The 288358-nt window shown below is 37.0% G+C and overlaps 9 protein-coding genes, 1 long non-coding RNA gene and 3 other non-coding genes across 28 annotated transcripts; 8 read left to right on the top strand and 5 right to left on the bottom strand.

The window, feature by feature from the left end:
• Window positions 1–44028: 44028 nt before the first annotated feature.
• il1rap (interleukin 1 receptor accessory protein) lies at window positions 44029–77980 on the bottom strand. Of its 2 annotated transcripts, none has more exons than XM_067364345.1 (13): window positions 77821–77980; window positions 75750–75792; window positions 75402–75504; window positions 66542–66630; window positions 62732–63014; window positions 60498–60684; window positions 58162–58327; window positions 57745–57816; window positions 57528–57660; window positions 54086–54234; window positions 50280–50423; window positions 50055–50198; window positions 44029–47934 (listed from the first exon to the last, which is right to left on the bottom strand). In XM_067364345.1, coding segments are annotated over exons 3-13 (1791 nt in total). In that variant the 5' UTR covers window positions 75404–75504; window positions 75750–75792; window positions 77821–77980; the 3' UTR covers window positions 44029–47512. The 2 variants fall into 2 exon arrangements, with proteins under 2 accessions (XP_067220446.1, XP_067220447.1); XM_067364346.1 differs by having other exon boundaries at window positions 75750–75789; window positions 77821–77967.
• Window positions 77981–84260: 6280 nt separating this feature from the next.
• Window positions 84261–149955, bottom strand: fgf12b (fibroblast growth factor 12b). Of its 5 annotated transcripts, XM_067365542.1 has the most exons (6): window positions 138125–138244; window positions 137428–137488; window positions 108974–109084; window positions 99148–99251; window positions 89666–89864; window positions 84261–87288 (listed from the first exon to the last, which is right to left on the bottom strand). In XM_067365542.1, the coding sequence occupies exons 3-6, from the start codon at window positions 109023–109025 to the stop codon at window positions 87158–87160; spliced, it is 486 nt and encodes a 161-aa protein (XP_067221643.1). In that variant the 5' UTR covers window positions 109026–109084; window positions 137428–137488; window positions 138125–138244; the 3' UTR covers window positions 84261–87157. The 5 variants fall into 5 exon arrangements, with proteins under 5 accessions (XP_067221643.1, XP_067221642.1, XP_067221640.1 ...); XM_067365541.1 differs by lacking the exons at window positions 137428–137488; window positions 138125–138244 and adding an exon at window positions 149724–149955; XM_067365539.1 differs by lacking the exon at window positions 137428–137488 and having other exon boundaries at window positions 138125–138360.
• Window positions 149956–156403: 6448 nt separating this feature from the next.
• On the bottom strand, window positions 156404–169805 carry LOC137004705 (nucleotidyltransferase MB21D2). Its single transcript, XM_067365286.1, has 2 exons — window positions 169447–169805; window positions 156404–160110 (listed from the first exon to the last, which is right to left on the bottom strand). The coding sequence occupies exons 1-2, from the start codon at window positions 169679–169681 to the stop codon at window positions 158846–158848; spliced, it is 1500 nt and encodes a 499-aa protein (XP_067221387.1). The 5' UTR covers window positions 169682–169805; the 3' UTR covers window positions 156404–158845.
• Window positions 169806–170561: 756 nt separating this feature from the next.
• Window positions 170562–178055, top strand: parlb (presenilin associated, rhomboid-like b). Its single transcript, XM_067364947.1, has 10 exons — window positions 170562–170698; window positions 171941–172142; window positions 172402–172542; window positions 172612–172660; window positions 172792–172887; window positions 174648–174797; window positions 174891–174961; window positions 175044–175145; window positions 175226–175323; window positions 176409–178055. The coding sequence occupies exons 1-10, from the start codon at window positions 170604–170606 to the stop codon at window positions 176521–176523; spliced, it is 1119 nt and encodes a 372-aa protein (XP_067221048.1). The 5' UTR covers window positions 170562–170603; the 3' UTR covers window positions 176524–178055.
• A 142-nt stretch (window positions 178056–178197) lies between these two features.
• Window positions 178198–186328, top strand: cldn15lb (claudin 15-like b). 2 transcript variants are annotated; one of them, XM_067364948.1, is made up of 6 exons: window positions 178198–178316; window positions 179581–179801; window positions 183774–183938; window positions 184026–184107; window positions 185468–185578; window positions 185659–186328. In XM_067364948.1, exons 2-6 carry the CDS (start codon window positions 179582–179584, stop codon window positions 185747–185749), a joined length of 669 nt encoding a protein of 222 aa, XP_067221049.1. In that variant the 5' UTR covers window positions 178198–178316; window position 179581; the 3' UTR covers window positions 185750–186328. The 2 variants fall into 2 exon arrangements, with proteins under 2 accessions (XP_067221049.1, XP_067221050.1); XM_067364949.1 differs by lacking the exons at window positions 178198–178316; window positions 179581–179801 and adding an exon at window positions 182077–182428 and having other exon boundaries at window positions 185659–186325.
• A 2567-nt stretch (window positions 186329–188895) lies between these two features.
• atg16l1 (ATG16 autophagy related 16-like 1 (S. cerevisiae)) lies at window positions 188896–214100 on the top strand. Of its 7 annotated transcripts, none has more exons than XM_067365043.1 (20): window positions 188896–189051; window positions 190355–190466; window positions 193927–194020; window positions 194693–194798; window positions 195320–195393; window positions 196387–196638; window positions 197166–197231; window positions 198494–198580; window positions 198657–198725; window positions 199648–199692; window positions 202000–202102; window positions 202562–202667; window positions 203165–203235; window positions 206864–206935; window positions 207573–207693; window positions 208887–208992; window positions 209093–209242; window positions 209377–209424; window positions 211031–211132; window positions 211774–214100. In XM_067365043.1, the coding sequence occupies exons 2-20, from the start codon at window positions 190361–190363 to the stop codon at window positions 211865–211867; spliced, it is 1872 nt and encodes a 623-aa protein (XP_067221144.1). In that variant the 5' UTR covers window positions 188896–189051; window positions 190355–190360; the 3' UTR covers window positions 211868–214100. The 7 variants fall into 7 exon arrangements, with proteins under 7 accessions (XP_067221144.1, XP_067221143.1, XP_067221142.1 ...); XM_067365042.1 differs by having other exon boundaries at window positions 198654–198725; window positions 202003–202102; XM_067365041.1 differs by having other exon boundaries at window positions 198654–198725.
• LOC137005706 (small Cajal body-specific RNA 6) lies at window positions 202144–202420 on the top strand. The gene has a single exon (XR_010892438.1). It is a non-coding gene; the product is annotated as a small Cajal body-specific RNA 6 (non-coding RNA).
• Window positions 202714–202993, top strand: LOC137005707 (small Cajal body-specific RNA 6). The gene has a single exon (XR_010892439.1). It is a non-coding gene; the product is annotated as a small Cajal body-specific RNA 6 (non-coding RNA).
• On the top strand, window positions 207215–207484 carry LOC137005709 (small Cajal body-specific RNA 6). The gene has a single exon (XR_010892441.1). It is a non-coding gene; the product is annotated as a small Cajal body-specific RNA 6 (non-coding RNA).
• A 2074-nt stretch (window positions 214101–216174) lies between the features above and the next one.
• sagb (S-antigen; retina and pineal gland (arrestin) b) lies at window positions 216175–229528 on the top strand. 2 transcript variants are annotated; one of them, XM_067364955.1, is made up of 15 exons: window positions 219668–219824; window positions 219969–220029; window positions 221442–221486; window positions 221597–221796; window positions 222467–222526; window positions 224294–224361; window positions 224683–224818; window positions 224916–225000; window positions 225088–225160; window positions 227699–227836; window positions 227917–227994; window positions 228080–228094; window positions 228172–228224; window positions 228402–228405; window positions 228936–229528. In XM_067364955.1, the coding sequence occupies exons 1-15, from the start codon at window positions 219711–219713 to the stop codon at window positions 229027–229029; spliced, it is 1224 nt and encodes a 407-aa protein (XP_067221056.1). In that variant the 5' UTR covers window positions 219668–219710; the 3' UTR covers window positions 229030–229528. The 2 variants fall into 2 exon arrangements, with proteins under 2 accessions (XP_067221055.1, XP_067221056.1); XM_067364954.1 differs by lacking the exon at window positions 228936–229528 and adding an exon at window positions 216175–216351 and having other exon boundaries at window positions 219770–219824; window positions 228172–228888.
• Window positions 229529–233763: 4235 nt separating this feature from the next.
• On the bottom strand, window positions 233764–235993 carry LOC137005380 (otolin-1-A). Its single transcript, XM_067366241.1, has 4 exons — window positions 235807–235993; window positions 235648–235728; window positions 234887–234967; window positions 233764–234809 (listed from the first exon to the last, which is right to left on the bottom strand). The coding sequence occupies exons 1-4, from the start codon at window positions 235922–235924 to the stop codon at window positions 233917–233919; spliced, it is 1173 nt and encodes a 390-aa protein (XP_067222342.1). The 5' UTR covers window positions 235925–235993; the 3' UTR covers window positions 233764–233916.
• Window positions 235994–242793: 6800 nt separating this feature from the next.
• On the top strand, window positions 242794–288020 carry LOC137005340 (diacylglycerol kinase delta-like). Of its 3 annotated transcripts, none has more exons than XM_067366185.1 (30): window positions 242794–242974; window positions 252414–252521; window positions 253692–253772; window positions 260707–260811; window positions 261113–261245; window positions 264085–264191; window positions 264322–264447; window positions 264549–264651; window positions 265050–265212; window positions 268628–268736; window positions 269037–269176; window positions 269260–269344; window positions 275567–275661; window positions 275738–275837; window positions 275947–276223; window positions 276588–276719; window positions 276790–276918; window positions 276998–277091; window positions 277174–277284; window positions 279617–279713; window positions 280033–280140; window positions 280217–280330; window positions 280443–280577; window positions 280662–280816; window positions 282409–282520; window positions 282639–282731; window positions 282871–282990; window positions 284533–284650; window positions 284726–284856; window positions 286275–288020. In XM_067366185.1, exons 1-30 carry the CDS (start codon window positions 242840–242842, stop codon window positions 286362–286364), a joined length of 3606 nt encoding a protein of 1201 aa, XP_067222286.1. In that variant the 5' UTR covers window positions 242794–242839; the 3' UTR covers window positions 286365–288020. The 3 variants fall into 3 exon arrangements, with proteins under 3 accessions (XP_067222286.1, XP_067222287.1, XP_067222288.1); XM_067366186.1 differs by lacking the exon at window positions 242794–242974 and adding an exon at window positions 250952–251063; XM_067366187.1 differs by lacking the exons at window positions 242794–242974; window positions 252414–252521; window positions 253692–253772 and adding an exon at window positions 255188–255330 and having other exon boundaries at window positions 286275–288019.
• On the bottom strand, window positions 265213–268633 carry LOC137005341 (uncharacterized). The gene is made up of 2 exons (XR_010892231.1): window positions 266702–268633; window positions 265213–266609 (listed from the first exon to the last, which is right to left on the bottom strand). It is a non-coding gene; the product is annotated as an uncharacterized lncRNA (long non-coding RNA).
• Window positions 288021–288358: the final 338 nt, after the last annotated feature.

Below are 288358 nucleotides of genomic sequence, written 5' to 3'. Positions count from 1 at the left end.
CAGATGCCGTGAGCTGCTGAATTGCCAGGGCGCGCTCTGGCGAGACTACTGCCGTCATACGGACCGAGTCGAAAACTGCTCCCAGAAACGAAATTCGTTGAGTGGGGCATAGCGAGCTCTTGGCTAAGTTGACCCTGAGACCCAGGCATTGTAGATGGCTGAGGAGCACGGATCTGTGGCGTTCCAGCTCGTCTCGCGAACGGGCTAAGATGAGCCAGTCGTCGAGATAATTCAGAACCCGGATTCCCATCTGTCTCAGAGGGGAAAGCGCCGCGTCCATGCACTTGGTGAAAGTGCGGGGAGCCAGAGACAGCCCGAAGGGCAGGACCGTATATTGGTATGCCACCCCTTCGTATGCGAATCTCAAGAATCGTCTGTGACGGGGGCTATCTGGATGTGAAAATACGCATCCTTCAGGTCCAGCGAGCAGAACCAGTCCTCGGGGCAAATGTGCGCGAGGATCTGCTTCAGCGTCAGCATTTTGAACTTCCGTCTCATGAGGGAGTGATTCAAAAGCCTGAGGTCTAGGATGGGTCTGAGACCGCCATCCTTTTTGGGGACCAGAAAGTAGCGGCTGTAAAAGCCTGTCTCGCTCTCTGACGGAGGAACCATTTCCACAGCTCCTTTTTCCAGCAACGACATGACTTCGGCCCGGAGGACATGAGCGTCGTCCGGATTGACCGATGTTTGAAGCACCCCGGCGAAGCGGGGGGCCGTCGTGCAAACTGGAGCGAGTAGCCCTGGTTTACGATCCCCATGACCCATTCTGACACATCGGGGATGGCCTGCCAGGCCTCGGCCCGAGTGGCTAGGGGTTGAATAATGTTGGGTGACAGACCGCCGTTGAGAGGGTCGTACACCGCGAGGGGTGGAAGAGGAAATTTGCTCTTTTTGTGATGAGGTAAAAATTTGTCCGCCGTGAAAACGGCGTTTGGAGTGGGCGCAACAGGTGTGGGCCCAGCTGTCACTTGGAGTATGTTTCCCACGCCCGGAAATAAACGAGGCGGAGGGGAAATTACTCGTGGGAGCTTTTGGGGTGGTCCGGTCGTAACGGGACGGTCCCCCATCCTCTTCCTGTCCGACGAATCAGGACGACTTCGGAGGCACCGGGTCCAGCACAATCCTGGGCCGGGGTCCCTGGCGCCTCGGGAAGGGAGGGCGCTTCGCAGGGCGCGAGCGCTGGCGATGCTCCTGGGGCGGCGCTGCCTGTGTTGCAGGTGGGGCTGGTTTGTTCTGCTGAGCCGGCGCAGTCCTGGGGCGGCTAGACGCAGAAGCGGAGCTGGAGCGCTTAGGCAAGAAATGCCTCATAGCCTGAGACGATTTCTGCGCGGCAGTAAAGCGCTCAGTGAAGCCATCCACTGCAGGCCCGAAGAGACCAGAAGGCGAGACCGGGGCGTCTAAGAAGGCCGTCTTGTCTAGGTCTTTGATCTCCGTTAGGTTGAGCCACAGGTGGCGCTCCAACACGACCAGGCTGGCCATGGAACGACCGATGGCCTGGGCCGTAGCCTTCGTAGCTCGCAGGGCAAGATCCGTGGCGCTGCGGAGATCTTTGAAGGCTGGCGCGTCGATTCCAGACTCATCCAGAGAGCGGAGGAGTTTGGCCTGGAATGCTTGAAATATGGCCATGGTGTGGAGCGCAGAGGCAGCTTGGCCCGCCGAGGTGTAAGCCCGTCCAGCCAGAGTAGAGGTGGTCCGACAGGGCTTGGAAGGAAGGGCCCTCTTCGTCTTCCAACCCACAGCCGCGGGAGGACAGAGGTGAGCAGCCACCGCTTCATCTAGGGGTGGCAAGCGCTCGTATCCCTTCTCCTCGGCGCTGTCGACGGCGGTGAGGGCGGAGCGGTGCGTAGTGTGGAGGCGGGCAGAGTAAGGAGCGCGCCACGACTTCGTCAGCTCTTCGTGGACCTCAGGAAAGAAGGGCGCTGAACGCTGGCGAGGTGCTTGGCGGCGGCCTGGCAGAAACCATTCGTCCAGGCGGCTGCGAGACGGCTCCTCTGGAGGGGCCCACTCGAGGTCCAGCTCTTCAACGGCTCTAGACAGGATGCGGAAGAGCTCGGCATCCATGCCCTGGCCATGCTCGATGGGTTCCAAGGGAGGCGGTGGAGCGGGGTCTTCCGGCTCGCCAGCCCATCCTTCCGCTTCGGAAGCCGCAAGAGACATGGAGTCGTCTTGTTCGTCGTCTGTTCCCCCGAATGAGACGAGGTCACTCGCTTCTGCGGAGGGACGCTGCTCAGGGCGAGAGAACAGAACGGGAGAGAGTTCCCTGGGAGGAGAGGGCGAGGCACGCGGGGGCTGGGCCGGCGTGAGCTCGCTCAACTCCTGGCGCTGAGTCGCTCTACCCCGCTGTCTTTTCCTCGCCGGCTCGCGGGAGGAAGGAGACGGGAGGGCGCGAGCGGCGAGATCGCCTTCAGTGAAGAAGGCGACCCGCGAGCGCAGGGAAGCGAGACTCATACACTCGCAGTGCGGGCATGAGTCTCCAGCGAGCGCGCCGTCTGCGTGGGGCTTGCCCAGGCAAGCGACACACTCGCTGTGTCCATCGTCGTCGTGCAGGGGGCCCTGCAAGTACCACATGAGTGGCGGGGCATCGTGAGACGCCGCTGCCGTGAAAACGGCAATTGGGTGGCTCTTTTAGAGCGGCGAGGGCCGCGGAAGCTCTTAGAGCGGTGAAAACCGCTGGAAATCGCTCTTTTAGAGCGGCGTTTAAGCCGCGGATGAAGCTCTCAGGCGGCGCGCCGGATGGCGGCAGGGGACGCACAGGAAGCGGCCGGAAGCGGGAAGCGGGAGGCGGCGGCTCGGCGACGGCGCTAGAAGCTGCAGTCCGCGAGGGCGCCGGCGCTTTCTTCCACCGGCGAGTCCAGGCGAGTCCGCTGCGGGAGCCTCTTCAGACGGCGGCGAGAGCAGAAGGCGGCGAGCTTCTTCGGCTTCAGGCGGAGATCAGCGAAGAGAAGTAGATGTCGTCGCTGAAGGAGAAAACACTGAAATCCTATGGCGAAACGCCTGCTTATATAGCCCTATACCCCGCCCATTTCGGCGGGAATATTCGCGCGCTTTGTCGCCATAGGCCGCGCAGCTATGCCGCGCCGCCATTGGTTCAACAACTTGTCTATGAGTGAACCAATGACGGTGCAGTTACACTGCGTTATTGAAAAAGGCTTCAGCAGCGGGGAAAAAGGGAGACCTTTCCCCATACGCAGTACGAGTGAAGTATCGAAAGGGAAAGTTTCATAGCTCTCTTTATTCTGTTGCATTTATTTGAGCTGTTTATATTTTATTAGTGACTTTTACTTGTTTTTTTTTTTTATGAGAATAAAACTCTGCATTGAAGAAAAGTAGATTTTTGTTTGTATATGTTGTCATTTATAGTTCTTAGAAAGAAAATCGGAATCTAATGTTCCGATTTCTAATGTTCTAATTTCGGAATCTAATGTTCCTAAAAGTTCTAGCTCCCATGGAAGTAAGTGTATACGTGGTAAGACAAGAGAGAGTGAGAGTGAGGATCTTAAAGTGTGTGAAGGGGTGTAAATATGAAGAAGATCAGTAAGATTTGGAGGAGTGAGACTGTGAAGTGCCTTGAATGTGAAAAGCAGGATTTTGAATTCGATATTTTACTGGTAGCCAGTGAAGTCGCTGGAGAGTTGGTGAAATGTGCATGGTAGAAGGGGTTCTAGTAAGAACACGAGCCACAGAGTTCTGAACCAACTGAAGTTTTAAGAGAAGGAAGACCAGTAAGAAGAGCAATTTTGTCAAATCAGATTTTGTCCCTACAAGTAGGACTCTGATAGAAATTCAGCAAATTCTTTGATAAAGTCAGTATGGTGTCCTGGTGGCCTGTATACAGTAGCCAGCACAAATGTCAAATGATTTGTCACGTACACTAGATAACGTTACATAAAGCACCATAACTTCAAAGGAATTCTATTTGAAAGACTTTTGAGTAATACTGAAGATATTACTATAAATTACAGCAAGACCTCCCACTTTGCCTTTCTGACGAGGATTGTATCGATAATCGTAACCTCAAGAGCTAGACTCATTTAAAGTAGTGTAATCGTCCGGTTTTAGCCAGGTTTCTGTCAAACACAGCACATCTAGATTATGTCTGTGATAATATAATTTACAATAAGTGCTTTTGAAGAAAGTGATATAATATTTAACAACCCAAGCTTTATCATTTGTTTATCATTATTATCTCTATTTTTTATTTGTTGAACATCAATTACATTTTTACGCTTAAACGGGTTTGGGACTTTTTTGTATTTACTAATTTGGGGTACAGACACAGTCTCTATGTTATAATATCTAGGTGTGAGAGTTTCTATGTGTTGGGAATTATCTGACTTCTGTGATAAGAGGCAGCTAGCAGACAGTAGCTGGGCCGTAGTTTGTCATGTTTCAGCTCTAAGACTATGTATCATATTACTAGAGAGAAGAGCGGCACCATCCCAGGAGGGATGAATACCATCGCTTTTCAACAGGTCAGGTCTGCCCCAAAAACCTTTCCAATGTACCCTATATTATTATGCGGACATCAGCCAGTCATTGAGTGATGATAATCTGCTAATTATCTCATCACTCCAACAAACAGGAAGAGGGCCAGAACTCTCCTTTGAATAAAGTTTTTCTGCCCCCACTGGCAAATATTTGTTCTTGTTTTAAGCATAGACTTACTTAATATTGATAATTTTTTTTTTTTCGAAAAAATATAATTTTGCTCCTTATGTAAATGCATCTTGATTTAACAATGTTCAGATATTTGTCCTATAAAACAAGACAAAATACTGAGTAATAAAAGTTTCTATTTTCTAATCTACTTTTATAATAGTGATGAAAGTGATCCTCACATCTGTCGCATTCGGTCTTGTCCTAACCGTCGCTGCACTGCGCTTTTCCGTCACATTCGAAATCTTTTCCGATGCAACATCCATTAGAACATGAGAAGTGATCTGGACCACACGGCACGCCGCACTGCTCATCTGTGTGTGTTTGCAAGAGTTCAGAAGAGAAGATTTCGCTTTATAAATTTACAGAAAACAAAAAGGAAAAAAGAAAGAAAAAAGAAAAAGAAATGGCATACTGGCACTGAAAAAAATAAATGAATACATCACCATTCATGGACTTACCAAGATTCTGGATCGGACCTAATCTTCCAGATGGAGGACCAGCAGAAACTGCAATAATAAGAAAATATTTTATGTAAAATAAAGGTATTTTGAAAAGTCACACTTAAAAATTAGTTTAAGTGTGATTGCATTTGACAAAAATGTGTCATTTACTATAAAAAAGGATGCACAGACACACTTTACAAACAAAACATTTCAAATAAAGAGGTGATCATGCACATTAATGAATGATTCAGGGATTTTTAGAATGATGAACCATTGATGACACACTGCTGCTTTATTAGTTTTCAAAAGTTTGTTTAAATGTACCAGGCGATGCATGCTTTTCATGCAGTTTAATAGGGCAAAGGTGCCTGAAAAATCTGACGCAAATCATTTGAACCATTTTCTGTCCTAATTTGCAAAAACTAGAGAAAAAACAAAACAAAACCCAGAGCCTCATGACAAGTAAACCCAAATGTCAACCATTTATATAATATACACATATAATAATACACACAGATACAGATAGAATAGGGTTTACGTTTTAACAAAGAGAAACTGTCAGTTTTACAGTATTTTCTAGGTAAAGTCACAATAAGTACATTTTAAAGTTAAGATAAAAATTATTTTGTATTACAAAGCTATAGTTATAGTACTACATGTTGGGTATACAGTAAGATTTAAATATATATATATATATATTTTTATTCATTAAGGATGCGTGGTTCCCAAACTTTTTAGCTTGGAGTACCCCCTGAAGGGACTACCATCCTTCTGCGTACCCCCTCTCTTCCACTTCGACTGCAGTCACACCTTTACCATTAAGGGACAATATTTGCCCCCTAAATTGATTTTCCAGTGCTTTTTTTTTTTTTTTTTTTTTTTTTAGCTTTATGAATAAATTTATAAAATAAATAATGTTTTAAATAAAAAAAATGTCCAATGGAGAAATATGCAATGATGGTAAAAACCTATGGGTAAAACTAAGTAAAGCTTTTAAATATTAAACTAAAACCGCCAGTAGGTGGCAGCAAGTCCCTGTTTTTATTAGTGAGTCATCGAGTCATTCATTCAGTAACGAAGCAAGTGGCTGTGAATGAATCATTGAATCATTGACTCTCACGATTCGTTCAAAGCCGCAGAATTGTTCGCGAAACACAGATGTGTGTTGTAGTTCTGCTGTGGTTTTCGTTAGAACTATTATTTCATTTTTTTTTTGAGTCTTTTTTGTTTGAGTCTTAAATCGAAATGAATCCATTATCTGTGTCTATATTCGTTCTTCATGCGAGTAAGTGCTAAATCCCCACTTTTACAAAGGTGCATTGTCGAGAACGACAGTAATTTAGCGCGTTTTAACACTAGAAGTCCCAGAGAGCAGCCATTTGGCTTTTCTACCTATAAAACCCGCAGGACAGCCGAATGGCTGGAAGGCTTTAGGCTAATATCCTTAATCAGCTGTGAACAGTTGCTTTTGTTATGTAAACAATGTGGGGCCATGCTGAGCCACTTCAAGGAAACTTGTGTTTCACTTTGCCATCTTAGGGAGAAATCAACACACATGTTTTTTTTTCCTTTGTTGCTGAGATCTATTGATAAAAATAGTACAAAATAAAATAAAGAAACCAACCATTTGTACAATAATATTAAAAAGTGAGTGAGTACATTCCAGCAATCACTCACAATCCTGGCACTGCCTGGCAATATATTATAAATACATTTTGTATATATTCATTATATATTAATCTTATATTTGAAATACATCATAAGTCCATTTTTAAAAGTGTTTGAAAGATGGGTTCAAGTGTACTACAAGTGGTAACTAAATACATTTTTCTATACAGAGATAGTATGTTAAAAGCACATTTTAGTTCAAATTCATGGTGTCTCAAAATAGCACAGTTGAGTACACTTAGATGTTCTTAAGATTATCTTAAGAAGTACTAAAGAAGAGCTTTTAGTATATTAAGTACAAAATAAGTGCATGGAAATAGAGCACTGGACATTATGGAAGTGTAAAAGTGTACTAAAATAAAGTGGATTTTATTGCACTTTTTTTTTCACCTGGGTAGACACTCCAACACTTTCCGTTTGCATTAAGATTATTTTTATTACCACACTGGCAGATATTGATCATTTTACTTAAGTAAAATGCACTTAATTTAGATCCCCCCAGGAAACAAGACTAAATATCATATATAATTTTCTCATATAGAAAATCCATCTTGATTTAAGATTTTTTTTTAAATTTACTTGAAATAGGATAAAAAAATACTTAGTATGAAAAGCATTTTTGCAGTGTGAATGAGTGAGTTAACTTTTTAAACATCACTTGCACTCCCTCATTTCAGGGTTAACATACTCAGAGTTTTCACTTAACCCACTGCAAAAAATGCTGTTCTTACTTAGATTTTTTGTCTCGTTTCTAGTCAAAATATCTTATAATAAGTTCTTAAATCAAGATGCATTTTCTTGACAAGTAAAAATTATTTTCTTGTTTTCAGGAAAAATAAGTCAAAATTAAGTAAGTCTTTCCTTAAAACAAGCAAAATAATCTGCCAATGTTGTAAGCAAAATAATCTTATTTCAAACCAAGAATAAGCTATATAATCTTGTTTTCAGTTTGGACTAAGATTATTTTGCTTGTTTTAAGGAAAGACTTACTTAATTTTGACTTATTTTTCCTGAAAACAAGAAAATAATTTTTACTTGTCAAGAAAATGCATCTTGATTTAAGAACTTAAGACTAAAAACAAGACAAAAATTCTAAGTAAGAACAGCATTTTTTGCAGTGCCTCCTTTCTGAAACCGGCCCATGGTCAATCAAGTTCTCTGCTTTTAGCAGCCCTCCCTCCGCCACACATACAAACAAGCCACCAGCAACCATTCACACACACACCCCCAACCCCCCTGCAGATTGCTCAGGTAATGACCATATTTACACATGAATTGATGCTAATGATAGCCAAAAGACTAGCCAGTTAGCATCCACTTGGCTAAAGGAGGGTTACAAATCTCTGGGACTTCTAGTGTTAAGGCAGCAGATTCTGCACGCAATCTATCATTTGCATGCTGCTTGTTTTACAGTCTATGGTGGATACAGTAAATTTTTTTACTGCAAATGATGAGGTAATTTGATTAAATGTACTGGATTTACAACATTTTGGAAGTTAGAAATACATGCTCGATTTTAATATTATTTTAAGGTAGAATTAAATGAACTACTCAGCATTTTGTTCGCGTACCCCCTGTTGTCACCTCGCGTACCCCTGTTTGGGAACCACTGCATTACATTAATCAAAAGTGACCGTATAATAATTTCAAATAAATGCTGTTCTTTTGAACTGTCAATTCATCAAAGAATTCACAGTTTCACACAAAATCACAGTTTCCACAAAAATATGAACTTTTTTTTAACATTGAGCATCAAATCATCATATTATAAATATTTCTGAAGGATCATGTGACTGAAGACTTGAGTAATGATGCTGAAAATTCGGCTTTGATCACAGGAATAAATTACATATTAATAATATATTCACATGGAATACAGTAATTTTGAATTATAATAATATTTGAATATGATAAGATAAATGCAACCATGGTGAGCAGAAGAGACTTACAGTATTTAAAAAAGAAATTAATAATCTTGCCGACCCAAAACTTTTGAACGGCAGTGTATATGCACAAACATAATCATTTGAATTGTACTTTAATTAATAACTCAATAATTTACTTATTCTTTTATCACCATTTTTGCTTCCACTCTGCACAGTGAAAATTTAATTGTATCTGTTGTAATAAGGGGCATCTGTTTGTAAACATGACCATTAAAAAAAATCAATACTTGACACTTTGTAGCATGCACTCTTGCATTCGTTGAGCGCCAGGTAGTTATTGCGGTTTGGTTTGCAGCCTCCAAACTTGAACATTTCACATTTCTCCGTGACGGCGTTGTAGTGCCAACGTGGAAAAGAGCCTCGACACGGACCCTCCTTCTTCGGCACCAGGCAGTGATCTGATGGGAGGAAAATCATTCAGTCATTTATTCAACGTTTACAAAAAAATGTTCTGCATGCTTTTGACTTGTGCTGTATGAACAGAATGACAGTAATAGACTAATTCACTTCTAAAGGCCTGCAATGTCAAATTAAGAAAATCCTGTTTTAAATTGATTTGCTTTTATGTTGCTTTTGTCGGAAAACACCAAGGTATAACTTAGTCCACATGACTTGCATGCAATATTCAAAGTCTTCTGGAATAACATGTTTTGTATCACTGGGTCTAGTGTGTCTGGTAACTAAAACATGCCTTGCAAACTTTTCAGAGCCTCTGCGGATGGTGTGAAAATGAACTTTTTAAACATTTTAATGAACTAACCCTTTAAATGTTAATGTGCAAAACACATGATATTAATATTAGAACACCTATGCAATTACAGTCAGGATCATGTACCATCAAAGAAACATCAATGCACTTATTTTCAGCAAAATCTTTAAAGTTTGTTTCACTTGAACAATTTACTTTCAAGACAGATGGGATAACCTTGGTTTTGGTAAAAGTGACAGTTATGGCACTTTTCATTTTAAACTGGTTTGTTATATGACTTTATGGAAGCTTGTTTCTACCACTGAATAAAAAGTTTAAAAAGGTAATTTTGACTATCATCTGACTTTTTTCTTGCAATTGTGATAAAAAAGACAGAACTGTAAGATACAAACTTGCAATTGTAATTAAAATATGTCAGAATTATATCTCACAATTTGGACTATATAACTCAACTGTAGGTTATATCTCACAAATCTGAATTTTTTTTTTTGCAAATACATGTTTATATCTCAAAATTTGGACTATATAACTCACAATTGTGGTGTTGTCTCTCACAATTCTGTCTTTGTCCGCAATTACAAGTTTACGATCTCACAATTCTGACTTATTTCTCGCAATTACGCATTTATATCTCACAATTTGGACTTTATAAAAAAAGTTTTTTTTTGTGTAATTTTGCAATTACACATTTATATAACTTATATAACTGATTATATAACTCACTATAACTATATAATTGCAATGTTATCTTTCACAATTCTTTTTCACAATTACAGGTTTATATCTTACATTTCTGACTTTATATCTCACAATTCAGACTTTTTTCTTGCAATTACAAGTTTATATCTTCCAGTTTGGACTTTATAACTCACAATTGAAAAATGTTAAGTTATAATCTCAGAATTGTGAGGAAAAAAAGTCTGAATTGTGACAATTGCCTTTTTTATTTCTTTATTCCCTGGCAGAAACAAGCTACCATATAGACCTCAACAAATCTGTTTTAATAGTGTTTTTTTCCAGAAATGAATTGTTCGGTGCATATAATGTACAGAGCTCTACAATATGATATGTTGTTATGTTGATATATTCAGCAGAAAAACTCCACCTGCAAATAGAACCTTTTAATTTGTTAAAAAGCAAATGTCACATTTTCATGTACTTACAAGGCAAGGCAATTTTATTTGTATAGCACATTTCATACACAATGGTAATTCAAAGTGCTTTACATAAAAAAGAATAATAAAAGTAGAACATAAGGAATAGAAATAACAGTAAAAACAGAGAATTCTGCTATGTGGATGGAAGAGCTAGGAAGTCTCAGGGAGTTTGTTGTTGTTGTTGTTGTTGTTGTTGTTGTTGTCGTCCATCAGAGTTGGATCTAAACGGATCCATTCATCAGAGCGGATCAGAATGGATCTTCCTCATCCAACAGGACTGCTACCTGTTAAGGCACTTCAAACTGATAAACATAGTTTCAATCTCCCCTTTTGCCAAGGCACCTCAAACTGCACCACACAGCCCTAATCCCCCTTCCGGAGATATCTTACCTATGGAACGCAGTTCAAATTTCCCCTTTGGAAATTTCCCCCTTTGGAAAGTGTCCTGACTGTAATCCAGAGATATCTTAACCATGCACTACAGCTTAAATTTCCCCATGGTTTGTCAAATTTACCAAATTTTAACAATCACTTTCTTCCTAATTCTCCCAGCTCTTTCAACCAGACAGCAATATTTAAAATGCATTAAAAGTCAGAATAACAAGATGATACATAAAAGATATAAAATACATTAAAAATGAAATAAAAACAGGAAAAGGAATTAAAAGAATAAAAAGATAATACGTATAAAATCAAACAGTTCGGACATAGCACAGTGCTCAATTAGCAAATGCATAGATAAAAAGATGTTTTGAGTCTGGATTTGAATGTGGCTACTGTTGGAGCACACCTGATCTCTTCTGGAAGCTGGTTCCAGCTGCGGCTGGCGTAACAGCTAAAAGCAGACTCTCCTTGCTTTGAGTGAACCCTTGGTATTTCTAAATGTCTTGATCCTGATGATCTGAGTGATCTGTTAGGTTTATATTCTATGAGCATATCTGCAATGTTTTGAGGTCCTAGGCCATTGAGTGATTTATAAACAAGTAACAGTACTTTAAAATCAATTCTAAATGCAACTGGAAGCCAGTGCAAGGACCTGAGGACTGGTGTGATGTGTTCATGTTTTCTGGTTCTGCTCAGAATCCTGGCAGCAGCGTTCTGTACGAGCTGCAGCTGTCTTATGGTCTTTTTGGGAAGACCAGTGAGGAGCCTGTTATAATAATCCACCCTGCTGGTGATGAAAGCATGAACAAGTTTCTCTAAGTCTTGACTGGAGACAAAGCATCTAATTCTTGCAATATTTTTGAGATGATAATACGTTGATTTAGTTATTGTCTTTACATGGCTACTGAAACTCAGGTCTGACTCCAAAATTCCAATTGACACCAAGATTCCTGACTTGATTTTTAGTTGTTTGACCCCTAGAGTGAAGGTACATGTTCACTTTGAAAACTTCATCTTTGTTTCCAAACACAATTACTTCAGTTTTGTCTTTGTTTAACTGAAGGAAGTTTAGACACATCCAATTTTTAATTTCATCAATGCACTGGCACAGGGAGTCAATGGGGCTGTAGTTGTTAGGTGATAGGGCTAGGTAAATCTTGGTGTCATCTGCATAGCTGTGATATGCAATTTGGTTCTTTCTCATTATTTGGCTCAGTGGCAGCATATACTTACGGAGTGACTGTTCTGGTGTCAGGACCAAAACTGAGACCTCGGTCGAGCCCCTCTGTCCTGCATCATCTGTGACAGTAAGTCTGAACTTATGTGTCCCAGGAGAAAGATTGGAGACGATCACTGAATCCTCAAAGTGCCCTTTCTGACAAAAATTAGTGGATGTACATGAATTAAATATCTAAATAAAAAAACAAATAAATAGGCAGAATTTACAAAACTAATCTGATGCATATTTTCAGAATATACTATTCCAATATAACACACCGTCATAACAGCCGACGGGTCTCCAGACACCTGCTCCCACTCATACTTCACAATCTTTTTATCATCTTTGCTCTCAGTGCCGTCCAGTGTCACAACTTCACCCGGTTGAACGACTCTGTCCTGCCCGGCCGATGCAACTGGAGGTTTGTCCTCCATGTCTGAAAAAAATCAAAACACTGCTGTGATGAAACACTGCAAAATGAAACAATAACCATGGGAACTGCACAAGATGCCAGGAATGATCAAGCCAGAGCGTAATACAACATGGATCTTGCATACTTAAGATCAGCTGATAGGGAGAGTTACTAGAGAACTAATAAAGTGCTGTTTATGATAAAAAAAAATATTTTCAAATTATTCCTACACCCCTGGTTATAACAACTGGCTAAAATATGAAACAATGACACACTTCTGAGGATTTTGGCAGGTCTGGACATGCATGATTGTTTCCCAAGACATATTCGACCAAAAACACTACACCTAAAAATACTGAATATAATCATTCTTTATTGTAAAACCCCTAGATATCTGCAAGAGATTTCTAGACACATCTAAGATATTTTTTTCTTACCTGACACCTGTTCCTCAATGTAATCTTTAAAAATACATGTAAAAAACAACTCATTTATTGCTGAACTGTAAAATAAACAACATCTCCACATGATTTCCTCTTACCTGAAACCTTTTGCTTGAGGTTATCTTTAAAAACAGACTTCAGAAAGTATTTCTTGAAGCCCTTCCTCCACAAAAAGTAACAGACGTTCTTCTGTTTGTACAGACAGTTGAAGATAAAGCAGGAGCTGATGCTTTTGGGATCTTGTCCGTGTTCCATCAGAGCCAGATTGCAGTTCGGATCATTACAGCACACCTGAACACAGTCTTCAGCCCAAGACACCCGAGGAGAACCCAGGAACGTGGCTCCTTTCCTCACAGATTCATCCGTCTTCAACACAACATCCTCTGTGCCAAGACTGAATTTTTCCATACAGGGTTTTTCTTCATCCTGAGCCTCTGATGGAGCTAAATGGAGAACGATGACCAGAATCACCGCGGTCCAGAAGAACCAGAGTCGAGTTGGGCTCATTCTCCAAAAGAATAAGACCTCCTGTCAAATCCCTTTACAAATGATTCAAAGCCAATCACAATCTGAAAACAAAGAGAACAGTTTAAATGTAAAAACTTCCAAATAATATTAATATTATAGCTGGTAAACTGACTAAAGAATCAATAAGGAATCATTCTCCAAAGAACAAAACCTCCAGGAAAATCCCTTTATAAATGATTCAAAACCAATCTAAAAAGAAAGAGAGAACTTTAAACACTAAAACTTATTATAGCTAGTAGAATAAATGTCTACATACATAAAGAATCAATGAGTCATCTCCAATGAACAAAACCCCCAATAAAATCCCTTTATTAACAAACCAAACCCAATCTGAAAAGGTTAAACTCTCAACATTAAAACTTCCAAATAATATTTATGTTATATATAGCCTAAATCCATAAAGAATCAATAAGGAGTCATTCTCCAAAAGAACAAAACCTCCAGTCAAATCCCTTTACAAATGATTCAAGATCAAACTGGAAAGGAGAAAACTTAAAACATTACAACTTCCAAGTAATATTTATATTATATATTTATATACAGTATATATAGCCAGTTGAAATCCTTAAAGAATCAAAAAGGAGTCATTCTCCAAAGAACAAAACCTCCATAAATTCCCTTTATTAACGATTCAAAACCAATATGAAAAGAGAAAATTCTCAAATTATATTTATATACAGCTAGTAAAATGACTATGTAACGCAGTTCGTAAATGGGAAGAAGGAGGCGGGAACCGGCGAACATTCAACAAAACTTTAATATAAAATAAACAAAGAACAAAACGAAAGTAATGCCGGCAGACCCTCACGGACGTCTGCCGGCCCCACAAACATAATAAAACATAAAATAAAGTCCAGGCCTGGTCCTCTCTCGTCCTCCACGGTAGTTGCTCCTCCTTTTATGCTCCCGGAGCCCCTCCGTGAGGGACTCAACGCCTGTGCGCCTCCCAGGTGAAGCTCATTAACACTCGCGCCACCGGCCTCACGCCGTTCCCTCACGGCTCTCGCCCGCCCTGGTCGCCACAGACTATATACATAAATAATCAATGAGTCATTCTCCAAAGAACAAAACCTCCAATAAAATCCTTTATAAATGTTTCAAGACCAAACTGAACAGAATGAGAAAACTTTAAACATTAAAACTTTCAAGTAATATTTTTATTGTATAATAGCTGCGGTTTTCAAGCTTTTAGTTTCCACACATTGTTTTCTCCCCACTCACTACATTGCTGTAATGTTAGATGTATATATTTAAGTATTTTTTAATTATTTATTCAAATCCCTTTTTTATTTATTTTAATCAACTACCTGTTGAATATGACAGAATCCATATAGAAGGAGTCATTCTCCTCTGGACAATAACAGCTCTCCAGTATAATATCTTTACATATGGGTGAATTCAGGTTGATTGGGACATTTTTTCCAAGTCATCTCAATGGCAAAAAGTGTCCCAATTACCCCGAATTCACCCTTTATATACAGTGCACCCCTCACATTTCTTGTATAGCAGTATAGATTTACTGTCCTCTGAAAATAATACAGCCATTATTGTCAAAATAGCTGGCAACAAAAGTGAGTACACCCTAAGTGATAACTGATGTACTTGGTTTAACCATGCAAAGCCACATGTCCTATTCATCATGTTCATGTTTGTGTCTGCTTGACAGGACCATACCAAATTGTGTATCTTATATTAGATCAGTTAAAATTTGGTGCTTTGAGTACAATCCTTTCATACTGACAGGGTTGGAGAGTAATGCAATACATGTAACGGCGTTACATAATCAGGATACAAAAATCCAGTAACTGTAATTTGTTACAGTTACGTCAAAAAATGTACTAATCAGATTACAGTTACATTTTGAAAAAAAGGGGGGACACTATCAGGATTACAATAGTTTCATTTAAAACAAAATAAATCATTATTTTTGCCATAATAACACCATGTCAAGTCTCTCCTTGAAAATTTCAAATTTAATTGCATTTTAATTGCATTTATTTATAGTGAAGTTTATTCCCCCCCAACCAATTTTTCTTTCTTTCTTTCTTTCTTTCTTTGTATATATATATATATATATATATATATAACACAAAAGTAATCAGATTACATTACTTTCATATATTGTGGTACTTGGATTACGTTACTGAATACTTTTTTTATGAAGCAATTTGTAACTGTAACGGAATACATTTTTAAAGTAACCCTCCCAAGCCTGCATACTGATCACTGGATGTTCAACATGGCACCTCATGGCAAAGAACTCTCAGAGGATTTGAGAATTAGAATTGTTGCTCTCCACAAAGATGGCCTCGGCTATAATAAGTTTGGTAACACCATGAAACTGAGTTACAGCACAGTGGCCAGGGTTATAGAGAGAGGTTTTCCAAGACGGGTTCCACTTTTGAACAGGCCAAAGAAGTTGAATCAAAGAAGTTAAGTCCTTGTGCTTTGTGTCAGGTGCAGAAGCTGGCTTCAAAAAACAGATGCATAAGTGCTGCCAGCATTGCTTTAGAGGTTGTAGAAGGTCAGCTTGTCAGTGCTCAGACCATATACCGCACACTGCAACAAGTCGGTTTGCATGGCCGTCATCCCAGAAGGAAGCCTCTTCTGAAGCTGGCTCACAAGAAAGCCCGCAAACAGTTTGCTGAAGACAACCTGTCCAAGATCATGAATTACTGGAACCATGTCCTGTGGTCTGATGAGACTAAGATAAACTTGTTTGGCTCAGATGTTGTCCAGCATGTGTGGCAACGCCCTGGTGAGAAGTATCAAGAAAATTGTGTCTTGCCTACAGTCAAGCATGGTGGTGGTGGGAGCATCATAGTATGGCGCTGCATGATTGCTGCTGGTACTGGGGAGCTGCGCTTCATTGATGGAAACAACATTGCCCTCCCTTCAGAAACTGGGCTTAATGACATGATAATGTCCCCAAACACACCGCCAAGATGACAACTGCCTTGTTGAGGAAGCTGAAGGTGATGGAGTGGCCAAGTATGTCTCCTGACCTGAACCCATTTGAGCACCTGTAGGGCATCCTCAATTGGAAGGTGGAGAAGCACCATGTGTCTAACATCCAGCAGCTCTGTGATGTCATTATGGAGGAATAGAAGAGGACCCCAGCAACAACCTGTGCAGCTCTGGTGAATTCCATGCCCATGAGGATTAAGGCAGTGCTAGATAACAATGGTGCTCACACAAAATATTGACTCTTTGGACACAGTTTTGACATGTTCACTTAGGGTGTACTCACTTTTGTTGCCAGAAATTTAGACAAAAAGGCTGTATGTTAAATTATTTTTAGAGGACAGTAAATATATACTGCTATAGAAACAGCACATTGACTACTCTAAAGTATATACAATTTTCATTTCTATAGTATTGTCCCTTGAGAACATTGCTGAAATCTGAGGAGTGTACTCTTGTATATAGAGTGAGATCTTGTACATGGTGAATTTATGTAAACTGGGCTGCTGTTTTGACATTAAGATGATTGTCAAACTGTGGCCCAAATTACCTAAATCCTCATCTACATCCTTTTTCTAAGCTGTTTTCCAAGACCACCTTATCCAATCGCATTTCAAGACGGCCATTGACAATCACATGAGAAGATGACATGAAGCTCCTTCATCAATGTGCTCTAGTCTCTATTAAACACGCGCACACCACTGATGCATTGCTACACAATCACTGAACAATTTAACTTTGAATTTTAAGTCTACTCTAGTATTGATAGCAAAATAATACCATTGATACAGTTATTAACGCAGTTGAGAGAGAGAGAGAATAAGCATGTGAATCAGCCTACCTGAGTTTGTGCCTCTCTCACGGCAGCAGTGTCTCTACCATAGGTCTCTACTAATAGTAAAACTATAGTTTATCTACCTCATGAGCCACACAGTTATTACCTCGCTGGTGAGAAATGTCATGTAGCTTTTAAGTTGCTAAACTATTTTACTGATAAAATCATCAGAGCAGCGCTGACAACACATTTCTGTGTGAGTGTCTGTCCTGTACGTGTGTGCATTTGAGTGGGGGAGAGACAGCGTGCTTGGTCGGTGTCGTTGTGGGTTTTGGTTCTTTTGTGGTTGTACGCTGTAGGACCTATTGAAATAACTGAAATCATTTGGCGAAGTGATATGGAACTGCAATGTGGTCAAGACCTGCCTGGAACTAATTCTGGTCTGTCTGTGAAATTCTACAAAACTGGAAGACTGTTTGTCCTCAAAGATCATGTGTTAGAAGCAGGAAAAATAGGCAAGCGCAAGGATTTGAGCGAGTTTGACAAGGACCAAATTGTGATGGCTAGACGACTGGGTCAGAGCTGCAGCTCTTGTGGGGTGTTCTCGGTCTGCAGTGGTCAGTATCTATCAAAAGTGGTCCAAGAAAGGAACAGTGTTGAACCGGAGACAGGGCCTATTTGACTGATATATGGGCGGCCCAATAATTAGAATCTCTGTTTTTTTCTGAATTTAGTTGTAGGACATTCCTGGTCATCCAATTTTTTTATATCAGCTATGCATTCCGTTTCATCAGAGCTTGAAGAAATATAGAGCTGAGTATCATCAGCATAGCAGTGAAAAGTAACGCCATGCTTCCTAATGATATCTCCCTAAGGGGACAGGACTGAACAGCAAGGGTCCTAATACTGAGCCTTGCGGTACTCCACACTGAACTTGTGATCAATATGACATCTCTTCGTTTACTACTACAAACTGATAATGGTCAGATAAGTATGATTCCACTAATTCCACTAATGCCAACATAATTTTCTAGTCTATTTAAAAGAATATTGTGATCAATAGTGTCAAATGCAGCACTGAGATCCAGTAACACTAATAGAGAGATACAACCACGATCTGATGATAAGAGCAAATCATTAGTAACTCTAATGAGAGCAGTCTCAGTACTATGGTACTAAAACCCTGACTGGAAATCCTCACAGATACCATTTCTTTCCAAGAAGGAACACAGCTGTGATGATACTGCCTTTTCTAGTATTTTTGACTAGTGATGGGCATTCCGGCTCTTTTTTGTGAGCCGGCTCGTTTGACTCAGCTCACTGAAAAGAGCCGGCTCTTTAAATAATAAATGTTTTAACTATGTCTTGGACTATGATAGGTGTGAAAACAATTTGTGAAATTGTGAGACATTGCGAGTATGATTTCATTTAATAATTTAATTAGAACTGTTTTCACACCTATCATAGTCAAAATCATAGTTTATTATTTAAAGAGCCGGCTCCCGACGTTCACGTAAAAGAGCCGGCTCTTAGAGCCGGCTCGTTCGCGAACGACACATCACTATTTTTGACAGAAAAGTGAGATTTGAGATCGGCCTGTAATTGACCAATTCTCTAGGATCAAGTTGTGGGTTTTTTAATAAGAGATTTAATAATAGCCAGCTTAAAGATGAATTAACAATATTAAAGGGGCTCTATGTAATAATGACACCCAGTGTTCAAAATAGGTACTGCAGTCCAAATTCAAAATATTGTTTGGCCCGTCCCCTCATTCAAAGTCACGGGTTGCCAGCTTTTACAGCATATGGTTGCCAGCAACAATAGGGAGCGCAATTGACAATGAAAGCTGAGGAGACTTAAACACTGTAAGCTGATGAGTTAATTTATGCACCGATTGCAATTTTCTTGGTCGATTCCGATTTCCGATTGTTTTGTTAGTGTGATCAGCTGATACCCATTTTTTGCTGATTCCGATTTTCTTTCTAAGCACTATAAATGACAACATATACAAACAAAAATCTACTTTTCTTCAATGCAGAGTTTTATTTTCATAAAAAAACAAGTAAAAGTCAGTAATAAAATATAAACAGCTCAAATAAATGCAATAGAATAAAGAGAGCTATGAAACTAAGTTTTTCGGGTTAACTGGGTTGTTATTCAGGTAAGAAATACTACAGAAATTAAAGTAATCAAATGTAAAATAACACATTGTGTTATTTTGCATTGGTTACCTTAATTTCTGTAGTCTTTATTGCAAATAATTCTTAGTATTAAAGTTATATAACGTATTCAGTCAAGAGCAGAAAGTGATTTTCTTTGTCTTTTGTTCTTTGATTAACATGACAGACAGCAGCAGGAATATGTGATAAATGGACTGCTGTCCCTTTAAAGGCAGGGTAGGTAACAAATTTTGTTCCAAATTTGTTTAAACTTTCTATATATATCCATGCATAATTAAAATGTAAGAACTCACAGTACCGGCCTATGCAGTTAGTGAAGGCAAACCAGGCAAAAAAAGGAAACAGTAACAGTACACGAAAAGGCAATGAACAAAAAGTCTTTGGATAAACAAAGAAATAAAACGCGAGTTAATATCGGCGTGGCTTTCCAGCGATGGCGAGAACTGAGAGCAGGATTGTGCACAGTTTGCACGCATGCATCAATCGGCATTTATCATATATGCATCATATAACAGTGGCAGGTCCCGAGGCAGGCGCATATAACCACGGAAGGTCCCGAGGCAGGCGCATATAACCACGGAATGTCCCGAGGCAGGCGCGCATAACCGCGGCAGGTCCAGTGGCAGCTCCCCCTGCCACGCAAAGATTTTACTCCCTCTCAACTGAGGGAACTCAAGAGGCTGAAAAGTGACTCCTTGATGGCTTTATTTCTGCTGGACAGGTAAATCTTTCTTTTTGTATTTTGATCATACATATTTTTTTGTTTATTTTTTCATGAAGCATGTGTCATTAGCACACGTAGCTGCGTAATATAGCTAACATAACATTACTCAGCGAGCCGTAGTAGAGACGATAAATAATCTATAGGCCTTGCTCAAGATGATAGCTATAGTGTTGAATTGTGCATAATTTTGCTTTAGATAATTAACTAAATACATGTTTAACAGATAGTAAGCCTAACGTTACTCCGCATCTAGGAACTTTTCTTAGAACTATATTTACCCTCTGTCTAACTCTTTTACCATGTTCACCTGTAAGTTTACCTGCACGTTTTTTTTCGCCTTTGTTTTGTTTTTATATTCTCTACCTATGTTTACTGATGTCTTTATCTTGTATCTGTGTGTGTCGTACACACTTTGTTGTATGTGTGTGTTATTATTTTGTGTCTGCAATGCAGTTGTGAGTTGATATTTGAGTGTATGTTACTCTGTTTATCTGTAGAACAACGTATATGTTATGAATCTTACACGAAATTCATCTTCATCACAGTGTAAATGATGGTAATGGAAAAACGTGTATCATGCAACCAGTTTTTAGCTTTGCCTTATAGATAACTAGCTCGTTAGCGAATCAAAAAATATATATTTTAAACTTTACCAATATCAATATGCTAGCTTGATAGTGAGTACTAAAATGCATCTTGTTTGTTTATCTTCATAATTATAAAGTTATTTTTATCACATGTGATTCGGACATGATGTTACTACATGCACTGTGCTCCTTCGTCTCTGCTCGTCTCAGGTAAATAATGCGTCTTCCAGCTCAGTGGTCGGAGTCGCGCGTTCATGCGTTTTGGGGGCGTGGCTTTGGAAGGAGCCCAGAAAGGAGGGGGTGGAATGAATGGAAATAATGAGCTGTCTTTAAAACAGTTGTGAGAGGTCTACAGACACTCGATTTTTATACTTTCTTTTTCAGAGTACTAACATTTTAATTATGTATTGATATATAAATAACATTTAAACAAATTTTGAAAAAAAAGTTTTTTTATACATTTTTTACCTACCCTGCCTTTAAGAGTCTATGAACTATGAATGTTCAATGGACCCAATACTGTTACACACGACATGAGTTCACTTTCTTAGCTATTTAACGACTAAAAACTGACTGTGTTTATCTGTATACTCGCCAAGATTGCCTGTGCCGCTGGTTTTGACACTTTTGTATGTATTTGACAGTTTAAGCGCAGGAAGGCGCTTATTTTGGTACTTGTGTGACTCTGTTTGAGTTCTGTCTCTGAAGACTGAGCATGGCCCGTTCGCTTCACTTATATAGATCTGTGGTGCGCGCGCTTTTGGTGTGAGCGCGAAACCTGCGGGAATGACTAAAATTATGCGCAATACAAGCACTATTTAACCGGAGCAAAAGAGACGAGAGAGAGAGAGAGGAGGCGCCCACGCGGGTGTGTGTCACTTCACCGTGACAGAGAAGAGAGCGAGAACGCGCAGCTGACGTTATTGCCTGATTCTCTGACCCAGTTTGTTTGCTGGTTTCCATGGCTGCAGAACGCGGTGTTTTCCGCCAACTGGCAACCTGTGATGTCGAAATACTATTGGAAAAACTGCAGCACATGGTTTCGCACAGACCAAAACAAAAACAGACATTCCGACATGGAACGTACATTTCAAAGTAGAATATCTGGATGCAGCATTGTTTTTCTGAGAAACAAGTAGGTGAACTTAGCATGTTTCTTAAATATCTGCAAACATATTGGGGTATTTTTATGCTTTATTAAAGTAAAAATCTTACATAGAGCCCCTTTAAGAAGAGGATCTATGACCTCTGGAAGCATCTCTTTCAATAGCTTAGTTGGTATAGGGTTGTTATAGACGATTTAACAAGTTTAGACAATTCTTCTTTTCCTAAAGCAGTGAATAAATGGAATTTGTCAGACGCGATACTGTTGTAGATGGTTGCATGGTTATAATTTTCTCTCTAATATTGTCAATCTCGCAAGTAAAGAAGTTCATAGAGATCTGAAAAATAAGCAGATCTAGCAGTTTTTATGGCCTTTCTGTGCGCAAAAATGCTTTCTTTCCACGAAATGCGAAAAACTTCTAGTTTTGTTTTCTTCCAGCTGCGCTCCATTTTGTGCTCATTGTACCACAGCATTGGACTGTTTTCCTTAACATTCTTTAAGCGTGAATGAGCAACTGTGTCTAATGTGCTGGAAAAGACAGAGTCAGTAGTTTCTGTTGCAACATCTAGTTCTTGTAAGCTATCTGGTATGTGGTGAAACTGATCAGGAAGATTATTGATAAAGCAATCTTTAGTGGTAGAAGTGATAGTTCTAGCATAGCTGTAACAGGAAGTCAGTTTTGCTGCCTTGGCTAAATGAAATACACAAAACTAGATAATGATCTGAGATGTCTTCACTCTGCTGCAGAATTTCAACAGCATCATTACTGATTACATGTGAAAATATGAGTGGGTCCTGATGTGTGTTGTCTAACTCCGATAGAGTTTAGAATGTCTGTAAATGCCAATCCAGTAACCTTGAGGGCTAAACTCATTTAAAGTAATGCAATTGTCTGGTTTTAACCAGGTTTCTGTCAAACACAGCACATCTAGATTATTGTCTGTGATAATATAATTTACAATAAGTGCTTTTGAAGAAAGAACAACGTATATGTTATGAATCTTACACGAAATTCATCTTCATCACAGTGTAAATGATGGTAATGGAAAAACGTGTATCATGCAACCAGTTTTTAGCTTTGCCTTATAGATAACTAGCTCGTTAGCGAATCAAAAAATATATATTTTAAACTTTACCAATATCAATATGCTAGCTTGATAGTGAGTACTAAAATGCATCTTGTTTGTTTATCTTCATAATTATAAAGTTATTTTTATCACATGTGATTCGGACATGATGTTACTACATGCACTGTGCTCCTTCGTCTCTGCTCGTCTCAGGTAAATAATGCGTCTTCCAGCTCAGTGGTCGGAGTCGCGCGTTCATGCGTTTTGGGGGCGTGGCTTTGGAAGGAGCCCAGAAAGGAGGGGGTGGAATGAATGGAAATAATGAGCTGTCTTTAAAACAGTTGTGAGAGGTCTACAGACACTCGATTTTTATACTTTCTTTTTCAGAGTACTAACATTTTAATTATGTATTGATATATAAATAACATTTAAACAAATTTTGAAAAAAAAGTTTTTTTATACATTTTTTACCTACCCTGCCTTTAAGAGTCTATGAACTATGAATGTTCAATGGACCCAATACTGTTACACACGACATGAGTTCACTTTCTTAGCTATTTAACGACTAAAAACTGACTGTGTTTATCTGTATACTCGCCAAGATTGCCTGTGCCGCTGGTTTTGACACTTTTGTATGTATTTGACAGTTTAAGCGCAGGAAGGCGCTTATTTTGGTACTTGTGTGACTCTGTTTGAGTTCTGTCTCTGAAGACTGAGCATGGCCCGTTAGCTTCACTTATATAGATCTGTGGTGCGCGCGCTTTTGGTGTGAGCGCGAAACCTGCGGGAATGACTAAAATTATGCGCAATACAAGCACTATTTAACCGGAGCAAAAGAGACGAGAGAGAGAGAGAGGAGAGGCGCCCACGCGGGTGTGTGTCACTTCACCGTGACAGAGAAGAGAGCGAGAACGCGCAGCTGACGTTATTGCCTGATTCTCTGACCCAGTTTGTTTGCTGGTTTCCATGGCTGCAGAACGCGGTGTTTTCCGCCAACTGGCAACCTGTGATGTCGAAATACTATTGGAAAAACTGCAGCACATGGTTTCGCACAGACCAAAACAAAAACAGACATTCCGACATGGAACGTACATTTCAAAGTAGAATATCTGGATGCAGCATTGTTTTTCTGAGAAACAAGTAGGTGAACTTAGCATGTTTCTTAAATATCTGCAAACATATTGGGGTATTTTTATGCTTTATTAAAGTAAAAATCTTACATAGAGCCCCTTTAAGAAGAGGATCTATGACCTCTGGAAGCATCTCTTTCAATAGCTTAGTTGGTATAGGGTTGTTATAGACGATTTAACAAGTTTAGACAATTCTTCTTTTCCTAAAGCAGTGAATAAATGGAATTTGTCAGACGTGATACTGTTGTAGATGGTTGCATGGTTATAATTTTCTCTCTAATATTGTCAATCTCGCAAGTAAAGAAGTTCATAGAGATCTGAAAAATAAGCAGATCTAGCAGTTTTTATGGCCTTTCTGTGCGCAAAAATGCTTTCTTTCCACGAAATGCGAAAAACTTCTAGTTTTGTTTTCTTCCAGCTGCGCTCCATTTTGTGCTCATTGTACCACAGCATTGGACTGTTTTCCTTAACATTCTTTAAGCGTGAATGAGCAACTGTGTCTAATGTGCTGGAAAAGACAGAGTCAGTAGTTTCTGTTGCAACATCTAGTTCTTGTAAGCTAAGGTGAAACTGATCAGGAAGATTATTGATAAAGCAATCTTTAGTGGTAGAAGTGATAGTTCTAGCATAGCTGTAACAGGAAGTCAGTTTTGCTGCCTTGGCTAAATGAAATACACAAAACTAGATAATGATCTGAGATGTCTTCACTCTGCTGCAGAATTTCAACAGCATCATTACTGATTACATGTGAAAATATGAGTGGGTCCTGATGTGTGTTGTCTAACTCCGATAGAGTTTAGAATGTCTGTAAATGCCAATCCAGTAACCTTGAGGGCTAAACTCATTTAAAGTAATGCAATTGTCTGGTTTTAACCAGGTTTCTGTCAAACACAGCACATCTAGATTATTGTCTGTGATAATATAATTTACAATAAGTGCTTTTGAAGAAAGGGATCTAATATTCAGCAACCCAAGCTTTATCATTTGTTCATCTGTATTATGTTTTTTTTTTTTTTTTATTTACTAATTTGGTTAACAGACACTGTCTCCATGTGATGATATCTAGGTGAAAAAGTCTCTATGTGTTGTGATTTATCTTACTTAGAGACAACTAGCAGACAGTCGGTTTAGCCAGTCTGTCTGCATCCTGACCTGGGCACCAGTTTGTTGTGGCAGACTGGCAAAGTCGGACATCATTAGTGCCTACGTGCATAATAATCTAAGAGTATTTACGATTAGCATTAGCCAGCACTTTTAAATTTGCTTTGATGTCAAGTGCTCATGGCTCCTGGAAAACATGTGACTATGGTGGCTGGTGTCTCTATTTTCATGTTCCCTTTCAAAGGCTACACTCAAAGCTGCGCTGAGCGCTGTGGGAATGTCTTTAGTCATGACCAGCTGTAAATATGTGTAAAACAACGTCACTGAAATTGACCTATATTTATAGCCTGTGTGAAATCATTGGAATGCGTCGTAAGCTAGGCTGTAATTAGATGAACCACAGGTGCATACTGTGAAGTGTGTGTGAAGCAGCTCTCCTCAAACTATTTCCTTCCTTCATTCCGTTCCTGAGGTTCACTTTCGGGGCCTGTTAAATAATTTCTTATTTCTTGGGCTTCACATTTTGACTTTCTGTATGTCTCTGGATTTTTCCATTGTGCACATCATGTGCCTACCTAGACAAAACAAGAAGTAGTAGTTCTTGGACACACTGACACTCTCACACATAACCAGAAGTTGAAGACACACACACATTTATGCACATACATTTCTTATTTGATATTATATTTCTTGAAACGCCATACATGGTAAGGTTTGATTCTTAAGTCATATGATTGGATGCTCAAGCCATTCTGGAGATTGTTATTTGACCTATGTCTATAAATATGACTCTTCTTCCTGAATAAATCTGTGAATGCTTTGTACCACACTTTATCTGTGTCTGCTTGGTCATTCTCCCAAGATCTCGTGCTGCTGCTGACACACATCACAGGGGTTGAGGCGCCTGTTTCTTAACTGATGACTGAGACTACAAATATTCTACCTATTATTGAGATTTTGATCTAACACTTTGGGGGCTCGTCCGGGATATTCCCAAGAAACACTGAGGGGGACTGAGAGTTCATCCTTCATCACAGGTAAGTTGTTTTTAATAATTTCCTGTGGTGGTAGGACTGATTGAATTCATCCCATAATAGGTTATCCTTGGATGCAGCTCTAAAAGTTAGTCCAGAAAGATTTGTCTGTAAGGGTACTGTTTAAATGCACAGCTACCTGGCAAAGATTTTGGCTATCCCTCCGTGCGAGGAAGATCCGTGCAGATCCGCTCTGACGGATATCTGTTTAGATCCACTCTTACGGAAATGTTGATGGGAATATTCCGGTTGACAAATTAATAAAATTGGTGAAGGTGACAAATTAGGTGAAGGATGGGTCAAAAGATATCAAGACCAATACAAGATGAGACACCCCGAAATTGGATGTTTAGAAATAATTGTGGATATTGGACTGAACCCTATTTATCAAATTTAGAGGGGTGGACTCAAGGAAAAATACAATTGGATCCTTTCCCCAAAGAAGGCTCTTTTAAGCCAGGGGATATGAAAAGTGCAAAGCTCCCAGTAAATGGGCAGACTGCAAGAAGGCAAAAGGTGAGAAAAAAATCAAAGCCTGCTTTTATGTTTGTGAGACAGGGAAATCAAATTTCCATATGCCCTGCTAAGGCAAGTGACATCGAGAGCAAATGTAACAATCTGCCTTCTCCCTCTCATCCAGTGAAATTTGTGCAGATTCTGAAAAGTCATACCTGTTATGCACAACTGATGGGTCCAGATTTTGGATTAATACTCCTCAGAACTTCGGGGGATGATGTGACAGAGACAGAGATAATTGATGTGTGTCCTTCTCTTAAAACAGAAAATGATAAAAAGACTGGAAAAGGGACACGAAGGCGAGGGAAATGTCATTATTGTGGCAAACCTGTTCATTGGGCACAAGAGTGCAGGAAACCAAAATATGATGAGCAAAGACGCAGAGCAAATGGGAGAGACAGAAAAAAAAGGAGAACTCCAACTCCAACCAAGAGTAACAAATACCAAACAGAATGGACTCCCCAATAGGGATGCCTAAGGAGTGAAGGAACCCCAAGTACTTTTATGCTCACTCTAAAATATAAAAATAACAAAATTGATTTGCCAAATTTGGAATTGAATGTAGATGGTAAAAATATTGCCTGTGGTCACATTGGTCAACATTTTATGAAAATGATTTTGATGATGATGTTTCTCTTTTCTTCCCTTCTGTGCTGATGGTGTCCACTGAGCCATACCCTCATCCTGCTGATTACATGCTGAGTGAAGCTGAGAGTGAGGGAGAAGAGATAGCGTCACTGAAATTATTAAATCCAAAACCGTGGGCTGAGCACAAGCTTTCATCAATGATAAACTGTACACTGCATAGCTGAAAACAAAAACACCGGTCTATGTAAAACAATACCCTCTCTCCAGAGAAAGAAAAGGGCATGGAACCTGTGATTGAAAATTTGTTGAAACATGGCATTAATATTAACACACATTCGCCATATAACACACCTGTTAATCCTATTCTCAAAGCAGATGGACAAAGTTGGTGACTGACACAAGAGTTGAGGAAGATCAATGATCTGATCATACCGCTTTCACCAGTGGTACCGGATGTGGTAAATATAATAAATTCAGTACCACCTACACATAAATTCTGTATTGTCCTTGATATATGCTCTGATTTTTTTTTCAGCATATCGATATCTGTAGAGGTGCAGCCCTTATTTTCATTTATGTACAAACAACAAACAACAACAATTTACATGGACACGTCTTCCTCAGGACTACGTTGACTCGCCTGCTGTGTTCTCTGCGATCGTGCACAAAACCCTCAGCCACATCAAGCTCCCACCGACTACATGTTTACTACAGTATGCAGATGACCTGCTCAGCCATGACAGCAAAGGACTGTGAACAGGCCTTCATCATTGTCTGCAATTTGCAGAGGCGGGGTTTAAAGCTTCAAGAAAGAAAGTGCAGTGGGTGAGACCACAAATCTCTTATCTGGGACACATTATCTCAGAAGGACATTGACACCAAAGCCACAACAAGCAATCAAGTGGACTGTTGAAATGGATGTGTTGGGCCTTCCTGGCTACAAAAAGGACTTCCACCTTTACATGCACGAGAGCGGGAGCATTGCAGCGGAGATACTGGCCCAGGAACATGGTACAAGTTATCACCCTTTGGCGTATTTTTCCAAAACATTAGACAACATTACACAAGGTCTGCCTTCGAGCAGTGGCTGCTGCTGCCCTGATAGTATGAGATGCTGAAAAAAGTCCACATCCACTGACGTTACACACCTCACACCAGGTAAATACAATTTTACATAATCTTAATACGCAGCACATGACGGCACAGCATCTTTCAGGCAACGTTGTTATGCGACTTCAAATTCAATGATTAAGCCAACATCTGTGCCACACACTGCTGTCATTGCTTTGAGAGAGTTGCTTGGTACTGCTGACCAAACCACTGACAGCAATGACGAGGTACACAATTGTTTGAAAACAATTGAATCCGAAGCTGCTTGTAGGACCGATCTGTAAGATACGGATACCGGAAAGGAGGGATCTTCTGTTTCAGGTGCAGTGTACAATATTTAATCCCCTGACGGAGATGTGGAAACCTTTATGTTTGGTTCCTGAGGAGAACCAACTGAGGGACACAGGGCTTTCACCAGATGTTATTGAGATTATTTTAAATGCTAGGGCTCCCTCCACTGGATCAAGGTATGCCAACAATTGGGGTGTCTTTGAAAGATGGTGTATTGCACACAATGCAGCTCCGGTTAACTGCCAGATTGCTACAGCTCTGGATTTTCTGCAGGAAAAATGATCAACAGGCACATGCCCCGCCACTCTCAGGGTTTATGTGGCCGCTCTTTCGGCTTGCCACACTCTGATTGATGGGGTGCCTTTGGGCAAGCATGTCCTGCTCTCTCGCTTCGTTCAAGGAGCTAGGCGGCTTAAGCCTCCTTTTAGAACCAGGATCCCTTCATGGGACCTAGCAATAGTCCAATATGGCTTGGTTGAGACCCCCTTTGAACCATTTGAGTCAGTTTCTGACAAGCTGTTAACTCTGAAAAAAAAAATTTTTCTCATGGATATAACTTCTCTATAGAATTAGGGATCTGCAGGCTCTGTCCATTGTGCCATCCTGCTTAGACTTTGCCCCAGAAATGGTGAAAGCTATTTTGCATCCTCATCCTGACTATCTGCCGAAGGTACCTTTCTCAACCTTGCATCCAGTCACTCTCGAAGCCTTCTGCCCTCCGCCGTTCACAATACCGGATCAGGAGAGACTTCACAGACTGTGTCCAGTCCATGCTCTTCAGACCTATGTCCACCGCACTAGCAAGTGCCGTAAGTCAGAGCAACTGTTTGTTTGTCATGGCAGTCGTAACAGAGGTGCGGCCGCCACGAAACAGACTATGTCACATTGGGTGAGAGATGCTATTGCCCTTGCCTATGGGGCGCATGGTCACACTTCGCCAACAGGCATCAGGGCTAATTCCACCAGGGGGGTTGCCTCTTCTAGGGCATTCCCTTGCAACATGCTTGTGATGCGGCAGGTTGGTCCTCACCACACATATTCATAATGTTTTATTGTTTGAATGTTCATGTTACTCCAGGCTCTCATGTCCTTGAGTCAACATCGCAAGCTAGTGTCTGAGACTCTCTGCGCAGTCTTCACAGCCTGGGGGTCCAGACACATAGTGCGGTGGTGTGGGTATTCACGTTCTAACAGCTCTCAGCGCAGCTTGAGTGTAGCCTTTGAGAAGGAATGCCCCGGGTTACTTCACTGTAACCCTGTTCCCTGAAAAGGCAGGAACGAGAAGCTGTGCTTCATTGCTGCACTGGGATGTCCCAGGACTGCACTTCAGACAAAATATCTGCAGATGTACCACACATATTCATAAGGTTTCACTATGTTCAACTAATTATAGCCTCGCCTATGACGCATTCCAATGACGTCACGCAGGCTATAAATATAGGTCAATATCATTGACGTTGTTTTACACATATTCACAGCTGGTCACGACTAAAGACGTTCCCACAGTTCTCAGCGCAGCTTCTCATTCCCGCCTTTTTAGGGAACAGGGTTACCGTGAAGTAACCTGGGGTGTTCTATGTAATAGAATTGGCAATAACTAGGGCACTTTCAACAGGATTCTCAGTGCGTGCATCACGGGGAGAACCTGTTTGATGTTATAATCAGAATGGAACAGCTGTGTTTTGTCCCACGACTATGCCATCTCACAGTCACCCAGTTGCCCTGTGTCTAAAGCCCTTGCATTCTTACTATCCTTGATTAAAGTTTGGATGCGTGTCTCTAATTCTGAAATCTTCTCCGTCAGCCTGACTATTTCCCTGCATTTATGACATTTGAAGCCCTCGTTGCTGACAGAGAAAGCTATACTAAACATGCGACAGGCAGTGCAAGTGACAATAACAAGAGAACATGACATGACTCACCATGTTTGTTGACTGATTCCGGCTTACTACAGTTGTTTGATGGACTCGTAGGAAAAGGAGCGTGCAAGAGAAGAGTAGGCACACATGAAAAGTTAACAGACTTGCGAAATGCTAACACCGATATGACACTGACTGGACATGAGCACTGCAATGTAATGCGACAAAGACAATAGAAGCCATTATAATCAGTGATGACATCTACACTGGATGCAGTGTGATGCGAGTGACAAATCTCTGACAGTAAACTGATGCCTCATTCTATTTATGATGTACTGACATAAAGGACAAATGCTTAGCAACAAGCGCTTTGATGCTTCCAGTGTAGACAGCTTTTAGCTGTTGCGTCGCGAGCGACAACGGTCACATACGGTGTGGACATGGTGTAACGTTCCTAGACTGATATGTTCATGGCCTTTAAAAGCAACTGTGTGCATTTTAAAAAAGCAAAAATCAGGAATTAAATCCTTTTAATAAACACAAGTAGACTGTCAAAGAAAAACAGTCCAATGAAAGCAGGAAAAATGGCTGAAGCAAAATGATTTCTTGGTGCTCTCGGACAGATCTTAATATACCAATACATTTACATTTACATTTAGTCATTTAGCAGACGCTTTTATCCAAAGCGACTTACAAATGAGAGTAAACATGAAATCAACATGAGAACAACAGTATGTAAGTGCTGAGTGAAGTCAGTTATGTCAGTAAAGTGCTCATTCCACCAACCAGGAACAGTCCCGGAGAAGGTCCGTGAGAGTGATTTTGTGCCCCTATGTGATGGCACCACAAGGCGCCGTTCACTTGCAGAACGCAGGTTTCTGGAGGGTGCGTAAGTCTGAAGTAGTGAGTTAAGGTATAGCGGTGCAGAGCCAATACAAACACTTCATGCACATAAGCAGTATTTCCCTATTAGTTCAAAAGCATAGGTGAGCCATAAACGACTAACACACACATACAAAGAGCTGTATTAGTGAAGACATCTCATAGACTTCCATTGTTTTTCTATTATATTAATGATAACATAAAAAACCCATGAACCAACTCTCACAGAAATCATTAGATTTAAACACTAAAATCATCTGGACCATCTAAAATCTTATTAATCTAGTGATGACACTAGTCATTTTTACAAGTATAGCCACACACAAACACTGTACCTGTATCTGTGAGTGTATAAGCAGAGCAGTTTTGAACTCATCAGGAACATTTACAGAGAGCAGGCTGGTTTCTTCATGTCCTCCTCATTGGCCTTAGCTTGAGACTCTAGAAACAGGAACTACATGCCTACATACTGTAGATGTATATATTATACTTTCACCCACCCAGGGACGCTAGTTATGTGATTGGTAATCATGTCACCACTGATGTTGTGGTTTTCGGATCGCACGTTACTTAAGGTATGGTTATGAGTATATCAGATGGCCACCTTCCCCCTCTTTTAGTTCAGGGCACCAGTCAGGGTCTTTTACCTTGGCAGCATGAGAACACTCCCAACAGGAGGCTCTTCATACATTTAGAATGAATTTAAAGTGGTCAGGTGATTTATCTGAAAGAATGCTGAGATCTTTAAAGGGTCATGAAACCCCAAAACACTTTTTTTGAGATGTAAACAGATATGTATAGGCTAAACATCATTGAAAACACTAAAGGTACACATTAATCTTATTCATAAGTGAAAAATAGTTTGTCTTCCGGTTTGAAAAGCTGAGTCGGAGCAACGTCACAAAATCTGACGTAATCGTGTACTTTCAGCCCAAGTTTGAGCATGGTTGGATATGCTGACGTAGACCGTTTCAAGCAATTTTCAACATACAGCTATGGAAAAAATTAAGAGACCACTCCAAGTTCAGAAATCAATGTTAAGTGGTCTCTTAATTTTTTCCATAGCTGTATATATTCATGACAAAAAGCTCATTTAATCCAATCACTGTGCTGTAGTCAGAGATGGGCGTAAATACATGGAAATGTATTTAAAATACAAATACAAAATACTGTGTGGGAAAATGTATTTAAATACAAATACAGTATTTTGTATTTTGAAAATACTCAAAATACATGTGAAATTGAAGATTCAGTGCAGGTATCCCTATTAGGCTGAAATCTATCTGGGCCTATTCTGAATGCCAAAAAGCATTTAGATGTGTGCAACTACTTAGAAACTTACTTCATTTCTGCTCTCTCTGTCATTCTCTCTCTCTTTCTTAAGTGCTTGCTTCCTTGCTGGTAATTACAAATAAACTTATGTAGTGCAAAATAGCAGCCATTTATATACTTACTTCTGACAAGGTTACAATGTAGTCTATTACTTATGGTGAACACTGCTAAAAAAAACTGTAAAACTGTGGGAACCTTTTCTGCTATATAGCAAAGAATACTGATGGGTGATGTGACCAAAATCTTAATTTTACTTCACAGTAACAATATATGGCATGGTTTCACAATTATCAATATCAGTTTTGATACCACAGCAAAAACTGAATTTCAAACTTCTTTTGATGTTTTTTTTTTTATTTCTTTTGATGCTTTTTTTTACGCAAGTAGTGTAGTAACTTTTATATTTATTTTATGTAAAGTTTATTTGTTTCTATATACATAATTAGAAAATATAAAGTTTATCTAAAATAAAAACTTTTTTAATTAGAAATCATTTGGCACTTTTTTTTGGTGAACAATAAAACTAAAAGTGTAGTGTATCTTTCATCATTGTCATCAGAAATGCACACAATCACTACACTAAACTGATGGAGACAGACAATGATTAACCTAATTATTTCGTCTCTACATAAACAAACATTTGCATAGATGGGTAAACACAATCACAATTTGGAAATGTGTCCAGTTACATTTTCATAAAGCACCATGTTTGTAAAATTTAAAATGATTACATTTACAAAATAAGCCTGCATAGCAGAAATTATGAATAAAGTAATGGTCGTGTTTAATACAATCGTTAATTGAAATAAAATAATTAATGAATTAAAAAACATATATAACACAGTATTGTTCAATTTAGTGTTATACATATGTTAGCATATTAATATGTTTTGTTCTAATGTCACAAGTCACAATTTCAAGTTTACTGGTCATAAAAACTCCCTGTTTTACCCTGGTCGTTCACACCTCTGAGTTTCAAAAAGTCTGTGAAAATGGGCGTGTAAAGCTCTGGAAAAGTGGGAGTGTAGAGGGGGAGAAGAGGGGAGAGAACAACCAATGAAACAGAGACATACAACACACTCATTATACAGAATAATGAATATTAATATATGAGCACGGAGAAAATGTCAACAAACTCCCAAGCCCAAGGGAGAAATGCGAAAGAATATTTGATAGGGCTAATAATATGTTACTTTGATTACGTTTACGAGCACTGCAGTCTCAAAATCAGTCTTTTAGAATAATTGTGTCGTTGCGTTCAGATAGGCTACACCACTGTATCAGTGTCCAGTTTGCACATATAATTCATTTGAACAAGACTTGATGAAATATGTGTGCATAACTACACCGTGCTGGTTAATGTTTGGTGCAGGAGAATGTGTGAAATAAAAACTTTAAACACGGATACTTTATTCTGTATGAGCTATGAGCCACGTGGCTAGTGTTGTTAAACTCATCGCGGAGCTCCACGATCATATGCGCACTCCACGTCTATATCATAATAACAATTGTATTTTTCATGTGTTCGTATCCAGTTCTGACCACATCGCGGGCAAAATACAAACAACACTCATGTGCTGCTGTGCTGAGGGAAACAGCCTACGGCTCGCGTGTTTGAACGCAGCTAGAGCAGGCAGAGGTGAATGAGCCGCACTTTTGTGACATTTGAATTCTCTGCTGTAATGGGATCTCACGCGAACATATTTTCCATTTGTGCTGGAAGATTACAGCAAAACAATCCACATGCACCCAAACCTCTGCTCTGGTCACGTCGCAGGAAAACACATTGTGTTGTAGCACTGAGGAAACGAACACCAACGATATGTCTCTGAATGACAAGAGACCGAGGCGAGAAAAGTGACACTTCCTCATATCGTATGCATACTACAGCGCAGTGATTGGATTGAATGAGCTTTATGTCATGAATATATGTCGAGAATCGCTCGAAACGGTCTACGTCAGCATGTTCGAAAGTACACGATGACGTCAGATTTTGTGACGTTGCTCCGACTCAGCTTTTCAAACAGGAAGACAGAAATCGCTCTGAAAAATGCAAAAATAACTATTTTTCACTTATGAATAACATTGATGAGTACCTTTAGTGTTTTCAATGATGTGCAGCTTATACATATCTGTTTACATCTCAAAAAAAGTGTTTTGGGGTTTCATGACCCTTTAACTTGATTATTTGGATAGGGTTTAAGAAGTGTATTAAAAACCTTTTCATATGTGTCATCAAAATGACCCACAACCTAATCGGTTTACATGTGAAGAAATCCATTTATTCACAAACTTCTCACAAGACGAGTGTTTGACAGAGTATAAGAGGTGTTTGACAAATTATTCGGCAAACTACTTCCTCTCATCACTGCTTTTTGGTGGTCACCCTCTGTCGTTTCACAGAATTATACAACGGAGAGCACGTCAAGCATAAAAGCCTCGTAGGTTTACTGAGGAGCGTGCGCAGTAAGCAGGTTCATGGCGTACAGCCATGTGAATTGCGAAAGAATAAAAAAGGCTCCAACTGCACAAAGCTAAAGAGAAAGTCCTATCTATGTAAACAATTTAGAAAAAGTTCCATCGATTCACAATTTATATCATCGCTACGAATCTACAATATTGTCATATGATATCACCCATCCCTAACATGCAGTAACGTTAATGCTTCAAACACAACTAGTTGATGCATGAAAACAACACCCTGATAAAGAGGATGACTGTCTCAAAGTATTTTGAGTATTTTGAAAATACAAAAATACTCATCTTAAATGTATTTAAATACAAATTACATTTGATTCTTTCCAAAGGCTTTAAAATACAAAATACAAAATATTTTGTATTTCAAATACGTATTTTAAATACATGTATCTGAAATACTGCCCATCCCGGGTTGTAGTGTGCATAAGATTAGAAGAAGAAGTCTCACTTCTCTCACCTCGGTCTCTTGTCATTCAGAGACATATCGTTGGTGTTCGTTTCCTCAGTGCTACAACCAGGGATGGGCAGTATTTCAGATACATGTATTTAAAATACGTATTTGAAATACAAAATACTATTTTGTATTTTAAAGCCTTTGGAAAAAATCAAATGTAATTTGTTTTTAAATACATTTAAGATGAGTATTTTTGTATTTTCAAAATACTCAAAATACTTTGAGACAGTCATCCTCTTTATCGGGGTGTTGTTTTCATGCATCAACAAGTTCAGACCAGACACGCAATCCAAACCACCAAAAAGCAGCGATGAGAGGAAGTAGTTTGCCGAATAATTTGTCAAACACCTCTTATACTATGTCAAACACTCGTCTCATGAGAAGTTTGTGAAAAACACATGTGAAAAAAGTTTTTAGTACACTTCTTAAACCCTAACCAAATAATCAAGTTAAACCCAGTAAACTTGAAATTGTGACTTGAGACATTAGAACAAAACATATTAATATGATAACATATGTATAACACTAAATTGAACAATACTGTGTTATAGATGTTTTTTAATTCATTGATTATTTTATTTCAATTAAGAATTGTATTAAACACGACCATTACTTTATTCATTATTTCTGCTATGCAGGCTCATTTTGTAAATGTAATCATTTTAAATTTTACAAACATGGTGATTTATGAAAATGCAACTGGACACATTTCCAAATTGTTTATGTAGAGACGAAATAATTAGGTTAATCATTGTCTGTCTCCATCAGTTTAGTGTAGTGATTGTGTGCATTTCTGATGACAATGATGAAAGATACACTACACTTTTAGTTTTATTGTTCACCAAAAAAAAGTGCCAAATGATTTCTAATTAAAAAAGTTTTTATTTTAGATAAACTTTATATTTTCTAATTATGTATATAGAAACAAATAAACGTTACATTAAATAAATATAAAAGTTACTATACTACTTGCGTAAAAAAATAAATAAAAACATCAAAAGAGTTTGAAATTCAGTTTTTGCTGTGGTATCAAAACTGATATTGATAATTGTGAAACCATGCCATATATTGTTACTGTGAAGTAAAATTAAGATTTTGGTCACATCGCCCATCCGTATTCTTTGCTATATAGCAGAAAAGGTTCCCACAGTTTTACAGTTTTTTTTAGCAGTGTTCACCATAAGTAATAGACTACTGTCACGATCACGTCTGTTCCTGTCACTGTTCCCGGACTACATCTCCCATCATCCTCTCTGCCACTCACCTGCACACACTTCACACTAATCACTGATCACCACACCCAGCTGCAGCTCATTACCTGGACTATAAAGGACTTCCACACACACCACCTCACCGCGAAGTATTGCTAACTCATGTTACAATTCCAAGCGTTTATATCCAGTCTGTCTATTGTTCTTGTTTCTGCCTCTTACCCGCTGCTGATCCATTGCTGCCTGTCCTGACCTGTGTTTTGTATACCGTTCTGTGAGTGATATCTGCCTGCCTTCTGATCTACCGCCTGTACCCTGACTACGATCCGGCCTGTTCCTCTCTGTTCCTGTTTGTTCCTGTTTTGACCCTGCCTGTATGACCACTCTCACTTGTAAATAAATGCTGCACTTGGATCTCCTGCCTGAGTCTCCATTCGTAACAACTACATTGTAACCTTGTCAGAAGTAAGTATATAAATGGCTGCTATTTTGCACTACATAAGTTTATTTGTAATTACCAGCAAGGAAGCAAGCACTTAAGAAAGACAGAGAATGACAGAGAGAGCAGAAATGAAGTAAGTTTCTAAGTAGTTGCACATATCTAAATGCTTTTTGGCATTCAGAATAGGCCCAGATAGATTTCAGCCTATAGGGATACCTGCACTGAATCTTCAATTTCACATGTATTTTGTGTATTTTCAAAATACAAAATTCTGTATTTGTATTTAAATACATTTTCCCACACAGTATTTTGTATTTGTATCTTAAATACATTTCCATGTATTTACGCCCATCTCTGGCTACAACACAATGTGTTTTCCTGCAACGCGACCAGAGCAGAGGTTTGTGTGCATGTGGATTGTTTTGCTGTAATCTTCCAGCACAAATGGAAAATATGTTTGGGTGAGCTCGCATAACAGCGGAGAATTCAAATGTCGTAAAAGTGCTGATCATTCACCTCTGTCTGCTCGAGCTGCGTTCAAACATGCGAGCCATAAATGTTTCCCTCAACACAACCGCACATGAGTGTTGATTTGTTTTCGCCCACACTGTAAAAAAAATCCCAGTAAAATGTTATGTGGTTGCCAGAACTTTACCGTAAAAAATACAGTAGCAACGTAAAAAAAAAAATCTGTTGAATTTACAGTAAAATACCGTATTTCATTAACTGATATTAGTACTTGGTAAATATTATATCTGTTTTGTGCCTTTATAATACACTGACAGTCACCAACCACAGTGGTGATAAGAGTCACATGATGAATCAAAGATTTCCACAAGCTGAGAAGGACAACACTAACATATAGAAGGAGCACACAGTGTCATTCACACACACACTAAACACCATCATGGTAACATGCATGAAATTTTAAAAATGCAATAAACATTAATTTAACAACATTAGATGTAACATAATACCCTAATGTACATAACTGATTAGAAAAAAATGAGAAAAACTAAGAAGAAACTTGAATTGTGGGAATGTCAATTTACGTTTTTTCACTGTAAATTTTACAATGAATTGTTATTTTTCACTTCCAAAAACTGTGAATTTAACGGTATTTTACCCTAAAATTACATTAAATGTATCGTTAGATCTATTACAGTTATTCACCATATATAGTACGGAAACTTTCTGTAAACCAACTGAAGGTTTTTCACCGCAGCATTTTTACAGTCTTTTACTGTTAAAATCACAGTCATTTTTTACAGTGCACGATGCGGTCAGAACTGGAGTTTGAATACGAACACATGAAAAATACGATTGTTATGATACACGTGGAGCGCGCATATGATCGGTTTCAGCGCGGAGCTCCACGATGAGTTTGTCTCATGTCTTTCTATACCCATAAGACCTTCGTTCATCTTCAGAACACAAATTACGATATTTTAGATGAAATCTGATGGTTCAGTGAGGCCTGCATTGTCAGCAAGATAATTAACACTTTCAGATGCCCAGAAAGCTACTAAAGACACATTTAAAACAGGTCATGTGACTACAGTGGTTCAACCTTAATGTTATGAAGCGACGAGAATACTTGTGCACAATACATATTTAGTTCTGCTTCCCTGCCTGAAAATAAATGTCACTTCAGTGATCGATCTTGTTACACGCTCTCTAATGCCTGGCTCACACTACAGGAATTTTAGGCCGATTTATGCCCGATTTTCCCCTCCCGAGAATCGGAGAAAAAATCTTGTCGAGGATATTGATCGGCTCCGATGTTCGCCGCAGATTATCTGGTAATGTGAGGCGTTCACAGATCGAATCTTGCACCTCCCGATCTGCTCTCACACAAATCGGGGCCGCCCCGATCATATCAAACATGTTTGATATTTAGGATTTTAAATCGGAAAGATTACGTCAGTTCTTTAACAGCCAATGAGAGAAGTGAATGAGAGCACATTTAAAATTGCGACCGCGAAACCAGCTGCTGTATGAATCCGTTGGACAGCGGAGATAGCGGAACGGTGCATTGAAGTACAACAACACAACTTCTTGAATAACGCGTCTTCAAAAAACATGAAACAACCGTACAGACAAAGAGAAAAGCTGAGGAGAAATCACTATGGTTTTGAACATGCCGGGTGAGTGTAGAAAGCTGCTAGCAAATGTAAACATACCTTTTTATCTCAGTGACGAATATGTTTACATCCGTTTCCCAATGAAATCACGTGAGGCTCTTCTGGATATGATAATCTTAACAATATCCTGTAGTGTGTGCTGCGCTACAAATTTGAAATGCATGTTTGAGATTTGTGAGAATAAAATCTGTGAAGATTCTCCTTATATGTGTGCTGCAACCAGATTTCATATTCGGTTAGGATTTAAAAACTCCTCTAGTGTGAGCTCTGCTTAAGTGCTGTAAATGCTAAAAGAGATTTTTTTTTTCTGTGGCCATGCAAAATATTCTTTTCTTAGAATTAATTAATGATCAATATTGAGTGTTCACAGCACAAACTGAGTGATTGTAATGTTAATGTAGCTACATCAAGTTAGTATAATTAACTGATCCAAATATTCACAATTAATCATAACAAGTTATGAATAATTGAAAATATTTCCCTTTTTGAGGTAATTTGCTACACATTTGTAGACGCTCAAGCTCTGTTGTGCAATGAATCCACCGCCATGGTCTCGTCAGTCATCTCGTCACATGAACTCTGATTTCTGCTGCACTACGTACAACTCTGCAGCTTGTGTTGGATGAGATTGAAGTGACCATTATTCAACTGAATTAAGACAAGTAATTTCACTCAGCGGCAATCTCTGAAACGCCTCTCGGGCATGTAAGTGCAGCTCCTATCTCTTTGAATGGGGAAACATCAAATTCTCCAAAGCTGTTCGCCAAGCGTTCGATTACATTTTTATATTTGAAATCACCAATGAAATCTGACAACTGTCTCATAAGTGTTTCTAAACACTCGAATCATGACAAAAAACAGCATTTTTCAGGTTGGATCAAACTTAAAGTCGTCATGAAATCAAAATTGAACCTATTTACTTTGTTAGAGCATATACTGTAACTACACTGTAAAAAATGACCGGGATTTTAACAGTAAAAGACTGCTGCGGTGAAAAACCTTCAATTGGTTTACAGAAAGTTTCCGTACTATATACGGTGAATAACTGTAATAGATCTAACGGTACATTTAATGGAATTTTACGGTTAAATACCGTTAAATTCACAGTTTTTGGAAGTGAAAAATAACAATTCATTGTAAAATTTACAGTGAAAAAACGTAAATTGACATTCCCACAATTCCCTGCGTGACACTTCACATTTGATATATTTTCGTTGAAATAACTGTTTCTTCTTAGTTTTTCTCATTTTTTTCTAATCAGTTATGTACATTAGGGTTTTATGTTACATCTAATGTTGTTAACTTAATGTTTATTGCATTTTTAAAATTTCATGCATGTGACCATGATGGTGTTTAGTGTGTGTGTGAATGACACTGTGTGCTCCTTCTATATATTAGTATTGTGCTTCTCAGCTTGTGGAAAAGCTGCTTGTGATTAACTTTGATTCATCATGTGACTCGTATCACCACTGTGTTTGTGACTGTCGGTTTATTATAAAGATACAAAACAGATATTAGTACTTCATTAGGTTGGTAAATTAACATTATATCAGTTAATGAAATACGTTATTTTACCGTAAATGTAAAATTTTTTTTTTTACGTTGCTACTGTATTTTTTACGGTAAAGTTCTGGCAACCACAGCTGCCGTTTTTTTACCGTAAATTTTACTGGGATTTTTTTTTACAGTGTAGTCTTGTGGTGAACAATTAATCAATGCAAGTTAATACACAGAAGAAAAAAAAAAGTTTGTCGTGATAATATTTAATCTGAAAAGTTACTTCCGGTCTGGAATGGTGTTCCTTCTCTGATGACGTCAGTTTGACGGCTTGGGTTGAAAACACTTAAACCACTCCCCTCCAACCGTTAGTCTATGAGCGAGAGATGAAGAGGAGGAGCGCTAAAGTAAATCCTTTCCTCTATTCAATATTCTGTTTCACTTGGAAATACGTCACAACACTGGAGACTTTAAGCACACATCTCTATAGGAAGCGCGCATCTGACTGTTTCTATAGGAACCGGATCTTCTAACGACAGCTGTAGTAACATGTTGACTTTACCAGTCGGCGATTGGCTCTTATTTAGAAGGCAGGACTTATTCCGCCATATAGCGTGTTGCACTTTCTCCCATTCATAATAATACGAGTGCACCGCATTTCTATATATGAAGTCTTTGGTATTATATACTAGCCTGTAAAAAAATCATTAGTCTCAGGTCAGCCTGAAGTTTGGTTTATTGAATTCATGGTAAATATTTACATATCACCACACATTTCATTCATAATATTCACTAGTTGGTGAGCAGTTTCCAGCATTGTGCGTGTCAACAGTGCGTTGTTTGTAGCTCATTTGTCTGGTTGTTGTTGACTGGTTCACAGGGGCAGAGGTCGTTGCCGGGGTCGTTGCCAGGTTCGGTGTTGGAGTTGTGTGTGGTGTGATGTATCGTTCCATTGGCCACAGGCTGATGCAGGTGTGTGTTCCACTGAGGAGCGATAACTCCACCCCAAATTCGACGACTTTCTTGAAAACTCACACAGATGGCGCAGACCCGCCCCTTCTGCTCACAGACACGCCCGTTTCTATCGCAGCCTCGCACACTTACGCCTAAGTGCCTCATTCCGACCCGCCCACCTTTGCTATAGTGTCTGAGCGAGACGGTCTGCGCTTGTGTGTGCCGAGTGGCCACGGACGCCAGGTCTGAATGGGAGGAAGTGCTATCGATGAGTCTTTTCCCGAGAGCGAGAGGTCGCACAGGCAGCGCGAGCCGCAGAAGCTTCCAGAAGCGCGAGTTCGTCCGCTCAGAGCGCGCTCCGTGCCAGCGGATGGAGGTGGAGTTGTTGCGCAGTTCTGCGATGTCGCTGCAGGAGGCGCTGAGCGTGCGACGTCTGACGGTGATGATGGGGGCGCGTGACGTGTGATGCAGGTACAAGCACAGACGACACTCCAGCAGACTGACGCTCTTCTCGCACAAACAGTCCGAGCTCAACACCACCAGCAGCCGCCGGCACGCCTGCATACACCTGAGAACCGACTCCATCAGGTCTGAGAGAGAGAGAGAAAAACACTCCGCTAATAACATCTGAGCATAAGTGGTATCTCTTTTATCCAGCAAAGAGGCATTCAACTGATCAAAAAGTGGCATTTATATAATGTCTATTTTAAAGGTACACTATGTACCCTCTAGTGGTTAAAAACAAAACTGCATGCATTTTGCGGAAGAACATTGTGTTGGTTGTGCTTTGGCTCTGCAAATGAATATGGTTGTCCTACTGGTCATGAAACATTCACTACTACACTTATATTACATCTTGTGGAAAGGGGCATAAGTCGTCTCTGGTGTCTCCAGAATGTGAAGTTTCAGCTCAAAATCCCCCACAGATCAAAGCTTGTCAAATTTGAGCAAAAACACGCCGTTTTTGTGTGTGTCCCTTTAAATGCAAATGAGCTGCTGCTCCAGAAGAGGGCGGAGCTTTAACAGCTCAACAACAACAAAGCTGGAGAATCTCACGCAGCCAAAATGAGGATTGTCAGTAACGGTGTTCAGCCTTACATTGTTCAAACCGGAGTCGACACTGATGGAGAGACTCAGGAAGAAGTTACAACTTTTAGACGTTTCTGAATGGTTAGAGGATAAATTGATGTAGTTGCTGTGGAGTTGATTCAACTCATCCACTAGCATGTGCCGTCATGCTCATCTTTTGTGTTGAATTGACCCTCGTTTGTGAAGCAGTCCGGCGTAAAATGACGGCATGACAACAACACTCGACTACAACAACTCTTCCTCTTCTCTAAAGCAGCACAACATGGCCCCGCCCCCTTTGTTGTGTGTTCTCGGGGGCGGGGTTTATGTAAATTTTAATCTTGTATCAGAATAACTTCTCCTCCCTCATGCAGCAACATCTCTTCTCTGATGATGAGGGCGGGGCAACCTGTCACTCACATGAGATCCACCAATAGCAAACCACAACCATCCAATCAATTTCCTACAGACAAAATCAAGCCTTTTAGTAAGTTTAAGTCCTGATTTAACTGAACTCCTCCGGGCTGATAATTGCCCCTTCACAACAGTGGAAAAAAGTTAATTCTAATCAAAAAATAAGTAAATAAAACTAAAAATCATTAGCACGAACAATATCAAAGCAATTCTGTCACATTCATTTCTGACTATCTGTGACCATATTGCAAAATGGGACTCTGTTTACACTTGATCTTTTACCTAGTTTACTGACACTAGAACAGTGTTCTGAATGATTAATAAATAAATTATTAATAAATCACATTCACAAGAAGTGACAGAATAGAGTTCAACAGGAAGGTTGCAGAGGTAAAAATGCCTTGGAAAATCCCCAGAGTGAAATTGATTTTTAATGTTAAAAACAATGTAACTGCCTACAATCAGACAAGTTGCTGTTACTATTAAAATCATGGCAAGCAACATTTGTGGTGAATTTTTGAATGCCTGATTGCTAGCAATGATGAAATGATGAAAATGTGCTTTCACTATTACGATATATTTATGTTTTTGTTTTTTCCTTCCAGAGAATTAAAACTGAGCTGTTCTGAGAGACGCCTGGCATCTTCAGACGTCGAGTTAAGAAACACACAAAAACTGATTCATTGGAGCAAGAAGGCATGTGATGGTTAGAGGTTTTCCACTTCCTCCGTTTACTGATGACTGAAGGGAAAAGCTTACGCAAACATTTCATCATTCATGATTATAAGTGTAAATAATGCACTGATTCAGTATGAAATCATCTGTGTAGACATGAGAAAGATGATGAAATGAATAAATGAAACAGATGTAGATGCAAAAATACATTTTATTTATCAAAACAGCTTAAAAATGTGATCACAGAACATACAGGACATGACATGGTCATATAAGATGCTGTGTGACAAAATGAAGCAACACTCAAATACAACTGAATGAAAACAGCTTGAAGTTTGTTATGGAACATGAAAGAAGGAATGAAACCTCTGTCATACCATAAACTCATCTGAACTATCTTGAATTGTCCAGCCTGATTGTGCCCCCTTGTGGTTGAGGCTCAGTAACACACCTCCCACTGACTGTAGTCACACACCATATTATCAGACAAGCACTCATTCAATCCCAGAATGCACCGCAATGAGAAGTGAACAATCCCAAACCACTAGAGCAGGGGTTCACGAGTTGATGAAAAGCTAATAATTAGGTCATAATAATGTATAATTAAAATAAATAAAAACTTTTAAATTGAAAAAAAAAAAAAGATTAAATATTGTATTTGTTTACTTGCATGTCATGTGACCATTACGGAAGAGGATTAGGGCCAAGCAATAATAAAAAAAATAAAACCATCTCAAGATTGAAGTTGTAAAATTTTGCGGGAAAAAAAGTCGATAAAATGTTGAGAATAAACTCGTTTAATTGCAAGAAAAACTCATTAAATTGCAAGAAAAAAGTCGAGATAAAATGTTGAGAATAAAGTCGTTAAATTAACAAATTTATTCTCGTAATTGAACAACTTTTTTCTCGTAATTTAATGACATTATTCTCAACATTTTATCTCGACTTTTTTTCTCGTAATTTAACAACTTTTTTCTCGTAATTTAACAAATTTGTTCTCGTAATTTAACAACTTTTTTCTTGTAATTTAATAACTTTATTCTCAATATTTTATCTCGACTTTTTTCTCGAAATTTAACGATTTTTTTTCTCGTGATTTAACGAGTTTTTTCTTAACATTTTATCTCGACTTTTTTCTTGAAATTTAACGAGTGTTTGCTCATAATTTAATGAGTTTATTCTCAACATTTTATCTCAACCTTTTTCTTGAAATTTAACGATTTTTTTTCTCGTAATTTAACGAGTTTACTATCAACATTTTATTTAGACTTTTTTTAGACTTTTTTTCTCGAAATTTAACAACTTTAATCTCAAGATGGTTTTATTTTTTTATTATTGCTTGGCCCTAAACCTCTTCCGTAGACCATTAATGGAACTATAAACACGTACATTTTTTGTGAAATTATTTAAATATTTACTTAAAATCTTTGTCAGTCAGCCTTAAATAGATTTTAAGTTCGGCTGACAAAGTTTGGGAATCCCCATTATTACTGTTGGTAACTACAGTAAAACTACTAAAAATAGTTTTCGTTAGCAGAAATATAGCTGAAAAAATAAAATAAAATATGAATATAAATATTAGATGAAAAACTTAAATATAAAAATAACCTTATTTTTAACGGAATTTATCCAAATAACGGAAATAAAATAAGTTGAAGTACTAAAACGGAAATAAAAAATCTATATATACACATTCATGTAAATACATATATATAAACCCGATTGTGTTCGTCTAAAAGAAGAAAGTCAAATAACCCAGTAAAAATATAAACTAGTAAAAATGACAAAACCACTCAACAAAATTACCAAAACTTAAACTAAATAATGGATAAAATAATACCAAATTAATGATGGAAATTCCCCAAAAAATAATAATAATAAAAAAATTAACTGAAATAAAATAAGTTTCAGTTAAAGTGCTAAAACTGAAATAAAATAAATTATTTAAAATACAATTACAATGAAAACTGAAAAGATAAAAATAAAAGCTAATTCAAAATATTAATATATACTATAATAGTATAAAAATAATACTAAATTAATGATGGAAATCCCCAGTTAAGTTGAAGTACTAAAATTACTACAACTAAAACTGAAATAAAAATAAAAGAAAGCATACTTTGTTTCCTTCCAATTCCTTACACACACCACGGCAACCTTATTTAAAATTATCATTCATAAATTTTGAAAAGTGAATTACAAGTGCTGTTTACATTAATCTTGCGTTATAAAAGCATTCTGAGGTGCAAATACTTTCTCGGACTCGGCCGAACGCACGAGCGCTCTTCTTTGTGAGCGTTTAAAGCGGAACTCAGTAAGATTTGTGAAGCTCCCCCTACAGGTTCCTTCAGTGAATCACACTGTCATAAATACTCCAAGCGCAGCTCTGGACTACAATGACTACAACGCTCACCAGCGCAGTACTTTTGAAAGAGGAGGTGGGTAATTTGCAAATACAGTACACTCGATGGAGGTGGGTAATTTTCGAAATTGTCTTATAAAGTCATAATATATACATTGTTTTTGAATTACCGTAAAGCATATTGTCACTCTCGCGTGAATGTGAACATGAGGCGAAATTGTGTTGTGTTGGCGCAGCTCAACTTGCAAGTGCTGTTTTCTGGCGTAGACGTGCCAGAGGGGGTTAGTGCACTCAAACACACCACTACAAGTCAATTAACCATCGTAAGGACTTAGAAAACTATTTATGAAGGTAAAAAAAGTTACTTAGCTCTGCTTTAAGCATGCGGTTAAAATTAGCCTAGAGCGCCATCTGGTGTTAAAAACTAAACTCAGAATCGATTTGCGATGCATTTGGAAAATATCAGAAACGATTCACGAATCTCGATGCATAAATATATATATTATATAACAGATAAAAATGACAAAAGCACATAATAACATTGCTTAAACTAAAATATAAAAATAAAATATGAATACATATTATAATAGTATCAAAATAATACAAAATTAACTAAATGATCAAATCAACATCAGAATTTGCTCACTGTATAGACACTTAATAGTCAGCAATATTACTGAACTGACACAATTCTCCACAGCTGCTTTATAACTCATTTCATAATTGACGAACTTTATGAACACAGTTATTGAACGGAACTGAATCAACACTGAACAATGACATTATTGTCTTACTTTTAGAGCTTCTTTACAGCAGAATTTAACTCTGTTTGCGTCACTGAATCATTATTTTCTTGTTTTGACACAATAGAGTGATGTATAAATAAAGCTGACTGTATGACTTTCTGTAAAGCTGCTTTAAAATGAAAAAAAAAGTGTAAAAGTGCTTTATAAATTTGACTAAATAGGGAATAGAGAGCGATTCCGGACACGACGGACGTCTATAACGCACTTGTACGATAGGATTCGATTAGTTTCTCCTTTGCAGGAGGTGTGTTTTCGGCGTGTTGTGTGTGTTGTGTGATGTCTGGCAGTGGCATGTGTTTGTCCGTGTTCCTCCTCATGGGCAGCTCGAGCTGCAGTCGTTTCCAGAAGCGTGAGGACAGAGGGGCCGATTTCTCGCCCTGCCAGCGTATGAGTGTCAGCGCCAGACGGGCCCGGCGGAGCTCTTTGACCCAGCTCTTCCTCTGGACCGGTTTGAACTGGATCAGAACCACCCTGAGGCTGCCGCCGTGCAGCATGCTGGTCAATCCGGCCTGCAGCTCGAGCAGCGCCTGTGTCCCACGGACAGCGCTGCACGGACTCACAACAACCACCAGCCTCCGGCTCTGACCCACAAACCTCAGCGTATCATCTGTTATAGCTACACACAGATACACGTTAATACAGATGCACAGTCACTCATGAACATACTCTACACAAGTCACATGACCGCTTGATCATACGATGTCAACAGTTTAACTAACTTGCTCTGCATGACAATATTTGATTGACACTTCAATCTATCAACCACTATAGAGGACACGTACCCACTATTATAGATTATATTTTAGATTTTCAGTTTAGTTTCATTTTTAGTTGCTTTTGTCTGTTTTTTTATTATTATTATTTAAATATTACTATTTCAGCTTTAGTTTAGTTCCAATTAGTCATTTCAGTGCTTCAACGTATTTCAGCTTTATTTAAATTAACAAAAATGTTGTTAATATTGAAATAAAATAAGTTGAAGTACTAAAATGAATCAAAAACTAAAATTAAAATTAAAACTGAAATTTAAAATTTAAAATATGAATAAATACTAAAATAGTTTAAGTAAATAATAATCATTTAAAAAGGTTTGTAGACAAACTTTAAGTTGGCTTGCAAAATTCTAGCCAGAAAGTTTGAAGTAGTTTTAAAAGTTTGACATTTGAAGGTTTTTAGTTTGAAAGTTTAAGTTTTAGATTAGTAGATTGGATAGATAGATAGATAGATAGATAGATAGATAGATAGATAGATAGATAGATAGATAGATAGATAGATAGATAGATAGATAGATAGATAGATAGATAGATAGATAGATAGATAGATAGATAGATAGATAGATAGACAGACAGACAGACAGACAGACAGACAGACAGACAGACAGACAGACAGACAGATAGATAGACAGATAGATAGATAGATAGACAGACAGACAGACAGACAGACAGACAGACAGACAGACAGACAGACAGACAGACAGATAGATAGATAGATAGATAGATAGATAGATAGATAGATAGATATAGATCAGTAATTTGTCTTTTTCAAGCCAACTTAGTGTTTGTTTCCTTGTTTTTACTCTAATTCAAAAAATGAAGACAAATATATATAGTTATACATTACAACTGTACTGTAAAAACAATAATTGATAGCAGTGCTGTCAAACGACTAATCGCATCCAAAATAAAAGTTTGTTTACATAATATATGTGTGTACTGTGTATAATAATTATGTATATATAAATACACATATACATGTATTTATTAAAGATTTTTTTATTTATATATGATATAATAAAATATTTATAAATATTTATATATAATATAAATCATATATATTGGTTTCTATTTATATATATATATATATATATATATATATATGCAAATATTTCTTAAATATATACATGTATGTGTGTGTATTTAAATATATACGTAATAGTTAGAAAGTACACACATATTATGTAAACACAAACTTTTATTTTGGATGCAATTAATCAATTGACAGGACTAATTGATAGTAATAATAATAATTTCAATTTACACTACAATACAAATTGCAATAATAATAATTATGCCTTAAATTCTCCTTTTATAATACTGCTAAAATGCAGTTAAACTCCAATTATGCAAATATGTAAACAAAGTAATGAGAATATGTAAATAATGTAATGAGAATATGTAAATAATGTAATGAGAATATGTAAATAATGTAATGAGAATATGTAAATAATGTAATGAGAATATGTAAATAATGTAATGAGAATATGTAAATAATGTAATGAGAATATGTAAATAATCTAATGAGAATATGTAAATAATGTAATGAGAATATGTAAATAAAGTAATGAGAATATGTAAATAATGTAATGAGAATATGTAAATAATGTAATGAGAATATGTAAATAATGTAATGAGAATATGTAAATAATGTAATGAGAATATGTAAATAATCTAATGAGAATATGTAAATAATGTAATGAGAATATGTAAATAAAGTAATGAGAATATGTAAATAATGTAATGAGAATATGTAAATAATGTAATGAGAATATGTAAATAATGTAATGAGAATATGTAAATAATGTAATGAGAATATGTAAATAATGTAATGAGAATATGTAAATAATGTAATGAGAATATGTAAATAATGTAATGAGAATATGTAGTTACGTTAATATGTAAATAACGTAATGAGAATATGTAAATATTCTCCGTATGTTTGCCGTCACACAATACTCACTTCCTCCAGGAAGACTGTCCCGGTCGAAGATGCAGACGGAGTAACCGAACTCTGTCTCCAGGACCCTGCGCAGCGTGGACAGCACAAACTCCTCCTCCTCGCTGTTGCGTGCGTACGAGATGTACACGTCATACTGCTTATCATCTGCACAGAGACACAGACACTGAAGCTCAGTCTGATCGTAACTGAGCCTGAACGTCAGTGAATGTGTGTTTGTGTTCTCACCTGTGTATCTCTCATCCGAGCCGAACCAGGAGCGATAGAGCAGCAGAAGCTCGAGCCAGAACACGTGATAGACGACGAACATCATCAACATGAGCGCCAGAGTCACACCTAAACCACAGCCCAGCTCTAGAGTGGGGACATACACTACACACACACACACACATCAATTACACACTATTTGAAATGAGGATGCGTCAACTCTGGTCAAATTTAGCTACTGATGTTAGCTGGTATGGTGACAACATCACTAATGTCACAGGTTCAAGGGAACAACCTCTGCTCAACAAAATATTAACTACAAAAGTGACTAAACTTTTAGTCTTATCAACATTTGCTTCCAAAACAAACATCATGTGAACACAGGGTCCAAAATGAACATACAGCAAATGCCAAATGTGAGTGAAAATCGATTTTGGAGAGTAACTTGTTTTTTATTTAATACAATATCTAATGAAAAACCAGCAGACTTTATCTAGATAGCCTGAAGTTATTCTGTTTCTCCAGTTGTAAACTCCAGGTGGTGACAGATTCACTACTTTCAAAAGTTAAAATGAACACTTTTATTCATCATTATTTCTGAAGGATCATGTGACACTGGAGTAATGATGCTAAAAGTTCAACTTTGATCACAGGAATAAATTAGATTTTAACTTTTATCTGTTTTTACTGTATTTTTATCAAATAAATGCCGCCTTGGTGAGCAGAAGAGACACTTTTGGAAACTCTGAAAAATCATAATGACACCAAACTTAAAAATCAAGCATTCTGTGTTAGTTCATGCAGGCCTCGTAGTCAAGCTCCGCTATCAGCTGATTCGCAAATTCTAACCCCACCCATATCAGCTGATCTGATTTCTATGGACTCCATTGGCAACTCTAAAATAAGGTGCATTACTTAAACGCAGCTTCTGTCTCTCTGCCTGCTTGGCTGCTTCCACTGCATGCTGCTTGCACCCCACCTCCTCCCCAGCTCCTCCTTAAACTTGTGTTTAACTTAATCAGTTGTCATTGATGCATGCTCTGTTATCAATAGGGGGATTTTGTGCTGCTCTCCCAGTTATAAAATGGGAGGTTGTCCTCAGAAGCTGCTGCTGTTCCCGGTCTTGGCTTTCATGGAGCTCATGAAAAGGACGGGGAATTTAGAACAGAGCCATGCGGCCAAATGTAACTTTAGCAAAATATGCCAATAAAAAATTTACTAAATTTTGTCTCTTGTAATTTCTGCAAGCAGCATTTACCAGGGTTCAAGTATTTAAGGCCTTTAATAAACACATATGCGTAAAAAGACATTAAGCTTTATTTAGCAAGCATGTCACCACTTAAATCACAGAGGAACAGCTATGATATATGCTAAACCAAACACAGAGAAAGAAAAGGCTTAAACTATAATACGCATGCTTACACACGCCACTTATTGGTTCACTTTCATTCTGTGTCAAAACAGTGTCCGTTTTGAGTTTAAAGTACATTTTCCATGTTGAACATGCCTAAACACACATTTTGTTGCAGATATGGACATTTGAAATCGACAATGAGGTAAGAAAATGTTTATTCCAGGTTTTCCCTTTAAAAATACATTTTTAGGTCTCAATGGAATTGTAATGTTATATTATTGCAAAAACATTTGTCAAATGAACAAATTAAATGGTAAACCATGACAAAATGTGATCTGTAATGATATTATAAGGATTTATATATATATTTATTTTCCTGCAAATTCAGGAAATTGCCATTACAAACACAAGAACATTGTCATTCAATATATTTTTAACTGTTAGAGGTAGCTATTGTCCCAATCTCCATGAAATTGCTTGTTTAGAGTCATGTCACACATGCTTGCTTATTTTCAGAAAGATCTGAGCATTCCTTGAAGAGATATAGGCTTTCAGGGACACTTGGTCAAGGCCACATTTTGAAATGACTCTTTTATATCTGCTAATGGAAAAGTTTAACTTTTTTTGATCATTATTAAACAGCAGAGTCCAGAGAATTGTAGTGTACTGGTTTTATTCAGATTGAGCAAAAAACCTATGACTAGTGTGCAAAAGACATTACTGATGCTGTGGCACAATTGTCATTAATACTTCAACAGAAATTAAGTGATGAATAACAAAATGTGATTGTAATCATTATAATAGTGATTTTATCAAGTCTAAATATGCATTATAGAACAATATTAGTGTGACAAAATTGACTACTTTAACCAGCAGGTGGCAGCAAAGGACCAGTCATTGGCTCACTTTCATTTTAAAAATGGACTGTTTTTCGTTTAAAACATTTTCCATGTTAAACATGATTACACACATACACACACATTGTGTTGTAGATATTTGAAATACATGATAGGTAAGAAAATGCTTAGTGCAAGTCTTGTCTTTCTAACACCATTTCTGGTTTCATATTGAATGAATAAATGAATGAAAATGAATGGGAATTTGGTTTTTCGCTTATATCTCGGGAATAGGACTTCGAAAAATTCAGAGAGTAGATAGTGTTTAACAAGCCCTGTTGAACGAGACCATCGCCGGGGTAGTGAGTGGTGGGAGTCAGGAGTTACGCCTGGTTAAATGCATATCTTTTTGTGCTTTGTATCTCAAGAACGCCCAGGCCAAATCGCACCAAACTTGAATCGTATCTAGTTGGGAAAAAGGCCTTTCCAACGAGTCCTTCCCCGAGGTTGGTGAGTTACGGCCACTTAAATTCGGAGGTCCTGCACACTAGCGATCATGATGATGATATTTAGAATCATATATGGCATATGCTCACCTATTTTTGAGAAGTTGCGAGTTTTCGTTTAGGATTTATAGGCTTTTGAGGATATTTTGCCACACCCATTTTCTAAATGACCCTGTTATAGCGACCCAAATGATAAAGTTCAACTTTTTTTGATAATTGATCTAGAGAGTCCAGAGAATTGCCCTGCACTGGTTTTTGTTCGGGTAAAAAAACCAAGGACTAGTTCACAAAAGTAGGTTTTTCAAATATTTGCGAATAATTAATGAATGATTTGATTGACAGCATTTGTTCCTGAGGCAAAGTTGTTCAGCATGAGATCTATCAAATGATATGCATATTGTCTGTGTGAAACACCACCTGATTACAGAGGCGTAAAACACGTTAGTGCCAACTAGTGGCTGATTTCTTTCAAAATTCTTACAGACCTCTAGGACCATGGGTCGAACATGCCCACCAAGTTTCGTTGTGATTGGCCTTCATTAGCCTTATCTAATATGTGCGCAAACTTCACTGGGCGATGGCGGCCATGTTTTTCGAGATATGCCAATGTCCTCACAGACTATCATGCCCCCTTGGACCAATACACTGCATGCCAATTTTCAACGGTCAGGTGGTTATGGCCGTTTTCATGTTTTTTTTCTTGTTATAGCACCATCTAGTGTCCAATCGAAGCAATTATTTTATCGTGACCAAAGATTAAGCCCATACACATGTGTACCAAGCTTGGTAAAGATATCTCATTTCATTCTTGAAATATAGCCATTTTAGTAAAAGTGGCTCCTCCCATTACAAAGATTTTTACGCCCCTTAGCGACCCTGAATCAAAATTTCAATTTTTTTGATAGTAATTGATATTCCCACTCCAGAGAACATTTCTGCACGAGCAAGACTACTACCATTTAACTAAGTTTCAAATCTTTAGGCCTTACGGTTTGGGCTGCCCGATCAGTTTTAGGAAAGAAGAAATAAAATAAAAATTTGAGCAATTAAAATAAGGTTTTTTGCTTGAACCCCTAATTACAATAGAAACTGTTCATTTTGGACTCTGAGTGTGTTAGCGTGTGTAGTTACGTCGGCTCTTGAGAACGGCTCTGCTGGTGTTGAACCCGCGGCTGTTTCTGGCGGAACAGTTAAACTCCCTCTGCAGGTCATCAGCTGAAAAATCCATCACATTCAGGACTCGCTCTTTCTCCTCATCGCCGTAATAATACGACAGAAGCCTACACACACACACACACACACACACACACACACCAGTCAATAAAGCACAGAATAATAAATATTAGTATTTTGAATAGGTTTTATTCTTATATTTTCTGTTTAAATTTTGAGTAATTCTGTTCTGTTTTTTAACGTATATGCGCATTATGAATTATTAAAGATCTTGATTTGGACAGTATACCTTTAATGCTGCCTTCACGTGTTCTTGGAATTATCATAAATACAATACAGTGGGAATTATCAAATTTCCAATAGCTTGTGAAGGCAGCATAATACCACGGCCGGTTTATATCTGCTTTAACACATCCTCTGTGACGGCCGAGAAATGTGACATGAGCTGATGACTTAAGCATTTACCAAGTTCAAGGGTTCATAAAAACAGATTGACACAGTAAAATGTGCTCAAATTTTGGACACGCCCCCTAACGCTGATAGATTCTCCTCCCCCATCATGAGTGGACATGCCCCCTACTGTTGATTGGCTCACTCTATCTCCTCCCCCATCATAAGTGGACACGCCCCCTACAACTAATTGATTCTCTCCTCCCCCATCATGTGTGGACACGCCCCCTACTGATGAATGGCTCACTCTCTCTCCTCCCTCATCATGAGTGGACACACCCCCTACAACTAATTGATTCTCTCCTCCCCCATCATCTGTGGACACACCCCTTACTGCTGATTGATTCTCCTCCCCCATCATGTGTGGACACACCCCCTACAGCTGATTGACTCTCTCTCTCTCCTCCCCCATCATGTGTGAACACGCCCCCTTACTGCTGATTGATTCTCTCCTCCCCCATCATGTGTGGACACACCCCCTACAGCTAATTGACTCTCTCTCCTCCCCCATCATGTGTGAACACGCCCCCTTACTGCTGATTGATTCTCTCCTCCCCTATCATGTGTGGACACACCCCTACTGCTGATTGACTCTCTCTCTCTCCTCCCCCATCATGTGTGGACACACCCCCTACAGCTGATTGACTCTCTCTCTCTCTCCTCCCCCATCATGAGTGGACACACCCCCTACTGCTGATTGGCTCACTCTCTCTCCTCCCCCATCATGAGTAGACACACCCCCTACTGCTGATTGACTCTCTCTCTCCTCCTCCATCATGAGTGGACACGCCCCCTACTGCTGATTGATTCTCTCTCTTCCCCATCATGAGTGGACACACCCTTTACTGCTGATTGATTCTCTCCTCCCCCATCATGTGTGGACACGCCCCCTCCTGCTGATTGATTCTCTCCTCCCCATCATGAGTGGACAAGCCCCCTACTGCTGATTGATTCTCTCCTCCCCCATCATGAGTGGACACGCCCCCTACAGCTGATTGATTCTCTCCTCCCCCATCATGTGTGGACACGCCCCCTACAGCTGATTGTCTCTCTCTCTCTCCTCCCCCATCATGAGTGGACACGCCCCCTACAGCTGATTGATTCTCTCCTCCCCCATCATGTGTGGACACGCCCCCTACAGCTGATTGACTCTCTCTCTCTCCTCCCCCATCATGAGTGGACACGCCCCCTACTGCTGATTGATTCTCTCCTCCCCCATCATGAGTGGACACGCCCCCTACTGCTGATTGATTCTCTCCTCCCCATCATGAGTGGACACGCCCCCTACTGCTGATTGATTCTCTCCTCCCCCATCATGTGTGGACACACCCCTTACTGCTGATTGATTCTCTCCTCCCCATCATGAGTGGACACGCCCCCTACTGCTGATTGATTCTCTCCTCCCCCATCATGTGTGGACACACCCCTTACTGCTGATTGATTCTCTCCTCCCCATCATGAGTGGACACGCCCCCTACAGCTGATTGACTCTCTCTCCTCCCCATCATGTGTGGACACACCCCTTACTGCTGATTGATTCTCTCCTCCCCCATCATGTGTGGACACACCCCTTACTGCTGATTGATTCTCTCCTCCCCATCATGAGTGGACACGCCCCCTACTGCTGATTGATTCTCTCCTCCCCCATCATGTGTGGACACACCCCTTACTGCTGATTGATTCTCTCCTCCCCATCATGAGTGGACACGCCCCCTTCTGCTGATTGATTCTCTCCTCCCCCATCATGTGTGGACACACCCCTTACTGCTGATTGATTCTCTCCTCCCCCATCATGAGTGGACACGCCCCCTACTGCTGATTGATTCTCTCCTCCCCCATCATGTGTGGACACACCCCTTACTGCTGATTGATTCTCTCCTCCCCATCATGAGTGGACACGCCCCCTACAGCTGATTGACTCTCTCTCCTCCCCCATCATGAGTGGACACGCCCCCTACAGCTGATTGACTCTCTCTCCTCCCCATCATGAGTGGACACGCCCCCTACAGCTGATTGATTCTCTCCTCCCCCATCATGAGTGGACACGCCCCCTACAGCTGATTGACTCTCTCTCCTCCCCATCATGAGTGGACACGCCCCCTACTGCTGATTGATTCTCTCCTCCCCCATCATGTGTGGACACACCCCTTACTGCTGATTGATTCTCTCCTCCCCATCATGAGTGGACACGCCCCCTACAGCTGATTGACTCTCTCTCCTCCCCATCATGAGTGGACACGCCCCCTACAGCTGATTGATTCTCTCCTCCCCCATCATGAGTGGACACGCCCCTACTGCTGATTGACTCTCTCTCCTCCCCATCATGAGTGGACACGCCCCCTACAGCTGATTGACTCTCTCTCCTCCCCATCATGAGTGGACACGCCCCCTACAGCTGATTGACTCTCTCTCCTCCCCATCATGAGTGGACACGCCCCCTACAGCTGATTGACTCTCTCTCCTCCCCATCATGAGTGGACACGCCCCCTACAGCTGATTGACTCTCTCTCCTCCCCATCATGAGTGGACACGCCCCCTACAGCTGATTGATTCTCTCCTCCCCCATCATGAGTGGACACGCCCCCTACAGCTGATTGACTCTCTCTCCTCCCCATCATGAGTGGACACGCCCCCTACAGCTGATTGACTCTCTCTCTCTCCTCCACCATCATGTGTGGACACACCCCCTTACTGCTGATTGATTCTCTCCTCCCCATCATGAGTGGACACGCCCCCTACAGCTGATTGACTCTCTCTCCTCCCCATCATGTGTGGACATGCCCCTCCTGCTGATTGGCTACAAGTGTGTAACCATTTTCAATTTTTTTAATGCACTTTCGACAGTGTTTCTCAGAAATTGCTTACTGCACCTTTAAAAGTTTTTTTTCAGTTAAAGTAACAAAAGTTTTTATGGTTTCAGTTTAAGTTAACTATAATAACTGGTCCATACGTGGCCTCAGGTGAGCTGAATCGCGGGTCGCCGAGTTGCTCCACAGTTTTGTTATCGATGGTCCACCAGATCTCCTTCTTGTCTGCGAACAGGTGAGGCAGATGCACCCGACAGGACAGCGTCGCTGTATCTCCTGAAATGACAACACAACACAGACCGTTCACTGCTGCATATCCCAGAAAACACGGCAAAACTAGCAAAAGGAGAAGACGCTCACCCAGAGTCACCATGTAGATCTGATTGCTCGCGGGATTCAGAATGAAGGGAACTTTACTGCCGGCATCAGGAACTACAAAAGAGAAAGTATGCAAACTTACACCGCATGGGGTCAGTAAGATTTTTAAATGTGTTTGAAAGAAAGACTCTTCTGCTGAGCAAGGCTGCATTTATTTGATCAAAAATACAGTAAAAACAGTAAACTATTATTGTTATTTAAAATGTTGTTTTCTATGTGACTATATAGTAAAGTGTCACTTTATGCCTTATCTATTTTACACACAAAACTTTCTGTGTTTTGTATGTATTGCACCATGAAAATGAAGTTAAATCTGATTGCTCACAGGATTCAGAATGAGGGTGTATGTAAACCTTGAGACATGATGAAACGAGTCAAGAGGAGATGAGAACGTCTTACCAACAGTTGTGATGTTGATGGCGCGTGTGAACTGGAGCGTGCGTCCGTTCATCTGATATGAAACGACACACGTGTAGAGGCCAGCGTACGCGTCATACATCCTGTAGATCACCAGATCATCTCCTTTCAGCTCTCGGTCTCCTCTAAAAAAAGCAGACCTGCATAACTGCAAAGAGAGGTCAAAGTTCAGATGACAAACATCATTACACGGCTGTTTGGAATATCTGATTCTGATTGGTCGCATTCTAAACTGTATATTTGATCTAATATCATGTTTCTCAAATCACTCCACACTCTTTCTTCACATAAAAAATAAAATACATGGACATGAAATATTGATTAAGGAGTTATTTTAGTATTATTGAAATGTTTTTTTTTTATTATTATTTGATTGTGCTTTTTTGACATTTTTACTAGTTTTGGTTTAAATATGTAATATGTAATATTTAGTTTATATATATATATATATATATATATATATATATATATATATATATATATATATATATATATATATATAATGCTTATTAAATGAAATAAAATTTAGCAAAATAAAATAAATTTTTTGTTTCCAAGGCATCATTTCTAATTTTCACTAAATACTAAAATTTACTAAAGTACTAAATTACTACTAATAAAAAAACCAAATTGACATTTAAAACAACAAAAACAAACTACAAGAATACACAACAAAAATAATAATAATAAAAAAAATGGAATATATAGAAATTTAAAATATTTATAAGTGCAATACTACTATTAATGATAATAAAATAACACTGTGGCTGACAAAAAAGTTTGGGAATCCCTGATATAGATGAATATTTAGTAATAATAATCACTTCAGGCCTTATTCGTCTATTTTTACACATAAAACACATTAAAGTTTCTAAAGGTGCCACAACTGTTGATGCCACAAGCAACAGTTTTCTGTGTTTTATACGTATTGCAGCATGAAAATGCAGTTAAAACACTGGGCCATGTGATCGACATGACCTTTAACTAGCTGCGCAAGAAGTATAGATTCCTAGTTTGTATTTGCTCACGTCTGCAGTGTTGTTTTTACGTGCTGCATTTTCCAGGTCAGTGGTTTAATCTCCACAGGTGCTCATGAAAAGCCTTGTTTAACTAGTAGACTCTTCAAGATATTTTCTTTCCTCTGCTTGATGCATTTGACTGGATATTAATGTTTTATTGAAGTAAAAACATGATAATGTCACCAATATTATTGGTACATTTTCCTAAAAGAAAAAGACCAAAGTTCTTTTTGAGGTAAGCTGGTTTACTCAACCACCATGATGAGAAAGAGCTCAGCAGAATATGACAACAGTGACATGCAAAGAAATTTTTAGGGAAAATGTAAATATTCTACTCTTATTAAATGTACCATTGTTGTTGTGTAGTATCATACTGAACTGACTGAGCTTCAGTGACGACAAAAAGAGCGCTCTTTACTTACTTTGTGTGTAATTCAGTCACAAATTGAAGAAAAGTTTTTGTTTTTCATCTTTTAATAAAAGTGTTTTATATAAGAAGAATATTTAATATATATATATATAATATGATATTTCTGCCACAATACCATGGTTATAGTGTTGGTGATTTGTGGATTGAAAAGCCTTCTATATCTTGTTCAGTGATGGCACAATGTTTCTCCTGGTTTCCACACATCAGCGCAGTTTGATCTGATATGGTTTATAACAGAGAATTCTGCGCTGAATTTAAATGCTTCTCACTATATCTTGTGAGGAGCATTATATCATGATCGAGACCAGTCCGTTAACTTGTTCTGAGCTGCGTTGTCTATTATACTCAAACGACTAGTCTGGTTTCGTTTCACTTTCATTCACTTGCCGTTTGCTGTTTCTTATATGCAACAGAAATGGCAGCTCTTATCAGTTGGCCAACGTGCGACCTTTTTGTCGCACTAGCAGGAAAAAAAGTTTGGCAGTCTGGAGTCCTGATATTGATAATACATCCTTTGTTTATATGCACATATCTTTTCTTGCATTGTTACGACTCTTTAAACTGACAGATTGCCCGTGCTGATTTGCATTTCCATAGTTCTGCTCACACACAAGCTCTAAACTGAATAATGCTGATTGTTTGCAAGCGCCTCTTGCCTTCTCGTCTTCTCAGGTCATTAATCGCAGGACTCTGGAGCTTAAGAAATTCATTTCCTTCATAATGGTTGGATGAGCTTTCAGTATCATTTTTAATAATGATGTTCTCAGATGTTTGTCCACACACACACACACACACACACACACACACACACACACACACACACACACACACACACACACACACACACACACACACAGACACAGACTCACATGGTACCAAGTGACAGAGTATGTGCTGTTGGGCAGCGTGAGGGTTTTCAGGTCAGGACACTCGAGGGTTCGATCGCTCTGGAGTGGTATAGTCAGGTTCAGGTGAGGTTGAGTTTTGGGGTCACACTCTCCGTCCCGCTGAACGACCTCCAGCTCCACACCGATCTTCACACACGAAGAAATGTTGCTGCCACACACACACAAAACCAGATGAAATAACCTGCAGGATTTGGTTCCATGTTTATATTTCAATCCAAAGATCCAAAGATATTATATTATATTATATTATATTATTTTATATTATATTATATTATATTATATTATATTATATTATATTATATTATATTATATTATATTATATTATATTATATTATATTATATTATTTTATATTATATTATATTATATTATATTATATTATATTATTTTATATTATATTATATTATATTATATTATGTTATATTATATATCCTAACATGATGAAATGATATGATATGATATTATATTATATATTATTTCCTAACATGATGAAATAACCTGCATTATTTGGTTCCATGTTTATATTTAAATGCAAATACTTTTATATTATATTATATTATATGATATTATATTATATTATATTATATTATATTATATTATATTATATTATATTATATTATATTATATTATATTATATTATATTATATTATATTATATATCCTAACATGATGAAATTATATGATATGATATGATATTATATTATATATTATATATTATTTCCTAACATGATGAAATAACCTGCATTATTTGGTTCCATGTTTATATTTAAATCCAAAGATATTATATTATATTATATTATATTATATTATATTATATTATATTATATTATATTATATTATATTATATTATATTATATTATATTATATTATATTATTTCCTAACATGATGAAATAACCTGCATTATTTGGTTCCATGTTCATATTTAAATGCAAATACTTTTATATTATTATATTATATTATATTATATTATATTTTATTATATTATATTATATTATTATATTTTTTTATTTTATATTATTTTATATTATATTATATTATTTTATATTATATTATATTATATTTTATTATATTATATTATTTTATATTATATTATATTATATTATATTATATTATGTTATATTATATATCCTAACATGATGAAATGATATGATATGATATTATATTATATATTATTTCCTAACATGATGAAATAACCTGCATTATTTGGTTCCATGTTTATATTTAAATGCAAATACTTTTATATTATATTATATTATATGATATGATATTATTTTATATTATATTATATTATATTATATTATATATCCTAACATGATGAAATTATATGATATGATATGATATTATATTATATATTATATATTATTTCCTAACATGATGAAATAACCTGCATTATTTGGTTCCATGTTTATATTTAAATCCAAAGATATTATATTATATTATATTATATTATATTATATTATATTATATTATATTATATTATATTATATTATATTATATTATATTATATTATATTATATTATTTCCTAACATGATGAAATAACCTGCATTATTTGGTTCCATGTTCATATTTAAATGCAAATACTTTTATATTATTATATTATATTATATTATATTATATTATATTATATTATATTATATTATATTATATTATATTATATTATATTATATTATATTATATTACATTATATTATTTCCTAACATGATGAAATAACCTGCATTATTTGGTTCCATGTTCATATTTAAATGCAAATACTTTTATATTATATTATATTATATTATATTATATTATATTATATTATATTATATTATATTATATTATATTATATTATATTATATTATATTATATTATATATCCTAACCCTAACATGATGAAAAACAACATTTCTGTAACAAACAATATAATTATATTATTTTGACATATACTGTATGGTATTTGAATTGTGATAAATATGATAAACAATTCAGATATATCACTGCTGCTTTTGAAGGTTAAAAGTAAAAAATACCATTGAGGGTATATTACGTGTAGGAGGAACTAGTTATAAAGATGTACAACCAACCGAATCAGCTTGAACATCACTCACAAACAATTTCACTTCCATAATGCGACTATAATGTGACCAAACCAGAATAATTCAACTTCAGATGATCAAACCATTCAGATTTGAAACTTCGCACATGTCTAGTGTGTGTTTACCGGAGCATGCAGATGTACAGTCCAGTGTCCTGCGCCGTGGCCGGTTGTATCCACAGATACTCTCGGTCTTTATACAGCGTGTGTAGTTTGAAGTTGATGGGCTGCTCGAGCTCGTGTGTGTGTGTGTGTCGGTACCACAGCAGAGACAGACTGCTGTTCTGAGTCTGACTGTAGCTGTAGAGCGTGGGATGAGAGAAGAGAGGACAGTAGAGCCACGCCACCTCGCCGTCATACACCCGCACCGCGCCCTCGCTCCACACGCCCCAGTCCAGGCACTGCACGTCTGAAAACACACAAACACACACGACGAGTAAACAAGTGATCTCGCATAAGATCTCAACAATGTCTCAGATTTCAGATGTGCTGCACACTCGTTTTATAGCTCTATACTCTCACTGCGTCACAACTATTGACTCAGTTTTGTCTATTTTATTCTTCCAGTGGAATTTTAGGAGAAACATATGAGACAAAGTTGATGCACAACCAGTCAAAAGTTTGAAATAATTAAGATTTTTTAAAAGATGCATCTTCAGCTCACCAAAAATGCATTTATTTGATCAAAAATACAGTAAAACAGTGAAATATTATTACAATGTAAAATATCTGTTTTCTATGTGAATATATATTAAAATGAATTTATTCCTGTGATTAAAGCTGAGTTTTCAGCATCATTGCTCCAGTCTTCAGTGTCACATGATCCTTCAGAAATCATTCTAATATGATGATTTGATGCTCAAGAAACATTTCTGATTATTATCAATGTTGAAAACAGTTGTGCTGCTTCATATTTCTGTGGAAACTGATACACTACCATTCAAAAGTTTGGGGTAAGTAAAAAAATAATAATAAATTCATACTTTTTACACATTAAATTGATCAAAAGTGACATTAAAAAAGTTACAAAAGATTGTATTTCAAATAAATGCTGTTCTTTTGAACTTAAAAATTCAGCTTTGATCACAGGAATAAATTACATTTTAACATATATTCACGTAGAAAACAGCTATTTTTGAATTGTAAAAATATTTCACAATTTTTACTGTACTTTTGATCAAATAAATGCAGCCTTGGTGAGCAAAAAACACTTCTTTCAAAAAATATATTAGGTTCAAAAAACCTTTGACCGGTAATGTACTTCAACGAAACATAACCTGAGCTATGAAAGCGGCACGTTTGAGCAATAAAATTTCCTCTGCATGGGCTCAAACACGCACTTATACACTTAAACCCTTGCACACACACACATTATTGCGTGCAAATCAATATTAGGTAATTGAGCTATCAAATTTACGGCATGAACATGGAGTAAAATTTAAAACATTAAAAAGGCCGGATCAATTACAGCTTAAAACTCACACATCAGCAACTAATGCATCAATATGAAATTAATACCTAGGTTTGCTCTTTCTTTTTCTCTTTTCCTCACACACACACACACACACACACACACACACACACACACACACACACACACACACAGTCTACGCAAACAGAAACTTATGCACATGCAATTTCAGTAAAATAATGAAAGATAAGGTGATCAGTTTAAATGCTGATCCTGCTAATGTCAAAAAGTCTATTTAAATAAATTACCATGCAAAATCAAAACACACACAGATTCTCATTCAAACCACATTCACAAATCAAACCGTTTGCACACACACACACACACGTGCAGGTGATGTCAGGATCGGTCTGTGGGACGGGCAGAGCAAGCGGTGGGCCGGCAGTGTGTGTGTAATTGGTCTGTCACTTTCCGACTGGGAGGGGATTAGTCTTCCTATTAAGAGTGTCTTAGTACAAGCGTTCACACACACCCGCACAGCATTATAAATGACCCTCTTCTGGAACAATCCATTTCCTGTCCCGCAGCGGGAAGCGTTTTTAATTAACCCCTGCTTCCAGAGGTGCGCCCGGCCCATAATCCCATGACCGCTCTTTACACGCACAAATATTATGACATATAACAGCACATACGATACAGCTGCGGGTCGAACCTGAAAAGCGCTGCAGCTGCATTATTCATGTGTGCTGTGATATTACATCCATGCATTACTCGCTAAAACTCACTTGAACTGGTTCTAGATCATTAGACGTGACGTTAAGGTGCTCTGAAAGCCTGCGTCCTTACGAGGTGCTTTCATATGTGATGCCATCTGACAAGTCAGAGACGCGAAACTGTGCTTTCAGACGCGGCCTAAAGGAAACATCACTTCCTTTGTTATCAGAGTTTAGAAAGTCTTTCCAAAAGGTTTTGGTCATCAAATCTAGTTTCAGGGGATTTTGAAAAACTTTCTGATGCAATTTATGGCTTTACATTTTATTAAGTTTTACAAACCTTGCCAATTAATACAAGAATTACATTAAACATTTATTTTATATATATATATATATATATATTCATATATATATATATATATATATATATATATATATATGAGAGAGAGATTTATATAAATGAAAAAAAAAAAATCAATGAATTACATGTTATTTATTTATTTATTTATTTAAAAATCAATATTTAATATTATATATATATATATAATTTATGTATTTAAATTTATTATATATAAATTAAATAAATTATATACATATATACATATATATATATATATATATATATATATATATATATATATATATATATATATATATTTGTTAAATATTGATTTTTATAAATAAAAATAAATGAATTATATATATATATATATATATATATAAAATTCATATATATTATAATTCAAATATATTATAAAATAAATATTTAAATGTATTATATATAATGAAAAAATCCATGAATTTTATTATTAATTTTTAGTTACATAAAAATCTATATTTAATATTATATATATTTTATCATTTTTTTAATATATATATAAAATGTACAATAACACAACAAAATTTCTAAAATTTTAACTAAAATTTGTCAAAACAGAAAATCTAAAAATAAATCCTAAAAAAAACCTAAAATCCTAATTATATTATAAAATCCATATAAAAATCAATTTTAGTAAATAGAAAAAGCTGAAATAAAAAGTATAAATATTGTATGAAAAATAAACAAAAATTCTAGTAAAATTACTAAACTACTATTATAGTTTTTGATATTTTTATATTTTCTGTTTTGACGAATTTTAATTAAATTTTTTTTTAAATTTTGTTGTATTATTGTCAATTTTAAATGTATATTTCTAATATATATATTTCTAATATATATATATATATATATATATATATATATATATATATATATATATATATATATATATATATATATATAAAAGTTAAATGTTTTTCATATTTAATTTATTTCAGTCATTTTGTTTCTAGCAAAATGGTTTTTAATAACTTTGGTGCCGAGCAAACGGCAATGAAATTAACTAATGTAAAAGTACTGCAAATAAAATGGCCGACCACACTGTTCTTTAAATATAATAAAAAATAAATAATATAATATAATAAAAAAACGGCACAAATAATCAAGGCTGGAAACACACTGGAAAACACTCTCATTTCCATCAACATTATAAACACTTACACCTGATTCATTCACTCGTGTTTATTTTTGCATCATTCAGCACTACTTCTGTAGACGTAGACTCTGTGATTTAAGCTCGCGCCCCTGCTGATTGGTGGGAAGATCTAATGTGTGGCTGTTGATGGGATCAATTATGTAAATGTACGATCTGATTGGTTGCTGATAGATTAGGAGGATGGATATAGTCTCCGGGCAACGGAGCAATAGAGGATTCATCCTTCACCGGCCACAGATTGACCAATCACAGCCCTTTAATCAGACACAACTCTCACCTGATTGGACGGAGGCCTGAGTGACAGATGCAGAAAAGTCGCCCATCTTTAAAATGCAGAGACAGAGAAGTGTGACCACCAACGGCATCCTGGACAGAGAGAGAGAGAGAATGAGTCTGTGTACGATCGACTGCCTACATTTCATCAGATATTCCCTCAGTTTATTATCAGAGTCCATAAAACACTGCTGAAGGTGTTTTTACTACACGACAGTTTTAAGAGCGCTAGAGGAGGAGGGAAATTAATGGAATAAGAAAGAAAAGGAAGATGCACATGAGTGCAGATTCAGGCGTTTACTGTAAGACACACAACATTACTGTAAGACAAATCAATCATTCCTTCTGATATAACTAGTTATAGCTATTGCATTGTTTCAGAAAACAGATCAAATTTAAAGTCGTACTCTTGCAGTAATCAGCAAATCATCGAGTCAAGGATTTGAACAGAACAGAATGAATGTGAATGAATTAGGACTGACATGATTAAATTCAAGTGACGGGTTATTTTTTGTTGAAAGGTCTTAATAATAATAAAAAACAAAGATATGACATGCAAAGTATGTAAGGTAGTACAACTAGATCTCTTTTATTGAATCCAAAAGGATTTAATTATATTTTGCAACATATAAAGGTATTTTAAAGATTTTGAAGTGTCAAAAGGTCATTCGGTTTAACCGTCCAAAGGCCAATACAGCCATTTCATTTGTGATTAAAATATCTTAAAATGTAATAAATGTATATATTTTTTATTCTGGCATGATTGTATAACATCATATATCAACATAGTGCAAAATGGTGTTAAAATTATGTGTAGAAGTCGTTGCTTTGTTATGAGAAAGAATGTCTGGAAAAATGAATTTCATTGATGTCATTCAGAGTAACCAATATAAAGGGACCATTTTGGATCAAGTCATGCGTTCAGTATCATGTGACAGGATGTGACATCAAGGACCACATGGTCATGAAGCAAAGTAAATAACTCTCTCTTAACTATTTGAAAAATTCATGTTTTCACTTTCGTTCATACGCATGTCCTGAAACATCAGGTCATTCGGTACAACCGCTATAAAACATGAAAATGTTGTAATATTTTAAAAACTTGTACTAAATATAAAATGTTTAATTGTCCTTTTGCTAGACAGATATCAGCCTGTTAGCATTGTTTGAAAATATCGTCATTTGGTTTAAACAAACGTGTTTTTTTTGGTGCCAAATTTTGTCCATCTTGTAAAAAAATGACAAAAGCAGTGTTATTGATTATAAAAACCACATAATCTCATTGGTAACACTTAATAAAATTCCAGAAACATCTCCATTATGTTTGTTTTACACTTTTAAAAACCTTATTCGTCAATGACCCGATTGCAATTTACCCGTGTCGAGTAACCGGCAAAATACCGGCATATTCCACGGACGAGAATCCATGAACCGCATTATTTGACCGTTTTCTAAGGCTGCACAATGTATTAAACATCAACTCATACTCCATTTCTGCATATTCTGTGAGTTTGGGTTGATTATAACATTAATCTGGGAAAGCAACGTGTGCCATTTCATCAGGTTTGTAAGGTAAATCATTTATAAACCCACACCAACACAGGAGAATATGTCAAGATTGTTTATAAATATGCAAACTGTTCATCGCGATTTCAAAATAAAAGTTTAAATCCTCAGTCTGAGTTTTGATGTCCACATGTTTTTGTCCAAGAAATTACAGAGGCTGTAGCATTTCTATCATAGAGGCCAAATATTAAAGATTAAGTAAACATTTGAATTAAATATCGTTTGGCCGATATTAAACAAGGATTTGATCTGCTGTAAAGTGTAACAACAAATTATAACAAATGCCACTGGCGTCATTTGTTATAATACATATACATAATATTAACAACTAACTGATGTACATTATGTATTTTAACAGTGTTGTTCTATAAAACCATATGATTACTTTCTTTTGATACTTTATTTAAATCAAATATTATTGCCTCATTGTTATTTTAAGTCATTTTAAGTCTTAAAGGATTAGTTCACTTCAGAATTCAAATTTCCTGATAATTCACTCACCCCCATGTCATCCAAGATGTTCATGTCTTTCTTTCTTCAGTTGCCGTCATGCATGACCTTTCCAACATGATTACGTAATGCGTGAGGCATCGCAGAGCAGTGCAAGATGAGCATTTGTGGTTAAAAAGTATATCTTTTTTGTTTTTTGGCCGATGGTTTCTCTAGATAAGACTCTTATTCCTCGTCTGGAATCATGTAGAGCTCTTTGAAGCTGCACTGAAACTGACATTTGGACCTTCAACCCGTTGAACCCCAGTGAAGTCCACTATATGGAGAAAAATCCTGGAATGTTTTCCACAAAAACCTTCATTTCTTTTAAACTGAAGATGTTCATGTCTTTTTTTCTTGGATGACATGGGGGTGAGTAAATTATCAGTAAATTTTAATTCTGGAGTGAACTAATCCTTTAAGTCTTTTCTTATGTCTATTTTTTATTATTACCACAAAAAAAAATTTCGTTTACTCAAATAATCGTCAAACTCGATTACCAAAATAATCATAAGTCACAGTCCTAGAATGAATCATTCGGAGTCAGTTTTGTGAATTGGATCAACTGATTCGTTGAAAAGATCAAAAGAACAAAACATAATGCATAATAAAAATACATGCATTTAAAATAAACAAAAGCTGTACAGGAACTGCAGTTTATCATTTAGATGCTTTTATCTGGTGTACAAAAGCTTGTGGGCGAATAATTACTGGCTAAAATGCAGTTTCTAAACAGGAAGGAATGATCAACTGTAAGTGACACTGTAACGCCGTACATGAACATATGGAGCAGCAGCTTGATTGAATTTAAATTGTAAAAACCAAACCCTGCGCCCTTGAATGAATGAACGATCCTGTGCCAGGAGAGACAGACTGAGAGAGAGAGAGAGAGAGAGAGAGAGAGAGAGAGAGAGAGAGAGAGATGGATGGTGTTGGACAGCAACCGTCTCTTCACTGTCACCCAGCAACATACATCACTGGCACAACACACACACACACACAAACACACACACACCTACCAACATCTCTGAATCAAAGCCAAACTGTGAGCCCTGTAAGGAATAATTCACACTCCCAACGATAAAAAATTATAATGGTTTCACACACAGTGATTCATAATCAATGGGTTAAAAAAGCCTTTAACCTAATGATTTATTAATGGCCTCATATCATGCATTTATGCCAAGGCCGTAACCATGTCTTGAACATCAGGGGGACCAAATATGCCAAATAAACCATTTAGTAATGATTAGGGGTGCGACAATACACTTAGCTCACGAGACGATACACAATATTGAGACAATATTTTAACTCTATTTTTAAGAAATCTTCAATGACGAACTAAATGACTGAAAGCCAAAAAATTCAAAACAACGCAGGTGCATTTTGAAATGTTTTAACTAATCTAGGGCTGTGACTAACAATTATTTTGGTAATGGAGTAATCAGGTGATTATTTTGATGATTAATCAGATCATTTTTTTGTGGTAATAAAAATTGACCTAAGTGAACAACTGCCTTTAAAATGACCTAAAATACATATATAATAACAATGAGGCAATTATAACTGGTTCAAATAAAGTATCAAAAGCAGTTTTATTGAACAACGGTGTTAAAATACATAATCCAATAAACTTACAGTATGTACATTATGTATTATAACTAATGCCTGCAGAGGGCGCCAACAGCCTGGTTATTGTTGTTGTTACACTTTACAGCATGATCAATTTAATTCAATTGTCAATTTAATCTTTAATATGTGGCCACTTCTTAATGATGGAAGTGCTACATCCACTGTAATTTCTTGAACAAGAACATGTGGACATAAAACATGCAAACCCTCAAAGTTTAGGGTTTAAAGGTGCCCTAGAACGTTCTTTCACAAGATGAAATATAAGTCTAAGTTGTCTCCTGAATGTGTCTGTGAAGTTTCAGCTCAAAATACCCAATAGATTTTTTAATTCATTTTTTTAACTGCCTATTTTGGGGCATCATTAACTATGCACCAATTCAGGCTGTGGCCCCTTTAAATCTCGCGCTCCCTGCCCCAGGAGCTCTCGACTATAATACAGTGTATTTACAAAGTTCACACAGCTAATATAACCCTCAAATGGATCTTTACAAGATGTTCATCATGCATACTGCATGCATGCGTCGGATCATGTGAGTATAGTATTTATTTGGATGTTTACATTTGATTCTGAATGAGTTTGAGGCTGTGCTCCGTGGCTAACGGCTAATGCTACACTGTTGGAGAGATTTATAAAGAATGAAGTTGTGTTTATGAATTATACAGACTGCACGTGTTTAAAAATGAAAATAGCGACAGCTCTTGTCTCTGCAAATACAGTAAGAAACGATGGTAACTTTAACCACATTTAACAGTACATTAGCAACATGCTAACGAAACATTTAGAAAAACAATTTACAAATATCACTAAAAATATCATGTTATCATGGATCATGTCAGTTATTATTGCTCCATCTGCCATTTTTCGCTGTTGTTCTTTCTTGCTTACCTAGTCTGATGATTCAGCTGTGCACAGATCCAGACGTTAATACTGGCTGCCCTCGTCTAATGGCTTGAACATGGGCTGGCATATGCAAATATTGGGGTCATACATATTAATGATCCCAACTGTTACGTAACAGTCGCTGTTATGTTGAGATTCGCCTGTTCTTCGGAGGTCTTTTAAACAATTGAGATTTACACAAGAAGGAGGAAACAATGGAGTTTGAGACTCACTGTATCCTCATCCTCTGCACTTCCGCGTTCATCAATATGTCATGTGTGGGGTCAGAGGTTACTCTTCCACCGCAAATCGATGCGTAAGGCCATCTGCTGGAAGCTAGTTATTATAGTTAATAAAGTTTTAAATATGGATATTCTTCTTACAAATACCGCTTCACTTCAGAAGGTCTTTATTAACACCCTGGAGTCGTATGGATTATTTTTATGATGAATGGACACATTTTTTGGGCTTCAAAGTCTCACCCCCCATTAACTCCCATTATAAAGCTTGGAAGAGCCAGGATATTTTTTAAATATATATCTCTATTTGTGTTCGTCTGAAAGAAGACACCTAGGATGACTTGAGTGTGAATACATTTACATTTTACATTTACATTTAGTCATTTAGCAGATGCTTTTCTCCAAAGCGACTTACAAATTTGAGTAGTAGAAGCACTCATCTTTTCAGTACATTATGAGATCATTTTCATTTTTGGGGGAACTATCCTTTTAAAATTTTATTTTTTATCTTGATAAACAACAGTTTGCATATTTAAAAACATATTGATGTATGTAAGTTTATAATGATTTACGTTACAAATCTAGTGAAAAAAAAAAAAAATGTTACAAATCTGCACGTTGTGTTCCCATATGGACGTTATTGGAAACCCAAACTTTTTTCATTAAAGAATTACATGATTCACATAAATTATATCATATATAATTTTTTTTAAAAAGGTGAAAAGGGTTGCGTAGTTTGCATCAATGGATATTACTGTCAGTCTTTTAACATTTCTGTTGGAAACCAGTCAGATATTAAATGTTTAGCTACTTTATATCTAATATAGTGTGTTTATTGCAACAAATACAGTAACTCATTTCAGTAATTCAATATTTTCCTTCCTCTTTGAAATAACGGGACAGTTCACCCAAAAACAGAAGACAAAATTTTAAAAAATGTGCTCATTCTTTGTCCATGCAATAAGTCAATGGGGTTCAATGTTGCACGTTCTTCAGAAAATTCTTCTTTTGTGTTCTTCAGAAGAAAATAAAGTCATGTAGGTTTGGAAATGAGATGAGAGCGAGTAAATAATGAGTTTCCCTTTAAATGCTCCTGTGACCTCTATATAAATGTAAATGTGCAGCTGTTGTCAATACCATAAAATTCCATCTATAAAAGTACAAATGTTGAATAAATGAACTCAATACGATTCAGGAAGTTCTTTTGATTGGATGAAGGTATTATGATGCAACACACACACACACACACACACACACACCAGCAGACGGACCCGAAGCCTCGTAGTCTCAGCTGAGACTAAATAAAATGATCGAAAACCTAATTAGAGCAGTTAGTGTGATGAGTCCAAAATAACGGCATCATCTCCGAACGCTCCAGTTCAGATAAAATCTCCATCCTGCTTATCTGAGCGTCACAAATGTGCGTTTTAATTTCGCTGAGATGCATTAGGGCGAAATTAGAGCATCATGGGAATTCATTAGACTCATCCTTCAAAACCCACTTCATCGATTCGCAGAAGTTTGAACAAATCGCTAAATTACTTAAAAGGGTAAGCTCCAGAAATGCTTCATTATTTGTTTTGTGGGGAAATCGGATTACGTGTGATCGATACCGCGCTCGTCCAGACAGACAGAGGCACGGAGCTGGACGGGGGACGAGAGGGACGCGATGGGCACAAGACACAGTCAAATAATCTATCGCTGTGGAGTAAGAGGCCAATTAGTCACAAAACTGCACTGAGAACACACACACACACACACACACACACACACGTCTGTTTTTGTATCATGGTGGGAATTTCCCATTCACTTCTATTGCTTTTATATAAAGCTCAGTTGCTCGAACCCCACCTACTAATGACACATTAGATATTATTTGTCCCTTTATGAAGCTGTTTTCATTGAGGTAAGTCTCCAGGTTTTACCATAATTGCATATTTGCTCACCAACAGCAAAATCAGACTCGCACACATAACAGGATAATTATAGTTCATTACAATTAAAATCATTAAAAAGTGTGTTACTTCAAATAAAATAAATGTCAACTGAAAAAAACTAAACTATTTATTAATAGAGTGCAACAGTCAGGTTTCAGAAGTGAAAACTCCACTCATTTTCTCCATAGAGAAATTGATTTATAACTTTAAAAACAGCCCTACTGTGAGCTACGAGGTTGTTAATCCATGGTATTTGATTCAGTTGAAGCCTTCAGTCCACATTATTTCAGCTTATTTTAAAAATAATCGTGTTTAAAAGCAGAATTTGTGGTGAAAAACTACATTACCCATGATGCTGTACAGAAATTCCACCAATCAGAGGGTCTAAAGAAGCTAAATGCGCCAAAAGATCTCTTTAGCTCCGCCCACTCCCATGAAGCACTGCGAATGACAATCGAGTCGGCCTCTCAAAATACTTAAATATTTCTATATATATATATATGCATATTTTGCAATATATAATTAACATTTCTAAATCATTTTAAATTCAATTATGCTGTTCGTAATGCTTCATGGAATTGTAGTTCTTTCCCTCACTGAAGCTGTGTAATATATTTAGGAGGATCTATTGACAGAAATGCAATATCATATACATAACTATGTTTTCAGTGGTGTATAAAAGCCTTACATAATGAGCCGTTATGTTTTTATTACCTCAGAATGAGCCATTTCTATCTACATACACCGCGGGTCCCCTTACATGGAAGTTTCTACAGTAGCCCTAAATGGACAAACTGCTCTACAGAACGCGTTCATTATTGGTGTTTCTGGAGGCATCTTGATGCTCAACTTGATGATAATACTTGCAATAAAATAGCGTTTTACTTAATAATTAAGTAAATATAATTTCTTAATTTATTTATGGTTGCTTGACTGGCTACTCTCTGCTGCCTCAGACGACGACGTCTTTGTCCTGTGTCGGCCACTGTAGCTTTTCTATGTGCTTCAAAAGGGAGGGGTGAGAATTGGACTGAGCCATTGGTTGCAATTCGCAACCTCACCACTAGATGCCGCTAAAATTTACACACTGCACCTTTAAACAGTGGAATTGACCCATCGCTGGGAGTTTGATTGACAGGCAATCTAACCAATCATAACGCCGAATCCGCCATTTTGTCTGACAAAGCAGTCAGGAGTTAGAAGATTAACCTCGGTGGACTTGAACTTGAAAAATGGTGTGTATTTACGTCTTTCCGCGTTTGAAACAACATTCATTCTCATGTTCTTTCATGTTTATTTGATGCTATAAATTAACAAGTAGGAAGAGATGATCGGTTCACGAGCCGCTTGAGCTGAGGCACTACAGCGATCTGTCACGACACATTAAAGAGCCACAAAACGCTTTTTATTGTTCGAATTTCTTTAAAAAATTACACAGTTTGAAAGTCAGGACTTTGTTTAATATCATAAGTAACCTGCTCTGTCTTGTCTGTCGACGTGTTGTCAGTGTCCTCTTTGCTCCGCGATGTATTTTTCACTCTGTGTGACTGTAAAACTACATTACCCATAATGCTGTACAGAAATTCCACCAATCAGAATTGAAACAAGCAAAATGCAACAAAAGATCTTGTTAGATCCGCCCACTCCCATGAAGCACTGTAAATTACGTAATATATATATATATATATATATATATATATATATATATATATATATATATATATAAAAAATCAACATTTTTAAATGCGTAATTTTTTATTTCTCCATCGTTTATGCCATTCGCAATGCTTCATGGGATTGTAGTTCTTTCCCTCACTAAAGCCGTCTTTTTGTCCGATTTTCAACTACTTTTTTTGCTTCAAGTCTAAGTTTGTAATGTTATGATTCTCCTCGTAGCTTGATTCATGGCTTATAACTCGACATTTTTTAAATCCCTATTGGAGAAATGAATGGAAAGTGATACATAAACATGAATTGATCCACAGTCACACCACAAGATCATAAATATGGATTTTACTATCAAAAAAATCACATTTTCCAAACTCTGTATATTTTAAATTACATTTACAAGCATTCATTTATCATTAGCTCAAGTGTGGGATGTTAAACCGTTCTACTTACATGATCCCAGCGCGCTTTTTTTGGTGAAAACCAGATTATATGGGAGTGATTGATGCCGTAGTAGTCCAGAGACAGATCGGAGACGAGGCGACAGAAAACAAATCTATCAACATACAGTAAATGCCCCATTAGTCACATCACTGTAACGAGAACAACACGCCCAAAACATCTCAAACACAAATAAATCTGTAGGCGCGCCTTTAAAACGGTGAATAAAGGTGTGATTAGATTACACTTAAACAGATTGGTAAATTAGTAAAGTCTGCAAATGAGGTACAAATTACCATGGCATTTAATTTTTACTTTTACTAGTCTGTTCTAAACATTAGGTCCATAGGCTGTACTCACATGGTGCGGTGCAGGTCCGGTTCTTCGTCAGTCCGAGTTACTGCTGCAAGAGAACCACAAACTTAGAGCAGAACAGACACATAAACATCCGTCTCCTCTGATCCTTTCTCTGTCTGTCTGCCGGTCTCTAACCCACTACACCTCCTCTCTCTCTCTCTCTCTCTCTCTCTCTGTGTCAGCCGGGACGGGGGCATGATTTAACGGCCCCTCTGCGTGTCACTGTAAATCGTTAAGGCAAACCGACGGCACTCTCATCCAATCAAAGCGATGCGCTCGAGCGCAGTTTTCCCATCCATCTCACCTGAGTGTGGCGCTGGGATTACGAGCGGTCGCTCAGGTGTGATGAACGCTCGCGCTCTCTTCACGGAAAAGAGGAAGTTAAACACGATTAAGTCTTGAGAGGAAACTCTAACCCAGATGACATGAACTCACACTGATACTTATTTTCTCACAAATTAACCAATTTCCTTGACACATATTTTCCGATGACAGGAAGGTAATTTTGCAACATGTCAGTTTTTCAAATGATTACACATATTTTGAGACTTGTTTAGGTTTGTTGAAGGTTATTAGATTTTCATTAACTGCTGAACAAAAGGACAGTATGTTATGATGTTATGAAATCTCACAAGTGTTGAGCTCTTTTCTCAAGTGCTTATTTTAAGTAACTATTTATTTTAAAATGTATCTATAAATCTCTTTGTATATCAAACATATTTGGTGTCTATACAGGAGTAAATATCACTCTTTGCACCTGTTCACACTAATATATATATATATATATATATATATATATATATATATATATATATATATATATATATATATATATATATATATAAAATGTATAATACTTCTATAGATGTAAATAATATATATATATATATATATATATATATATGTCATATTTTTACTGTATACATTTATATACATAATAGATATATACTGTCATATTTTATAGTTTACTCTATATATAATTTATAATACTTCTATAAATAATATATATATATATATATATATATATATATATATATATTACTTATATATAGTCGTATTTTTAGTCATATATTTTTACTGTAATTTTTTAATATATATTTATAATACTATGTAAATAATAAATATATTTACATATTTTTATTTATATAGTATAATTTTTTACTGTATAATATATATACACATACATACACACATACATACGTGTGTGTAAATTATAAATATATTTATACATATATATAACATTTATAATACTTATATATATGATATATCATATTTTACTATATATATGATATTGTATATGTATATTTGAATTGTAACATTTTTACTGTATATATATATTATAATACTTTTATATATGTAAATAATAAATATATTTATATATATATATATATATATATATATATATATATATATATATATATATATATATATATTACTGATATATATTGTCATATTTTACAGTATACATATTTATAATACAATGAAAATAATAATAATATTGTGTCATTTTTTACTGTATAATATATATATACATATGCACACACACATAGGGTACATATACATATATATATATATATATATATATATATATATATATATATATATATATATACCTATACATATATATATATATATATATATATATATATATATATATATATATATATATATATATATATATATATATATATATATATATATATATATATATATATATATATATATATATATATATATATATATACACACACACACACAATTGGTGGTTCAAATGACTTTTAATCAAACAGCTTTCTGTCAGAAATGTTCTGCGCACAAATTGTGTTGCTCCGTGAGTATTCAATAATAATGTATATTTATCATCATGCACGTGCAGTCGTGGCTCATCATCTCAGTGAATAATCATCACACTCATATACAGCAACATTTACACGAGACTCTGAAGTTCCTCCGAGAATAGCATGGCATTACTGCAGCACCATGCTACTTTCACACACTTCTGAAGAGAGGAAGTGTTGAGATGGTGGACAAGCACAGGTGAAAGCAGCACAAATGAGAGAATAAAGACACAAACCAGCTCGCGCGCTCCGCGAAGACGCGTTCCCGTCGCTCCGCTGCTGTTTCTGTCGTTATTAAACGGGGGTTTCGTGACGCTTCAGTGTGCGATGAACGTTTCCGTGTTTCTCCATGTGAACGGAAACAAACACTAGATCAGCTCGCATCAGTTCAGGCTCCTCCTCTCACGGAAATCCCCGCGTTTGCACAACATACTCGCGTCAAACACTCACCGCGCAACGCGACGCGACGCGACACAACTAGAACTGTCCCAAAAACCACTGAAGCGCTCCAAGCCGTGCGCACGCGCGTCAGTGCGCGTGTTGATGTTGCACAAAACTGAAGGGCAGCACCTCAGAAGATCAGATGTCAGCTCATATATTTGTGCTGTTCAGATAGCTTTTATAAATATTTAAATGTATGTTTTAAATAGTTTAATAATAAAATGAAGTATTACTAAAATGTTAAATATTTAAAATGTTCGATTGTACAGTTTTTATTTATTTTTTATTTATTATTATTACTTTTTTGATGCTTGAGGATGTATAATTTATATTTTGTGTATCGTTTTTATTATTATTATTATTATTATTAATAATTGTTTATTGCTTTTGAGGATCTGTATAATAAATATTTCATGTATTATTTTTGTTTATTATAATTATTATTATTACTTTTTTGCTGTTTGAGGATCTGTATTATGAATATTTTCGTGTATAGTTTTTATTTATTTATTAGTAGTAGTATTAGCCTACTATTTTTGCTGCTTGAGGATCTTTATAATTCTGTAATAATCTGTCAAAAAAGTCGTGTTTATTAATAAATCTACTCAATATCTGCATTTGCATCTGATTTTACTAAAGGTTCCATTGAGACAGTAAGAGGGTGTCTATTCTATTATATTCTTTTCTATTCTATTCTGCTCTTTTCTGTTCTATTCTATTCTGTCATATTCTGCTCTGTTCTATTCTATTCTGCTCTGTTCTATTCTATTTTGCTCTGTTCTGTTCTTTATTCTATTCTGTTCTATTCTATTCTTTATTCTATTCTATTATATTCTATTCTGCTCTATTCCATTCTGCTCTGTTCTATTCTCTATTATATTCTGGTCTGTTCTATTATATTCTGGTCTGTTCTATTCTATTCTGCTCTGTTATATTCTATTCTGATTTGTTCTATTCTATTCTGCTCTGTTCTATTCTATTCTGCTTTATTCTATTCTGTTCTATTCTCCATTATATTCTGGTCTGTTCTATTATATTCTGGTCTGTTCTATTCTATTCTGCTCTGTTATATTCTATTCTGCTCTGTTCTATTCTATTCTGCTTTATTCTATTCTGTTCTATTCTTTTCCATTCTGCTTTGTTCTATTCTCTATTCTATTCTACTCTTATCTATTCTCTATTCTATTATTTTTCTGCTCTGTTCTATTCTGCTCTGCTCTATTCTATTCTGTTCTATTCTCTATTCTATTATACTCTTATATATTCTCTATTCTATTATTTTTTCTGCTCTGTTCTATTCTGCTCTGCTCTATTCTATTCTGTTCTATTCTCTATTCTATTCTACTCTGTTCTATTCTATTCTGTGCTTTTCTATTCTATTCCATTCCATTCTGCTCTGTTCTGTTCTATTCTATTCTGCTTTATTCTATTCTGTTCTGTTCTATTCTTTTCCAGTCTGCTCTGTTCTATTCTCTATTCTATTCTACTCTTATCTATTCTCTATTCTATTATTTTTTCTGCTCTGTTCTATTCTGCTCTGCTCTATTCTATTCTGTTCTATTCTCTATTCTATTATTTTTTCTGCTCTGTTCTATTCTGCTCTATTCTATTCTGTTCTATTCTCTATTCTATTCTACTCTGTTCTATTCTATTCTGTGCTTTTCTATTCTATTCCATTCCATTCTGCTCTGTTCTGTTCTATTCTATTCTGCTCTATTCTATTTTATTCTGCTCTGTTCTTTTCCATTTTACTCTGTTCTATTCTCTATTCTATTATTGTTATTCTATTCTGCTCTGTTCTATTCTCTATTCTGTTCTATTCTATTCTATTCTGCTCTGTTCTTTTCCATTCTGCTCTATTCTATTTTATTCTGCTCTGTTCTTTTCCATTTTACTCTGTTCTATTCTCTATTCTATTATTTTTATTCCATTCTGCTCTGTTCTATTCTCTATTCTGTTCTATTCTATTCTGCTCTGTTCTATTCTGCACTTTTCTATTCTATTCCATTCCATTCTGCTCTGTTCTATTCTCTATTCTATTATTTTTATTCTTTTCTGCTCTATTCTATTCTGTTCTATTCTACTCTGCTCTTTTCCATTCTGCTCTGTTCTATTCTATTTCTCTCTGTTCTGTTCTATTCTATTCTGCTCTATTCTATTCGCTCCAGTGTTCCGTGTGAATATGCAGTTCATTCCTCTCAGACTGTGGTTTGTTGTTCATCATGTGTGTGTGAATCTTTGAGTTGGAGACATTAGGACAGTGGGTTTGCTCAGATATACAGCGCTCAGGTGTGTGATTTAGAAGAGTTGGTCAGTGTGTGAATGAGAGCGTCCCGTGATACACCAGTTATAATGTTTGTGCGTGTGATTTACAGTTATGGATCTGCATCACATTTGTAAATCAAACCCAGTACTGTTTACTTTATCGATATTTATCCACCGCCTCCCTGACTCATGCCTTTCCCCGTGGCTGCTGGGAACTTTAATTAATACTATTTATGAGTGTTTATGTGCTGGAGAATATTCAGACTGTTGCTTTCTTCACTGTGCTTTTTAATTTTAAATAGACGCCACAGCAGTTCCTGAGCTGATGATCAGACACATTAAACATTTGTAAATCATTTGGGTTTTTCTGCTTTGCAAGTTCTATGTGCATCGAATTGCAATAACATTTACATTTATGCATTTGGCAAACATTCAAAATTTGCATTCTATTCTATTCTATTCTATTCTTCAGTCTGTTCCTGGTTTAGTTCACTTTCTGCTGTTGTTTTTTCCCTCTTTGCTTGTGTAATGCCGCCATCTACTGTCTGATGTCAGTATTGCACATGAATCCGGCTGAGCCTCACGCGCCCCCTGCTGTCCGCGGTGATATACGCGCGCTGCGTCAGCACAATATCTGCTGCGCTGGCACATTTACAGGCACTTTTACCTCGCTGTTAATCCTTTTAACGTGCAAAACCCTGGCGAGTTATAAACCATGAGCGAGAGGGTGACCTTGCTCTTCATCCGCAGACTGATGATGCGCTTTGAGTTTTGTTTACAATATTTACAGAATTTGCAACGGCACATGTGAACGCGTTCCGCCCGCGCGCGCGCGCATGCTTCACTGCGGCATCACTCATTGCGCCTTCAGCAGATCTCCAGCAGGGGGCGGCGTTTAATAGCATAAATGTAAATCATATAAAGCTAGATGCGGGTAATTATGTAGGTTATAATGTACTGTTATTACTATAGCAAGCATATGAAACAAGGACAATGCGTTACCAAATATCCGTCACAAGTTATAATGCATAACAGAGGGTTTATAGCAGAAAAACTGAATTAGCATCTCTAGCACGTGCAAACATTTGCTTCAAATAAACTCAGGTGAGGCAGACGTGTGTCTTTCTCTTCAGGAATCCTCTAGAGACGTTGTGCTTAAAGTGCAGAAAGTGTTTCATGCAAACATCTGTCATGAGCTCCGAGCTTTCAGAATAGGCTAATTTTAGCTCTGTGTGAGAGGATTTATTTTGCATTTCAAGCGCCGTCGAGTCGAACACATCAGCCCTTAAACCCTCTGGTGTTGAGGAGAAGAAAGGCTTCATTTAAACCCTCTCTGTGAATCTGCCCCTGACTGTTTTATAATCATTTATCCTTCAGAATTGAAAACTGATTAGTCACACTGTTACAGCATCATTTCAGTACAACTCAAATAACCTATAAACTTCAGTCTCATCTCTAGCCTAAACACTGGAGATTTAATTTAACTAAAAGTACCTATTTTATAGTACTTGACCTCCGATTTAATTAAAGAAGACCTGTTATGCCCCCTTCCACAAAATGTAAGTCTCTGGTGTCTCCAGAATGTGAAGTTTCAGCTCAAAATCCCCCACAGATCAAAGCTTGTCAAATTTGAGCAAAAACACGCCGTTTTTGTGTGTGTCCCTTTAAATGCAAATGAGCTGCTGCTCCAGAAGAGGGCGGAGCTTTAACAGCTCAACAACAACAAAGCTGGAGAATCTCACGCAGCCAAAATGACGAAAGTTACATTGTTCAAACCGGAGTCGACACTGATGGAGAGACTCAGGAAGAAGTTACAACTTTTAGACGTTTCTGAATGGTTAGTGGATAAATTGATGTAGTTGCTGTGGAGTTGATTCAACTCATCCACTAGCATGTGTCGTCATGTTCATTTTTTGTGTTGAATTGACCCTCGTTTGTGAAGCAGTCCGGCGTAAAATGACGGCATGACAACAACACTCGACTACAACAACTCTTCCTCTTCTCTAAAGCAGCACAACATGGCCCCGCCCCCTTTGTTGAGTGTTCTCGGGGCGGGGTTTATGTACATTTGAGGATAAATGATGTCACTAACCCAGGAAGAAGCTCGTTGTAGTCCTTAAAAAGTGGTTTCTGTAAAAGAAAATATCTCTCTTTGTATTGAAATCTCTTCTATTTTGTGGAAAACAGTTGAGGTCTAAGAAGAAGCGACTGTTTTCAGACACTAACATGAACACAACTCACCCGGCTGCTTTATTTATTCACGAAAACTAAAAATATCTTTCAAAAGCATCATGTCTCTAAAGCATCGCCTGGTCACTTGTGTATTTGTGTGAACAGATTGTCCAAACATAAAAGATCGTTTTCTGCTTTAAATGGAGACTCAAGGCCCGTTCACATCAAATATGATAACAATAACTATATAACCATAAGGTTTTAATAATCATTCTAATTCTATGAGAGCAGAGTTAGAATGACAACTTCAATAAAACAGACAAAATCATAATTGACACAAAAAGTTTAAATTATATTATAATTATATTTCAACCATTTCATCTAATAATTTTGACTTATGTCATAATTATGACATAAAAAGTCACAATTATGACTTAGTATTTCATAATTTCTACCTTTTTCTCATAATTTGACTTTTTGTCATCATCCCGACTTTTTGATATCATTTTGACTTCTTGTGTCATAATTTAGACTTTACATAAAAAGTAAAAATTATGACAGTTATTTCATAATTAAAACTTAAAAACTTAAAAAATCAAAATTAAGACATAATTATGACATAGAAAGTCATAATTTTAACTCTTTAAACTCATAATTATTACTTAGACTTATGATATAATAGACAGTGTGACATCTGCATTTAAAGAGAAAGTTTTAATTTATTATAAATCTGTCCTTTAAAAGATGGTGGATACCTCTTTTTGTCTCAGCATGTCTCTATGACAGAAATTATGCCATAATTTCTACCTTATCTCATAATTTTGATGTTTTATGTCATAATTTCAATTTGTCATAATAACTTAATATGTCAAAATTTTAACTTTTAAATGAAATTCTAAGTGTCATACTTTCAACTTTTTATCTCATATTTATGACAGTCATAATTCCAACCTTTTTATCTCTTAATTTCAAAATTATGACTTAGAATGTCATAATTTCTACTTTTTAATCTAAATCTTGTAATCAAAACTCTTACTTAAAAAAATCCAAATGATGACAACTCATAATTATGGCATTAAAAAGTCAAAATTATTACATAAAAAGTCATTATTATGGCATATTTATGTCATATATCATAATTAGTGCCATAATTTTGACTTTTAACTGAAATTCTGAGTGTCATAATTTCAACTTTTTATCTCATATTCATGACTTGTGTCATAATTTCTACCTTTTTATCATAATTTTGACTTTTTTCATAATTTAAATTTGTCATGTCACATTCATATGCCATAATTATGACTTAGTTTGTCATAATTTTGACTTTTAATTGAAATTCTGAGTATCATAATTTAAATTTATCTCATAATTTTGTCTTTTTATGTCATAATTTCATTTTTTTTGTCATTATTTCGATTAGTCAGTTTTGACTTGTCATAATTCTGACATTAAAAAGTCAAAATTATGACAGAATGTTTATTGCAGAAACGTTTTAATCTAAATCTTTTCATCAAAATTCTACCTTTGACATAAAAAGTCAATGATGACACATCATTTCATAATTACGACTTTTTAGTCTCATAGTTATTACTTTTTATGTCATCAATATGACTTTTTTATGTCAAAATGAAGATTTACCAAAGCATGACTTCTTGAACATTGTGAACATTAAGCAAGGCGGGTCAGGAGGTTTGGGAACAGAGCTGAAGTACTGATGGTGCATTTGTGCAGACGGCAGAAAGAACACCTGAAATCAGAGCAGAGTTTAATCTTTTTTATTTTTAAATGATATTTTCCTCCTGTGGCAGGTTTAATGCTTTATTCAGATCTCTTTACATAATGAACATGAACGTGTTCAGAATTCAAGGTGCAAACATCAGCAAACACAAAGTAACTTCTCAGGTCAGCAGAAGATCATTTCAGCATGGCAATGACATCTTTAGTCTCTCATACCGCTAACGGGACCCTGACCTTTGACCCCCCTTGTAGATGCTGGTGCAGCTCCACTAATGGAAGACGTCTCATAAACCCAGTGTTCAACGACAGCTGGCCTTACATCGATGGATCTGACCAATCAACAGGCAGATCGCATTTAAAGGGGAAGGAACCTGGACTCAAGTGACCAATCAGAAACATGCTGAGCGACAGTTTCCTTGTGGCTGTGTTCAGAATGGCATACCAGCACACTAATCTCTGCAGTATATAGTATGTATACTGTATACAGTATGCAAATGTTCTGTACGCATGGCATGAGACATTCTCCTAAAGCTAAGCGGCACATTTATTTATATACAGCACAGATTGTTTCCAAGCAGCTTCACAGTAATAAACAAGAAAATAACAGTATTAATGTCGCAAAACTCAATTTCAGCTCTACTCAATTTAGTCGTTAATTCAAATTAGTCGCAATGCAATGCATTCAACCTTTCATTTACAGTGAACTGCACTTTTCTTGACTCATTTTTTCATTGGACGTCTTACACAAAATTGGATTAAACATGCAAAACCGTATTTATTTCAGAGACGGTAACTCGCCACCTGCTGAATTACACATGCAACATAGTGACAAAAATGTAGTACACTACAGCTTGAAACGTTTACCATTGCAAGTGCACTGTTTCACACACTATTTGTAAAATATATGAGGCAGTATTCAGTATATACTGCGCAGTAAGCAGTGTGCTAGTCTTCCATTCCGAACACAGTTAAGGAGGAGTGATTAAAAAAACACTGAGTGAGGGAAAGCTAGGGCAGTATATCCTCTGCTAACACACACGCATATAACTGTGTGCCGGTTTAAAGTGGTTTAGTCCAGTTCAGATACTCAGAGGGCAGTCTGTGCTTTTGGCAGGATTAAAATACCCCGATCTCTTGGAGAGAAGGGTTTAAAACAGGAGGCCCATGGTGAAATGAGAGCAGACGCTTCCGTTTACTGAACGCAAAATTCCCTTGCATCCTTTGTGACATCATCGCCATTATGACATCACTATGGAAGCTCGTTTCCGCCATGACATAAAAAATTAAAAAGGTAATTGCGAGTTTATATCTCACAATTCTGACTTTATAACTCTCAATTCTGACTTTATATCTCGCAATTCTGACTTTATAACTCACAATTCTGACTTAACACGCAATTCTGACTTTATATCTCACAATTGTGTTTATATCTCGCGTTATAAAGTCAGAATTGTGAGAAAGTCAGAATTGCGTAATAAAAACGCAATTGCGAGAAAGTCAAATTCTGACTTTATATTTCACAATTCTGACTTTATAACTTGCAATTCTGACCATATTTCACAATTCTGACTTTATAACTCGTAATTCTGACTTTATAACTTGCAATTCTGGCCATATTTCACAATTCTGACTTTATAACTCGTAATTCTGACTTTATAACTTGCAATTCTGACCATTTTTCACAATTCTGACTTTATATCATGCAATTCTGACTTTATATCTCACAGTTGTTTTATATTTCGTGTTATAAAGTCAGAATTGTGAGAAAGTCAGAATTGCGACTATTTACAATTCTGACGTTATAACGCACAATTCTCACTATATCACACAATTCTGAAAAAAAGCCAGAATTGTGAGATAAAAAGTCGCAATGACCTTTTTAATTTTTTGACTTAGTGGTGGAAACAAGCTTCCATACATCACTCTCCCCCTGCTTGATTTTAAGTACATTCGAGACACCACATGACATCACGGAAAAAAATTCTCCTCGCTTTTTTGATGTGGTCTGTAGATATCCGTAACATTCACTACGCCATTTCCTGGGTCGTTCAGAAGTCGTAATCATTATGACATCATAACCATAGGCTCATTAACATATCACCGCCCACATCTATCCAGCATCCAGTGACTCACTCTAATAAACGACATTATGAACTACACCGGTATGTTGATGTTTACCAATCATAACAGTTCATTTACATATAGAAGTCTTAAAGGTACAGTAGCAAGTCTGTTTCATTTGAAAGGTCAGAAAATGAGACATTTTTGAAGGTTGAGTATGATTATAAGTGGGGATATGAAGTAAAATGCTACAGAAGTGTAGAATATGACCCTTTAACACATTTCATACAGTGGAATGAGATGAAGCAGATCTGTAAAGTCACATGACTGTCAGCGCCTATCAGCAGAGCAATTCCTGAACCCTTCCCACTTTAGCCAGTCAGAGAGCAGAATTCACAAGCCCCTCCCACTCAGAATAAAAAACAGAGCAATTATTGGAGGACACAATCGATGCGAACATTCCATATTGATGAGGTGAGCGACATATAGCAGTGAGTGAAAGTGCTTTTGGCATTCATAAATCAACATGTGATCATCGAACATGGCTTAAAGCTCAGACTCCCGAAAGAAACACCCTCCCGCGTCTCCCACGAGCACGTGACGCGAACAGACTCTTGCCAGACTTTGCATAAAATGTAAAATCATGTCCTGATTTTCAGATACTCCTAAAATATTCTCACAGGCAAGAATTCAGCTTTGTTTTTTTTTTGTTTGTTTGTTTTTCTCACGTTACTTCATTAATTTTTGTTTCATTTGATGTTTGTCAATGCTGAAGTTGCTGTTGTTTGTTGGGGTGTAAGAAAGCATTCAGCTCCAGGGGTCACCGTGTGTGTGTGTGTGTGTGTGAGTGTGTGTGTGTGTGTGTACATTTACAGGTCAGTGTGTGTGTGTGTGTGGCTATGAGCCTTCATGATCAGTAGAGTCCTGGTTCAACTCTTTCCTGGTGCCCATAGTGGGAGTTCCTGAGTTTTTCCTGGACCGCTGCTTCTCGTCAATTTCATGCAGCGACGGCTCCTTATACATACACACTGAGAGACAGAGAAACAAACACATATAGAATGTTATTAGTAAACACAAGTGTTTTTTTGTAACTAGTGATGCATTAATAGTGCGGTCCAAAAAACATTTTGTAGTATTATTTTGCGTTATTGTCACATTTTTTACTATATATGAACAGTATTTGAGTGAACAGTTCAATTGAAAAATGTCCAAGTTATATGAATAAATAATGTGAGCAGAATAAACAAATTCTCAATATTTGTCAGTCTTTTGATCATTATATTTACACACACACACTGCAAAGTAGGGATGCATGATATATCGGCCACCATATCGGTATCGGCTGATATATGTTCATTTTTAATGTTATCGTTATCGGCCCAAAAAGAAAATTTGGCCGATATATTAAGGCAGATAAATAATGGATTATTTCTTTTAATGGTGGGACTTTTGTTTTTGTAATCAGGCTCTCAAAAATTTGGATTTAGATTTATTGGCCAATATATCAGTTATCGGCTTTCAAATATAAAGTTAAATTATCGATTATCGGTATTGGCCAAAATGTTCATATCAGTGCATCCTTACTGCAAAGGAATCATAATTTCAAGCAAATTGCCAGTGATGTGAAATATAATAAAATTAAAGATGCAATATGAAAATTTTGGCCGATACCGATAACCGATAATTCTTTATATTTGAAAGCAGATAACTGATATATTGGATGATAAATGTAAATCCAATTTTTTATGACAAAAACACAAGTCCCACCATTAAAATCCACGTCCCAAACACACAATTATAATGTTCTCACTATAATATCATGTAGTCTATATGACAGACTTGCACTGTAAATGTTGCACTTAACTTTATTTTCCTTTTTGAAGTGATTTCAATCATATTTCAAGCTTTTTAAAACCATTAAGACGAACAGTACGCATCTGAAGGAAGTAATCCATTATTTATCGACTTTAATATATCGGCCAAATTTTCTTATCGTGCTGATAACGATAACATTAAAAATGAACATATATCAGCCAATACCGATATTGAGGCCGATATATTGTGCATCCCTTAATAAAATCTAAGATATGTAATAAATATAATTTTAAGTATTTAAAACATAAAAGGTAACACTTTACAATAGGGTTCATTTGTTAAACATTAGTTAATGGATTAACTAACATGAACTAACAATGAGCAATACATTTGTTACTGTATTTACAATACAGTTGTTCATTCTTTGTTCATGTTAGTTCACAGTGCATTAACTAATGTTAACAAGCTTTTAATAATGTATTAGTAAATGTTGAAATTAACATTAACAAAGATTAATAAATGCTGTATAAGTGCAGTTCATTATTAGTGTTAACTAATGTAGTTAACTAATGTTAACTAATGAACCGTATTGTAAAGTGTTACCAAATAAAATGCAGTAGAAATCTTTATTTCAATCAATTAACACAAGGAAGAATATTTATATTATTACAGCTTTATTAATAGGCAGTGATTAAAAAAAGGAATGGGCTAAATAATTTGCTAAAACATTTTTATGCAATTAAAATGCCACACAAAGAACATTTCTGACTGAGTAATGACAAATTAATTCAGCTTGAATTTTGAACTAATTCATTTAAACAAACAGTCGAAAACTGATTTGTGTAAATTATTTAAACTTTTCAAACATTTTATTCAACTAAGGTTGAAATCAGAGATGCAACAGATATTTATGTGTGTGATGGAGGAATTCCTGCCACTGTTTTGACTCATTTACACATTTTATAAGCTCTTTATGAGTTCGTAGCTGGTAAAAATACCATCATATCTATGCACATACAGCAAGCACATTTAGCACAAAGCAGTGTTTCGGATGTTCAGTGCATTCTGAACGCCATAAAAGCCAAATTCAAGAAGTATGTATAAGTTAAAAAAAAAGTCAGATTACTGCTATCTGGTTGAATAAAAAAATCAAATGTCATACATAGTATAACTGCTAGATGGCAGCATAGGCCTATTTTATCAACAGGGTTGAAGAAAGAATAGTCTTTTTACATTTTCCAACTTTAAATGCATATTGCCTGTCCTGTACAGCTGCCCTGAAGCTACCAGGGTGGCGTTGGTGCCAGGGCTTGGACCCATCATCGTTGCTTGCAGCTATATTTTTTTGTTTTGTATCTTTAGGCTTGGTCTTAATAATGGCAGTGTTAATGCTAAGTGAATCAAGGATAATTTCTTTTTCGGTCCAGACCAAAAGGACCAAAAGAACTGAACTACAAGTGTGAGCACACACTTATACTTATAAATCTACTCTAACATTGTCAACAAAATAATATCATATTGTTAATAATTCATACATCACCCAGCCCTACTTATGCATATATTTGTGTGTGTGTGTGTGTGTGTCCTCACCTTCAATGGGTCTCGGCACGAAGTGTGAACATGGTTTCGTTTTCTTGACCCGGTTTCCCTTCATGATAGTTCCTTCTTTATTGAGTCCGAGGAACCAGGCGCGCCCGCTCTCATGCTGGCGGTACAGCGTAGACGAGTAGATCACGTAATAATTCTCAAACACACTCTCCTTAAACTTACACTCCGCTGTGAACACGTCCTACAGACAGACAGAAAGAGAGAGACAGAGAGGAGAGAGATGTTAAAAAACAATGTGTGTGTGTGTCTTTATAGAGTCTTTGTCCCAGTTTCTTTATCAAGTCTTTTGCATGCACAGGTGGAGAGGGTGGAGACTGCCGTCAACCAGAGCAGAAAACACCCCAGGTGAACAAAAATACACACACCAACACCTGACACAGTTCATGTTTTGTGTTTATTATATACAGTAGTGGCCAAAAGTGATGTCCGGAGGGGATATTTGTTTTTATTGACCCTGCAAGTCTCAATTAAGACATTAAAATATTTGAAAATATTTTAAATATGAGGAAAGAACAAAACACTCAACTTGATTAAGGTATTAAGGCAGACTGAATAACTCCAAAAGTGGGCGTTACCTCCAAAAGAGGCGGAGTCTTACACGCAAAGACATTCACTTCCACCTAATGAGGAATTATATTTCAAAATAAAAGTTTGTTACTATATAAATAAATATGCCTATATAAATCAACATATATTTATTTATTATCAAGATGTAACCAATCGAACGTTCATCTTTGATAGCTCTGTAAGAGGGGGTCCCGGACGGTACTTTTTGGTGATTTCATGACTTACTAATTAATTTTGTATCTACGATGTTGCATGCTTGTAATTTATGTTGCTCTTTATATATAGTGAAGTGATATACAGAGCATGCAATTGAAGAGTACGCGCTAAGTCTGAAAGGAATGGAAAGTTTTTTCTGAGGTAACAGTTTACGAATTTTGTAACAATTTACAAAAATGTTGTAAGAATAATGACAGTGACATACAGCCTGACAACATCTCATCTGACCGCAGGACAACACGTTTTACTCAGACACTCTTTACTTAAATGAGTCTGACAGAAGAGTCAACAGCTTTCATGCACATATTTCAAAATAAAAGTCTCGATTTAGAAAAAAACATGCAACTTCCAAAAGGGGCAGAGTCTTCACACACAGACTTTGCTTCAACCTAATGTCATTGACTTACATTTCAAAATAAATGGTTGTAAATTAAACACCATTTCCCGCTGAAAGATGAATTGATCTTACATAAAATTTTGTCATAAATTAAATACGAAAATAACATTAGAATAATGACAGTGACATATAACCTCACAGCATCTCATCTGACCACAGACACTGAATCAGGACAATACGTTTCACTCAGGCACTCTTTACTTAAATGAGTCTGACAGAAGAGTCAACAGCTTTCAGTCACATCTTTCAAAATAAAAGTTTTGATTCAGAAAAAAAAAAACCATCTTGGGGAGGTAGCACTGTGATTGACAAGACCAATGAAATCTTTAGAATCGGCTGCAGGGGCGGTTTGTGTGCTGAAAAAAACGAATCACTCATACGTGTCATGTGTCCGTCAGTGAATTGGAGGAAGCCACGCCCCTTTTGGAGATCTCCAGGCTTCAGCTACACCTTTCTCACGGCTCAGAAAACGTTCCCTGTTAGTTGGGTCAATGGAAGCAATAAAATCTGACCATCTGTCCCAATGATCAATGAGCCACATGATCAATGTCAATCATTTCCTTACATTTGATTAGTCTCCTCGACAGTGAAATCTGAAATACTCACTTATAGGCTATTTTACATCATAACGTGTCTATGTTTTAAACTTTATTTCCAGGTATTTGTTCATCTCTCATATTTTTAATGTGGTCTCAGACTTTTGAACCCTACTGTATATATATATATATTACACACACACACACACACACAAGTACAAGAGATGTGCTTTCTTTGCCATCTCAGCATCTCATACCACTTTAGCAGATTAAACGTCACCACTAAATAACCGGTAGAAAACCTCACACACACTCACACAACCCTGATCTACAACAGCCAGATCATAAAACTGCTGAACACTCTCAGTAAAATATAATACACACACAAATTACAACACCACCAATCTATGGGCTGATATTTGTGTATTTACAAATAAATGGAAGGCAGTTCACAAATACACATGAAATAGCAAAACATAAAACTATCAATGTGTGAATTGTTATGAAACAAACTGTAATTGGCTTAAGTTATCAAATGCACGTTTATGATTGCACAGAAAGGGTTAATGCATATGAATATAATCTATCCAATGACAAATGAACGTTCATTACATTTATTTGTGTATATTAAACAAATATCAGCCCATGGAGAAGTACACAAAGAAGAATTTGTGTATGTTGAACAATTTATATATGTCCTTATAACACGGCATTGTTGACTTATAAAACTAAAGGTCACTTATTATCACCTCACTGTACATTCAATTATCCCTTACACACACTGCATTACAACACTCACAAACACAAATACACACTCAGACAAAGAAACACACACATGCATAGACTGTCACACTTTGGCAGAAGTTCATTATCACACTAAAACTGAGTTAATTAACACTTTCTCACCCCAAAGATAGAACAACATCCAGAACAGCTGATCTTGACACACACATAGACATGTGTAAAGTTACATAACAACCTTCATTAAATATGCATTTCTATAAGTTCAGTCTCATAATGTATAAAAGATCAAGCTGCCATCTGCAACGGCGCAATGAAATTCTCCCATTCACATTTTCCATTAAGTTCTTCAATAAAGAATTGATTTAATCAAACCATGAATTGAACATTTGATTCAAAAGTAAAAAGGCCAGTTTTGCATGAGAAAACTGCGAATCTGGGTTTTGTGTCTATTCACATTTGCAATTCAAAACTTAAGCAGAATTATTACAATTTATCATGAATAAACTTGAAATCAAACTTAGGTATAATTATGTTTTTCCCCATATTTTGTGCTGACGTTCTGCAAAATTCTGTGGAATGAAAGAGAGTCCAAGACTCTAATTTCTGAAAGCATCATCAAATTACATTAAATATTTAATAAACACACTAAAAATGTGCAGAACAGCCATTTAAATTCAGAGGAGCTTTCTTCCTTGTGCGCCTGGTGTTTTGCAATGGAGATTTTAAATAGGGATGCATGAACATTTTGGCCGATACCGATAATTCTTTATATTTGAAAGCTGATAATCGATATATATATTGACCAATAAATCTAAATCTAAATTTTTATAGAATTTTGAAAGCCTGATTACAAAAACAAAAGTCCCACAATTAAAATCTACATCCCAAGCACACAATTATGCACACAATTACACAATTATAATAATGTTCTCATAATTTTATGTAGTCTATATGATAAGCTTGCGCTGTACATGTTGCACTTAACTGTATTTTCCTTTTTGAAGTGATTTCAATCATATTTCAAGCAATTTAAATCCATCATTACTGAACAAGTGTCTCAGCTGAAGAAAATAATCCATTATTTATCGGCTTTAATATATCAGCCAAATTTCTTATTGGGCCAATAACGATAACATTAAAAATTAACATATATCGGGCGATACCGATATTCTGCAGATATATGTTCATTTTTAATGTTATGGTTATCAAACCAATAAGAAAATATGAAATCAGCCAAATTTTCTTATTGGGTCGATAACAATAACATTATAAATTAATATATATCGGCCAATGCCGATATTGCAGCCGATATATGTTCATTTATAATGTTATCGTTATCGGCCCGATAAAAAAAATAAGAAATTGGCCAAATTTTATTATGGGGCCGATAACGATAGCATTAAAAATGAACATATATTGGTCGATACCGATACTGCAGCTGATATATATTCATTTTTAATGTTATCATTATCGGCCCGATAAAAAAATAAGAAATTGGCCAAATTTTATTATGGGGCCGATACCGATAGCATTAAAAATGAACATATATTGGTCGATACCGATACTGCAGATGATATATATTAATTTTTAATGCTATCATTATCGGCCCGATAAAAAAATAAGAAATTGGCCAAATTTTATTATGGGGCCGATACCGATAGCATTAAAAATGAACATATATTGGTCGATACCGATACTGCAGATGATATATATTCATTTTTAATGTTATCATTACCGGCCCGATAAGAAAATAAGAAATCAGCCAAATTTTCTCATGGGGCCGATAACAACAACATTAAAAATGAACATATATTGGCTCATACCGATACTGCAGCTGATATATGTTAATTTTTAATGTTATCGTTATCAGACCAATAAGAAAATATAAAATCGGCCAAATTTTCTTATTGGGTCGATAACAATAACATTATAAATTAATATATATTGGCCAATGCCGATATTGTGGGCGATATACGTTCATTTTTAATGTTATCGTTAGAGGCCCGATAAAAAAATAAGAAATCGGCCAAATTTTATTATGGCGCCGATAACGATAGCATTAAAAATGAACATATATTGGTCGATACCGATACTGCAGCAGATATATGTTCATTTTTAATGTTATTGTTATCGGCCCCATAAGAAAATAAGAAATCTGCCAAATTTTCTTATGGGGCCGATAACAATAACATTAAAAATGAACATATATTGGCCGATACCGATACTGCAGCTGATATATGTTAATTTTTAATGTTATCTTTATCGGCCCGATGTTACGGTATGCTGGTGCAGAGATGAGGCAGATACGGATTTCCACAATAATAGATGCTTTTTAATAAACAAAGGTAAGGAACGCCAGACATACACATTAACAAAACAGAGAACGGACCAGGAGTGAAGGGAGTGAGTGCAATATATGGGGAGTGCTGACAATAGAGTCCAGGTGCAGGTGATCTGTGATGATGAGGAGCTGACGAGGGAAGTGTGTGCAGGTGAGGAGAACAGGAGGATTCTGGGAAATGGAGTCCAGGGAAACAAGGGATCTGTAACAGTACCTCCCCCTCCCGGTAGGCGCGTCCTCGCGCCGTAGATGTAACAACCGGGAGGGGGGCGGGCGCCCTGGAGACCTCAAACCGGAGCAGGGGAAGGAGTAAACTGGAGTGGAGGTCTCCAGGGCAGGTCCAAAAACCATGGCGGGTCAAGAGCCGTGGGCAGCCATGGGGGGTCAGGAGCCGTGGGCAGCCATGGCGGGTCAGGAGCCGTGGGCAGCCATGGCGGGTCAGGTGCAGCGGGCAGACATGCAGCGGGCATACATGGCGGGTCAGGTGCAGCGGGCAGCCATGGCGGGTCAGGTGCAGCGGGCAGCCATGGCGGGTCAGGAGCCGAAGCCTTCGAGGCGTTGAGCCCAGGCGTCGCTGAAGGACTGGCGGGTGATGGCGGAACCGAAGGCTCCGCCGACCGAAGCGCAGCCGGGGCTCCAGAAGGCCGCAGTTGAACACAGACGACAGACAACAAAGTGAACACTAGGGGGAGTGAGGAAGCCAACTGGAAGCGAGGGACGGAGGGACGGAGCGGAGACGGAGGAGTGCAGTCCAGAGGGGAAGGCAGGCTGACGAGGGACCAAGGTGTGAACGGGGGCAGGATGGAGACTTGTGAGGCTGGAGGACTGATGGGCAACGGTGGAGCAGAGGGAGGTTGGAGCCAGGGTGTAGGTAATCGCCCAGAGGTCCGAGGTGGAGATCTGGGCGAGGGGGCTTGAGGTGAAGGTTCAGTGAAGACAGACATGGGAGGCGGGAGAGGGAGGCAGGGAGGGAAAACAGTCTTTGGGCTGGAGGGTTCAAAAACACAGTTCATAGGAGCAGTAGGTTCGGCGGCGGCGGCGGCTGGAGCGGCTGTCTCGGCGGCGGCGGCTGGAGCGGCTGGCTCGGCGGCGGCGGCTGGAGCGGCTGGCTCGGCGGCGGCGGCTGGAGCGGCTGGCTCGGCGGCGGCGGCTGGAGCGGCTGGCTCGGCGGCGGCGGCTGGAGCGGCTGGCTCGGCGGCGGCGGCTGGAACTGAGGGCTCGGCGGCGGCGGCTGGAACTGAGGGCTCGTAGGCGGCGGCTGGAGCTGAGGGCTCGTAGGCGGCGGAGACTGGAGAACTTTGCTCGGCGGCGGAGACTGGAGAACTTTGCTCGGCGGCGGAGACTGGAGAACTTTGCTCGGCGGCGGAGACTGGAGAACTTTGCTCGGCGGCGGAGACTGGAGAACTTTGCTCGGCGGCGGAGACTGGAGAACTTTGCTCGGCGGCGGAGACTGGAGAACTTTGCTCGGCGGCGGAGACTGGAGAACTTTGCTCGGCGGCGGAGACTGGAGAACTTTGCTCGGCGGCGGAGACTGGAGAACTTTGCTCGGCGGCGGAGACTGGAGAACTTGGCTCGGAGGAGACTGGAGAACTTGGCTCGGAGGAGACTGGAGAACTTGGCTCGGAGGAGACTGGAGAACTTGGCTCGGCGGAGACTGGGGTTGAGGGCCATTTCATCCCCTCAAATACAATTAAAATCCCCACAGGCACTGGAGCTGGCTCTGTGGGGACTGGAGCTGGCTCTGGAGATACTGGAGCTGGCTCTGGAGATACTGGAGCTGGCTCTGGAGATACTGGAGCGGGCTCTGGAGATACTGGAGCGGGCTCTGGAGATACTGGAGCGGGCTCTGGAGATACTGGAGCGGGCTCTGGAGACACTGGAGCGGGCTCTGGAGACACTGGAGCGGGCTCTGGAGACACTGGAGCGGGCTCTGGAGATACTGGAGCGGGCTCTGGAGATACTGGAGCGGGCTCTGGAGACACTGGAGCGGGCTCTGGAGATACTGGAGCGGGCTCTGGAGATACTGGAGCGGGCTCTGGAGATACTGGAGCGGGCTCTGGAGACATTGGGGCCGCTTTCTTCCTCCTCCTCCGCTTACTAGGCCCAGTAGCGGAATATGGGTCCAGCCTGGGGCAGGCAGGGAGTTCGCTGGAGCGGTATGCGGAGGAAGCCGGAGGTTGACTGACTGGCCCGGCCAACCGTGTTTCTGGATGGACCGGACGACAACACTGATCCTGAACCTCTTCTACTAAGAAATTGGAGCCATTCAACCACAAAATTAAATTGATAGTGTCGCTTAAGGAGAAACAAAAAACAGGTTCATCAAAACGGATAGTGTCGTCATCCAATCCATCCAAAAACAAGGAGATCAACTGAGCATCAGGCCAGTCAGACAAGAAAGCAAGCTCCACGAACTCCTCCACATACCTCTCCAGCGAACGTCCTACCTGCAGGAGCCCGATAATGCGTTCGCTGGCTGTTAGAAGAGTGAGAGGCGCTGGAGGAGCAGGAGCCAGGGAGCTGGTGGAAGTCTCCATTTTTTTTTTTGTGGCAAATCCGGTCGGTTTGGGTCCGTTCTTCTGTTACGGTATGCTGGTGCAGAGATGAGGCAGATACGGATTTCCACAATAATAGATGCTTTTTAATAAACAAAGGTAAGGAACGCCAGACATACACATTAACAAAACAGAGAACGGACCAGGAGTGAAGGGAGTGAGTGCAATATATGGGGAGTGCTGACAATAGAGTCCAGGTGCAGGTGATCTGTGATGATGAGGAGCTGACGAGGGAAGTGTGTGCAGGTGAGGAGAACAGGAGGATTCTGGGAAATGGAGTCCAGGGAAACAAGGGATCTGTAACACCCGATAAGAAAATAAGAAATCGGCCAAATTTTCTCATGGGGCCAATAACGATAACATTAAAAATTAACATATATTGGCCGATACCGATATTGTGGCAGATATATGTTCATTTTTAATTTTATTGTTATCGGCCCGATAAGAAAATAAGAAATATGCCACATTTTTTTACGGGGCCGATAACAACAACATTAAAAATGAACGTATATTGGCCAATACCGATATTGCGGCTGATATATGTTCATTTTTAATGTTATCATTATTGGCCCGATAAGAAAATACAAAATCAGCCAAATTTTCATATGGGGGTGATAACGATAAAATATTGTGGCCGATATAAGTTCATTTTTAATGTTATCGTTATCGGCCCGATAAGAAAATATACTGATATCTTGATATATTTTAAATGCCATTTTACTCAAAGTTGTGTCATGAGAGCAGCCCATAGTGCTGCCATGAGTCCTTTCACACCAGTCCATTTAGAGTCCCTTCACACTGTTCAGAGCAAACCGATGTGTGTGTGTGTGTCTAAAACACCATCACACAGCTTGCTTTCTTTGTGAATCAGTGTAGTTCAGGGGCTACACTTATACTTCAAACTTTAATAGCACAAGTCTGTGAATTATGAATGTAGACAGGAGCAGAGACTCACTCTCTCCATCACATGACTGTCGCTTCCAGAACATTCTTGCTGTTGTATTTCAGACTACATGAGAGAAAGCTAGTGTTAAAATATTTCTTTAACTTGTATTTTCTGCACTGAACACATCCAAAAACATAAAAACTCAACACCATGAGTATCACTGCAAAAAAAACTTTCTAAAGATGAAGACGCATCCTTACTAAACTATTTATTGTTAATATTTTTAGAACAGAATGAAATACATTTTTAATTTCTCTAACCTTTCATCTTTTCTAAGCTCGACGCAACGCATTCTGGGATTGCCCTGTCTGTGAAGGATGCCATTTTATTAGGAAGCATATTGTTTCTTCCTACCTTCAAGAGTGTAACCTTAAAATGTTGTCTAGATAGGCAGCTCACTGAATTAAAATCTCCTGATATCACAATAAATAAAGGCAGTTAGTAGAATTTTATGTACATTTATGCATCTGGCAGATGCTTTTATTAAAAGCAACTTATATTGCATTCAAGGTAGACATTTTTATCAGTTCTTGCTTCCCTTATTTATTATTTTTTTAACACCATGTAGGCACAAAGTGAATAACAAAAGTCATACAACTATCAAAAAAACTACATAAAACATTTAAGATTAATACGAGACATGAATTATAAAATATATTCAGGGGAAACTCTTTTAAATACATCACTTAAACAGTAAAAAGGTTGTATATTTATATAAAAAAACAGCTAATAGTATCTACCTGTCTACTGTATGCTCAGTGTAAATTTATGCTATAAATGATCTCAATAACTTTAATCACAGTTTTGTAGCTCTGACCTGCAGTAAATACAATAAAACTCGAACCACACCAGTATTAACACACTGCAACTTGTAAAGACACACTGAAACACACAACACCACAACCGTAACACAATAACAGTCTGTCCTGCTTTCCAAAACACACACACACACTCACTTACAAACACACAACAAAACACACACGCACTACACCAAAATTGCATAATAGTACATACCCCGACAAACGCTACAGAGAAAAGAAACAAAACAGATTGTATAATCACATGAAAAATTAAAAATTTCAGATAAAACAGACATGATAGACACGCATCCTCTTGAACACACACACACACACACACACAGATGTGAGGAGTGTTTTCTTACCGTGGAGTACAGGAAACCTTCTCCATTCATGGCTACGTAAAGTCCAGCCTTCACGCCCTGAATCGCCACGACCCGCAAACCCACCGGGATCAGATTAAACAGAGCTGAAACACACCAACAGGAACATCACATTGATCGCATGTTGCTCTTTCCTTGTTTTGTTCCATTTAGTATCAACTTTGTCTCAAAAGTTTCTCCTAAAATTCCATGGAACAAATGGAAGTCGACAGAAATGACATAAGAGACAGTAAGAGACAGTAAGAGTGGACAGTATTATCACATTATTTTGGTTGATAATGATATATTCCATGCAGGGTTGTGCTCCATTCAGACTTTAATTTAGAATTCTTTTTCAGTGAATGAATTTGCATTGAGGTAGTTAACAGGATTCAGAGTTGCAATTCAAATTTGAATGTAACAAAGAATAATGTAAATAATTTGAAATTCAAAAATTCACAGACAGATAGAATAACAGAACGAATGATAGATAGAACAGAACAAACAATCGATAGACAGAATGTCAAAACAAATGGATGAACAATAGATAGATAGATAGATAGAACAAATGATAGATAAAATGACAGAATGAACAACGGTAGATAGATAGAATGACAGAACAAATGAATGATAGATAGAATGGCAGAATGATAGATAGATAGATAGATAGATAGATAGATAGATAGATAGATAGATAGATAGATAGATAGATAGATAGATAGATAGATAGATAGATAGATAGATAGATAGATAGATAGATAGATAGATAGATAGATAGATAGAACAAATGATAGATAAAATGACAGAACGAACAACGGTAGACAGATAGAAAAACAGAATGAACAAAGAAACCAATGAACGAACCATAGATAGAATGACAGAACGAATGAATGATAGATAGAACAGAACAAATGAACGAACGATAGATAGATAGATGGACAGAAAGAATGCATGAACAAATGAACGAACAAACAATAGACAGAATGACAGAACGAATGATAGATAAAATGACGGAACGAACAACGGTAGATAGATAGAAAAACAGAACAGAAATGAATGATAGACAGAATGACAGAATGAACGAACGATAGAACAGATCAAATGAATGAACGATAGATAGCAAGAACAGAACAAACGAACGACAGAACAGAACAAACGAATGAATGATAGATAGAACAAACGAACAGTAGATAGATAGAATGACAAAACAAACGATAGATAGATAGATAGATAGATAGATAGATAGATAGATAGATAGATAGATAGATAGATAGATAGATAGATAGATAGATAGATAGATAGATAGATAGATAGATAGATAGATAGATAGATAGATAGAACCACAGAATGAACGAACGATTGATAGATAGAACGACAAAACAAACAAACTAATGATAGAACGACGGAACGATAGATAAAAGCACAGATGTTTCAGATACAACGAAAGAATATTCAAAGGAGGAATGAAGGACAGGAGAGAGAGAAATCAATCTACTGAGAGTCAGAGGAAGATTTCATTGCCGCTGATTCAGTTCAAGTCCGTAAAAATCGACAGGAGGGAAAAACCCATGAGGAGAGAAAAAAACAGGAGCAGCGGAGGAGTGCAGCAGGATAACGGAGGGATGGAGGGGGAGGAGAGATCAGAGGGATGAGTGTGCTTGTGTGGGATTGAGAGCGGAATATGAGAGAGAATTCAAGCTCACAGCGATATTACATGTGTGTGAGAGGAACATGCAAGAAATGTATACTTTTATTCAGTAAACTGATCAAAAGTGACAGTAAAGACATTTATAATGTCACAAAAGATTTATATTTCAAATAAATGTTGTTCTTTTGCACTTTCTATTCATCAAAAAATCATGAAAAATACATTATATCACAGTTTCAACATTGATAATAATCAGAAATGTTTCTTGAGCATCAAATCATCATATCAGAATGATTTCTGAAGGATCATGTGACACTGAAGACTGGAGTAATGATGCTGAAAATCACAGTACACTTTACTATATATTCACATAGAAAACAGCTATTTTACACGTATTATATAATTGAGTGCTGAAGTTTGATGCTGTAACACAAGAACACAAAAAATCATGTCTGTGCAATTCTGCTTCTCCCTGCTGTAAGCTTGTTCATCAATTGTTCTTCATTTTGCTGGAAGCTGACCAGATTCTGAGCGTATTGAGTTTCAGCTGTCCGTCTGATCAATATTCTCACTTTAGATGAAAACATGTTTGCCCACAGCTGTCTGATAAATGCGATCATGTTATATGAGAGTTCCCCACGGCATAAAAACAACCAATCTCAACAGGATCACATCTCAAATATTTACTTCCACACTGGTCCCGTTGCAAATGATCCTGTAAACTCAAAGTAAGAATGTTTGTGTTCATAATCTGTAATCAAACTGGAATGTACACTTGTGCCACCTCTGCTATACTTGAAAATACATCACATTACTGCAGTCGAATGGGATGTTGAGTGTGGACTTCAACAGTGAATCTCTGGTAAGACTGGAGGACTGAACACAGTAATGTGTGTCTCACGTGTGTCAGACAAAGACTGTGTGTCTAAGCCTGTTGGACTCGCTAATGTGAGTTGTGCAGATAAGGAGGAAGGCCGTGTAATTCAAAAGCATTTCATAGGAGATTCAAAACATGAGTGGGCACCTTTAAAATACAGGGGCTGGAGGAAAGAAGTAACGCTCCAAAATCCAGAGCTTTATGAGTAAAACATCCCTCTCTAGCACCCTGGGGAGATGAGCTCAGAAATGTGTGTGTGTGTGTGTGTCCATGCTCAGTAATGCATATGAAGATCTGAGAAAACTGTGAGATCAGGCGAGATCACACACACATGCACGTGATGAGGATTCAAGTCATATTTCATCCCAAAATTCAAAGAAAGGAATGATTCATTTTAGGGGAAATATTAATAATAAAATGTAACAAATTATATAAAAAAATATCTTATTATATATATGTATATTACTCGATGTACCACAAACTGAAGTTTTAAGAGTTGTTTTAAGGCTAGAATGTAGTTGTTTAGACCTGAAATATGTGACTCAAATTTAATTATAGCGCTTATTTTACGCTTATTTCTTATAGTGGTTAAACATGAGATATAATTCATTGTGGGTACATAAAACGGCCAATCTTTGCTCTTATTAATCTATTACTTGTTCTTGAGCAAATAGAATTGGGCTAAGTTAAATTTAATAATTTAATATTAATGCTATATTTAACTTATATCCTGTTGAGCACTGCTTTTGTACACAGCAAAATCACCAGAGTTAAAGCACAACTAAGTAACTGTTTTTACCTTCATAAATAGTTTTCTAAGTCCTTACGATGGTTAAAGGTGCCCTAGAACTTCTTTTTAAAAGATGTAATATAAGTCTAAGGTGTCCCCTGAATGTGTCTGTGAAGTTTCAGCTCAAAATACCCCATAGATTTTTTTTAATTCATTTTTTTAACCGTCTATTTTGGGGCATCATTAAATATGCGCAGATTCAGGCTGCGACCCCTTTAAATTCTCCTGCTCTCCGCCCACGGAGCTCGCGCTTGCTTTAAACACCATAAACAAAGTTCACACAGCTAATATAACCTTCAAAATGGATCTTTACAAGATGTTCGTCATGCAGCATGTCTAATCGCATAAGTACAGTGTTTATTTGGATGTATTACACTTGATTCTGAATGAGTTTGATAGTGCTGCGTGGCTTAAGCTAACATTACACACTGTTGGAGAGATTTATAAAGAATGAAGTTGTGTTTATGAATTATACAGACTGCAAGTGTTTAAAAATGAAAATAGCGACGGCTCTTGTCTCCATGAATACAGTAAGAAACGATGGTAACTTTAACCACATTTAACAGTACATTAGCAACATGCTAACGAAACATTTAGGAACAAATATCACTAAAAATATCATATATCATGGATCATGTCAGTTATTATTGCTCCATCTGCCATTTTTCGCTATTGTTCTTGCTTACCTAGTCTGATGATTCAGCTGTGCACAGATCCAGACGTTAATACTGGCTGCCCTTGTGTAATGCCTCGATCATGAGCTGTCATATGCAAATATTGGGGCGTACACCTCGACTGTTACGTAACAGTCTGTGTTATGTTGAGATTCGCCTGTTCTTCGGAGGTCTTTTAAACAAATGAGATTTAAATAAGAAGGAGGAAACAATGGTGTTTGAGACTCACTGTATGTCATTTCCATGTACTGAACTCTTGTTATTCAACTATGCCAATATAAATTCAATATTTAATTCTAGGGCACCTTTAATTGACTTGTAGTGGTGTTTTTGAGGCGAGCACTAACCCCCTCTGGCACGTCTACACCAGAAAACAGCACTTGCAAGTTGAGCTGCGGCGACCCGACACAATCTCGCCTCATGTTCACGTTCACGCGAGAGTGACATTATGCTTTACAGTAATTCAAAAACAATGTATATATTATGACTTTATTAGACAATTTTGAAAATTACCCACCTCCATCGAGATTTCTTGTACTGTATTTGCAAAACTACTGCGCTGGTGAGCACTGTAGTCATTGTAGTCCAGAGCTGCGCTTGGAGTATTTCCACTGAAGGAAATCTTACTGAGAATCACTGAAGAAAAGATAATCATCCTCTACTGAGATCTTGAGATATATAATGTATTATATCTTCAGTTGATTTCATCTTAGACTGTGGCTTAAGTCAGTTACAGTTCTTGTTTCTATTTTCTTCAGTGATTCTGCTTGTTAACAGCAGGTGTTCATCACTAATGCACAATCATCACTTAATTAATTGCTTAATCATCTCATTAACTTTAACTCTGGTTAAGTATTACTTTAACACTATTTAGAGAGGGACCATATGTATTCTGAGCAGAGTTGATTTAACTGTGTATGTCTGATTGAATCGTACACCTGTGTTTATTTTCTGTTGCCCTTTATAATGATTATTGTTGTTAATATTTATTGAACAACAATATTTAAATTATTTTATATAAATAATATGTTGTATTTGGTATTGAGAAAGGGTCCGTTAGTGCTTAATATGAATTGAGTGAAAGTTACATTAATACGCCATTAGATGGCGGCCAACTTTACAAGTGAATTAGTCAGTCACAAGAGCAGTCACAACTGTAAAAAGGACATATACAAAGATCGCTTTCCTCAGCAGACATTCAAATGAATTTTCTATAATGGATATAATATTATGGACATCGACCTGAAGAATGAATGTTATATCAGACACAGGTAATGCTCTCTCTCTCTTTCTCTCTCTCTCTAACACAGTGTCCTTACCAGATGCGACGCCGCGTTACGAAATAAAAGGTATCTTTTCCATGTAAATCAGAGTTTTTGTCCTAAACAGCAACAAAAAGTATGGCAACAATAATATTAGGTAGAATTTATGTGCTTTATTTAATGTTAAAAGCTTCTAATGTGAGTTTGAATATCATTTTGTGTTCCCGGCTTTTTAGCTGTAATGAAAACAACACTGGCTAATTCAGCTCAGATATTTAAAATAAATAAATGGACACAAGAATGTTCAAACTGTCAACTCAATGTGAACAAGTGTATTCTATGACAAAGATTGGTTCAGTCACTCCGAATATACTTTAAATAATGTTTAAATGGTGTAATATTTATGAATTTTACTATGTACTTGCCCATTTCACTGTGTCTGCTGTGCTTTTGCAGAGAGAGCCCGCCCACACTCTCTTCTGATTGGCTGTGGTTTTTGATTGATTTTATCACTTCTCATTGCTGCGTCACGTCTAGTGTGGACAGTCAAATTGCTCATCGCAGGAATTTTTTCGCATCACCTCTGGTTAGGACACGGTGTAATACTGTACAAAATACAATAAGCTTCAATGAAGCGACTCAACGTTCCTTTGTTACTTGTTCTAAAGTGACGTTTTAGGCTTGGTCAAACTGTCAACTTGAGATTTGAATTTGTGGCGGAAGGAAGTAGTTCTGCACAAAAGAGGGTTTTAAAGACACTTCATTGTTATTTCTTATTTATTTACACACTTGTCGTGCCATCGAACTGTTGTATAATCACAATATCACATGAGTAGCCGGGCGATATGGCTGTATATCAGCATGCTGTGATTACTTACGGCCGAATCACATCTGTGCTGATATACAGCATATCGTACGGCTACAAGTGTAATATTGCTCACATATATTTATATATCTATATACACACACACTCACCAGCCACTTTATTAGGTACACCTTGCTAATATCGGGTCGGACCTCCTTTTGCCTTCAGAACTGCCTTAATTCTTTGCGTCATAGATTCAACAAGGTGCTGGAAACATTATTCAGAGATTTTGCTCCGTATTGTCATGATATCATCAGACAGATTTGTCGGCTACAGATCCATGATGTGAATCTCCTGTTCCTCCACATCCCAAAGTTGCTCTACTGGATTGAGATCTGGTGACTGTGGAGGACAATTGAGTATAGTGAACTCATCATCATGTTCAAGAAACCAGTTTGACATGATTTGAGCTTTATGACATGTCCGTTATCCTGCTGGAAGTATCCATCAGAAGATGGTCCACTGTGGTCATAAAGGGATGGACATGGTCTGCAACAATACTCAGGAAGGCTGTGACATTTAAACAATCTTCAATTGGTACTGAAAGGCCCAGAGTGTGCCAAGAAAAAATCTCCCTCACAAAATTACACCACCAGCAGCCTGAACTGTTGATACAAAGCTGGATTGATCCATGCTTTCATGATGTTTACACCAAATTCTGACTCTAACATCTGAATGTTGCAGCAGAAATTGAGACTCATCAGACCAGACAACATTTTTCCACTCTTCTATTGTCAAGTTTTTCTTGAGAATTGTCGCCTCAGTTTGCTATTCTTCAGTTTGGTGTGTCTTCTGCTGCTGTAGCTTGTCTGTTGTGTGTTCAAGACGCTCTTCTGCAGACCTCGGTTGTAATGAGTGCTTGTTTGAGTTACTGTTGCCTTTCTATCAGCTGAACCAGTCTGATGACCTCTGGCATTAACAAAGCACTTTCTCCCACAGAACTGATGCTCACTGGATATTTTCTCTTTGTCGGACCATTCTCTGTAAACCCTGGGGAAGGTTGTGTGTGAAAATCCCAGTAGATCAGCAGTTTCTGAAATACTCAGACCATCAACAAACATGCCACGTTCAAAGTCACTTAAATCACCTTTCTTCTCCATTGTGATGCTCTGGGTTGTGTTTCCTGTACAACAACGTAACATTCTGCTTCACTACCATAGTATGATGCATCGTTGAACAAATCAGTAATAACTTCTTTAAATGAATACATATGAAATTGAATTAATGCTAGATTTTTTTGCTATAAATTATGGACATTGCATCTGAGGACTAATAATCAGTTATTTTGCTTTATTTCCAGATTCAATCATGTTCTCAAGTACCAGAGCACGTACACACATGCACGCTCTTCAAAAACGCTGCTTAAAATCTCTTGACAAACTAAAATATGTAAATGATTTTGTATATATTCAAAATAAAAGATATACATTGTACTTAAAGGGATAGTTCACCCAAAAATGAAAATTTTATGTTTATCTGCTTACCCCCAGGTCATCCAAGATGTATGTGACTTTATTTTTTCAGTAGAACACAAATGATGATTTTTAACTCCAACCATTGCCGTCTGTCAGTTGTATAATGCGTGTCAATGGGAACACAATCTATAAGAGTCAAAAAACATGCATAGACAAATCCAAATTAAACCCTGTGGCTCATGAGGACACATTGATGTCCTAAGACACGAAACGATCAGTTTGTGCGAGAAACCGAACAGTATTTATATCATTTTTTACTTCTAAAACACCACAATGTCCAACTGCGTTCAGCACTCGGTTAGTGAGGTCTGAACGCGCTCTGACAATGGCAGTGATGTCTCTCACTCATTGAAGTATATATAACTGAGTGCTGAGCGCAGTTGGACATAGTGGTGTTTTAGAGGTAAAAAATGATATAAATACTGTTTGGTTTCTCGCACAAACCGATAGTTTCGTGTCTTAGGATATCAATGTGTCGTCACGAGCCGCAGGGTTTAATTTGGATTTGTCTATGCATGTTTTTTGACTCTTATAGATTGTGTTCCCATTCACACGCATTATACAACTGACAGACGGCAACGGTTGGAGTTAAAAATCATCATTTGTGTTCTACTGAAGAAACAAAGTCACCTACATCTTGGATGCACTGGGGGTAAGCAGATAAACATCACATTTTCATTTTTGGGTGAACTATCCCTTTAATGTCAGCTTGCTTATTTTGCTCAAGATAACGATTTATTAAGTCCTCATGTCATAAAAATAAGAAACTATGCTTCTAATCACAGCTCGAGAGCTGTCGTTCCATCCACGCAAGTTTACGATGAGGTTTGCGAATGTTCGTTTGAACTATGGTTTCGTGAACCACCAAATCGTTGAACTATGTTAGTAACAACGGAACTTGCAATATTAGTTGGCTAACGATGCTTTTAGGAAACGCACTCCACTCTGAACTTCAGCGGATCGTCTTGACCACGTCTAGTTGCTGCCATGTGATTGGTTGAATAGATATTTGTGTTAACGAGCAGTTAAACAGGTGTACCTAATAAAGTGGCAGGTGAGTGTGTATATATGCACTGTAAAGTGTGAGTGTGTATATACAGTGTATACACTATTTTCTGCCGGAACATCATCCAGCAATTTTATGGAAATTTCCATTAGCCCTAAAACACAACATTATGCAGTGCATAATTCAAATAAAACACCTGTGAAAAAACCAATATGGAAAATTCCTTCATATTTATACAGTACATTGTGCTCAATTTTTATGGACTTTTTGTATATATATATATATATATATTTTAACCCATGCAATAGTTAAAGTCCCACTGAAGTGCCTTGAAACGCACAGCATAATTCAATGTGTTGACATAACTTACACTGAATCAGGAAGATATCAGGACATATCGAGCATCTCCTCCCCTTTTTTAAAATAGCCAATAGCGTTTCGTTTATATCACATCTCGTCCAGAGCCATTGAACTTGGTAAAGCCTCATTTGACAGTTTATAATAGCCACAGTCTAATAGATTCCCCTTTTAGATCTAATATGAAAGTGTTCCCAAAGTAAAACAGTGATCATAGTCAAGCTGAGGCTGTATAGTTTGGAAAGTGTGTAATTTATGTTGCTGCATTGCACCGGTGTTATCTCTTCTACTCAGTGCTGTTTAATGCCGAGTCTATAACCGTTTCTCCTCCATATCGCTTTAAGATATAGTATTCTGTGCAGAATTCAAATGGGTACGATATGTTTTGTGGTCTGCACCGACTCACAGATATAATCCGCTCTGTGCTCTCGTGTCTCTGAACCGGAGCAGACTGTGCGCGCTCGCGTGACACTAACGTGGAACCAGACTTCATTTGCCCCAGTGGAAAGCATATTTACTGTTTGAATCGTTCCCTATATAGTGCACTATGTGTCATTCACCATGTAGAAAATAGTAAATGTGTAAACAAATGACTTCAGATGCAGCTTCAGCGCCCTTTTATAGTGTAGGGGGCGGGACACTTCCGATTCTAGAGAGCAGACTGTAAGTTTTGAACGCTCATATCTTCTAAATGTGAATTTTGTCATTGTTTCGGAGCACAATAGTTATAGATAAGAGTAAGGCTAACATATTCATACTAAAAGCAAAAAACTTCCATTTTGATTTCATGGGGACATTAAGATTTCTGTCTTTCATCTGTTGCTCTGAACCATCTGAGTATATCAGTTTCTGACACAGAGGACACTGGGACTCACTGTAGTCGCTGTTTTCATCTTTGCTCCCGCTGACGGTTCCGTCCGGCTGCATCTGTAAGTAGAAGCCCTGCTCGCTGAAGAGCCTGGTCACTATCCCCTTCAACTGAGGCTCTGAAACACACACACACACATAACACACACGTCACAACACACACTACTGCAAGGCCTGGTCACACTATGAGGCACTGAAACACACACAATCCAATAAACATCCTCAACAGTTTATAGAGGCATTTTAAAGAGTTCCTGACTTGATTACAAGTTCTTCTGATCCGCTTATGAAGAACTGTTTTTAATAGGACCTATTTCCTCACCTTAGTTTCACATATACAACAGAAAAGCCTGTGCCTTTAAACAATGTATTATAAACAATGCTGAACTGCAATCAGATCAATGCTTAGTCCTCTTGCAAATGCATGAATTAAAAAAGGAGCCGAAACGGCAAGTGCTGCTAACCAATTAAAAAAGTGTTAATTGTTTTAGTACCTTGCTAATTATGTTAGTAAACCAGCTCCCCTTCTGCTCTGACATCTGTGACACCGTCTCACTCCCCAGCATGTATTCAAGCACTTATTCAGTATAAAAAAGGCCAAACACTATAAAAAGACCTCTGACATTTGAATTACAGACACAATATTTCTCATCTTAGAAGAGCTCAGTCAAGCAGTGTGAACGGAGAGAGAAGCAAAAAGTAGTGAAACATGACACAGACATAAACTAGGATTTGCCAACTTTAATATGCATTTTTAATTTAAGACACAAAATCACACCTGTAAACTGAATACAGTAACATGCTGCAGGGTCAAACTTTATAATGACATTCACTAATAACATCAAACATTATTGCATTATTAAATTATCATTACTGAAATGAAAAGTTTATCTATTTTATTTGTATGTAGAGTGCATAAACTATTATAAATGCAAAGTTATCAATAAAACAATCACGCAGTCCAACTTGCAGTTACATAATTTGCAGCATAAACAGCGACATGTACATCAAACTCTCGAGCACTGTTGTCCGCGCGCACAGGTGATCGTCACGCGAGGAGCGCGGGGGCGCGTGTTTATCTGGAGCTCTGCGCGCACAGGTGTGTGTGTGTGTGTGTGTGTGTGCGTGAGGTGTGAATGAACTGACCTGGTTTCCTGCGCACGGGTCGTTTTTTCCCGCTGCAGAATCGGACTTTACCGAAGAGTCCGAACAGGTGCCGGTCGCACAGGGAGCCTCGTCCGGAGGGCTCTTTGGCGGGGCTGGAGCGGCGCTTACCGGTCGCCGCACGGTCGCTGTTTGACTCGCGCGCCTGCCGTTTCTGTCGGATGAGCGAGCTGGCGATCGCCGCGGCCATCTCACGGGAGACGGAGGGTCGATGTGGGGACGATTGTGCAGATTTGGTGCAGATTCACGGTGCAGACCACCGGCGCGAGGGAGCGAGCGCGCGCGCTTCTCTCGTGCAGGCATGCACCGGAGCATGAGCGATACCGATAGACTCGGTTACTTACCACGGAAAGCACTTAGAGTTACATAACCGCACAATCAGACCACATAACAACACAGAGACCGTCCAAAATTTAGAGTCCTAACGGGACCGTCAGTTATTCATGATATGTAGAGCTTCTGTCCAAAATGTGCAGCTGAAATCACCGTCGACGTTAACTTCTCATCAGTGACCCATCCGTGAGGTCCGGTTTGTCCTCAACATGTTGCAGCCCTCATCCCATTTCTGTCCATAGTCCGTTACTGGCATCTGGGATCCAGTGCAGGGAAAAGCCTCAAAGCAAATCCAATACTGTGGTTTTTAACCGAGAACGCGAGAATGCATTTTGTGTGATTCCAGTCGAATAGATGAAGCTCAGAATGATGCTGAGGGAAAGAGAGACACGGGAGGGGGAGTAGAGTGTGTGTGTGTGTGTGTGTGTGTGTGTGTGTGTGTGTGGTCGGATAGAAGGAAAAAGAGAAGGAGAGAGGCTGAGAACAGAGGGGGGAGGAGGTCACAGCAACAGCTTTCCCGAAAAATGACACAGTAGCACGGGGAGCATAACTCGCAGAAACAAAACTTGGGTTTTAAAGTCACCCAAAATCAAAATGGATGGTTCTTATTTGTATGGAATACTGCAGTACTTCTTATAAATGATTTATCAGTGACCATCATTATTATTTTTTTTTTAAATTCATGTGCCTCGTAATCTTTAGAGTGCGTTTACATGACAAAAATGTACTAAAAATGGAAAAGATTCTCCTTTGCATTTTTCGCGTACAGATGACAAAACGATCCCGTTCACGCGAAAACGACTAAAAATGCTGTATTCTGCTGCCAGGCCAGTAGATGGCGATGTCACTTTGTAAGGAAACACTATGCACCTATAGATTGAACACGTGCGCATGACATCATTTTCGAAAATTTGCATTTACAGGCCTCCAAAACGAAGTAGTCGTGCAAATAAAATGGCAAAAAGCAAAAAAAACGTTTTCTGTTTTTAGTTGAAAAAAATTTCCTTCGTGTTTTTTGTGTACAGACTACAACATTGTCACAAGGATTTCCATTCACCCATTTATGCGAAAGCGACTAAAAACGCTGTATTCTGCTGCCATGCCAGTAGATGGCGATGTCACTTTGTAAAGAAATATTATGCACCTATAACATTTTTGTAGTTTACACCGGTATAGTTTTCAAAAACTCACACTTTGAAACCCGTTTTAAAATATCTGCGTTTACAGGCCCTTAAAACACTTTTATCGTGTAAATGAACGGCCAAAACACATAAAAAGTTTTCCAGTTTTATTTGAAAATGTTATCATATAAATTGCCCCTATGACTAAGGGTACGTTTACACGACAATGATGTACAAAAAAATGGAAAAAGTTTCCTTCGCATTTTTCATGTTCAGAGGACAACATTGTCAAAACAATTCCAGTTCACATAGTTCCACGAAAGTGACTAAAAACACTGTATTCTGCTGTATTCTGTATTCCCCATTCACGCGGATCCGTGAAAAAGACTAAAAACGCTGTATTCTGCTGCCAGGCCAGTAGATGGCGATGTCACTTTGAAACACTATATACCTATAGATTGAACACATGCGCATGACATAATTTTCATAAATATGCGTTTACAGGCCTCCAAAGCACAGTAGTCGTGCAAATGAAAGGCCAAAAAGCAAAAAAAACTTTTTCTGTTTTTAGTTGAAAAGTGTTGTGTAAACGGCCCCTATGACTAAAGATACATTTACATGAAAACAATGTGCAAAAAACGTAAAAAAAAAAAAATCTGATGACAATGTTGTCAAAACAATCCCCATTCACGCGTATCCGTTAAAAAGACCCATTCCCATTCACAAATTTACACAAAAGCGTCTAAAAACGCTGTATTCTGCTGCCTGGCCAGTAGATGGCGATGTCACTTTGTAAAGAAACACTTTGCGCCTATAGATTGAACACGTGCGCATGACATCATTGTTTTCAAAAAATTGCGTTTACAGGCTTCCAAAACGCAGTAGTCTTGCAAATGAAAGGGCAAAAAGCAAAAAAACTTTTGTTTTTAGTTGAAAACAGTGTTGTGTAAATGGCCCCTATGACTAAACATACGTTTAAATGACAACAATGTACAAAAAATGTTTAAAAAATTCATTCGTGTTTTTCGCGTACAGACGACAACGTTGTCAAAACGATTCCCATTCACGCGAAAACGACTAAAGCACTGTATTCTGCTGCCATGCCAGTAGATGGCGATGCCACTTGATGTCATGGCGAAACACTATGCACCTATAGACTGAACACGTAATGCGCATGACATTACTGTTTCACAAATACTTTTTTTTTTGTAGTTTACACCGGTATAGTTTTCAAAAACTCACACTTTGAAACCCGTTTTCAAATATTTGCATTTACAGGCCCTTAAAACGCTTTTGTCGTGTAAATGACCAGCCAAATAACATAAAAAGTTTTCCATTTTTATTTGAAAATGGTATCATGTAAATGGCCCCATGACTAAGGGTACGTTTACACAACAATGATGTACAAAAAATGGAAAAAGTTTTTTGCGTTTTTCGTGTACAGATGACAACATTGTCAAAACAATTCCCGTTCACATAGTTCCATGAAAGCGACTAAAAATGCTATATTCTGCTGCGATGCCAGTAGATGGCAATGGCACTTTATAAAGATAACTGATGTATTTTTTCCGTGAGTCCGCTATGTTAGCGATTATAATGTTACCTAGCTTGTTTGCGATAGCTTGTTGGATACTAAGTCACCCACACCAACTACAACTAACATTGTGATAAGCATATGTGTTAACTGTAATAGGGCCAATATATTTACTGTTGTGTGTTGGGTTTTGCTCAATGTGTATTCATCGTATTTTGGTGACTTGGTTGTAAACAACTTAAATATTGGAATAAATAAATGGTTTTGAAGAAGAATATTTTGGTCAATTTAGTCAGTTTTTTCATTTAACCAAAGAGAAACATTGAGCATAATGGCACAGTCTCCATGCTACACTAATAATAGTAGTAAGGTTTTCTTTTGTGTAATGCTACATATATCCACATAAGTAAAATTTTGGTAGTATTATTTGAGAAATTTTATGTTTATTGCCCCCCCCCCCCATCTGTCAGATGAAATTTACACCCCTGCACGTGCATGACGTTACCGTTTTCACAAATATGCGTTTTTGTAGTTTACACCGGGATGATAACGGTATCGTTTTCAAAAACATACACTTTGAAACCTGTTTTCAAAAATCTACATTTACAGACCCCCAAAACACAGTAGTTGTGTAAATGAACAGCCAAAACATATAAAAAGTCTTCTGTTTTTAGTTGAAAACGGTGTCATGCAAATGGCCTTTTGACTAAAGGGTATGTTTACACTGCAATGATGTACTAAAAAACAGATGCATTTTTCTTTTGCGTTTTGTACAGACGACAATGTTGTCAAAACAATTCTGTGAAAACGACTAAAAATGCTGTATTCTGCTGCCATGCCATTAGATGGCGAAGTCACTTTGTAAAGAAACACTATGCACGTATAGACTGAACAAGTAATGCGCATGACGTTACCATTTTCACAAATATGCGTTTTTGTAGTTTACACTGACAATAATGATATCGTTTTCAAAAACTCGCATTTTGAAACCCATTTTCAAAAATGTGCGTATACAGGCCCTTAAAATGTTGTTGTCGCATAAATTAACGGCCAAAACACATAAAAAATTTTCAGTTTTTATTTGATTTCCGTTCACACATTTCTGCGAAAGCGACTAAAACACTGTATTCTGCTGCCAGGCCAGTAGATGGCGATGTCACTTTGTAAAGAAACACTACATATGATGTTACTGTGTTCACAAATACACGTTTTTGTAGTTTACACCAAGACAGTAATGGTATTGTTTTTTCAAAAATTTGCGTTTTCAGGCCCCAAAACTCAGTAGCTATGTTAATGAACAGCCAAAATGAATAAAAAGTTCCGTTTTTATTTGAAAACGGTGTCGTGCAAATCGCCTCTTGAATTAAGGGTACGTTTACACGACAACGATGTACAAAAAAACAGGAAAAAAATTCCTTCGTGTTTTTTGTGTACAGACGACAACATTGTCAAAACGATTCCTGTTCACACAGTTCCACGAAAGTGACTAAAAACGCTATATTCTGCTACCATGCCAGTAGATGGCGATGGCACTTTGTCAAGAAACACTATACACCAATAGAATGAAAACATTATACGCATGCTCATGACGTTAACGTTTTCACAATTATGCATTTTTGTAGTTTACACCGAGATGATAACGGTATTGTTTTCAAAAATTTTCACTTTGAAACCCGTTTTCAAAAATTTGCATTTACAGGCCCACAAAACGCAGTAGCTATGTAAATGAATGGCCAAAACACATGAAAAGTTTTCAGTTTTTAGTTGAAAATGGTGTTGTGTAAACGGCTCTATAGCCTGTCAAAATAACCTCCCCTCCCTCTTGCAGCAACATCTCTTCTGTTCTCTGATGATGAGGGCGGGGCAACCTGTCACTCACATGAGATCCACCAATAGCAAACCACAACCATCCAATCAATTCCCCACAGACAAAATCAAGCCCTCACAGGCTTGGCTAATGTGTCTCGGCCCAAATTTAAGACAAAAAACTGAGCAGATTCAACGCAAAAAAAGTCATTTCACACCGCTCGTGAGATGTTGCAAATAAATCATTACAATGCAGAACATTGTAAACGAACAACATTCATGAGTCAGTATCATTAGGACAAAGTTTAATTAGGGCATTTCAAATGCAGCTTGATAATTACATTTATGGATGGTTTGGCCTCATGTGATTGCTTTTTATGATGAACAGCGTTAATTTGCGCGAGTAGGTGTAGCGACGGACGCCCGAGGCTCTGATCTCTGACGGATGGCGGTGATAGAGCAGCTGCCACTGCTGCTGACTCAGGTACCAATACCTTATCGAATACGCAGAGCTGTCAGGTGCTGAGAGATCGCTTCTGAAGTCTCCAGTAAAGAGGCCAATCACTGTGACCCAGATACATCATTCAACCTTCATCACACAACACTGATTATTTTATCACTGAGAGAGAGAGAGAGAGAAAGAGAGGATGTCTATCTATAGTCTCCGCTGAGTAGGCCAGTAGTACTTGTGCACACTCACATACACACTCACACACACACACACACACACACACACACACACACACACACACACACACACACACACACACACACACACACACACACACACACACACACACACACACACACACACACACACACAAGGTCCCCACAAGTAAAGCATCCATGCATGGTACTTGCCTTATGCATCTATGCATCATACAAGCACACATTTTTATTTAAAATGTTTTTAATATTTTTTAATGAAATGTCTTATGATAAAAAAAATAAAATGTTTCACAGTTTACAAATATGAAGCAGCACAACTGCTTTCAACATTGATAATAATCAGAAATGTTTCTTGAGCATCAAATCATCATATCAGAATGATTTCTAAAGGATCATGTGACACTGAAGACTGGAGTAATGATGCTGCAAATTCAGCTTTGATCACAGAAATAAATTACATTTTACTATATATTCACATAGAAAACAGATATTTTTAAACTTTAATATTTCACTGTTTTTTTCTGTATTTTTGATCAAATAAATGTTGATGATCAGAAGACTTTTTCAAAAAGTAATTTTTTTTACAGACTCCAATTGTTTATTATTTCCACTAGATTACAGTAAGATTTAAATTTTTATTATTTGCAAAAGTGAATTTAGACATCCCAACATTATAATGTACAGTATAAAATATGGATAACTACTCATTTTGAGATGAATAGTTAATGATTAAGGTTGGACCTCCATTACAGGATAGTGCTGTTCAAGAAGCAGTGCTCTTAAAGAGTTAAATCTAGTGCTTTCCCTTTAATGTAGTGCCAGATGGTGGAAAAAGTCATCTCAAGACAGGTGAAAATGAGCATCTACAATTAAATATCAGATATTTGTGTCGAGTCACTACTAAAAAAGCAGCGCAGTGACCTGTAAAGAACAAGATGAGAATAAGGAGGAAGAGGAAGGCCGAGCTGAAAGACGAGTTTTGAAGATGACCCCTAATGATCTAGGAGTAGTATAACCCCATCTCAGCACTGCAGGTGTGTGTGTGTGTGTGTGTGTTCTGAGGAGTGTAACCTGCCCTCAGCAATGATCCCAAAATGAGTGTCTGTTTCAAATCAGAGATCAGATTTGGAAAAATAAGAAAAGAGACGGAAACTGAAACTCTATAATCTGTATTTAGTGTCTTTGGGTTGGTAGGAGTTGTGCTCTGATTGGTCAGTCGATGAAGGAGGGAACCAATGGCAATCTGTCATTATTATGACCCCTGATGGAGCAGTTTGGAAATTGATCTGAAAACTCAATACCAACACACACACACCCACACAGGTCATCAACAATTATGAAGTTTCTGCTGTCATTGTGATCGATGTCTTGACCTCTTCACATATAAATACAGCATTTCAAACATGCCGTCCTCTAATGCTGTGAGATATTGAATCAATTCTGCCGGGTTCAGACTACACAATATTTCTGTCTGATGCGTCCCGATGATCATTGTCATTTACGAATCACCACAACACCGTGAACTCTAAAAAATGCTGGGTTAAAAACAACCCAAGTTGGGTTAAAAATGGACAAACCCGGTGATTGGGTTGTTTTGACCCAGCGGTTGGGTTAAATGTTTGGGTAGTTTTATTTAACTCAACTATTGTTTAAAAATGACTATATTGCTTGCTTAAAATGAACCCAAAATATGTTGGAAAATAACATTTATTAATATGTTTAATGAATAATAATTAAATAATAAACATTTATTAAATTGCTTAAAAATAAATGTTCACCGTTTGATTATTATTGTTGCCTCTAGTTATTATGTGTCTTGATTTCCAACCTATTTTGGGTTCATTTTAAGCCTGTCACGGCTGCGTCAAAACAACCCATTTGCTGGATTTGTCCATTTTTAACCCAACTTGGGTTGTTTTTAACTCAGCATTTTTTAGAGTGTACGCCAAACAGATCTTGCCAAAAATTGGGGTAATATTGTGTAGTCTGAACCTGGCATTATAAGTACTTACAAGTCAAAAAATTTTAATATTCACTCTAAAAAAATGCTGGGTTAAAAATGATCCAAGTTGGGTTAAAAATTGACAAACCCAGCGAATGGGTTGTTTTAACCCGGTGGTTGGGTTAAATGTTTGACCCACCTGCTGGGTAGTTTTATTTAACTCAACTACACTCTAAAAAAATGCTGGGTTAAAAACAACCCAAGTTGGGTTAAATATGGACAAACCCAGCGGTTGGGTTAAATGTTTGCCCAATGTGCTGGGTAGTTTTATTTAACTCAACTATTGTTTAAAAATGACTATATGGCTGGTTTAAAATGAGCGCAAAATATGTTGGAAATTAAAAATCAGACACAGAATTACTAGAGGCAACAATAATAATCAAAAGATGAAAATTTATTAATAAGCAATTTAATAAATGTTTATTATTTAAATATTATTAATTAAACATATTAATACATGTTATTTTCCAACCTATTTTGGGTTCATTTTAAGTGATCAAAGTGATTTTTAAACATCAGTTGAGTTAAATAAAACTACCCAGTAGGTTGGGTTAAAGATTCAACCCAACAGCTGGGTCAAAACAACCCAATCGCTGGGTTTATCCATTTTTAACCCAACTTGAGTTGTTTTTAACCCAGCATTTTTTAGAGTGTACTGTTAAAAAATGACTGTATTTCTTGCTTAAAATTAACCCAAAAAGTTGTGTTCATTTTAAGAATAATAATTAAATAATAAACATTTATTAAATTCGTATTATTAAATGTTCCCTATTGTTTCCTCTAGTAATTATGTGTCTGATTTTAAATTCCAGCCCCTTTTTTTGGGTTCATTTTAAGCCTGTCATGGCTGGGTCAAAACAACCCAAATGTTGTGTTTGTCCATATTTAACCCAACTTGTGTTGTTTTTAACCCAACATTTTTTAGAGACAGATATGAACCCAGCATTATAAGTACTTACTTACAAGTCGAAAAATGTAACTATTCACTCAAAAAAATGTTGGGTTAAAATGACCCAAGTTGGGATAAAATGGACAAACCCAGCGAATGGGTTGTTTTGGGTTAAATGTTTGACCCAACCTGCTGGGTAGTTTTATTTATCCCAAATATTGTTTAAAAATGACTATATGACAGGCTTAAAATGAACCCAAAATAGGCTGAAAATTAAAAATCAGACACATAATTACTAGAGGCAACAATAATAATCAAAGGTGAACATTTATTAATAAGCAATTTAATAAATGTTTGTTGTTTAATTATTATTCATTAAACTTATTAATAAATGTTAATTTCCAACCTATTTTGGGTTCATTTTAAGCGAGCAATACGGCCATTTTTAAACAATAGTTGGGTAAAATAAAACTACCCAGCAGGTTGGGCAAACACTTAACCCAATCACCGGGTTTGTCCATTTTTAACTTGGGTTGTTTTTAACCCAGCGTTTTTACTTCAGTGGGGTTCTATATTGAACTCTAGGGTTCTTGACTCCATTTTAAAGAACTCTTTATGCTAAAAAGGTTCTATATGAGGAAGTGATTTAGTGATAAATTATGTTTACAAGCTGCTGCATTCATAAAACTTATTCAAAATATATATATATTTTTTTTTAAATATATTAATTAAAAGTAAATCCTGCTTTGAATCAATGCATATTGTGAAAAGTGCTGCACAAATATTAACTTCACTGCATAATCGCATTGCATTCTGGTACTGCCTAATCTGGAAATGACACTGATAACGCTGCATTAGAATTGAGCCAAAGGGCAGTATTATTAAACTCTTTTGGAAACGACTTTGCACTCTATAAAAGCGCAGTCTAGTTAGGCAGCTCACTAGGTTACCGGTTCTATGCTGCCTGTTAGTGGTGATCAGCGTGAAGCGCAGCCTCCATCACCATCCGCTAAACAACAGCATCAGCTCCACAAATAAACACTACAGAGAGCGCGATGAATGTTTCATGTGTGCGAGTGTGTATTTGCGTGATGCAATCGTTTATTCTGAGAGCCTGCATCATTTATGAGCAGAAAACTCGAGCATCTTCAAACCTCTCTGCCTACACTCACATCTGTACCTCTCTCACATCACCATGCAGCTTTAAAACCTACACTATCCAACAACAACAGCAACAGAATCGCCATGCAAACATGAACATTCACTCAAACAGATCCGAGACTATAAATACAGGCGATGGAACTCCTTGATTAGAGCGAGGCATGTTACTATTTGTATCCACAGCAACCAAAGAATTCTTTGTGTTTCATGAATAATGCAGCGCCTTTGATCTTCCACAGCACGTGTATCATCTTGAATTCCATTCTTTATGACATCATCATGCTGTCTTATTTTTATTTTATTTTTTTTTAATAAAAAGAGAGTGTGTCTGGATCATCTCCACTAGGTGGCAGTAAAACAGCATCTGACTACCTACTAAACACCCTGATCCTGTGCTTCACTCTCAGCAAGGTTTTTTTTCTAAAATAAATGAATACTTTTATTAATCAAGAATGCATTTAACTGAGCAAAAATGACAGTAAAGAAATTTATAATATTACAAAAGATTTCTATTTCAATTGAATGCTGTTATTTTGAACTTGGCACATTTAGGCCTGGTTTCACAGACTGGGCTTAGCCTAAACCAGGATTAAACCTTAGTTAAGGATTATTAACCTTAGCTTTATAATGGGAGTGAATGGGGGGCGAGATTTTGAAGCCCAAAAAAGCGCATCCATCCATCGTAAAAATAATCCATACGACTCCACAGGGTTAATAAAGGCCTTCTGAAGCGAAGCAATGGGTATTTTTAAGAAAAATATCCATATTTATAACTTTATAAACTAGAATCACTGGCTTCCATATGCGGAAGAGTGACCTCTGACCTGACACATGAGGTATTGACGAACACAGAAGCGCAAAACAAAACACCGTTCACGGATTAGAAGTACAAAACGAGAACTTTTAAAGAGAAATGAGCTTGAGTTTGTTGCCCAGCCCTATTAGTTTGAACCACAAGAGGCGTCTACTCTCACCTAAGCTTACGCTACTCCTACATCCTATACGTCATGTGACGGGTCAGAGGTCACTCTTCCTCTAAAGCTAGACTTGAGTATAGCCATTACCGGAAGCCAGTGATTCTAGTTTATAAAGTTATAAATATGGATATTTTTCTTACAAAAACCCATGGATTACTTTTATGATGGATGGATGCACTTTTTTGGGCTACAAAATCTCACCCCCCATTCACTCCCATTATAGCCAGGATATATTAATGTAACTCTAATTGTGTTCATTAGAACGAACATTGTCATATACACCTAGGATGGCTTGAAGGTGAGTAAATCATGGGATTCTTTTTTTATTTTTGGGTGAACTATCCCTTTAACTATATCTTACAAGTTATTTTGAAGCCCTTTATATAAAGCATGTCTCATATTTAGGACAAATTGGATTATGAAGAGCAGCAGCTCAGTCTGTGTCCTATATGTGTAGGCCTTTTATACCTTAAAACAATCAACTGAACCTAAAATATGTGGCTTTATCTGAAAATTGTCTGTAGAATGTTTTTGTTTTTATAGTAACCAAAAAAAAAAGTCAACAGGGTAACTTCATCTAGCATGCATGACAAAGATGAGGATTTGTTAAATTTGCAAAAAAATATGTGTTGTGATATTTAGAATGGATTGAAAATTCAAAACAAACCAGTACACTTTCACACCGCATGCCGTTTTTTCTTTAAGCAAAAAGTACAATTTATAACAGTCATTAGAGCAGTGCGTTTAATCAGTAAAAGATTGTGATCCCAATTCAAACACCCACACAATCTGACTCCAAAACTTGTCCGTCTATTAAAACTTTGACAAGTACGATCACAGCGAACATTCATGCGTTGGCGCCACAGTTGATCCAGAGAAAGCAACTGTCATGTATAGATAAGAAACAGCTTCACAACCACACAGTATCATTATTTCTGTCTTACAATCATTCAATTTATCACACAAGTACTGGCATAAAAGTTTATAGTGCACACTGTAAAAAAAAAATCCCAGTAAAATTTACGGTAAAAAAACGGCAGCTGTGGTTGCCAGAACTTTACCGTAAAAAATACAGTAGCGACGTAAAAAAAAAAAATCTGTTAATTTACGGTAAAATAATGTATTTCATTAACTGATATAATGTTAATTTACCAACCTAATGAAGGACTAATATCTGTTTTGTACCTTTATAATACACTGACAGTCACCAAACACAGTAGTGATGAGAGTCACATGATGAATCAAAGTTCATCACAAGCAGCTTTTCCACAAGCTGAGGAGGACAACACTAACATACAGAAGGTGCACACAGTGTGATTCACACACACACTGAACACCATCATGGTAACATGCATGAAATTTTAAAAATGAAATAAACATTAATTTAACAACATTGGATGTAACATAAAACCCTAATGTACATAACTGATTAGAAAAAAATGAGAAAAACTAAGAACAAACAGAGTTATTTCAGCGAAATTATATCAAATGTTTAGTGTCAAGCAGGGAATTGTGGGAATGTAAATTTACGGTTTTTCACTGTAAATTTTATGAATTGTTATTTTTCATTTCCAAAAACTGTGAATTTAACGGTATTTTACCGTAAAATTACATTAAATGTACCGTTAGATCTATTACAGTTATTCACTGTATATAGTTAGGAAACCAATTGACAGTTTTTAACCGCAGCATTTTTACAGTCTTTTACTGTTAAAATCATGGTCATTTTTTACAGTGCAGATATAAACACTGACGTCTACAGTAGTGAAAATAACTTGGTAGTAACTTCAAATAAAGATTGTATTCATTACATCGTTACACCAGTAGATGGCAACAAGTGACTGTTAAAAACGCATGTCATTGAATCATTAATTCAAGAAATTCATTTAAAAACACTGATTCATCCAGTAATGAAACAAGTATTTATGAGTGAGTCATTGAATCATTCATTTAAACCGAATTTTTCACATAATTGTGCAGCTCTAACAGTCATTATATATTTTTGCAATAAAGAAAACTTAATTTTTAATGACAAAACATACATATTTCGCTCTAATGCACTAAAAAAAGAAGCTATTTATCATATTTGTGGTAGGGCTAGTGAGTAAGTAAAAAACTTGACAGGGCAAACAGAAAAAAATACCTAAATGTTGAGCGCTAACTGCCTTTTACAAATATGCAAATGTTAAACAACAGCCATATAGAAGCTAAACAGAGACCATGTAAACTTCCTAAACACAACTCGAACAGTAATGCATTCAACACTCTTCTCTATGCAATAATCGTGCAGATTAATGTCAGAAGATGCACTGCTGGAATAACAACAGCAGCACTGCACTCCTCATGCACATTTCAAAATGCACCCTGGAAGCAGGGGTCGCCATGGTAACTTCACACGGCTGACGTCACGCTCACGCAATGGCACCCCTGCAGTGACACCACAACTTTGAGGAGAGAATAGTTGCCATTATAATGCAAAGTGTTGGAAAGTACTGTAGCTATGGCAACACATCACTATGGGAAAGGTGATTGGATAACGCAGGTGTGTTTGAGCGCGTCTGCAGTGTGTGTACCGATATGACGAGTGACATGACAGAACTATTAACCAAAACGCCCTACAGCATCTATCGCCCTCACAGCGCTTAAACTATGACTGCGAGAAAAATCAAGGTCAGGTTGCTATAAATAACCGGATTCATGAATTATTTCTGCCAGAACATTACTGACGATGTGTCTCTAGTCAACGCCTAAACAAGTACACTAAAAAACATGGAGCTCGCACAAGTACAAATATTGTTGCAAAATTAACCCCGACACAACCGTCACACGGTTTCCATGGCAACAAAGACATGGATTTTGTCTCGTGATGATGCAGTTCATTCAAAATCACAACTCTTTCTGATGACATTGTGTGTGATTTGTGATCTTTAGCACACATCGGTTTATTTGATGACGTGCAGATCAGCATTCAAATCCCTCCTTGATGGTGCATGGCACTCTGATAGCAATATTACAACATCATTTTATGCTTTTATAGTAGCTATAGTACTGATATGAATAATTATCTTTAATGATTTGAGTGAGTTCAGTCAGAAAGTGTGGGATCTGTAAAACAGCAGCTCTGTTTATAAAGGTAATTGGATATAGTGTGTGTGTTTGTGTAGTTTGGTTATTGATTTAGAACTGGGCCAGCTTCCAAATGCATCGCTGGAATCTGTGATCAGGCTCAGAGACACTGGCGAGATCCCACAATGCACCTGTGGAAGAACAACAATAGAGCCCAACAATTCTGATTTTAATCCAATTCAACCAGTTTAAAAGCCAGAATTCTGTTCATGAAGGAATGAGTGAATTTATAAATTGATTTTTATCAGACGATTTCCATCGATGCATCTCTCTCTCTCAGACAAAACATTCAAAAGTTGGAAACTTTCCATAGGGATTAACGGAAATAAACTGGACATTTGCAAAATTGTAGGTTAGCCTATAACAGGGAACTTCAATGTAGCTGGAAAAACATAATCTTGCAGCATAATCTTGGTTAAAACAACCAGATTTTATGCAAATTCAGTTCAATTTCCTCAATCACATGAACAGAGAACATTTCTTTCTTATTTCATTTGACATTTTTTATGGGATCACAGGAAATATGTTTATTTTATTCAACATTCATGCTTTTTTCACAAATCAAAATACATTTTTAAGCAAATGTTTGCTTTTGACCATACAAAATGTTTATATTTATGTTTGTATATGATACGGTTTGTATAAATTACCCAAATTTCCAATAAATTCCCAGTAAATGCCCCTTTCACAAGATGTAATATCAGTCTCTGGTGTCTCCAGAATGTGAAGTTTCAGCTCAAAATCCCCCACAGATCATTTATTATAGCTTGTCAAATTTGAGCAAAAACACGCCGTTTTTGTGTGTGTCCCTTTAAATGCAAATGAGCTGCTGCTCCAGAAGAGGGCGGAGCTTTAACAGCTCAACAACAACAAAGCTGGAGAATCTCACGCAGCCAAAATGAGGATTGTCAGTAACGGTGTTCAGCCTTACATTGTTCAAACCGGAGTCGACACTGATGGAGAGACTCAGGAAGAAGTTACAACTTTTAGACGTTTCTGAATGGTTAGTGGATAAATTGATGTAGTTGCTGTGGAGTTGATTCAACTCATCCACTAGCATGTGCCGTCATGTTCATCTTTTGTGTTGAATTGACCCTCGTTTGGTGTAAAATGACGGCATGTCAACAACACTCTACTACAACAACTCTTCCTCTTCTCTAAAGCAGCCCAACATGAATTTATGTAACTTTTAGGGTTTCTGATGTCACTAACTCGGGAAGAAGCTCATTGTAGTCCTTAAACAGTGATTTCTGTAAAAGAAAATATCTCTCTTTGCACTGAACTTTGAGCGTCGTAACTTTGCAGATTTTGTTTATGATCAAACAGCAACATTACACAGTAACTAAAGTTAAAAAAGTGAAATTATAATCAACCACCTCTTTAGTTTCCAAAATTTCCCCAGCTTAACTTCCCATGGAAAGTTTCTGTAAATTTTCCGCCCCTTTGCAACCCTATTCAGAACTAGATGAGGAGAAATTATACAAACACAATAGGAAAAACTTAAAGTTGCAATGAAACGGAGGTAGCGACAGTTTTGTGAAGTACACCTGAGTGTCGGTCAGGGATTTGGTTCAGTGTAACGGTTTTTGTTTGGATTTTGGATGTGTTATCAGAGAGAAGTCTGTTGTTTCGCTGGAACAGCCACAATTTAAAAAATGTATTTTTGAAGTTGTAAATGAAACAAAGATTATTGGAATATGTTTAACAAAAACATACTATTTCAGTATTTCTACTTCAAAATTTTGTTTAATTCAATCAGTTTCTTTGTAAATATTTGTGAAATTTATCAACAATTTCTGAGTGAAAAAAGTAAACCATACATCATTTTTTTCAGTGTAGAGCACAACAGTTGGGTCCGAAAGTAAAAACTCCCTTCATTTTCTAAAAAATTCATTTTTTGAATTCATTTTTAACAATAACTTATAAACCTTTAAAGACAAAGTTGATAATCGATGATATTTGCTTTTGTTGAAGCCGTTGTTCCACATTATTTCAACTTAGTTTTAAAATAATCATGTTTAATAGTGGAATTCATGGTGAAAAACTACATTACCCATGATGCTGTACAGAAGATCCACCAATCAGAGAGTCGAAACAAGCACAAAGTTTGTAGTTTTGTGATTCACCTCGTAGCTGATTGGCTTATAAAGCTTTAATGAAGACTTTTTTTTGAAATCCCGCTGTGAGAAACGAATGGAAAAACTACTTCCGGATCCAGCGGTGCTGAGCCTGATCTGTCACTCATGCGCTCGATTGAGTTTATTCATGTTTGTTCTGAGTAAGAAGCAGGTCTCGGTCAGATATCTGACATCACTGCTGTCGAAGCTCACGAGAACTGAACGCATGTTTCAGCACCACGGACAGCGGGGAAACCCTTTCCTTTTCTTTTTCATGTGACTGAGACGTGTTTGCAGCATGTTTATGCGTACATTTTAAATGAAACTGAACCGTGAATTCAGAGATAAACTTCACTTCATTTTACTTTTAAAATACTTTATTTGAGAAAGTTAGGGCAAATTTACAGTGTATGCATCCAATCCGAAAGGTTTTAGAGATGATTATTATTAATAATTGATCCTTAAAGGTAGCATTAAAGGAAAATTAATTTCTTATTGTGAATGTTTCATCAATGTATTTGTTTCTTTAATCTCATGGTTTTTAATCAAAACTACATTGGGAACAGATCAATCCAATTATACAAACAATACACAAATATTTGTATGAAGTAGTGGTTATCCAAAACAAATTACATACATATATAATATAAATGGGATCCAGAGGATCTCCAGGCTTCTCTTGCATTATGAGCCACCATCAACAAAACAGTAAAGTTCATGTGCATGACATAACAAGACCCCTACAAGAATAACATTACTGCTCAAAGATCTACAGAAAGTGTGTACAGCAGCGACACAACGACTATAAACTATGGAAGACCATTTCTGGCTCATCAGGGAAAAAATCATGCTTTGATAAATTATAATTTACTTAGTCATAGACATAATTGGTCATAATTAAGAGGAAATTATGAGATGAAAAGTTGAAATTATGACTTAAACTGTTGAAATAATGACAAACTTTCTGTCATAATTTTTACTTTTTATCTCAATTTCGTTTTTTTTGTCATAATGACATCACATTATGACATACTAAGTCAAAATTATGAAATGAAAAGTTGAAATTATGACAAAATTAATAGAAGAAAGTCATAATTTGGACTTTTTTATCATAATGACATCACATTATGACATACTAAATCATATTTGAGATGAAAGTCATAATTATGACATACTAAATCAAAATTATGAGATGAAAAGTCGAGATTATGACTTCAAGTTCTGACAAAAAAATTATCTTGTAATTTAATACTTTTTGTTATAATGACGTCAAATTATGACATACTAAACTATATGATGAAAGTGTCACAATTACAACTTTTCATCATAAATATGATTTAGTATGTCATAATTATGACTTCAGCCAAAATTGACTTAAAAAGTTGCAATTATGACATAAAATTCATAGTTATGATAGAAAGTCATAACTTTGACTTTTTTATAATATTGACATCAAATTATGACATACTAAGTCAAAATTATGAAATGAAAAGTTGAAATTATGACAAAATTAATAGAAGAAAGTCATAATTTGGACTTTTTTATCATAATGACATCACATTATGACATACTAAATCATATTTGAGATGAAAGTCATAATTATGACATACTAAATCAAAATTATGAGATGAAAAGTCGAGATTATGACTTCAAGTTCTGACAAAAAAATTATCTTATAATTGAATACTTTTTGTTATAATGACGTCAAATTATGACATACTAAATCTAAATTATGACATACTAAACTATATGATGAAAGTGTCACAATTACAACTTATCATAAATATGATTTAGTATGTCATTATTATGACTTGAGCCAAAATTGACTTAAAAAGTTGCAATTATGACATAAAATTCATAGTTATGATAGAAAGTCATAACTGACTTTTTTGTCATATTGACATCAAATTATGACATACTAAATTAAAAAATCTGACATAAAAAGGCATAATAATTATGACATACTAAGTCATATTTATAGCATAAAAAATATAGAAATGCAAAAGTTAAAAAACCCATAATTTCGTATGTAATCATTTTAAACTTTATTTCATAATTTCATTTTTTTATGCCGCATAGTATGTCATAATTATGACTTTTTATGTCATAATTAAGATTTACCAAAGCATGTTTTTCTTTCTTATGTGGCAGAAATGGCCTTCCATACTAAACACACAATCAAGACTAGTAGTAAAGTATATTTTTAATGTATTTATACTTACAAAATAAACACCAGAAGTTAGCTAAATCTGACAAAGATGTCCTCAAAGGTAAAATAATATGAATTACAGCCTAATAATAGATCAAATTAATTCATAAAAGTAAAAAATGTTCTTTTTTCAAATTCTTGATTAGTTTAATACAGATTTGTATGTTCCCATTTAGTGTGTGTGTGTGTGTGTGTGTGTGTGTGTGTGTGTGTGTGTGTGTGTGTGTGTGTGTGTCTGCAGTGTCTCACCGGTGTCGGTGCTGCTCGGTTCGGTTCTCTGCGCACACAGACACCGCAGCATGTGCGCTCCTTTCTGCCGGAGCAGCCGCGCAATCCTCATCGCAAAATCCCGCCACAGTCCCGCGATCCGACCGTTCACAGAGGCGCCTTCATCATCATCCTCATCATCATGAAGGGTTCACGCGCTCCGGCGCCGCAGACAAAAGACTTCCACGCGCTACAGCGGCACATCCGACACATCCTTCACACGGTAACAGACACGCGCCGAGCGACAATAACCGTTTATCCTCCCGGTGAGCATCGTGACGAGCTAATGACCGTTATTCATCTCGTTATTTTGCGTGGGGCGCGAGGGGAGACGCTGGTGCGTAGTCGTGGGCGGTGACGTAACGGGGGGCTCGCTGACGTCACGTGCAGGAAAGGGAAAGCTACATTTCTGAGGACATAAAATGTTTTTAAATTAGGCTAATTACATACATAATTACATATATACATATATACCCGTAACCCGCACAGAAATCTTATTAGATTTTAATTAAGACAATATTTTCAATTTAACACTTTTTTTCCGGTTTAAACAGGTTTTTACTAGTTAAAAATACATTAAATGGCTGTTTTTTGTGTGTGTGTGTATGTCTGATATGAGATATACAGAAATATAAATTTATAAATACATCTGGCAGATGTTTTTATTCAAAGCCACTTTAATTGCATTCAAGGTAACTGTTAAACTGAAGAAAACAGCACACTGTCTTTTAATTAATTCTAATAAGACTTTAGCAGCTGTTTTAGGCGATCAGAGATTAAGAATAAAGTGTTTCTGCAGAGGTGAATCTGGTTTTGGACACACGGGGGCAGCAGAACCCACGAGAAACACCTCGTGCGCGCGCCTCTGACGTCATCCCAACGGCTCTCCTGGCTGTGTGACGCGCGTGGGTGATCGTGGATTCACCCGCTATTTACTTACTTCATCCTAATAGACAAAATACATAATATGCCTCATCAAAATCTGTCGGTAAGGCGATTTTTGTATTTTTTAACATTTATATTTTCCATTTAGGATATATTTTCATTGAAGATTAACAGATTTAGATTTATATGTAAACACACACACAGTAATTTACAAGGTGATGAAATATTTGTGTGGAGGGCTGAAATGAGAAAACACAGCTGGACACACAGATAATCACACACACAAAATATGAATTAATAACCTGCTGAGTGATAAGATGAATGATAACACGACCTGCTGGTGCGCACAGCACTCTTTTTCACTACAATGTCAAATTATGGAGAAAAACATGAACATGTAAGAGCTTAATTTCCTTTAGGAACTATTAAACTATTAATGTGTTTCTAGATGAACTCATGAAAACACATGAATATCATTTTCCACCACAAAATCAAAATTATAATAATAATGCAGCCTATTTTAGGCTCGCTCTCTCTCTCTCTCTCTCTCTCTCTCTCTCTCTCTCTCTCTCTCTCTCTCTCTATATATATATATATATATATATATATATATATATATATATATATATATATATATTTAAATTTAAATGCATAAATCTGGTGTATTCTGAGAGCAAAATTACGTGACTAGATCAATAAAGAAATTTGTTCTCATGTAAACAATTTTGTGCTCTAAAAGTAATTTATTTATTGGTGATGGTGGGGCACAGTAGTCATGTACACAACATATAGTAGGCTAAATGATAGTTCATAAGTGGTCAAACATGTAGAGTACACATTTAAACCATTAAAAATATGTAGCAAAAGAGGTTACCTTTGTTGAATTAATTTATTAGTGGGAGCCTTTATCTTTGATTTGTTAACAAATCCAGAATGCACTAAACACACCATCTCATTATAGAGAAAAATAACAAATGAATAAAAATATATTCATAAGCTGACCAATAAATAAATAAGTAAACTAGGCGAGTATATAATTCAGCAGCAAAAAATATTCTAGCCTAAAAACTTTGCACAGTAATTTTATAAATCCAAATGTTAATAAAAAGTTTAAAATTACTAGTATTCTGAAATGAAAAAACGATTTATATTAGATTTATATGTAAATCATTAAATGTGTTTATATTAATGTAACATTAAAAGGCACTTATTTTAAATGTATTGTGCAGCTTTTTAATGGGGCAACAACCTATAGATACGACAGAACAAAATAGGCTATTAATAATCTTTCAGTGTGCAAAACCATGATAATATGAAACGCTTCAAAACAGCAGCACAAACCGCTAATGCGCATCCCGGGTGCAGAATGATGCGCTCGAAGCAATATCGAGTCAGAGCGCGCAGTTGTGCTGCGCATTGAAAAGTTCACGGCACAAAGAGAATCCCTGTGTACATCTGACTGTATCTAACAGTTTATTAATCATATGTTTCGTTCATTTTTAAATTCCAGTTATTGTGCGTGTGACACGAATTCATAGTCCTTGTGTTGTGCGATCTAACAGACATCCTGTAGCCAGTATGATGACATCATTCAGAAACAGCAAAAAACTCCAGTAAGATAAAGTCATTTTATGCAAATCCACAGCTCTTTATCTACATATCAAGTATTATAATGGGAATATATCATATTGGAGAGTTTTACCGTGCTGACTGTCGTTACCGAACGCGACGCGCTGTTTGAGTGCTGAATGATTGACAGCTGTAACGGAGAGAAGACGAGTTTCTGACCGTGAATTTATCGATGTATATTTCTTCTGTCCCTCACATGAAGCTATGGAATGGCTTCAGATGACTTTGAATATAGTGCACGAAAACTTAATTGGTGCTTGTCTACTTATTTTGCTCTCTGTCTCCCACTTTTGCCATATAAAAGAGCGCAATTATCAGACGGTAATTTATATATCGCGACAAACATAATTTCCGTTTCATTCTGAGACTGTAGCGGGACAAATTAGAATGTGGCGGGCCGCCACAGTCTAGTCAATGTATGGGAAACACTGTATATATATATATATGGGCCATTCCACAGAATTGTTGCAAACTACTGTCCTACAACCAAAAGCACATTTAAAAAGCATTTATGTATTCAAATTTTAGATGCTAAAATCCTTCTATTATCTATTGAATCCCACAATATTTAAAGGAACACTCCACTTTTTTTGAAAATAGGCTCATTTTCCAACTCCCCTAGAGTTAAACAGTTGAGTTTTATCGTTTTTTAATTCATTCAGCCGATCTCCGGGTCTGGCGGTACCACTTTTAGCATAGCTTAGCATAGTTCATTGAATCTGATTAGACCATTAGCATCTCATTCAAAAAATACCAAAGAGTTTCAATATTGTTACTATTTAAAACTTGACTCTTCTGTAGTTACATTGTGTAGCAAGACCGACAGAAAATGAAAAGTTTTCTAGGCCAATATGGCTAGGAACTATACTCTCATAGGAACTATCCACCTTATTCCTACGCCCTATGCGCGAATTATGGGAGTAACTTCCATTAAGCTGTAAACAGTCGACGTAAGACTCGCTCTATGAACGCAATAATGCGTTTTATTTTTAAACTGGGTACAATGAGATGACATTATTCTACTCACCCTTCAACCAACGAATATTAAAAGGACTTTTAAAAGTGTAAAAGCATCAACAAGGTACTTTCAACAGGCCATGAAAAAGCGCGATTCTTTCCACAGCAATAACGGACGGGTTGAACATAACTATAGTAATATATATCTGCATTATGTAATATACGTTGCCATAATAAAAATGTTCATGAACTTCAACATTGCGTGATACTATTTCAAATTGATTTCCATTTTAATAAATTGTATGTAAATGTGAAAACAAACCTGGAAAGAGACGTGAGGCTTTGAGGAGAAAAAAATGAGAGATTCTTTGTGCATTCCAGTGAATTATTAATGGGATATATAGTAATTTATATCGGGAGAACAGACCACAGATGTGCAGCATATGTTGTCCGTTTTCACACTATTACAGTGATATACAAAATAAAATAATCACGAGGATAAAAAGCAGTGGCTGAAAAGAGCTCTTGCCATAGATATTCTTGTTATAACATGTTACATTAAAATACCAAGCGTTACATAATTCTCATGATGTCTGAAAATAAAACATGAAAGAAAAACTGACAGCTCATTCAGTCAAGCTGATGGATAAGCTTTATTTGTAGGGCAACCTTATGATTTGAAATGATTGGTTTCAGTCTTTTTGAATGGAAGTTCCCCAAAACGGAAGTGGAACCCATAATTCGAAACACAGTAGGCTAGTCAGGAATAAGGTCAATAATATTGCGCCTGCTGCACCCATGGTATGGCAGCAAAGTTCCTTGATTATTACACCAGAATGAGAGTGTAGTTCCTAGCCATATCGGCCTAGATAAATGCAACTTTTCATTTTCTGCCGGTCTTAGTACACGATGTAACTACAGAAGAGTCAAGTTTTAAAAAGGAAAAATATTGAAACTCTGGTCAAAAAAAAAGTGTAGTATTCCTTTAAAATATCAGTAAGATTAATATATAAAATCATCATTTATTGGGTACTTTCAACTGGGAGGTGGCTGTCCCGAACCAACCCCTAAATTTCATTGCATAAATTTCAATTTTTGCAGTTTTTTTCAGAACTGTGCTTGCTAACCATGTGTTGATTAGCATCTTTGAACAAGGCTTAAAAGTATCTAAAATTGTCACTACCGAAACAGTCATGACCGATACATGTGATGAAGTTTCGGCTGTGACATCATTGTTTTTTGAGTGTTATTCAACAAAATTTAGTTTTTTTTGTGTGTGTGTACAACTGTTCAGAACTGTGTTAGCTAACCATGTGTTGATTAGCATCTTTGAGCTAGGTTCAGAAGTATCTAAAATTGTCACTACCGACTGTTTTGGTAGTGACAAAAGGGAACAAAATCATTTATTTGGGGGAAATTAACAAAATTTTAGTACAGTTATGCAAATCATTAGTATTTTAATGTTTTAGTATGTGAGTTAATATCCTGTAACGTGATTTGGTCACTACTAACACATTACTTTCACTATGTGCAGTCATGACCGAAACATGGGATGTGTTGTCAAAAATATACTGAATTATCAACTGAGATGTTATTATAGTGTTTGGTTCAATGTATATTCAAACTAATGAATCCTTAAAGGTGCCGTAGAACGTCTTTTTAAAAGATGTAATATGAGTCTAAGGTGTCCTGTGAATGTTTCTGTGAAGTTTCAGCTCAAAATACCCCATAGATTTTTTTTTTATTTATTTTTTTAACTGCCTATTTTGGGGCATCATTAAATATGCGCAGATTCAGGCTGCACGGCCCCTTTAAATTCTCCTGCTCCCCACCCCCGTGCTCGCGCTTGCCTTAAACACCATAAACAAAGTTCACACAGCTAATATAACCCTCAAAATGGATCTTTACAAAGTGTTCGTCATGCAGCATGTCTAATCGCATAAGTATGGTATTTATTTGGATTTTTACATTTGATTCTGAATGAGTTTGATAGCGCTCCGTGGCTAAAGCTAACATTACACACTGTTGGAGAGATTTATAAAGAATGAAGTTGTGTTTTTGAATTATAAAGACTGCAAGTGTTTAAAAATGAAAATAGCGACGGCTCTTGTCTCTGTGAATACAGTAATAAACGATGGTAACTTTAACCACATTTAACAGTACATTAGCAACATGCTAATGAAACATTTAGAAAGACAATTCACAAATATCACTAAAAATATCATGATATTCGCTGTTGTTCTTGCTTGCTTACCTAGTCTGATGATTCAGCTGTGCACAGATCCAGACGTTTATACTGGCTGCTCTTGTCTAATGCCTTGAACATGAGCTGGCATATGCAAATATTGGGGGCGTACATATTAATGATCTCGACTGTTGCGTAACAGTCAGTGTTATGTTGAGATTCGCCTGTTATTCTGAGGTCTTTTAAACAAATGAGATTTATATAAGAAGGAGCAAACAATGGAGTTTGAGACTCACTGTATGTCATTTTCATGTACTGAACTCTTGTTATTCAACTATGCCAAGATAAATTAAATTTTTAATTCTAGGGCACCTTTGGAATTGGATTCAAAATACAACAAATCTCATAAATTACACTTGAAATATTGTTAAAATTGTAATTGTTATTGATTTACCAGTGAAACCTTTAAGCAAAAAACATATTTACAAGGTAGATGTAAACAAAATCTTAATAGGTCACTGTAACCCTTCTTATTAAATTATTTATTATTGTGTTTCAGTAGTGACAAATTTTGGGGAGAGGAAAAATATTCCAAAACTTTCTGAAAATACAAAATGAGAATTAACTGTACAATTACTAGAAATGTGTATCTTGGATATTATTCAATTTGCATACAAACAAAATTTGTGGAAGAAGACGTTTCCAACTCTGTACCAATTATGTAGAATGGCCCACATATATTAAAGTTTGGGATCAGTAAGATTTTTAATGTTTTTAAAAGAAGTTTCGTCTGCTCACCAAGGGTGCATTTACTTAATTAAAAATACAGTAAAAACAGTAATATTGTGAAATATTATTACAATTTAAAATAACTGTTTTCTATCTGAATATATTTCACAAAGTAATTTATTCCTGTGATCAAAGCTGAATTTTCAGCATCATTACTCCAGTCTTCAGTGTCACATGATCCTTCAGAAATCATTCTAATATGCTGATCTGCTGCTCAAGAAACATTTAATGTGTACAATTGTACAAAATATTTGTGTACAATATATTTTTTCAGGATTATTTGATGAATAGAAAGTTCAAAAGAACAGTGTTTATCTGAAATCTAATCTTTTGTAACATTATAAATGTCTTTACTGTCACTTTTGATTGATTTAATGCATCCTTGCTGAATAAAAGTATTCATTTCTTTAATTTCTTTTCAAAAAAATAAAAATAAAAATTCTTACTGACCCCAAACTTTTGAACGGTAGTGTATAATGCTACAGAAGCTTTGTATTTCAGATAAATGCTGTTCTTTTCAACTTTCTATTCATCAACGAATCCTGAAAAAAAAAGTACACAACTGTTTTCAACATTGAAAATAATCATAAATGTTTCTTGAGCAGCAAATCATCATATTAGAATGATTTCTGAAGGATCATGTGACACTGAAGACTGGAGTAATGATGCTGAAAATTCAGCTTTGATCACAGGATATAAATTACTTTGTAAAATATATTCAAATAGAAAACAGTTATTTTAAATTGTAATAATATTTCACAATATTACTGTTTTACTGTATTTGTAATTAAATAAATTAAGCCAGACAAAACTTCTTTTAAAAACATTAAAAATCTTACCGATCCAAAACTTTTGAGTGCTAGTGTGTGTTTATATATATATATATATGGTTTAATTTCTTATAATAAAACAATAAAAATTTAAATCATATATTAAATGTAGTACAATAAAAAACTGATGATGTATAAATACATTGCAAGTAAAACATTTGCTTCACATAATGAGAATCAAGTGAGAGATTAAAGATTGAACTGTAAATGGGTCTAAAAGTAGACTTCATTTTCTTTAATTTTTAATTTTTTTTGTGGTAACATATGACGTTCTTGAACGTTTTTTTTTTTTTTTTTTTTCAGATTTACGTAAAACCCATGTAAGTAAGTTCATACACTAAGAAGTGAAGCAAGGACAGGATGAACAGAGATTAAAGAATGGTGTGAGAAACTGGAGAGTGGAATTGATATATTTATTAGATTATTTTTATACAGTGTTGAGCTTCTTTTAAGGTTGCCATTTGCAGAGAAAGCAACACACGCTAATCCACACAGACGCACACCCCAAATCCCCTCTTCATCATCAGCGTCATCATTATCATTAACAGTAGGTATTTCGGTCTGTTGTGTTCATGTTTACTGCATTGCATTGCCATGAAAATACGCAGGTCAGATCTGAGATCACATGAAACGACACTAACAGAGCGATACGTTCAGTCCGGGACGTCAGACAACACAATAATAGCATCAATGCTAAAAATGATAGTACTGATGAAACAATCTGACATTTCACAGACTCTTTTATCAAATGTGACTGCTCTTATTCCAGGCGGTGACCCCAGTGCATCTTGGGAGCATGTTAATTTAGAACAAGAGAGACTGTAAAGATGAACTCTCAGCAAGATCCAAACTAAACTGGCCTTCACAGAAGCTTATATGCAAAGTGTACGAAAATTACAAAACTATAGGATAAAAATGACTGACTGATGGCGGACAGATCGATAGAATAATAGATTGAATGATAGATAGATTGATAGACAGACATATAGATAGATAGATAGAGATATAGACAGATAGATAGATAGATAGATAGATAGATAGATAGATAGATAGATAGATAGATAGATAGATAGATAGATAGATAGATAGATAGAATGATGGAAATATAGATAGACGAGGGTTTTTCACTTGAACCCGTTAACCCTGGGTCATTCTAAACCCCCTTGTAAACAGAATCATGTTTTTCAACGTCAGTGTTTCTGTGCAGGCAAATACAAGTATGTGATTGGTTGTCTATTGCTAAGCGTCTACATTCTAACACCGCATCGTTTACCACTGTACATGTTTGGCACCGCAATGTGGGGTTACCACAGCAAAAGCAGGGTTTCATAACCCCGTGTAAAAGCGATGCTTACATACAAGTGTGAAACGTTCCTTTACCCGGGGTTAAAAGCGGTGTTTAGAACAGCCATAATCCAGGGTTAAGCGCAGTGTGATATTCAACCATTCAGATCAGTTATTTAAAACAGCACAATCACTCGCAGAATGTGACAATGTGCCATGATATTAATAACTGTAACATGGGTGTAACTAATTACTATCTATAGACAGACAGACAGATCATGAATCAACCCTCATAGGGTTTAGATGTACAACCTTTAAGATCCTAAAACCATTCAAACCATCAGCTTTGATATTTAAAACAGCACAATCACATACATAATGTCACAATGTGACATGGGTTACAGTAACTATTAACACACAGTAACTCACTGACCAGCAGCTCTGTATACCAAACTTTATATTTCATGTATCATTCACCGACAGACCTACTAATTAGTCCATCAACTTTCAACATGAAACAGCACTCACGTTTCAAAACACATTAAACATGTGATCTGCTCAGGAAAGAAGTCTCTTCTGCTCACCAAGTCTGCATTTATTTGAACAAAAAAAAAGTGAAATATTATTACAATTTAAAATTTGTTTACTATGTGAATTTATGTTAAACTGTAATCTATTTCTGAATTTTCAGCATCGTTACTCCAGTCTTCAGTGTCACATGATCCTTCAGAAATCATTCTAATATGATGATTTGATGCTCAAGAAACATTTATGATTATTATTATCATGTTGAAAACTAGTGATACATTTTATTTTTCAGAATTCTTTGATGAATAGAAAGTAACAGCATTTATTTGAAATAGAATCTTTTGTAACATTACGAATCTCAACTGTCACTTTTGACCAATTTAATGCATCATTGCTGTAAACAAAACACACTTTTGAACGGTAGTGTATTTCTGAGAGAAACAGGAAGTGATCATGAGTTTATCCAGCAGGATTTCATCAGACCTTTATTGTAATGCTCTGATATTATTGATAAACACCCCCACACAGTCTTAATGACATCAGCACACGGCACTCATCAAGGTCCATATTGATGAAAGATACCAACAAACTTTTTGCATTAGAAAGACGTGCACCGATATTAAAACATTTATCAAGAGAGTAAACTAGATCAAAGAAGTTGATCAAGCACTAAAGCAGATGAGCACTAATGACTGACCAGGTTCAGTGCTGATGGTCTTCGCCGGTCCTTCTTCCTCACCGTCATCCTCTCCTTTACTGCCATGAGACAGCAGCCGGCGGAACAGACTGCAGTAACGTGTCATGGCCTTTCACACACGTTTGAGTGTGTATGAACCGCACCGGTCAGACCTGTAAATGTGTGTGTCTGATGATTTATCCAAATGTGTTTCAGTCGTATCTCTCTCTCTGTGTCCGTCTGTGTCTCTCTGTATGTAAAACACTGTCATCGAATGAGTGACTGTCTGTGCGCCCCTAATATTTGCCTGTGCAAATGTGTGTGTGTGTTAGAAGGGGTGTGTCTGTCTGTAATAGAGACGTGTGTGTCATGCAGTTAACGTATGTGTGTGCGAGTGCAAACTGTATCACTCTTAGAAGAAAAGGTTCTATTTGGAATCTTAGAGGGTTCCGTTTGGCTCTTCATATGTACAAGCTTTCAGAGGTTCCATCATGGGATCATTTTATTGATTTAGTTTAAATTACTTAATTTTGTTTTCAAATGTTATGAATTAATCGTCTCATAAACATACTTTATCACTAGAAAACATTTAAATAACTAATAAACATGAAAGTATCATGCAATAATTTCTCCTTATATAGAACCTTTTTGGCATAAATTATTCTTTCACTTTTATAAAGTGTTTGAACACAGATGTGTGTGTAAACAATCAGCCTATAATGGTAAAAATACAGCCATTACTTATAATCTTATAATCTCCATAAATCATAAAGTCTCTCCAAATGGAGCGGATACAGATTTCAGAAGCCCCGCCCATGACTGATGATTGACTCTGCCCTATTAGCTTAGCTCCTCCCCTGAGTGAGCTGTACACAGTCCGCCATGTTTATCTCCTCACCAGATCATTTAACAGCAGCATTCAAGTAAGAAAAGTATTCTTATTAAAGCTACTAAAGTTATTCAGTCTGGAGCAGCGAGTGATTTTCTGTTTTTCTTTTGTCGTTTGGTTCATATTAACAGCAGTAGATACTGTATATTATGCTGCTGTCACTTTAATACACACATATCTAATATACATGCGATTTCTTTCCCTGCTGTTTATGTTCACAGACATAACTAACTGAGTTTAAGTGAACTTTGTGTGTTTTTGACAGTTTAAGAGCAATAAGACGTAAAAGAGAACTTAGTTTAATACTCACATTACGCTCCATCTGACAGACAGCTTTCTGTGCACGTGATTCAGATATGTGTGCTCAGAAAACCATAAATTAGAAGTTCAAACTTATATGGCTTTAAAACACATGCAAATAATAAACTTTCAGGCTCTGCCCTCTTCTGGATAAAGGGGCGGGGAGCAGCAGCTCATTTGCATTTAAAGACATGCACAAAAACATGTTTTTCCTTCCACTCAAAAATCTATCTGTCTCTATCTATCTATCTATCTGTTTATCTCTGTCTGTCTCTCTATCTATCTGTCAGTCAATCTATTTATCTGTCTATCTATCTATCTATCTATCTATCTATCTATCTGTATGCTTCCGTTTGTGAAGTACTAAAATAACCAAAACTAAATAAGCTACAGACATATTTAAATAATAATACACACAACCAGAACACAATAAAAATTACTAAAATTTAACTAAAATGAATATATAAACAGAAATATAATTCAAAATATGAACAAAAACTAAAGTAATATATCAACGATACAATAACACTGCCTCCAGCACACACAGACTCATGTCTCTAACTACAATCTATCAAAAACAATTAAGAGAAGAGAGTCTGTAAGAAACCCCGGCAAAACGGGATCCGAGCTTTCCGCATGCGTAATAGAGCCGCCGGCGTCTATTCTGAGAGTGTAAGTTGGTGTTACTGAGAGCAAGAGCTATTTATAATGCTGTTTACAGACTCAAAGTGCTGTGCATGAGGATTCTTTTATAACACACACACACACACGACAGAGAGCCTGACTGCACAAGAGAGTTGAGGTTAAACGCAGCTGTAATGTGTGCGATCATGGAACAGAATTTGTAATTGTGCCTGTGTTCAAAATCCAACTGTTAATGGAGGTTTGTGTTGTAGTAGTTGCTGTTGTTTACCAGCAGGGGGCTCCTGCAGTCTGAACTCAGGTTCAGTAGTGTGTAAAACGGTATATGCAACAATAAATATTTCACACAGTACTATTGGGGAAAGGACAGCAGTACATCTTCAGATGTAAAAGTAAAGTTTAAATAATTTATTTTGCATTTTTAATCCAATTTTGCATAGCAATTTTGCTTCAGTCACTTTCTGGGTGAATCTTACAAAACATTAAATGTCATATATTAAGAAAAAATATATTGCATAATAAAGATGCAGTCTACTTTATTTTATTTTGGGGGTTTTAAAACAGGAGCACAAAAAGCAGCTACATATTCTCCAGTTTATGGGACCGTTTGAGTCACAAATAGGAAATGTGATTTACTTGAAACGACATAAAACCCCACAGACAGACAAATGTTGTCAAACATAGTGTCTACTGCTAAAATGTTAAAGGTTTGTGAGTTCCCAGCATGCATTTCAGCATGAATAAAATATGTTTTTACTGTTACAGCATTATTGTTTCGCTATTTCATGCCTTTTTTGTTGTTGTTTTGTTATTATTGTTATTTATTTGTTGTGCTGTGATTATTTTTATGATCCGTTCTTCAGATTTATGATTAACAACCTTAAAAAAAAAAAACTGTCATTTTTGGCCAGGCTGTCATACAAAAAAATTATGAACACATGCAAAAACAAGAGAACCAACCAAATATTAATAACTGATTATGCTGTAGTGAATCTATGCATTTCTTTTTTTTTTTGCATTGTAAAATAAAACCTAGCTGTATTTTGCCAAATAATTTTGTCAGATAAATACCTTAACCAAGTTTAGTGTTTGGTTTTTTCCTTATATTTAAAAAAGATCAGATATTTCCTTCATATTTTGATCGTTTAATCACACACACACATTCATCTCAATGGCTGCCAACTCTCAGAGGTGCGAGACCTGCATGCTGCCATGATAACGGATGGCTTTCTCCTTACAGCTTCTTGCTCTGAAGAGCACATTAAGCAGGATCGTTCTGGGACACACAGCTGTAACACAACACTACAGGACTGTTTTATAGCAACACCCTGTCCAAACCAACATCTGAGTGTTGACTGCTTTTCCTGTCCTCACTGAAAGTGAGAATGCTGCACATATCTGCCTTTATAAGCACCCAAATAATGCTTAAAATCGACTAATCTAGAATCTAAAATCAGACTGGATTCATTCCGTTCAAGGAAAATTAGTGCATGTAAACATACGACTCAGTCACAGCCAATAGGAACATTTAGTCATGTGACTTTTTCTTGGCTAGTGATTGGACATTGCACACAATCAGTACAATACAGGTATACACACCTGCGCATGATACAATAAAACTTCCCTTTTGTGTAAGTACAATCATCTTCTATGCATGTGTGAAAATTGGTGCTGTTGGTTTAGTGTTATTGATGAGAAATGTCCCTGTGTTCGTGAACTCTGTGACACGGCGAGGTCGTGTGATTGAACAGATCTTGTTTACGGTGTGTCACCATGTGAGAGCTGGTATTTAAGGCTTTTCACCACATCTATTTGTATACTGTGTGTGTGTGTGTGTGTGTGTGTGTGTGTGTGTGTGTGTGTGTGTGTGTGTGTGTGTGTGTGTGTGTGTGTGTTTGTGTGAGAGAGGGAAAGATCAGAGATGACACTGGCTTAAATCAAACACACTTCCATCTAACCAAGGTTATGAGGCCACAACACACACACACAAATCAATGATTTCATTACAGACCATTAATCACACACACAGAAAAATGGAGAACATGAGGAAATGTGAAGAGGGATTCGACAGTCTCAGAGAATCACTCCATTTTCTGTGTATATAGATAGATAGATCACAGAAGTACTGGGATAAAAGTTTATAGATCGGATATAAACTCTGACGTCTACAGAAGCGATCAAAATATAGCAAATCACCTTTTAAAAGTAACTTGTATCGATTACATCATTAGTGATGGATTAAAAAATGTATTTGTCATTGAATCATTCACTCAAGGGATTTGTTCAAAAACGCTGATTTATACAGTAATGAAATAAGTGAAGTATTTATGAGTGAGTCATTGAATCATTCACTTAACTGATTCATTCAAGAACGCTGATTCATCCAGTAATGAAATAAGTGAAGTATTTATGAGTGAGTCATTGAATCATTCACTCAACTGATTTGTTCAAAAACGCTGATTCATCCAGTAATGAAATAAGTGAAGTATTTATGAGTGAGTCATTGAATCATTCACTCAACTGATTTGTTCAAAAACGCTGATTCATCCAGTAATGAAATAAGTGAAGTATTTATGAATGAGTCATTGAATCATTCAATCAAAAGATTCATTCAAAAACACTGATTCATCCAGTAATGAAATAAGTGAAGTATTTATGAGTGAGTCATTGAATCATTCACTCAACTGATTTGTTCAAAAACGCTGATTCATCCAGTAATGAAATAAGTGAAGTATTTATGAATGAGTCATTGAATCATTCAATCAAAAGATTCATTCAAAAACACTGATTCATCCAGTAATGAAATAAGTGAAGTATTTATGAGTGAGTCATTGAATCATTCACTCAACGGACTCTTTCAAAAACGCTGATTCATCCAGTAATGAAATAAGTGAAGTATTTATGAGTGAGTCATTGAATCATTCAATCAAAAGATTCATTCAAAAACGCTGATTCATCCAGTAATGAAATAAGTGAAGTATTTATGAGTGAGTCATTGAATCATTCAATCAAAAGATTCATTCAAAAACGCAAATGCAGACAGGTCGATAGATAGATAGATAGATAGATAGATAGATAGATAGATAGATAGATAGATAGATAGATAGATAGATAGATAGATAGATATGCAGACAGATAGATAGATATGCAGACAGATAGATAGATAGATAGATAGATAGATAGATAGATAGATAGATAGATAGATAGATAGATAGATAGATAGATAGATATGCAGACAGGTAGATAGATAGATAGATAGATAGATAGATAGATAGATAGATAGATAGATAGATAGATAGATAGATAGATAGATAGATAGATAGATATGCAGATAGATAGATAGATAGATATGCAGATAGATAGATAGATAGATATGCAGACAGATAGATAGATATGCAGATAGATAGATAGATAGATAGATAGATAGATAGATAGATAGATAGATAGATAGATAGATAGATAGATAGATAGATAGACAGGTAGACAGGTAGACAGGTAGATAGATAGATATGCAGACAGATAGATAGATAGATAGATAGATAGATAGATAGATAGGCAGATAGATAGATAGACAGGTAGATAGACAGGTAGATAGACAGATAGATAGATAGATAGATAGATAGATAGATAGATAGATAGATAGATAGATAGATAGATAGACAGGTAGATAGATAGATAAACAGGTAGATAGATAGATAGACAGGTAGATAGATAGATAGATAGATAGATATGCAGACAGATAGATAGATAGATAGATATGCAGATAGATAGATAGATAGATAGATAGATAGATAGATAGATAGATAGATAGATAGATAGATAGATAGATAGATAGATAGATAGATAGATAGATAGATAGATAGATAGATAGATAGATATGCAGACAGATAGATAGATAGATAGATAGATAGATATGCAGACAGATAGATAGATAGATAGATAGATAGATAGATAGATAGATAGATAGATAGATAGATAGATAGATAGATAGATAGATATGCAGACAGATAGATAGATAGATAGATAGATAGATAGATAGATAGATAGATAGATAGATAGATAGATAGATAGATAGATCTCTTTGACAATGCTCTAGATACATGTTTCATTTTTACGAGATAATGTCTGTACTGTGTGTCTCTGATGCATCTGCAGCAGTAAATCATTCTGATGGAGGTTCTCTCTCTCTCTCTCTCTCTCTCTCTCTCTCTCTCTCTCTCTCTCTCTCTGTACACTGCCACCTGCTGTTAGAACAAACACACCATATAAACACCCAAATATCTCTACAAAGCAGTTTAAAATATACACTAGCATTGAAAAGTCTGTGAGTCAGTAAGATTTGTTTTGAAAGAAATTAATACTTTCATTCATCAAGGCTGCATTAAAACTGATCAAAAGTGACTAAAGACATTTATAAAGTCACAAAAAATTTATATTTCAACACTGATAATAATCATAAATGTTTCTTGAGCATCAAATCAGCATATTAGAATGATTTCTGAAGGATCATGTGACACTGAAGACTGGAGTAATGATGCTGAAAATTCAGATCTGATCACAGGAATAAATTACACTTTACTATATATATTTACATTTTGTTTAAATACTTTATAATTGAAAATCACAGTATTTTTTTTTATCAAATAAACAGATCAAATCAAACTTTAAAATGGTAGTGTATATATATAAAACAGGATTGCTAGTTGTGCAGAAATGACACACTGCACCTTTAAAATCCCCAAGAGATGGAAAACAAAGTGCTCTCAGGTGACCCACCATTTCCCAGCATTCACCTGTACTAGGATGAATCATTAGCTGCACACAAACAGCCTGTGTTATCCTGTACACACTCATCTAAAGCCTCAGTTTAGCCACGATTTTCTTTCAACCCTCAATAAACTCTGATCCACTTCTGAGCACATTGTGATTAAGAACCACTGACTTCGACAGAAAGATACCATCTGACTAACACATAAAGTGCTTGAGCCAGTTTACTTGCTACTAAGTGCATTGATCGACAGATTTCATGTGCTGATGCTCATTGCAGCAGACTGCGAACTCTTCCTGTCAAAGTGGGCGTTTTTTTTTTTGGCTGGAATAAACCAGACATTATTTATCAAATCTAAGTCTCAGACTCCCTAAATATAACATTTAACTGAAACCATGGTGCTCAGAAGAACCATGCGATAGACTATGCTGACACTGATACACTCCTCCAGGTGGATTTACTGACAGACAGACAGTATGTGTGTGAGTGAGACGGTGTTTAACTTTGTTGTCCCGTCATCTGACAGTCAGAGCCAAAATCAATTGCGAGCATCACCCGACTAACTATCAGTTTACACACACACACACACACACACACACACACACACACACACACACCCCAGATACGCCACCAAACATGCCTTCTGATGACACTGATTGTTATGTGAGTGTAAAGGTATTTGGACACCAACATTTCTCTGAATATCATTGAATTAGATATTGCATTACACAAAATATCAAATGCCATTTACTGTAATGATAAACAATCACATTTTCCAAGCAAAACATGTGACAACAACATAATTGTTTGGTTTGAAATGCTAAAACAATAGATGAGCATGAACATGTCCATAGTAAATGTGATGAACTTGAGTTATGAATATATGCTTGGGCAATTGCTAATTGTGTAATGTACGCCAACAGAGCTGTATGAATACATAGAGCTCAAAACACATTAGGCGAAAAGTACACGGATGACCTACTACTAGTGCGTATTCGATGGACACTTTACTATCCCATGAGGCCATGGGAGAGGATTTATTAATGCCAGTGAAGCGATGCAACTGATAATGGTAAGTCACGTGACAGCGGATGTAGTACGTCCGAATTTCATTGGATGCATCCCAATTTGTGTACCACTGATGCAGTATTCTGATGTTTTGTATATTAGTGTGAGTATGTGTTCACACTGAACATTCCAAATAGAACAACTACACTTTAAATACATGCATGATGCACTTAATTAACTGAAAAAATGAAGTATGGAATGTTCGTGCACTCGAGTGTCGCAGCTTTAATTACACAGCAGAGGGGGAGGAGCTATCAGACTCCAATGTTGAACATGATGTTGAATAGCAAAATAACCTTATAAAATTCATACAAAACATACTTGCATAATGTACAGTGCCTTATTTGGGACGCAACTATCCATACTACCCATATTCTATATACTATTTATTAAACGGTTAGTTCCTGTCCTTGATTTCGGTATCACTAAACAACACCCTTAGCAACCACTCTTAGCAACATAAACTGTATGTTCTCAAATGATATTGTTCATTGAAAAGTACTGTATTATGTAGAAGAGTATTGTGAGAAAGAGATCGAGTGAGCGAGTTTATTAGCTGCATTCAGATTCAGCATTTTCCTTCAGGTCAGTCTTGTGTTCATAATAAAAAATCTGTTTAAATGTCCGATGAACTATCTTGTACTTTTAACAGTTAAGGGGTTTTCCCGTGACTAGTCATAGCATTGCGTCTTGTTCACAACAATTCAGTCTTTTCAATGTAAAAATCTTCGACACTGACTGACACACTCATAAAGACAGTCTTTGCTGCCATCTAATGGCGTAATAATGTAACTTCTGTTGCCGTTCACGGTCAGGGACTAGTTTTTTCCGGCGGAAGGAAGGCTTTTAGTGACAGTTTACTTCATGAAAGTTGCATTGATACATATTTTTTAAGCTTTAATATTTGTATTGCGTGGTAACCATTTTATAAAAGCAATAAAGCACTCGAGGCTAATGCTGTAAAATGAATAAGTCACGGCTGAAAGGCGTTGTTAGGCACGATGTACATAGACATTATGCGCCAGAGAAACGAGTGCGCAAACATCTTTAGAGTTTTGTGTTTGAACTTCTGCTTTTGCGGTAGCTCTGTATATTTCTATGGCATCGCTGTCGAAGAGTAATTAGCTGAATTAGTGAAGTGGATCTACCTATCATGAGCATTGTAATGTTATGTATGTTTTTTGCTTCCAATATCGGTTTCCCGTTTGTTTTATTATGCAACACATAGGCGATCATTTTATATTTCAAGCATGTTGTTTGTGCACTTAATGTAAAAAACAGTGGAATAGGTTATTATTAGTCAAGATAACAAATTTTGATCAGACATTACCGCCTGGGTCCTAAAGGAGACCCGATTCCTCAGGGGGGGCTCGATTTGTCATGACACTGGAACTGATCTTTAAAGAGCAAATAAACTGATGGTAACAAAAGATGGTTTAAACTTATGTGCACTATATCACCCCCCTTCCACTTATTTTAGCTTGTTGTTTGCAAGCTTTATTATCATAATCATAAACACACTGGTTTGTAGTGCAAACTGTTTTATTGTTTGTTATTAACCTATAGTGGCTAATCGGAAGTCTGACACATTCACAGAAAATACACCCTTAAAAATACAGGTTTCAAAAGCGGTGCAATACTGGGATCCTCAAAGAACCTTTCAGTGAACAATTTATGTTAGTTAATAAGAATACAACTGTTCATTGTTTTTTTGTGTTAGTTCACAGTGAATTAACTAATGTTAACAAATAAAAGATTTGATTTGAATTGTGTATTAGTAAATGTTGGATTTAACTCTAGAGGTATTGTTATTTCTTATTTAATGTTAACTATTGAAGCCTTATTGTAAAGTGTTACCTTAAAAATAATGTGTATAGAATGCAGCAACTCATGAAATGAGCTAACTTACCACTAAAAATCACCGCCACACCAATTAACTGATTTGCAAAGTCAGTGAAAATAATTAACTCTGAGAAAAGATCCTGCAGAATTTGTTTGCATGCTTGATATTAAAGACATTCAGACATTTCTGAGTGTGACTTACATTCTCTCTCTCTCAAAAAAGTTTTTTTTTCACAGCAATGCCACATAAAGAATCATTTTGGGTTCCAGAAATAACCTTTCAATGAAAATCTCTTATTTCAAGGTGTCCGTGTTACAGTGCAATTATAATTAAACATACTTATGATATGGTTGGGGTTAGGATTATTAGGGTTTTCCTATAACACTAGATATACCTGCACATCAGAATAAGAATGGCATCTACGCTAATATCGGTCTCTCTGCTTATCCTGAGGTTTGCCGGGTGCTGGATCCAGGCCGTGTCCAGATCAGATGGAGAACCTGTGTCTGGACCTGACTACAACGTAGCCCAGGAGACAATGGGCCTAAAGATCCAATTCTGGCTGCATCTATAATTCAGATTTTTAATCCCCGTATCCGCTTACATATATTTATATATAATCTATTTTTAATCTCTATAATAAAAATGTATAATTCAGATTTTGATCTCCATATCCATTTACATATATTATATATATCTTCCAAGGGGTTTTTTCCCCTCCTAGGACTTTTTTCCCAGTGCTAGCACGCTGGGTTTTTCTCCTAGGGGTTTTTTTCCACCCCTGGGAGTCAGCCGACATTGGCTTAATGTAGCACCATCTTGTATATGTTACATATTACCACGCTTGTTTGTACAGCTTATTTTTAACCACTTCCCTTTTTTCTGTGCTTCTAATATGTAAAGCTGCTTTGAAACAATTACCAATTGTAAAAGCGCTATATAAATAAATTTGACTTGACTTGACTTAGTTGCGTGTAATTATACATAATTTATAGTTATTATTACTACAGTAACTACATGTAACATTGTTACCAGAACCTTTTTCCACTATAAAGAACCTTATGTGGAATGGAACAGTTCCATGGAAGTTCAAGGTTCTTAATGGAATCTTCAAATGCCAATAAAGCACCTGTGTTTTTAAGAGAGTATATAGGATTTGGGGCCGCTGTATTTACTGCACACACACAAACAACTACATACTGTATATCGCATTTAGACGGACTCTGATGACCCAAATGCATTTATTAGTCCTGAATACTGGGCCATAAATCACAGCAACATCACACACACAGGTGCAGTAACTACACTGAGAGTTGTTCGGCACATCGTGACTCTCGTGCTGTGCTGAAAATCCTACTTTTGTGTTGGTCTACAAAAATCAACTTGTTTTCTTTCAAATTAGCACAGGTTTTGTATCTCCGATTGATCGTAGGCCTCATTGATCTGAGTGTATTCACCTCTAAAAAAACTGAGGAGCATACATGAAAAAAGATTCCATGAATGATGTCAAAGGTTCTTTATGGAACCTTCGACACCAAGTGTTCTAGAGCATTCTTTAAGAGCACACTTCTGAACATTCGGGTGCAGTAAAGTGAAAGCTCTACACGTCCTGAATGTTGATGACCGCGATGCAAGAACATCATCAGCACACACTTATATCATCCGTGCAGATCAATAACCTGATGTTTACGGGACAAAAACAATCACGGCTACTGTTACACACACCCAAAACGCTTGCAAGAACACATCAGGTGTCTTATCATGTAAAGGAACCCGATGCATCGACAGCTCGCTGCCACACACACACACACACGCCCAGGACTGTGATGAATGTGATGCGTGGAGGAGGAGGAAGACCACCCTTCCCTGTCCGAACCCCATCCAGGAGGCATTTCTGCTGCATCAGGATGTTTGAACACAATGGCACTTAAAACATCTGCAGATGCTTCACACACATGCTTGACATCTGATACATGAACACACACACACACACCCCACCCAGACCCCGTCAGGACAGCAGACCTGAGTACCGCAGTCTACACACACACACACTTACAGTCATGTACACACACACACCAGCCCTGTCCGTGAAATTACGTCAGAAGCTCACCGGCGCTCTTGTCTTTGCTCTCCATCTCCCGTTGCGCTGCTGTCTGTCACGGAGGATGAAGATGCTGCTGAGGAAGACTGCGTCCGTCCGGTTGGCTTCGCGCTGTTGCGCACAGGCGCGACTCTCACGTGAAAGCAGCTGTCAGTCGCTTCACGCGCGGTCCGGTGCTGAGGCGACCGCGGAATCACGGGTGTGGTGGTGTTTGTTGATGCTGGAGCGTGCGTCTGACCCGGGCTCGTTCCGCGCGCCGTTAACAGGAGCTGCCGCAAGCTCCGCCGCTATCAAACACACGGGCGTGACGTCACCGCAGGTGTCATGTGACGCCTCATAAACGGAGCCTGATGTGATCCTCTTACCATGGTACAGTGATGGTAGATAAGTTAGTACTTTGATATGTTAATATCAATTAATTTAGAATATTTTTAAGATTTATTCAATCATTTTTGACATTTGTGTTTGTTTTTTCTTACTATTATGGGTGTAGGCTAGTGTGTGTGTTTAATTTCCTTGAGAATGGGTAATGAATAGTCACTTTTAAAAATCAAAATTAAAAACAAATGGTGTAGAAACAATTTTCACCCCGAATTTGGAAGTAAATTTAAGAAGTAAACAAAGAAACAGTATTTTCTTGTAAAACATTCTCGAATAATCTTTGAAAAATATAGCAAAAAATACGCAAATAAACCTAAAATACTTAAATAATACATAAACAGTACATAATGGGTCGATAAAAACAGCCTACAAAAATAAGTATGTAAAAAACTGTTGTTTTTACATTGTCAATCAGTTTATTGAATAACTGTCGAGTGTTTTATTTTTTCTATTTTGAGTGTATGTTTTTAAAGGGTTAGTTCACCCAAAAATGAAAATAATGTCATTTATTGTTGTTCTACACCTGTAAGATCTTCAGAACATAAATTAAGATATTGTTGATGAAATCCGATGGTTCAGTGAGGCCTCTATTGAGAGCAAAGCCATTCAAACTGTCAAGTTCAATAAAGCTACTAAAAACATATTTGAAACAATTCATGTGAGTTCAGGGGTTCTATCTTAATATTATAAAGCCATGAGAATACTTTTGTGCGGCAAAAATATTCAACAATATCTAGTGACGGGCCGATTTCAAAACACTGCTTCTGAGCTTTACGAATCGAATCAGTGAATCGGAGCACCAAAGTCACGTGATGTCAGCAGCTTAGCCGTTTGATAGGAGATCCGAGTTATTATTTCGAAACAAAAGATTCATAAAGCTCAGAAGCTTCATGAAGCAGAGTTTTGAAATCGGCCCATATAGATATATTGTTGAATAAAGTAGTTTTTTTGGTGCACAAAAATATTCTTGTTGCTTTATAATATTAATATTGAACCACTGAACTCACATGAACTGATTTAAATATGTTTTTAGTACATTAATGGATCTTGAGAGTTTGAATGGCTTTGCTCTCAATAGAGGCCTCACTGAACCATTGGATTTCATCAACAATATCTTAATTTATGTTCTGAAGATGAACAAAGGTCTTATGAGTGTAGAACGACATTAGGGTGAGTATAATGAATGCCATTATTTTCATTTTTGGGTGAACTAACCCTTTAATTAAGGCTAGTTGAGAATGCAAAATAGAGTCAAAATTAAATTATTAGGCTATAATAGCTTTATTTGTAGCACAAATATCAAAATAAGTAAATAAAAGCTATTTAAATAAGATATTAAAAAGTACACATATAACCAAAACAGCCTACGAAATGGTTCTTTTTACATTTACAATTGGTTTATTGAATCATTTTTTATATTAGTGGGGGAGGGTTATATTATGGGTATATTATGGTTTTTAATTTCCATGAGAATTGATAACAAAGAGCAAAATTATTTGGAAACTCAAAATGGTTATTCTGACGCATCACTGCCAAAACACCCTTTTAAGAGTGTAGGAAACAAACGTGTGGTTGATAGAAAGACACTTCAAAGGAAGAACTAATTTTTCTTTGAAGCACTTAGTAGCAAGTTAACTAGATATTACAAGCAAACCAGTATATTCGGCTTCATCATAAACCTGAGCATGTTTAAGGCAGTAGGCTAGAGATGGATGAAGCAGAGTTTGAACCTACAACCTTTGGCTTACCTCAGCTGTAAAACAAGATGGACGACGCACCTTCACTCTGCTCCATTGTGCCAATATGGCGCCGACATCTCGAGTCAGTGAGCGCGAATAAAGGGTATGCATCGACGTCACTTTCCCGCCGGAACGCGCTCCCTCAGCTGGACTGAGTGCCAAAAGAACCTGCTGTATGACTGGATTTAATTGGGGAAATTTTAGTGTAAAACAAACGATTACACTAAAGGTTGGACTCAAAAGTGTTCCTTATGACATGTCAAATAAACCTAATCCATGGATATTGACATGCAGCCAGGAGTGTTTCCTGACATTTATTTGTGCCTGATTTCGACGCCGGGAAATACATAAAGCAAATCTGCGTGTGAATATTTTATATAACTACAATATAGGTAGGTTTAAATCCGAGTAATGGCTTATATCAATGTTATATATATCGTCACATTTGCAGCCCTAAAAATTGTATAGTTTTTGTCAGTGTTTATTTAAAAACACCCAATTATGCATAAGATGATATTTAATTGATGAGTTGTCAACACAATAAATAACAATATAGGTTTACCTCAAAATCCAACATTTTGACACAAAATAACTGCAAATCCATGTTTCTGTCAATTGCAGTGTCCATTTGCTTCTTTTTTTTGTAGCTCTCGGCAGTCTTTAAATATATACCTCAGATTTTGTGTCAAAGCTATTTGTACAGTCAATCACAAAGCTCTTTCCCCTTTTGGATGTGTTTTGTGTGTTTTTCGCGGCGTTCACGCTGAAAACCAATGCTGCCGCTCAGTCTTTTGCCACTCAGTGGGCGTGACCAAAGTCATAACGGTCGACGGTGACGTCACGTTCAAGGTCCCGCCCACACTCCCGCAGAACCGGTTAATACTGCAGAACAACACATTATGTCGGTGTGAAACAGTCCTGGAAATGTAGAAATTAAAAGTTAAAGCTCCAATCTCCTCGCGAAGATCCAGAAAAAAGTCAGTTGGTGCTTCAGTGACTACTTTGCTCAGAGAAGCTATCAATCATGACGTCAAAACCCACGTCTTTATAGCATCAAATAACTAACTAACTAAAAAACTTATTTAAAGAATGAACATTTTAACTAACATCATCGTGATAAAAACTGCCTAAAATTGACGTGTAATTTGACTGTTCAGTTTGTCTTGAATCCCTAGAGGGCGGAGTTTATTACATATACTGCATCCAGCCACCTGGGGGCGATCAAGACGCTTTGGCTTCACTTTTCAGGACTGGTGTGGTTTCATCTCTAATCACTGACCACAGGCTACTGTCATCAACTTTGAAAATAATACAGTGAATCGGTCAGATCAGAAGTGTCCGATCTGAAATAACCTATAAGAAGGTCTTTGAACGTCAAAAAACACAGACAATCAACGGTGGGTGCTGAGATGCTGAGATGGCAAAAAATAAAAATAACCTGGCATGGATTGCACAAACTCACACACAGTCATATATAAAAGTGAGCTGGATTATTTTAGTATTCAGCTGCTTAAGCAAAACTGAATAAGCAGCTGTGTCATATCCAAATGTGAACTCAGTTTGAAACTCCACCTTCCTCAGGTCAGCAAGATATAACAACACCTCTCAGCATTTACTCACACACCATCATCCTGAGCCGAGCTTTAGAAAGTAGCATTCTATTGTACTGATAAACTTCTCAGCATTTACCTTTCTAACACACACATCCGCAAAGTCACAGTCGCAGCACTTTGGTACACCTGTCCTCGTGCGCTCACGCTAAGATTAGAAGCAGAGCTGAGCTCCTGGAGGAAAACCTCCATCCAAAAGTTTCTCCTGCAGCGTCAGTGATTTTTATACAGTAGTAAAAGAGCATTTAGCTGACAGCATGTGGGTTATGATCCCGGACGATGCTAACTAGGCTACAGAAGAAAAGGTAATATATTTTGACACACTGTAAACCCAAATAAGTAGATAAAACTTATCTTTGATCACCAAAATTTAAACGTTTTTTTTTTCCCCTTAAAAAGCCTTAAAATAGCTTTAATGTAACTCTACACCCTTGCCTCATTACTATACGCGGATTTATGAATATGCTAATTAACCCCGCCTCCACTCGAACTCAGAGATCCACCCGAACTTACTGAGGTAAACCAGTGTTCCCAATTTAGCAATTTTGTTGCTAGATTTAGCAACTTTTCAGACTACACTAGCAACTTTTTTTTTTCAAAAAGCACCTAGCAAAAAAAATTAGCAATTTTTAACATTTATTTGGCAACTTTTAGCAACTTTTGGAAAGTGACTCTAATCAAAACAGCACATGTACAAGCTAGCTAAATGGACTGAGCGGTTGATTCATAATTCCTTAAGATTGGAAGACAAAAAGACAACAAAGACATCAAGACAAAAGACAACGAGTGGGGGCGGGGCTACACAAAAAGGCACGATCATTTAGCGGTAGCATATTAACTACCACAGGGCTTTAATTGTTCAGTTCATTTGTAGTTTCACTGGTTAAAAGGAAAATAGCCTACATAAAATGTAATTGTTCAAAAGTGTTTAACTGTTCAATATCAATGTTGTATTTAAAAATAAATCTGGTCATAAAAAAGTGTTGTTTGTATTCATTTTAAAAATGCTGTGTGTGTGTATTTATTTTACAAACAAATCTAAATTAGCATTTCAAATAATATCTATGAAGTTTTGCGTTGCGATTACGTAATGACATCATGGCGCAATTAGTCACAATGTCATTTAACAACTTTTAGCAACAAAACGATCTGCCTTTAGCAACTTCCCCTGAAAATTAGTTGGCAACACTGAGGTAAACGCAGCATCGCTTTTTACGTCGGACAAATAAGAGAACATACAACCTCTATATTGTTAAATCTACCCGATTGTTCATATCAACAGAAAAATATAACTTCTTTTGAGACTCCCTCGCGCGGTCAGTTAATAATACGCTAAAGTTAATAGACCCTTTTCACAAACTGTGATGACGCGTTTTAACGTAAATCCTTTTTTTTCTTAAATGTATGTACATTTATAACACTATATTTAGTACTAGGCTATTGCATCAAATTACAAAAAACGAGTTAATACAGCGGCTATGGGAGTGACGGTTAAAGGGTTAGTTCACCCAAAAATTAAAATTCTGTCATTTATTACCCTCATGCCGTTCCAGACCCGCAAGACCTTCATTCATCTTCAGAACACAAATTAAGATATTTTTGATGAAATCCGATGGCTCAGTGAGGCCTGCATAGCCAGCAATGACATTTCCTCTCTCAAGATCCATTAATGTACTAAAAACATATTTAAATCAGTTCATGTGAGTACAGTGGTTCAATATTAATATTATAAAGCCACGAGAATATTTTTGGTGTGCCAAAAAAACAAAATAATGACTTATTTAGTGATGGCTCTGGTTTCTATAGAAACAGTCAGATGCGCACCTCCGAAATGAGGCACATGAGACGCGCATTTAGGACTGAAAAATACTGTTTTTTGTCATAATTCGAGCATTTAGAAACAAAATTTATGAGACAGTTGTTGTCAGATTTCATTGGTGATTTCAAATATGAAATTTAATCGAAAGCTTGGCAAACAGCTTTGGAGAATTTGATATTTCCCCATTCAAAGAGATAGAAGCTGCACTTGAATGCCCAAGAGGCGTTTCAAAGATGGCCACCGAGTGAAATGACTCGTCTTAAAGGGACTTTGGTTAAGTCACGTGATTTCAGCGGTTTGATACGCGATCCGAATCATGATTCGATACGCTGATTCATAACGCTCCGAATCTGCTTGCAGCAGTGTTTTGAAATCGGACATCACTAAATAAGTCGTTATTTTGTTTTTTTGGCGCACCAAAAATATTCTCGTGGCTTTATAATATTAATATTGAACCACTGTACTCACATGAACTGATTTAAATATGTTTTTAGTACATTAATGGATCTTGAGAGAGGAAGTGTCATTGCTGATGCAGGCTTCACTGAGCCATCGGATTTCATCAAAAATATCTTTATTTGTGTTTGGAAGATTAATGAAGGTCTTAAAGGTGTAAAACAGCACGAGGGCGCGTAATTAATTACATTATTTTAATATTTGGGTGAACTAACCCTTTAATATTACACCTTTCTCTCTTCGTTCTGACTGCCCTTATCAATCGCTCTCCATTTATTTCCTCTTTTTTAAAGTTATGAAAACAACATTGTGGAGTTTTTCTTTTGCTCTTTGTGCAAATGGAAACATAAAAAAATATATTTAATTAAGTCTCTCATTCACCGCTAAAAGTTTACCCAACTATGACAACTTCCGCTACTGAGAAACATGGAAATGTGAAAAGGGTCTGTTGGTTAGAAGGTTTGTGACGTTCAAACCGTGTTATGAATTTGTACATTGTTTGTCTTAAAGCATATTAAAAACAACACAAATACATAAACAACATTAAAACTTAATTTTCACCTCTTACCGACCCCAAACTTTTGATACAATCATTCACAAAATTCCTCCTGACAAGAAAAACATATTTTAGGATTTGCAAAACAGAATAATCAAGATGTCTCTCACACATCTGTATTTCTGTACAGCTTTATTTACCAAACACAAGTTAAAATGCAATGCAACACTGATCCAGAGCAGATATGTTATTTTGCTGAGGTGTCCATAAGCCCGCTGGCATATCAGAGACATTTATCAAGCATAAGTCTAAATAACATGTACATATTATCATGTACATTAGTCTAATGATGACAGCTAAAATAAATCAACATGTTCAGTTTAGTTCTGATATGTCCTGATTCAGATATAAGAGAAACACACGGTCGGGGTTTAAAAAGAGTCTTTAGGTTCCCCTTAATCGGAATAAAAACACCCCAATGGTTGATTTCAGTGATAAGGCATTACGATTGGTCCCTGTAGAGCTTGAAGTTTCACGTTTGGTCTGTTATGATCGGTCCCTCCTACCAATTACATGCAAAGATATGCATGTGTCAGTAATTAAATGAGTGCACATCACATGATTGGTTGATGCTGATAATCGGCCCGTCAGATTGGTCTAACTGGGAGAAGTGGGCAGGGTTAATTACAGCAGTACGGACACAGTTACGACACATAATGATCAAAATACTCAAATTATTACAAAAACAAAAATTATTAATGCACCTATCATGTTTAGCAGCATAATATATTATAAAAAACACAAACAAATAAAGTTCTTTTGATTTTTTTTTTTTTTCAAAGGGTGAATCTCATGAAACCAATTTAAAAGCCTATTTTAGTATCAAGATTTTTCATGAAAAGCCTCGCAATTCTCAATGCAATGCGAAATTTAAACTGCAAAGTATATCTATATCCTGATATTATTTGAAGTATGATCTTTAATTTATTAATAATAATAATAATAATAATAATAAACAAAAAATAAGTATTACAGTAATGAGAATCTAATAAGAATAAAAAAGTTTGGGTTTAATATGTGTTTAAATGTCATAAAAATAGGGTCAAAATGAAAAACATCTTCTAAAATAGGCTTTATTTTCTATAAATACTTACATTTTTGGAGTTGTAAAATGTTACCTGGACATGTTTTCATGAGATTCACCCAAAGAGATTTTGTTTTAAGAGAAACAAACATCCATCATCACAGGGAGTGTGTTTCTGTGTATTTTTGGAGGCCTAGTGTGCAGTTTGTGAGAGTAAAAGTTCAGCCAGTGTGTTTGTGAAAACAATTGTGTCTAAAATAGTGTTTACAGTATAACGTTACAGTGTACTTACAAGTAAAGCATATAAACACATTTTGTCTAATTGCACTTCTGAGTGGAGTTATGGGTTTCCTGTTTCCTACATGAGCCATTCACAAACCGTCCTCCCTCCACATCCGTCCATATATCTCTCATTCTCTTGCTCTTCTTCCAGTAAAAACTGGGTGTCTGTAATGGGGAGGAACAGATATGTGAACACGACTTCAACTGGCAGCAGTGAAACAGGATCATGTCCATTTTTAACATCATATTCAAAATCTGAAGCGTTTAACATCTCCAGCACTGTGCAAAACACACAGCTTTATGCTTCTGGAACTCATTAAAAACAGAACAAAGCAGTCAGCGCCCAATCAGATCAAGGGGTGTGGCTTCAGAAGAATCTGTCATCGATGCGAAAGTGAAGTTGTGTAACGTCATCTTAGTCTGTGCCCAATCAGATTTGGAGGCGTGGCTTCAGAAGAATGTGTCATTAATGCAAAAGTGAAGTCGTGTTACGCCATCTGTAGTGAGCGCCCAATGAGATTTGGGGGCGTGACTTCAGAAGAATTTGTCACTGATGTGAAAGTAAGGTTATCTGCAGAGTCCAATCAGATTTGGGGGTGTGGCTTCAGAAGAATTTGACACTGATGTGAAAGTGAGGTCATCTGCAGTCAGCGTCCAATCAGATCAGGGGGTGTGACTTCATTAGAATTTATCTATGCAAGTGAGGTTGCGTGACGTCGTCTGCAGTCAGCGTCCAATCAGATTTGGAGGTGTGGCTTTAGGAGAATTTGTCACTAATGTGAAAGTGAAGTCAATTAGATTAGAGGGCGTGGCTTCAGAAGAATGTCACCGATGCGAAGGGAAGGTCATCCACAGTCAGTGATCCAATCAGATCAGTGGGTGTGGCTTCAAAAGAATTTGTCATCATTGTGAAAGTTGTATGACGTCATCTGTAGTCAGCGTCCAATCAGATTTGGAGCGTGGCTTTAGGAGAATTTATCACTAATGTGAAAGTGAGGTCATCTGCAGTCAGTGTCCAATTGGATCACAGGGTGTGGCTTCAGACAAATGTCACAGATGCAAAGGTGAGGCTGTCCACAGACAGTGCTCCAATCAGATCAGAGGGCATGGCTTCAGAAGAATTTATCATCAATGCGAAAGAGAGGTTGCGTGATGTTGTCTGCAGCCAGCAGCCAATCAGATCAGAGGGCGTGGCTTCAGAAGAATGTCACCAATGCGAAGGTCGTCTGCTGACAGTGTTCCAATTAGATCAGTGGGTGTGGCTTCAGAAGAATTTATCATCAATGCGAAAGTGAGGTCGCGTGACGTCATCTGGGTTGATGAAAACAGAGATGGACTTCCCAGGATTCTCTGTGACCAGCTGCTGGAGTTTCTTCGCAAGCCGGTCGTCCGGTTGCTGATCACCTCCTGGGTCCGACAGCGGCGACGGCAGGTTTGAGCTTCCACCGCGCCACTGAAGCTCAAGTGTGAGCCGCGAGGCGGCTTTTGCGTGCTCGATTGCGCTCCGCAAGTGCTCCGCTGGGTCGGAGCGTACGGACGACAACTTGCGTGCATGCAGCATGGCCGTGTCGTCGCTGAGGTGCTCTAGCATGTTGCATTGTGGGATGAAGTAATTAGGGCAGGTCTTATTCACCAAGCAATGCTGCAAGTCGTCGATCAAACCAAGCAGGAAGTGCGCGGCATAGTCTTCCTGCGCCAAGTACGTATGCGGTAGGCGGTCGCAGGCCCAAAGCATAAGCGAACGCAGGTGGTACGGGCTGATAGCTTTGGGTCGAGACAGCAGCTTAATAATCAGAGCTTTACAAGCCTGGTACGCCTGCATCAGACTCGCAGAGATGCACTTCTTCAGCTGCACCTCGCTGCGCGCAAATGACAAACGCCATTCGTTTTCCTTCTGGCCTGTAGAAGAGCATGCAGGTAGCAAATAAAACCCACTGATCACTTCCTCCTCTGTGATTTTCCCATCCCAAAAATGGTTTTCCATCAACCAGCTTTGGGCCACCGCGGGCCAACCCTTGAACGACACCACCGGGACCACATCGTACAACATCCGGCTGCCTCCGACGCCCAAGATGATGGAGATAACGGTCGCATTGCGCTCAACCTTCTCGACCCTTGGAACACCACGCTGCGGTTTCTTCTGAATCTCCGCCAAAACCATACTAATGGATTCGTAGAACCAATCAGCCACCAGCGTGGGCGAGAAAAAGTAGTTGGTTGCACCGTTAACGTGGTCGACCACAGTGCAACAGTCCTTCCACTTGTTGATGGTTCCCTCGTCAAACAGTCGCAGGCTGAGCCAGGAGTGGCAGAGCGCCGAGTGACGCATGTCCAACGTGACCGGCTGGTTCCGGTCGTGGAGTTTGAGCGCGGGAACCAGCAGCGTGAAATCCATGTCGTAATCCGCTCCCCTCGCATACACCGTCAACTCGTCCAGATCCATGTCGACCACACCCTCCCTCACCCCGCCGGACAACAGCAGGTACTCATTGGCAACCGGAAGCTTCTGGTCCAACTTCTGCACCATGCCTGAAAACAGAAATGACATCATTAGAGAGGGACCAATGCTGTCTTTGGCCCTATCCAATTGGAACCTTAAGCCCTTGCAATCTTCATCCGAGTCCACACTTAAGTAACGTAATGCCACTTTGACTGTCGGGTAGAAGTCTGCTGCGGGCTTGGCAAAAGTGAGCACTGAGGGAGCATATCGGCCACAAAGAGAGCGCTAGCAAGTGCCCTTCTGAAACATTAAATGACAAGTGGGACACTCTATGGCAATGTTTCTCAACTCCAGTCCTCGGGAACCACTGCTCTGCACATTTTGTATGTATCCCTTATTTAACACACCTGATTTAGATCATCAGCTCATTAGGAGAGTCTGCATGAACTGAATTGAGTGTGTCAGATAAGAGACATACAAAATGTGCAGAGCAGTGGGTCCCGAGGACTGGAGTTGAGAACCACTGCTCTATGGTCTTGTAGACTTAATGGACATACAAACATGGCGGCCATTGTAAGTCCACAAGACCACAAGTGCCATTTGGGACAGGGCTATAAGTCATCTGCTTTCTGATTGTCAAATTGCACAGGCAAACGTGTTTGTGAAAACGATGTCCGAAATAGTTTGTTGGGAATTTGATGGAAACCCTTACTTCGTCCATCATTTTTGTGATATCCAGGGCTTGACATTACCACCCGCAGTGGCGTGTAACGCAGTCACTCCTGCTAAACACTTTGGCGGGGTTGAATTTATATATATACACATTTTTCAATTGTAGTCTTTTAGAAAGCCATCTGTAATAATAAACTAAGTGCAATGTAGTTTTGTCAAAAATACAAATTTTTCAGTAAATATCGATACTGAAATATGTGAAACGCTTCCAATACTCATTTTCAACAAAGATACACAATACCAGCGAGGGCTGGGACAATACATTGATGCATCACGAATCAAGAAATAATTCTGGATTGATTCTGAGATTTTCCGTATGTATCGCAACTCTCTCTCGAATCAATTCTGAGCTTAGTTTTTGAACAGCAGATGACACTGTGTGGCAGTTTACATTAATCTTGTGTCATACAATCATTCTGAGGTGCAAGTACATTCTCAGACTCAGCCGAACGCACAAGCGCTCTTCTTTGTGAACATTTGAGCATGCAGTTTAAAACCAGCCTAGAGCACCCTCTGCTGTTAAAAACGAAGGTCAGAATCGATTCAAGAGAGAATTGCAATGCATTCGGAAAATCTCAGAATCGATCCACGAATCATGATGCATCAATTTATTGTCCCAGCCCTAATACCAGCTACGCTTTCTCTCTATCATCTCTCTGACAGCGGTTTGACACACAAACCCGCTTCCCTTCACTTACTCTTTCATTTGCTCCAGATGAATATTATTGGTGTTACAAGGCTTGTATTTCAGCTTGGGACTGCATGTTTTGCGCATAATTTTACTCATTCCCTTAGATTCTGTGCTCACACCAAAAGTACGCTCATATAAAGCCGCCTCTCAGTACTAAATTGAGTTGTTTTTCGCTGCTTTGTCAAATACACACAAAATAATGTCAAAACACTGTTCTTGGCGAGTATTCACGTAAACACAGTCAGTTAGGTTTAAGTGAACAGTTGAGAAAACGCATGTGCAACAGTATAATGGATCTGTGCATCAGGTCTTAAAGTGACAGCAGCCTAATATACCTGCTGCCAAATTATGAGATCATATTAAAAATATCTATATCTCAGTTTTTCTCCCATGGTATCAATGTCAAATTTGTGTGAAAATGCTGAGTGGATAATAACTTTGGAAAACCACTCGCCACAGTGACTGGTGAGCAATAAAGTTCATGTCAAACCCTGGTGATGTCATATGAAAACATGGAAAAAATTGCAGTGATTTTAGATATAACTGATGTTACCTGGGTGCATTGTTAGTTCCTAAATATTTTGGAGGTGAATTAAATCTGCGTTCAATCAATGTAAGTTTTGCACCACTAACATAAATATAACAAAATAATCTATTTAACTCAATTAGTTAAATTTAAATGAATGCAAAAAAGATTACAAATATCACCTTTAGTGTAGTGATAAAGGTTTTGCACATGGATGCACTTTGGCATTACAAGTGTACTAATAGTTTCTTTGCTGTAAACAGTTGTTATTTTGCAATTACAGTAATTCTGACAAGACTTGAGTGCAGCATTAGAGGGAATGAAGGGTGTTGCCTAATGGAACAAAATTTCATAATAAAGTATAATAAAAAAAGGTTCATCTTTAATCTCAACAACAACAGAGCAAACGCAATAGTGTCCATAAAACCTATTCCTGCACAAACAGAAGGAACATTCCAGACCAGACGCTAGAAACAGACTCCTAAAGAAAATAATCCCCAGTGTCTGATGACATCACACCTGAGCTCAACCTCATGAACCGGTGAGTGACTCGGGGGTATTAAAATCTGCTGTCAGCAGCAGAAGTAACTCTAGAGAATCTCAGGGAAACAAAAACAAGTTAGTGACTCTGCTTGAGTGTGTTTTTTGGGCCCTGCACATCTGTCACACTCCTCCTGTGAGGCCACAGCGAGTTTAACAGTCAGCAATACACATTCAGGCCCACGATTCCAACATTTATCTAATATGATCACGGCTTCGACTACTAATACGAGTGCAGTAAACTCGGCTCTATATGCATATGTGATTTAAAGGGATCATGACATTTTTTTTTAAAATTATTTTAATATGTTCATGCGTTTCACTTACAATTTAAAAAAAAAAAAAAAAAAACAGAGGAAAAACTTATTTTCATCCTTCTGTGTGAAATTATGAGTTTTTAAGGCTTGTCAGTAAAGGGCCACTGTTATGATTGGCTAACGTCATTGCATATGGAACGGTATAAACGCCCACTCACTATTGAAAAAATGTATCCATATAAACCGTCATTTACAGACAAATTATTATGAAATCATTTACTTGCGGTTTGTGATGCAGCTGCTGTCTGATCCAACACAGTCGAACTGCTTAATCTTTCAACAAATGTTTCTTTGCGAACTTTTGCAATGCTGACAATATAAAATGCTCCAAACAAACATAATCCACCAACATGGTCTATGATGCCATTAAAATAAACCATCCACTTGTTTCCGATGCTGGGATCCTTCTGAAGTCTGTACAGAGACTCAAACCAGCTGTTTAAACTGGACGCATCAAAGCAAAGGTTCTTTCACTCTTCCATTTGTCCTGTTGTCGACAGACTTAAGCGTGTGGAGAAACGCAGAAACGCATCTATATACTGTATCAGCGTAGACAGCGTCAGTCATTATAATGACTTCAGAAACTGAACACACATCTGTATACTGTATCAGCGTAGACAGCGTCAGTCATTACAATGACTTCAGAAACTGAACACATCTGTATACTGTATCAGTGTAGACAGCGTCAGTCATTACAATGACTTCAGAAACTGAACACATCTGTATACTGTATCAGTGTAGACAGCGTCAGTCATTACAATGACTTCAGAAACTGAACACATCTGTATACTGTATCAGTGTAGACAGCGTCAGTCATTATAATGACTTCAGAAACTGAACACATCTGTATACTGTATCAGTGTAGACAGCGTCAGTCATTACAATGACTTCAGAAACTGAACACATCTGTATACTGTATCAGTGTAGACAGCGTCAGTGATTATAATGACTTCAGAAACTGAACACATCTGTATACTGTATCAGTGTAGACAGCGTCAGTGATTATAATGACTTCAGAAACTGAACACATCTGTATACTGTATCAGCGTAGACAGCGTCAGTCATTACAATGACTTCAGAAACTGAACACATCTGTATACTGTATCAGTGTAGACAGCGTCAGTCATTATAATGACTTCAGAAACTGAACACATCTGTATACTGTATCAGTGTAGACAGCGTCAGTCATTATAATGACTTCAGAAACTGAACGCACATCTGTATACTGTATCAGCGTAGACAGCGTCAGTGATTATAATGACTTCAGAAACTGAACACATCCGTATACTGTATCAGCGTAGACAGCGTCAGTGATTATAATGACTTCAGAAACTGAACACATCTGTATACTGTATCAGTGTAGACAGCGTCAGTCATTATAATGACTTCAGAAACTGAACACATCTGTATACTGTATCAGTGTAGACAGCGTCAGTGATTATAATGACTTCAGAAACTGAACACATCTGTATACTGTATCAGTGTAGACAGCGTCAGTCATTATAATGACTTCAGAAACTGAACACATCTGTATACTGTATCAGTGTAGACAGCGTCAGTGATTATAATGACTTCAGAAACTGAACACATCTGTATACTGTATCAGTGTAGACAGCGTCAGTCATTATAATGACTTCAGAAACTGAACACACATCTGTATACTGTATCAGTGTAGACAGCGTCAGTGATTATAATGACTTCAGAAACTGAACACATCTGTATACTGTATCAGTGTAGACAGCGTCAGTGATTATAATGACTTCAGAAACTGAACACACATCTGTATACTGTATCAGTGTAGACAGCGTCAGTGATTATAATGACTTCAGAAACTGAACACATCTGTATACTGTATCAGCGTAGACAGCGTCAGTGATTATAATGACTTCAGAAACTGAACACATCTGTATACTGTATCAGCGTAGACAGCGTCAGTGATTATAATGACTTCAGAAACTGAACACATCTGTATACTGTATCAGCGTAGACAGCGTCAGTGATTATAATGACTTCAGAAACTGAACACATCTGTATACTGTATCAGCGTAGACAGCGTCAGTGATTATAATGACTTCAGAAACTGAACACATCTGTATACTGTATCAGCGTAGACAGCGTCAGTGATTATAATGACTTCAGAAACTGAACACACATCTGTATACTGTATCAGTGTAGACAGCGTCAGTGATTATAATGACTTCAGAAACTGAACACATCTGTATACTGTATCAGCGTAGACAGCGTCAGTGATTATAATGACTTCAGAAACTGAACACATCTGTATACTGTATCAGCGTAGACAGCGTCAGTGATTATAATGACTTCGGAAACTGAACACATCTGTATACTGTATCAGCGTAGACAGCGTCAGTGATTATAATGACTTCGGAAACTGAACACATCTGTATACTGTATCAGCGTAGACAGCGTCAGTCATTATAATGACTTCGGAAACTGAACACATCTGTATACTGTATCAGCGTAGACAGCGTCAGTGATTATAATGACTTCAGAAACTGAACACATCTGTATACTGTATCAGTGTAGACAGCGTCAGTGATTATAATGACTTCAGAAACTGAACACACATCTGTATACTGTATCAGTGTAGACAGCGTCAGTCATTATAATGACTTCAGAAACTGAACACATCTGTATACTGTATCAGCGTAGACAGCGTCAGTGATTATAATGACTTCAGAAACTGAACACATCTGTATACTGTATCAGCGTAGACAGCGTCAGTGATTATAATGACTTCAGAAACCGAACACACATCTGTATACTGTATCAGCGTAGACAGCGTCAGTCATTATAATGACTTCAGAAACTGAACACATCTGTATACTGTATCAGCGTAGACAGCGTCAGTGATTATAATGACTTCAGAAACTGAACGCACATCTGTATACTGTATCAGCGTAGACGGCGTTAGTGATTATAATGACTTCAGAAACTGAACACATCTGTATACTGTATCAGCGTAGACGGCGTTAGTGATTATAATGACTTCAGAAACTGAACACATCTGTATACTGTATCAGCGTAGACGGCGTTAGTGATTATAATGACTTCAGAAACTGAACACATCTGTATACTGTATCAGTGTAGACAGCGTCAGTGATTATAATGACTTCAGAAACCGAACACACATCTGTATACTGTATCAGTGTAGACAGCGTCAGTGATTATAATGACTTCAGAAACTGAACACACATCTGTATACTGTATCAGCGTAGACAGCGTCAGTGATTATAATGACTTCAGAAACTGAACACATCTGTATACTGTATCAGCGTAGACAGCGTCAGTGATTATAATGACTTCAGAAACTGAACACATCTGTATACTGTATCAGCGTAGACAGCGTCAGTGATTATAATGACTTCAGAAACTGAACACATCTGTATACTGTATCAGCGTAGACAGCGTCAGTGATTATAATGACTTCAGAAACTGAACACATCTGTATACTGTATCAGCGTAGACAGCGTCAGTGATTATAATGACTTCAGAAACTGAACACATCTGTATACTGTATCAGCGTAGACAGCGTCAGTGATTATAATGACTTCAGAAACTGAACACATCTGTATACTGTATCAGCGTAGACAGCGTCAGTCATTACAATGACTTCAGAAACTGAACACATCTGTATACTGTATCAGCGTAGACAGCGTCAGTCATTACAATGACTTCAGAAACTGAACACATCTGTATACTGTATCAGCGTAGACAGCGTCAGTCATTATAATGACTTCAGAAACTGAACACATCTGTATACTGTATCAGCGTAGACAGCGTCAGTGATTATAATGACTTCAGAAACCGAACACACATCTGTATACTGTATCAGCGTAGACAGCGTCAGTCATTATAATGACTTCAGAAACCGAACACATCTGTATACTGTATCAGCGTAGACAGCGTCAGTGATTATAATGACTTCAGAAACCGAACACATCTGTATACTGTATCAGCGTAGACAGCGTCAGTGATTATAATGACTTCAGAAACCGAACACATCTGTATACTGTATCAGCGTAGACAGCGTCAGTGATTATAATGACTTCAGAAACCGAACACATCTGTATACTGTATCAGCGTAGACAGCGTCAGTCATTACAATGACTTCAGAAACTGAACACATCTGTATACTGTATCAGCGTAGACAGCGTCAGTCATTACAATGACTTCAGAAACTGAACACATCTGTATACTGTATCAGCGTAGACAGCGTCAGTCATTATAATGACTTCAGAAACTGAACACATCTGTATACTGTATCAGCGTAGACAGCGTCAGTCATTATAATGACTTCAGAAACTGAACGCATCTGTATACTGTATCAGCGTAGACAGCGTCAGTCATTACAATGACTTCAGAAACCGAACGCATCTGTATACTGTATCAGCATAGACAGCGTCAGTCATTATAATGACTTCAGAAACTGAACACATCTGTATACTGTATCAGCGTAGACAGCGTCAGTCATTATAATGACTTCAGAAACTGAACACATCTGTATACTGTATCAGCGTAGACAGCGTCAGTCATTATAATGACTTCAGAAACTGAACACATCTGTATACTGTATCAGCGTAGACAGCGTCAGTCATTATAATGACTTCAGAAACTGAACACATCTGTATACTGTATCAGCGTAGACAGCGTCAGTCATTATAATGGCTTCAGAAACTGAACACATCTGTATACTGTATCAGCGTAGACAGCGTCAGTCATTATAATGGCTTCAGAAACTGAACACATCTGTATACTGTATCAGCGTAGACAGCGTCAGTGATTATAATGACTTCAGAAACTGAACACATCTGTATACTGTATCAGCGTAGACAGCGTCAGTGATTATAATGACTTCAGAAACTGAACACATCTGTATACTGTATCAGCGTAGACAGCGTCAGTCTTCAGAAACTGAACACATCTGGATACTGTATCAGCGTAGACAGCGTCAGTGATTATAATGACTTCAGAAACTGAACACATCTGTATACTGTATCAGTGTAGACAGCGTCAGTCATTATAATGACTTCAGAAACTGAACACATCTGTATACTGTATCAGCGTAGACAGCGTCAGTCATTATAATGACTTCAGAAACTGAACACATCTGTATACTGTATCAGCGTAGACAGCGTCAGTGATTATAATGACTTCAGAAACTGAACACATCTGTATACTGTATCAGCGTAGACAGCGTCAGTGATTATAATGACTTCAGAAACTGAACACATCTGTATACTGTATCAGTGTAGACAGCGTCAGTCATTATAATGACTTCAGAAACTGAACACATCTGTATACTGTATCAGCGTAGACAGCGTCAGTCATTATAATGACTTCGGAAACTGAACACACATCTTAAAGACTGAATGCCAGTGGGCGGGGCTTGAGGTGCAATGACGTATATATTCGTCAGAATCTTGCTCTGGATGCAGGCAAACGCAAATGTATTTGCCTGAGTGACGTCACAAATCCCGCAATATCAAAATTAGTTGTTTTTGGAGCCTTATTAAATAAATGCTTTGTTTATAATGAGGAGGACCTCTTATATGTCAAAAATCAAGGAAAATATGATTTCTCATGTCATGACCCCTTTCAAAAAATGTGCACACTGTCAGATTTGATTTCATCCTTTCCACAGATTTTACTCCAGCGCAGTACGTCTACAGATTACGTATGTGAGCGCATGGCTGAGTAAACAGTGAGTCAGTGCACAGACAGCAGAAGTTCAGCTCTGCCTCACTGCATCGCTCTGGGGCTCCTGAACTCATGCGTCTGGACGGCTCTTCTGCTCAAACTGCATCGCTTCTGTTCGCTGCCTCTGAGAATTACACTCTTATATAAATTCAGCTTTTATGCCCTTTTACTAACTTGGTGCTACTTATCCCTGCTGGTCTGATTAAAAACTGCATTTTAATTTTAATTCATGAGCATTTACAATCTGAAGAATTTGCATGCATCATTTTAGCAGGGTTTGCATGTTTGTTTTTATTTGCAGTTTTATATATTTATTTATTATATTTGGCAGAATTTGCATTTGTTTCCATATTTGCTTCTCTTCACCATGTCTTGCATTGTTTTTCCTTCCGATAATCAAGCATAAAGCAATAGTTTAACAAAAAAAAAAAAAACAATTCTGCCATTATTTACTCATTTAAAGTGAAAATATTTCTTAAATTTTAGTCTGTTTATCACACACTCAATCTTATGGCTTCAAATGTGCATTTTTGTTCTTTCTGAAGATTTTCGGCCACTGCTGACCTTCCACTTTCAATGAAAGGAAAAAGAGAAGCTTGGAGATTGGTCTAAACATCTCCCTTTATATTCCACAGATGATTCACACTGGATTAAAGCCTTCAACAGCACGCAGATGACCCGATTTTGACAGGTCATGTACATGAAGCATATGAATAATAACAGTGCAAACATGAGGGTGTTGAATCTGCAAACATACACACCCATCCACTGCTCAACACAGCGACAAAGAGAAACAGATGCAGTGGAGAAGCACAATCGCACTTTCCCTTTCAGATGCATGAAATTCTCGGCTCGATATATTGTATCAGTGCATGCACGAAGCAGAGCTCTTTCTCACCGAGCATGGAGAAGATGAAGTCCTTGGCCGTGTGGATCTCGAGCGCTCGCTGGTCGTCATACTCCCGCTGCTCGTGCTTGCTGAATTCGGTGATCAGGCGGTTGAGCTCCTCTATCCTAGTACCGGACCTGAAGTCCAGCTCGGGGGGCTGCGGGACGTGTTTGGTGCTGTTCGGGGTGGCTGTGGGGCTGTTGCCAGCTGAACCAGCCCGGCTGGAGAGCGCAGGCGCCGCCATGTTCGCGAGGAGACGGCGGAATCGAAGCACCGGAGCGCACGCGCTGTACTTGGCGCTGGAGGGCGTGAGTGATGCGCGCACCGGACGAACGGGCGGAGGAGCACAGATGCAACCGAACACTGATTTGTGTCTTCATTGGACAAACATTGCCTCAGCAAATAAGTACAAATATAATAAAAGCAAGTGCGAAAACCAAATAATAAATGAATTTCAAATAAAATGCCAAATATAATAAATTAATAAAAATGAACTTGCAAATCTGCCAATAAATTTTGAAATAAATAAATAAATAAATATGATGAATAAATAAACAAACACTGCCACAAATTAGTAAAATTAGCAAATGTGCAAATAAAGCAATTAATTGATAAACTCTGGCAAAAATAATAAATGAATGAAAAATCTAATTTATTCCCAATATGCCTAAATAATAAATTAATTTCAAATAAAATGCAAATCTTGCCAAATATAATAAATAAGTCAAATGAACTCGCAATTCTGCCAATAAATAATTAAATTAATAAAAAAAATATTATGAATAAATAAAAACGCTGCCAAAAATGAATAAACTAACAAATCTGCGAAGTAATAAAAATGGAAAAAGCTCAAACTCTGCCAAAATAATAGATTAAATTAATAAATAAACACACAAATGAGTAAAATAAACAAATGTACAAGCATGCAAATAAAGCAATTAATTGATAAACTCTGTCAAAACTAATAAATGATTAAAAAATAAATGTATTCCCAATATGCCTAAATAGCAAATGAATTCAAATGAACAAATAGATTGGGATTATTTTATTTTATTTTGAAATAGCTTACAACATTTTCTATCTACGCACAATGTGAGTTTCAGTGACCGCCCTCCTCCAGCAGAGGCCGCTGTGGGCGCGGTCTGAGCCGGAAGCGGAAGTAGCGGATGCGGAGGGAGGCAGCAGGAATGATGGCGGTGAGGGGTTCAGTGGTTAGATGGGTTACAGGGGACATCATCAACACGCACTACCTGACAAACAGGTAACAAACATATATTTGACTGTGTGTTTATTTACTGAGTGCCTCAGATCCTCTGCTTCATCCTCTGGCACGAGCTTTAGTGGTTTAAATCAGATCATGCAGCTTAAAGTATTAAAATATTTGAACGGAATTAATTTAATACTAAACAATGAATAATGATGAACTTTGGTTCAGTTCTGGCATGTCATTTTTAGATGTAAACAATGCGTTTTGATTCATTTAATAACAACATGAAATAACAATAATTATAAAAATAATCACAAATTAAAATATATAGTTTTATATATATATATATATATATATATATATATATATATATATATATATATATAATTAGGCATGTGACGTATCAAGCTTTTATTGCGGTATACAGTATTATCACGATATTGAAATAAGTTGCAAAAAAGTGTTGCCATAGTATAACAGGTTTAAGAACTCTTGTAATAGCAAAAAATAACTCTGAATATTTAAATACAATACACGAAAAATATATAAAGTATCATTAAAGTGCAAAAGAATTAGGCTATAAAGATCAACAGGAAACACTTTACATTATTTAATGCACTAACTAAGATTGAGCAATAGCTACATTTGTTACAGAAGGTATCATTTTTTGTTAATGTTAAGAAATACAGTACTGTACAAAGTATTTTTCATGTTAACTAATGAAGCTGTATGTCTCAAAGTTTTACTGAACAATAACAAATAATCGTAAAATTTCTAATCATTAGGGCATGTTGTAGTCCAGATTAAAATGTTTAAGTTTGAAAATAAATGGCCTATTTAGTCTTTAAGTATGAAGTATTTGGTGCTGTGATGAACAACATTGAGATTACAAAAACTGAATGGCTGTTTGAAGCATTTTATATACTGTAGTAGCGCAGCTGCTTTGTTTATGAGGTTTCCGGGGTAACCGCTGCATTTCTGCTGTTCCATCAGCGTCCTCTGCTTTCATTCAGAGTGTCTCCTTCTCGTTCAGCCATGTGCTTCTCATGCAAGTTGGGTTTGTTTACATCTTTTATATATATATATATATATATATATATATATATATATATATATATATATAGAATAAAAAAAATTATATATATATATAAAATTATATAGTCTATTTTATCAAACAGATCTTTAGAAAAGAACAATTTTGGGTAATTCTTTGTATGTTTCCCACATTCCACCCTTTGGCAAATCACTATAAATGGATTTTAATGCTATATTTTATCATAATTGTGCTCCAAATAGATTCACCCTCCAGACGCAGCAGAAGTGTGGCTTCCGCAAGGTGGCAAAGAAGGTGGAGCCAAAGAAGGGTGTGGCAGAGGAGATAGAGGCAAATGAAATCCTACAGAAGAAGGATGTGGCTCCGCCCCCAGACCTGCCCTCCCGACCCCCGCCCACCAGGTCATTTGGCAGACTGGTCAAACCATTTGTCTTCACTATAGGGGTAGGTACAAAGGATGGAGCTCATTAATGAAACATGCAGAAACAAACTTGTGTAAATCATTGAAAAAACATCCATATTTATGTTTTTATACTTTAATTATTCAGTTCAGTGGAACAATTGATGTATGAAGGCTTTTACACAAATTCATTTTGCTTGTATTTCATGAATATGGTCCAATATGTGTGTTACTTATAATCCTTTACTTCATTGTATTTTTTTGCTGTATTCATATGAGAATATCGTAATAACTCCAGCTCAGTTTACAGGTTGTTCGTTCGGCGGTGCAGCGATATGGCAGTACGAAAGTTTAAAATCTCGTGTACAGAGTTATTTTGACGATGTCAAAGCGGACTGGCTGGAGAAGATACGGCCTCAGAAACAAGGAGATTTACGCAAACAGGTGTGTGTGTTTAATTGAAGCTTAATATGTTTTCTGCGGTGTGTGTTTAATGATCGTGTTGTTCTGCAGGTGAATCAATGGTGGAACAGTTTAAGTGAAGGACAGAGAACAGTCACAGGTCAGACACAAAACATTCAATTTACACAGATGAGCGGTTTAGATTGTGGAGACAATGTTTTTAATAAAGTGTAATTATTTAATTAAATAAACAGATGTTGTCATCTATTTCTCTGTGCCTTTCTCTCTCAGGCATCATTGCAGCTAATGCGTTGGTGTTTTGTTGTTGGAGAGTTCCATCTCTGCAGCGCACCATGCTCAAGTACTTCACATCCAACCCCGCATCCAGTGAGTGAAGTCATCTGTTTAGCTCTCATAATATGCAGATTTCAACAACGAATCTCTTTCAGGGTCACTCCTGTTTGCACTGCATCAATGTGAGGAATTTGGTGTAGGATTGAAAAGTGGATAATGAGCTGATTTACACTTTACTGTACAATCTGGCATGGCTTCAGGTGTCTTTGGTACCGAAAATGTTTTGTCCTGCATTTTTATGGGATTCTCAAAATGATAATTATGAGTAAAAACCTAGTATAATTTAATAAATTGCATTATATTATATTATATCTCTGGTACAGTAAACGTGCACAATATTACTAGTTATTTAATCTAGATTCTAATCTGGTTTATGCAGTTACTTAATCTAGTTTATGATCTGGTTTATGCAATTTTAATTTAATTTGATTTCTGATCCTGTTTATGCAGTTATTTAGTCTGGATTCTAATCTGGTTTATGCAGTTATTTAATCTGGATTCTGATTTGGTTTATGCAGTTATTTAGTCTGGATTCTAATCTGGTTTATGCAGTTATTTAATCCTGATTCTAATCTGGTATATGCGGTTATTTAATCTGGATTCTGATTTGGTTTATGCAGTTATTTAATCGGGATACTGATCTGGTTTATGCAGTTATTTAATCGGGATACTGATCTGGTTTATGCAGTTATTTAATCTGGATTCTAATCTGGGATATGCAGTTATTTAATCTGGATTCTAATCTGGGATATGCAGTTATTTAATCTGGATTCTAATCTGGGATATGCAGTTATTTAATCTGGATTCTGATCTGGTTTATGCAGTTATTTAGTCAGGAATCTGATTTGGTTTATGCAGTTATTTAGTCTGGATTTCTGATCCTGTTTATGCAGTTATTTAGTCTGGTTTCTAATCTGGTTTATGAAGTTATTTAATCCTGATTCTAATATGGTATATGCGGTTATTTAATCTGGATTCTGATTTGGTTTATGCACTTATTTAATCCTGATTCTAATATGGTATATGCGGTTATTTAATCTGGATTCTGATTTGGTTTATGCAGTTATTTAATCCTGATTCTAATCTGGTAAATGTGGTTATTTAATCTGGATTCTGATTTGGTTTATGGAGTTATTTAATCTGGATTCTAATCTGGTATATGCAGTTATTTAATCTGGATTCTGATTTGGTTTATGCAGTTATTTAGTCTGGATTTCTGATCCTGTTTATGCAGTTATTTAGTCTGGTTTCTAATCTGGTTTATGAAGTTATTTAATCCTGATTCTAATATGGTATATGCGGTTATTTAATCTGGATTCTGATTTGGTTTATGCAGTTATTTAATCCTGATTCTAATCTGGTATATGCAGTTATTTAATTTGGTTTCTAATCTGGTATATGCGGTTATTTAGTCTGGATTCTAATCTGGTATATGCAGTTATTTAATTTGGTTTCTAATCTGGTATATGCGGTTATTTAGTCTGGATTCTAATCTGGTTTATGCAGTTATTTAATCTGGATTCTAATCTAGTTAATGAAGTTATTTAATCTGGATTATAATCTGGTTTATGCAATTTAATTTGATTTCTGATCCTGTTTATGTAGTTATTTAGTCTGGATTCTGATCTGGTGTATGCAGTTATTTAGTCTGGATTCTGATCTTGTTTATACAGTTACTTAATTTGATTTCTCATCTGATTTATGCAGTTATTTAGTCTGGATTCCGATCTGGTTTATGCAATAATTTAATCTGATTTGCAGTGTTATTTAATGTGGATTTAATCTGGTTTCAGAGGCGCTGTGTTGGCCCATGCTGCTGTCTACATTCAGTCACTATTCTCTCTTTCACATGGCGGCCAACATGTACGTGCTGTGGAGTTTCTCTTCAAGCATCATCAACATGATGGGCAAAGAGCAGTTTGTGGCGCTCTACCTGTCCGCAGGTGTGTGTGAGAGTTTTCAGTGAAAAACTATCCCACTCTCTATAAATTCTTCTGTGTTATTGAACTTTAACCTTTTTGTTTCCATGTCCTCAGGTGTGATTTCTACGTTTGTCAGTTACGTGAGTAAAACAGCGATGGGTCGGTTTGGTCCATCACTGGGGGCGGTGAGTGTGTTTTCAGATTAAACATTTCAGGTATTCATCAGCATATGAATGTCATGAACAAATTGTTGTTTTGTTGTGTCAGTCAGGGGCCATCATGACCGTCCTAGCGGCTGTGTGCACCAAAATGCCTGAAGCCAAACTGGCCATCATCTTCCTCCCAATGTACACCTTCACTGCCGGAAATGTGAGTCTGTGCGTGTAAGAGCAAGAGTTTTATTTCTCAGTAATGATGGGCGCATTCTCATGATCTTCTCCTGCCAACAGGCACTTAAGGCCATCGTCGCCTTGGATGCAGCAGGCTTGATTCTGGGATGGCGTTTTTTCGACCACGCAGCTCATTTAGGCGGAGCTTTATTCGGCATGTGAGTAACACGTCAATGTCTAGCTGATTTTGAGAGGAATAATGCTCCTATTGCTGCCATTTATAGCGTTGAAGCAAAATACAGTTTTGTGATTAACCAAATCAATTAAAATATTTTCATTATTTAAAATAAAGCCAAAATAAAATAGAAATATTAGATGAAAAATGGTCTCACATTGTAATTGATGTTTTATTTATTTTTAATATGGATTCTGATCTGGTTTACTCAGTTATTTAATCAATCAGGATTCAAAACTGGTTTATGTGGTTATTTAATCTAGATTCTGATCTGGTTTATGCATTTTTTAAATCTGGATTCTGATCTGGATTATTTATTAATTGAAAAAATATGTTTTCATTAATTGAAATAAAGATCAAATAAAATATAAATATTAGTTGAAAATGCATTCACATTGTAATTACCTTTTGGATTTTAAACTGGTTTAAGTAATTTGGATTCAAAGCTGGTTTATGCCATTTTTAATATGGATTCTTATCTGGTTTATGTGGTTATTTGATCTGGATTCTGATCTGGTTTATTTATTAATTAAAAATGTTTTGAAATAAAGATCAAAATAAAATATAAATATTAGATGAAAACGGTTTCACATTTTACCTCCAGATTTTAAACTGATTTATGTAGTTATTTAATCTGAATTCAAAACTAGCCATTTTTTTTTATATACGGATTCTGATCTTGCTTATTCAAATTCAGTCACTCCTAAAATTAAACTTAAATAAAAAAAAGTTCAAACTAAATAGAAATATAAAAAATAAATAAATATGACAAAAGCAAATCACAAAATATAAAACTAAAAGCTAATTCAAAATATTAATATTATAATAACATATAAATAATCCTAAAATAATATTGTCAAACTGCTTGTATGTACTGTTTATAAGACCCTTCTCTCAAAATGTGCTCACAAGGTGCATTTGAGATATATTTTATCAGGTGTGAACAGTGAAGTGTTTCAGCTGACCACTTGATGGCTCTTAATACCATTTGTAAATGTGCAAAGACAAGCAAGTTTATGCTGTATCTGTGCTTGACATGTCAATGTGTCTCTCTCTTTCTTTCTCTAGCTGGTACATTCTTTACGGTCACGAGCTTATTTGGAAGAACAGAGAGCCGCTGGTGAAGTTGTGGCACGACTTCAGAACAAGAGGACCGGGAGCTGGCGGCAACGGCTCGATTTAGAGCATTGCATTATGGGTAGACGCCGAGCAGGTGACCTGAAGAGGAAAACACTTTTGAGAAATGGACACACACGCTGACACTCTGTTTATTCTGTGTGTGAGAGAGAGTTTGTTAGAGCAAGGTCTGTTTTCAGTTGTCATACCGAGTGACGTTAGTATTGCTGTGATGTCATTACGCTCCGCCCCCGAGTTTAAATTTGAATCCAGGTAGCCCCACCCACTTTTCTAAAAATGCTAATTATCTGAAGGGGCGGAGCCTCCGCACACAGCTCATTTCTAAGGTCATTATATTTCTCAATGACAATGAAACGGCCCACTCAACACCATGTACAGAAATTTAAATGTTTAAAATAGTCTGTAATTGTCATTTAAAAAATAAAATTATTATTTAAAAATCTGGTTATCAGAAATCACCAGGTGTGAGTGTTGGTTTTATTTGTTTATAAGCGTGTATAATATGTTCCACTTAAGTTTTGTTTATTTTCTGTGTTTCAGATGAGACTTTGGCCCCTGTTAAATGTGAATGATTAACCAGCTTTCTCTATAACACACACACACACACACACATCCGTGACATACATCTCATCAAACACACACACACACAGTAGAAACAGTTTCTGTGTTGTTTTCTCGGATTGGTCAAAGTTCAATAACAGTCATAGTATCATAATCGCTCATGAACAATGAGTCTGTTTTCCACTTCCTCGTGTTTTTATGAAGTCACTGTATCGCTCGTCTCTTCCTGTTTCCCAGTTATCTCACGTTAACTTCCGTCACATCGTTCTGTTCTTTCACATTCCTCAATCACACGTCACTGTTTTTGTTGTCTTCAGGGTTTTATTTAGTTAATAACACTGTTCGGGTGAGTTAATGTTACTTAGAGGTAAATATTTACCCATGATCAGAAGACATATAATGGAAATATATTTAGCAAAAATTAAGGTTAGGGTTTGTTTAGTTTTTTTCCATTCAGTGAAATAATATACACTACTGTTCAAAAGTTTGGGGCCAGTAAGATTTTTTTTTTTTAATAATTTAATGCTTATATTCAGCAAGGACACATTAAATTGATCAAAAGTGACATTTATAATGTTACAAAAGATTCTATTTCAAATAAATGTTGTTCTTTAAACGTTCTTTTCATCAAAGAATCCTGAAAAATAAAATCTACAACATTTTCCACAAAAATATGAATTTTCAAATGTGTATCAAATCAGCATATTAATATGATTTCTGAAGGATCATGTGACACTGAAGACTGGAATAATGATGCTGAAAATTCAGCTTTGATTACAGGAATAAATTATATTTAACATATATTCACATAGAATACAGTTATTTTAAATTCTAATAACATTTAATTGTGTTTAATGTATTTTTGATCATATAAACAGTGAGCATAAGAGACTTAAGAGCATTTAAAAATCTTACCAACCCCAAACTTTTAAACTGTAGTCTACTTTCTAATTGAGTCCTCGAGCTCTTGAGTGGAATAAACCCTCACTGATGATGATGATGGTGGCGTAATTTGTGTATTGTGAAGTGTGTGAAACAGACGGATGACCCTGAATCAAGAGATCATCTCAAAACAACGTCATCTGTCTCTCATTTTCCCCGTTTTCTTTTTTGGGGAGGGTTTGATTTTTCAGGGTTATTGACCTAAAACCAATATTAACACAGTGACTCTCGGCCCCATCTGCTCTCTTACATATAGACCGAAAACTGTTCACAAGACCCAACTTAAGCTAATTATTCTCGATTATTAGGCCACATAGTCCACCAGGAGCAAAACAGGTGCGTAAAAATTTTCATTTTTTCTTCATTCGGATTTTTGAGGTTTAAACTGATTCCGTATTCCAGAACAAAACAAAATACAATTTCAGCATGATGGTGTCTTCAGGTGTGATTCTAAATGGAACTCTCAATATGATTAAAGAATGTTTAATCATTTCTAGTGTGAGCAAATCAGATTTAGTATTTGTCAGATATTTTGTTGTAAAGTCAAACTGAATTAGTTCATTAACTTCACTTTTTGTCTCAGATGATTTGTAAGTTACTTTTTGTGGCTGTTATTAGATAAATTAATAAGTATGCGTGATTTGCTTTTATTTCACAAGAGTTTAAAGTCCAGCGTTTGCCCAGTCAAACAATAGAGTACATCTGATTTGCTCACTCTAGAAATGCTTAAACATTCTTTAATCATATTGAGAGTTCCATTTAGAATCACACCTGAAGAACCTTCATGCTGAAATTGTTCTTTGTTCTGGAATACGAAATGATTCTTTATGCAAAGGGTCATGAAACTCTAAAACACATTACTGAGATGGTATGAATGTGTTTCACATCATTTTGAACAATGGAACATTTCCTTCAAATTTCTTTATATTAAGACAAGACACCAAACTTTACAGTTCTATTCCTATCTATATTCACTGAGGGTTTGTTCATATATCATTTTCCTCATTTTATATAACTTTTATTACTAAAAACAAGTTGAAATGTTTGCTGACAGTATTTTCTGATAAAGAAAAATCAGAATAAGAACAGATGTCCAAAATCCCCTCTGTAAAAACATTTGACTCTAATATATCAACAAAATGAAACAAGAGTATTGTTGTCCGATATCCAGATTCTGTTCTGAAAAAGTGTGTAAATAAGTGCATTTTTTAACTAGATATGCAAATGATGGATTATCTAATCAAAGCATTTCAGAAATGTTGTAATACAAAATGTGTTGCCTTTAATATACTGTGATTAAACAACTGGGGAAGTATGGTGACAGTTAAACTTTTTTTTTATCCTATTCATCTGTGGCGTCTTGTCTTAAAAAGAGGTTTGCAAATATGTTTTCCAGTCCGATGCCACTGGAGAATCTTCTTTTCTAGTTCTTCAACGTACCCAGAAACCAATATACTGCTCTGAGGAAGCATAGAGCAAATCCAAAAATGTTTTTGACAAAGAACCAAGAACCATTGAAGAACCTTCATTTTAAGTGTTTGTCTCTCCATCCAAACTGAGTTTGTTTGTGCCTGATAAATACCGTCTTCCTCTCTTTCAGGATGGCATCGATGGTCTTTCAGCTCATGGGATTGTTTCTGGGCATCGTCGGCTGGTGTTTGGAGTCCAGCTGTACGAACTCAGCGGTGTGGAAGAAAGGCAGTCACGGAGATGCCGTGGTGACCGCCAGCTCGCATTTTGAAGGACTGTGGATGTCGTGTGCGTCTAACTCGCTCGGAGCTGTTCACTGCCAGAGATACAAGACCATTCTGGGCCTTCCAGGTGAGACAGGCACACGGCGCATGTGGCCTTCGCTCGCATTACATTATACTGCATGCTGGTTTCAGTGATACAGTATCATGATGGGTTTGCTGTGGCTCAATCCTGTGACAAAACTAGGTTATGCTAGTCATAAAAACTCATAAAACACTCACACACACCTTTCCTCTAGAATATTGCAAATGTAGTACAGTTTTCTGCAGATGTGCTTCAAATTTGTGCTCTTGGACAAAATTCAGAATTTAAGAACTTGCTTCTTTTCAATTCACGGGTTGGAATTTGATTTGGAAACACCACAGGATGTTCAAATGGAATCTGAATTACAGGAAGTGGAATTTACTTAAATAATTATATATATATATATATATGATTTCAGTAATTACATTTAAGAAGAAATAAAAAAAAATAGATATTAGATCATGAAATACTTAAAACTAACAAAGAATTATTTAACCTAAAATCTGAGAACCTACAAAAGGCTCTAAGGTTCTTAAACCCAACAAAAAGTTATATAACCTAAAAAATGTTTCTAAGGTTCTTAAACCCAAAACATTTGAACCTAAAAAAGTTTTTTTTAACCTAAAAACTTAGAACCTAAAAAAAGGTTCTAAGGTTCTTAAACCTAACTAAAAGTTCTTTAACCTAAAAACAAAGAACCTAAAAAAAACGTTCTTTAATCTAAAAATTTGGAACCTACAAAAAGGTTCTAAGGTTCTTAAACCTAACAAAAAGTTCTTTAACCTAAAAAAATGTTTCAAAGGTTCATAAAAAGTTGGAACCTAAAAAAAAGGTTCTAATGTTCTTGAACTTAATGGAAAGTTCTTTAACCTAAAAATTTAGAACCTAAAAGTGTTATTTAACCTAAAAAATTAGAACCTAAAACAAGTTCTTTAACCTTAAAAATGTAGAACATAAAAAAGTTCTTTAACCTAAAAATTTAGAACCTAAAAAAAAAGTTCTTTAACCTAAAAACTTAGAACCAAAAAAGGTTGTAAGGTTCTTAAACATAAGAAAAAGTTTTTAAACCTAAAAACATAGAACCTAAAAAAAAGTTCTTAAATCTAAAAACTTAGAACCTACTAAAAGGTTCTAAGGTTCTTAAACCTAACAAAAAGTTCTTTAACCTAAAAAATGTTTCAAAGGTTCTTAAACCTAATAAAAAGTTATTTAACCTAAAAATTTAGAACCTAAAAAAAGTTATTTAACCTAAAAATTTAGAACCTAAAAAAGTTCTTTAACCTAAAAACTTAGAACCAAAAAAGGTTGTAAGGTTCTCAAACATAAGAAAAAGTTTTTAAACCTAAAAACTTGGAACCTAAAATGGTTCCAAGGTTCTTAAACCTAACTAAAAGTTCTTTAACCTAAAAAATGTTTCAAAGGTTCTTAAACCTAATAAAAAGTTGGAGCCTAAAAAAAAGGTTCTAATGTTCTTGAACGTAATGGAAAGTTCTTTAACCTAAAAATTTAGAACCTAAAAAAAAGTTATTTAACCTAAAAACTTAGAACCAAAAAAGGTTGTAAGGTTCTTAAACTGAACAAGTTCTTTAACCTTAAAATTTAGAACCTAAAAAAAAGTTCTAAGGTTCTTAAACATAAGAAAAAGTTTTTAAACCTAAAAACTTGGAACCTAAAAAAGGTTCTAAATTAGAAATACACTGCCTTGGCAACTAACTGAAATTAGTTTAGGTTGAAGTATTGAAATGACTAAAACCATAGCTGAAATAAAAGTAAATTAAAGCTGAACTAATAAAAATGACGCTTAACCAAATTACCAAAATAACAACTGAAAATATAAAACCATAAGCTAATTCAAAATATTAATAAATACTATAAAAGTACATAAATAATTCTAAAATAACACTGATATATAAATAAAAAGTACTAGCTGATCTGTTGGCCTAAAAAGCATATACCTTCAAGACTTCCTAAAGCTTCAGACAAGGCTTTGTGAAACCATCATTCATAGTCTTGAAAAACCTTCCCTTTCTAGTTTTTTTTAGCTACTCTGTATGAAATGTGTCCAGGAAAACACAAACTCTAGTTAATTCAGAATCACATGGTCTCTGTGTGTTTAGTCTGACCCTCTTCACACTCCACACACCCAGAGAGACCATATGAAAGGTCAGAGGCCTTCTATTTTAGGGGTCAAACTCAAACTTTTCTCTGTTAAGTCACATGTCACTTCTTGTATTGACTTCCTTTGTCATCATGGCGTTATCTAGTAAAAGCAATATAGGAGGGACCAGAGTTTATGGTTTTATGACTCTGATCTTGAAACTATAACACACTGACACACTCAAACACACTCCCATCCTGGGACTGCGCTCGGATCGGAGTTTAATCTGTCCGCTGGTGAAGTTGAGGAGTTTCATTGGATATTGTGTGTCGTCCGTGTGGATTTGAGACGTTGATCATGTCGACTGCGATTCAGCTGTTGGGCTTCTTGATGTGTTTGGGGGGCTGGTTGCTCTCCTTCATGTCGCTGGTGAATGATTCGTGGCGTACGTCGACGTTTGTGGACCAGCTGGTCACGTCTGTGTGGTACTATCAGAACCTGTGGCAGACGTGTGCGGAGGGGAGCACCGGCGTCACCAACTGCAAGCAGTTTGAGTCGATTCTCGCTCTATCTGGTAACACACACACACCTCACACACACACATACTAGAGTTTGTTCATATTGCTGAAAAAGAAGTATTTTGGTGGTATGATACATGTCTAGGTCATATTTCACCTCAAAATCAAAAGGAAAAATAAGAAAATATATTTTTCATGATGAGGGGGATTGGGGGATTTGCAATTAAAAATATTATTTAAAATTATTAATATCTATCATGACATATAAATACTTAATTTAATATCATTTATTTTAAATTTAAAAATAATGTCAGAATAAAAAAAAAGCCGAATGTTCATAAGAATAGGCTTAATTTTCATGCAAAATCATGTTTTGTTTAGTTTTAATGTTTGTGAAAGAGTCTCTTCTGCTCACCAAGACTGCATTTATTTGATCAAAAATACAGAAAAAATTCTGAAATATTATTACAATTTAAAACAACAGTGAATATATGTTAAAATATAATTTATATCCTGTGATCAAAGCTGAATTTTCAGCATCATTACTCCAGTCTTCAGTGTCACATGATCCTTCAGAAATCATTCTAATATGATGATTTGCTGCTGAAGAAACATTTCTGATTATTATCAATGTTAAAAACTGTTTTTGTGGAAACTATGATAGATTTATTTTTCAGGATTCTTTGATAAAAAGAAAGTTCAAAAGAACAACATTTATTTGATATATAATCTTTAGTAACATTATTAATGTCTTTACTGTCATTTTTGATCAATTTAATGCATCCTTGATGAATAAAAGTATTAATTTCTTTCAAAAAAAATCTTACTGACCCCAAACTTTTGATCGAAAAGTTTGAAAAATACAATCGAAATTGTGTTTTGCGTAATGAAAACAAAGTCTGTTTTGACATAATTTTCAACATTTATTTACTATGACAAATCATTATAAAAATATCATTACTTAAATCAGAATAAATTAACGGCAGTACAACAAATACTATCATGACATATAGAAATACTTAATTTAATATAATTTATTTTTAGATAAAATAATCATAATTGTCTTAAAACATAGACTTCACTTTCATACAAAATATGCATGTATAATAGTATAGTATATATATATATATATATATATATATATATATATATATATATATATATATATATATATATATATATATATATATATATATATATACATATACATATATATATATATATATATATATATATATATATATATAATATCATATAAATGCACAACAAACCTTTGTACTGTCATAGTTCATGCCCAGAAGATCATGATCTTTTACAAGGATTCATTTGAATGTGGCAGATTAATGTTTCCTGGAAGGTGTGTTTTACGTGGCTGTTGGATATATTTTGTGTGTTTTGCAGGATACATCCAGGCCTGTCGCGCTCTGATGATAATCGCTCTCGTTCTGGGTTTGCTGTCCGTCATTCTGGGTGCGATGGGACTCAAGTGCACTAAACTGGGCAGCACGTCTGAGGAGTCGAAGGGCAAAATCAGCCTTACATCCGGAGTGATGTTCATCCTGTCAGGTCAGTGAGACGACACACACACCGTCTGAATCATATAAATGACGTCTCACAGCATTCGTGTTCACATCTGCATGTTCTCTCCGTCAGGTTTGTGTGTTATGGTGGCGGTTTCGTGGTACGCCGCTCAAGTCGTTAAAGAGTTTAATGATCCTTTTTACGGAGGAACGAAGTGAGTCAAAGTGAAATTATTTTATTTTTTATTTTAAAATTATACTGTTTATGAAGCCCTTAGAACCTAAAAGTTTGTGTGTGTGTGTTTTCGTTTAGTATCATATTTGATACATCAGGCTTTTATGGCTCATATAAAGTGAGAATATGGAGGAAAGAACAGCCCAAACTGAGCAAAAATATGCATTTTGGTGCAGATGCTGATATTTATATGGACAAAAAGTAAGATATAAATCAATGAGATCTTCATAACAGACTAAAATGCATATAAATATCAGTCTTCACTCTATATCTACCAATAATATTAAAGGGTTAGTTCACCCAAAAATTAAAATTCTGTCATTTATTACTCACTCTTATGTCCCGTAAGACATTCGTTCAACTTCAGAACACAAATTAAGATATTTTTGATAAAATCCATTGGCTCAGTGAGGCTTGCATAGCCAGCAATGACATTTCCTCTCTCAAGATCCATTAATGTACTAAAAACATATTTAAATCAGTTCATGTGCTTCGGAGCATTTAAGATAATAGTCAAATGCTTTGTTTTATGATTTGATCATTTGTTTTATGATCAAATCTACGGAAGAGCATTAGGGCCAAGCAATAATAAAAAAATAAAACCATCTCGAGATTAAAGTTGTTAAATTTCAAGAAAAAAGTCAATAAAATGTTGAGAATAAAGTCATAAAATTATGAGAATAAACTCGTTAAATTATGGGAACAAATTCGTAATTTAACAAAATTTAAAAAATGTAACGACTTTATTCTCAACATTTTATTTCGGCTTTTTTCTCTAAATTTAATGACTTTTTTCTCGAAATTTAACAACATTAATCTCGAGATGGTTTTATTTTTTTATTATTGCTTGGCCCTAATCCTCTTCCGTACAAATCTCTTAAGTTTTAAAACATAATATAATGCAATACAATGATGATTGCGAGACTTTCCTCAAAAGCCTGATGATCATATTTGACATGATTTAAAAAAATAAAAATAATAATAATAATCAAGTAAACATGCTTCAGTCCAGATGAAATATTACTAACAATAATAAAAAAATCAGTAAAGATTTCACAGAAAAAAGACATGAGATGAAGGTGAACGTTTTTACAATTATACTTAAAGGCTTTTACTTGCTAAAAAAGTTAATCAGACGACATACAGCATGTAGTAGATTGTGTGCGACAAGATTTCCAGCAGTTTTTAATCATTTCAAAGCTTTAAAAAATTGTGTATCAAAGTCTTTATAGGGTTAATACTCACATACACACACTTTTAGGCATAAAGTACCTTGCGGTACCATGTAAATACCATGAACGCACACTCACATGCTCATCTTTTGTGCGGCGTGTGTGTAGGTATGAACTGGGCGCCGGTCTGTATCTGGGTTGGGCGGCAGGAGCTCTGGCCATATTGGGTGGAGGAATCCTCTGCACGTCCTTCAAGAGTTCAGCACCTGCACAAACACGGTGAGTCTCCAAACGTACATGATCACAAATCATACAATCTGAGATGAACGCCACTCACGCCTGTCTTCTCCCTCTCTCAGGGGTCACAGCTATAACTACACCGCTTCACAGCCGCAGAAGATCTACAGATCGGCTCCGTCAGAGAACAGCACCTCCAAAGCTTATGTCTGAGGGGATTATTTTTGGACATGGACTTTATTTTTTAGTACTTGCATCTTAAAGTCAGTCGTATTTAATTCCCTAACGTTCCTGAAAGAATTGTCCTCATAGTAATGTTCAGATATACATTACCGATCTTATGCATTTACTTGCATATTCTTATGCATTTATTTGATCAGAAATACAGTAAAAATAGTAGCATTGTGAAATATTATTACAGTTTTAAATAGCTGTTCTTATTGTGCATGATTCATCAGTGTTGATTTCATCATAGATATTACATTTTGATGCAAGATTTTCTCATTTTTGGCTGATGTCGGACTTTATTTTGATATGAAACACCCACTTTACGTCATCAAATCAATTCCCTGCTGTACATTTGTTTTTCATCTCATGTTTCATGTTTATGTCATGTAAGTTGTCATGCTTATGTGGATCATTTTAGTTTTTTATATAAAAGTTACATGGTCTGTTCTGGTGTTTCGGAAATTGCTATTATATGTGTGTTTCATGTGAATAAAACAATTCTGTGAAGTTTTGAAATGGTGCAAACAGTGTTTTATTTAATGTTTTGCAGTTATCAGCCAATCCACTGAGGTTTAATTTATTATTAAAAAAATGTATTGTAATTTTCAAAATAAATTACAAAGAAGCAGTATCAATTTGCAACAAGCATATTTTCATACTCATAAGGCATATGTTCAGACCTTTATTTTGAAATGGCGATGAACATGAAAAATCATTAAAGATTGGTTGAAACATGTTTGTTTTCATGCCAAGAGTTCAAAAGATAACATTCATTGAATTTTTTGAGAAAAAAGGTCTGAAAATGTTTTTAATAGGAAAAAAATACATTTATGATTGTGGCAGTGATCTATAACCCACATAGATGTTGTTTTTATGTTTATTAGAGGCTGAATTCATATCAAATTCTGCCAAACTTCCCAAACTACTTCTATATAGGATGTCTACTTCATAAATACTATGAAAATAAGAGATATATAAGGGTCATATCACTCAAACCATATATGGAAATGGAGACGCCCTTATATGGTCGGTAATGGAGCTTGTGTGTCATCTAGTGAAAAAGTGTGGTACTGCGCCCAAACAAAATCTTACTGAAAGCTCATTTTTTGAGATATCAACCTGAAATTTGGAACACAACTTTTGGCTTTGATTTCCTTGCAGTTTTAGAGTAAAACTTGTTTTGTAAAAATATATATTTTATATAAAATATTATATTTTTACATTTTCATAAACTTAAACTTTTATAACTTTTTTTCTGTTTCACTTACATAAGTTATTTCACTTCTACAATAATCTGCCAAATTTCATCTTTAAAACAAGATAAGCCATATGTCTATATTCCAAAGTATTCTTGAATTACAACCATTTAAGTTTGGATAGTGCATTTTCATGTCTATAAAAAAAGTGGGGATGACAGTTAACAGGTTAAAGTCTTTATCTAAAAGCAAAAGAATATTTTAAAAAATCAATGTATATGCCCTGAAATACTTTGTGATAGAAGTATATTGTAAATAATACAATTAAAATCCTCAATCTATTTGGAAAATATCACATACAGAAAGTAAAGTGTATGGAAGCCCATTTCCGCCACTAAAAAAAAAAAAAAAAAAAAAAAATTATTAATTGCGACTTTTTATCTCAGAATTTTGACTTTTTTAACTCGCAATTACGAGTTTATATCTCACAATTGCGAGTTATAAAGTCAGAATTCTGATATATAAAGTCCCAATTGCGTGATATAAAGTCAGGATTGCGAGATATAAAGTCGCAAAGTCAGAATTCTGAGATATAAACCTGCAAAGTCAGAATTCTGAGATATAAAGTCACAAATACAGAATTCTGAGATATAAAGTCGCAAAGTCAGAATTCTGAGATATAAAAAAGTCGTAAAGTCAGAATTCTGAGATATAAAGTCGCAAAGTCAGAATTCTGAGATATAAAAAAGTCGTAAAGTCAGAATTCTGAGATATAATGTCACAAATACAGAATTCTGAGATATAAAGTCGCAAAGTCAGAATTCTGAGATATAAAAAAGTCGTAAAGTCAGAATTCTGAGATATAAAGTCGCAAAGTCAGAATTCTGAGATAAAAGTCGTAAAGTCAGAATTCTGAGATATAAAGTCGCAAAGTCAGAATTCTGAGATATAAAAAAGTCGTAAAGTCAGAATTCTGAGATATAAAGTCGCAAAGTCAGAATTCTGAGATATAAAGTCGCAAAGTCAGAATTCTGAGATATAAAGTCACAAATACAAAATTCTGAGATATAAAGTCGTAAAGTCAGAATTCTGAGAAGTCGCAAATACAAAATTCTGAGATATAAAGTCGCAAAGTCAGAATTCTGAGAAGTCGCAAATACAAAATTCTGAGATATAAAGTCGCAAAGTCAGAATTCTGAGATATAAAGTCGCAAAGTCAGAATTCTGAGATATAAAGTCGCAAAGTCAGAATTCTGAGATATAAAGTCACAAATACAAAATTCTGAGATATAAAGTCGTAAAGTCAGAATTCTGAGAAGTCGCAAATACAAAATTCTGAGATATAAAGTCGTAAAGTCAGAATTCTGAAATATAAACTCGCAGTCAGAATTCTGAGATACAAAGTAGCAATTGCGAGTTAAAAAGTCGAATTTTTTTTTTTTTTGCGTTTTTTTTTTTTTTTTTGTGGCGGAAACGGGCTTCCATAAAAATGTATGTAAATTGTACCAAGTATTTGATTGTTTTCCAATGACTAGGGACATAATTTTGTTGTAAAATCAGATGTAAGAGGAACATCTATTTGACTTTTCTCTAGTTTTTAGGCCTAATAACATCTGGCAAAGGGACTAGCTAACAATGAAAACTAGCCTTCTGGCTAATTTGGGTACATTTACATTCATGAATGTTTATTAATGTAAACTGTTCCTATTTGAACCGGATAAAACCCGTTAAACACTCTAAAATAAAGCTAAAAGCAAGTCATTAACATTTATCTACATCGTTACCCTCCTATATTATGTATTTGCTCTTTTTGTTAAGTCATGAGTCATGAAGACGTCGAATAAAGTTTTGAAGGGAAAAAGTGGGAAGCATGCGGTCGTGACGTAAAACGCCCGCGACGGCGCAGCAGGAAACATACGTTTGTTGAGCCAAAATGGCGTCCGTGATCCTTCAGTTTGGAGTGGGTTAGCGTGAAACCTGTCCGAATAAACCTCAAATGACACGGTTCGGGTCTTATTAGACGGATTAATTCTTTTTTATCATTGAGAAGAGTCCATCTAAACTTGCGAGGACACGTTTAGATGCTGTGAGGTAAAGTAATCCTGCTGTTTATTGAAAGTGAAAGTCAAGTGCAGCGATTAGCTGGTGCACATCTGATACAACACATTAAAATAACTAAAAACCATAACAACTACTGAGTATGTGTTAATAACGACGCTATTTATAACCGTCTGCTGGGTATTTAGTGTGTTCTTGTGACAAATGATCAGTTTAATCTACTCTGTCTGAGATCTGTCAGGGATTTCCTCGTGTTATTATTATTTATATTTTCCATTTATCCTGTTTTGTGCGTCAACTGTCTTGAATGTCTTCAGCACACGTGATTCAGCATCATGCCAGGTTTATTTCCATCCTGCAGTTGCAATGACTTGGCAGATCTCATAATCTGATTCATATAAACCCTGTGAGATCGATTATTATTGATTTTCATAAATATCTGATCCAAAGACTCATATCAAGTAAACATGATAAAACAGTTCTGCCCTTAAAATCAGTCATTAGCAGATTCATGCAAGTATAAATGTATGAATTCATGAAAATGTAATCTCTAACTCTCTGAATGTGCATTAATAATCTGTCAAGTGTTATGTAATGTCATCATTTTTAATGAAAATAATAAATTTGTATTTTTTTTAGATTGTTTAGAGTCAGGGATTTCAAATGGGTTCGGTTTTTAGAGAAAAAAAAAAGGAATATTTCATATATAAAACTAATTATCTATACTGCATTTAAAAAAATAAAACAATAGATTTTGATTTATATGAAAATTAGAAATGTTGTCTTGGCTTAAACTGAAATAAGCTTACGTCGAAGCACTAAAATGATTAACTTGTAATAAATAAAAACGAATTTAAACTAAAATTATTAATTATTAAAATTATAAAAATAAATTAAACGTAAACGGCAATATTTAAAACAAAAATAACCTCTAACAAAATAACAAAAGCACATATTGAAATTACAAAAAATTAAACAAAAATGAACGTGAACTAAAAATAGTAAAGCTATTAATAAAACTAAAAAATCGCATGAGAATGATCATATTTGGGAGGTCGTAGCATCTAAAAGATTGAAACCCTTGGTTTAGAGTAATTATCTGTGTTAATTGAAGTAATTTGAGCTCAAACTACGACCACATATTTAATTTTCTTGTGTTTGATCTTGAGTCACTTCCTCCTGAGTTGAGGAGAGATCTTCCTCTTTTCCCTCCGGCCTGAACGTGCCCTGGATTAAGAAACACTTTTGCTGAATTGTGTTTGCTTTAAGGAAGCTGGTTTAATATATGAACTGTGTGTGTGTGTGTGTGTGTGTGTGTGTGTGTGTGTGTGTGCAGGAGGAGATGGCTGGACGTGGAGTCGAGTGTTTGTGGAAACGTCACGTTGTGGATCAGCTGAAACAGAGAGACAGAGTTCAGCGTCAGGCCTTCGAGGAGATCATACATCAGTGTAAGACAGAATCCTTTCTTTCTTTCTTGTTTGTTTGTTTGTTTGTTTGTTAAAGGGTTAGTTCATCCAAAAATAAAAATTCTGTCATTAATAACTCTTATCACTTTTTATGAATTTAAAGGTGCTAAAGAGGATGTTTTGTTTTATACATTTTTGCAATATTACTAGAAACTGTCTTTACTAACTGATAAAAGACTATTTATTAGGTGCACTGAAAGGAATAATATTAATATATATCATCTGTGCACGAGGTAGGGCCTTAAAAACATCAGCCAATCGTTTACACGATCATCATGTAAACGATTGGCCCTCTGGCTTGTCAATCACTGCCGTGACGTTCCTTGTGAGAGACGAGTGCTGCTGCGCGCTCCAGTAACTTTCCACACTCCACAGGCGCCGCATGCAATGTTTTTGTCAGGAGACAGGAGTAACAACTGCAGATTATGAGTTACCTGCGGTGAGTCCGACATAATGAATCCACTAACACGACACAGCGAATGCCGGTGGTAAACACTCGTGTTCCAATACTTGTGCACGAGTTTTGGGAGGCGTTCCTTTGAAATGCGCTGTGAAGGAGGGGGGTTGTTCTTACGCATGCGCTCATTTCAAAAACTCAGAAACAGTCTTTGGATTTTCAGTCGACGAAAAGATCCTTTCTATCACGTTTAACACATCTGTGCTGAATAAAAGTATTAATTTCTTTCAAAAAAGAAAGAAAAAAATTACTTACCCCAAAATTTTGAACGGTAGTGTATATTGTTACAAAATATTTCTATTTTAAATAAATGCTGTTCTTTAAAGGTGCCCAAGAACGTTCTTTCACAAGATGTAATATAAGTCTAAGGTGTCTCCTGAATGTGTCTGTGAAGTTTCAGCTCAAAATACCCCATAGATTTTTTTTAAATTAATTTTTTTAACTGCCTATTTTGGGGCATCATTAACTATACACTGATTTACACTCGGCGCCGCCCCTTTAAATCGCGTGCTTCCTGCCACATGAGCTCTCGACTATATTACAGCGCATTTACAAAGTTCACACAGCTAATATAACCCTTAAATGGATCTTTACAAGATGTTCATCATGCATGCTGCATACATGCTTCGAATTATGTGAGTAAAGTATTTATTTGGATGTTAAAGTTTTATTCTGAGTGAATTTGAGGCTGTGATCCATGGCTAACGGCTAATGCTACACTGTTGGAGAGATTTATAAAGAATGAAGTTGTGTTTATGAATTATACAGACTGCAAGTGTTTAAAAATGAAAATAGCGACGGCTCTCTTGTCTCTGTGAATACAGTAAGAAACGATGGTAACTTTAACCACATTTAACAGTACATTAGCAACATGCTAACGAAACATTTAGGAACAAATATCACTAAAAATATCATGATATCATGGATCATGTCAGTTATTATTGCTCCATCTGCCATTTTTCGCTGTTGTTCTTGCTTGCTTACCTAGTCTGATGATTGCAATGTGTGCAGCTCCAGACGTTAACTGGGTGCCCTTGTCTAATGCCTTTCATAATTTTGGGAACATCATGGGCTGGCATTATGCAAATATTGGGGCGTACCAGTCGGTGTTATGTTGAGATTCGCCTGTTCTTCGGAGGTCTTTTAAACAAATGAGATTTATATAAGAAGGAGCAAACAATGGAGTTTGAGACTCACTGTGTGTCATTTCCATGTACTGAACTCTTGTTATTCAACTATGCCAATATAAATTCAATTTTTCATTCTAGGGCACCTTTAAAATTTTTATTCATCATCAAAGAATCCTGAAAAAGTATCTCAGGTTATAAAAAATATTAAGCAGCACAACTGTTTCCAACATTGATAATTGAGTATCAATCAGTATCAGCATGTTTGATTTAAGTACCTTGTTATAGGCTAACCTGCAATTTAGCAAATTCCCTGTTTATTCCCATTAATTCCCATATATTCCCGTTAATTCCAATGGAAAGTTTCCAGTTTTGAAAATTCCTGTAATTTTGCAATCCTAACGGTGATCATTGAGTTTTGAGACATATTTCAAATCAGCAGCAAAATCTGACATGAACTACATTGATGTTTTCAAAAATGCGTTTAAAAGCTTACGTTTCAGGTTGCTCCAGCTAACGCACTTGTGCAGTCTCATTCGAGCACACTTTCTTTCTCCTATTTTTATGAACGAACCGTCTTGTTATATCTAAAGTTTTGGTCAGACTCGGCTCAGAGAGCACAGAAAAGACTGCAAATGCTAACGTCAGCGGCCATGAACAAGCAAACATTATTATAGTTCAAAAGGGCAAACAGTCAAATTATTTTATTATATGAGTTGACTCGAGATACAACAAAATGCAAAACTGCAAAGTCGCATTTGTCATCGTGACAGCAAGTGGACCTTTAAAACTGGAATAATGAGTGGATTAAGCGTTTCACTGGGCAAGAAAGGAATAACTTTCTTGGCAAGTTTGATTGTGCATCACAGTCTGGTACAAAGGAGAAGGTTACTATGGGTAAGACAAAATGTTTTATTTTTGTTTATTGACTTATTAACAGCCATTTGCTGTGGAATAGACCTATGTGCTGATCGGGTCTGTGTCTTCTTGGCTGGGTTCGGGTCCAGCTTTATAATAGACGGGTCTGCGCTGGTTCCGGGAAGTACATTTATGGCATTTCTCGGTTCTGCATGGATCCGGGTCAAACTTTCAAAATAATAGTGGGGTCCGGGTCGGATTCATGTAGCACATTTATGGGTCTCTTAGGGTTCGGGTATGAATTTTGTGAACCTGCGAAGACCTCTAACTTACACAGGAGCCAGCCAATACAGAGTCGGCGTTCGGACGTAAGTGGAGAGACGAATTTGTTGAACCACTGTCATCACGTTGACTATTTTAACAATGTTTTCACTACCTTTCTGGGGCTTGAAAGTTGTAATTGCGTTGCTTTCTATCTATCGAAGGTCAGAAAGCTCTCGGATTTCATCAAAAATATCTTAATTTGTCTTCTGAAGATGAACGAAGGTCTTACGGGTTTGGAATGACATGAGGATTCGTTCTTTTTTTAGGTGATCTAACCCATTAAGTAAGCTGGAAGTGTTGTTATTATTTTTATATTATTTTAGTTAGTTTATTATATTTGTTTTTGATGTGCATTATTGCATTTATCAAGTATTGTTGTTATTGCATCAATTGCTTTATTGCAAGAGGAAATATCAATATTTTTATCAATATTATTGTTTTATTACCTTTATTACCTTTTACCAGTATGTTTTCTGATGACCATAACCAAAACGTTATATATTTATATATTTAGCCAAGGAGCCTGGAAATAAACCCAACAATAGTAAAGTAAATTATCAAAGTAATAATATTATATAAAACAATCCATGAGCTAGTCAAATGCACATGAATGTCACCTCTTGTTTTACATTATATAATATCAAAACACATTTTCTCTGCGTCTCTTTGTCTCCAGATAACCGGTTGCTGGAGAGGTCTGATCTGCAGGTTGTTTTTTCTGAACGTCTCCAGACCGACAAGTATGAGCATCAAAACAGACACGACCTCAGGTATTTTATTGACATCTTTTGTAATCTATTGTAACATTAAAAAGAAGAAATAATATGTGTAGCAAGAAGAACATTACATGAAGAGGAAACAAACTACCATTAACAATAGGAAAAAGGAACATGATCAGCAGTTGATAGAGAAATACAGATATCACTGAGGTGTGTGTGTGTGGGTGTGTGTGTGTGTGTGTGTGTGTGTGTGTGTGTGTGTGTGTGTGTGTGTGTGTGTGTGTGTGTGTGTGTGTGTGTGTGTGTGTGTGTGTGTGTGTGTGTGTGTGTGTGTGTGTGTGTGTTTGTGTTTGTGACGCATCAGGACACAAATGTGTATAATGACATAGGTATTACAAGGTGAGGGTGACTTATGTGGACATTACTCCATGTCCCGACTTTTCAAAAGGCTTATAAATCACACAGAATGAGTTTTTGTGAGAAAGTAAAAGTGTGCAGAGTTTCCTGCGGGTAGGTTTAGGTGTAGGGTAGATTTAATCACTAGATTAAAAGGCTTATAAATCAGCCAAAACATGTTTTTATTTACATTATTACAGTTATACATGTTTCTGTGATGGGTTGGGTTAGGACATAGAAAATATCATTAACCTGAGATAAAATCAGTGGAGGTCTAGACGATGTCCTCACTAATATTGTGAAACAAACGTGTGCGTGTGTGTGTAGTCCGGGCGCTGACGGCGGCCGCAGTGACTCCCTGCAGCAGGAAATGGCTCAGATGAGAATCAAACATCAAGAGGAGCTGACGGAGCTGCACAAGAAGCGAGGCGAGGTGAGCGTCAGCTGCTGCGGTCGTTTCTGTTACGACAGCACTTACACTTACATTTACATGTCAACGACCACATTTACATATTCAGCAGCTTGACTTTTCCAAGTCATTAGACTAGTTTTACCATCCTTGTCTGGTGACTTATAAGTACGAGAGTGTTTAAACAAGATTTTTTCCGAAAAAGCAACGGTCCTAAAATAGAGCCCTGAGGTACCCCCTAACTTACACGTTCGGCAGAAGAACAATTATTCCCAAACTTTACAGGGAAAGTTCTTCCCTCCAGGTAAAAATGGATCTAATGTAAAGCCACCCCACTTACCCCAACACACCACTCAAGGCGCTCTAACAAAATAGTATGATCCAGTGTGTTAAAGGCCTCATTTAGGTCCGACAAGTATAGTTATGGGGACACCGAAGGCGTCGTCCTAAATGTTGCTGCTTATTATATGCATATAAAGGAAAATAATTCATTCTATTTTGGAAAACATGGCAAAAAAAATCTCTTTTTTTGTGTGTTTTTGCAGTTGGCTCAGAATGTGATCGAACTGAACAACCAGATTCAGCAGAAAGACAAAGAGATCCAGAGTAATGAAGCCAAGTACGTTTATTATGTGTTCGATTTAGATCAGCAGGATAATGTTTTATAGTTACATTTTGCCATGATATAAACAATTAAAGGGTTAGTTCATCCAAAAATGAAAATAATGTCATTAATTCCTCACCCTCATGCCATTCCATACCCGTAAGACCTTTGTTCATCTTCAGAACAAAAATTAAGATATTTTTGATGAAATCCGATGGCTCAGCGAGGCCTGAGCAATGACATTTCCTCTCTCAAGATCCATTAATGCACTAAAAAAATATTTAAATCAGTTCATGTGAGTACAGTGGTTCAATATTAATATTATAAAGCCACGAGAATATTTTTGGTGCAGCAAAAAAACAAAATAATGACTTATATAGAGATGGCTGATTTCAAAACACTGCTTCAGGAAGCTTCGGAGCGTTATGAATCTTTTGTGTCGAATCAAAGTCACGTGATTTCAGATCCGAATCATGATTCGACACAAAAGATTCCTAACGCTCCGAAGCTTCCTGAAGCAGTGTTTTGAAATCAGCCATCTCTATATAAGTCATTATTTTGTTTTTTTGCCGCACCAAAAATATTGTTGCGGCTTTATAATATTAATACTGAACCACTGTACTCACATGACCTGATTTAAATATGTTTTTAGTACATTAATGGATCTTGAGAGAGGAAATATCATTGCTGGCTATGCAGGCCTCGCTGAGCCATCAGATTTCATCAAGAATATCTTAATTTGTGTTCTGGCATGAGGGTGAGTAATTAATGATTTCGAGCGAACTTACCCTTTATGCAGTTGAGATTTTATATTATATATCACTTTATGTGAGTGTACTGTATGTAAGAAGATAAAGCTTGACATGCTTGCATATGCATCTTTATATAAAGAGCTGAACAATGATATAGTTACATTTATGATGCAGTTTCACGTGCGATGAAACAATCTCACAGCTGAGATGTGCTATATAGTATATATTGCTTTACGTGCATTGTGCATTTTTCCAGGATGTTGGAGTATCAGCAGCAGATCTCCCGTCTGGAAGGGGAGTGCCGTGACCTTCGGAACAGTCTGGCTGATTTGGAACGAGCCAATCAGACGCTGCGAGACGAGTACGATGCCCTGCAGATCACGTTCGGCGCTCTGGAGGAGAAACTGCGGAAAACCACGGAGGACAATCAGGAGCTGGTGACGCGCTGGATGGCGGAGAAAGCCCAGGAGGCCAACAGACTCAACGCTGAGAACGAGAAGGACACCAGGTCCGAAACACTATTTAACTGATGTTTTATAGGTCCTCTATTTCAGATATTCCCAATAAAAGGTTTGCAAGTTTCAAAGTTCAGATAAATGCAGTTATTGTCTGCGATTCTGAACTGCTGAACCAGTCTTTGTCACTTTAAATCTTGATGTTGCTGTATTTTGTGCCTATAAGAAAACAAACCCCTTAAGTTTTTACTTAAAATCCTAAAGCTGGGAAGCTGTTTTCCAGCTCCTCATATAAAGCAGTCGTTAACGGCCCATATGTGTGTGATCTGAACCTCGTTCTCAATCTCACTGATTAATTGATCAGTCGTTAAGGGTCGTTTAGAAACAATGAGAAGCTGCAACCGGGCGCCACCCTTCAGTTTCTGACCGTCTGTGCTGAATAAACCGGGCTCATTTCCTGACCCTCCATAAGCGCATTATGACCCTCCTCCTGATTGGCTGTTTGAAACTGAATGGGAGTTTCTGTAGAGATTAAATGTGTGTTTGCACAGTGTGTTTAACACATTTGATGTCATCGTAGGCGCAGACAGGCGAAGCTTCAGAAGGAATTGGCGGACGCAGCGAAGGAACCTCTTCCCATAGACCCGTGAGTTTGTTTTCTGAGATGATGAAGTGTGATTGGGATTTTGCTTAGTTTAATTCAGGCTTTGTCAAGGGGAAACTTAGCTTTTATTTTTATATTTCCAGTTTTCATTTTAGTTTAATGTCTAGTAATTTTGTTTGTCATTGTTTTTTTTTTTACCATTTCAATTTAGCATTAATTTATATTTATTTTAGCTTTAGTAATTTTAGTACTTAACCCTGTTTGTGTGTCAGTCAAAAATGACCATTTTTTTATTTAAAGGAAATGATTGTACTATATTTTAGTTCTACTTATTTAATATTTTGTATTTTTAGGGAATTTTATGGTACTAAATTATGTTTATGCAGTAGTTGTAATCCATTTATTCACTTTTTGAGCATATAGACCTGAAAATGAAATTTCCAACTTAAACTGTTGTAAATCTTGAATATTTTGGAGCACGGATTGAAGTTTGGTCTCTTTTTAAAGACGACACCTGGCATATTATTGCTGAAGTGAAAAGAAAGTTTAAAAAAGTTATACAATTTTACATTTATTGTTATGAAAAATACTATTTTTATATGAAATATGTTTTCCAAAACACATTTTACTCTAAAACAGTGAGAAAATCAAAGCAATAAATCTAAACAAGCTGTGTGCCAAATTTTAGGTTGATATCTCAAAAAATGAGCTTTCAGTAAGATTTTGTTTGGCTGCAGTACCAAACGCCTCCACTAGATGATAGGTGTCTCCCATTCATTTCCAATGCACTCATTTTTCACCGCAAACAATACAAGTGTGAATATATTTTTTAGGACCATTTAACCTTTTTCGAATCATGTCCATGCAGTTTTGTTTTTTTTGTGTGTGTTCACATAGCAAGTGCAAAAACATTTGCCAAGTTTGAACAGGGTTAAACTTATTTATTTCAGTTTGTTGCCAAGGCAGTAAATTTACGTTTTCCATCTAATATTTATAGTTTATTAGTTTATTTATTAGTTTATTTAATTACCAGCATTTTTAATAGTTTTAGCTAACAATAACAACACTGAACCAGTTGAAAAACACCTGGCAAAGTCATGGGAACCAGTGACCATTACTTTTTCCAGTAAAGGACAATATTTTCCCCTTTTCTGTGGGCGGTATAAAGGCCATATTGTTTCTAACCATATAAAATGCAGCACATTTTCCTTTTATGTCACATATTATGTCAAATATAATGTCCGTATTGGGAATCCTATTAAATAATTGAAATCTCATTGGATGCTGTTGTCTGATTGGTCTAGAGATGATGACATTGAAGTTCTCTCAGAGGATGCTGGGAAGGGAACGGGTGAAACGTCACCGAGCAGACCGCTCAGCCGCACATCCAGGTAAACAAGCACACATTTCACACCTAATTCTGTCCACAAAGTGTAAGATCTACAGTTTAGTGTGTTTTTTCAGTAGACGAGTGTCTCAGCCTCCTGCTCCTCCTCCTCCTGGCGGACTGCTGGACTCCATCTCTAATATATTTGGGTAGGTTTCAGTCTGTGTGTTTGAATGTTTCTCTCACTTCTTCTTCATTCTGTACTCGTGGTGAATCTCACAGAACTGCTCTAGAACATTTCCAGGTCCTTTTTAAGCCCAAAATCTAAAGCAGAAATTGTCATGGAGTAATACCACAATGTAAAACATCCTGGAAATGTTTCTGTAAGACTCTCTTTTGTGTGTATGTATGTGTGTGTGTGTGTGTCATTTAGAGATGAAACGGTATGAAAATTTAATATCACATTTATAGCGACCAAAATGATCACAGTTATCAGTATTATCACTGTATTGCTAAAATGTGCTGGACATTTTCAGAAAATACTGATACACGCACTGAAGTGATTTCACCAAGTTTTATATCGAAATCCAACAAACAACAGATAAAATTAGCAACATTATGCACTTTTCTGTTTGCCTAATTTAGTTTAAAAACTATTAAAGGCAAACTACAGGCAGTAGCACAAATAAATACGAGTTTTTCAGTCCGGTCGAGCAGGTACAGAAACAGAAGAATCAAATGTAAAAGAATCCTGCATAGTATGAATTAAATATACACTGATTCTTATTAAAGCTACAAAAGTTAATCAGGCAAGATCAGTGAGTGATTTTCTCTCTTTTGTAGTTTGATTAACATTAATGACACGGACGGCAGCAGGTTTATTAGGCTGCTGTCACTTTAAGAGCTGTTGTTAACTTGTATTCACCGTTCATCTTTCAAATCGAGGTAATCAAATACGTTTTTAATGCTCGTTAACATATGAAACAGTCTGTAATACTAACTGTAGGGAATTTTATTGTGGTTTGTCGTCAAACCGGTAACCGTTTCATCCCTAGTCTCATTAAACAAGTGTGTTTGTTTGTGAGCGTGTGTGTGTGTGTGTCTCATTCTACACTCTCTCTGTGTCTGCAGCTTGTCTGATTCTGTCCAACCTGGTTTCGTCCCGTCTGACTCCAGGTGATGCACACTGTGGTGTCAGGGTGTGTGTGTGTGTGTGTGTGTGTGTGTGTGTGTGTGTGTGTGAGAGAGAGAGAGAGAGTGATTCTCTTGTAAAACTGCTGATTTGAACCCAGAAGCATGCCAGCAGAAATATATTGTGGGTAACTGCTATGAATGCTTCCTGTTTTTTGTATGTGCATAATGTCTCCCTTTTTTGGATATATCGGTGACATTTACAGGCTGCTCATTTGCTATGTGTGTAGTTGTGTGTGTTTTGGATGGGTGGGTGATTTTCAGATTGAAACGATGAGCTGGTAGAAATTTCTGTGTTGCATTACAAATGTAGAGAGAGTTGATTGGATTCATTGAGTAATATGTATAAAAAAAAATTTTTTTTAAAAATGTGAAATATTATTACAATTTAAAATAACTGTTTTCTATTTAAATATATTTGACAAAGTAATTTATTCCTGTGATCAAAGCTGAATTTTCAGCATCGTTACTCCAGTCTTCAGTGTCACATGATCCTTCAGAAATCATTCTAATATGCTGATTTGATGCTCAAGAAACATTTATTGTTTACAATTGTACAAAATATTTGTGTACAATATTTTTTTTCAGGATTATTTGATAAATAGAAAGTTCAAAAGAACAGTGTTTATCTGAAATCTAATCTTTTGTAACATTATAAGTGTCTTTACTGCCACTTTTGATTGATTTTAATGCATCCTTGCTGAATAAAAGTATTAATTTCTTTAATTTCTTAAAAAAAAAAAAAAAAAATTCTTACTGACCCCAAACTTTTGAATGGTAGTGTAAAATGTTACAAAAGCTTTGTATTTCAGATAAATGTTGTTCTTTTGAACTTTCTATTCATCAAGGAATCCTGAAAAAAAGTACACGACTGTTTTCAACATTGATAATAATCAGAAATGTTTCTTGAGCAGCAAATCATCATATTAGAATGATTTCTGAAGGATCATGTGACACTGAAGACTGGAGTAATGATGCTGAAAATTCAGCTTTGATCACAGAAATAAATTACATTTTAACATATATTCACATAGAAAACTTGTTCACAATATTACTGTTTTACTGTGTTTTTAATTGAATAAATTAAGCCTTGGTGAGCAGACAAAACTTCATTTAAAAACATTAAAAATCTTACCAATCCCAAACTTTTGAGCGGTAGTGTATATTATAAAAATATATACAATAATAATTAAATATTATATTATAATATCATATATATAAAACATGTATATATAAACACATTTTTGAAATTTTTAGTGATTTAATAAATTTAAAAAAATTAAAGACATTTTACATGTTGTAAATTGTGCTTTTTTATTTATTAAATCACACCAAATTTTAAAAAGAAGCATTTCAAACAAATTGTGTATTTTACACTGTTTCAAATTATAATGCAAGTGACATATCAATAAGATTTCAGTAGAATAAACATTCAGATTTTAGTTTTTGTTTATTCATCCATGTCTTTTTAGATAACTGGTATCAATCTCAGACAAAATAATTTGCCAGTTACTTGAGTAAATGGAAACCCTACTTAAAGATGTTGTTCCACACAAATCTTATGATAATTTGATCTTCATTCAGTTTCACACAATATTAGTTGTTTTCATGCCTTTTGCACAACATTGCACCATTTCATGCTTTTCCTCTTCAGAAAGATCTTTCTTCCTCCCCATATTGCATGAGAACTGTGACTTGCTTAATAATGTGGAACAAACTCTAAGCAGGGTTTAAAAAGACAAAAGTAGGGTCTAAAAAGACATGGATGAATAAACAAACATTTTCTTAGGAAAAACTAAAATCTGAATGTTTATTGTACTGAAATCTTACTGATATGTCACTTGCATTATAATTTGAAACAGTGTATACATGAATTGTCATTAAAAATGTCGTTTAAGATGTTTTTTAAATTGCAGTTTACTCGAGTTCATAAATAAAAGTTCTCATTTGTTTTTAAATAACATTAAAATATAAATGATCAATAGTGATATCCATGTATTTTAATAAATATAGACAGATAAGCATATTTCTGTGCATATTTTACACAATATTTTTTTCTTTTTGTCACCCACCCATATTTGCTGCACACAGGTTTGAGTTTGCTTTCGAGTGTCTTATATGCATCAGAGTTTTGTTTGTGCGTCACAGAGACGATGTTTTACATTGACCTAAAGTGCTGCCGTGCTGAAATCAGTGTCACAGATCCAATCACGCTTCAGTCCATGAATGAGCGTCTTTATGAGGATGACGTCAGACAGTATGAGTGTGACACACCCGCTCTCTTTCCCTCAGAAGGCGTCGTTCCGTGAATTCCTTCAGCACGTCTCCTGAAGCCGCAGAAGTGCCGTCGGCGTGCGCTGATGTCAGAGTTCCCTCCACTGCGCTGCACATTTTCGTGAGTTTCACTTCCTGTTGATCTTGAAGTCAGGGATCAAAGGTCGATGATGAGAAGTAAAAGGTCTGATATCCAGGTCTCCTCCCGGTCCTTCTGCCCCTCCCAGCAGCCCCTCTTAATTTCCCCAGCATGCTCTAGTTGTGCATCGCTGGTTTGAGGTGGCGGCTGATATTATGGACGTTCTTGCTGAATAAGAGTCTTTTTAGAGAACAAGTGAGACGTCGACGGCAGCGTCCAACAGAAGCACGACACACAGGAGGGCCGGACGGGAGGAGGGCGTTACACTGGTGCATGATCTCAAGTTTTCAAGCTGAGACCTTTTAAAAACAGGAAGTCAGCCTGTATTTACAGCACAATACATTTATTTTAATCAAATCCACTTTAATCTCAAATGTTTCCAGTTTCTAAACGCAGAACCAGAAGACTCTTGATTGATTGTGTTTGTGTGTTTGTGAGTAGGACGCCCATGATGGAGAAGTGAACGCCGTGAGGTTTAGTCCCGGTTCCCGTCTGCTTGCCACGGGAGGAATGGACCGCAGGGTGAAGCTCTGGGAGGTCGTATCTGGTACTGTACACATATATTATCATTCACAGCTTTAGTAGAGTTCAAAGGTCAGTGATGAGATGTAAAAGGTCCGAAGCCTTGCCTCCTTCCAGTCCTGTTGTCCCTCCCAGAAGCCCCTGTTAATTTCTTTCCCCAGCATGCTCTAGTTGTGCATCGCTGGTTAAGGGTGGCGGCTGATATTACGGACGTTTCCGCTGCATTGAGAGTCTTTTTCGAGGATAATAAGACGTCGACAGCAGCGTCCAACAGATGCACGACACACAGGAGGGCCGGACTGACGGAGAGCGTTTGACAGGCTTATGATCTCAAGTTTTCAAGCTGAGACCTCCAGTCGTTTCAAAGAGGAAATTGGCCAATTCATGTGTTAAGCCAGTTCAGTTTCACATGGTTTAGTGATGCAACTGCAGGATTTCTGTTTCCTCCTGAAACATAGATGCATGTAGGTGTTCAGTTTTGTCTGTGTGGGGTTTTAAAAGCTTTTGTTTTTGTTTCTACAGGCCGATGTGAACCCAAAGGGGCGCTGACGGGCAGTAACGCTGGAATCACCAGTATAGAGTTTGATAGTGCGGTGAGCTATTCTGTGTACATTACCATTAACACTGCGTCTTTTAATTAAGTACACTGTTATTAATTAAATAAATGACAACATCTGGCATGACAACGTATTCTTAGCTTAGGTCCCTGCAATGCAGAAAACACGGATGGAATCCTGGAATCCGTAATTTGTTAATAATATTGGCTATAATTAGGGGCCAAGCACCGAAGGTGCGGAGGCACCTATTGTTATTGTTGGCGTTCTTTTTTTTCTTTTTTTTTCTTTTCTTCTTCTTCTTCTTCTTCTTCTTCCGCTCTTGAAGTCTATGGCAGCCCATAGAACCGCTTGCGGGAAAGTTGTGAAATTTGGCACACAGTCAGAGGACAGTCTGACCTTTGTCCATAGCAAATTTGGAGTCTCTAACTCAATCCCTCTAGCGCCACCAGCTGTCCAAAGTTGCACTTATGTTTATGTTAATAACTTTTGAACCATAAGGGCTAGAAACACAATTCTTTTTTCCTCTTATTCCTTGGCGCATGAACGCACCATATGACGTCATTTTCCGTCATGAAAATATTTCCGCCATTTTGAATTTTCTGAAAAACTTACTTTTTCGAACTCCTCCTAGGCCGTTACTCCGATTTTCATGAAAATTGAATCAGATCATCTTCAGACCATGCTGACAAAAAGTTATGGAATTCAAGTTGATTCCTCAAACCGTTTTCGAAAAACTAACGAACGAATTGTACGTAGTGCTTGCGAAAACAGAAGTAAGGCTGTATCTCCGCAACGCTTTATCGTATTCAGACCAAACTTGGTACATGTCATCACAAGCATGACCTGAGGTACCATGCAGTGTTTCAGCGCAGCGCCACCTACTGGTGCGGAGATATGAAAAATGGGTATTTTTGCTTATAACTTCTGATGGGTTTGTCCAAAAATCATAAATTTGGTCTCGTTGGATTCGGGGAATCATGCCGAGTCGAATGATATCCAATTTTCCCAATTCGGCCATTTTGAATTTTGTGCTAAAATGCTGTATTTTACGAACGCATTAACGTATCTTTACAAAACTTGGTATGGGTCATCAGCACAATGCTCTGAAGGAGCCTGAGAAGTTTCGGAACAGCGCCACCTTGTGGTCAAAAGTTATAACAAAATTTACAAAAATGCTAATAACTTTTGACTGTATTCACCAATTGTAATGAAACTGGTCTCAGTAGATTCCTTGGGTCATGCTGAGAACAAAAATATCAAATTTGCCATAGTCAGCTAAACTTCCTGTCCGCCATATTGTTTTTCTTTAAAAACCTACTTTTTCGAACTCCTCCTAGACCGTTGCTCCGATTTTCACCAAAATTGAACCGTGTCATCGTCAGACCATGCCGACAAAAAGTTATGGATTTCAAGTCGATAAGTCAAAACGTTTTCGTATACCAGAGCAACGAATTTGAGGCATGATGCAAAAACTACTCTTGAAGCTGTATCTCTTCAGTGCTTTGACATATTCAGACCAAACTTGGTATGTGTCTTCACAAGCATGACCTGAGGCAGCATACTCTGTTTCGGCGCAGCGCCACCTACTGGAGTGGAGATATTAAAAATGCCATTTTTGCTTATAACTTCTGATGGGTTTGACCAAAATTCATAAATTTGGTATGGGTCATCAGGACAATGCACTGAAGGAGCCTGAGAAGTTTCGGACCAGCGCCACCTTGTGGTCAAAAGATATAACAAAATTGACAAAAATGCTAATAACTTTTTTTCTAATTGCTCACTACTGCTGTTGTTCTGATGCTCCCAGCCATGTTGGCTTGCTTGCTTGTGCCATTTTTGTGCTTGGCCCCGTAATTGCTGCTTGCAGCTATATTTGTCATTATAATTGCATTAATTTATCAAAAGCAGAATTCTACAGTGAATCAAATACATTTGTGATCATGGACCATAAAACCATAAGTCACATGTAGCAATAGCCAACAATACATTGTATGGGTAAAAATTATTGATTTTTCTTTTATGCCAAAAATCATTAGGATATTAAAGAAAAGATCATGTTCCATGAAGATATTTTGTAAATTATATCAAAAAAATATTTTTGTAAGCAATATGTGTTGCTAAGGACTTTTCTAAGTCGATTTTCTCAATATTTTGATTTTTTTCGGACCCTCAGATTCCTGACTTTCTAATAGTTGTGTCTCAGCCAAATCTTGTCCTGTCCTAACAAACATACATCAATGGAAAACTTATTTATTCAGCTTTCAGATGACATATAAATCCCATTATGACTGGTTTTGTGGTCTGGGGTCACATTTCTTGATAGGGACTGGTGTCTGGAGAAATTACCAGCATTTTCATTTAATTTGAGAAAAACTATAATCATCAATACACACAAAAACCCTACAAACTTAAAATTTTGACAAATGTCACTATTAATAATAAAAATTATAAAGTTTAATGTATCTATTTGATAAATTAATATGATGGAAAAACGAATAAATAAATACACAATGTTCTGTTGAAATGGAGTTGTTATATTTTTATTTGATTACATTTTAAAATTTAATTTTTATTTGTAAATTTAATTGAATAGACATGTTTTTTGATTATTAAAATGGAAGTTACCTGTAAACAGGGTTATTATAGTTAATAAAAACAAAATCTTTTCTGTTACTTGAAATGAAATGGAGAAAAAAAACAAAAACAAAAAATATATATATATAAAAAAAACAAAAAACTAGTAAAAAAATGTCAAAAAAATGACTACTAAATTACTAAAATATTTAACTTAAATTAAAATTAAATTGGAAAAGAACAAAATAAAAACTGATTCAACATATTAATAAAAATGATAATAATATCTCAGTGATACTAGCATAGCACTGCCCATAAAAACACAATCCAGAAAAATAAAATGGGAAACGCATGAAAACCTCATGAAAAGATTTGACAAGTATATGATTTTTTCCATGTTTTCAAGTGTTGAAACTGTTGAAACAGGAAGTTGTGGCTGGAAAATATTCTTTGCTTGTATTATTAAAAATGCATGTTATTGATCTTAATATGGTTCAGCGATTCATGCATGCATATGTTCCATTTGCATTTTCTTTGACTTCATAATTTGCAATTCAGGTATCATAACTTCTCTCTCAGTATGCTGGACTGCCATCATTTCATCCACTTAAACCCAAGGTCTCGTTCAGATCTCGCTCAATCGATGGATTGAACTGAGACCCTGGCCTATATTTTTTTTATGTTTCACTCGGTGTAAATCACGACACAGCAAAAAGGCTGCTTTGACAAGACCATTATTTTAAACAGTCGTTGTTTATAATTTAGGCTAGAGGCACATTTTCATTCTAGAGAGCATTTAATCGATCAAAACATTTACATCTGTTCATTTAGCAGGCTCTTTTATTCAAAGCCACTTACAAAGTTTGTATGCACAAAATGCATATGAATCCATTTAAATGTTTTTCTCTTGGCTTCACTGTTATATAGATGACCTCAGAGCTAACGGACTAAAAGCCACAAAAATAAGATCTCATGAATTCAACTGCAATTTCAGATAGAAAATCATTAGTCTACCCATAAAATGAACTATAAATGCACATCTGAAGTGTGTTTTACTGTTGTGACTGATTGATTTGTGTTTGCTTTGCAGGGATCGTATCTACTGGCCGCCTCTAATGATTTTGCGAGCAGAATCTGGACGGTCGACGACTACAGACTGCGGGTGAGGATTTCACTGGTTTGGTGGCAAATGTTTGTATTTTACAGGGTTTTAAAGTCAGATTGACAATAAAACCTCTTTGATTCTGTGATTCTCATATTGTTCTTGTTCAATTTGTTCATGCATTTAGTTATTGATGGTATTAGTGTTTGTTTAAATGCATGAAATGTAAGTTATGCATACTTTTTTCAAAATAAAAGAAATACTGAGATTGTTATTATCCTACAAATGCTAGTAAACATCAATGTTTAAAGCTCACTAAGGTTTTTTTGATGGGTCAAAGGTCAGTGATGTGATGTAAAAGGTCTGATGTCCAGGTCTCCTTCCAGTCCTTCCATCCCTCCCAGCCAGCCCTATTAATTTTCCCAGCATGCTCTAGTTGTGCATCACTGGTTTGGTGTGGCGGCTGAAATTATGGATGTTTCGGCTGAATGAGAGTCTTTTTAGAGAATCACGTGAGACTCTGACAGCAACATCCCACAGCAACACAACACACAGGAGGGCCGGGCTGGAGGAGGCTGGTCAGCTGATCTCACAAATCTTACTGAGACCTGAATCTCTCCTGCATTGAATCTCAGTTATGACTAGAGACTATTGTTTGCATGTCTATTTAATTGATTGTAAATGTTTTGTCCCAAAGCACACACTCACAGGTCACAGCGGGAAGGTTTTATCTGCTCGCTTTCTCCTCGACAACGCTCGAATCGTCTCCGGCAGCTACGATCGAACGCTCAAGCTCTGGGATTTACGCAGCAAAGTCTGTAAGAGACTCTTAGTTATACTTTTTCATAATTGCCACTATGCATGAATACGATACAAAATGTGGCTTGAAAATGCAGCTACATTTTTGTTCTTTTGCTTAACCTCCAGAGAATGTTGTTTGTCCATTTCAGGATGATGAACTTTGAAATTTGTTGTTTAATTTCAGTCAAAACTAAAATGTGAAAAGTAGCTAGTTGTCAAAATGTACATTTTATAGTTGATAGTTTATTGAACAAATCTAAATAAATTATTTCTCTGAAGAACATGGGATTTGTATAGAAGCTTGTTTCCACCAGGTGGTAATTTTTATTTATTTATTTTTTCATATCGCATGATTCTGAGAAAGTTGCGTTTCAGCGAAATAAAGTCGCGATTCTGATATAAATTGTCACAATACTAAGAAATAAAGTTGTGATTCTGAGAAACAGTTGCATTTTGGAGAAAAAGTTGTGATTATGAGAACTAAAGTTGCGTTTCAGAGAAATAAAGTTGTTATTCGGAGAAATAAATTCAAAATGCTCAGAACTAAAGTTGCATTTAGAAGAAATAAAGTTGTTATTCTAATAATTAGTTGCAGTACTCAGAAATAGTCACAATACTAAGAAATAAAGTTGGATTCTGAGAAATAAATTCACAATTATAAGAACTAAAGTTGCGATTCGAAGAAATAAAATTGTGATTCTGATAAATAGTCACAGTACTCAGAAATAAAGTCACGATAGTCAGATTTAGTCTCAATTCGGAGAAATATAGTTGCGATTCTGAGAAATAGTTAAAATACTAAGAAATGAAATTCCATTTCGGCAAAATAAAGTTGCAATTCGTAGAAATAAAATTGTGATTCAGAGAATTAAATTCACGATACTCAGAACTAAAGTTGTTTCGAAGAAATAAAATTGTGATTCTGATAAATAGTCGCAGTACTCAGAAATAAAGTCATGATTTTCAGAAATAAATTTGCTGTTGCGAGTTTATATCTCGCAATCCTGACTTTTTTTCCTCAGAGTTGTGAGATATACTCACAATTGCATTTTTTTTTTTTTTCATTTCCAGCAGAAACAAGCTTAAAAAAATAAAGCCATAAATTTGTGCCTTAGCCAATAAATTTGACACCAATTTGTACTTTATTCATGAAAATTTCTAGTTGCTTTTAATTGTTGAAATATCATCCTAATAAGACTCTCTTTCTCAGGCATGAAGACAGTGTTTGCTGGTTCTAGCTGTAATGACATCGTCTGCACGGAGCAGTGTGTGATGAGCGGACACTTCGATAAGAAAGTTCGTTTCTGGGACATCAGGCGAGTCATGATTTGGATCCAGTGCTCATATTTGTACTTGTATGTCTAGTTCAGTGGCTCAGTCGCTAATATTTCTGGGGTTTTATGTGTGTGTGTTTAGAGCAGAGACTATCGTGAATGAGTTGGAGTTGCTGGGACGTGTAACGTCTTTGGACCTCAATCAAGACCGGACCGAGCTCCTGACCTGCTCTCGTGATGACCTGGTGAAAATAATCGATCTGCGCAGTAATGCAGTTCGGCAGACGTTCAAGTGCGTTGCACTCTGTTTACTTTATGTATAATAGTTTGTTTATTGTACATTCTTTTTTGACTGTCTGGTATTCCAACTTTAAATGCATCAGGATTTCTAATTGTATTGTAAAAACAACTCTCATGTTTCTGCAGTGCTCAAGGATTCAAGTGCGGTTCAGACTTCACCAGGGTCACATTCAGGTAAGCGAGTTTGTCTTTCATATTGTTTATACACATTTTTCCCTGAATAATAGGTTGACTAGTCAGTCTTAAGAAAACCCTGTATAATTGGGCTGGTTTGAGTCTTTTCAGCCACACAGATGTGTTTTTATGAGATATATGCATCCTAGACTCAAATACGATTCGATTGCACCCTATGACGCCATTTTCCTTCATGAAACTTTTTCCGCCAAAAAAAACTCCTCCTTTTGAACTCTTTGACGGTTGCTCCTATTTTCATGAAAATCAATCCGATCATCTTCAGACTATACTGGCAAAAAGTCAAAAGCTTTTCGATAATCACAACCATTCGCGAATAACGCGCAAACAATTCTTCAAAGAACGTGCCAAATTGGACGCGAGGCTCTATCTCCGTAGCGCTTTAGCTTATTCTGACCAAAATTGGTACGTGTCATCACAAGCATGACCTGAGGCTACATACTGTGTTTCGGCACAGCGCCACCTACTGGTCTGGAGATAGCTTATAACTTCCAAACGAATGGTTGTGCCAAAAAAAAAAACTGGTCTTGTTAAATTCAGGGCACCATGCAGAGTTGAATATCCAATTTTACCATATCGGCCATTTTGGGTGTCAGCCATTTTGCATTTTGTAGCAAAATGCTGTTTTTTTTTTTGTTTGTTTGTTTTTTTAGCTTGTTATTACGAAACTTGGTATGGGTCATCAGCACAATGTCCTGAATGAGCCTGAGATGTTTCGAGACGGCGCCACCTAGTGGTGAAATCAAATATTCATATGCTCATAACTTTTGATGTGGTTGACTTATTTTCATGGGAGTTATCTCCTTAGATTCCTGAATCCTTGCCAAATCCAACGATACCTAACATGCTAGGTTTCACCTTATGGTTTGTGCAACTTTGCGATTTAGCGTTAAAACAACGTTTGCGAATATCTTCAAAACCGTTAGTCCGATCGAGACTAAACCACCGTAGGAAATTCGAAAATATGCGTCGTTGGCTATGTGTTAAAGCCCAAATGCCAAAATTTTGATGGTAAATGGCAAAAAAATGCAATGAAAGTCGTGCATGGGTAATTTTTTTATGTGCTTGTACATATACATGTCTATAACTCCTAAATGAAATTAGATATTTTCACCAAATTTGACACACTTATTTAAGGTCACACTCTGAGGACACATAAAAAAGCAGTGGGATTGCGTCTGTTAGTGGCGCTATAACTGAACAAAATATTAAATTGCCGCTAACTACAATAAAGTACATAAAATGCTATATTTTACTGATGATTTTACTTGCTTGACCCCTTAATGGCTGCTTGCAGCTATATTTATTATTATTATTATTATTATTATTATTATTATTATTATTAGTTTTCACTCTAGTGTGTGACGGAAATATATTAATTTATATATTAGTATTTTAATAATATGGTGTTTGTTAATTACTGTAAAAAAATTAAATAAAAATAAAAAATTACGCAACATTTGATTTAATTAGCTTAAACCCCTGTTTGAGAAACCCTGTGTTATATAAATGTCAGCTGATAAACTCATTAAGCACCCTTAACTGTTACCGTACACGCTTCTGAACTCTTGAGTGTTTGTGTTTTCAGTCCTGATGGAAGTTACGTGGCGGCCGGTTCTGCAGACGGTGTTCTGTACATTTGGAACGTTCTAACAGGGAAACTAGACAAAACTCTTGATAAGGGTCACAGGTGAGCAGGACGTCACACACACATTGATGGGTTTTTGTGTTTTATGAGGGCTTTCCATAGACATAATGATGTCTATACTTTCCAAACTTTACTTTCTATCCCCTAACCCTAAATAAACCCTTACAGAAAACATTCTGCATTTTTTACATGTACAAAAAACATAATTTAGTATGATTTATAAATCATTCCTTATGGGGACCGAACATTTTTTCCCACAACATCAAAATTTCACACTCCTCCTGATGTTCATGCATGTTTATTTCATGCTGTAACTAGTAGTAAAGAGGAGGAAATGATTAAACCGTATATATTGTTAGAATTTAATGATTGAATTTGATGTGATTAGTGGATGATAGGCACTCTACAAATATTGTTCAGAGCAGTTTTGTTCAAGCATCAACTGTTAACACCATATACTAAAAGATCGATTTTGGGATTTAAGAATCAATATCGATATAAAATCAATTAATTGATGTTGTCAACAGCACTAGGATACAGTATTTCACACAGTGTGTTCTGGTTGTATGCTGCATAATTTAGTAAATGTAGCAGGTGGGTAATAGTACATGCATACACAGCAAATGTTTCCTTCCACACTCGACAGCTCTCATAAACTTCCCGTCTTTCTGTCCTTTTTGTAGTTCTGCCATAAATTCGGTGTCCTGGTCTCCATCGGGCGCATACGTGGCCAGCGTTGAGAAAGGCAGCAAGGCTGTGCTTTGGTCTGACATGTGATCAGCCTCCGCAGCGATTGGTTTAAACGGACTGTAAAGACAGAAAGAAAGTGAGCCCACCCTCACGTCCCACTGGCCTCTTGAACTACCTTTCCCACAATGCCATCTGTTTGGCTACCTGCGTGCATGCGTGCTGCCTGCCTGTATGATCGGGCAGCACCGTACACGTATTATACATAAATATATTTATATCAGCTTTCATGTACTGTCGGTTGTCTCACACACACAATAGATGTGGGACAGTGAAGATTATGCGAATTACTCTCATTGTCCTACACGACTCTTACTGCTTATTTTAACACTGCTTTAAATTAGTGTGTTTGTGTGCATTTATGCTTTGCCTTATGCAGATACAGGCCATTAAGCTGCGTGAGTGTGTGTGTGTGTGTGATAATGCTGTTTACTGCAGCAGTTCCAGTTGAGCTCAGTGGATGGCACTGTTCACAAAACAATTATCCTAGGAAATCCTGCATCTCCCCTTTACAAACTGGAATAAATTACATGCATTGAACAAGAACCCAATTTTCTTTAGGATGAATTTCTGTTTATATGATTAATTGCATTGACTTTTTTTTTTTTTTTTTTACTTCTAAGCACATTTAACCCCCATGTACTTATTTTCATTATGGTATTGCATTATAAAGGCCATTGTCATGAATGAAAAATTAATTTTCATACTGTAATACAGTAAGGATCCTGATGACCACTAAGAGCATTTATTTATTAGAATCTGCATTAACTGAAGCCAGTACAACTGTTGTTAAATTTATAATATATTATGATAAATATATTTTAAATACTGGTTTTTTTTTTTTTTTGGTGCTGTCAAATGATAAATTGCATCCAAAATAAGTTTGTGTATACATAATATATGTGTGTGTACTTTGTGTATTTACTGTATAAATACACAAACATGCATATATTATATATAGCATAAATTATATATTAAATAAAAGCATGTATGTGTGTGTATTTATATATATATATACATAATAAATATACACAGTACACATTATGTAAACAAACTTTTATTTTGGATGCGATTAATTGCAATTAATCTTTTGACAGCACTGCTATTTTTCCCACATCACAGTAACGAGAACTTATTAGATTGCAGTGAAGAATTTTGGGGGAAAATGTTTGAATAATGTATAAAATATTAAAAACGGGGTTAATTTTCTTTATGTAAAATGCAATTGTTTTGATTCACTTGACCATTTTCGTGAGATTTACACACAAACTCCTGACTGTGTTTTTGTATGATATCATTCAATTTGTCATGCATAGGACATTCAAAAGTATTTCCCACAATTCCCTCCTATAGTTTATTTAATGGGGTCTACATTATGGTACTATGGTATGGTATTTAATTTGACACAACTGAAAACGAGGCCGTGTCACACATTATTTGGTCCAATCACAGCGCTCTTTATCATAAGCCCCTCCCCTCAGGACATAGATGACTAGTGTGCGTGTGTTAATGTATGCAGTGATGCTGAATGTGTGCGATGAAATGTGTGTTTTAGTGGCGAAAGCGATGCTCTGATCTTCTTTATTTTACTTTTATTTTCGATGCACACAAGCTCATATCCTCACAGCGTTTCCTCCGAGCATGACGTCTGTTTCAAATACTGTATCAAACTCTCCTCAGCTGTTTTGCGAAGGAAAACAAGTGCACTTGTTATCTACCCTGATGCCAGCAGCGGAACTGGTGACGTTTGCACTTAAAGTTTAAAAAACAGAAAACAAATGACTGTAATGCTCCTTCATACTCTCTCTAACACTATAGATGATGTATCTGCCGTGGCTCGTTTTAAAACACTCAACGTTCAACGCTGGAGTCTGGTAAGGTGCCAAACAAGTGCACTTGGATTCAGATAGCGAGTGGAGGGGACAGCACACTTTATTGATGACTTGTGGGTGTGGCTTGCGTTTAGCCCCACCCCCCTGACTCATTTGTGGGTGGGGCTGAGAGTGAGTGCTGTATTGTATCGCTCAACGGGCTGTTGAAGGTAATTGTCGCTAATGTATATGAGGTCTCTGTACATGTCTGCTTAATGTTTGCACACCATAAAATGTGTGAGACGTTACTTGCATTTGTTTGTCTTTTTCTTGGATTATTAAAAACAACTTAAACGGTGGAGTCATCTCAATAAGGGCGAGCGAGTTATATTTATCTTTGTAGTGTCTGGAAAGTGTTTTAAACATGTTGCGGAGTCCATGTTTGTGAGATAAAAAATAAAACGGGCCACATTTTCTAATGTAAACGTATCACATGACCATTGACTGACCATTGAAGTCGATTATGTTGAAGCTAGGGCTGCACAATATATCGAAATAAAATCGATATCGCAATATGGCTTAATGCTACTGTCAAATCACACAGGCTGCAACTTAATTAAATAAATATATGTGCTTCTGGTTTTATACACCGAAATCGAATACTTCCCTAATGTACAGTATGCGAAAAACAGAACGGCAAAAAAGTAGTGTGTCCGAATACATAGTATTCCAAAAACAATGGACGAAAAGTCCCCGGATGACCTCCTACTTCCGGCGAGATTCTGAAGTGTGCATTCGATAGACACTTTACTATCCCAAATTTACAAGCAACCCGCCAAAATAAAAGTTCTGTGTTGCTGTTTAAAAATGAATAAATCAAGGCATAAATATTAGTATTGTAATTTTACAGTAAAAGTAGTTTTATTTTACAGTACAATAGTTTTATTACAGTATATTTCTTTTGTTTAATATTTTTAATTTTAAGGATTTTTAGTCTGAACTGGTTGATGCTATAAAACCACTTAGCACTAGAAAAAAAAAATTGGTGTAGCATTCACTTTTTCACTCAGAAATTTCTTGTAAATTTCACAAATTATTACAAAGAAATGGTGAGTAACTTTGAATTAAACATGAAAATTTAAAATAAGACTGAAATAGTATTTTTCTTGTAAAACATGCTCCAATAATCTGTTTAGAAATAACAAATATGTATTGTATTACAGTGAAACTTTCCTTAAATACACCGCATTCCAAATTAATATGCAAGTGACAGTACAATAAACATTCAGATTTTAGTTTTTCTAAAAAAATGTTTATTTATCCATGTCTTTTTAGATAACTGATGCTAATCTTAGACAAAATAATTAGCCAGGTCTTTGGAAACCCTGCTTAGAGGTTGTTCCACATTATTAAGCAAGTCACAGTTCTCATGCAATATGGGGAGGAAGATCTTTCTGAAGATGAAATGGTGCGATGTTGTGCAAAAGGCATGAAAACAACTAATATTGTGTAATATCTGTGAATGCATTTCAGCCACTCCAAACCAAAGCTCAAAAAGAGAAACATTTCACATTAGTTCAACCCTAAAAGGATTTTGCCGTTAAAAAGCCATAGAGCTATTCAAGTCACCTGCTGAAAATTCCTGTATTTTTTGTATATCATAATATATGTTGCAGAAAAATAAGATATATTAATGTCAGTTTTTTGTTAATATTGTCCAGCCCGAATTCTCACAAATCTGCTGATTTCCAGGCCTCTCTATGGACAAAAGGGAGTTTGGCTGCCATTTCTTGGACCCTGAAACCCGCTCAGACTCAGACTGTGTGCGTGTGATGAGAGCGATAAGAGGGTCTTTTCTCTATGTGTGTAATCCACTGCGCTGACATCAGCACCGAGACTGCTGAGACCGACAACACGGGTTTAAATCGCAGGGTTTATCATCCGAGCGCTCAGTGTTTCTCCAGCCCCCTCTTTCTTTGATTACCCACACACACACATGTATTAGAGAATGGAACATTCCAGTCCTTTCTTCTGATTGGTCAATCCAGTGTTCCAGTAAGAGCCCAGCTGTTAACCTTAATTTATACGACACTACTAGTAAAAGACGACACCAATCAGTCTGATTCAGAATATAATGTTCTGAAAACACACCTGGAACACTTTACAACAGGGTTTCATTTCTTAACAGTAGTTAACAAAAGTTAACTGTATTGCTCATTGTTAATGTTAATGAGTAAATGGGAACTTATTGTAAATTGTTAGTGAAACTATAGATTTGTATGATTTGAAATCATGCAAGATCATTTTTGTTTAATCATCATTCCAACTTAGGTAAGATTTGAATCTACATTGAGAATCAACTCTTTATTGCTTAGATGGTAGGACCCTTCACCTCAGAAACCCTTTTCAGTCATCAGATCCCTCATAATCTGTCAGCGCCCGCCTTATTATTCTAAATGTATTTCCTTGTTGCTTATTTGCCATGGGTGTGATATAACAATGATTTCCATGTGATACAATGATTGGATTAGTTGTGCATCTTCATTACTTCTGCAAGCCAGAGACGCTAATCTCGCTGACGGTAAACGAATGGCTAGGCGGTGGGCGGAGTCACAGGTTACAAAAACTGGCCCTGAACACCGTCGTCCACAACAACACACTTTAACTGGACACACAACTGCATCTACATCTGAACACAGACAGGTGAGTGTTACTGCTGCAGGATCTGTTCAGATCTGAGGGCAAATGGATTATACGCTGCCCGGACAAAAAAAGAAAAGAAAAAAGTCGCTATTTGGATTTAAATAGGCGAATGCTTAATAGTCTATGACTAGATTATTTCAGTGATTATGTTTCTAGCTTTTTATATGTTTGACAACAATTCTTTGAACCCTAATTGATTGAGTGTGTAGCTTTTCATTTCTTAAACAACCATGTAGGAAGACACATCATGGCCATATTCCAGGATGACAAAACCAAGATTCATCAGTCTCAAATTGTGGAAGAATGGTTGGGAGGGAGCATGAAGAATCATTTTCACACATGAATTGGCACCTTATTTAAGGAATCCAGACCTTAAATTCACTGAAAGTCTTTGGGATGTGCTGGAGGAGACTTAGAATGTTCATCGAAGAAAGTGTAACACCTCTTGCAGTTCAAAACGCTTATGCTACGTCCTACGCCTCCCGTATTCAACTTACGAAGAAAGTGTAACGCCTCTCACAGTTCAGAGAGCTTACGCTACGTCCTACGCCTCCAGTATTCAACTCGCGAAGAAAGTGTAACGCCTCTCGCAGTTCAGAGAGCTTACGCTATGTCCTACGCCTCCCGTATTCAACTTACGAAGAAAGTGTAACGCCTCTCGCAGTTCAGAGAGCTTACGCTATGTCCTACGCCTCCCGTATTCAACTTACGAAGAAAGTGTAACGCCTCTCGCAGTTCAGAGAGCTTACGCTACGTCTTACGCCTCCCGTATTCAACTTACGAAGAAAGTGTAACGCCTCTCGCAGTTCAGAGAGCTTACGCTACGTCCTACGCCTCCCGTATTCAACTCACGAAGAAAGTGTAACGCCTCTAGCGGTTCAGAGAGCTTACGCTACGTCCTACGCCTCCCGTATTCAACTTACGAATAAAGTGTAACGCCTTTCGCAGTTCAGAGAGCTTACGCTACGTCCTACGCCTCCCGTATTCAACTTACGAATAAAGTGTAACGCCTCTCGCAGTTCAGAGAGGTTACGCTACGTCTTACGCCTCCCGTATTCAACTTACGAAGAAAGTGTAACGCCTCTCGCAGTTCAGAGAGCTTACGCTACGTCCTACGCCTCCCGTATTCAACTTACGAATAAAGTGTAACGCCTCTCACAGTTCAGAGAGCTTACGCTACGTCTTACGCCTCCCGTATTCAACTTACGAATAAAGTGTAACGCCTCTCACAGTTCAGAGAGCTTACGCTACGTCTTACGCCTCCCGTATTCAACTTACGAATAAAATGTAACGCCTCTCACAGTTCAGAGAGCTTACGCTACGTCCTACGCCTCCAGTATTCAACTCACGAAGAAAGTGTAACGCCTCTAGCGGTTCAGAGAGCTTACGCTACGTCCTACGCCTCCCGTATTCAACTTACGAATAAAGTGTAACGCCTCTCACAGTTCAGAGAGCTTACGCTACGTCCTACGCCTCCAGTATTCAACTCACGAAGAAAGTGTAACGCCTCTAGCGGTTCAGAGAGCTTACGCTACGTCCTACGCCTCCCGTATTCAACTTACGAATAAAGTGTAACGCCTCTCGCAGTTCAGAGAGGTTACGCTACGTCTTACGCCTCCCGTATTCAACTCACGAAGAAAGTGTAACGCCTCTCGCAGTTCAGAGAGCTTACGCTATGTCCTACGCCTCCCGTATTCAACTTACGAAGAAAGTGTAACGCCTCTCGCAGTTCAGAGAGCTTACGCTACGTCTTACGCCTCCCGTATTCAACTTACGAAGAAAGTGTAACGCCTCTCGCAGTTCAGAGAGCTTACGCTACGTCCTACGCCTCCCGTATTCAACTTATGAAGAAAGTGTAACGCCTTTCGCAGTTCAGAGAGCTTACGCTACGTCCTACGCCTTCTGTATTCAACTTACGGTGAAAGTGTAACGCCTCTCGCAGTTCAGAGAGCTTACGCTACGTCCTACGCCTCCAGTATTCAACTTACGGTGAAAGTGTAACGCCTCTCGCAGTTCAGAGAGCTTACGCTACGTCTTACGCCTCCCGTATTCAACTTACGAATAAAGTGTAACGCCTCTCGCAGTTCAGAGAGCTTACGCTACGTCCTACGCCTCCCGTATTCAACTTACGAATAAAGTGTAACGCCTCTCGCAGTTCAGAGAGCTTACGCTACGTCCTACGCCTCCCGTATTCAACTTACGAATAAAGTGTAACGCCTCTCACAGTTCAGAGAGCTTACGCTACGTCCTACGCCTCCCGTATTCAACTTACGAAGAAAGTGTAACGCCTCTCGCAGTTCAGAGAGCTTACGCTACGTCCTACGCCTCCCGTATTCAACTTACGAAGAAAGTGTAACGCCTTTCGCAGTTCAGAGAGCTTACGCTACGTCTTACGCCTCCCGTATTCAACTCGCGAAGAAAGTGTAACGCCTCTCGCAGTTCAGAGAGCTTACGCTACGTCCTACGCCTCCCGTATTCAACTTACGAAGAAAGTGTAACGCCTCTCGCAGTTCAGAGAGGTTACGCTACGTCTTACGCCTCCCGTATTCAACTCGCGAAGAAAGTGTAACGCCTCTTGCAGTTCAGAGAGCTTACGCTACGTCCTACGCCTCCCGTATTCAACTTACGAAGAAAGTGTAACGCCTTTCGCAGTTCAGAGAGCTTACGCTACGTCCTACGCCTTCTGTATTCAACTTACGATGAAAGTGTAACGCCTCTCGCAGTTCAGAGAGCTTACGCTACGTCCTACGCCTTCTGTATTCAACTTACGATGAAAGTGTAACGCCTCTCGCAGTTCAAAACGCTTGTGCTACGTCCTACGCCTTCAGTTCTCAACAATGGGACAGGAGAGCTGTCAGTCAATAAATGGGAAAGCAAAGTAATTTGCATTACTGATTTGAAAAAGTAACTCAGATATTTTCTTGTAAATTTAAAAGTAATGTGTTACTTTACTAATTACTTGAGAAAAGTAATTTGATTACATAACTAACGTTACTTGTAATGTGTTACCGCCAACACTGTATAACATGCAAGAAACATAATAATCACTGCAATAATGATCCAATCATAGACTCTTAAGCAGTTAAGTGTGTGTTGACTTGAGGTTTAGGTTACACTAGATTAGTGTTGTGAGTCATCGGCTCAGACCTGAAACTGCTGATGAGGTGTGTGTGTGTGTGTGTGTGTGTGTGCGCGTGTGCGTGTGCGCGTGCGCGTGTCTGTGTGTGTGTGTGTGTGTGTGCGCGTGTGTGTGTTTACTGATACTCATTCAGTCTAAAAGAGTCTAAAAATCCTCTGAAACCAAGAGCCATCAGTTTAAAAACCTGAGATGGCTGAATTTGTTTATAATATTATGATTTATGGTAATGAATATTAATGAGTATTTTTTGATCATCGTTGTTTATATTTCTGCTTTAAGAGACACAATGAGTCCCAAACACGTCATCTACAAGAAACTCTCCAGAGACAAATCTGTGAGTATCTGTCCTTCCCTTTTCATCACTTTGGTCTGTTTTCAATTTCATTGTATCAGTGCTGATTTGTGTAGCGGTGTCTGTGTTGTTAGCTAATGTTTGTGTGTTAGTACAGTGATTGGTTAACTGTGTGTGATGTCATAGGTTGGCGTTTACATGGGGAAACGGGATTTCGTTGACCACTGCGACTTTGTCGATCCTGTTGGTGAGTTTAGCAGCCAATCACGGCTCACATGCAAATCACTGTATAGCCACATCAGGCTTTAATATGTAGACTATGGGCAAACAGGATATGATTTCACACTGGTTTTAAGACAGGGATTCCCAAACTGTTTTGTCAGCCAAACTTCTCTGACCTAAAATATTTAATATCTCAATTTTAAGTTAGTGATTCTTTTAGTAGTCAATTAATGGTCACATCATTTTTTTAATGTGTTTTTTATTTATTTTTTTTTTATTTAATTATTTGGTAACACTTTACAATAAGGTCTCATTGGTTAACACCGTGAGCAAAATATTTTTTACAACATTTATTAATTAATATCAGTTCATAAAATGTTAATGTGCATGTTCACATTGCTTTTACTAATGTCACAGAATACACCTTTTCATTTCAATGATTAAACTAACATGAACTAAGGTTAATAAATGCTGTAGAAATTCATTTTTAGTCCATATTAAATAATGTTGTTGTAAAGTGTTGTTTTTTATCTTATTTTATTAGACCTTTTTTATAATCAATTATTAGCTTTTTATCAGTTGAACCCAGTTTGAGAAACCCTGCTTTAAGAAATAAATCACAAAACATCATGAAATCGTCTAATTAGTAGCATTTAATCCACTGCAAAACTGTGTTCAGGTCAATCTGTGACGTTTTGATCCTTTGTTGGTCAAATGTTGTGTAACCAGGTCAGGGTTCATCTTGAACTTTAGTACAGAGCGGAAGATGAAACTTCGGTAACACTTTACTTATAGCCTGTATATATAATGCATTAATTATGCCTTGTAATGCACCTTATATTGTGCTGTATGATCTGTATGAATAATTGTAACCACAGTTATAATACATCATAATACTTAAGTTACACCTTTAGAAAGTATAAAGCATTAAAACACATGACAACCAATTTCATTTTAACTTTGGTTACAAATATTTATTAAAATGTATTATAATGTATATTATGAATACCTTTTATAATACATGATACGTAAAGGCTTTAAGTAAACTGTTTAATTGTGCTTGCATTTCTTCTCTCCCATGATTAAAATAAACTTTAACTGAAATAAAATATTTAAAAAAACGTATTTTATTTCATTTTAAGTAACATTTCTCATTTTCATTTAGTTTAACTTGATGTACTAAAATAGCTAAAACTAAAATAAAAATGAATTCAAACTATATAGTAATTTTGTTATATATTTAATATATATCTACATAGTTTTTATTAATATTTTGAATTAATTTTATGTGTATTTTTTTTTCATTTTAAAAGGTAAAATATAAAAACTAATTCAAAATATTAATAAAAAAAAAACTATAACTGTATCTGAGTGACATTAAAATAACCCTGATGTACAGCTGACAGATTTCTCTCCCTCTCTCTCTCATGTTTTAAGATGGTGTAGTGCTGATCGACCCAGAGCAGGTGAAGGGAAAGAAAGGTGAGTTCATGTTCACAGACAGATGGCAGTGTTGAGCTGTATGTGTGTTTTGAGCCTGTGAAGCCTGTGTAGATGACTTAATCTACTGTATGTGTGTTTATCTCCTCTAGTCTACGTCATGTTGTCCTGTACATTCCGATACGGTCGGGACGATATGGACGTCTTGGGAATTGCATTCCGCAGGGATATTTTCCTGTGCACACGGCAGGTCTATCCTCCTCTCCAGGACAAGGAACGCAGCATTCACACCAAAGTGCAAGAGAAGATCCTGCGCAAGCTCGGAGACAATGCGTATCCCTTCTTCTTTGAGGTTAGAGTCAGTTTTTATTCATGGCAGACTAACAAACTTTTGCTTTAAAGTGCCCCGTTATGCTATTTTTAAAGGTTCCTAATTTTGTTTTGGAGTCTCCTACAACAGCTTTACATGCATCCAAGGTCAAAAACACTTTAATTTTCGCATAATATCCACTGCAGCATCAGCTTTTTTCTCACAGTGTCTGAAACGGTTTGTTCAAAGATTCAGTCTCTCTAAACCCCGCCTTTCTAAGATCCTACTCTGCTCTGATTGGTCAGACGGCCCAGTTTGCAGTGATTGGTCATCAATCTCATCAAAGTGGATTTGCTTTGGCAGCAGAAAACAGTGTCTGAACCAAACTCTTCAGATACAACAACAGTGTTTGAGGGCGGGGCAAAAAGGCTGGCATTATGCAAATTGGTTACAAACATGGAACGACGTGAGACTGAATTACTAACGACTCCTTTCAGTTCAGAATCGATTATTTCTTTTAGGAGGCAAAAACTCCATTAATCTGAACTTTGATCTTTGAAACTTTGCAGACCTTTAACATTCAGAAACATCTCAGTTACACACTGCATGAAAGGTCATATCCAAAAAAGCACAATAGGGGCTCTTTAAGAGGGTTTGTGTGGGTGAATAAGTTGTGATTTCTGAAACCGCGATCGCATGTGTTTTCTCTCAGTTTCCAGATAACCTGCCTTGTTCTGTAGCTCTGCAGCCGGCGCCGACAGACCCAGGAAAGGTAAACGACCTAATGACTAAAAACATCATAACCACAAACATTCAGTGTTTTCATACTATTGTAGGTTTTATTAATAGTTTTTATTTTTACATTTTGGTTAAAGTTTGTCATTTTTATTAGAGCCCAAAGGCTGAAGGCCTTATTGTTTTTCTTAGGTAAATTTGCTCTTTCATGACCTCTCAGGCACTTTCGGGTCCTTTAACATACTCAAAAACTCTTGAACAATGGTGGGGGGCTCTGTGGCACACCCTTTTATATGGTTGGATTTGAGGGGCTCTGTAGCGCACCCCTTTTCCACTACAGGAACCAAACTTCATACAGTTATATATCTCATCTGGCCGTATATCTTTCACACTCTAAGTCATATGCCAGCCCAACAGGAAGTCGGCCTGTATGGGTTGTTTGAAAAACGCATGCTCTGAAATTTGATATACTCCTCCTAGGGGATTCATCCGATCACAACCAAACTTGGTCAACATGAAGTCAAGACATTGATGATGTTAATTTGCGAGTGGATTTTTGATATCTTGAACAGTTTGGCCGTGCCGTTGAAACAAATTTATGGCGAGAAAAGGGAAACAGGAAGTTCTGCATACATTGATTGATTTTAATGAAACTTCAGCAGTGTGTTTGCTGTAGGAAGCCGACCACATGGACGTGACTATTGTGAGTCAAAGTTATAGTGCCACCAAATGGCAGCAGGAAATGTCACTTTCAAAATGCTTTGAGATCACCCTTTATTTTTACCCGATTTGCTTCAGAATAATGTCGTTTTACCTACAGTCACCAATGTGTCTCTTTAAGTCGGACAACTTTCTAATTTACAGTCATTAACTCCAACCAACAAGACGTCGGCTCGTAGGTGATTCTTATGATTCACACCAAACTTTCAGAACATGATGCTAAGACATAGACGATGTTACATCGCAAATGGATATTGGATATTTAGAACTGTGTTGTCATGGCAAGGAATTAAATTAATGACAAAAGGGCAACAGGAAGAGTCTCATATCTTGACAAAATCCTTTTCATTCACCCTGTTTAAATGGATATTGCCTGTAATGCACAGTCTCCCTAAAGCCTGCGGAGTGGCAGTTGCGGCAGGCTTGGGCCCGTCATCAATGCTTGCAGCTATATTATATATATTTTTAAATGTCTACATAGTTTTTAATTCATTTTTGTTTCAGTTTAAGGTTTACAAATTTTAAGTTGCACTAAATAAAAATGAGAAATGTGAAGATTAAACAAAATGAGTTTAGTGAATATTATATTTATATTTATTTTATTTAAAGTAAAGCTACATAATTTTGATAAATGTAGAATTTTTTAATGCGGATCAGAGAGATAATTCTCCCATGATTCTGAATAGACAAATAAACGTATAGTTTACTAGAGATTCTGACAAAACATTAATTCCTGTCCAATTATGTTTCAAAAAATATTGAATTAATAAGTTTATTATTATTTAGTTTTTTTAAATCTATTGAATGAATGATTCAATGACTCACTCACTCATATACTTCATTTGTTTCATTACTTGATGAGTCAGTGTTTTTGAATGAATCTCTTGAATGAATGATTCAATTATATTTTTTAACCGTCACGTGTCACCACCTACTGGTGTATCGATGTAATTGATGCAGTCTTTATTTGAAGCTTCAAATGTAGGAATAAGATTGAGTGTGTGTTTTATGGCTTAAGTACATTTATATTATAGTTGAACTAGTCTAATTAACTGGAGTAAAAGTTGTGTCTGTGTTTGTGCAGCGCTGTGCCGTGGAGTTTGAGGTGAAGGCGTTCTGTGCAGAAAATCAAGATGAAAAAGCCCAAAAGAGGTGAGAAGAGTCACTTATATTCATTATAAAGTACGAAATCAGAACAACACAAGACATCTCAAGGCCCAGGCCTGGTCTTATAAATCCAAAGGCACTATTTGAATGCACTGAAATAAAATGAAAATGCAAAATAGTAGCCAATCAGAAGCCTTGCAGATACTGTGGTTGGAGCAATTATTATTTTTAGTGTGGTGGAAATAGATTGATGTCTTGTTTGAGACCCAGACCATGATCATGTGGTCTTGAGGGTCCTGAGACCAAAACCACAAGATCAAGACTCTATTAACTCTATGCCGCATCTCTCTCTCTCTCTTTCTGCAGGAGTACAGTCCGGTTGGCCATCAGAAAGATCCAGTATGCTCCAGATGAAGGCAACGCGGCCCCGATGGGCGAGACCACCTGTGAATTTGTGATGTCTGATAAACCGCTGCACATGCGTGTCACTCTGGAGAAAGAGGTGGGACGTTTTTTAACCTTAGTGATTGCAACCATAAACATATTCCATATCTAAACATAAATAAATCCATTCAATTCTGCGATTGTTCGTGTTACAGACGTATTACCATGGAGAGGAGATCAACATCAGCGTGGAAATTGACAACAGTTCCAACAGGAACGTGAAGGACGTGTCAGTCTCAGGTACATAAACACAGTTATCACTCTAAATACTGATGTAAAAGTGTATTTTTGGTGTGTTACAGTGTGTTTTCTGTTTCTTTGTAACAGTGGAGCAGATTACTAATGTGGTGCTTTACTCAAATGACAAATACATCAGCCCTGTGGCCTATGAGGACACCATGTGAGTACAAACACAGTCAGTGATGTCACAGCGATGTCACGTGCTCTGATGACATAATAGAATGAGTTCTCTGCATTCTGAAGAGGAAACAACTTATAAAAACACACAAAATGGAGTAAAGTGGATCATTGAGCTGTTTGTTTTGATCCATATCCTCAGTATTGAATAAAATGCAGTGTAAGTGTAAAGTCACAATTGATGCTTTTCTTGACTTTGATGCTGAAAATTCAGCTTTGATCACAGGAATAAATGACAGTTTAACATATATTCACATAGAAAACAGATATTTTGAATTATATTAATTTTTCACAATTTGACTGATTTTACTGCATTTTTGGTCAAATAAATGGTGAGTATATGAGACTTTTTTTTCTAAACCTTTAATTGTACTGACCCCAAACGGTAGTGTATATCACCATATCCTCTGAGTTATATTACCCTGGCATTAAATTACAAAAAATCAACACTGCTGTGATAGGATTTCCAATACAGTTTCTAAGGGAGTGACTGTAAATGTGACTGAAACTGCTGTAATCCATCTCTTTACATTTTCCTCTTCTTTTGGAAAGTCTTGGGAAGGCAATAGTGGAGTTTTTCTTTCACCGTTGGAGAATGCTATCGTGTCATCTCCAATTCACCACTATAGAAGTTTGTCCTTTTATAGTCTAGCTCTGCATTCCAAACCTAAAAATGTGAAAAGGTTCATTGAGCTTGTTGCAGTGCATTCTGGGAATTACTTCTCCATGAAGAATACATTCATTACTACTCTTAATACAGGAATAGGAACATTTTGGAATCTAGATAAACAGCTCACTAGATCCATGTGTAACATTTAGGGAGTCTTGCCTTTATGATGTCACAGTGAAAATGAAGACTTATGATGTCACTGTGATGTCACTGTGAGAATATAGACTCTATAATGTCACTGTGAAAATGGAGTCTTTATGATGTCACTGTGAAAATGGAGTCTTTATGATGTCACTGTGATGTCACAGTGAAAATGAAGACTTTATGATGTCACAGTGAAAATTAAGAGTTATGAGGTCACTGTGAGAATGAAGACTTTATAATGTCACTGTGAAAATGGAGTCTTTATGATGTCACTGTGATGTCACTGTGAGGATATAGTCTGTAATGTCACTGTGAAAATTGAGTCTTTATGATGTCACTGTGAAAATTGAGTCTTTATGATGTCACTGTGAAAATTGAGTCTTTATGATGTCACTGTGATGTCACTGTGAGGATATAGTCTGTAATGTCACAGTGAAAATGGAGTCTTTATGATGTCACAGTGAAAATGGAGTCTTTAAGATGTCACTGTGAAAATGGAGTCTTTATGATGTCACTGTGATGTCACAGTGAAAATGAAGACTTTATGATGTCACAGTGAAAATGAAGACTTATGATGTCACTGTGATGTCACTGTGAGGTTATAGTCTCTAATGTCACTGTGAAAATTGAGTCTTTATGATGTCACTGTGAAAATGGAGTCTTTATGATGTCACTGTGATGTCACAGTGAAAATGAAGACTTTATGATGTCACTGTGAAAATTCAGTCTTTATGATGTCACTGTGAAAATGAAGACTTTGATGTCACAGTGAAAATTGAGTCTTTATGATGTCACTGTGAAAATTGAGTCTTTATGATGTCACTGTGAAAATGGAGTCTTTATGATGTCACTGTGATGTCACAGTGAAAATGAAGACTTTATGATGTCACTGTGATGTCACAGTGAAAATGGAGTCTTTATGATGTCACTGTGAAAATGGAGTCTTTATGATGTCACTGTGATGTCACTGTGAAAATGAAGACTTATGATGTCACTGTGATGTCACTGTGAGGATATAGTCTCTAATGTCACTGTGAAAATTGAGTCTTTATGATGTCACTGTGAAAATGAAGACTTTATGATGTCACTGTGAAAATGAAGACTTTATGATGTCACTGTGATGTCACTGTGAAAATGAAGACTTATGATGTCACTGTGATGTCACTGTGAAAATGAAGACTTATGATGTCACTGTGATGTCACTGTGAGGATATAGTCTCTAATGTCACTGTGAAAATTGAGTCTTTATGATGTCACAGTGAAAATTGAGTCTTTATGATGTCACTGTGAAAATGGAGTCTTTATGATGTCACTGTGATGTCACAGTGAAAATGAAGACTTTATGATGTCACTGTGAAAATGGAGTCTTTATGATGTCACTGATGTCACAGTGAAAATGAAGACTTTATGATGTCACTGTGATGTCACTGTGAGGATATAGTCTCTATGATGTCACAGTGAAAATGGAGTCTTTATGATGTCACAGTGAAAATGAAGACTTATGATGTCACTGTGATGTCACTGTGAGGATATAGTCTCTATAATGTCACAGTGAAAATGAAGATTTTATGATGTCACTGTGAGTGTTACATTTATGTATCAGTATATTGTATTGTGTCTTGTGTTTATGATGTCACAGTGAGTGTTGTATGCCTCTGTTTTGTCGATTTGTTGTCCTTGTGGTAAAATGAAGCTGTTGGTTCACAGGGACACAGTGCCCTCTGGTACCAGTCTGAAGAAGGTGTACAGTCTCTGTCCTCTACTGAGCAGTAACCGCGAGAGACATGGAATCGCTGTGGATGGAAAACTGAAGCATGAGGACACTAACCTGGCCTCCTCTAGCATGTGAGTGCGGCTCATTCGGCATCTACACGAGGATGATCTGAAAGGGCCCTGATGTTTCTCTATCTGAATTTTCTCTTCAGCGTAAAGGATGAAGTTCTGAAGGAGATTCTGGGCATGTTGGTGGCCTATAGGGTGGTGTTGAAGTGTAATGCAGCGGGGTGAGTGAACACCAGTTTTGGTTCAGTGTCGATTCATACATTGAGGAAAGGCTTTGCTAATGGCTTTATTTCTGCTCTCTTACAGGGTCGTTGGATCCAGGTGAGTTTTGATTGGTGTAGAATTTTCTCAGATTTCATAGTGTGTAAGTGTGTAAGAGGTAATCGTGTGTGTTTCAGTGAGGTTGCCGTGGAGGTTCCCTTCAAACTCATGCATCCCAAACCTGATCCAGGTGAGCTGATCATATTGCATATATATATATATATGTGTGTGTGTGTGTGTGTGTGTGTCTATACATATATATAATATATACATGTATGTTGTATAAAGCACTATATAAACATATATGACTTGCCTTGATAATAATGAATGTTGTCTCTTTTATTTTCTCCCTGTTCTCCTCCTAAAGAGAGGTAAGCCACAAGAATTCACTCTGTTTCCCATTGTAATTGTCCATTATCAGGGTGTATATTCAGTGGGGTTCGTGATACCGCTTATGTTATATGTGCCACTATATAATACCCTTCATATAGAGTCCTCGTGTCTCTGATTCCACGTGTTCACTGCACATTGTGTGGTGTAAACTTCCCTGTCTTTAATCCCCAATAACACACACACTCTCGAGATGATAAACGATCCGTGTTGGCTCTGAGAAGGGAAAGTTGAGAGCGCGAGGAGCACCGATATCAGTGTCCGATCTAAATGCGATCCCGTCTCTTGTGTAGAGCCCCAGTTTAGTGCTGTTCTTTGAGTAAATCTGTTGTTACTGTTCAATAGAAACAGATTTCTGACATTAGAACAGGGGTGTGTGTGTCGTTGACATAAAACACCTTTGTTCCCGTTTTCTGATTTAGTGTTCCTCTTCATCTCTACATCGGCCTTTTACGTTGATTGAGTTTCTTGTGTCTCTTTGTGTGATTTTAATGCTTGTGTGTGTGTTTAGTGACGACACAACTGACCTGGTGTTTGAGGAGTTTAAACGCTCATATCTGAAAGGAATCATCGGCGATGATGACGAATCTCCGGCTGAGCCTTGAGAGCCTTCTCCGTGGATGACACGTATATGTGTTTTGTGCAGGCAGAATCGTGCGTATAAAGATTCAGAAGCATTAGTGGATGCATGTTGAGATTGTGTAGATGATGTGATGTTTTAATGCAAGGACTTTTAAGCCAGGTTAGAAAAACAAACTGATGCAGACTGCAATTATATTGTAGTTAAATTGATCTTAGTTGCTTAATATTTGCAATTTGATGCATAAGATGTATTTGAACCAAAAAATAAAGCAGTTCACCTAAAATAAACCTTGTTTCAAGTGTGAACTTAGCTTCTTATAAGAAAGTTTCTTCTTAGTGCAATAAAATTGTAAATCTAGATCTTTCCATAAGAATAACTGATATATACAGTATGTAATTTGTTGTATTTGTCACAAATGGATGTATTATATAGGAAATCATTTTGCAGTGTACATTTTTAAAGAGGTCAATTCTGTTGTTATTTGCTCTGTATATGCTTTGAGAGAAAATAAAACTATTTGTGACGGCAAACAGCTACATGGTCTCTATACCAAAGAGAATTTTCAACGAATCCATCATTACAGAGCTGTTACTGAAGCCCTGTAAAGGATAAAGTCTTAGTTTGATTAACGCCACAAAACATGTTACAGTTAACATATAGTTTTACTATACCTTTGTGTGTTCATCTGCTTGACTTTATTGTATAGCCCACATTCTTATGGCAGCAATTCAGAGAGGAACCCAAACCTGTTTACCTTGAGCAATCTGTGTTTCAATTGATGAGGACTTCTTGTTGCATTTATAATAATAGTGCGGAAGTCATTAACCCATAGGCTGCTTGTCTAGACAGCATTTTAAGACACCACAGGCATGTGCCTGACAAAATTCAGTGAAAATAATGTCATCCATGTGGAGAATTGATGAATAAAACTGCAGAGAACTGACATAAGCGTTTAAATCAAATTAAAATGTGTCGTTTACACAATAGTTGCATGTCCTAATGCTTATTTGCTGAGGCCCGGTTTCACAGACAGGGCTTAGCCTAAGCCAGGATTAGGTCTTGGTTCAAGTAGGATATTTAAGTAACATTTATAAATGTACACTAGGAAAAAAAACATTACTGGAATGCATCTTGGGATAAAACAATTGAAATTTTGTAGGTGGCGCTATTTTGCCACACCTAATTCTGAAACCCATATCAGATGTAAATGTTCACCACTTCTGATGCGTGTGCAAAGTTTCATGAGTTTTCGAGCATGTTTAGGCCCTCAAAAATGCAATTCATTTCTGAAAATAATTATTGACTGAGCAATTACAATAGGGTCCTCACACCATCGGTGCTCGGGCCCTAAAAATACACCAAATGCCCAGATGATTAGCCAAAAAAAAAAACCATTTGGGACACAACTAATGGGTCTTTTAAATCAGTTTTTGGTTAAATGCCTGAAAGGTCCCCTTGATTTTTCCAAGTAAGACATGTTCCAGGATTAACATATTTTGTTGATCCTGGAACAACATTCCAGTCTGAAAATTTAGTCTTAACCCTATTTCTACTCCTAAACCTAATCCTACCCAAAACTTATGCCTAAAATCAGAGGGGAAAGATAGGTAAATAACATTGATGTAGAAGCACCTAACCCTGGTGGCCCTTGTTGTGTTTTAAGTCATGATCTTGCAAATTATTTCAACTTGTAGATTTTAAATAAAGATTAAAAGATTTGTCTGAATCTTACTTTTTTGAGGGAATCAGGGTGAAGTTAACTTCTACAAAAATACATCATCCCATACAGCACTCTTTTGTATTTGCAAATTGCTAAATGAAATATTTTAATAATACAAACAAGAATGAGGAGTCAGATTAATGGTTTAATATTTATTGGAAATATAAGGGTAATCAATACACAGAACATGAGCATGAACATCATTGTTTTTATTTTTTGTTGTCATGTTGTGTTTTGTCATATTGTGCGCCTTGGACAACAATTTTATGGGTGGGCCCTCTCTCCCCCAGCCCAAATGTGTGAAGTTAACACCATAAGAGGTCCCCCATAATATTGTAGTGTGTCGGAATAATCCTAAAGAACTCCCTTTCTCTCTAACAGGTGTTTAACACTTCTATTGTGTAAGACAACCCCTCTCTGACTTCTCTCTGCTCACCTATCCTGAGACATGCAAACATTCTTTCCTGTTCTCATTTTTGCTCTTATCCTCAGTGTTTGTCCACTGAATAGCTGGGAGGATTATATAACAGCTGATTGCTGCTCATCTTACATTCTTTACAAACATCCGGCTGAAACGTGCCTGTCAAGGGAGCAACCTCACGACTGATCTACGCGGGAGGTACAATACAGCTATTGATGGAGGCACAATACGTAAGTTAATCAAGTTACAAGACATACGCTGTAAATAAACACCGATCACATCCATCTGGACTAATTCATTCCAAATATGTGAAAGAGAAGGCTCTTCGTTCAGCCGAAGGTTCACTTCTACATACAAACTACATAAAGTGGTCTTAAAATAGAATCTGTGTAATGTGGAGGATTATAGAAATGCTAGGGGTTTAGGTGGAAAAGTGGATCATTTTAGAGGCTTGTGAGAGGACAAAATCATTTGGTTTAGGGTGTAGGTCTAGAATGTAGGGTGCAGGTTTAGGGTGGAGTTAAAAGTTTGGGTGAAATTTTAGAATGTTGGGTGTAGGTTAACAAAATGGGGTACAAATCTATGGAATATATAGATTTAGATGGAAATATATAAATGTTTAGGTTTGGAATATTGGTTGTAGGTTTTGGAGTGTAGTTAGGAGTTTGGCTGAAAGTTTGGAATGTGGAGGTCAAGGGCAGGGTTGTCCAAACTTGGTCCTGGAGGGCCACTGTACAGCAGAGTTTATCTCCTACTTTCCTCAACACACCTGTTTGGAAGTTTCTAGTATCCCTAGAAAGACCTTGATTAGCTGGTCCAGGTGTGTTTAAGTGGGGTTGGAGTTAAACTTGCAGGACAGTGGCCTGTTTGGGATTAGAATGTTGGGAGAAGTTTAGGGAGTAGTTAAATTTTTGGGATTAGAATGTTGGGAGTAGGTTTTAGGGAGTAGCTTAATGTTTGGGTTTAGAATGGTGGGTTTAGGTCTAGGGAGTAGCTAAATGTTTGGGATTAGAATGTTGGGAGTAGGTTTAGGGATTAGCTAAATGTTTGGGATTAGAATGTTGGGAGTAGGTCTAGGGAGTAGTTAAATGATTGGGATTAGAATGTTGGGAGTAGGTTTAGGGAGTAGTTAAATGTTTGGGTTTAGAATGTTGGGTATAGGTCTAGGGAGTAGGTAAATGTTTGGGATTAGAATGTTGGGAGTAGGTTTAGGGAGTAGCTAAATGTTTGGGATTAGAATGTTGGGAGTAGGTTTAGGGGGTAGCTAAATGTTTGGGATTAGAATGTTGGGAGTAGGCCTAGGCAGTAGTTAAATGTTTAGGATTAGAATGTTGGGAGTATTTTTAGGGAGTAGCTAAATGTTTGGGATTAGAATGTTGGGAGTACAAAAAAATGGGGCAAGCCAAAATGGCGAAATATTTAGTGGTCAAGAATTGCACAAATACTCTAGATAAAGTAACAGGGAATGACCTTCCCCAACTTGGAGACTGCTTTTTACAGGAGGAACAGTCAGTGTTGTTTCACTCAATGTTAATGGCTTCAAATAGATCATGAGTAGTTGAAAAATGTCTCCAGGTTAATTTGAGACCAAATATTCACTATAGGAGCATCGTATCTGGACTCTGAACAGGCCAAAACATGAGCCTGGTTGACTTGTTCTCAAGCCACTTCTTGGCTTTCTTTACAGTTTAGGCAAGAGAATTGCCCTGTTGAAAAATAACATCTGATCATTCCTCTTTAGATAACAACTTTTTATATGTGGGAAGCAAGCCATTCTGCAATAATTTCCTATACTCCAAAGCAATAAATGACTTTTCACAGTGAAGTAGCTCACTAATACCAGCATCTGAAATGGCTCCTCTTCCTCCATGCTTCACTGTGGTAGAGATGCATTTATTATTATATTTCTCAGCAGATTTTCGAAGACAGTCCTCTGGAGCATCACCATGCAACTCGTGTTTCATTGTGATTCCACACACAATTTCCCATATTCTGCCAAAAACTTAACTTTGTCTTTGATGATGGCAATGGCTTTTTAAGTAGTGCATTTGCTTAAATTTAGCTAATTTCCTGACCAAAAATTTGTGTTTAACCATTTTGGGTTTGGTCCATTTTTTGCCCAGGAGTGTAGATCTAGGGTGTAGTTAAAAGTTTGAGTGAAAGTTTAGAATGTTGGGTGTAGGTCTAGGGAGTAGATAAAAGTTAAGACTTAGATTGTTGGATGTAGGTTAGAAGATTGCATGAAAGTTTAGAATCCTGACTGTGAGTTAATTGATCAGGGCACAGGTCTAAAAAGTAGATAAAAGTTTAGGTTTAAATGTTGGGTGTAGGTCTAGTTTGGGTGAACGTTTAGATTGTTTGGTGTAGGGTGCAGGTCTAGGGAGTAGATACATTATTTTGGTTTTGGTTTAGAATTTTGGGTATAGGTTACAGTTTTGAGGGTGTAGGTTAAGAGTTTAGGATGTAAGTCTAGGCCATGGGAAGCCAACCCTGCTCCTGGAGCGCTACTTTCCTGCAGACTTCAGTTCCAACCCTGCTGCAACACACCTGCATGTTACTTTGAAGTAATCCTGAGCACCTCGATTAGTTGGTCCGTGTACGTTTAATTCGCTTTGGAGCTAAACTTTGCAGAATGGTAGCCCTCTAAGAGCAGGGTTGGCTACCCCTGGTCTAGGCTATAGATAAACATTTGGGTGCTGGTTTAGAATGTAGGGGTTGGTTAAGAGTTAAAGGTGTAGGTTAAGAGCGTAGGGTACAGATGTGGGTCTTTATGGAGCTCCCCATTCAATATCTTTATCGGGGAACTCGACTGTGGTAAAATCTCTTCCAAACATGTCATCACATTTGTCTGGGTACAACAGAAACCCACTGAATGTGCTGCTGGCCTCGGTACCGGTATAAATGCCGTTACTGGTGGTGTCTTTCACCTGCACCCACACCCAGTCACCCTGAGTCAGACTCAGCACCACCTGCTGAGAGGCGGTGTTCATTTCCACTGGTGTAGTTGTCCTCACCACGGCCTCAAAGTCATGGAAGAGTCCGACCCTCAGTATACGGTTGGACACTTGCAGATGGTAGCTAAACACGTAGGTTCCGTTAACAGGGGCGGTGTAGACACCGTTATCAGGGTTGTAGTGCTGGTTTAAGTTGTAGATGACACGTTTGAAAGGCACTGGGCGGTTCGGTAGAGGAAAGGAGGTGATCATAGCAGCGGAGAAAGCAGATTGCACGGCAGGTGAGCAAGGTCCAGGCATACCCACCATTCCCATTTCTCCCTGATTACCTTTAGGTCCTATGGTTCCATTCACACCCTGTGGCCCTCTCAAACCCATGTCTCCCTTATCACCCTTATCACCCTTTTGACCCGGAGCTCCTGGAGCCCCATCGTGACAATTGCACAGGCCCTGTGGACCTTGGTCACCCTTCTGCCCTGGTACACCTGGAACGCCAGGCACGCCCGCCAAACCTGGATCGCCCTTCAGTCCTTTGGGACCAGGGTCTCCAGACAGCCCAGGTAACCCACGTGCACCTACAGGGCCGGGAAGACCCGGTGCACCATCCGCCCCTGGTACAGGCTCACAGGTCTCCGGGCACTGACCGTCTTCTCCCTTTGGACCCTGATCTCCCGCAGGACCATCCAGACCACGGTCACCCTTCTCACCTGAGAAGTACATTTACAAATATGGTCACCAGATAGACCTTGTGTGAATGATAAAACATTAGTGAAGTTTCACTGACCTTTGAGCCCCCTGTCTCCCTTGGGTCCTGATAGTCCAGCGGGACCAATGTTACCTTTATCTCCCATTTCACCTTTCTCACCTGTGAGTGAAATTGCATTACTACCACATTTGACACAATTCATTTAAACTAACACCAGCGTTGGATAACTAGCTAACCAAAGGTCTCGATGATCTACTTAAAGGGTTAGTTCACCCAAAAATGATCCCATAATTTACCTAGGTGTGTATCACTTTCTTCTTTCAGACGAACACAAATTATATTGAAAAAAAAAATATCCTGGTTCTTCCAAGCTTTATAATGAGAGTGAATGGTACCCTAGATTTTGAAGCCCGAAAAGTGCATCCATCCATCATAAAAGTAATCCTAATGCTCCAGGGGGTTAATAAAGGCCTTCTGAAGCAAAGCGATGGGTATTTGTAAGAAAAACATCCATATTTATAACTTTATAAACTATAATCACTATAGCTTCCGGTAACGGCAGTATGCGCATCTCATTAATGAATGTGCGGATGGAAGCTAGTGATTACAGTTTATAAAGTTATACATATGCCTCTTTTTCTTACAAAAACGCTTCTCTTCATAAGGCCTTTATTAACCAATCTGGAGCCGTATGTATTACTTTTTTGATGGAATAATGCACTTTTTTGGGCTTCAAAATCTCGCCCCCCATTCACTCCCATTATAAAGCTTGGAAGAGCCAGGATATTTTTAATCAACACTGATTCATACTGAAGTAAAATGCATAGAACTATTCTCACCCTTTATGCCAGGACGTCCTGTGAATCCTGGACGGCCGGGAAGCCCAGTGAGGCCTCTTCGACCTGGACTACCAGGAACTCCTGTGAGTAGCAGATTCGGTCAGTAAAACCCTTGATAATAATAAACCAACAGAGAAAATACTGTGGAGTTTAATGTACCTGGCATTCCGCGGTCGCCTCTGTCTCCTTTCTGGCCTCTGTTTCCGGAGCAAGCGGAACAGATGCAGTACCAGGGTACCTGGTCCGCTGTGGGTGGAACCGGAGCTTCCAGAAGCATCTGACAATAGGATAAGTCAGGCTCCGGTGCTCCTGGAGGGAATGGTGATGCAATTGAAATGTTGTCAATAGGCTGTAACCCAAACTCTGTAGTGCGGAAGTCAGGAATTAAAGCACAATGGCCGAAAGACAGACAAACCAACACCCCAAAAATACTCCTCATGTCCTGTAGACAAAAAATATAGATTTAAAGGATTAGTTCACTTCAGAATTCAAATTTCCTGATAATTTGTTCACCCCCATGTCATCCAAGATGTTCATGTCTTTCTTTCTTCAATTGAAAGGAAATGAAAGTTTTTGTGGAAAACATTCCAGGATTTTTCTCCATATAGTGGACTTCACTGAGGTTCAACGGGTTGAAGGTCCAAATGTCAGTTTCAGTGCAGCTTCAAAGAGCTCTACATGATCCCAGACGAGGAATAATAGTCTTATCTAGAGAGAAACCATCAGACATTTTCTATAAAATAAAAATTATATACTTTTTAACCACAAATGCTCGTCTTGCACTGCTCTGTGATGCGCCACACATTACGTAATCATGTTGGAAAGGTCATGTGTGACATAGGTGGAAGTATGGCGGCAGGGCGAAAAACTCCTACATCGTTGTTTTACCTTTTTTGAAGTTTGTTTTGTAAAGTGCGTTTGACTTAATCTTTGCACGTTCGCTTTGTAAACACTGGATCGGTACTTCCGCCTATGTCTTGCATGACCTTTCCAACATGATTACATAATGCGTGGAGCATCACAGAGCAGTGCAAGACGAGCATTTGTGGTTAAAAAGTATATAAATTTTTTTTTTTTTTTTTAGGAAATGAGCGATGGTTTCTCTAGATAAGACTCTTATTCCTCGTCTGGGATCATGTAGAGCTCTTTGAAGCTGCACTGAAACTGACATTTGGACCTTCAACCCATTGAACCCCAGTGAAGTCCACTATATGGAGAAAAATCCTGGAATGTTTTCCTCAAAAACCTTCATTTCTTTTTGGAACATTGGAACATTTTCATTCCACAACAGGTTCTTTATAATGGTAACACTGTATCATGCATTACAAAGGTATTCATAATGTACATTACAAGGCATTATATCTTTACATAAATAATTGTAACCAAAGTTAAAATTCATTTTAAAATTTGCAGATTCCATGTTACATCTGAAATGTGTTTTAATGCATAATCATATCTAAAGGTGTGTTCAATGAATAGATAAGTATTATAACTGTGGATACAATTATTCATGAGATCATGCAATGCAATATAAGGGTTTGTAATGCAAAGCATTACAAGGCATAATTAATGCATTAAAAATACTTTTAGAATGCATTATATATAAAGGCTGTAAGTAAAGGTTATTTCGATTTTAAATAGTACTTCGAGAAAAATAGTTATTTTAAGAACTGATCACTGAAACGTTCTTTGGGGAACCAAAAATGGTTCTTCTATGGCAGCACTGCAAATAAATAAATAAATAAATAAATATATAAATAAAAATAAAATAAAAATGTAATTAAATTAATTTAAATTAAATTAAATAATAAAACCTTTTTGAACCTTAACTTTTAAGAGTGAAGGATGTTCTGTTTTGTTGCAAGCTGGCATTTTAAGTTTAAGCAAATTTGACTTGGCAAACACCACTGATTAATGTTCTCATTAGCACATTTTGCTATAAATTAAAGCAAAGTCAAATGCATAATGCACAAAAATAATGCACTTAAATTTAGCATTGTATATTAGTTAATAACTGTTTGACTCTCATCAATAAACAGCAATCTGACAAGACGGATGGATGGACAGACAGACAGAAAGCGAGACAGATTGATCACCCACCATGTTCCAGTGATGCAGCATCTCTTCCTCAGTGTGTGAAAAAATCTCTGATGTCCAGACGCCTCACACTTATATAGCTGCACCTGTGCCAGTGTGTTTGTGTGTTTGGCCACTGGGAGTTGGATTTTTTTCTCTCTTCATTCTCTGTGACCTCATTAGGCCCAGAATATCATGAGTAATAATACAGTAGAGAGAAAATAGGAGAAAGCCATTGTGTGTGTGACAGCAGTGTGAGAGCAGGCGCGGCTCCGTCAGGACTGTAACAGGAGAGAATCGATGCGTCTCTGGAGATGATTTATAATACAGGGAAGCATGGGAACACAGCAATCCTTCGACCTGATCCAGGTCAGATCTCACACACACATACACACACATACACACAGAGGATACTCTTTCCGTAAGAAAATGCAACAATAATACCTTGAATATCTTATCACAGATCTGTTTATGTCATTGACGAGTATCCCATAATGCAGCAGTGCATTTGTTCTTTTAATCTTTTATTTTGACAGCTGTAGAGGCACACTGTTATTATTATGGAGTGATTCTTGTGCTGTTTATTTCATGCAGTTTTTATAGTGTCAGTTTTCCTAGATTTATGTGCAGAAACAATTTTGAGTCATTTGCAGATCGTTTTCCTGGAAAAGTGAAGCACTGTGGATCTGTGCTGCTTTCAAAATATTTAGTTTGAGCATCTCTCAACCAAGTATAACAACAACTTGCTTTGTTTGTTTGTTTGTTTTTAAATATATATTGCCTTTCAGGACACTTTACAATGGACCTGAAATACCTTGTGCTTTTTCAAAGGCTTTTCTTACAGAATAGTTTTTAAAAAACCAAAAAAATAGCTAGGTCACGTCCCTTTCTGGTATGCTTATGTGTATCATGTTATGCAACGTTAAGTCATGTTGCTATATTTTTGTATTTAAAAGCTCGTGTTTAATGTGTTGACCTCCACCGTAAATGCTTTAATTCAACACATCCCCAGTGAATAGGGTAAAAATATAAACTAATACAAATCATCGTATTTCCACAGCTGATTGATTAAATTAAGAATTGCAAAAAAATTTTGTATTACACGTTTTCTGAAATGTTATGTTTAAATATGCAAATGAGGCACTATCTATCTGCGTGAGATTCTCCAGCTTTGTTGTTGTTGAGCTGTTAAAGCTCCGCCCTCTTCTGGAGCAGCAGCTCATTTGCATTTAAAGGGACACACACAAAAATGGCGTGTTTTTGCTCAAATTTGACAAGCTATAATAAATGATCTGTGGGGAATTTTGAGCTGAAACTTCACAGACACATTCTGGAGACACCTTATATTACATCTTGTGAAAGGGGGATTATAGGTTCCCTTTAAAGGCATGTACTGTAATTAAAATCTACAGACGCAAATAGATACAGCGCAATAACTTAAAAGTGTATTTTGCATGTTTTCTTTACACTAGTCAGAAAAAAACACCCTTTGAAAAGTCAAAAAACCTCAAAATTGACACATGCACTATTTTCCCATAGTGTCTTTTCTTAAAGCAAAGACGATTTTAGTTTGTTTTTATCAGCTGAGAAACAAATCTATTTCAGAGGTGCTGACCTGTGAAGATTTTATGTGGAGACAAAATGCCCTGAGATGAGTGTTAAAAAACATCCTTTCCTTGAACGCACATATTAAATGTCAATACCAAAAGTTGTGTTTGTGTTGGGTTCATCTACATTAATTCACTTAGCAGAAGCTTTTATTCAAGCAACTTATACACACATAATGGCCGGTTTAAAGTAAAAGCTTATGCAGAAGTGAAACGCAGAAAAGACGAGAAAGAGGCTTTGTTTATAGTTGTGGATCCGTTGTGTTGTCTTGAGGAACAATTGAATTCAATGGGAATTCCCCAATTAGTTAATTAGGGAAGCATACATCAAACATGCTTTGTGCTTAATTTTCATCAGATTGAACTGAGCTGTAGAGCTGCTATTGAACTAAACTAAATCCACATAAAAGCGAATTATAATTGCAAACACTTCTGTTAATTGCACATCAGGATCAGATTCCATCTGTTTTCTTCCCTATCAAATAGCATGTAAAAAAAGTGAATTGCTGGAAAAGGTGTGCGTGTGTTTGTGAAAGCGAGAATCACCGAAGAAGAATGTGTTATTGAATTATTTGAGGGAATGCATCCTAATGTGTTTTTCTGAGGAAGTATGCATTGGCGAGATGTGAAACACAGATGTGAAACTGGACACACAAACACAAACAAAGCCACGGCCGCTTCTTCACAGCACCGCCCAGCTCCTGACCCGCTTTCTACTGTCCTTCGCTTCTTCACACTGTTTACTGAGTTCCAGTCGCGCTGTATGTGCTGCGTAGCCAGCCCAAAACCATCAGGATCGGGTCTATAGTCAGGGTGTATGTTTACAGGAAACAGCTTATATTCTAGACTGTTCTGTGACCTCCAGTTAAACATTTCGCTTCAGGCTTTATTGTTACTTAATGTCTTTTTCATGTATCATCCATCACGCTGACTCAGATTAGCTGACTTATCAAATAATGCTCTTGAATTGTGTTGTTTACCTTCATTATTTGATGGAGCGTTTGGATCAAAATGATAATATCCAACACAATACATAAGAAAAGAAGAGGTTCTGAATTTTGCTATCGCTTTTAATTACGTGTTTCAAATACAAAATAGTATTTTGTAATTTGTATTTGATAGGGTTGATGAAAATGGCTTTGTATTTTTGTAGTTTTAAAATACTGTAAAATGCTTTGGTGCTTACTTAGTAGTTTGGCCAGACTTATTGAGAGTTGAACAGAAAATCCATCAATTTTTTTTTTTTTTTTTTTTTGCAGAAATTTTTTTAACAGTTCATGTTAAGTTTTGGTGTTTGTTTTAGTAGCCCAAGCTAAATATTTTACCAATTTACACACTGTAAAAAAAATCCCAGTAAAATTTACGGTAAAAAAAACCCATTAAATTTACGGTAAAATAACGTATTTCATTAACTGATATAATGTTAATTTACCAACCTAATGAAGTACTAATATCTGTTTTGTACCTTTATAATACACTGACAGTCACCGAACACAGTAGTGATGAGAGTCACATGATGAATCAAAGTTCATCACAAGCAGCTTTTCCACAAGCTGAGGAGGACAATACTACTATATAGAAGGAGCACTCATTCACACACACACTAAACACCATCATGGTAACATGCATGAAATTTTAAAAATGCAATAAACATTAATTTAACAACATTAGATGTAACATAAAACCCTAATGTACATAACTGATTAGAAAAAAATGAGAAAAATTAAGAAGAAACAGAGTTATTTCAACGAAATTATATGAAATGTGAAGTGTCACGCAGGGAATTGTGGGAATGTCAATTTACGGTTTTTCACTGTAAATTTTATGAATTGTTATTTTTCATTTCCAAAAACTGTGAATTTAACGGTATTTTACCGTAAAATTACATTAAATGTACCGTTAGATCTATTACAGTTATTCACTGTATATAGTACAGAAACCAATTGACAGTTTTTCACCGCAGCATTTTTACAATCTTTTACTGTTAAAATCACGGTCATTTTTTACAGTGATAATGCTCTTGAAAACTATTATACTGAGCAGCAGCCCCCTTAATTAACAATCAAATGATTAATTAGTTAGAAACTAGTTGCTATGAATACAGGCACCATCAGTTCTCTTCTTATATATTACTTGTTTGTAATTGAGTCAGAGTTGCTGAGGCAAAGTAGGCCCTTTGTTACCAAACACCAAGTAACTAAATTAGGATACAATTATATGAGTCATTCGCAAACATTATGCTGTTGGTTACTTTAAAACTAACCTTCCTCTGGGAGATCACAGGGATATGTGAATATATTTGATCTGTTAAAGCCAAAATGTCAAGTCATCTTCATTTATATAGCGCTTTTCACAATACACATTGTCTCAAAGCAGCTTCACAGTGACAATAGGAAAATTATTATCGAGCTAAAGTTGGTTTTTGATTGAATCACGTGTACATTTTCGCCACTAGAAGTCGCTTATTCAGTCGCTTATCCTTGATTTTGTGGAATCACGGGATGTGTTGTTTTCACGTCTATAGCTGGTGGAAAAGAATCAAGACGGGACTCGGTCAGAAATCATGTTCATGGATCAGATTAACGTTACTGTAGTATGAAGCAGGGATCAAATGAGCCAACTGATGGAAGGTTTGCGAATAAATTTCATGCTCCCTTGTAAAAGTATTTTTTAGTATTTTTAAAATATAAAAATACAGTAGTTTATTTTGATACATGGTGTGGCTGCTGTATTTTGTAGTTTATTTTGATACACCTAAAATTAGAGAATTTTGTATTTTATTTTAAAATACATTTTGATGTATTTTTGCCCAACCCTGATTAACATGACGGCACATGCTAGTGGATGAGTTGAATCAACTCCACAGCAACTACATCAATTTATCCACTAACCATTCAGAAACGTCTAAAAGTTGTAACTTCTTCCTGAGTCTCTCCATCAGTGTCGACTCCGGTTTGAACAATGTAAGGCTGAACACTTTCCTCATTTTGGCTGCGTGAGATTCTCCAGCTTTGTTGTTGTTGAGCTGTTAAAGCTCCGCCCTCTTCTGGAGCAGCGGCTCATTTGCATTTAAAGGGACACACACAAAAACGGCGTGTTTTTGCAGCTATAATAAATTATCTTTTATGTTGAAACTACACAAACACATTCTGGAGACACCAGAGACTTATATTACATCATGTGAAAGGGGCATTAATCATTTTTAGGTGGTGTATGAAGTCAGGTGAACTATGTTCCACTAATGTTTCATAAACACAAAGTTGGTTTCGTCTTCATTTTCAACTAATTCAAATTGTACAAACTAATTTTTGATTGACGGTGAGCGTATGCTATCCTTCTTTCAAATACAGCTTTGATGCATCTTAGTTTTGTAGTTTCTCTTCTGTCCGGTAGGCGGCGCGCGTTCTCTCGCTCTCCCCGGGCTGTCGCGCTCGCTCTGTCCGTGTGGCGGCGCTGTGCGGCCGGTCCCGCTGGAGCACGTCTCTGAGTCCCGGGGGCTGGAGCGCAGGATGGCGGCGGTCGGTGCTGCTGCTGCTGCTGCGGCGGCTGAGGCCGAGTCGTCGGACAGTGAGCCGGAGCAGGAGCACGGGTCCCCGCAGAAACTCATTCGAAAGGTCTCTACGTCCGGTCAGATCCGGAGCAAGGTAATATATCACGTGTATGTGTGTTTAGTGTTGATCTGCAAAGAGAAAAAGCGCTTCAGACCGAGCGGCCCGTCCGAGATCCGCGACATTTCCTGCATGTCCAGACCCTCCGGTACCGACCGACACAGACGCCGGTCGCGGAGACGAGCGCGTGTGAATGTAACGGTACCGCGCGGCACTGTGATGAGCGGACTCTGCACGCGCGTGCATGCGTTCGTTCGTTCGTTCGAATGCATTGCAACATTGTAACCGTTTGTTTGGAATCTGTGAGTTTGAAAATGAAACACTGTAACATTCTCAATTCAATGGAAGCGCAGCGGTTACATTGAAACACAAATGACCTTTCAAAGAAACACTTTCTGCTACAATACAACAGTAAGATTACAGTAAAACTACAGTGAAATATAGAGATAATTAAAGCAAAAAAACATTCTGAATGCTCTTTAGGAAATTAAATTGATTTATTATGATTTAGCAGCAGCAAAATATATACTTATTTTTGTGGAAAAATCATATCTGTCTCAAACCTCAGAAAAAAATCCCTCTGGAAATCACAGTTTATGTTCAAACGTCATAGTTACAACATTTATTATTATTACTGTTAAACTGTGGTACGCTGGAATCAACCAACTTACCGCAGTTTTACGGTAATAATAATAACAAATGTTGGGATAGCACCTTTTTTTTGACTGTTTAATGGAGATTTAGTGTCATTTTTGTACTTCAGTAAAAAATAGCTGCAGAAACTGTGGTGTTTTGTCGCAGATGTGGTGAGAGAGCTTTAAGATCTGAGCTGGTAAAGCAAAGGTCGTGTTATGAGTTATTATCACCATTCACGCTTATAAAAAAAGTTTGCTGTTCAGAATCATAGTAATAGTCTTGACATTTAAAGTTTGTTCCATTACAACAGCTACATGATAGATAAAGTGATGAATAATAAGACCTGTTCACTTCCTGTGAGACTGATTTTGACAGACTTCTCTGATTGATGTAATAATGCATTATTGAAGCAGGATTTATTAATGCATTTGCTCCATTTGAAACACTCAAAATAACAATTTCCAGTTTTTGCTAGCTATAAATATCAGCTGATTTCTCTGTGAGATGCGGCTGAGGTTATGGTTTTGCGATATCATTAGCTGTGAGATGTTCTTCAGTAGAGTGTGTGTGTATCGACTGAGATCACACACGAGATATGAGAGATGATGCTCTGTTGCTTAGGACGGACCGGAGATGATTCGTACTTGCATCATTTATGCTATCTTCCGTTTTATTGTTTAATATCTTTCACCTAGAAAACCAACCGGTGTTATTCACTCATGTTGAAGGGCAATTAACAGTCTGAGTCTGTAGAAAGTGCTTACGAGTTATTAAAAAGATAAAGACGAGCAAAAACGATTTTTCTGAATTCATGTCGCACAGGTGACCTGTGACCTTTATATGCAAGGCCAGTGAAAATGAATGCTGTGCATACTTTAATTAAAGCCATAAATCTGCAAAAATGTACACAGCCTCATTCTGGAGCACAAAAGATGAAATGTTGCACTTCCGTCCAAGCTGCTTTTTACAGTAAAATTGTATGGGAACCAGTTTATTTTTAGATGCACTATTTCTTGCAGCCGATGGGAAGTGTGCTTGTCTAGGGCACTGTGGTTTCGGTGATGCGGAAAATGCAGACAGAATCGTGGAATCCAAATATTAAAATGGAATTTACAGTGTGACACGGAATGTCGTGTAATTTGGCAAAGTTTGAATGAAATAATGAAAAGTAGAGCTGTACACAGAATTGAACTGCGATCTGTGAATATTGAAACTCGTTTAAATATGAAGTCTGTATAAATGAGCGGCGCACTTTGGTCTTCTCATACTGAAGCACGCGAGACGCTCGTGGTGTTTTCAGTCCCTATGTGAACGCATGATCTTCGTCTCCAGAGCTGCTCTGAGAGTCTCTTCAGCAACATTTCACCATTTCATCTGAGAAAACTATCATTAAATACACACAAACTCTGTACGACAACCTGTCATAATAAAAGTTTGGTTCAACTTGAAGAAATTATGACAGAAATATATTACTGTTGTACAGCTGAATGTGCTCTTCAAAGTAATATAATATGAAATTTGTAAAACTTTTTTTAAGGAATAATTATGCAATTTTTAAACCTGTATCGTGCAGCAATTTGTTTGCCAAAAATAAAATAAATTTTAAATTTTAATAATGAATTAAATTGTTAATGTTTTATGCTTTCATTTGATAATAAATTTGTATTAAATCATAAATCCAGAAAAAGAAAAAATCTGAAAAAAAAGGTCTTGATTTTATCTAAATTTAACTAAATCATTAAAATGGAATCCAGAAAAATAAAAACGTAAAACACGGAATTTAGGAAAAATAAAACGAAATTTGAGAAAAAATAAAAAGTATTACATAGGGCCCTAAAAATATAGTTTTTATTAAACTTTTAATAAATTGTTGTTAAATTGTAGAAGTTTCATGATTTCAATTAATTAGACATGCTTTTGGATTACTGAAATTTAATTTACAAACTTTTAAAGCATTATTTTGTAAGATGCACCCAGAAAACTTTTACAATTTCTGCCAAAATTACATTTAAAGAGTCTTATATATATATAAAATTTTATAAAAAAAGACTCTTTATTTATATATATATATATATATATATATATATATATATATATATATATATATATATATATATATATATATATATATATACATACAAAATAAAATTTTGTGTTTACATAATATATGTGTTTGTACTGTGTATATTTATTATGCATATGTATAAATACACACACATACATATATTTATTTAATATATATATATATATATATATATATATATATAGATATATATATATATATATATATATATATATATATATATATATATATATATATATATATATATATATATAAAAATTTTAAATGTAATATAAGTTTGTTAAATATATACATGTATATGTGTTTATTTATATATACATAATAAATATACACAGTACACACATATAATATGTAAACACAAACTTTTATTTTGGATGTGATTAATTGTTTGTCAGCACTAATAAAATATATATATATACAGTCAAACCAAAATGTATTCAGACACCTTGAACATTTCATTCATTAATTCAGTTTATTCACTATAGTTTAAAAAATGGTAGTAAAATATGACAAATATGAGTTAAACTGTGTCAGAAAAACATTAATCTTAATTATGTCAGATAACACTTAAACAAAACATGTTCAGGTCAAAGTGTCTGAATAATTTTTGGTTCCAATTTATCATCAATTTTACTGCATGAAGAATTTTTGGGTATAATATGTCACAGTTTACTTTATTTTGCTATCCTCACTTACATAAATCAACTATAGTATCCTGCACACACTAGTAAAAATATACCAAAAATATAAAAAATGTCTGAATAATTTTTGGTTTGACTATATATATATATATATATATATATATATAACTGTTCTCTACTGTATAATCTGTACTTGCCATGAAACAGCCTTTGAAGCTGATGTGGCAACTCAAACTCCAACACTATTACTACTAAAATTTTAATTTAACTATTAAAACTAAGTCCAGAACAATTAAAACCGAATTCAAATGGAAAAAGCATAATTTGGGGAAAGAATAACCTTTCACAGCCCCATCTATAGACTGCAGTAGTTAAGGTAACAGTAACGCGCGGGTGGCCGGCGGCTCTGCCGCTACATGCCTGGCCTGTAAACAAGGCTGCGTCTCTCTGGAGTGAATTCTGGGAAGCGGAAGCCGTGTCTCGCCCCTGTCATTGAGTCTGTGTGTTTGTGGTGGAGGGGAGAAAGGTCACGGTTCAGATCGGTCACGGTCTCTTTGAGTCTGATCAGACAGAGGTGAGATGAAAGGGCTCTCGCTACAGTAACCGCAGGCATCTGTCCGTTCAAAGGTCACGATTGACCCGCGGCCGCTCCACGGAGGGGGATTTCAGAGCATTCGTCTCGGAGTTAATCCACCTTCTACTGAAAAGCATCTATGTGATGTATTTACAGTATTCTCTGAGCATGTGCATAACACTGGAAAACTCGAGCAGGAACACCTCACAGTTATGCTGATATTCACTGAAAATGAGCTTGACACTGAGGCAGGACCCTTAAAAGACAACTTTGTACCTTATCTACCACTAAAAGTACATTCTGACAGTGTTCCTGCAATAACAACTCATTTTCTGCATAGGGAAACTTATTTTAATGATAACTTATAAATCTTTAAATACAGCTTTACTGTGAGCTTTGAAATTGTTAATCGATGATATTTCCTTCCTTTGAAGCCGTCAGTCCGCATTATTTCAGCTTAGTTTTAAAATAATCGTTTAAAAGTGGAATTTGTGGTGAAAAACTACATTACCCATGATGCTGTACAGAAAATCCACCAATCAGAGAGTCGAAACAAGCTAAATGCAGCAAAAGATCTCAGGCTCCGCCCACTCCCATGAAGCGCTGCGAATGAAAAATGACAACATATTTTTAAATGAGTAGTTTAATATTTCTCCATCATTTTTAATTTCATTATGCTGTTTGCAATGCTTCATGGGATTGTAGTTCTTTCCCACACTAAAGCTGTTAAGTTCACAGTCTTTGTCTTTTTGCACGATTTTCAAACACTTTTTTGCTTCAAATCAAAGTTTGTAATGTTGTGTTTCAACTCGTATCTGATTGACTTGCTTCATGCCTTTAACGCTTCAATGAAATCCCTATGGGAGAAATTAATGGATAAAATACTTCCTGAACCAGTGTTGCACTCTATATTCGTCTATATTTCCATTTATTAATTTAGCAGATGCTTTGGATTACGATCACAGGTCTGACATGTTCATTATATCCACCTAACTAAATACATGATGCTTATTGCTTACTAACCACATATTGACTTGTACTATCTTATAGGTGTATTGATTTATTACTGCCGTATGGACGTTACTGACACTCTGATAACGGAACACCTCCTGATTGTAATATTGAAACATGCATTTTCTGAGAAGCTCCTTTGAAGTTTGAAACAATACGCATTGTGAAAAGTGCAATACAAATACAAATTTGGATAAAAGCATCTGCTAAATGAATTAATGTAAATGTCCAGCATTAGTAATGACTGATATTCCTGCTGCCGTATTAATGTACAGTATTCCTGCAGTGCTGTGCATTTCTATTCTATTAATATTAGTGCTGCAATATTGCTGATATTCCTGCATATTTCTTCTACATTACCGCTGTTTGTCCTGCATGTGCCTTGCAGATTGCAGTTATTGCAGTAAATGAGTTATTGCTCATGGTGACTGATTAATACATGTGAATATGTTCTTTTCATACAGTACTGTAAATAGTGGCTCGATGTGATGCGTCTGATATCAGACCGAAATCAAAGTTTTATCTGTGAGTTATTTCAGGAAGACCCTCCCACGCAGTTACTGCTGCTACTTTTGCTTCTATTTATTCATATCTGCATCACACTCTTCAAAATAAAAGGACTTTTTTCTTCTATGGTTCCATGAAGAGCCCTTTACGTTCAATTCCATGAAAGGTTCTTTATAGGGGAAGAAGGTTCTTCACATAAAAAAAAAAACATTAAAATGGTTGAAATGATCACTGAAAGGTTCTTTGAGGGACCTGATCACTGCAAAAAATAAATAAATATAATAATAATAATAATTTGAAACCTTTATTTTTTTCTGTATTTTAGTACCAATCTGCTATTATAGTTTTTGTTAATATTTTGAATAATATTTTATCATATTTTCTGTTTTCATTTTAATTTCAGTTAAAGTTTTAGTAATGTATTTATTTGCATGTTTGTAATTTTTATTAGCTTTTTAACTGTCTATTATTTTTTAGTTTTAGTTTATTTTAGTAGTTCAAATGAAGCTAAATAAAAATAGAAGCTAAATAGAAATGCTGCCTTAGCTGAAATGCAAAAAACATTTTGGTTTGACTGTGTATATATATATATATATATATATATATATATATTTACAGAAGAGGATTAGGGCCAAGTAATAATAAAAAAATAAAACCACCTTGAGATTTAAGTCATTATAATGTGAGATTAAACTCATTTAATTTCAAGAAAAAAAGTCAAAATAAAATGTCAAGAATAAACAAATTAAATTTTGAGAATAAAGTCGTCGTTTTTCGAGAAAAACTAATTATATTTAGAGAAAAAAGTTTAAATAAAATGCTGAGAATAAACTCTTTAAATTTTGAGAATAAAGTTGTTTTGATTAAAAAAACTCCTTAAATTTCAAGAAAAAAGTCCAAATAAAATGTTGAGAATAAACTCTTTAAATTTTGAGAATAAAGTCATGTTTCAAGAAAAAAATTGTTACATTTTGAGAAAAAGGTCAGAATAAAATGTTGAGAATATTCTCTAAATTTTGAGAATAAAGTCATGTTTCCAGAAAAAAATAGTTACATTTTGAGAATAAGGTCAAAATAAAATGTTGGGAATAAACTCTAAATTTTGAGAATACAGTCGTGTTTCCAGAAAAAAACTTGTTAAATTTCGAGAAAAAGGTCGGAATAAAATGTTGAGAATAAACTCATAAAATTTTGAGAATAAAGTTGTTTTGAGAAAAAAACTCCTTAAATTTCAAGAAAAAAGTCCAAATAAAATATTGAGAATAAACTCTTTAAATTTTGAGAATAAAGTCATGTTTCGAGAAAAAAAATTAAATTTTGAGAAAAAGTTGAAATAAAATGTTGAGAATAAACTCTAAATTTTGAGAATACAGTCATGTTTCCAGAAAAAAAAAAATAAATTTTGAGAAAAAGGTCTCAATAAAATGTTGAGAATAAACTCATTAAATTTTGGGAATAAACTCTAAATTTTGAGAATAAAGTCATGTTTCGAGAAAAAAATTGTTAAATTTTGAGAAAAAGGTTGGAATAAAATGTTGAGAATAAACTCATTAAATTTCGAGAATAAACTTTAAATTTTGAGAATAAAGTCATGTTTTGAGAAAAAACTTGATACATTTTGAGAAAAAGTTGAAATAAAATGAGAATAAACTCTAAATTTTGAGAATAAAGTCATGTTTTGAGAAAAAAACTTGTTAAATTTCAAGAAAGTATAAATTAAATGTTGAGAATAAACTCTAAATTTTGACAATAAAGTCGTGTTTTGAAAAAAAAAATGTTAAATTTCGAGACAAAGTTCAAAATAAAATGTTGAGAATAAACATTAAATTTTGAGAATAAACTTAAAATTTTGAGAATATAGTCATGTTTCGAGAAAAAAATTGTTAAATTTCGAGAAAAAGTTGAAATAAAATGTTGAAAATAAACTACATTTTGAGAATAAAGTCGTTGTGTTTCGAGAAAAAACGTAAAATTTCTGGAAAAAGTAAAAATTAAATGTTGAGAATAAACTCTTTAAATTTTGAGAATAAAGTTGTTGTGTTTTGAGAAAAAACGTTAAATTTTGAGAAAAAGTCAAAATAAAATGTTGAGTGTGCAAAAAAAAAACGAATGCGTGTTTATTCTCGACTTTTTCCTTGAGTTTAATCCTGCATTATAATGACTTTAATCTCGAGAAGGTTTTCAATTTTTTACCATTACTTGTCCTTAATCCTCTTCCGTATTTATTTTATTTCAAACAATGTAAATGTTTTTAATCTTTCAGTTTAACCTTAACCCTGATGAATATGTGCTGGAGTCCATGAGAAGGCACGACACGCTCATGTCATTCAGATGTGAAGTTAGCGTGCGGTGAGGAAATGACTATTATCTGCATCAAGGTTCGCCGTGAGCTATTTTGGTAGCGCTTCTCAAAGACTGAGCGCTGCACAAACAGGTCAAGCTTCCTGTGGGTTGATGGGTGTCGTCTGTGAGATGTGCAGTGTGTGTGTGTGTGTGAGCTGAAGTGACAGGTGCCTTCAGTGACAGAGAAAAGGCCATTTACTGTCAGCGGAAACCAGCACGAGTGTGTGTGTGTGTGTGTGTGTGTGTATATGTGTGTGTGGTGAGAGCCCCTCACGTCAGTCAGACTCTTCTCGCTCTGACCTGTCTCTGATGGATTGCGCTAAGAGCCAGGTTAGTGTTACACACTCTCGTGCATGTGTGTGTTAGTGCTGTTTTATGATGCTGAATCGTTTCGAGTGCTCTGAATCAGTGTGTTGTGTTGTGTTTGATGGAGTCGCTTCATTACTTTGCGACTCGGATGTGCTTTGCTGCAGATTTGATGTACAAAGAGTTCGCTTGTAATGTTTTTGCTCTTGTTGTAGATGTAAAGATGGGATGAGCTGCTGGAGTTGAAGTCAGATCAGTTTGATCTACATGTTCGTGTGTTTTAATGAGTCAGCGTTTAATGTTTAAAATTGTGTAATTTTTAAGGTGTGTTACCATGCGTCTGTGGGATTTTTCACTGTTTTAATGGCCAGCAGCTGAGATGAATGTATCCATAATACATTATATGAAGGGAATCCAGACGGAATCATTATTATATGAAATGATCTTAATTGGAAAGGGAAGATTTGCCTTAATGTGATTTTTGCAAGTCGTCATTAACTATAAAGCATATTTTATTGTAATATCCTGCTTTAAATGATATTAGGCAATGTTTTATTCAGAAAGTACATGAGCGGACATTCAAAAAAAGGTTCTCCTGGAAAAATATTAGAATGTTTTATCAAATATGAAATTGTAATATTTTATATAACTATTACTATAGATATTATATAACTACAATTATTTTATATAGCTATTATTATTGGTATTATTATTTTTATTTATTTATTTTATATGTTTTATTTGTTTGTAAGCATAATATGAATATATGTTGAATGACTGTATACAATTAATTGAAATATTATTATGATTATTTAAAATTGAATTACTCTTGAGTTTGCCATGAATATAGCCTTTGATGCTATATGGCAGTAAATGGTAAATAAATAAATGAACAAATAAATAAATAAGTAAATAAATTAATGCTCAAGACATGATTTGAGGAAAACCTGCAGAAATCAATCATCGTAAATATGAGAAATATTAACAGTTATGCTTGCAAATAAAGAAATCTGATGTCAGAGTGAAATATGTTGCGCTCTGCTGCTCCCTTTAGGTCTAACATGAAACTGCAGGCAGCAGTGTGTGTGTGTGTGTGTGTGTGTGTGTGTGTGTGTGTGTGTGTGTGTGTGTGTGTGTGTGTGTGTGTGTGTGTGTGTGTGTTGTCTGAGGTTGGAGTGTCAGTGTAGTTTGTGTGGTTTTTTGCTGTGAAAATATCTTTCCAGTAAAGGTTTGTGGGAGATGTAACGGTGTGTAAAAAGTATGATGATGATGATGATGATGATGTTATTTATTACGTAAAAGAACGAGGGTGACTGGAAAGAAAGGATTTTTCACATTCTTTCTCTCTCTCTCTCTCTCTCTCTCTCCTTCTAGACGATTTTAAAAGAGGGAAAGTTAATGAAACAGACGAATTTCCAGCGCTGGAAGAGACGTTATTTTAAACTGCGGGGAAGAACACTGTACTACGCTCAGACGGCCAAGGTCTGTCTAAACACACACACACACACACACACACACACACACACACCACACACACACACACACACACACACACACACACATATACAGTCCAGTCCAAAAGTTTGGGATCTGTAAGATTTTTAATGTTTTTAAAAGAAGTTTCGTCTGCTCACCAAGGCTACATTTATTTAATTAAAAATACAGTAAAATCAGTAATATTGTGAAATATTATTACAATTTAAAATAACTGTTTTCTATTTAAATATATTTCACAAAGTAATTTATTCCTGTGATCAAAGCTGAATTTTCAGCATCATTACTCCAGTCTTCAGTGTCACATGATCCTTCAGAAATCATTCTAATATGCTGATCTGCTGCTCAAGAAACATTTAGGATTATCATCAATGTTGAAAACAGTTGTGTACTTTTTTTTTCAGGATTCCTTGATGAATAGAAAGTTCAAAAGAACAGCATTTATCTGAAATACAAAGCTTCTGTAGCATTATACACTACCGTTCAAAAGTTTGGGGTCAGTAAGAATTTTTATTTTTATTTTTTGAAAAGAAATTAAAGAAATGAATACTTTTATTCAGCAAGGATGCATTAAATCAATCAAAAGTGACAGTAAAGACATTTATAATGTTACAAAAGATTAGATTTCAGATAAACACTGTTCTTTTGAACTTTCTATTCATCAAATAATCCTGAAAAAAAATATTTTACACAAATATTTTGTACAATTGTACACATTAAATGTTTCTTGAGCAGCAGATCATCATATTAGAAAAGATTTCTGAAGGATCATGTGACACTGAAGACTGGAGTAATGATGCTGAAAATTCAGCTTTGATCACAGGAATAAATTACTTTGTGAAATATATTCAAATAGAAAACAGTCATTTTAAATTGTAATAATATTTCACAATATTACTGTTTTTACTGTATTTTTAATTAAATAAATGTAGCCTTGGTGAGCAGACGAAACTTCTTTTAAAAACATTAAAAATCTTAGTGGTTCCAAACTTTTGGACTGTACTGTATATATATATATGAATTTTCATATATTTCATATATTTCTAATGCTATATATAACTACTTTTTATGTCCTCTCAGACGTTTTAATCACATTTTTCCTTTTTATAATGTTTGGGGGAAAGAAATATTGATTAATATGTGATGATTTGTTTTCAGTCAATTATTTTTGATGAAGTGGATCTGACAGACGCCAGCGTAGCGGAATCCAGCACCAAGAATGTTAACAACAGCTTCACTGTGAGTCACACACACACACACACACACACACACACACACACACACACACACACACACACACACACACACACACACACACACACACACACACACACACACACACACACACACACATATAGAATTTGAATTGTGTTAATTTGCTTGAATTTGTGTTCACTGTCCTCAGCGGTCTGTTGCCAAATGATGCGGTCATTTCAAAATAGATAAAACAGTCAGAAATAGATTTATATCATTCTTTCAAATGATTTTTCTGTGATTTTTAGAGGCATAAATGCAGGTCAGTAATTGGTTTTGTTTATTTCATAAACATATGAAAATGTGGTAAAAGACATTAGTGTTCAAAAGTTTAGGGCTGGCAAGATTTTTTATGTTTGTAAAAGAGTCTCTTCTGCTCATCAAGGCTGCGTTTATTTGATCAAAAATACAGTAAAAATTCTGAAATATTATTACAATTTAAAACAGCTGTTTTCTATGTGAATATATAGTAAAATGTAATTTATTCCAGTGATCAAAGCTGAATTTTCAGCATCATTACTCCAGTCTTCAGTGTCACATGATCCTCCAGAAATCATTCTGATATGCTGATTTGCTGCTCAAGAAACATTTATGATTATTATCAATGTTGAAAACAGTTCATTTCTGTTGAAACTGTGATACATTTTTTTTTTCAGGATTCTTTGATGAATAGAAAGTTCTAAAAGAACAGCATTTCTTTGAAATAGAATCTTTTGTAACATTTACTGTCACTTTTGATCAATTTAATGCATCCTTGATGAATAAAAGTATCATTTTCTTTTTAAAAAAAACTCACTTCAAACTCTTGAACACTAGTGTATTTCATTTATCAATTAGTTTTATTTTATGCCGTTTAATTTGATAACTTCTCTGACTGATTCACAAGTGCTTACATAAGAAAATAAGGGCGTTGCTATGCAGTTGCTAGGGTGTTCTGGTTGGTTGCTAGGTGATTGATTACAAACTCAAATCTTTGATATTCTGATTTCTAGATATGACTCAGAGTTTCTCTTGTTGAAGATTAAACTCTGCTCCTAAAAGAAACCCTCTTCGTCAGATTGACTTCTGGAGTCAGTTTCACTAAAGCAAACACACACTGGTTTCTCATGTTTTCTCTGATGTTCTCGGCAAAGGAAATGAAGCTTCTGAGAAAAACGCAGAATGTGTTTATTCTGGATGTGATAAACAGAACAGCCTGAAATAGTCCGGAGCACATGTGCGTGTTCAGGGTATTTATAGTTGACATTTGGACTGATTTAACTTTAATTGCAGGGAGGAGCTCGCGCTTTTCCATGGTGTATCCGCTCGGTGTGTTTTCATATGTATTCTCCTGCTCTGTGGGAGGGGCTCTGACAGGACGCGGGTCTCTGAGTCATCGTGAGGGAAAAAGGGAGGAGTCTTTGAAAGAGAGAGGGAAGGAAAGAGACATGGATCAGATCAGGAAAGAGAGAGAAGCTGAATTAGGAGTTATTTGCTGATCTGTAGACTTCCACACGAGAGACAGAAGAGCCTTACTGGAGCGTCTGGATTCTGCCGGCAATAAGTAAGAGGAAAGAATGTGTGGAATGAGAGGGAGAGAAAGAGAGTGTGTGTTTTCTTAAAGGGACAGTTCACCCCAAAATGAAAGTTTTGTTATCATGTACACTCTCACTTTATTTCTTCTCTTTTGAAGAACATTTTAAGTTTGACTCATTGTAGAAATAAAGTCATACAGGTTTGAACCACATGTGAGAGCGTAAATGTTGATTTTGTGGTGAAAGATTGCATTAATTATGTTTTTTGCTATAAAATTACCCCCAGATGTGAGCCAAATCTGACAAATCCTTGCATTCTGGGGAAGATGGAAATAATTTATGGAGTAAATTGACATTTTACCACATTGTGTTTTGGTAGTCTGTAATCATTATAAGGATATTTACATGTAAACAATTCTTGTGAAGACCGGTTTGAGTTTTATACTGGATACAGGATACGTTCCTCACTTTCTGAGAGGCTGTTTGAGGGTCAAGACTTGGTTTTATGCATCAGGTTAAAGCACTTAATACAACACAGACTGTAGGGATAACAGGAAAATGATTCATTGATGCAAACAGAGCTGATTTTGGCTGTTAGTTCAGTGTTGATTCAGTTCTGCTGTAACGATCATCCGTTATTAAATTAGGTCATTTCATCTATAAAGCGATGTCAATGTCCAGTTCTCATGAACAGTGTCAGTGCAGTCAGATCAATAATATTGATGAATATTAAGTATTATAATCAGGGTTCGGGTTAGGCACTTAGTTGTGATGGGTAGAGATTGCATTGTGTGCATGAATGTCCTCAAAAAGATAGATGCACAAGAATGTGTGTGTGTTTTGAACACTGTGTCCACTGCCTGTGCCTTGGGCTCAGTATGACAGCTACCCCTGTGTGTGTGTGTGTGTGTGTGTTTGAATAACCGTCTAGTTTAGGTTTGTATTTTAAAAATATGAATCAAATTAATTACCTGATATGGCAGTTAATTGGGGTGGATAAGATTAAATAATTTAATGCTTTTAATTAATGCTTTAAAGTGACAGTAAAGACATTTATAATGTTACTAAAGATTCTATTTCAAATAAATGCTGTTCTTTTGAACTTTATATTCATCAAAGAATCCTGAAAAATAAAATCTATCACTAGTTTTCAACATTAATAAATGTTTCTTGAGCAGCAAATCATCATATTAGAATGATTTCTGAAGGATCATGATGATAATGATGCTGAAAATTCAGCTTTGATCACTGGATATAAATTACATTTTACTATATATTCACATAGAAAACAGATATTTTACATTGTAATAATATTTCAGATTTTTTACTGTATTTTTGATAAAATAAATGCAGTCTTGGTGACTTCAAAAACATTTTTAAAAAAATCATACTTTAAATATTTTCTGAGAAAAAAATTGAACATATGCCTTTCAGTGGTCTATAGTCCACGCTTGTTTTAATCGTCACACTATATACGCAAACAGACTGACGTCTTGTTACATATTCATTTATGAAGGAGAAAAACAAGTGATTCATCTTGCTAACAATACAAAGTTTCAAACATTGTCTCAAATAATTTTCATATGCTCAGCAGGAATGATGAATTATGCTGCTTTATTAACCACACTAAATTAACATGTTATATTGATATTTATATGTGGTTTATATAATGCATGCTTATTAAAGGAGAAGAGTCTGTATCTGAGACATAATGTTTTAAACAAAAATTTGGGGTTGGTGAGGTTATTTTTAAAGAAACTAATGCAAAAGTGCATTAAATTGATCAAAAGTGACAGTAAAGACATTTATAATGTCACAAAAGATTCTATTTCAAAGTTCTTTCGAACTTTCTATTCATCAGAGAATTGTGAAAAATAAAATGTAATATGTTTACACATAATAGTGTGACATATGATGAAGTGTCACCAATAGTGAAAAATCAAGTGTGAATAATTAAAAACAGTGTTTTTCTCAACTCAACTTCTATTTATAAATAGAGAATGGACCAAAGTGCTGTCCGTAAATAACTATAGAATTGATACAAACATAAAATAACAACCAAAAATAACACCAAGAAAATCATGCCTTTGTTGGGGATCTTTTGGTCTGAAAGGCTTTAATATAAGAAAAGTTCATGCTACTTCAGGAGCCAGCTTGATTCAAATTATTGTATGTAATTTGAATCCAGATCAGATGAATATTGCTCGGACCGTCAGCTGGTATTGCTCTGACAGGTCCCAAGACATCGTGTGCTTCAGAAGACGTCATGAGTCTGTGTTGTGCAAGAGTTCAGCAGTGTCAGACTGTAATACATGCTGTGAAGTGTTGGAGTATAAAACTGATTCATATTTAAAGGCAAAGTCTGTCATCACTAATCAGAACTGCAAAGATTTAAAACAAGATTCCGAACACTCCCCCTGCCTGCCATTGGTCAGTCAAACGGATGGCCCCGCCCCCACACTCACTCCATTGGCCGAGTTAGAATTTGACAGCTGTTTTGAAAGCGTAACAAATCACAGTGTTTCACTCTTCAGTAAGTCAATCCATTGATGACTGACTGGAAACACTTTACAACAAGGTTTCATTCTATTATGCCCCTTTTTCTCCAGAATGTGAAGTTTCAGCTCAAAATCCCCCACAAATCATTTATTATAGCTTGTCAAATTTGAGCAAAAACACACCATTTTTGTGTGCGTCCCTTTAAATGCAAATGAGCTGCTGCTCCAGAAGAGGGCGGAGCTTTAACAGCTCAACAACAACAAAGCTGGAGAATCTCACGCAGCCAAAATGAGGATTGTCAGTGACGGTGTTCAGCCTTACATTGTTCGAACTTTTCACACTTGAACTTGTCAATATTTTGGGTTATCTTGTTTCATGCATTACAGTAATTATTCCACAGGGTTCAGCATAGTCAAAAGTCAGAGTTCATTTAAATAGCACCATTCATACAGATTACCGTGAAACTGATATTTGATTAGGTGCATGATCAGATTAGAGTCGCAGCTGTGTGTTAAAGTGTTAAAAACAGGATATATTCAGCTTATGTAACTGAAGCCCAAAAGCTCTTCGAGTCGCATGACACGGTTCGGCTGGCGTTATGATAGCGCTGATAATGTGTGTTTGTGTGAGTGATAAAAGTGGCTTTGAGATCTAGATCAAAGACATTAAGCAGACGCTCACTGACTCTCTCTCTCTTCCGCTGTGTGTCAGCTGATCCATGTGTCTGTATATTTTAGTTGGTTTTATGAGGCAGCTTGTGTACTCTTCTGCGGAATGAATAATATGATCGGTTTATATGTGTGTGTGTGTGCTGGCGGAGGAAAGGCGTGAGTTATTTTTATCCGTGTGGGAACAGAGGGTCTTTGTCTGCAGCTGAAGGAAACGGATTGGGAAGTTGACGTACGCACGGCCACACACACACACACACACACACACACACACACACACACACACACACACACACACACACACACACACACACATATGCTATTTTAGGCCTTTGAATGCTTGAAGGTTTGGCTGGTGTGGTATTAGAGTGATACAGCTGAAAATGTTTGAGTTCCAGAGTTTTGAGTTCACTAGTAAACATGATTCTATTTTGCTTTCTAATTCTATTACAAATTCCAAACATAACATAAGATTTCATTCATCTATGTACATAAATACACACATAGACTCAGAACTTTGGCAACTGTTCAATGAGCTTTTATTTGGTAACATTTGTTAATATACATTAGCCAACATGAAATAGCAAAGAACCATACATCTATGGCATTTATTCATTTTAGTTTCATGTTAATTTAAACTTTCATTAAAGGATTTTTAACCCTCTGGTGCTCTTCGCTCATTTTTTACCGAAAAATGTAACTTTTTTTTTTTTTTTTTAATTTTTTACTTGAAGTGTTGAAAATGAAGTACGATGAAGTAAAAAAATAAATAAATAAATAAATAAAACAAAACTTCAAACTTTTTTGTTTAAAAAATGAGCGAAGAGCACCAGAGGGTTCAAATTGTTTACAAAAGTTGGTATGAAATAAAAGATTCTAAAAAAAAAAAAAAAAAAAAAAAAAAAAACGTAAACTTTTTCGGTAAAAAATTAGTGAAGAGGATTTAAAATGCTTTTATGAAACTTGGTATACAGTAAAAAAAAAATCAAAAAATGGAAGAAAAAAAAAAAATGAAAGCGAAATGCTTTACAAAACTTGGTATGAAGTAAAAAATGTTTTTTTTTTTCAATAACAAATGAGTGAAGAGCACCAGAGGGTTAAAAATGCTTTATGAAAATTGGTATAAAGAAAAAATTCAAAAAAAAAATGTAAAAAAGTACATTTTTGCAGTAAAAAAATGAAAAGGTTAAATGGTCCAAATTAGCATATTGGAAAGGAATGGTAGACGAATTCCACCTTCCAAGTGGAAATTTTTGGTACTGCGGCCAAACAAAATCTTACTGAAAGCTAATTTTTTCAGATATCAAGATTGAATTTGGAACACAACTTGTTTAAATTTATGGTATTGATATTTAGAGTAAAATGTGTTTTTGTATATAAAATATTTCATACTGTATAACATTTTAAAATAGTTTTTTTTTTTTTTTTGCATTTTTCATAATAAATGTAAAATTCTGTAACTTTTTTACAGAAAAGCATTAATTAAAAACAGAACTTTTTCATTATCGAACTAAAATATAGTAGATTCATTTTGTTGAAATAAGCACCAGATGGTTAAAAACATTAATGCACCTTGAACCAAGATCGAACAACTGAATTTTGTATTAACTAACATTAGCAAAGATTAATAAAGGCTGTAAAAAAACATATTGCTCATTTTTAGTTCATGTCGGATATTGCATGTACCAGTGTTTGCAAATGAGACCTTATATCTAGTTAAAAATAATCTACACTTTTTCGCACTGGTCATTATGAGTATTTATTCATTTTTATTTATATGCACCAATAAAAAATACATATAATTAAATCTTGCTGAAAAAGGAGACATGTGAAACTAATGTAATGTCACGGTATTTAGGTAGACTTAATGGCTAAATAAAAAGCTCATTGCAGTATTCCTCTTAGTGTTGTGTAATATCATATCGCCAGCAAAATCATTGTGAATATTTTTGATCTGTCACACAGCCCTAGTTGGCACCCTGTAAGTTGGATAACAAGAGCTCTTTGGTCAAGTGTGTGTGTGTGTGTGTGTGTGTGTGTGTGTGTGTGTGTGTGTGTGAACAGTGTGTTCCTTGTTCCTTGGGCTCAGTTTGTAGGAGAAACACATGTTTCTGGTGCTCACACACACATTTAAGGTTATGTGTGGAGAAAGCAGCTTATGATACTTGAACAAATCTATTCCGATTTCTTCAGTTTCACATGACCGACTCCTGAGCTTTTCCCCCTCTCTCTCTGTAGGTAATCACTCCGTGTCGTCGGCTGATTCTGTGTGCGGAAAACAGGAAAGAAATGGAGGAATGGATCGCAGCGCTGAAGAGTGTTCAGAACAGAGAACACTTTGAGGTGAGATTCTCCATCTGATGGAAAGTTTTTACCGTCTGTTTAGGAATGGGTTTATTAGAAATACATTACACCGCAGTCTCTACAAGCGGCAGAAAGCAGTGGAAAATCTTTGTAGACTCTGTGATCAAGTACTAATTATTCCACACACAAAGTGAGACGGAATACAGCTCACAGTAGTGACTGCTTCATATTTTTGTGGAAACTGATGAATAGAAAGTTCATCATTTATTTGAAATAGAAATCTTTAGTAACATTATAAACGTCACATTTGATCAGTTTAATGCTTGTGTCTCTGCTCTAGTCCACTCAGTTCAGTATGGATCATTTCTCTGGGATGCATAACTGGTACGCCTGTTCACACGCTCGCCCCACGTACTGTAACGTCTGCCGGGAGGCGCTGTCTGGAGTCACCTCTCATGGACTGTCCTGCGAAGGTCTGTCATCATGCATTTGATTTGATTGTTATAGAGGTTTCTGTGCTGATTTATGTGTTAAAGGTGTTCTCACCTTCATGTTGTTCCACACCTGTAAGACTTTTGTTCATCTTCGAAACACAAATGAAAATCTTTTTGATGAAATTGGAGAGATTTCTGTCCCTCCATTCACAGCTATGCAAATACCACTTCAACGCTTCAAAAAGTTCATAAAGAGAATGTAAAACTAATCCATGTGAATCGAGCAGTTTAGTCCAAATTTTCTGAAGAGACTTTATTGCTTTATATAATGAACAGATTTAATTTAGGCTTTTATTCATTCTCGTGTTACGCAGCACGTTTGAGCTTCTTCAAGAACCAATGAGGTTCATTCTCGTGTTACACAGCACGTTTGAGCTTCACAAGAACCAATGAGGTTCATTCTCGTGTTACACAGCACGTTTGAGCTTCACAAGAACCAATGAGGTTCATTCTCGTGTTACGCATCACGTTTGAGCTTCACAAGAACCAATGAGGTTCATTCTCGTGTTACGCAGCACGTTTGAGCTTCAACAAGAACCAATGAGGTTCATTCTCGTGTTACGCATCACGTTTGAGCTTCACAAGAACCAATGAGGTTCATTCTCGTGTTACGCAGCACGTTTGAGCTTCAGCAAGAACCAATGAGGTTCATTCTCGTGTTACACAGCACGTTTGAGCTTCACAAGAACCAATGAGGTTCATTCTCGTGTTACGCATCACGTTTGAGCTTCACAAGAACCAATGAGGTTCATTCTCGTGTTACGCAGCACGTTTGAGCTTCAACAAGAACCAATGAGGTTCATTCTCGTGTTACGCATCACGTTTGAGCTTCACAAGAACCAATGAGGTTCATTCTCGTGTTACGCAGCACGTTTGAGCTTCTCAAGAACCAATGAGGTTCATTCTCGTGTTACGCAGCACGTTTGAGCTTCCTCAAGAACCAATGAGGTTCATTCTCGTGTTACGCAGCACGTTTGAGCTTCAGCAAGAACCAATGAGGTTCATTCTCGTGTTACGCAGCACGTTTGAGCTTCACAAGAACCAATGAGGTTCATTCTGGTGTTATGCAGCACGTTTGAGCTTCACAAGAACCAATGAGGTTCATTCTCGTGTTACGCAGCACGTTTGAGCTTCAACAAGAACCAATGAGGTTCATTCTCGTGTTACGCATCACGTTTGAGCTTCACAAGAACCAATGAGGTTCATTCTCGTGTTACGCAGCACGTTTGAGCTTCTCAAGAACCAATGAGGTTCATTCTCGTGTTACGCAGCACGTTTGAGCTTCAGCAAGAACCAATGAGGTTCATTCTCGTGTTACGCAGCACGTTTGAGCTTCACAAGAACCAATGAGGTTCATTCTGGTGTTATGCAGCACGTTTGAGCTTCCTCAAGAACCAATGAGGTTCATTCTCATGTTACGCAGCACGTTTGAGCTTCAGCGAGAACCAATGAGGTTCATTCTCGTGTTACGCAGCACGTTTGAGCTTCTCAAGAACCAATGAGGTTCATTCTCGTGTTACGCAGCACGTTTGAGCTTCTTCAAGAACCAATGAGGTTCATTCTCGTGTTACGCAGCACGTTTGAGCTTCTTCAAGAACCAATGAGGTTCATTCTCGTGTTACGCAGCACGTTTGAGCTTCTTCAAGAACCAATGAGGTTCATTCTCGTGTTACGCAGCACGTTTGAGCTTCCTCAAGAACCAATGAGGTTCATTCTCGTGTTACGCAGCACGTTTGAGCTTCACAAGAACCAATGAGGTTCATTCTCGTGTTACGCAGCACGTTTGAGCTTCACAAGAACCAATGAGGTTCATTCTCGTGTTACGCATCACGTTTGAGCTTCACAAGAACCAATGAGGTTCATTCTCGTGTTACGCAGCACGTTTGAGCTTCAACAAGAACCAATGAGGTTCATTCTCGTGTTACGCATCACGTTTGAGCTTCACAAGAACCAATGAGGTTCATTCTCGTGTTACGCAGCACGTTTGAGCTTCTCAAGAACCAATGAGGTTCATTCTCGTGTTACGCAGCACGTTTGAGCTTCAGCAAGAACCAATGAGGTTCATTCTCGTGTTACGCATCACGTTTGAGCTTCACAAGAACCAATGAGGTTCATTCTCGTGTTACGCAGCACGTTTGAGCTTCAACAAGAACCAATGAGGTTCATTCTCGTGTTACGCATCACGTTTGAGCTTCACAAGAACCAATGAGGTTCATTCTCGTGTTACGCAGCACGTTTGAGCTTCTCAAGAACCAATGAGGTTCATTCTCGTGTTACGCAGCACGTTTGAGCTTCCTCAAGAACCAATGAGGTTCATTCTCGTGTTACGCAGCACGTTTGAGCTTCAGCAAGAACCAATGAGGTTCATTCTCATGTTACGCAGCACGTTTGAGCTTCAACAAGAACCAATGAGGTTCATTCTCGTGTTACGCAGCACGTTTGAGCTTCAGCGAGAACCAATGAGGTTCATTCTCGTGTTACGCAGCACGTTTGAGCTTCTCAAGAACCAATGAGGTTCATTCTCGTGTTACGCAGCACGTTTGAGCTTCAGCAAGAACCAATAAGGTTCATTCTCATGTTACGCAGCACGTTTGAGCTTCTACGAGAACCAATGAGGTTCATTCTCGTGTTACGCAGCACGTTTGAGCTTCAGCAAGAACCAATGAGGTTCATTCTCAATTTCATTTAAAATATCTTCATTTGTGTTTTGAAGATGAACAAAAATCTTATTGGTTTAGAAAGACATGAGGGTGAGTAAATGATGATTTTTAGGTGAACTAACCCTTTAACTTGACTGAAACCTTTGTGTGTTGTACAGTGTGCAAGTTCAAAGCTCACAAGCGTTGTGCGGTCAGAGCCACTAATAACTGCAAATGGACGACTCTGGCCTCCATCGGCAAAGACATACTGGAGGATGAGGATGGGGTGAGCGTTGTTTGTGCAATGCTACACTTTTTTCTTGTTTTGTGATAGGGTGGTTATGGTTATATCCATTATGTGTAAGAAGGTCAGGTAATCTCTGAACTTGTAATTAACACCTTTGTAAACTCGTTAGATATCGATGCCTCACCAGTGGCTGGAGGGGAATCTGCCCGTCAGTGCCAAATGCACTGTGTGTGATAAAACCTGCGGCAGCGTTCTGAGACTTCAGGACTGGCGCTGTTTGTGGTGTAAAGCCATGGTGAGTGTGTGAAAGTTCATGATTTTCTGACATTCATTAATGTTATGCTACACATTTAATGGAAGACAAAGATGACAATCAACTGTGTGTACGTTCACTAGGTGCATGCTGGGTGCAAAGACCAGCTCTCTTCTAAGTGTCCGTTGGGTCAGTGTAAAGTGTCCGTGATTCCACCCACCGCCCTCAACAGCATCGACTCGGACGGTGAGCATCCAATCAGAGCGTTCCCTCAGTATCAACCAATCAGAGCACTTCTGCAAAAACAACTCGTCAGAATACTTTCCCAGAGATGACCAATCAGAGTGAAATCAGAGCGATCTCACGGAAATATCCAATCAGAGCGCTCCGTCAGAAATAGCTCGTATCTAAAAATCACCTCACAGAAATGACCAATTATGGCTTTATGTCAGGAATAGCTCAGAAAATGAAGCGTCACATTGTCTAGACTGAAGATTCAAAATGATGCATGTTTAAAGTTTAAGCTTTTAAACTTTAAGTATTTTTCGTTGTTAGTTCATGTTAACCTTATTGTAAAGTGTTACCGGTTAAAAAATACTAAAATAACACTGTGAAACTGCACCCTCTCTCTTGTGTGTTTGTAGGGTTCTGGAAGGCGACGTGTCCTCCGACCTGCACCAGCCCGTTGTTGGTGTTCGTGAACAGTAAAAGTGGAGATAATCAGGGCGTGAAGTTTCTACGGCGGTTCAAACAGCTGTTGAACCCTGCACAAGTGTTTGATCTGATGAATGGAGGGCCACATCTGGGGTAAGACACACACACACACACACACACACACACACACACACACACACACACACACACACACACACACACACACACACACACACACACACACACACACACACACACACACACACATTCTCCACAGACATAATGATTTTTATACTGTATAAACTGTATATTCTGCCCTTCCCATCACTGAAAACTTTCTGCATTTTTCATTTTCAAATAAGCATAATTTAGTGTGATTTATAAGCTCTTTTCTTCATGGGGACCAAAAAATGTCCCACAAGGATGAGGATTTTGGAAATTGCCATCTTTGTGGGGACATTTTGTCCAAATAATGTTACCAGGACTCACAGACACACACACACACACTCAAACACACATACACACACACACACACAGACACACACACACTCAAACACACACACACACACACACACTCAAACACACATACACACACACTCAAACACACATACACACACACACACACACACAGACACACACACACTCAAACACACACACACACACACACACACACTCAAACACACATACACACACACACACACACACACAAACACACACACACACACACACACACACACAAACACACATACACTCAAACACACACACACACTCAAACACACACACACACACACTCAAACACACACACACACACACACACACACAAACACACATACACACTCAAACACACACACACACACACACACACACACACACACACACACACACACTCAAACACACACACACACTCAAACACACACACACACTCAAACACACACAAACACACACACACACACACAAACACACACACACACACACACAGACACACTCAAACACACATGTACACACAAAAACACTCATACACAGATACACACAAACACACACACACACTAAAACACACAGACACTAAAACACACATACACACACTAAAACACTCATACACTAAAACACACATACACACACACACACACACACTAAAACACATGTACACACAGACACACACTAAAACGTACACATACACACAAAAACACACCTACACAGACACACACAGACACTAAAACACATACACACACACTAAAACACACACACACAGATACACACACACTAAAACAGATGTACACACTAAAACACATACACGCACACTAAAACACACACACACACAGATACACACACTAAACACACAGACACTAAAACACTCATACACACACTAAAACACATACACACTAAAACACTCATACACAGATACACACTAAAACACACATACACACACTAAAACACACACACACTAAAACACTCATACACTAAAACACACATACACACACAAAAACACATACACACTAAAACACACAGACACACACACACACTAAAATGTACACATACACACAAAAACACACCTACACAGACACACACACACTAAAACACATACACACTAAAACACACAGACACACACACACACTAAAATGTACACATACACACAAAAACACACCTACACAGACACACACACACTAAAACACACACACAGACACACACACACTAAAACACATACACGCACACTAAAACACACACACACACACACACAGATACACACACACTAAAACAGATGTACACACTAAAACACATGTACACACAGACACACACTAAAACACACAGACACACACACACTAAAACATGTACACACAGACACACACTAAAACACACAGACACACACACAAAAACACTCATACACAGATACACACTAAAACACACACACTAAAACACACATACACAGATGCACATTAAACACACAGACACACACACACAAAAAAACACTCATACACAGATACACACAGACACACACAGACACTAAAACACTCATACACACACTAAAACACATACACACTAAAACACTCATACACAGATACACACTAAAACACACACACACTAAAACACACATACACAGATGCACATTAAACACACAGACACACACACACAAAAAAACACTCATACACAGATACACACAGACACACACAGACACTAAAACACTCATACACACACTAAAACACATACACACTAAAACACTCATACACAGATACACACTAAAACACACACACACTAAAACACTCATACACAGATGCACATTAAACACACAGACACACACACACAAAAAAACACTCATACACAGATACACACAGACACACACAGACACTAAAACACTCATACACACACTAAAACACATACACACTAAAACACTCATACACAGATACACACTAAAACACATACACACTAAAACACTCATACACAGATACACACTAAAACACATACACACTAAAACACTCATACACAGATACACACTAAAACACATACACACTAAAACACTCATACACAGATACACACTAAAACACATACACACTAAAACACTCATACACAGATACACACTAAAACACACACACACTAAAACACACACACACTAAAACACACAGACACACACACTAAAACACTCATACACAGATGCACATTAAACACACAGACACACACACACAAAAAAACACTCATACACAGATACACACATACACACACACACACTAAAACACATGTACACACAGACACACACTAAAACACACAGACACACACACAAAAACACTCATACACAGATACACACTAAAACACACACACACTAAAACACACACACACTAAAACACACAGACACACACACTAAAACACTCATACACAGATGCACATTAAACACACAGACACACACACACAAAAAACACTCATACACAGATACACACAGACACACACAGACACTAAAACACTCATACACACACTAAAACACATACACACTAAAACACTCATACACAGATACACACTAAAACACATACACACTAAAACACTCATACACAGATACACACTAAAACACACTAAAACACTCATACACAGATACACACATACACACACACACACTAAAACACATGTACACACAGACACACACTAAAACGTACACATACACACAAAAACACACCTACACAGACACACACAGACACTAAAACACATACACACACACACTAAAACACACACACACAGATACACACACACTAAAACAGATGTACACACTAAAACACACACACACAGATACACACACACTAAAACAGATGTACACACTAAAACACACACACACACAGATACACACACACTAAAACAGATGTACACACACTAAAACACATGTACACGCAGACACACACAAAAACACACAGACACACACACACTAAAACACACAGACACACACAGACACTAAAACACATGTAAACACAAACACACACTCTCACACACACATACACACGATAGTAAATATCCACTCAGACAATAAAAAAAATCGACAATCTTGCATTTCATATTTGCTCGTTGACATCTTTGTGTTTGTGTGTGTCTGTCGCAGCTTGCGTCTGTTTCAGAAGTTCGACACGTTTCGTATTCTGGTGTGTGGAGGAGACGGCAGTGTCGGATGGGTTTTATCAGAGATAGACACTCTGACGTTACACAAACAGGTACACAAACACAACAGACACTCAATCTTACTGCATACTTGTACTACAGATAATACTACACCGGCTGTGGTTAACGGCATACTGGAACATTAATGAATCACATGCACTGATACTAATATGCCGTACTATACAGGATGAACAGAGTTCAGACACATTTTCTGTGCTTATACTGCCTTCTGGTGGTGCTTTTCAGTTCATGCATTTCCTGTGAATTGAATTGTTATCTTGGGTTTGTTGCTAGTTACTGTTTGAGCCACGGGTTCATGTCTAGAGTTTGATGTTTTGATGTGGTGTCTGCAGTGCCAGCTGGGCGTGCTTCCGCTGGGAACAGGAAATGACCTGGCCAGAGTTTTGGGCTGGGGCTCGGCGTGTGATGACGACACACAGTTACCGCAGATCCTGGAGAAACTGGAGAGAGCCAGTACCAAGATGCTGGACAGGTCAGTTTGTGTGCCTGAAGTATCTGTCAGTCTCAGTCTGTCTCAGTCCTTGACAAACCTTCCAACGCTTTTATTTCTCGTAGATGGAGTATTATGGTATATGAGACCAAGTTACCACGGCAACACTCCAGCTCCACGGTAACCGAGGACTGCAGTGAGGACTCAGAGGTAATGCTGATTTAAAGGGACAGTTCACCCTAAAATGAAACTTAAGTCATCATTTACTCACCTTGTCATATGCCCCACTTTCTTTTATGGACCACAAAAGGAGAATAAAAAAAAAATGTCCCGCTCTCTCGAGAATTAAAATGAATACTCAATTCAAAATATTAATAAATACTATAATTGTATATAAATATATAATTAAAACTTTGAAGTAGGGCTGCATGATTAATTGTAATTAAACTGAAATCATGACTCGGCACGATTATCAAATCGCAATTTAATTAAATATCTTTGTGCTAATTTAATTAAATAAATTTGTATTTCAAAGTGAAGTGTAGCAGTGTGATATTTTACAAAATAATAGCTTGATGGTTTAAAGTTTGAAATAAAAAAATTATAAAATTAAATTATTATTATAATATTTTTTTTAATTCTTTCCCACACTTTATTTATTTACAATTGAATAATCAGTATCTTACATCAAAATCTTGTATTTCAAAAGATCAAACTTGCTGCTCTGATTGGCTGTTTGGCTCTTCCCAACTGCTGTTCGGTGTTTCCTCTCTTCCCAAAGGCTGTTCGGTGTTTCCTCTCTTCCCAACTGCTGTTCTGTGTTTCCTCTTTTCCCATCGGCTGTTCGGTGTTTCCTCTCTTCCCAACTGTTGTTCTGTGTTTCCTCTCTTCCCATCGGCTGTTCGGTGTTTCCTCTCTTCCCAACTGCTGTTCTGTGTTTCCTCTCTTCCCAACTGCTGTTCGGTGTTTCCTCTCTTCTCATCGGCTGTTCTGTGTTTCCTCTCTTCTCATCGGCTGTTCGGTGTTTCCTCTCTTCTCATCGGCTGTTCGGTGTTTCCTCTCTTCTCATCGGCTGTTCGGTGTTTCCTCTCTTCCCAACTGCTGTTCAGTGTTTCCTCTCTTCTCATCGGCTGTTCTGTGTTTCCTCTCTTCTCATCGGCTGTTCGGTGTTTCCTCTCTTCCCATCGGCTGTTCGGTGTTTCCTCTCTTCCCAACTGCTGTTCTGTGTTTCCTCTCTTCCCATCGGCTGTTCGGTGTTTCCTCTCTTCCCAACTGCTGTTCTGTGTTTCCTCTCTTCCCATCGGCTGTTCGGTGTTTCCTCTCTTCCCAACTGCTGTTCTGTGTTTCCTCTCTTCCCATCGGCTGTTCGGTGTTTCCTCTCTTCCCAACTGCTGTTCTGTGTTTCCTCTCTTCCCAACTGCTGTTCTGTGTTTCCTCTCTTCCCATCGGCTGTTCGGTGTTTCCTCTCTTCCCAACTGCTGTTCTGTGCTTCCTCTCTTCCCAACTGCTGTTTGGTGTTTCCTCTCTTCTCATCGGCTGTTCGGTGTTTCCTCTCTTCCCAACTGCTGTTCGGTGTTTCCTCTCTTCCCAACTATTGTTCTGTGTTTCCTCTCTTCTCATCGGCTGTTCGGTGTTTCCTCTCTTCTCATCGGCTGTTCGGTGTTTCCTCTCTTCCCAACTGCTGTTCTGTGTTTCCTCTCTTCCCAACTGCTGTTCGGTGTTTCCTCTCTTCCCATCGGCTGTTCTGTGTTTCCTCTCTTCCCAACTGCTGTTCGGTGTTTCCTCTCTTCTCATCGGCTGTTCGGTGTTTCCTCTCTTCCCATCGGCTGTTCTGTGTTTCCTCTCTTCCCAACTGCTGTTCTGTGTTTCCTCTCTTCCCAACTGCTGTTCGGTGTTTCCTCTCTTCTCATCGGCTGTTCTGTGTTTCCTCTCTTCCCAACTGCTGTTCGGTGTTTCCTCTCTTCCCAACTGCTGTTCGGTGTTTCCTCTCTTCCCAACTGCTGTTCGGTGTTTCCTCTCTTCTCATCGGCTGTTCTGTGTTTCCTCTCTTCCCAACTGCTGTTCGGTGTTTCCTCTCTTCTCATCGGCTGTTCGGTGTTTCCTCTCTTCCCAACTGCTGTTCTGTGTTTCCTCTCTTCCCAACTGCTGTTCTGTGTTTCCTCTCTTCCCAACTGCTGTTCGGTGTTTCCTCTCTTCTCATCGGCTGTTCTGTGTTTCCTCTCTTCCCAACTGCTGTTCGGTGTTTCCTCTCTTCTCATCGGCTGTTCGGTGTTTCCTCTCTTCCCAACTGCTGTTCGGTGTTTCCTCTCTTCTCATCGGCTGTTCGGTGTTTCCTCTCTTCCCAACTGCTGTTCTGTGTTTCCTCTCTTCCCAACTGCTGTTCGGTGTTTCCTCTCTTCTCATCGGCTGTTCTGTGTTTCCTCTCTTCCCAACTGCTGTTCGGTGTTTCCTCTCTTCTCATCGGCTGTTCGGTGTTTCCTCTCTTCCCATCGGCTGTTCTGTGTTTCCTCTCTTCCCAACTGCTGTTCTGTGTTTCCTCTCTTCCCAACTGCTGTTCTGTGTTTCCTCTCTTCCCAACTGCTGTTCTGTGTTTCCTCTCTTCCCAACTGCTGTTCTGTGTTTCCTCTCTTCCCAATGGCAGTTTGGTGTTTCCTCTTTTCCCAACTGCTGTTCTGTGTTTCCTCTCTTCCCAACTGCTGTTCTGTGTTTCCTCTCTTCCCAACTGCTGTTCTGTGTTTCCTCTCTTCCCAACTGCTGTTCTGTGTTTCCTCTCTTCCCAATGGCAGTTTGGCGTTTCCTCTTTTCCCAACGGCTGTTCTGTGTTTCCTCTCTTCCCAACTGCTGTTCTGTGTTTCCTCTCTTCCCAACGGCTGTTCGGTGTTTCCTCTATTCCCAATGGCAGTTTGGTGTTTCCTCTTTTCCCAACGGCTGTTCGGTGTTTCCTCTCTTCCCAACGGCTGTTCAGTGTTTCCTCTCTTCCCAACTGCTGTTCGGTGTTTCCTCTCTTCCCAGCTGCTGTTCGGTGTTTCCTCTCTTCCCAGCGGTTGTTCGGTGTTTCCTCTCTTCCCAACGGCTGTTCTGTGTTTCCTCTCTTCCCATTGTCTTTTCTGTGTTTCCTCTCTTCCCAATGGCAGTTTGGTGTTTCCTCTTTTCCCAACGGCTGTTCTGTGTTTCCTCTCTTCCCATTGTCTTTTCTGTGTTTCCTCTCTTCCCAACGGCTGTTCTGTGTTTCCTCTCTTCCCATTGTCTTTTCTGTGTTTCCTCTCTTCCCAATGGCAGTTTGGTGTTTCCTCTTTTCCCAACGGCTGTTCTGTGTTTCCTCTCTTCCCATCGGCTGTTCTGTGTTTCCTTTCTTCTCAACGGCTGTTCGGTGTTTCCTCTCTTCCCATCGGCTGTTCTGTGTTTCCTCTCTTCCCAACTATTGTTCTGTGTTTCCTCTCTTCCCATCAGCTGTTCGGTGTTTCCTCTCTTCCTAACTGCTGTTCGGTGTTTCCTCTCTTCCCAACTGCTGTTCGTGTGTTTCCTCTCTTCCCAACTGCTGTTCGTGTGTTTCCTCTCTTCCCAACTGTTGTTCTGTGTTTCCTCCCTCCCATCGGCTGTTCGGTGTTTTCTCTCTTCCCACCTGTTGTTCTGTGTTTCCTCTCTTCCCATCGGCTGTTCGGTGTTTCCTCTCTTCCTAACTGCTGTTCGGTGTTTCCTCTCTTCCCATCGGCTGTTCTGTGTTTCCTCTCTTCTCATCGGCTGTTCTGTGTTTCCTCTCTTCTCAACGGCTGTTCGGTGTTTCCTCTCTTCCCATCGGCTGTTCTGTGTTTCCTCTCTTCCTAACTGCTGTTCGGTGTTTCCTCTCTTCCCATCGGCTGTTCTGTGTTTCCTCTCTTCCCAACTGCTGTTCTGTGTTTCCTCTCTTCCCAATGGCAGTTTGGTGTTTCCTCTTTTCCCAACTGCTGTTCTGTGTTTCCTCTCTTCCCAACTGCTGTTCTGTGTTTCCTCTTTTCCCAACGGCTGTTCTGTGTTTCCTCTCCTCCCAACTGCTGTTCGGTGTTTCCTCTCTTCCCATCGGCTGTTCTGTGTTTCCTCCCTCCCATCGGCTGTTCGGTGTTTCCTCTCTTCCCACCTGTTGTTCTGTGTTTCCTCTCTTCCCATAAGCTGTTCGGTGTTTCCTCTCTTCCTAACTGCTGTTCGGTGTTTCCTCTCTTCCCAACTGCTGTTCGTGTGTTTCCTCTCTTCCCAACTGTTGTTCTGTGTTTCCTCCCTCCCATCGGCTGTTCAGTGTTTCCTCTCTTCCCACCTGTTGATCTGTGTTTCCTCTCTTCCCATCGGCTGTTCTGTGTTTCCTCTCTTCCTAACTGCTGTTCGGTGTTTCCTCTCTTCCCATCGGCTGTTCTGTGTTTCCTCTCTTCCCAACTGCTGTTCTGTGTTTCCTCTCTTCCCAATGGCAGTTTGGTGTTTCCTCTTTTCCCAACTGCTGTTCTGTGTTTCCTCTCTTCCCAACTGCTGTTCTGTGTTTCCTCTCTTCCCAATGGCAGTTTGGTGTTTCCTCTTTTCCCAACGGCTATTCTGTGTTTCCTCTCCTCCCAACTGCTGTTCGGTGTTTCCTCTCTTCCCAACGGCTGTTCGGTGTTTCCTCTCTTCCCAACTGTTGTTCTGTGTTTCCTCCCTCCCATCGGCTGTTCGGTGTTTCCTCTCTTCCCACCTGTTGTTCTGTGTTTCCTCTCTTCCCAACGGCTGTTCTGTGTTTCCTCTCCTCCCAACTGCTGTTCGGTGTTTCCTCTCCTCCCAACTGCTGTTCGGTGTTTCCTCTCTTCCCAACGGCTGTTCTGTGTTTCCTCTCTTCCTATTGTCTTTTCTGTGTTTCCTCTCTTCCCAATGGCAGTTTGGTTTTTCCTCTTTTCCCAACTGCTGTTCTGTGTTTCCTCTCCTCCCAACTGCTGTTCGGTGTTTCCTCTCTTCCCAACTGCTGTTCGGTGTTTCCTCTCTTCCCAACGGCTGTTCGGTGTTTCCTCTCTTCCCAACTGCTGTTCTTTGTTTCCTCTCTTCCCAATGGCAGTTTGGTGTTTCCTCTTTTCCCAACGGCTGTTCTGTGTTTCCTCTCTTCCCAACTGCTGTTCGGTGTTTCCTCTCCTCCCAACTGCTGTTCGGTGTTTCCTCTCCTCCCAACTGCTGTTCGGTGTTTCCTCTCTTCCCAACTGCTGTTCGGTGTTTCCTCTCTTCCCAACGGCTGTTCGGTGTTTCCTCTCTTCCCAACTGCTGTTCGGTGTTTCCTCTCTTCCCAACTGCTGTTCGGTGTTTCCTCTCTTCCCAATGGCTGTTCGGTGTTTCCTCTCTTCCCAACGGCTGTTCGGTGTTTCCTCTCTTCCCAATGGCAGTTTGGTGTTTCCTCTTTTCCCAACTGCTGTTCTGTGTTTCCTCTCTTCCCAACGGCTGTTCGGTGTTTCCTCTCTTCCCAATGGCAGTTTGGTGTTTCCTCTTTTCCCAACGGCTGTTCTGTGTTTCCTCTCTTCCCATTGTCTTTTCTGTGTTTCCTCTCTTCCCAACGGCTGTTCTGTGTTTCCTCTCTTCCCATTGTCTTTTCTGTGTTTCCTCTCTTCCCAATGGCAGTTTGGTGTTTCCTCTTTTCCCAACGGCTGTTCTGTGTTTCCTCTCTTCCCATCGGCTGTTCTGTGTTTCCTCTCTTCCCATTGTCTTTTCTGTGTTTCCTCTCTTCCCAATGGCAGTTTGGTGTTTCCTCTTTTCCCAACTGCTGTTCGGTGTTTCCTCTCTTCCCAACGGCTGTTCGTTGTTTCCCCTCTTCCCAACTGCTGTTCGTTGTTTCCTCTCTTCCCAGCTGCTGTTCGGTGTTTCCTCTCTTCCCAGCGGTTGTTCGGTGTTTCCTCTCTTCCCAACGGCTGTTCTGTGTTTCCTCTCTTCCCATTGTCTTTTCTGTGTTTCCTCTCTTCCCAATGGCAGTTTGGTGTTTCCTCTTTTCCCAACGGCTGTTCTGTGTTTCCTCTCTTCCCATTGTCTTTTCTGTGTTTCCTCTCTTCCCAACGGCTGTTCTGTGTTTCCTCTCTTCCCATTGTCTTTTCTGTGTTTCCACTCTTCCCAACGGCTGTTCGGTGTTTCCTCTCTTCCCATCGGCTGTTCGGTGTTTCCTCTCTTCCCAGCGGTTGTTCGGTGTTTCCTCTCTTCTCAACGGCTGTTCGGTGTTTCCTCTCTTCCCATCGGCTGTTCGGTGTTTCCTCTCTTCCCATTGGCTGTTCGGTGTTTCCTCTCTTCCCAACTGCTGTTCGGTGTTTCCTCTCTTCCCAGCGGTTGTTCGGTGTTTCCTCTCTTCCCAGCGGCTGTTCTGTGTTTCCTCTCTTCCCATTGTCTTTTCTGTGTTTACTCTCTTCCACATGGCAGTTCGGTGTTTCCTCTTTTCCCAACGGCTGTTCTGTGTTTCCTCTGTTCCAGGTGCAGCACATTCTGACTTATGAAGACTCCGTTGCTGCTCATCTCTCCAAAATCTTGACGTCCGATCAGCACTCTGTGGTCATTTCCTCTGCCAAGTACGTACTGTATATGTAAGCAACGGTGTGTATTTCTGTTCGTTGCAGCCTGCTTATCTAAAAGTGTGTTTTTCAGAGTTTTGTGTGAGACGGTAAAGGATTTTGTTGCGAAAGTGGGACGTGCATATGAGAAGAACACAGAAAATTCAGAAGAATCAGAGGCCATGGCTAAAAAGGTCAGCTGTGATTGGCTATTAGATGACTTGCTGTTTTGTGATTGGCTTTTGAAAGCTGGAAGTGTTTTGTGATTGGCTGATGAATTACTCAGGATGTTTTTGTATGCAGTGTTGTGTGCTTAAAGAAAAGTTGGACTCGTTACTGAAGACGCTTAATGAGGAAGCCCAGGCCACCAGTGTAATGACTGCGCCTCCGCCCACCATCGCCGAGGAGCAGGTTGACGGGGAGGGTGTGGTGTTGGCTCCGCCCACTGCCCCGCCCACAGTCACGGCTCCTTGTTCTCCTCGACCGCCTGCCGCTATCTTCAAACCTCGTGAGCAGCTGATGTTACGTGCCAACAGCCTGAAGAAAGCCATCAGACAAATCATAGAGCACACGGAGAAAGGTAAATGAAAAAGAGAAAAAGGTGCTTCATCTCATTTGATATTGACATTTGAACATGTAAAAAAATCTGACTTTTTCGTGTTTAAGTGTTATTATATGGTCCCCGGTGCATCTACCAATCCAGAAAACGTGAAAAAGGACAACCCAGTAACTTGTTTTGGCGACAAGTGACTGTTGAAAAATATATAAGTCATTGAATCATTCATTCAAAAGATTCGTTCAAAAACACTGATTCGTCCAGTAATGAAACAAGTATTTATTAATAAGCCATTGAATTCATTCAAAAACATTTTTTTAAATAATCCATTCAAATAAATTAAACATTTGTCCAGCAATTAATATTCTGTCATGATCTGGTCTTTCAGCGGTGGATGAACAGAACGCTCAAACGGAGGAAGGTTTGCCCTCACTGCCTGCGGAGGATGAAGATGAGGATGATGATGCTGAGCGATCATCTCTGCTGTCATACAGCAACAGAACGCGAACCAGCAGAAGAGGTGAGGCTCTTGAAACGTGCAAACACTCGTTCCTGAAGTACAGCGTCACTTATTTTTCTCTCTATCTCAGTGTCTAAGACTCCATGTGAGAAGCTCATCAGTAAAGAACGCCTATCCATAGGCAGCTCCGCCTCACTTCCTACACAGACAGGAAGTAGAGAGAACATGCCCATGCTGAACACCAAGATCCTCTACCCAAGTAAGAGCAGCAGTCGTCAGTGAATCGGCAGAGTCGTTGATGTTGTTCAGAAGCTCATGATGTGTGTTTTCGTGTTCAGGTCTCAGGGCGGGTGTGTCGGGCTCTTTCAGCGGGTCAGTGATCAGCAGGCTGTTGGTCAACGCCGACCCATTCAGCTGTGATCCAGAGAACCTGTGAGTCACATGATCTTTTTCTTCACCTTGTCAACAATCTCCTTTAAATGGACTGATGCGAGAGTGCCTCTCTGTGTTTTAGGGATCTGTACACAGAGAAATGTGTGATGAATAATTATTTTGGAATCGGTCTGGACGCCAAAATCTCTCTGGACTTCAACAATAAACGCGACGAGCATCCGGAGAAATGCAGGTATGCAAACTTCAGCATCTGATCATGATGTTTTGAGAGCCTCTTCTGCTCTCAAAGGTCTTGTGAGGGTCACATGTCCTCACTAATTTAAGGAAATATCATGACATCAAACTTGTCAAGGACATTTGATGTTGACACTAGTTGAAAAGATGCATAAATGGTCTAAATGATGTTTGTAAATGTAATGATGTGAACAGGTTTCTGTGAGTCGGGTTAAAAAGGATTAGTTTACTTCAGGATTAAAACTTAATAATAATTTACTCCCCCCCCCCCCCCCCCCATTTCATCCAAGATGTTCATGTTTTTCTTTCTTCAGTTGAAAAGAAATTAAGGTTTTTGAGGAAAACATTCCAGGATTTTTCTCCATATAGTGGACTTCACTGGGGTTCAACAGGTTGAAGGTCCAAATGTCAGTTTCAGTGCAGCTTCAAAGAGCTCTACATGATCCCAGACGAGGAATAAGAGTCTTATCTAGAGAAACCATTGCTCACTTTTTTTTAAAAAAAAAGTGACCTTTCCAACATGATTACGTCATGCGTGGCACATCACAGAGCAGTGCAAGACGAGCATTTGTGGTTAAAAGGTATATAATTTTTTATTTTTTTTAGAAAATGAGCAATGGTTTCTCTAGATAAGACTCTTATTCCTCGTCTGGGATCATGTAGAGCTCTTTGAAGCTGCACTGAAACTGACATTTGGACCTTCAACCCGTTGAACCCCAGTGAAGTCCACTATATGGAGAAAAACCCTGGAATGTTTTCATCAAAAACCTTCATTTCTTTTCCACTGAAGAAAGAAAGACATGAACATTTTGGATGACATGGAGGAGAGTAAATTATCAGGAAATTTTAATTTGAAGTGAACTAATCCTTTAAGAGATATAATTACTCCATAGCGCCATCTAGCATCCAAGTGTTAGGCTTTTAAGTATCTGTTATAAATATATGCATCTTATGAGCTTTGACTTATCATTAGGGTATTAGGAAGGTTGTTCTTTGTGAAACTGCCCAAAACACTATGCATTGTAAAAACAAATACATTTAAAGGTGCCCTAGAAATAAAAATTTAATTTATCTTGGCATAGTTGAATAACAAGAGTTCAGTACATGGAAAAGACATACAGTGAGTCTCAAACTCCATTGTTTCCTCCTTATATAAATCTCATTTGTTTAAAAGACCTCCGAAGAACAGGCGAATCTCAACATAACACCGACTGTTACGCAACAGTCGAGATCATTAATATGTATGACCCCAATATTTGCATATGCCAGCCCATGTTCAAGCCATTACACAAGGGCAGCCAGTATAAACGTATAAACGCACAGCTGAATCATCAGACTAGGTAAGCAAGCAAGAACAATAGGAAAAAATGGCAGATGGAGCAATAATAACTGACATGATCCATGATATCATGATATTTTTAGTGATATTTGTAAATTGTCTTTCTAAATGTTTCGTTAGCATGTTGCTAATGTACTGTTAAATGTGGTTAAAGTTACCATCGTTTATTACTGTATTCACAGAGACAAGAGCCGTCACTATTTTCATTTTTAAACACTTGCAGTCTGTATAATTCATAAACACAACTTCATTCTTTATAAATCTCTCCAACGGTGTGTAATGTTAGCTTTAGCCACGGAGCACCATCAAACTCATTCAGAATCAAATGTAAACATCCAAATAAATACCATACTTATGCGATTAGACATGCTGCATGACGAACACTTTGTAAAGACCAATTTTGAGGGTTATATTAGCTGTGTGAACTTTGTTTATGGTGTTTAAGGCAAGCGTGAGCACAGGGGGCGGAGAGCAGGAGAATTTAAAGGGGCCGCAGCCTGAATCGGCTCATATTTAATGATGCCCAAAAAAAGGCAGTTAAAAAAAATTAATTAAAAAAAATCTATGGGGTATTTTGAGCTGAAACTTGACAGACACATTCAGGGGACACCTTAGACTAATATTACATCTTTTAAAAAGACGTTTGGCACCTTTAATTGAGTTTGAAAACATTGAAATGTGCAGATTGATTGATTTTAATTAAAAATGTCTAAAACACAAGGAAGGAAAATATTGAACGAGGGGATGAAAAAAATGTGAAATGAACAGACTGAGAACTTAATATTATTAGATAAACACATATTTGGACAAAGTTTTTCTTTGGGGTCATTTGCAGTTGGAAAAAAAAGGTAATAAATCAATTTTATTGCAATACTCAGCATATTGCAAGATGCTTAAATTGCAATAATATCGTGTCATTGCTTAAGAATTGTGATAATATCATATCTTGGGGCCTCTTGATTCCCATCTCTAATAACGTGTGTGTGTTTAGGAGTCGGACTAAGAACATGATGTGGTATGGAGTCCTGGGCACCAGAGAACTTCTGCACAGAACATACAAGAACCTGGAACAGAGAGTTCTGCTGGAGGTGAGTGTCTCCAGAATGTGTCTGTGAAGTTTCAGCTCAAAATCCCCCACAGATCATTTATTATAGCTTGTCAAATTTGAGCAGAAACACACCATTTTTGTGTGTGTCCCTTTAAATGCAAATGAGCTGCTGCTCCAGAAGAGGGCGGAGCTTTAACAGCTCAACAACAACAAAGCTGGAGAATCTCACGCAGGCAAAATGAGGATTGTCAGTAACGGTGTTCAGCCTTACATTGTTCAAACCGGAGTCGACACTGATGGAGAGACTCCATGTTTACAAGGTGAATCGACCTAACCTGAGTGAGTGTGTGTGTTTGTAGTGTGACGGCAGGCCGATCCCTCTTCCCAGTCTCCAAGGAATCGCCGTGTTGAATATTCCCAGTTACGCAGGAGGAACAAACTTCTGGGGCGGAACTAAAGAGGATGATGTAAGTTTGTGCATCTCCTTCCTGTGTGTAATACTGAAGCGTTTGTGTTTCTCACGCTCTGTGTGTTTGTTTACAGACGTTCACGGCGCCGTCGTTTGACGATAAGATCCTGGAGGTGGTGGCTGTGTTCGGCAGCATGCAGATGGCTGTTTCTAGAGTTATTAATCTACAGCACCACCGTATCGCACAGGTACACACTCGTGTTTTGTCATTAACTCGCTTCTGGCTACAATTTTTTCACCAAAATATGGTTGACTAGTACACAGATATGATTTTGTAAGGAGTGTTTGTGTCTTCATCAGTGTCGGACAGTGAAGATCACGATTCTGGGAGATGAAGGTGTACCTGTGCAGGTGGACGGAGAGGCCTGGATCCAACCGCCGGGATACATCCGGATCCACCACAAGAACCGCACACAAACCCTCACCAGAGACCGGGTCAGTGCGTACGAGCGGCATCATGGGAACTCGAGATGAGGCTCTTGGATAATAAAACTCAACTCAAATATGGCTGTTTTGCAGGCGTTCGAAAACACTCTGAAGTCGTGGGAAGATAAACAGAGAGGGGAGATTCCTCGGCTGGTTTCCCAGCATGCATCGCAGCCGGAGATCGTGTCTGAAGAGGAAACCACTCAAATCAGCCTGTTCGGACAGGCGGCCGGGGCGCTGATACACAGGTACACAGATCTGATGTTCAGATTTGAGCATTTAAATACATGAGTCACTGACGAATAAGGCTTTTAAAAGTGTCAAAAAACATAATGATATAATTAATTTTTGAAGTGTTAATAATGAGATTTTGTGGTTTTTATATTCAATTAACACTGCTTTTGTCATTTTTTACAAGATGGAGAAAATTTGTCACCAAAAAAGTCATTTGGTTTAACCAAAATTTCGGTTTTACCGAATGACACTTTTGGTTATACTGAATGACGATATTTTCAAACAATGCTAACAGGCTGATATCTAGCTAGCAAACAAAAGGACAATCAAACATTTTATATTTAGTACAAGTTTTTAAAATATTACAACATTTCGCATGTTTTATAGCGGTTGTACCGAATGAGCAAAAACATGAATTTATCAAATAGTTGAGAGAGTTAGTTACTTTGCTTCATGACCATGTGGCCCTTTGCAGGTGTCTGAATGATGTCACATCCTGTCACATGATACTGACTGCATGACTTGATCCAAAATGGTCCCTTTATATTAGTTACTCTGAATGACATCAATGAAATTCATTTTTCTGAACATTGTTTCTCATAACAAAGCAGCGACTTCTACACATGTACACATTTGTAATGTCTAATTGATGCTTTTCTCATTTAACACAATAATGACTTTAAATTTTGGAGGTAATTTCACAGCCAAATTTGATTAGATTAGATTACATTAATTAATCGCCACATCATGTAATTAATAAAAAAAAAAAAAATAATAATACATGCCATTTGATATTATTTGTGAAATTTACTAGCGATTTCTGAGTGAATTTTAAGTAAATCCCACACCAATTTTTTTTAATCGATTAATTCCCACTGTTAATAGTAATTATGATTTTATTATGATTAAAAATACAACTATTTAACAAAATAAGAAATATGTTATAATACCACTATTGTACTGTAAAATAAAAAATGAGTAATAAAATTTATTTTATTTTAAATTAAAATTTGTCTTAATTTCTCCATTACCATTACATGAATTTTTCAAATAGTTAAATTAGAGTTAGTTACTTTGCTTCACGACCATGTGGTCCTTTGCAGGTGTCTGAATGATGTCACATCCTGTCACATGATATTGATCCAAAATGGTCCCTTTATATTGGTTACTCCGAATGACATCAATGAAATTCATTTTTCCGGACTGTCTTTCTCATATGAAAGCAACGACTTCTACACATAATTTTATTTTGCACTATGTTGATATATGATGTTATAAAATAATGCCAGAATAAAACAAATACATTTATTACATTTTAAGATATTTTAATCACAAATGAAATGGCTGTATTGGCCTTTGGACGGTTAAACCGAATGACCTTTTGACACTTCAAAATCTTTAAAATACCTTTATATGTAGGAAAATATAATTAAATCCTTTTGGATTCAATAAAAGAGATCTAGTTGTCATACTTTGGATGTCATATCTTTGTTTTTTATTTTTATTAAGGCCTTTGGACATAAAAATGACCTGTCACATCATTGACCCACACATATATACATACTGTATATACTTAACATGCTCAAACGTGTGTGTGTGTGTTTAGTATCAGGGAAGTGGCAGAATCTCACCACACCATCGAGCAGGAATTGGCTCACGCGGTCAACGCCAGCTCTAAAGCCATGGACCTGGTGTACGCCAACTCCAAAAGCAGCGGGGTGAGTGGCGTCTGTCAGCTGTCAATCACAGCGTGTTGGTTATGACATGATGACTGCTCTCGTTTGGTTCAGATTCAAATGAGTGTATAACCGTGAAATGACGTGTATGTGTTTGTAGGGACTGACCTGTAACGTTGTGATGGAGATGGTCAGTAACGTCAAAGCTCTGCACAGCGAGACCGAACTGCTGCTCACGGGAAAGATGTGCCTGGTGAGTGAATCCTGCAGAGAAATGAGTGTGTTTACTGTGTCAGAAAAATGAATGAGAGAGATTGTACCACCAATTTCCTGGGTGATCATTTACACCTGGATGATGAGAGTGGGAAACACTTTTGTTTGTGTCTCTGCAGCAGCTGGATCCTCCTCAGAGAGATCAGCTCAGTGGTGCGCTGGCTTCTGTCACTCAAGAGTTACGCAGACTGACGGACATCAGCTGGCTCGGTCAGCTCATCGACCCGGCCGACGACGAGGTGACGCACTGCTCTTTTTAGGGTGTTTTGGTGTCTGTATTCTAGGGCTGCGTGATACTGAAAAAAACTGATATTCAGTTTTTCTGTTATATAAATTGCAGTAAAAAACAAAAATACAGGAATTTTCAGCAGTTGACTTGAATAGCTGTACTTGGAAATTCTTGGTGAGTTAATCTGCATAGAAAACATTTACTTTTTACTCTAAAGACTTTTTTTTAATGGCAAAATCCTTTTAGGGCTCAAGAGTTTAGGAAAAGCTCCAGTGTAATAACTTTTTATGAACTTGATTATTGGAGCAAGTTTTACAAGAAATTTCAGTCTTTCTATTTCCAAATTTCATATTTAATACAATAACACATTTGTAACGTCTATTTGAGGCTTATCTCATTTAACACAATAATGACTTTAAAATTTAGAGGTAATTTCACAGACAAATTTGATGTGCATTTGATTCGCGATTAACTAGATTAATTAATCGCCACATCATGTAATTAATCGAATAAAAAATATTTAATACATGCCATTTCTTTGAAAATTTTCACTCAGAAATCGTAAATTTCACAAATAATATCAAAGTAAATCCCACACCTATTTTTTTTAAATCGATTAATTCCCACTGTTAATAGTAATTATGATTAAAAATACAAATGTTTAACAAAATAAGAAATATATTATAATAACACTATTGTACTGTAAAATAAAAAGAGTAATAAAATGTATTTTAGTTTTAAATGAAAATTTGTCTTAATTTCTCCATTACCATACTAAAATAGTAGAAATATAAAAATATAATACACACTAAATATTTTCCAAATAATATTTTACACTTATTTACAATATTAATGTTTCATCAATATTAATTAGAGCTGTCAAGCAATTAATTTTTTTTTAATTTAATTCATTAAATAAAATTAAATAATCTAGTTAAATAATCTAGTTATTCGCGAATCAGTTGCACATCAAATTTGGCTGTGAAATTACCTCCAAATTTAAAGTCATTATTGTGTTAAATGAGAAAAGCATCAAATAGACATTACAAATATTTGTTGAACTTGTAAATAAAACAAAGATTATTGAAGCAAATTTTACAAGAAATTACTATTCTTTAAAAATTTCTTGCCATTTCTTTATTATTTGTGAAATTTACTTAATTTTTTAAGTAAATCCTACACCTATTTTTTTTTTTTTTTAAATCTTGATTAATTCCCACTGTTATTATGATTTTATTGTGATTAAAAATACAAATATTTAGAAATATAAGAAATATATTGTAATAACACTATTGTACTGTAAAATAAAAAAATGAATATTAAAATTACTTTTATTTTGAATTAATCTTAATTTCTGTATTATCATGCTTTTATTTTGACGGGTTGCCGGCAAATAAAAATATGCGCTGCTGTTGTTCATTTACACACATGCAGCTCATAACACTAGCGCATATGTTTATTTAATTAAATCGCAGCTATATATATTATTTTTATTTAGAAATACTGTACAGCCCTACTGTATTCCAGTGTATTAACGTGTGTTTGCATGCAGGGTCAGCTGTCTGATTTCTCCAAGCGGAGTCGCAGTGCAAAATTTCGCCTCGTGCCCAAATTCAAGAAAGACAAAAACAACAAAAATAAAGAGACGTGCGCCGCCCTCAACATGCCAGGTATAACCGTGACCGTCACCTCTCACCTCTTCCGGTGATTGTTCATGAGTGTAATAGTGTGTGTTCTCCGAGCAGTGAACACGTGGGGTGTGGATGAGGTGGCCGTCTGGTTGGAGATGCTCTGTCTGGCGGAGTATAAGGAGATCTTCATCAGACATGACATCAGAGGACCAGAGCTGCTTCAGCTGGAGAGGAGAGACCTGAAGGTATGACCAAGTCCAATGATAGATGCACACATATAGATGCTTTACTTGTGGTGTAATCCAGGGCTTTTCAAACTGGGAGACTCGGGGTCTAGAGAAAAACAGGATGAATACATAAATAGCGAAGATAAGATGAAACTATTTTGATTTAAAATAAAATATGATATAAATAAATAAACTTAGTTAAAATATATAAATAATTGATTATATATAAAATAATAAATAAAATTTGATTTAAATAAATGATAAATAATTTTATTAAAATAATACATTTTATTTAAATAATTACATAAATACTACCAGGGTTATTATCGTTAACTAAAACCATAATAAAATTCATTACTTAAAATGAAATAAAGTTAAAATATATCTTAAATTTATTTTATTTCAGATAGTTGCCAAGACATTTTTATTTAGTTTAAGTTAAAGTACTAAAATCACTAAAATTAAATAAACTGAAACTTAATAAAAACTATATAGACATTTTAAGAAAATTTCAAACGCAACAAAATTACTAAAATTTAAAACAAAATTAAGAGTTACATTTTAGGGTTGTCAAGCAATTAAATATTTTTTTATTTAATAAATTAACCTATTAATGAATCTAGTTAATCACGAATCAATTGCACATCAAATTTGGCTGTGAAATTACTCTCAAATTTAAAGTCATTAATGTGTTAAATGAGAAAAGCATCAAATAGACATTACAAAAAATATTTTATTTGCTTCAACATAGAATTTATTACACATAAAAGTTTAGACTTCATTTTTCGGGGGAACTAATGTGTTTTTTATTAATATGGAAAAATAATTTTTTTTTTTTTAATGAAATGATACTCTGAATAAGAAACTAAAACTGCCAGTAGGTGGCGGTAAATGTCTAAATGTGTAAGTCATTGAATCATTCATTCATTTGACTAGTTCAAATGGCTGGGATTAAGTAAATGGCTCTCTTTATGAATGAGTCATTGAATCATTAGTTCACCTGATTTGCTCAAAACACGGATTCATCCAGAAACGAAACTCCCGCTTTGTATCTCTCTGAGATGCACAACAGTTCTGCTCTGGCTTTACAAGTAGTATTTTTTTTGGCCAAATTGAGCAAAAGCAGTATGAATTCTAGGATGAACTATGTAGGTCTGGGGTGGGTCGGGTGTGTTAAATGCATTGAATAATTTGAATCGTGTTATTTTTAATAACTATTTAATTAAATTAATGTGTTAAATCAACAGCCCTAATATTAATATGAAAATCTATAGCTGCCTTTTAAATTTTAGGATGGAGGTCCTTCACACAAAGGGTCGTGACATCCAAAAGATTGAAAACCACTGTTATAATCAACAATACTTTGTGTACTACTCAAATGTATGCTATTTGAGTCAAGAATTACAGACTTAAAGCATGTAATGTTTGTGTGTCAGGACCTGGGCGTGGCTAAAGTCGGCCATATGAAGCGGATCCTGCAGGGAATCAGGGATTTGAGTCGAAACAGCACAGCCAGCGAAGCCTAGACTCTCCGCAGCCAATCAGATGCCTCGTTCGGACGTGACGTAGCTTCACCCAGCCAATCAAATGCTCAGTCACGCCTGAAACCAGCCATACACCACCCACCACCTCATGAGGACCAACGGCGACTCGACTCGACCAATCACAGTGTGCCTTCTGTTTTCCACCTTTGTGACATCATCGCTTTGGGGAACACTATTTTACTACCTACGAGGGGGAGATTTATCAAGAGCCATCAGAGTGTCATACCAATTTCACAGAAGGGGTGGATGGAGACTGTCCAAATGACCATTCAACCAAATGAAAATTCAACTTTTGAAGACAACATGGAATCAAACTTTCACTTCCTTAAAGAAAGAAATGTTTGTCGTCTTAATCTATCAATGTTGACTAACTTTCTCCACCTCGGAAACAACTTCTCATTTCTGCTGATGTCATCAAGGCCCTGTGGGCAGGGAAAAACTCATAGCCCATGGGAATCCAATCAAATCCCAAATAGATAACATTAAGTCCCACCCTACATTATTTCCAGTTTTATTTTGAAGTGTCACTTTTCAGAATGTGGTCTTAAAGCTTCTTGGCTCTGTTCAAAACCTAGTGAGCTGCCGCCTACAACATAGACAGCTGCCTTCTTAGGGCACGAGAGACCCTCAAATGATTTCCAGTGCGTTTGATCCTCCAATAAGCATAAAATATACAACATATGTAAAATACAGTGTAATATTTAGTAAAAAAACTTTTACATTTATAAGCGACTTTCATCATAAGCGACTTACATTGCATTCAAGGTATACCTCAAGTTCATATTTTTGATGATTAGCATTGTTCGCTAATGCTATTCCCTCCAGGAATACAAAACTGGAATGAGAGGTAGAGTTGTGTGTCATCAGCATAGCAGTGATAGGAAAAAAACACATTTCTGAATGACCACGAGATGACATGTAAATAAAGAAGAGAATCGGTCCAAGCACCGAGCCCTGAGGCACTCCAGTATCTAGATGTTGCGACTTAGACGCCTCACCCCTCCACGACACCCTGAAGTGTGACTATTTTCATTGATTAATTCCTGTATTGAATGAAGTCTTTGTCCACTTCATTATACATGTGATGCTACCTGTGGATTTGGCTTAAAGAAGGTAGTTCAAAACAGTCAGGAGTGCCTTAAGATGCTGTCTTAACAGGCAGCTCACTAGGTTTGAGCTTTTGAGAAGGAAATGCACCAACACACAGGCAAAAAAGCATCATGAGAACTTTAACATGTTGTGGTGACAATCAACAGACTCTCTGCTTTGCCCCGCCCCTCTTCATCCTCTTCCTGGATGCCTTAACGTTCACATATCAGCCTGGAATCTCTATCTGCTCTGTCTGAATCTATAAACCATCTGATCCCGGAATGATCCGGACATGCCAACCAGAAACCAATGAGCGGTTTCAGACCAAATGTTTGGTCTGAAAAAGCTGCTGTAAACATTTAATAGACTACATAGTTAAAGGGATAGTTCACCCAGAAATGAAAATTTGATGTTTATCTGCTACCCCCAGGGCATCCAAGATGTAGGTGACTTTGTTTCTTCAGTGATTTTTAACTCCAACCGTTGCCGTCTGTCAGTCGTATAATGCATGTCAATGGGAACTTCATCTATAAGAGTCAAAAAAAAACATGCATAGACAAATCCAAATAAAACCCTGCGGCTTGTGACGACACACTGATGTCCTCCGACACGAAACGATTGGTTTGTGCGAGAAACCGAACAGTATTTATATCATTTATCATCACATCAATGTGTCGTCACGAGCCGCAGGGTTTAATTTGGATTTGTCTATGCATGTTTTTTTCTGACTCTTATAGATGAAGTTCCCATTCACACGCATTATACGACTGACAGACGGCAACGGTTGGAGTTAAAAATCATCATTTGTGTTCTACTGAAGAAACAAAGCAGATAAACATCACATTTTCATTTTTGGGTGAACTATCCCTTTAAGTTAAGTTCTATCT

Source organism: Chanodichthys erythropterus, chromosome 17 (genome assembly GCF_024489055.1).
Source record: "Chanodichthys erythropterus isolate Z2021 chromosome 17, ASM2448905v1, whole genome shotgun sequence".
Taxonomy (NCBI): Eukaryota; Metazoa; Chordata; class Actinopteri; order Cypriniformes; family Xenocyprididae; genus Chanodichthys; species Chanodichthys erythropterus.
The sequence above is the reverse complement of the archived record's forward strand: the minus strand, read 5'-3'. Positions and strand labels throughout refer to the sequence as shown.

Excerpts from the sequence above, each read along its gene's own strand:
- fgf12b (XM_067365538.1), bottom strand. The coding sequence starts at position 110,319 with ATGGCCGCGGCGATCGCCAGCTCGCTCATCCGACAGAAACGGCAGGCG. Across the intron at positions 89,865-99,147 it reads AAGGTTTCCTGTACTCCACG|GACGTGTTCACAGCGGAGTG; the intron begins GTAAGAAAACAC and ends GTCTGTCTGTAG. Across the intron at positions 87,289-89,665 it reads CGTGCCGAGACCCATTGAAG|TGTGTATGTATAAGGAGCCG; the intron begins GTGAGGACACAC and ends TCTGTCTCTCAG.
- parlb (XM_067364947.1), top strand. The coding sequence starts at position 170,604 with ATGCGGAGGGAGGCAGCAGGAATGATGGCGGTGAGGGGTTCAGTGGTT. Across the intron at positions 174,798-174,890 it reads GGCGCTCTACCTGTCCGCAG|GTGTGATTTCTACGTTTGTC; the intron begins GTGTGTGTGAGA and ends CCATGTCCTCAG. Across the intron at positions 175,146-175,225 it reads ACACCTTCACTGCCGGAAAT|GCACTTAAGGCCATCGTCGC; the intron begins GTGAGTCTGTGC and ends TCCTGCCAACAG.
- LOC137005340 (XM_067366185.1), top strand. The coding sequence starts at position 242,840 with ATGGCGGCGGTCGGTGCTGCTGCTGCTGCTGCGGCGGCTGAGGCCGAG. Across the intron at positions 276,919-276,997 it reads CACCAAGATCCTCTACCCAA|GTCTCAGGGCGGGTGTGTCG; the intron begins GTAAGAGCAGCA and ends TTTCGTGTTCAG. Across the intron at positions 280,817-282,408 it reads GCCGGGGCGCTGATACACAG|TATCAGGGAAGTGGCAGAAT; the intron begins GTACACAGATCT and ends GTGTGTGTTTAG.
- il1rap (XM_067364345.1), bottom strand. Across the intron at positions 57,817-58,161 it reads CATCAACATCACAACTGTTG|TTCCTGATGCCGGCAGTAAA; the intron begins GTAAGACGTTCT and ends TCTCTTTTGTAG. Across the intron at positions 50,424-54,085 it reads AGCCGTTCTCAAGAGCCGAC|TGTATGTCCCCACTCTAGAG; the intron begins GTAACTACACAC and ends GTGTGTGTGTAG.
- cldn15lb (XM_067364948.1), top strand. The coding sequence starts at position 179,582 with ATGGCATCGATGGTCTTTCAGCTCATGGGATTGTTTCTGGGCATCGTC. Across the intron at positions 179,802-183,773 it reads GACCATTCTGGGCCTTCCAG|GATACATCCAGGCCTGTCGC; the intron begins GTGAGACAGGCA and ends TGTGTTTTGCAG. Across the intron at positions 183,939-184,025 it reads AGTGATGTTCATCCTGTCAG|GTTTGTGTGTTATGGTGGCG; the intron begins GTCAGTGAGACG and ends TCTCTCCGTCAG.
- LOC137004705 (XM_067365286.1), bottom strand. The coding sequence starts at position 169,681 with ATGGCGGCGCCTGCGCTCTCCAGCCGGGCTGGTTCAGCTGGCAACAGC. Across the intron at positions 160,111-169,446 it reads CTTCATCTTCTCCATGCTCG|GCATGGTGCAGAAGTTGGAC; the intron begins GTGAGAAAGAGC and ends TTCTGTTTTCAG.
- atg16l1 (XM_067365041.1), top strand. The coding sequence starts at position 190,361 with ATGGCTGGACGTGGAGTCGAGTGTTTGTGGAAACGTCACGTTGTGGAT. Across the intron at positions 195,394-196,386 it reads ATCCAGAGTAATGAAGCCAA|GATGTTGGAGTATCAGCAGC; the intron begins GTACGTTTATTA and ends GCATTTTTCCAG. Across the intron at positions 196,639-197,165 it reads GAGAACGAGAAGGACACCAG|GCGCAGACAGGCGAAGCTTC; the intron begins GTCCGAAACACT and ends ATGTCATCGTAG.
- sagb (XM_067364955.1), top strand. The coding sequence starts at position 219,711 with ATGGTAATGAATATTAATGAGTATTTTTTGATCATCGTTGTTTATATT. Across the intron at positions 222,527-224,293 it reads CGCCGACAGACCCAGGAAAG|CGCTGTGCCGTGGAGTTTGA; the intron begins GTAAACGACCTA and ends GTGTTTGTGCAG. Across the intron at positions 225,001-225,087 it reads GAAGGACGTGTCAGTCTCAG|TGGAGCAGATTACTAATGTG; the intron begins GTACATAAACAC and ends TCTTTGTAACAG.
- LOC137005380 (XM_067366241.1), bottom strand. The coding sequence starts at position 235,924 with ATGCTTCTGGAAGCTCCGGTTCCACCCACAGCGGACCAGGTACCCTGG. Across the intron at positions 235,729-235,806 it reads AGGCGACCGCGGAATGCCAG|GAGTTCCTGGTAGTCCAGGT; the intron begins GTACATTAAACT and ends TGCTACTCACAG. Across the intron at positions 234,810-234,886 it reads GGGAGACAGGGGGCTCAAAG|GTGAGAAGGGTGACCGTGGT; the intron begins GTCAGTGAAACT and ends TGTACTTCTCAG.